This window comes from Phocoena sinus, chromosome 2, assembly GCF_008692025.1.
Source record: "Phocoena sinus isolate mPhoSin1 chromosome 2, mPhoSin1.pri, whole genome shotgun sequence".
NCBI lineage: Eukaryota > Metazoa > Chordata > Mammalia > Artiodactyla > Phocoenidae > Phocoena > Phocoena sinus.
The window spans coordinates 123121017-123409374 of NC_045764.1; the positions used below are offsets into that span (position 1 = coordinate 123121017).

The 288358-nt window shown below is 36.7% G+C and overlaps 4 protein-coding genes and 1 non-coding gene across 17 annotated transcripts; 3 read left to right on the forward strand and 2 right to left on the reverse strand.

Moving 5' to 3' along the window:
* Positions 1-6838: 6838 nt before the first annotated feature.
* On the forward strand, positions 6839-44129 carry PRPF39 (pre-mRNA processing factor 39). 5 transcript variants are annotated; one of them, XM_032621617.1, is made up of 16 exons: positions 6852-6989; positions 22763-23109; positions 24023-24148; positions 24331-24399; positions 24503-24665; positions 24794-24912; positions 29707-29874; positions 35505-35670; positions 36124-36231; positions 37619-37783; positions 38098-38224; positions 38592-38860; positions 39723-39907; positions 42687-42761; positions 43000-43120; positions 43389-44129. In XM_032621617.1, exons 5-16 carry the CDS (start codon positions 24579-24581, stop codon positions 43443-43445), a joined length of 1647 nt encoding a protein of 548 aa, XP_032477508.1. In that variant the 5' UTR covers positions 6852-6989; positions 22763-23109; positions 24023-24148; positions 24331-24399; positions 24503-24578; the 3' UTR covers positions 43446-44129. The 5 variants fall into 5 exon arrangements, with proteins under 5 accessions (XP_032477505.1, XP_032477504.1, XP_032477508.1 ...); XM_032621615.1 differs by having other exon boundaries at positions 24331-24665; positions 43389-44126; XM_032621614.1 differs by having other exon boundaries at positions 6839-6989; positions 24023-24665; positions 43389-44126.
* Positions 38928-39013, forward strand: LOC116750276. Its single transcript, XR_004348972.1, has one exon. It is a non-coding gene; the product is annotated as a small nucleolar RNA SNORD127 (small nucleolar RNA).
* A 311-nt stretch (positions 44130-44440) lies between the features above and the next one.
* On the reverse strand, positions 44441-59176 carry FKBP3 (FKBP prolyl isomerase 3). 2 transcript variants are annotated; one of them, XR_004348305.1, is made up of 7 exons: positions 57393-58027; positions 56218-56319; positions 55541-55648; positions 48562-48697; positions 48003-48070; positions 45482-46437; positions 44441-44781 (listed from the first exon to the last, which is right to left on the reverse strand). XR_004348305.1 is itself a non-coding variant. In XM_032621619.1 (7 exons), exons 1-7 carry the CDS (start codon positions 59119-59121, stop codon positions 44727-44729), a joined length of 675 nt encoding a protein of 224 aa, XP_032477510.1. In that variant the 5' UTR covers positions 59122-59176; the 3' UTR covers positions 44441-44726. The 2 variants fall into 2 exon arrangements, 1 of the variants encoding a protein (XP_032477510.1); XM_032621619.1 differs by lacking the exon at positions 57393-58027 and adding an exon at positions 59014-59176 and having other exon boundaries at positions 46340-46437.
* Positions 59177-60679: 1503 nt separating this feature from the next.
* Positions 60680-119696, forward strand: FANCM (FA complementation group M). Of its 6 annotated transcripts, none has more exons than XM_032621776.1 (23): positions 60680-61379; positions 61948-62120; positions 65415-65492; positions 68837-68995; positions 71861-71992; positions 73898-74030; positions 74667-74792; positions 75304-75390; positions 81104-81288; positions 87511-87717; positions 89466-89679; positions 93252-93409; positions 94522-94677; positions 96412-98320; positions 102939-103036; positions 103272-103340; positions 104974-105093; positions 105824-105980; positions 108624-108730; positions 110672-111235; positions 114569-114944; positions 116546-116837; positions 117879-119696. In XM_032621776.1, exons 1-23 carry the CDS (start codon positions 60845-60847, stop codon positions 118015-118017), a joined length of 6174 nt encoding a protein of 2057 aa, XP_032477667.1. In that variant the 5' UTR covers positions 60680-60844; the 3' UTR covers positions 118018-119696. The 6 variants fall into 6 exon arrangements, with proteins under 6 accessions (XP_032477667.1, XP_032477668.1, XP_032477672.1 ...); XM_032621777.1 differs by having other exon boundaries at positions 102945-103036; XM_032621781.1 differs by lacking the exon at positions 104974-105093.
* A 534-nt stretch (positions 119697-120230) lies between these two features.
* Positions 120231-188572, reverse strand: MIS18BP1 (MIS18 binding protein 1). 3 transcript variants are annotated; one of them, XM_032621784.1, is made up of 15 exons: positions 188483-188572; positions 182792-183423; positions 178526-178636; positions 177425-177900; positions 171123-171196; positions 169311-169441; positions 163949-164036; positions 161769-161926; positions 157413-158277; positions 147460-147623; positions 141405-141565; positions 139239-139387; positions 126636-126723; positions 121651-121705; positions 120231-121466 (listed from the first exon to the last, which is right to left on the reverse strand). In XM_032621784.1, the coding sequence occupies exons 2-15, from the start codon at positions 183330-183332 to the stop codon at positions 121363-121365; spliced, it is 3165 nt and encodes a 1054-aa protein (XP_032477675.1). In that variant the 5' UTR covers positions 183333-183423; positions 188483-188572; the 3' UTR covers positions 120231-121362. The 3 variants fall into 3 exon arrangements, with proteins under 3 accessions (XP_032477675.1, XP_032477674.1, XP_032477676.1); XM_032621783.1 differs by lacking the exon at positions 188483-188572 and adding an exon at positions 188119-188385; XM_032621785.1 differs by lacking the exons at positions 178526-178636; positions 188483-188572 and adding an exon at positions 188119-188385.
* Positions 188573-288358: the final 99786 nt, after the last annotated feature.

The following is a 288358-nucleotide window of genomic DNA, read 5'->3' on the forward strand; positions in this document are numbered from 1 at the left end:
TCCTATAATTTAGGTCCAAAATTGGCAAACATTTTCTGTAAAGGACCAGGAAATAAATATTTTTGGCTTTGTAAGCCACAGATTCTGACATAGTCGTTTTTGTTTTTGTTTTTTTACAGCCCTTTAAAAATGTAAATAAATTCTTGGCTCAGGCCTCTGGCATAGTTTGCCAACACCTGGCTTAGATTCTTTTGACTTCAGTTTTAACTCTGAAATCATTATTAAATTTTGCTTCAACCTTTGTGATATTCATTATTGAAACAATAGTTACAGATTCTAAATTTTATTAATTTTTACCACTGCCGTTGTTGCATTGCAAATGTGCCTACTAAATTTGCATTGATTGATTGTTGGATATATTGAAATATATAAATTTCAAAGGCCAAAGAAGAGCACTACGTTATTTAAAGCTTAATCATTCCTTATTTTCAGTATATATAGTTTGAATTTTGCATTGAAAAAAGTACAGTAAATATATCGCTACTAATAATGTAGGAACTTTACTTCACACAATCTGTGTGTTTTTATTATAAAGAAAATAGCCATAATGTAACAGAGTCCCACACCTAAAAGTTTTTTCTCTATATTAGTAACTTCTTGATATTGAGCACTCAGAAGTCTAGGATTCTGTTGCCAAGAACTGTTACCAACCCAGAAATCAAAAAGAATTGGAGACTGATCACTGATGGAAAGAACTTAAGAAAAGCTGAAGGCTTGAATAAATTGAAATAAAGGAATTTGTTTTTTTTTTTACAAGCAGTGATAGTGATAAAAGTCTAACCCCACCAGCACTGCAACTAAAAAATAAACAACAAAAAATTTAAATGGCATATTCACCCAATGGAATTGATAGCACATATTTACTAAAAATGTTAATCATTTTAATCACAGGGCCATGTGCACAATGTGTTAAAGGGAAAAAGCCTGACTACAAAATACAGTGTCTCTGTTTGTTAAATATATACACACAGAGAAAACAGAACTGGAATTATATACACCGACATGTTAATGGTGGTAATCTGTGGGTAAAGAAGTTTAATATTTTCAGCACACTATTCTGCAATTTCTATTTTCTCAGAAATGAGCAACATGTATTGCCTGTGTAATAAAGTTTAAATGACAATATGGTAATCTGAGGAGAATCTGAAAATAAGGGTAATGTGAAGAGAAGAAAACATGGCAAAAAAGAAACAGTAGTGAATATCAAAGTGCTAAGGGAGGTAGACAGTGATACGACTAGAAGAGAGATGAGAAGAAAGGGAAGCAAGAAATTGTGAAGGTAAAGAGCATAAGACTTTGATTCAGAAAGCATGGATTTGGAAACCAGGTTTACTATTACTTGTTAAACCTTACATATATCCTGCAGTTGGTGTGAGGTACAAAATTAACATGGGATTATGTGTAAGAAAGCATTTGTAAACCTCAAATTCTGTACAAAGGTAACTTATTCCCAGCAGCAAATGAAGTTGAGGAGAGATGGGCAGAAACACTACAGAGATCTTTAGAGCCAAGATAAGCTAACCCTACTTATTTCATTGCTGATTATGAGGTTAAATACATCAAACGAAGGCAAAATCATTTAAGTACTATATCAACATGAATGAATTCAAGTCTCATAATGTGTTCTGTAAAAGAATACCTAAATTCATACTTAAACTCTTCTCTGGGCAACAATGGGATAAACAGATTTCAAAGTGAATTGTAGGTTTAGCAAATAGTCTTTTTTTTTTTCTTATTAAATATGGAATGTGTGAGACAATGTTATGTAAGATGAAGACAATGGTGTGGTATGACCAGTCTTGAATGAGTTGTTCACCTCTATGCATTTACTGGGTGCCTTGGCCTATACTGGGTGCTGAATAAATAGTACTTGAGTAAAATGTTACATACGTTTGAAATTTATTCTGGAGCAATGTTTTCAAGGGTGGGGGTGGTGTATTTTAAAAGTTAACTAGCAGAAGAGGGATAGTTGGATGGAAACACCGATCCAAAGGCCTCCTGTGGCAAATGGATTTCATAGGATGTCCCAGCCTAATGGATAGATAAGGTCTGCCTGTTCAATGTGTTGAAAAAGATTGTGAGGTTCTAGCAAGTTTCAATAGGAAAGAGTATAGTGATCTACTTACTATCCAGGGCTCAGAGCCAGATTCTAGATAGTAAAGGTCTAAAGAATAGTATAACAGGAGTGAGAATTGAAAGAATAGATCTGAAAGGTATTCTGATGGCAGGACTGACTAAATTGATGACATACGTAGATTTGGAACATAAAGGAGTCAAAGTTAAAGAAGTTTCTCACACTAGAGACTGGTGAATGCTGATGCCATTAACTGAAATGGAGAACACTGGAGGAGAAGCAGGTGGTGGAAAAAAGAGGAATGTAATGCTTTCAGACCCCTGTGAGAGAACTGACTCTGAAGGCAGTTCTGAATTGATTGATTGATTGATTGATGGCCGCGCCGCCAGGCCTGTGGGATCTTACTTCCTCGACTAGGGATCGAACTGGGCCATCGGCAGTGAAAGCACAAGAGTCCTAACCACTGGACCGCCAGGGGATTCCGGCAGAGTTCTGAATTTAAATTACAGCTTTACATTTATTAAATCTATGGCCAAGAGGATAAAAAGAAAGGAAGGAGGAAGGAGGGAAGGGAAGAGAAGAAAGAGAAAAGGAAAGAAAAAACCCAACTGGCATGAGCAAAAAGGAAAATTATTTTTATTGATGCTTATAACAGAAGTCAAAGTCTCTGGCTTCAAAGCTGGCTTGATTCAGGGCTCAAATAATGTCTAGAACTAGTTTCTCTCTCCTTCACCCATAGAAACAGCCAATTTCTCTTTATGTCTCGTTGACCAGAATTGGGTCACCCCTTCTATCCCTCAATCAGTCATTGGCAAATAGGAATGGGATTACCACAGTTGGTTTGTATTGACTATGATTCAGCTCCTGGAGTTGGGCACATTATTACCTGATACCTGAAGAAAAAAAAAAAACTTTAAAAAGCAAAATATATACCTAACACAGCAATATGAATATACTTAAAAGAGTAGTATGGGGCTTCCCTGGTGGTTAAGAATCCACCAGCCAATGCAGGGGACAGGGGTTCGAGCCCTGGCCCGGGAAGATCCCACATGCCGCGGAGCAACTAAGCCCATGCGCCACAACTACTGAGCCTGTGCTCTAGAGCCCGTGAGCCACAACTGCTGAGACCGCGTGCCACAACTACTGAAGCCCGTGCGCCTAGAGCCTGTGCTCTGCAACAAGAGAAGCCACTGCAATGAGAAGCCCATTCACCACAACGAAGAGTAGCCCCTGCTTGCTGCAACTAGAGAGAGCCCGCGTGCAGCAACGAAGATCCAACACAGCCAAAAATAAAGAAAAAAAAGAGTATATGTATGAATATACATGGAATACATAAACAGTAGCTAAACAGCAATACACATACACATACACACACAATATATATTTGCAAATATCAGCAATCTCTTTCACAAGCCGTTCCTGGTACCCCAGTTGATTTAGCTATTAAAGCCTGAAAACTCAATCACCCTGAAAGAATAACCCCTATCCTCTTCTTGCATTCACATTATTCTCTTTTTGCAGCATTATTTGTGAAGAATGTAGAAATTTCCTAGTCCCTAACTTATAACAACATACAGCCTTACTTCAATCTTGCAACATACTATATCCAACACTCCATGTCTAGTAAAGATAAAATCCATAATGAAAATGTAGGTATCATGATTTTTAATGGGCAAAATAACAGTATCATAACCCAGGCTTGTGGGATCAGAGAAGATATCTTCAAGGAAGCAACATTTCAAATAAGTTCTGAAGATTGAGTTATTCGACAATGAGAAAAGAAGGGAAAAGCACATTCTAAGTACCTGCAAAGATCAGAAACTAAGAAGATGAAAGAAGTCAATCTTCCATGTGTCACAGTGAGCAGGACGGAGAGGTTCCAGATAAAAGTAGAGGTAAGAACAAGAACAAAATGGTAAACGCAAGGATTTGGATTTTTATCCCCTAGGACCTGCTATAGGAAGTCATGACCAATTACAGATACAGTTTCATAGCCCTGTGACAAGAGAACAAAAAGGCTTGGAATAGGGAAATTGGGGCAGGGGTGGGGGAAATTAAAATGCAAATCTCCCTCTTTCTTTCATTTTGACATTTCTACAGCTGGGAACACATTACACAGATTAACAATTTAACAAATTATTCAGGGGACTTCCCTGGTGGTCCAGTGGGTAAGACTATGGGCTCCCAATGCAGGGGGCCCAGGTTCAATCCTTGGTCAGGGAACTAGATCCCACATGCATGCTGCAACTAAGAAGCCCGCATACCGCAACTAAACGATCCCGCATGGTGCAACGAAGACCCGGCGCAGCCAAAATAAGTAATAAAATAAAAAATAAATTATTCAAATTGGAGCATTGTAGGATCCAAATAACTCTCAGGAAGACTGAACTGAGGCGATACCATTTGAACTAAATCTCACAGATCATATAATAGTAGAGAGGGACAATATCCATATTGTGTTTGGATTTAAATCTCCTAGAGCCACAATTTTATTTGCTTTAACCAGTAAGAAAGAACACTAAATACAGGAGTCTAAATGTTTTGAACTAATACAAGAGCCACCACTATTCAATGATGGATTTATTTATGATGTAAATGAACAAATAGCATTCCCTAGAGAAAATATGTTCTGTAATAAATGAGCCATGTGGTGTTTTATGCGCTTTTTCATTGCATGTTACATTTTGAACAGAATAAACAGGAATCTTTACTGAATAGTCCAGAAAGAAGCTGCGACTAACACTGGGTATAAGAAGTTTTTTGCTCTTTTATCAGTCACAATCCCAGAAGGAAATACATGGCTTATCAACATCAGGGTAATTTGAGAAGTGGTTAATAAGGGACTATTTACAATGGTTTAGGGAAACCTGGAATCTGGAAGAAGAAAGTGATACGGAGACCACATGGAAGGAGCTAGGGGAATAAATACTCTGACCTCACTCCTCCCTTCTGTTCTTCCAGGACCGTGTTGGCCAGACCCAACCAGGAACCAGCGAGCAAAGGTCAAGATAGAGAAAGGTGGACAGTTGATTTGGAGAGGTAAATGGAAGAAATCCATTACATTAATAAACAACACCTTTTCCCATCTGTCCCAACTTTTTGTTCTGTTTCTGAATCACCTGACTTTAAATACTGTATTTTAGAACTTGCCACCCTGTAAACTGCACTATTTGGTATAATATCTTTTTTTTCTTCCCAAAGCTTATAATTGTGACATACAATTTCTTTTAAAGTCAACTAAAGCTACATCAAGTAAAAAAAAAAAAAAATTAAGTTTTCACCTGTGAGGAGAGCAAGCACTGTAGACAGAGGAAAACACACTGAAAGGTTGAGACACATAAAAGGGACATAGACACTTAAAAGGGAACAGTGGGTTTTGTAAATTTATGGGAAGGCAGAAACCAGTAAGAGGGCTGGTGTTATTACGAAGGAGTATATTTTCAATGCTAAAATGTTTAGGTTTTTCTTAAAAGCATTGGGGGAAACCAGTGAAGGTTTTTAAGCAGGACCGTGAAAGCAATAGTACTGGCTTGAAAGGTTAAGATGTAGAAAAGCAGATAAAGGGAAACAATGAATCTACAGTGAATAAAACTGAAGAAGCAGGTAGAGTTTTAGAAAATGGCTCTTAGAGGAGATGAGAATCTCAAAGATAATCTTATTTACTGATGAAGAATTTGAGATTACTTTAGGAAAGTTTGAAAAGAACCAGGAGAGGAGTGAAAGCTGTGGCACTCAGAGCCACTGAATGACTGTTTGTGGCCAAGTCTGCATGCCTTCCCAATATATCAGAGACACTTAACTGCTCCTTCCCATAGTGAACATAAACGTCACTGGGTACACCAGTAAAAAGCATGGCTGCACTGTCAGAGAATTCAGAAAAGTTAGCTTGAAGAGTAGAAGAGGCAATGCAAAGGGAAAGCTGCAACTAGATGCAGTTTGATGTAAGTGAAAGATAAGACTGGTTTTGATATTTGGAAGCAAAGGAGCTGTTGAGGGGATTTATGATTAACAGGTTAATAGACAGAAAACATCATCTTGCAGAGAAATATTTCTGGAAGCAGACAGATTCCAGAGGAGGAAATTGCAGCCCAGTTATGATACTATTGAATCTTGAACAAGCGATTGCCTGGTAAATTGTTGGTGAATTCAGGAACCTCGAAATATAAACAGGAGAGAGGCCAGATTTGAAAAAAAAAAAAATTTTTTTTTTTAAACTGAGGATGGGAGTATAGCTGAAGAGTACTGCTAAGATTATCAAAATGATGCAGCCTTCATTTGTCCAGGGAATAATTTTACATATCCCTTTAATAATCAGTTCCTCAAGCCCCTAACTCCACTATTGTTTCACCTTCAGGAAACCTGGGTGGACCCAGAGTCCAAACTATCGTGAGATTTAGGAGTTTAAGGCTGAATTTCTGACCACTTTTAAGTAGAGGCGTGGAGCCTAGGCAGTTGTTTGCCCAAAAATAGTAACAGTATTTTTCTTTGACTGGGCGGGGCGCTGTCTGTGTTTAAAATCAGGGGTGTGGAAGGCCCTGAACACTCTCCCTCGGCTCTGCAAGTTCCCGTAAAGGAGGAAAAACTGAATTGGAGCAGCGGCCCCGCCCTCCGTGGCGGCAGGGCGGGGACGGGGCTGGGCTGGGCTGGGCTGGGAGGAGCGGGGCTGGGCGAGGCGTGGCCGGGCAGGACCGACCCCCGCCGGATCCCGCGGAGGGCGAGGCCTGCGCGCTGCTCAACCACGTGACTTCCTCGCCTCCGGGGACACCGACGCATGCGCGCCGCACTCTCGACGAGGCGGCCGTGGCGCTGGTGGCGTCAGCTCCGGTGTTTGTGGGGACAGAGACGGTGGAAGTGCCCTCTTCGGCTCGGTTGGCCCACACTGCGGCTCATGGCATTGAGTGGCATCCATCGTCAGGTCTGCTGGGGCGGGCGCCTTGGAATTGGCCGGTGTGGGTGGTACGCGGGGCAGCAAGGCGCCTGCCTTGTTTCAGGCCGCGCTAGGGCTGCGGCCTCCCACTCCCGCCCTGTTTGAGGCCTGCGTTGGCCTCGCGGCCCAGCTGTCCATCCTTCCTCCTTCCCACCTGTTGGGTGGAGCGGTGCGAGGTTTCTTTTCTTAGACCCCACGTTTGTCTGCCGGTGCTTCAGGACGGTAGGGGAAATGTGGGCCGCCACCTTGATTTAGGAAGAGATTTGGGGGTAAGTCTAAAGCTTTCCCGAGAGTTCGGAATCACTGTGGCTGGGACGGCTGGAAGTGGAAGGGCCCCAGAGGATTGGGAGAATATAATACAAATTGTGTTAAACTTTGAGGCGCCTTGTAGGGCGCGTTTCGCGTTCTGACCAGAGCCACACTCTGGGACCCTGAGTCACAGCACCCCAAAGATCAGCTAAAGCTTTTGGCAGGATAGGGTAGAAGCAGAAAAACCAAACATTAAAGAATAATGTTTACCTTTTGTAGCCGGAGACCAACACTGATGTTTTTCTCGTTCCAAAAATCACATCTTTAAGTTAATTAGTAGTACTGCTCTTAATGTGTTATTAAGTACCATATTATGTACTATATTTATGCCGACTAAAATTTTAGTTTAATATTCATGTTGCCTTTTCTTTGAGGACGTCATGTTATTTGGCAACTGATCCTTGTTCAGAAATACATAACACTTTTCTTTTTACAGTTGTAAAGGTTGAAACCTAAGAAAGCAGGTTTCATACAGGGAAATATGAAACTCATGTTGGAACTTAAGTGTTTTTGGCTTAGATAGCTTAAGTGGATTGAAAAAAAACAAGCAACTACTGTCAGGTGTCCCTTCCCACCCCCCCTTTATAACCTCATTCTAAAATTGCAAAAGTTGGAATTTTCCACTCTTCAGCCTCTGGTAGGGATAAAGTGAATGAAAGGAGTTGTACTAAAGAAGACAAGTTTTTAAGATTGTGAACTCTGGAATAATTAGGGGTTACCAAAGATGGCTAATTAGTAGGTGGTGAGAGATATTTGAAGTGAGAATTGAAAAGCAGAATTTTTTTAGTGTCAGAATATTTGGTAGTCTTTTTACTTGCTTACTTGTAGTTGAATATGGGAAAGATAAAAAGTGTGTGTGGCTTTTTTTCAAGAGAAAGATTAGCAGATACAAATTACTATGTATAAAATAGATAAACAAGGTCCTACTGTATAGCACAGGGAACTGCATTCAGTATTTTGTAATAACCTAAAAAAAAGAAGAGAGAGAAAGAACAGGACCTTCTATGGTATGCTAACAAATAATTCTGCATAAAACATAGGATTTTAATTTTTTTTGAAAAGTAGCCAAAGGGGGAAGAAAGTAGTTCCAGCCAAATGGTGTTTTTTTTTTTTTTCAAAGACCAAAGATGATAGAAACATTTATGTAAATAAATAAAGCCCAATTTCTGGAACATAGTAAGTGCTTAATACGTGGAAACTTTAAAAAGGTCAATGTGTGAACATTCTGCTCAGCCTCTGAAAACAGTTTCCAAAACTAGTGGTTATGATAGCCTCTTTTCTTCTAAACACTTTGAGTTTTCAAATTGGCTTATGTGTGGATGAGGCACAGAGTGACTTCTGGATTGCAAAGCTAGTTGATTGCAGTACTCAAATTCCTGACTTTCATTCCTTAGTGATGACTTAAGATTTTTATGTGTTGCCCTCTTTATGAAAAGAATAATCAGTGGTATGATTTTGAGTACCTCTGTCAGCATAAATGCCTATAGAGAGAGAAAAAAGAAGGTAATAGATCAGACTTTTCATTTTTAATTGAGTATGGGTTTTTTAAGTCATCCTCCAAAAGAGCTTTTAAATTTTAAGATGGCATGCTGAATTGTTAGTCAGATGTATGTCATAACTGAACTAAAACTTGAACTGTATGAACTTGATGTAGAACTGTATTTTTTCATGTACTGCATATTCACTTTTAATATATCATGTTTTCTTTTATACTTGTGGACTTTATGCCTCTCATATGGTTTTATATAAGAAAGTACAGAGTAGTAAAAGGGCATTGAGTAGCTTAGTGAGTTGAGAAAAGGAGGAAACTTGTTACTCTGAGAGAATAGCATGAGCCCAGGCTCAGGCATGAGAACGTGTTGTCCTCTGTAAATGACAGGATTAATGTAGAATTAATATGTTTGAAAAGTTAAATTGGGACCAGATATATCATTCAAGTCTTTCAACAAATATTTATGTGCTGTTTTATACTAGACAGTTTTAGGTTCTAGGGACATAGTAGTGAACAAAACCAAGGGCCCTTATCTCACTGAATTTAATATTCTAATAATATTAATTTATCTGTAGCAATAGTGTAGCAATGTTTTTCAAATTTTTTGACTGCAACCCATAATAGGATGTACGTGTAACATTTCAATCCAATAATCCAATAGTTGAATTCTGTGTGTATTTCAACAGTATGCCCTTAACGTGTACATTGCACTCTGATGTATTTTTTCTACTCTGTATTTTTCCTTTTAAAAAAAATAAGCTGGTTTGAAGCATTCTGAATAATGTTTGAAAAACATTATTCAAGAGGGGAGAGAATAATTATTTATATGGTAACAGTAGCAGTATAAAAGAAGAGGATAGTTAATCTTTATAGCAAGGTATGTGTGATTATTTGTGGATGAGGTTTAGAGAGGTTAAGTAACTAGCTCAAAGTTCCCTAATGAGAAACTGGGCCAGATCTTTAATTCAGTTCTATCAGGCTCTAAAGCCCAAGCACTTTATTATACAACTTTCCAATTGATTATGAAAGTAATAAACTAGGTTTAGGACTCTGGGTGGAGGGTAAGGCCTGTGATGCTTTTTGTTTATCATACAATGAATTAAGTGTGTACTAGGCCTGCGTGTGTACTGTATCTCTACGTATTTGTAGACCTGGTTCTTATTCTCAGGGAATTTGAGACAAAGGAAGATAGACATTGAATGAGTATCACAAATGTGATGTGTGCTATGGGGAAAAAGGATGCTATGGAAGCATCATTGGGGGAACCTAACTAATTTGGAGGGTATGGGAATACTTTTCTGGAAGGGACGTTTAAATGTGCCCAGATTAATGAGTGGGCTTCAGTTAGGTTGAAGGCTCTGAGTGGGAGTGTGGGGGTGAGGTACAGGGGTGGGAGAGCATTCCAGGTAGAAGAAACTGCATACACTAAGGCCTTGAAGCTGAAATGAGCTGAACTGGAAAACACAACAAAACTAGGTGACTGTGATATGTCAGTAAAGGGCAAGAAGAGAGAGCCTTTCAGGGAGGAAGTCATCATTACTGTTGGATGCTATGATGAGCAGATCAGAAAGATGAATCAGAACATGTCCAGTTGGATTTATAAACAAGGAGATTGTGATCTTGGGGGAATTTCAGAATCGTGATAAAGAAGAATTCAAATTTACGAGTAAATGGAGGGTGTAGAAGTAGACAACTTCATTGTCTTCCCGTTGTATTTGGAACAAAATCCAAATCCTTAACATAGCTTATGATTGTCCTTTGGTTGTTTTTAAACTAAATTATAGTATGTATATTATAAATTATTAGATAAAAGATGAGAGATATTTTTACATGTTTGAAGGCTAATGGAAGTAATCTAATATACTGAGAGAAACTGATAAGGAGAGAGTGAAGATAATTTAAGAAGCAACATTCTTGAGAAGATGGGTGGGAGAAGTGATCCAAGTCATGAATTCAGGGTTTGACCTTTTGTAGCAGCAGAGATACTTCATCCATTGTGACCAAGGTAAGGAGGAGGACAAATAATATAGCTCTTATAAGAGTGCTATAATAGAGGTGCAGAACAAATACTTAGAGAGCAAAAGACAAAAAATGGTTATGTATTTCAGCTTTTATAGGAGTGCTATAATAGGGGTACAGAACAAATACTTTGAGAGCAAAAGGGAGGGAAGATTATACAAGAGGTGAGGGAAAACTCTTAGAGGAAAACATAGGCAGAACAGCACTTTTCAGGATGAATTGCAGCAATATCTTTTTGGATCCACCTCCTAAAATAAGGAAAATAAAAACAAAAATAAACAATTGGGACCTAATTAAACTTAAAAGCTTTTGTACAGCAAAGGAAACTGTAAATAAAACACAAAGACAGCCCACAGAATGGGAGAAAATATTTGCAAACAATGTGGCCAACAAGGTATTAATCTCCAAAATATACAAACAGCTCATGCAGCTCAATATTAGAAAAACAAACAACCCAGTCAAAAAAAATGGGCAGATCTTTTCTCCAAAGAAGACATACAGGTGGCCAAAAAGCACGTGAAAAGATGCTCAGCATTGCTAATTATTAGAGAAATGCAAATCAAAACTACAGTGAGGTATCACCTCAGCACTGGTCAGAATGGCCATCATCAAAAAGTCTACAGAAAATAAATGCTGGAGAGGGTGTGGAGAAAAGGGAACTGTCCGACACTGTTGGTGGGAATGTAAATTGGCACAGCCACTATGGAGAGCAGTATGGAGGTGCCTTAAAAAACTATAAATAGAGCTGCCATATGATCCAGCAAAAGCACTCCTGGGCATGTATCTGGAGAAAACCATAATTTGAAAAGATACATGCATCCCAGTGTTCATTGCAGCACTGTTTACAATAGCCAACACATGGAAGTAACCTAAATGTCCATGGACAGACGGATGGTTAAAGAAGATGTTGTACATATCAGTGGAATATTACTCAGCCATAAAAAAGAATGAAGTAATGCCATTTGCAGCAACATGCCTAGACCTAGAGATTATCATACTAAGTGAAGTCAGTCAGACAGAGAAAGACAAATATATGATATGTCTTATATATGGAATCTAAAAAATGATACAAATGAACTTATTTACAAAGCAGAAATAGACTCACAGACATAGAAAACAAACTTGGTTACCAAAGAGGAAAGGTGGGGGGGAAGGGGTAAATTAGAAGGTTGGGGTTAACATATACACACTACATATGTAAAATAGATAATCAACAGCACCTACTGTACAGCACAGGGAAACTACTCAATACTTTGTGATAACCTATATGGGAAAAGAATCTGAAAAAGAATAGATATATGTATATATAGCTAAATCACTTTGCTGTACATCTGAAACTAACATACACGTTGTAAATCAACTATACTCCAATATAAAATAGAAATTTAAAAAAATAATAAAGAATAGAAGAGGTGAGGGGATTGGGAGAATGGTAACATAATAGATTTACTTCTTGGAGGTATAAAGAATTTTAAGAAGGAAATAGGGCATTAATGGAGATCTAGGAGGATAAAGCCTGACCCACCGTTGGTTGTGGCAGCTAGGTCAATATGAGAAATTAGTATTTTCATTGGAGTGATATGGGCTGGACTACATAGTGTACCAACAAATGGTTATTTTCTTAGGAAAAATACTGCAGTAGAACATGGTTGTTCATGATTAATTCTTTCATATGGCCTTTAAAAATTATTTCTAATGATAGAAATGTTACTTATTCTTACATATTTCTCTTTTAGCCAATAACTTTGTAAGTCTAATACTTCTAATAATTTGCCTGTAGATTCATCATTATTTCTTAAGGAGAAATTCTAGAATATTTTCTTTTAAACATAGGTCAAAGCTGTGCTTAACTTTATGGTTTATGCTACATACTGAATTTTGAGAATATAACTCAAAGGAAATTGCTTTTTACAAATAGGCATTTACATGAGGGAGTTTACTGTGATATACTTAGTAAAGCCAAATCTTAGAAAGAACTCAAGTCAAATTGAGGAATATTTAAGCAAATCCAGCCATACTGCCCTTCTTGCTGATCTGTTTTTCTGTGAACATGCCAGGCAAGGCACTTACTTATCTCAGAACTTGCTCTTTCTGCTGCCTGTCATTTTCTTCCTCCAGACAGCTGCATGACTGGCTTTCTTACTACCTCATCCTCTCTTTTATTTTGTTCTTAGCACTTGGTACCACATACATATTAGAAATATAGTTAGATTAAAAAAAGTCTCTATCTCCCCACTGGAACGTCAGCTCCTTGAGAGCAGGGACTTTGTTTCGTTCACAGCTAAATTTCCAGTGCTTAGAATAGTAGTGTCTGACACACAGAATTAGCTCATTAAATAGCTGTTGAATTAATATTATTACACTAGGAAATGATATTGGTTAGAGATTTTTAAAAATACTAAATAAAAGGGGTTCAGCATAGAGTAATTTGTATACCTAAATTCAGTAAAATAAATGAAAAATATAAATCAGATAAAGTAAAAAATAAATAAAATAGTATAAACCCAAAAGGACAAAGAACAGAAGAGGAGGTATCAACAGATGAGAATTCAACGTTTTGGAAGAAAGCAGATGGACCAGTTTTAACTGATTAACTTAGGTTTTCACTTTTTTGCGTTCAGCTCTGTGTCTGCAGAGAGGGAAGTTAATAAGAAACAAGATGGATATTCCCACGAAATCCCAGAAAGGCTCAGGAATTTCAGGTTCCAAGGGCCTCTGAAGATAGGAGTGCTGAATGCAACTAAAAATTGTAAGATTTGTTAAAAGTCTAGAGTAGCCTAGACCCTAGATTTTCCTTCTCCATCTAGTATAGCCAGCAAAAAACTGGATGTTCGTTATTTGAAGAGGGCAAAAGCAGAGAAGTTAACACAGCTGTTGGGAGGTGGGGCAGGGGTGAAGGGTCTTAGCGAAAATGGGAAGTTGAAGGAAAGTTTATATATTGAATGGTGAAATCACCAGCCCTGTTTGTCTTCTTTGCTCCCAGAATGCTTGTTGCCTTACTTAAGTTGAAACATTCTTCTTTGGGAAAACTTAACCCAAGGGACATAATGTAGAGCACTGACATTTAGTGGGTTCCCCCGTCAAAGAATGCCATCATTGGGCATTCCCAGTCGTTAGGACTCTGCACTTTCACTGCTAAGGTCATGGGTTTCATTCCTGGTCTGGGAGCTAAGATCCTGCAAGCTGCATGATGTGGCCAAAAAAAAAAGAATGCCATCCTGCACTGAGGCCCACCAGTTGCCAAGCTTTATCCAGCCTCTAATTTGTTTTGTAACACCTCACACTTATTCTTGAACAGAAGTTTGAAGATCACTGTACTTGAGAGACCAAAATAAGTAGTCAAAAGACACTCAGAAGAGACAGGTAGTGCTGAGAACAGAAGAAAATTTAAAGTAAATTATAGAGAGATAGCAGGAGATACGGCAGTGAAAAAGGAATATTGATTACTCAGAGAATAAAAAATGGAAGTTAAAAATTTGACTCACAGGGCTTCCCCTGGTGACACAGTGGTTGAGAGTCCGCCTGCCGATGCAGGGGACATGGGTTTGTGCCCCACTCCGGGAAGATCCCACATGCCGTGGAGTGGCTGGGCCCATGAGCCATGGCCGCTGAGCCTGTGCGTCCGGAGCCTGTGCTCCGCAAGGGGAGAGGCCGCAACAGTGAGAGGCCTGCATACCGCAAAAAAAAAAAAAAAAAAAATTTGACTCACATTAAAAATCCAGTAAAAGAGTTATGGCAGAGTAGAATGAATCAGAGGGTTAGAAGAAAAATGTGGGGAAAGCTAAGAAAAGTAGAGGATCAATCCGGGAGGTCCAACACCTGAGCAGTGTGAATTCAACAAAGAGAAAATCAGTAGGAGGAAATTATCAAATAAATAATAGATACAGAACATAAGAACTGAATGATGTAAATAGATTAAAATAGGCCTTCCAAATGAATGCCTTGCAGAATGAATGGAAAAGACTCACCTTAGGGCACATATTATTATGCAATTTCAGAACACCTGGGATAAACAGAAACTAAAAGCTTCTGTGGAGGAAAAAAGGTTACATGTCGAGGATAAGAAGTAAAAAGACATCAGATGTTCTCAACAGCAATGTCAGATGCTAGGAAACAATAAATTCCTTGAAAACTTTTAAGAAAAAATTATTTTCATTCTAGAATTTTAAACTCACAATCTGTCATTCAGTTATGAGGATTTTAGAATTGGAAAGTCTTTTTTTCACCCTACATACCCTTTTTCAGAGTTACAGAAATGATTCTCTACAAAACGGAGTAAATCAACAAAGAAAAAGATTTTATTATAAATGAGATTCAACCAAGGGGACAAGTGAAAGGAATTCCTTGGATCAAAATGAAGAGACAAACCTAGACAGGACAAGCCAGTCTAAACTGTTGCAGAAGGTTAGATGGTTTCAGAAAGGATGGCTCTGGAAGGGAAAATAGAATTGATAAGTATGAGTGACAGTTGCTTTTGAAGGACCTTTATAAGACCTCAAGGATGTGGGGTCATTTTTCAAAGGCAACGAAACATATGAAAATGAAATATTTAAAGAAAGAGAAGCAAGGAAATGTAATTATAGTTTACAAGATAGCTTGAAAAAAATGTTTACATGGTCATAATAATGTAAACTTGAATATTGATTCAAGCCCAACCTGATAGAACTGTATTGGGAGCACATGAGAGGAAAGCTGTGCATGTATGTTTGGTATAATAACCCATATCTTCTCTAATAGCAAAAAAGATCTAAAATGGAAAAGTCAAGAAATAAAATAATGCCCTCAGATAGGTAATTGATTACCAGTTTTTTGAAGTTAATGTCAACAGATTTTTTTCTTCCTCCTCTTAAAACCTCTGCAAAACAAATTCTAAATGCATTGTAAAGTTTACTTTTATTTTCGTTATTAATTTTAAAGTATAACACCTTAAGTTTGAATAACAATTTCCAGGGAATTAATTGTTTGCAGTGGTATCTTCATTTATGTGAATTTATAGTTTTTAAGACTTTCACATGCTTTTATCTCATCCGAAGTTTTCAACAGCCTTGTGAAGCAGATAATACAAGTATTACTAGTCTTATTTGGAAGTGAGAAAAGTAAGACTGACCTAGAATCTCATGCTATTAAGGGAGAGAAGTAGGACTCACCCTCCTCTACCCCTTTGTTCTTTCTAATATTTACCACACTATACTTTGTCTTCTTATGGTGAAAGAAAGATCTGGAAATTCTAATTCCTAGTCTCTTGCCTTTTCTAATTTAGTTATAGCTTAGCTGTCTTCTTCCTTTAAAAAAAAAAGCTTTATTGTGGTAAAAACACATAAAATTTACCTTAATCTTTTTATTTTTTGCCATGCTGCGCAGCATGTAGGATTTTAGTCCCCCCGCCCCCCCCCCAGGGATCAAACCTGTGCCCCCTCCAGTGGAAGTGCAGCATCTTAACCACTGGACCGCCAGGGGAGTCCCTTCTTAACCATTTTTAAGTGTACATTTCAGTAGTGTTGCATATATTAACGTGGTTTAACAGATTTCCAGAACTTTTTCATCTTACAAATCTGAAACTATGCCCATTAAAACAACTCCTTTTTTCCCCCTCTCTCTACTCCCTCATACCCTCATAACCGCCATTTAGCTTTCTCTTTCTATGAATTGGACGACTCTAGATAGAATCATGTAGTACTTGTCTTTTTTGCGACTGGTTTATTTCACTTAGCGTAATGTCCTCAAGGTTCATCCATGTAGTGTATGACAAGATTTCCTTCATTTTAAAGACTGATGATATTCCATTGTATGTATATATCACATTTTATTTACTTCTTCATCTGTTGGTGGACATTTGGGTTGCTCCTTTGGTGGTTGTGGATAGTGCGGCTATGAACATGGGTATACAGATAACTCTTTGAAACCTGGCTTTCAGTTAGTTTGGATATATACTCAAGTGGGGTTTTTGTTTTTGTTTTTAATATTTATTTATTTTGGCTGTGCTGGGTTTTAGTTGCAGCACGTGGGATCTTCATGGCTGTGTGTGGGATCTTCATTGAGGCTTGCGGGATCTTTTAGTTGTGACATGCAGGATGTAGTTCCCTGACCAGGGATTGAACCTGGGCCCCCTGCATTGGGAGCGCGGAGTCTTAACCACTGGACGGACCACCAGGGAAGTCCCTGGGATTTTTGGGTTATATGGTAGCTCTATTTTTAATATTTTGAGGATACTCCATTTGGTTTTCTGTGCCATTTTACAATCCCACAGTTAGTGTACAAAGGTTCCAATTTCACCTCATCCTTGACAAAACTTGTTATTTTCTGGGGTTTTTTGATAGTAGCCATCCTAATCGGTGTTGATGTGATATCTCATTGTGAATTTGATTTGTATTTCTGTGATAATTAGTGATGTTGAGCATCTTTTCATGTGCTTGTTGGCCATTTGTTTATCATTGGAGGAATGTCTAAGTCGTTTTTTTATTTTTTAATTGAGTGTTGTTCAGTTATGGGAGTTCTTTATGTATTCTATATATTAACTACTAATCAGACATAAGATTTGCAAATACTTCCTCCTCTTCTGCTATTTGCCTTTTAACTGTGTTGATTGTGTCCTTTGATGCATGAAAGTTTTAGTTTGATGTAGCCCCATTTGTCTATTTTTGCTTTTTTTGCAAAGAATAGAAGAAATCATTGCCAAGTCCAATATCATGCCAAGAAATCATTGCCAAGTCCAATATCATGAAGCTTTTCCCGTATGTTTTCTTCTAGGAGTTTTATAGTTTTAGGTTTCACGTTTAGGTTTTTAATCCATTTTGGGTTAACTTTTGTGTATGCTGTAAGATAAGGATTCAGCTTCATTCTTTTGCATGTGAATATCTAGTTTTCCTAGCACCATTTGTTAAAGACGGTCCTTTCTCCATTGAGTGATTTTTGGACCCTTGTCCAACATTTATTTCTGGGCTTTCTGTTCTATTCTATTGGTCTGTTTGTCTTTATGCCAATACCACACTGTTGTCTTCTTCCTTTTGATAGTTGTTTTTTTACTCCTTTGCCATTTTATATTGCTAGTTGGAAGTTATTGGTTGTTGTTAAGAATAAACTGGTACTAGTAATTGCCACATTATGAAGTATATGTTAGAATAACTTATTAAAAATAACTTTAGTGTATTTTTTTTTTTTTTTTTTTTTGCGGTACGTGGGCCTTTCACTGTTGTGGCCTCTCCCGTTGTGGAGCACAGGCTCCGGATGCGCAATTTCAGCGGCCGTGGCTCACAGGCCCAGCCACTCCGCGGCATGTGGGATCTTCCCGGACCGGGGCACGAACCCGTGTCCCCTGCATCGGCAGGCAGACTCTCAACCACTGTGCCACCGGGGAAGTCCCTTAACTCTTTTTATAACACTGTAATTGCAGGGTGTGGAGTAATTGATCATTTCTGAAGATGCAGGGGTGTGGTAAATTTGCTGATTCCAGAAGAAACCCTTATGTCCCACTTAAGTATGCAGTTAGAATAGAACAGGTAGTAAATGAATCAATGTAACAACTTTCCGTTTGTTTTTTTGACAGCATGCTTTGAAATAAAAAGATACAAAATAATGACTAATTTGTATCTGGAAGATTAGTCGTCAGATGTGTCTTTTCTTTAAAGGAGGGGGCAAAAGAGACCAAAATAAGTTGAAAGCTTCTGCGCCTTTTCCTAGGGTCTCAACTGGTAAACCCGGAAAAGTTTATGACAATAATCAGTCATTCAGGTAGAAGGGAACTATTTTTTCTGGTAGTCTAATATTGATACTTTGGGATTGTCCTTTATCGTGTACCAACTAGATTTGGTTGTATTATTTCTTCTCAGATTCCTCTTGCTCTCCATGCTGCTTACTTTCATTTCACTTCCCCAATGCAGACCCTCTTCATTCTGGTCAGTCTTATTTCCTTCTTGTCTTGGAACCAGTCCTAATTTCCATCTTCTTGTCTGCTGTTAATAAGAAGGGTTGTTCTGTCAAGTCAAGTGGGCTATTCGCTATTTTGGAATAATTTATCATTATTTCTCTATTGTTCCAAAATCTGTAGTTTTTCAAAGTGAAGACCAAATTCTATATTTCATGAAGGTTTGCTAGATGCCTATAATGTTCAATTGAGTTTTCTAAACTTTGACTTTGTTTCATTTGAAATTTTGTCTCTCTAATTGTTTTGCATGTTTTTTTAATCGCTCTCCAGCTACTAATAGTTAATAAGCCTTAGAGTGAGGACCTTACCTTATACCTATGTATTCTCTATAAGGAATGTAGTATAGTGCTGGATATGCATCAAGTATTGAAAACTTTTTTTGTTCCCACCTGACCTTCCCCCACTTTCCTTCTTCTCCTTTCCCTCTTCTTCTCCTTTTTAAAAAATATTCCTAAAAAAAAAAAAAAAAAAAAAATATATTCCTTAGATTTTTACCTGGTTATAACTAATTCTTCCAGTGGCATTCAGCCTCAAAGTTCACTTGATTTAACATTTTAAATTTATCCTTTCTTGGGAAAAAATTTGCTTCATACTGCATTTTGAAATAGTGGACATATTTTAAAATCTGGATATCAAATCTACATGACAATTTAAAAGATGCCTTCCATACACACAGAAAAAACCTAAAACTAGTAAGAAGACTAACTCAAAAATGTTTTACAGTGTGTGTCATTTTCTAGTTTACAGAGAGCTTTTGCAAACCATTCATAAAAAATGCAGTAGAAAATATAGACAGGGCTTCCCTGGTGGCACAGTGGTTAAGAATTGCCTGCCAAGGCAGGGGACACGGGTTCAAGCCCACGTCCAGGAAGCTCCCACATGCCACGGAGCAACTAAGCCCATGTGCCACAACTACTGAGCCTGCACGCCTAGAGCCCGTGATCCGCCACAAGAGAAGCCCGCGCACCACAACGAAGAGTAGCCCCCACTCGCCGCAACTAGAGAAAGCCCACGTGCAGCAACAAAGACCCAACTCATCCAAAAATAGATAAATAAATAAACAAGTAAATAAATTAAAAAAAAGAAAATATAGACAAAGGATGTGAAATAGTATTTAAGGGGAAAAAGGAAATAGAAATTCAACATCCTTGTAGTTAAAGAAATGCAAATCAAAATGAGGTACTACTCTCTTTTTTCCTTTTTTTAATCAGATGAGCAAAAATTGTTTCATGATACCTAGTGCTGACAAGAGGAGATGGAAAAATGGACATTCTCATGTCCATGTCTCATTAGTGGGTTAGTTAGGAATGCATTTTTCTGCAAGTAATAGAAAAACTCATCTATTGATACTAGTTTAAGCAAATAGGGACTTATTTTCTTACACAGCTGGCATTGTGTTATTAGCAGCTTGATGTCAGGGCTGGCATTTCTTAATTTTCTTGGCCAGTTCTTTTGACTGCTTTGTGAATACAAGTTGTTTCAGATATGTTCACATTCAAAGTAAGAAGAAAGTGGTAGAGCCTACACTATTTGTTGACTGTCCCTTTTATCAGAAAAGCAAAATTGTTCCCAGAGCTCTGCAGCAGATGTGCTTTTCAGACTCATAATCCTTACATGGGGTTAGGTATATTGCTGCTCTGAACCAAAACAATGTTTTATTAGGAAGATGGTGAGAGGGAATGTTGGATAGTCAGCTAAAATTGTCTTGTCACACAGCTGGTACAACTTTTTTAAAGATAAGTTGTCAGCGTATTCCCAAATTTAATATACACAGATCTTTGATGCAACAGTTCCATTGTTCAGAGTTTACCCATGAATAAGTTTCTGTTCCTCTGAATCATTCAGAGAACATGGTAGAAGTACAACTTTCTGGGCCTGAGCCTAGAACTCAGAATCATTGGCGTTGGCGCCAATGAATATGTATTTTAAAAAAATAGCTTACTTGGTGACTATTATGTGGAGCTAGGTTGTGTAGACTATAGAGAAACCCAGATTTTTAAAGTAGGCATAAAATTGCAAAAAAAAAAAAATTTGTAACCAGCCAACCACTGGCATGTCATATCTGGAGCTCGTTTTTCTTAAAAACAAAACAAATGAAACAAAATACCTCTTTTTTTTTTTTTTTAACTTCAGTTAAATAATTGCAGATAAGCCAAAAGAAGAAAACGTCAGCCCAGTTATATGGGGAGAACAGCCATTAACACCAACTAATATTGTTAGTGTATTTTATTTGATATAAATCCTTACAGATCTGTGTGTAGCATGCATATAATATATATGTAGTGGTTATCTTTCTATATCAAGACAGGTGCACATATTTCCTTTTAAATTATTATTCCATTGTACAAATATGCCACCTACTAAAGCAGTGTTCTTAATACTACCCTCTTTTTTCGCTATAATAGTGTTCTAGTGAATGCTTTTAAACTAATAAATGTTTTTTATCTGATTATTTACATAACATAAAATATGCACAATTGCCATTTGGTATATTTTGTGTGACTGTCCTCTAGAAATATCTTTTTACTTGTTGCCAATTTGATAATCTCATTGTTTTAATTTACATCTTTATTAATAAAGATTCAGTCCTTTCATATGTTTATTGGCCACTTGCACTTCTTTCTTTGAATTCCTTTAGTCTTAATCCTTTTTTACATTATATTATGCAATATTAACTAATTATGTATTCTGAGTATATTTTAGGAGTAAATCAGTTTTATGGTCTGTTTAGTTTTGAGAATAATCCCTAATTTAAAAAGAAGACATGCTCTATAATTTAATGATTCAGTTTCCATTTAAACTGTTAGTGGAAGAGATGAAGTGAATTGTGAAAATATATTGTAGTATTACCTTACAGGATAAAAGAATAATTCCTTATTATTTTATGGCCTTAACCATAAGATGACTTAATTTAAAAGATTTTATGAAGTAACTATCCAGATGGTAAAACTTTCATAAATATTCTTTTTATGATTTTTAAAAAATATTTATTTATTTTTGGCTGTGTTGGGTCTTCTTTTCTGTACGTGGGCTTTCTCTAGTTGCGGTGAGCGGGGGCCACTCTTCATTGCGGTGCGCGGGCCTCTCACTGTCGCGGCCTCTCTTGTTGCGGAGCACAAGCTCCAGATGCGCAGGCTCAGTAGTTGTGGCACACAGGCCTAGTTGCTCCGTGGCATGTGGGATCTTCCCAGACCAGGGCTCGAACCCGTGTCCCCTGCATTGGCAGGCAGATTCTCAACCACTGCGCCACCAGGGAAGCCCTACGATTTTTAATTTTTTGGCTGCGTGGCTTGTGGGACCTAAGTTCTCTGACCAGGGATCGAACCCGGGACCCCAGCAATGAGAGCACAGAGTCCTAATCACTGGACTGCCAGGGAATTCCCTTATAACTATGTTTTTATTTTTTTATTATTTCTTTTATAACTATGTTTTTAATAACACTTACTTTAAAAATCACTCTTTAATTTTAAAACCTTAATGTGTATCTTCTATAATAAAATCAAACCTAGCTGCTAGGATTTAAATTTTATAGATATATTTCAACAGTATAACCTTCTTAAAAATCTATCCTGAGCTAAGTTATGAATTTCCCTCTGAAACATTTATATCCATGGCCAGAATTTGTTTTGTTAGCTAAAGCCTCCAGAACAGATATTAAAGATATTGCTGTTTTTCAGGATTGGTAGCAAGATAGCATTCAGATATTAAAATTTAGATTCTTAGCTAAGGAGCACTGAATTCTAGATATGATTGCTTCTTTAGGGAGGAGGCTCAATACTCACTGTTTTATAGATGAAGGAGCTAGTTTTTACTCAGTCAACAATAAACTGGCAGAAGTTTGGAAAATTTGTTATAGAATTTAATTTGTAATATAAAAACTAATAAACCTGATTATGACTTACAGGAGAGCTCAAGAATCAAATTAATATATTCCTTTAATAGCTAACTTGGGCTTTTAAAAGGTGGTTTTGATGATGCCAAATAAACATTTGGAAGATGTTTCTCTTTATGTTTCCACAGATCATTAACTGAAGAAAAAATAAACAGCCATGCAGAATTCTCACATGGATGAGTACAGAAATTCCAATAATGGCAGCACAGGCAACAGTTCAGAGGTAGTGGTAGATCAGCCTACTGATTTCAGTACTGAGATTATGAATGTTACAGAAATGGAACAGTCACCTGATGGATCTCCTAATGTGAACACAACTACGGAAGAAAATGAAATAGCAAATACTGTGGACCTTCCAGTGACAGAAACAGAAGCAAATTTCCCTCCAGAATATGAAAAGTTTTGGAAAACTGTAGAAAGTAATCCTCAGGATTTTACAGGCTGGGTATATTTGCTTCAGTATGTAGAACAGGAGGTTAGTAACTATTTAAATGGGATTAGAGGGGACAGAAAAATCAAGTAATATCAGACTAGGCCTTATTGTTTTGTAATTAAAGTTGCCTCTTTTATAATTTTCAGATTAAGTTGAAGAACATTTTAGATAATATTTTTTTAGCTTCAAAAATAACTTTCATAGCATTTGTACATTATGGAAAGTATTAGAATCAAAGTCTAATATTTGTAATAATTGGTGTGTGTATGTATGTGTGTATAAAATTGCTGAAATAAAAAAATTACTTTGCTGTTTGACAGAATTAGTTCCTTCTGTTTCAAAGGATAAGATTGCATTGTAGGAAAAAGGGCTGCTGTGTGTGTGGTTTTTAAGCCTGTCGTTTATTTTGAGATAATAACAGGCATACCTCGTCTTATTGCGCTTCACTTTATTGAGCTGCACAGATACTGCGTTTTTTACAAATTGAAGGTTTGTGGCAATCCTGCGTCGAGCAAGTCTGTTGATGCCATTTTTCCAACAATATTTGCTCATTTCCTGTCTCTGTCACATTTTTGGTATTTCTTGCAGTATTTCAAACTTTTTCATTATTATGTTATGGTCATCTGTGATCAGTGGTATTTGATGTTACTATTGTAATTATTTTGGCATTTTTTAGCAATAAAGTATTTTTAAATTAAGGTATGTACATTGTTCTTTTAGACATAATGCTATTGCACACTTAATAGACTACAGTATAGTGTAAACAGAATTTTTGTGTGCACTTGGAAACCAGAAAATTTGTGTGACCTGCTTTATTGCGATAATACGCTTTATTACAGTGGTCTGGAACTTAACCCGCAATATCTCTGAGGTATGCCTGTACATTTGAAAGGAATAATAGTTTTTGTGACAAAAATTTCCAAGATGTTTAAACACCTTGTTTTATTTTCATCAGAATCACTTGATGGCTGCCAGGAAAGCGTTTGACAAATTTTTCATACACTATCCGTATTGCTATGGTTATTGGAAAAAGTATGCAGACCTCGAAAAGCGGCATGACAACATTAAACAATCAGATGAGGTGCGTACATTACTGAATAAAGTTATCTCCATTAGGTACTGTAAGCCAAATAATAACAAAACAGAGACTTTTTTTGGCTGGCAGTACCTACGATTTATGGTCAAACAATTTTATAGGGTATTTTATTTGCATTTGTCACTCTTGTGGCATTTGTAGCTAATATTTTCTCTCTTTGTTGGCAGGTGCGTTAAACCTCTACAGTTTGTCAAGCTTTGCAGTGCAAGCCTCTGTATTACACTGCAGCTTAACAAGTAGGGCAGGGCTTTTCTCTCACTTACATTTATTTCTCATTTTCCAAACAATATAGTTGGTTTGCTAGTCACATTTGCTACGTCTTATTGCATTTTTGGTCAGACGCTGTCATTGATGCTCTAATGGGTCTGTGCCCTATGGTCTGTAACCCAAAGCCTGCCCACACAACCCGGTCAGAATGCAGGGACTGCTGCGCTTTGAAGATCAAGACTCTGCACGTGGGGATCAGAACATTGCCATGTTCTATCCAACCTCCACCCAAATGGTAATGGTAGATTATTTAAACAAAATTCCAGTAATTAGTATTTCTAAGGTTCACCGGATAACACAGTGTTGCCTCTCTGTTAAGAAATAATTAAATATTTGAAGTACAGTTTGTTGTTTTCTTCTTAGGTGTATCGCCGGGGGCTTCAGGCAATACCTCTTAGTGTTGACCTTTGGATACATTATATAAACTTCTTAAAAGAAACATTGGACCCTGGTGATCCTGAGACAAACAGTACAATAAGAGGGTATGTGAAACACTGATACTTAAATGTATTTAAAGATATAAATAAGTCAAGTATTCTGATATTGATAATAGAACTACTCAAGAATGCTGAACTAAAAGTTTAACTTTCTTTTTCACTATTAAAAAAAATGATATACATAGTAAACTTATGCATGATTATTAAAAAATGTACATAATAAAGTCCTCCACCATTCCACACCCCCTTTTCTTATGTCCCCAATCCCTCTCCTCTTACGGTTAATTACTTGGGGTGTGTTCTTTTAGATACACATAGATGTACATATATGTGTGTATACGTATTGCACATATTTTTGTTTGATTTCTTAAAAAAATTAACAGAATGTTTTAGAAATTCTCCCTACCATTTTTTTAACCATTGCAAGAGTGTTTTATAGTATCAAGGTAGTATATTTTATTTGACCAAATTCTTATTTATAGGAAATCATTAGTGCTTCAGTGAACATCTGTTTACAAGTCAATGTTTATGTAGAACACTCTAGAAATGTAACTTCTGTCAAAGGGAATTGCAGCTGTGTTTTGTCATATGTTCTTTTAAAAGTGGTAGCAATTTTAAACTCCCACAGTGTATGAGGGTAGTCATTTTCCCATAGTCATGCCATGTTTTTTTCTTTAACCTCCAGTAGTATTTCATTATCTTAGTTCACATATCTGTAGGTTGGTCATCCTGGTTTACCATCTTTTCAAATGCTGTCTATATAAGGCATTTTTACATTGCTTGTTCATGACATTTGCTCATTTTACTTTGGATAGTCTTTGTTACTGATTATAGGAATTTAAAATGTGTTTTTGGTTTTTATTTTCATCAATTTATTGATATGTACATGTAATTTAAAAAGTTAATGTTAAACTGCTTGTAACAAAAAGTGATTCCCTCCACCTCTCTTTAAATATTTTAGCCGTTTCTTCTGATATTTTCAACATGTTTAAAACAGTAGCACTCTACTGCTTTCTGCTTCTCTCTCACTACCTATAGACATTATCATTCTGTTATGGTAGATGAGAATTTTTAGTTCACTTATACCCTGTCTTCCCATTCCTCATCTTTCCAGTATGGATAGGTTTCATAGCTTTTTGTTTTTCCTGTAATTACCCCTTTCCTTCCCTCCCCCCTTTTTCCCATTTGCCTGGCTTTCTTTAAACATTTAAAATTTTCTACCCCCTCCAACAGCTACTTTCAGTAGTCAGTACTAATACTGACTTTCCACAATGTACAAATGCTATATGTTATTTTTTGAAACTAAAAAATATATGTATCTAGTGTTATTCTACTTAATCTGAAGATTACAAAAAAAGAATTATGTTCTGAGAAATGTAAATTCCATTTTTTTCCCCTCTTCTTGGAGATAGCTCTCCTGGAACCTCCTCTTCTGTAATCTGGACTGGTTGCTGTATTCTGATCCTGTTGTACAGCGGTTTTTGGATTTCCTCATTATCATGGTTCTAGGAGATGTCTTTACCTTTTTCCTGGGTATCAAGCTCTATTTATTAGAGCTTGTTAGATCCTACTCTTTCTTGGTTCATGCCTGCCTTTTAGAGGAGTACATCCCATAACTTCCTGTTAAAGGATGCTTGGAATAAAAAAATTTTTTTTGAATCTTTATGTCTGAAACAATTGATGGTCCAGTGGCGTGTAGAATTTTGAGGTGAAAGTAATTTTTCCTTAGGGCTTTGAAGGCATTTCTCCATCTCTCTTCCGGTGTTGCTTTTGAGAAGTATTAATACCATTCTTTTGAATTCTCTTTATGTGACTTGTTTTTCTTCATGGAAGCTTTTAAAATGTTCTCTTTATCTTTGTTGTAACTGCAGTTGTAATGCTTTGGTGTGGACTTTCTTTTTCTAGTTAATTGTGCTTAGTGGGCCTTTTCAATCTGGGAGGCTTTAAAGCACATCTTTCTAGTCTTAGAAATGTTATTATTGTGTACATTCTTATTTCGATAATTTCTTTCTCTTGGTTTTCTCTGTTGTTTTCAATAGTTGGATATTGGACCTTCTGTTTTAATCATTTAATTTTCTTACCTTTTTCCTTTTTCTCAATCTCCTAGGATTTGTTTGACTTTTTGAGGTATTTCCTTGAACCTTGTATTGGATTTTTAATAGCTGCCATAAGATTTTTAGTATTTAAGAATCTTTCCTCTTCTTTGAATGTTCCTTTCCTTATAGCCTCCTATTCTTGTTATATGGCTGCATATCTTTCTATTTTAATATCCAAATTTTTTACTTTTAAAAATATTTATTATTATTTTAAATAATTATTTTATTTTGGTTGTGTCAGGTCTTAGTTGTGGCATGCGAACTCTTAGCTGTGGCATGCGTGTGGGATCTAGTTCCTGGACCAGGGATCGAGCCCGGGCCCCTTGTGTGGGAGCGTGGAGTCTTAACCACTGCACCACCAAGGAAGTCCTATTTATTTATTTATTTATTTATTTAATTTTATTTATGGCTGTGTCTGGTCTTAGTTCTGGCACGCGGGGTCTTCATTGAGGCTTGTGGAATCTTCTGTTGCGGCACGCGGGCTCTTTGTTGTGGTGCACAGCCTTCTCTCTAGTTGTGGAGCTCAGGCTCCAGGGCGCATGAGCTCTGTAGTTGTGGCACGTGGGCTCCAGAGTGCATGGGCTCTGTAGTTTGAGGCACATGGACTCTCTTGTTGAGGTGCTGGCTTAGTATCCCCGAGGCATGTGGGATCTTAGTTCCCTGACCTGGGATTGAACCCGCGTCCCCTGCTTTGGAAGGTGGATTCTTTACCACTGGACCACCAGAGAAGTCCCTGGCTGCATATCTTTTTAACATTTCTTTGAGGGTATTAAGGATAGTTGAAATTTTTCTCTGCCCTCAGCGCTGTTTTCTCTTTTTTGTTTGTTTGCTTGTTTTCATTTCTGATATGTTTGATCTCTGGATTTCTGCTCATGTTAAAGATTCAATACTAATAAACCGAATGGAAGTTCTGTACTACATTGTTAGCTGGAATAAAGGGCTTCACAGTGCATGATCAGGTGGCTACTCAAGTTTTTGTTGGGGGACTCCCAGTGTTGGAATCTTTATATCTTATTCCTATACCAAGCAGTTTCTTCGTTGAAGGATCATCTGATCTGCCTGGGGAGCATATACCTAGCTTCTGAAATCCCATAGCTGAGCAGGAAAGTGGGTTCAAGGCCTCTTACCATTCATTAAGCAAACCTTCGTCTAAACATTTTGTTCATTACCTGTCATCCTTCCTCTTCCAGCTACTTCCAGTTTTCTTAGTGTCTGATGCGTTGATTTCCTGAATCACTTTGGGATTCTGCAGAGGAATAACATGTATTTTAACTCTCTTGAAAATCTCAAACAAACATACACGTGTGTGCACGTACCACACACGCGCACGCGCGCGCATGTTCTCTCAATCCCTTATGTGTATTAAACATATTTCCCCCGGTTTTGGCACATCTTCGTTTAGGGTATCTTTATCATATAGAGGTTTTTGTTTTTGTTTTTTTCTTACTGTGGTTCAATTTGTAATCTTTTATTGGTTTCTGAGTTTTGTGCCTATCTTGCCAAGAATACATAAATCTTGAATTTTTTTCTCATTCTTTTTATAGGCTTTTTCTTATAGTTCACTTATCTGACATTTAGCTTGTGTCTTTTGTGAAACAGATTAACCTTATTTGCGTCTTTTGCAAGTCAGAGATTAACCTTTTATTTTTTCCATTTGGAATAGTCCATCTTTTCTGCAATGATTTATTTTTTATTTTTTAAATTAAAAAAAATTTTGTGTGCATTGATTTAAAATACTTTGTCATATACTAAATTTTCACATATATATAGATCTATTTTGTTTTCTTGGGAACTGTTAATCCATTTTTCCGATACCAGGCCAGTGCCATACTTTTAATTTTTGTAGCTTTCTAGTTTCTTTTGATACCTTTCAGGAAAATGCCTGCTGCTTTATACTTTTACAAAAATGTTTTGCATCTTTGTATGCTAGATGAATGTTAGAATTTTTTTCCTCTTCCATCCAAAATTTCTTAGAGCTTTGATTGGCATTCAGTTAAAGTTGTAGATTAATTTAGGTAGTGTAGTTTATACTGTTAAAAATCCCTCTTGATTCTAATATTTATTTTGAAAACGTACCTAAAATTTTATCCCATTTGGGATATCAAATCCAGTGATTAAAATTGCTTACAGAAATCTCTTCAAATGAGCTAAGTATTTTAAAATAAATGATTTTGTAGTAAAGTGTAACTGTGGAATTTTAGAATTAGGAGAGAATTTTGAGAGTTTTAGAATATATGTATATTTCTCATTACCTGACAAGGCAGCTGGACCCCTTGTTGGAGAGTTGTTTTGCCAGAAAATTACTTCTTAAAGGGAGATAAATTTTGTCTGTCTTTTGTCCTAAAGGAATCTATTCAACAGACATTTCAAGTTTAACGAATATTTTAGTGTCTACTGTGTTACTCTTATATGTTTGCTGTGTAATTTGCATTGCAAATTTATATCATATAAAACAATATACAGTTACATAAAATTACATTTACCTATTCCCTTTACGTTTTCCCTTTTTTTTAAGCAACTGTCATACACTTTTCTACTATTCCTTCTTCCTTTTAATCTCTACTTGTATAAAGTTGAATATAATTTTGAATTTAGCATTATCTTCTAAAATTTAGAAATATTTTATTAGTTTCAGGAGTATGACAATGATTTGATATTTGTATGTATTGCAAAGTGTAGAAATAATATTTTTAAAGTGATTTTATCTTGGAAAGATAACTTAAGAGGTAATTTAATTTTTCAGAACTTTTGAGCATGCTGTTCTAGCTGCAGGAACAGATTTCCGATCTGACAGACTCTGGGAAATGTATATAAACTGGGAAAATGAACAGGGAAACCTGAGAGAAGTTACAGCTATATACGATCGTATTCTTGGTATTCCAACACAGCTGTACAGTCATCATTTTCAGAGGTGAGTGGAAAAATCAGGTTGTTAACATTTTTGTGTGATTACTCAGGTAATTAATTTCCAATAATGAGGATACTTATTCTCTTGAAATGTAAGATTCTGTTAGACGCAAACAGGAATAAATTTTATTGCTCGATAATCGCAAGTTATATACAGTTTTAGATTTTGACATTTTCAGTATAGCTTATAAAATGTTTAGGAACTTTACTGGTTTTAGACAGAAGGTTCTTTTTATCTGTTTTATAGGTGAGGAAACGATAGGAATCCTGTCTTTTGTCTAAGATATTTCAGAGTAGTGAAGGAATGAGAGAAAAGAATCTAAGTTTAATTATTCTTCATGGTTAACACAGTACATGGCACATAATAGATGCTTATTTAAAACATAATGATTTACTAAAGGTCCATTCTTGTGATTCACGTAACATCTTATATCCAAAAGAGCAAAGAATGTATTTTATGTAGTAAGTCCTGTTTATATTCAAACAATCAAAAATAATTTCAGTTTAATTTTCTACTATGATAATCTGTTATGACTGGTATCATTTCATTTTAATGAGTGCTGTTAAAACAACTAGTTCTGTGTACTGTGATTTCCATGTTTCTGATGTATTCAAAGTATCCCATTAATAAGGCTCCCACTAATACGGACTTAGTCTTTCTGAACAAGAAAGTTATGAGGACTGTGTTGATAAATGTTTGCTATAACTGCCATATTTCTGTCATAATTTTTATAACTAGTATTGTGGTAGAGCCTGTAAACTTTAGGTAGTTATTAAGTAAGTGATTTTCTAAATTTTTCTTTACTAACAAATTAGAAAACTTTATGAAACGTTTGTACAGAACTGTGGATCAATTTGCTAAGCTATGTAGACCCAGGTTAGAAACAGAAAGCATGTGGACCTGAATATACCATCTCTGTTTTTCATGAGATAGAGGAGGTGGGCAGGTTTCTAGGGTATAATGACCTAGGGAGACACTTGCTGAAAGAGATTATTAACACAAGGGTTGGCATGTGGAGACACTTGGTGAATATTTGTTGACTGAATTTAAAAAGTTAAAATATTTTTAATGTTTTTTTAAAAGCCTTTAAAAAAGATTTAAAAAGTTTTCTGGGACAAAGCGGGTTCCTTTCATAAACCAGTTCTTCTGGGGTCTAAAGTATAGGTAAAATATATGATTATAATAATTTTATTGTTGGTAAGAAAAAATATGACTAGGAAACAGTTATACAGACAGTATTCTGAGTGCCTTATAACTCATTTAATCGTCACAATTAACCAGGTATAGGTATAGGTACTATTATTTATCTATATTTTATGGAAGTAGAGGCAAAGAAAGATTAAAGTATTTGCAAAAGGTCACAGAATTAGTAAGTGGTTGGAAGCTGATTGGAACCTAGACAGTGTGGCCCCAAAGTTCTTGGTGTAGTTTTTTTTTTTTTTTAATATTTCACTGGGCTTTGAAAAATGCATGTATGAGTATAATAGAGATTAGTGGATTGCATTACACATACTGCTTTTTCTTTTCTTTTTTTTTTTTTTTTTTTTTTTTTTTTGCGGTACGCGGGCCTCTCACTGCTGTGGCCTCTCCCGTTGCGGAGCACAGGCTCTGGACGCGCAGTCTCAGCGGCCAAGGCTCACTGGCCCAGCCGCTCCGCGGCATGTGGGATCTTCCCGGACCGGGGCACGAACCTGCGTCCCCTGCATTGGCAGGTGGACTCTCAACCACTGCGCCACCAGGGAAGCCTCATGCATACTGCTTTTTAATCTACTCTTTTTCACTTAATGTAATGAGACACACTTTACTTATGAGTATAGCAAACTCAGAAGTAGTGTTGGTATAAGTAAATCTTATAGTTTATATAAGTAAACTAATTCACATGACTAATTGCTTTGAGAACTGCTGAAATGTTTTCTTTTGCCAAATATACTTCTCCTATTTAAAGTCAGTTATTTAGTGCTTGCCATGTACCAGATGATATGCATTTAAGTTGTAGGAATAAAGGCCCAAAGAAGATATGTATGCATTGACTTGGCCCTCAAGTTGCTCAAAAGTGTAGAAGAGGAAGCATGTGCTAAAGGAGCTAAGTGCTGTATTAGAAATATTTCTGTTGTGTAGGCTTGTATATTGGATATACACTGAACATTATCTCTAAGAATATATCTAATTTAAAATCCTCCTTAGCATGAGTACTTTTGTGATATGATCTAATTCCTCAGGCCCAGTCCCTGGTAGTTCTTAAACTCTAGACGTAACCTGAGTACTGATAATTTCCCAAAGGGCAGTGATGTTTTATGCTTTTTATGACTGTAATACCTTTTCCACTTTCCATTTGTCTGGTGAACTCATATTCCTTAAGACCCATACAGCTTAATGTTTTCTCCGTGACACTTTTTCCAGTTCACCTAAATGGAAGTGTCTGTTCTGTCTTTTGTGCCAGCACTCTACCTACATTTATTTCATTTATCTTAGCACTGATAACACTGTTTTGAATTTATGTCTCTTGTATCCTCACATGTCTGTCATTTTCTGAGGATTTTTAATTCTTTTTGGCCTTAATACCTAGGAACAGGTATTTTCCTTTATGGAAAACACCTAACGAACTTTTTGGCCAACCCAGTATTGGGCACTCAGCCATTCTATATTGAAAATATTAGCTTTATAGTAGAAAAAGCTAATGGAATATTACTGTTTAGTATTATGCATATTTTATCACCATATGAAAGAAGTTTATATATATAATGTGGCGATTATTTTATTTATTTTTATTGTATTTTATGGCTGTGTTGGGTCTTTGTTGCTGCGCACGGACTTTCTCTAGTTGTGGCAAGCAGGGGCTACTCTTTTTTGTGGTGCGCGGGCTTCTCACTGCGGTGGCTTCTCTTGTTGCGGAGCATGGGCTCTAGGCACCCAGGCTCAGTACTTGTGGCACAGGGGCTTAGTTGCTCTGCGGCATGTGGGATCTTCCCGGACCAGGGCTCGAACCTGTGTCCCCTGCATTGGCAGGAGGATTCTTAACCACTGCGCCACCAGGGAAGTCCAGTTATTTTAAATATATGTTCTATAAGTAGTTATTTTTCAGTTTTACCTTATTTCAAGTTTCTTATTTATGTCTTGACAATTTTTAATTTTAATATTTATTTGAGTATTAAATCTATTCATTTTCATACTACACATGTGAGTTACTTCCTCATTTAAAGTTTTTTTAAATAAGGCAATCTGTATTTTTGTCCTCCTGGTGATAAAATAGGTGAAGTTAAGCCTCTGTATTCACTGATTTTGCAAAATTTAAAATTAGTTTCCAATGTTATTTACATATGTTTGTGAAAGTCTTTTATTTTTTTTTGGCCATGCCATGCGGCATGCAGGATCTTAGTTCCCCTACCAGGGATTGAACCTGTGCCCTCTGCATTGGGAGCACAGAGTCTTAACCCTTGGACCGCCAGGGAAGTCCCTGTGAAAGTCTTAAAATCCATAAAAATCCAGGTGTCAGTAACCTAAATCAATTTTAAGAAACTTGGGGAAAAAGTCCATACGGTTGGAGCATATGGTACATGTACAACCATGTCTGATAATTAGGTTGAAGAGGTAGGTCTGGGTCAGAGGCTAGGTCAGAATATGAAAGACTTCAAGGAGACTGGATTTTAACCTGAATGCAGGATAAACACTGAAGTGATTTTTGGCATGAGGGTGGGATATGATCCTGTTTACTATTTTATTTTTCATGTTTACTTCTTAATAACTTTTTTGGCTGTGTTGGGTCTTCGTTTCTGTGTGAGCGCTTTCTCTAGTTGTGGCAAGCGGGGGCCACTCTTCATCACGGTGCGCGGGCCTCTCGCTGTTGCAGCCTCTCTCGTTGTTGCGGCCTCTCTCGTTGTGGAGCACAGGCTCCAGAAGCGCAGGCTCAGTAGTTGTGGCTCACGGGCCTAGTTGCTCCGCGTCATGTGGGATCTTCCCAGACCAGGGCTCAAACCCGTGTCCCCTGCATTAGCAGGCAGATTCTTAACCACTGCGCCACCAGGGAAGCCCTTAATAACATTTTTGATAGTAATATTGAGGTGGGGTTAGAAGCTGTGGGACCAGAGGCTGGAAGACTGGTTTATGTTTATCTAGCTGAGTAGTGGGGAGGGCATGAAGTCATATTTAGAAGGTAGACTAAATTGGACCTAATATCCAGTGGAATGTAAGAGATAAGGTAGGTGGAAGAGATTCGGCAACTTAGTGGTTGACAATATCAAGATTCAAGATTAGAAATGTTGGGACTTCCCTGGTGGTCCAGCGGGTAAGACTCCACGCTCCTGATGCAGGGGGCCTGGGTTCGATCCGTGGTCTGGGAACTAGATCACACATGTGTGCCGCAACTAAGAGTTCACATGCTGCAACTAAGTGTCCGTATGCCACAACTAAGAAGTCTGCATGCTGCAACTATGAAGCCCACATGCTGCAACTAAAGATCCCACACGCTGCAACTAAGAAGTTGACATGCCGCGACTGAAGTCCCACACGCCGCAACAAAGATCCCGTGTGCTGCAACTAAGACCCTGTGCAGCCTAAATAAATAAATAGTAATTTTTAAAAAAGATTAGAAATGCTGAGGGTGTTGATTTGTGGATGAAAGTGACACACTTATAGACACGTTGTATATAAGGTTCCAAATTGAGATGGTGTAGATACTTTAGCTCTTCAACTTGGTGTTTTTGATTAAAATTTGTATATATATATATATAAACTAGTGTGTGTAGATAAATGACATGTTTTTCAAAACACTCTTTGCTTAAAATCTATATTTCTTTATGCAGAGCGTTGGCAGTTGTATATACTAATCTGAAATTTAGGGAAAAGTTTTGGGCTTAAGTTAGAGTTTTAAAGTCATAGTATGCTTATTATTTCAAGCTGTATTAATAAGATTGGACAGAAAGTATATAAAAATAGATGAGAACAAAATGCAGAGTGGAATCATTGGGCATACTAGCATTTGGGGGCAGGCTGGAATCAAGGAGCAGTCAGAGACTTGGAGGAAAACCAAGAAAGTGGTAACTCAGAGCCCAGGGTGAAGAAGATTCTAAAAGGAGGGCTAGTTAACAGCCTTAAGTACTGAGGACATTATTAGGATAGATGCTGTACTATAAAACAAGTATCCATTTAATTTTGCGTGTAAGAGGTACTTGGTGACTTTAATTAGGGCAATTTCATTGGAGTGTTTGGCACAGACATGTGAATTCAGGAGTAATTGGGAGGTGAGGAAGGAACTGCAAAATTTGTTGATCATTTATAATTTAAACATGGATTGCTGTATTTAATTTTACAGTCACTTGACAGATGAGAAAACCAAGATTTAGAGAAGGGAAAAACTTCCTATAAGTCAAATAATTAGTTATGGACAGAAGTAGGATTTCAGTGTATGACTTGTCCACGCCTTCTTCATTCCATTGCAAAGGCAGGAAGGAAATGAAGATGTCTGTAGACTGTTTCATCAAGTGGTAGGTTGTTACTGTAGAACAGGAGAAAAGGTGTGGTGTTTTTGCTTCTTTAAATCAGAGTTCTTTGAAAGAGTAATGTGTAGTAGAAATGTAATGTGGGATCTAAAATTATACTTCATATATAGAGCTTGTATTTTTATTGTTTTCCTTTAGATTTAAAGAACATATACAGAATAACTTACCTAGAGATCTTCTAACTGGTGAACAGTTTATTCAGCTGCGAAGGGAATTAGCTTCTGTAAATGGGCATAGTGGTGATGATGGTCCTCCTGGTGATGATCTACCATCAGGAATTGAAGACATAACTGATCCAGCAAAGGTAACCAGACTTATTAAAAAAAATCTTTCAGTGCATGAGAAACTAAACTTTATGTCCCTTGACTGCATGTGTGGTATGACTTGTAGCTCATATAAAATCAATTTCTGATTAAGGCAGGTGGGAATTCTTTAGCTTGTTTGATTTAGAGTAGATAATGTGTTTTACTATGAGACACCTGAAAAACTACGTTAGCTTAGAAGGATTATTTGGCCTATGTTGTGATGTACTAGCCCTGTTTTTTGTTTTTAAAAAGGCATATGAGAAAGTAGTTTATTAGGAAATACTTTTACAGATTTCAGTATTGTTAATTGTACTTTGCACATAATTGATAACGGTTAAAAACCCGTCACTATTCTAAGACTATAGTATGGGTGGATAATATTTAAATGTAAGCAGTGATATTTAAAATTTTTGTATATAACTTGTGTGATTAAAATTTTTTTTCTTCCCTAGCTAATTACTGAAATAGAAAACATGAGACATAGAATCATTGAAATTCATCAAGAAATGTTTAATTATAATGAGCATGAAGTTAGTAAAAGATGGACATTTGAAGAAGGTGTAAGTGCTTGCTTTTTTGTTATTGTCATTATATGCTTCAAAATACAGATAGGAGTAATGTATTTTTCTTTTAGTTTTGAATGATGTCTCTGCCTTTTATTTTTGCTTATTAAGTAATGAGGTATTTGTCCTACTTATGGCTTCCATTATCAATTTTCTATTATTTTATCATTTTCCATTATCAATTTTAGAAACATTGAATTCAGACTTACATGAATTGCAAATTATCTTTAATCTGAACCATTTTATTACAGTTCAATTTTTAAAATCAATTTCATTGAGTTTTATGTACAACAAAATGTACCTATTTTAGGTACAGTAAAATGAGGTGTTTTTATTTTTTCAGAATTCTAATTCTTTGTTTTTTTTAAACATCTTTATTGAGATGTAATTCGCATGCCATATATAGTTCACCCATTTAAAGTGTACAGTTCAGTAGTTCTTAGTATATTCACAGATAAGTACATACAGTTAATTTTAGAACATTTAATTAATGTTAATTTTAGGACCTTTTCATCATCCCAAAAAGAAATCCCTTACTCATTAGCTTTCACCCCTCTACTCCCTCATCTGCTTACTGCCCCCAACTCCCAGCCCTAAGGTACCGCTAATCTACTTTCTGTTCCTATAGGTTTCCCTCTTCTGGCTTTTCACATGAATGGAATCATGTAGTATGTGGTTTTTTGTGACTGGCTCGTAAAATGAGTTTTGACAAATGTATATGCATTGTGATCACCACAACAATCAGGATATAGAACTACTCTGTCACCTCAGAACCCCTTTTCAGTCAATAACCTACACTGCACTCCTACCCCGGGCAACCACTGATCTACTTTCCTTTTTTTTGTTGTTACATTCACTAGTTTATTTTTTAGATTCCACATATAAGTGATACCAAATGGTATTTGTCTTTCTCCTTCTTACCAACTTCACGTAGTATGATAATCTCTAGTTGCATCTATGTTGCTGCAAATTGCATTATTTCGTTGTTTTTTATGGCTGAGTAATATTCCATTGGTGTATATATACCACATCATCTTTATCCATTCATCTTTGGATGGACACTGATCTGCTTTCTGTTACTGTGGTATAATTGTTCAATTCTAAAATAGTCAGCAAAGAATACAGTTTTCTGAACATAAAATTGTGTAGTTCTATTAAAATGACAGGGTAAGTGGAAAATACATTCTGTTTCTTCAATTTATAAAGCCTAAGTAATTAAAGGGATTTTAATTTTAGAAGTTTTTTTACTCATGTGATATGGTGATTAAAATTTTTTGGTTCATTATTATATTTTATAATTTAAAATATTTGTATTACTGTAGTCATACATATTTTGGTGTTGGTACTGGTTTACTTTCATTGTCATGTCATGCTTTTATTACAGATTAAAAGACCTTATTTTCATGTGAAACCATTGGAAAAGGCACAACTGAAAAACTGGAAAGAATACTTAGAATTTGAAATTGAAAATGGGACTCATGAACGAGTTGTGGTTCTCTTTGAAAGATGTGTCATATCATGTGCCCTCTATGAGGAGTTTTGGATTAAGGTAAGAAAATTATATGCTCTGAAACTTGAATATATTATAAACATTGATCTAGTGACTAACCTTTTTTGTACTTCTGTTGAATGTTGTTCATATAACTATATCTGTTGCATTAGGAGATGGTCTGCTTGCAACCAGATTTGACTGCTGCATATGCCAACCTCGTTGCCTCTCTTCGTCCTTCCTTACAGAAACTAGTCTAGTGGTTCAATAAAGGTGCTGAATGGGTTTAAAAATAGAATTTTATCGTTCTGTCACATATTTAATGGCTTGTTCAACTGTAAATTATTCAGTATTTCCTCTGTTTCTGTATGTAGTATGCCAAGTATATGGAAAATCATAGCATTGAAGGAGTGAGGCATGTCTTCAGCAGAGCTTGCACAATTCATCTCCCAAAGAAACCCATGGTGCATATGCTTTGGGCAGCTTTTGAGGAACAGCAGGGTAAGAATGAGGACATTCAGTTGATATTTTGGGATTTCAGTTACTTTAGGATAAAGTTATAGGAATTGAGTCTTGAGAGATGGTGTAAAGCAGAGGTCAGGTAAACTTTTTCTATAAAGGGCCAGATAGTAAATGTTTTAGGCTTTGCAGGCCATATGGTCTCTTTCCTAACAACTCTGCCATTGTAGCTCCAAAATAGCCATAGACAATAACATAAAAAAATGAACATGGCTGTTTTCCATTTCAAAAAAAAAAAAAATAGCCAGAGGGCTGGATTTAGCCTGTGGGCTGTTATTTGCCAATACCTGGCATAAAGGATATTTCATAAGTTTAAACGAAAGCATAAACATTTAATTACTATTTCTAGGTAATATTAATGAAGCCAGGAATATCTTGAGAACATTTGAAGAATGTGTTCTAGGATTGGCAATGGTTCGTTTGAGAAGAGTAAGTTTAGAACGACGGCTTGGAAATATGGAAGAAGCTGAACGTTTGCTTCAGGAAGCTATTAAAAATGCCAAATCAAATAATGAATCATCATTTTATGCTATCAAACTAGCCCGACATCTTTTCAAAATACAAAAAAACCTTCCAAAATCAAGAAAGGTGCTTTTGGAAGCTATTGAAAGAGACAAAGTATGTATTTGTGTTTTTTAGAATATCTTCCATAAAAAATAGTCTTTTTTGTTGTTGTTTTTCATTTTGGCAACTATGATGAAAGGTTTGGTCTGTATGTAATATATTTCATTACTAAATGAAGACAACAGTCCCTCTAAACTGATGTTGCCATTCTTTTAAAAAATTTTCAAATTATCATTAAAAGGTTGAGAAAATTAACATTATTGGATTTTCTATTTTCTCCACATTTAGAAATTTTACGGCAAGTTTATTGATTATTAAGTAGAGGGCCTGAGAATACTTTATTAACATAAGTATGGCAGTTGCCTACATTGTAACAAATGTAGCAGTGAGATTATTCTCCTTTTCTAAAGTATTTCCTTTTATATATCAACTGATGTCAAAAGATAGTGTCTAGGAAATTTCTCATTTTTTAGATTTTCGGGTAATGACAGGTCTGTTTTAAGACACAGGTTTATAAGAGGTTTGCTTCCAGCTGCAGTGAGGAAGATTATCTATGGTTGTGAAGATTTAGATTACTGGGAAGTAGAGATCATTTTTTTATGTTTTACTTCATATTTGTTATGGTAGGTCAAGCTACATTAAACCCAAGATAGGATATAGGGTTTTAGTTTATTGGCATTTAACAACTTGCATAGTTTAGGAGATGCTAGGATGATGTCTCTACCTACCAATGTGCTTATTAGTTTTTTACCTGTTTATTAGATGTATGCTGAAAAAATTTAACATGAATTACATTTTAATACAATTTTCAATATTGAATTTTTCAAGTTGAGACAAAAATTAAGGCATTTAAAATATCTGTGGTCTAATCAAAATATCTTAGAAATATGATTAATTGGTACTGCTTTTTACACAGGAGAACACAAAGTTATACCTCAATTTACTTGAAATGGAATATAGTGGTGACCTCAAACAAAATGAAGAAAATATCCTAAATTGTTTTGACAAAGCTATACATGGTTCATTACCTATGAAAATGAGAATTACGTTTTCTCAGAGAAAAGTGGAATTTCTTGAAGATTTTGGTTCAGATGTTAATAAGTAAGATCTTAATTATATATTATTATCTATCTGAATAGTAATAGAGCACTGATAATTTTGGATGGGAATTTGATAATGAGTACAAAATAATATATTGTTAAATTTTAAATGTTTCCTAGGTTTATTTTTCCTTGGGTATATGTGGGGGTAAATTCAGTTTTGCAGATGTCTATGTGCTTAATGAGAGGACATATGGTTTGTCTTTCCTTCAAAATTATTTTCAGAATTTTAGCGTGGTGATTTAAACAATGAGTAGATGAGAGAAAGCAGGAGGCAGGAATTCTGTGAAAAAGGAAATGGGCGAAGGATTGAACCCTGAAACACAGAAACATTTAATATATAGACCACCAAAGGTAGATGGGGTTTTCTGGAATAGGAATGCCATCTCAGATTAGAGAAGAGGATGGGTGTGGTTTTACAGATCATGCCTTAATGACCTCATCTTCATGCATTATAAAAGGCTAAAAGATGAGGGTGAGGAAAAGGACAAGTTTAAAATTTAAATCTGCAAAATAGAAGAGTAGAAATATTGATTAGAGCATTGCTGCCATTCCTTTCTTACCTGGTTCTAGTAAGGAAATACCCCAATTCCTGTTAGGCAAGTGTGTGTGTACATTTTTGATGGCTGAGTAAGATTTTAATTAAACTGAAAAACGTTTAATATGAGTTACATTTTAATACAACTGTATATATGTGCTTGGCACATTAAAAGTTTTATAATTACCTAATGTAAAGTACATTAACAGTCTAACAGGGGAGGAGGTACTGGTCTTTTAATAGACAAAGAGAGGCTTAAAGAGAGATTAGGCAGTTTTTCCAAGGTCACTTAGCTATTACATTGTGCAGCTGGAATTAGAACCTACTTCGGAGCCTGTGTTCTTAACCACCTCATGTGCTGTATGTGTCTTCCTTTTGTTTTGTACTGAAGAAAGTATACAAAAGAAATGGCATATGTAATTCTAGCTTTTAGTCTAGTTGGATGGTATGGTGACTAGAGAGGCTGTACATATGTGAGGTAGCATATAATTGTTAAGAAGGCTTTGATCTCTCTGGAACAGAATGTATTTGGCATCTTTCATAGAGGAGGTGGGGCTTCATTTAGTTATTACTGGATTCTGATAAGCTAAGGAGAGGATAAAATGGTGGAAGCAAATTAGTTCATGTAAAGAGAATATCTGCTTGATTGGAGGGTTTTATGAAGCGGTAAAAACTTGATGCTAAATGTGCTGTGTCTTAAAAGCTAGACTGAGTTCTGAGCACATGTACACGGTTGACAGTAGGAAACTATTAGAGTTTTGAATTAGACTAAATGACATATTTAAATTTGGCAGTAATATACAGACAAATCTGAGGTCCGACACAAGGATGCCAGTTAGGCCCTTGTAAATATAGTTATGGAGGGTCTGAGTATCAGGTCTAAGATTGTTGTATTTGAAATTTAAAAAGGGAGTGATATGGAAAATCAATGAGTTGCTTAGAAATTTAGGTAGCAGTGTAATGAATTGGTAAGGATTAATGTTCAATCAGACAAATATAGGATTAAATCCTAGCTCTCACTTAGTATTTTGTATTCCTCAGTTTTCAGATTTTCTCATATGAATATTGAGTCTCTTGTTGCCAACCCATGAGTTGTTAAAGGTCTTAAGGAAATTAGTCCATTTTAAAGTCCTTTATGTTGAGTAAACACTGAACCAGAGATTATTGACAGTTTTTGCCCCTGGAATATTTTGGGACCAGTGTTACTGTTAATTGTTATTAAATGTGTACATATGCAGGCTGTCCAGGGAAGTTGAACATGCATGTAAACATCAAGGTCATTTCCACAGAAATGTTAATTATCTGTGTTCAGGTTTCTGATTCCTTAAAAAATAAGGCCATCTTTGTCTTTCTAAAAAATATTTAAGAAAGTGGTAAAAGGAGGGCATTTCCTGGTTGTCCAGTGGTTAGGATTCCATGCTCAAAAAGAAAAAGAAAATGGTAAAAGGAAAACAAAATCATTATGATTTTAAAGTCAGTTTGGCTTCAAGTGACATTGTTTTTGAAGTTCTAAGTTCCAGGTGAGACCTATAATACATATCACATTTTTTTATTAAAAATTATCTTTTTTATCAATGATTAATTATACTGTAGTTTTATTTTAGTTCTAATTCAATTTATCACATGGCCAAAGTTTACACTTTATCCTAACTGGTGGCAGGTGTCTTTAAGAAGCATTGTTAAGTTAGATCTCAAAAGTATACAAATTATGTAACTGTCAGGACTCGTTGCATTGGACGAAAACATATTGTCAAGGTCACTGTCTTTGTTGTGTGATAGCTCCTTAGTCGGGCTCTCCCCATGTGTTACAAATAATAACAGGTAGCTCTTGGCCAGTATCCCATCAGCTTTAGCCCACTGTAGTACAGAGAACAGGCACTTTTTCAGTAGCTCAGTCAAAAATCCTGGGACTTATTGACATCCTGGTTTGAGTCACATGATCACCTCTAAATCAGTCATTGGTCAGAGATACGTAATAAGGTAATTGGCTAGGCCTGTATCTCTGAAGCCTCATTTGAACCACGTGGACTGAGAAGGAAAGTGCAAGGCAGTGGTTTGCCAAAGCAGATAACGTAGAAAAGGTAGCTGGGGGTAGTTTTGCCTGCTGGATCATTTTTTTTTTTCCAAAAGGATGTTCATTGCAACATGCTTTTGTTTCCCTAAGTGGAAATAACTTAAACACTTTAAAAATTTAAGTTTGGCTTTTGTCTATTCCAAAGGATTGTTTTTCCTTCCCTCTCAGGCTTCTGAATGCTTACGATGAACATCAAACACTCCTAAAAGAACAGGATTCTTTAAAAAGGAAAGCAGAAAACGGGTATGTAACTTCCTGCTGAATCAGAAAGGGATGCTTAAAAGAAGACATTTCATTGTGGAAATCCCTTTAAAGATAATTATCACCTTTATGTTGTGGTAATTTATTTTCATGATTTGAAATCATATAAAACAGAGTGGTCAAGAACTTCAGATGAACGTACACAGGTGACACTTATCCATTTGTTAAAAGTACTTATCTGTGGGAATTCTGAAAGTTTCCATTTTGACCTTTGATTTAGATCAGAAGAACCAGAGGAAAAGAAAGCACACACAGAAGATACAACTTCATCATCTACGCAGATGATTGATGGTGATTTACAGGCAAATCAAGCTGCATATAATTATAGTGCCTGGTATCAAGTGAGTTTGCATAATTATAATTGAATTTTTTGTTAATAGATGTTATTAGAAATGCATAAATGAGGATAGTCTTTTTTTTTTCCTTTAGAAAAAACAACTCTTTGCTTCGGTTGCAGATTGTATAATACATTGTCTTCTGGTTAAGACTTGGAAATTTCAGCAGTGAACACATGCTTGTTTTCTTAAATATACCTGCTTTAATTACATTTTTATATATAGAACTCAGCCATAGTTCTTGTATGCTAACATGTTTGCTTTTTCCTTTCAGTACAATTATCAGAATCCTTGGAATTATGGACAGTATTATCCTCCCCCTCCAACCTGATGGGAAAATTAAATATCAGATGGAGTGTGTGAAAAGTTTGAAATTATTTTTTTTTAATGAGGGATGTAAACATAGCATAAGCTTGTTGTATTTGATAACTTGTCTTCCCTGTTTCTGTGTAACATGATTTGTTCAGTAATAGGGGAAAATGTCACTTAGTAGCTTACCACAGATACTATTTCCTACCATTTATAAAATTTACTTTTTATTGGAGAACTATTTTTTTGATTTTTGCATTAAGTGGTCTAGAATTCTTTTGCAATGCATTTGCAATAGAGTTTTGTAGCCTTAAGGGTAGGGAAAAAAAACTGACTGCAAATCATGTCAGTGTAGTACAAGGTTCTGAAAATACATAAGGGCTGGTTATTAAGGATTTACTTCCTCCTTAAAAAAAAAAATGGCTTTTTAACCTTTGCTGACAAGATATTGTCTGTGTGGTTCCATTATCATTGTGAATTTGGATCAAACAGCAGAAGATACTTATTAAAATATTGTCTTGGAATAGAGATTATAAATGAGGAAATGGAATGTTTGCATCCCTTTAAAAAAATGAAAATCATATCAAAACTTGTTTCAGGAGACTTTGTATTTGGAATATTCACGTTAAAACTTGTGAGCAAGCTTTCATTTTGATCAAACTGATCATCTTTGTTTTTGTAATAAAACTGAAGACTCATCCAATAATTGTTACGAATTTATTGAGGGGGGGAAATCACCTAATAATAATTTTATATTCACCAGTATTAGTGGTTTATTGGTTTTGAAGTATACTTTTCTTGAATTCATCTATTGTTGACAATTTATTAGACCTTTTAGCCTTTTGCTTCCTCTCGATCTCTATGCTTTTGCCTTCCTTATACACAAATATTTAAAGATTTTTAAGATGATTGTCTCTGGCAAAGCTGTCCAGACAATTTTACTGTTACTGCCAGGTTTGACGAAGTCTTAGTACTGGTTAACCTAATCAGAACATGAATATATTTACACAACACAAATCAAGACGTAGGATAAATTTTTATTGAGCCTTTTAGTTTACAACATGAGGTAAAAGGCAAGTCAGTTCTCTTTAAGTGATATTCTACACAGCTGTAGTAAAATATTTTAAACTTCAAGGATTTATAATGGATTACATTTCTTAGAAGTTGGGGATCAAGTAAACAAGTTCTAACTTAACTTCTTGAATTTTCCAGTTGACTCTTCCCTTAAAATAGTAACCAGTTCTAATGAGACACCTAAGTTTCTTCAAGGCTGTATTTTATTGTTGCTGATGCCTTTACTATTTCAGTCAATATCCACTAATTCCACTTCAAAAATAAGTTTTGCATTTGGTGGAATTCTGTTGAAGAAGTCAAGGTAAATTTGATAAAACTTGCCTCTTCCCTTATTCCCCTTACTGTAAATTAGAATTATGGGACTTCTCTGGTGGCACAGTGCTTAAGAATCTGCCTGCCAATGCAGGGGACACGGGTTGGAGCCCTGGTCTGGGAAGATCCCACATGCTGCGGAGCAGCTATGCCTGTGCACCACAACTACTGAGCCTGTGCTCTAGAGCCTATGAGCCACAACTGCTGAGCCCATGCACCACAACTACTGAAGCCCACGCGTCTAGAGCTCATGACCTAGAGCCCCCACCACAACGAACAGCAGCCCCTGCTTGTGGCAACTTGAGAAACCCCACGCACAGCAACGAAGACCCAACGCAGCCAAAAATAAATAAAATTAGAATTATGTATATTGGATACTGGTAATTAACTCCAAAGGGAGGGCTTTATAGTTGACTCAGGGGCTAGTACATAGGAACCTAGAGGTTCCTGAAAGTATTTTTGTGAATGGAGGTCATAACCTGTCAATAAAGGCTGACTAGATAAATTCAGCTTGAACTAGGATCTTCCTTACCTGGATGCCTCTCTAGTACTGCCAAGTTAGCCACTACTTGATGAAGACTGCTACTTAGTATGCCCCACCCATGCCCCAAGTGATTTCAATCTAGCTGATTGTATATGTTACATTAAATCAAAGTTCATATGAGGTACTACCTGATATTTGCTGTGAATTTTCAGATGTTGAATTCAGATAACTGATTTTTATCTGACTGGTCTTGAGATACTTCACGAGAGGGAGCTGCAGTTGGTCACGGGATTTTGATAGGCTGAGAAGAAGAAGGCTATTATATTCCCAAGTAACTGTAATTGATAAGACTAGAAAGGACTTCCAATTTTTTTATCCCCAAACTTACTCTACCTGGTCCAACTAGTTCTCTGGGAATGGAACCAACAACTAAACTACCTTCCTACTTAGCTATTGGATTGTTCTGGTCGTAATAGACTGGAGTCATGGCTCTTCTTTTTTTTTTAATGTTCACAAATTGGGCCTATCAGAAAAGTACTGTCACTAGTTGTAATCACAAATGCGTACACTATGATGTTGGACCTGTGGTCTCCTTCATTTCACAACTGGTGATCCCCAACGTGTTCCATTTCTAAGCTTTGAGTACCCAGTTAATTGCCTGAAATCATATGGAAGCATAAAATTACCATGAGCCATATCTGAATCCTACAGTTTGCTACAGTTGTTTGTATTGAGCATCTTAACTCCTTTAAATAAACCCTTCAAACATTAATAGTAGCTTTTCAAAGATGGAAACTTAAACCTCAGTTTAGGTCCTGAAAATTAAGAGCTTATAGGAAGAAAAATGACTCCAGCTCAAGTTAGAATACTTGTAACAGTAGAAAATATTGTGTATATTGGAGGTGTTGACACAAAAGCATCTAAATATCAGGAAGACTGGTCTGGACGGGATCTCTGACCTAGAGGTTAACCTAGACAGCATTTACATACCTTCAAGTGATCTTTCTTAATGATTTTTCTTTTAATTACAGAGGAAAAAAGGATACTTAGCATCAGGCTGTCCTTTCTTTCCATAAGCCCATTCTGGTTCAATCTCCAGTCGAGCCTTTTCTCCTTTACTCATAGTCAAGAGTGCTTCATCCCACTAAAGGCAAGAACATAAAATCAAAACTAATGATACTTTACAAAAGCATGCAAAGCCAGAAGAAAGGCAAGATTACATACAAAGCATTCTGTTACAGGATTTCATGTCCTAAGGTAATGTCCTTGGGTGAGAGTCTCTAAATCTGTCCTTTATTTCCTCAATGAAAAAAGTTAAGGACACATTAAACAATTTCCTAGTGTAAATACTTGAACTTTTCAAAATGATACAATGTCATTTTGTACAAATTTGGATCTTAAAGCCAAATTACCAAAAACAATATGATGCAAGGATACAGAATATATTACTAATATCATATACTCTGTTGAAATGTAACAAATTACATAAAGCTAAAATGATAGAGATCTGTCACATACTGGAAATTAAGAGTATGGTTGACTAGAACAAATTTACCAGTAAACATTTTAGTTATAGAAACAAAAATAGCTCAACCTGATGTATCAACTTGGTATAATCAGATAGTAGTTAAAAGTGATTTTCAACTAAACCTTTAGTTTCAAGATGTTTTATATTCTATTTTGGGCTCTGGATATGATTGAACAATATTTTAGGTCTTACCACAGTACAAAGAATAACACATTTAGGGTCCTCATAACTGCATTTAAATAGGCATTTTGGTTATTAATATTTGGCATCCTACTGTTTCATCTCCTTTTGTACTGTACAGTGCAATGGTCAGTACAGCTTAAGCCTAACTTCCCCTTTTTTCAGAGTTTCCTTCTGTTATCTCTCACATGTAAGGGTGGGTAAAGGCATACTTAACATTTGAAAGATATTTTTGGTGTTTGAGCCTAAATTGTGAGAGGTGAGAGGGCCACAGGAAAGACTCCTAGAAGTTTCTATCAGTACTTCTAGTGGAACAGATATTTTACCTTTCTGAATCATGTATAAGTGGTACAACAGCTATTTAACATTTTATAAGAATCAAATTTAGAAAGCCAAACATTCTGGCAATTACTTTACAAAGAAAAAAATAATAAAAGGGGCAGGCATGGAAGGAAATAATATGAGTCTATTATGTGCTTTAAGTTATACCTATTTAATCTTTCTTTTAAAAAAATTTATTTATTTTTGGTTGCATTGGGTCTTTGTTGCTGTGCGTGGGCTTTCTAGTTGCGGTGAGCAGGGGCTACTCTTTGTTGCGGTGCGGGGGCTTCTCGTGCCGCACGGGCTCTAGGCACGCGGCCTTCAGTAGTTGTGGCACACGGGCTTAGTAGTTGTGGCACATGGGCTTAGTTGCTCCACAGCACGTGGGATCTTCCCGGACCAGGGCTCGAACCCTTGTCCCCTGCCTTGGCAGGTGGGTTCTTAACCATTGTGCCACCAGGGAAGTCCCCCACTTAATCTTTTAGCAGCCTTGAGGTAGGCTGTACTGTCTGAGATCCAGAGAATGTAATTTGTGCCAGATCAGTTAGCAATGATAACACTTGATTTGTGAGACTCGAAAGATTATTTTCATCCTATTCTCAAACCTAATTCTTTATGTTACCATACCACAAGTAGCGTGTGCCAGAATATCTACTGGTTCATGGCCAGTTTTTACTTACTCCTCTGATAACTTTGCCTATCCCAACCTTAAAACTTAAAGGCTTGGCATTTTTCTTCTTCTTCGAACCTGTAAAACAGATTTTCTTTATAATTAATAATGAAGTTAAGTTCCAATTGAAAAACACAGTGATTTAAGTCTTTAAATTGATTTCAGAACTTACCATGCTATGCATCTGAAAAGAAATAAAAATTCAGAAAGCCAAGTAATTCAACAAGAAAATTCTGGATGTAAAAATAATTATGGTCTAAAGGAGGGAGACGGAAAGGACCTATATTTACACCATTAAAATAACACTATTCTGCCTTTTATATTAAAATACAAAAGCCAGAATTTGGGGCATTAACAAAGTTTAGACTAAGCTTCCTTATTTTTTGCTTTTCAATGACCAAAAGGTCTTCATTTACACCCAGCCAAGTAGTGAACTGAAAACCTTTTACAAGTAAATAACAGGTGTAAAAGACTTCCGGAAAAAAAATGACAGCCAAGAAAAAGGTACTGCCAACACAAATATTTGGCATGCCCTAAAGCCAAAGAGATAAGGTTACATTTAGACTTACTCGTTTGAATATTAGTATCAAAAACAGTCCCATCCTGTAGTGTTCCTGTATACCAGCAGTGAACAATATCTCCCTTTTTGGGAAAGTTGGTTTTATCTCCTTTTTTAAGAACAGATTTTGTATATTTTGGTGGACCCTAGAAACAGAAACAACACACACACAGAGTTGTTAATTCATGTCCTTTTTTTAGAAGGATGACAGAATACTTATACAGCCAACTGTGACCTAAGTCCAGTCACAAGAATTTCACAGATTTGGTAACAAACTATTTTGCCTCTGGTTCACCACTGAGTTAAAAAACTCACTATCTCATTTCAAGTCTGTGATGAGAATATTAGTAACTAGCACACCTATAATTGCAAATAACTTCCAGCTTCTTTGGAAACCAGTGTTCTTTTGACAAGAGTAATTATTCATCAAACCATAAAATGAATCCAGTTATTTTCCAAGGTTAGAAATATCATTACATTTTAATTCCTATAAAATTATAAGGCATTAAATCATTGTGACATCTTTTCAAAGATTTGAGTTGTGTTAGCACCAATAATTGGCATTACTAAATATTTAAATTATATCCAATTAGAATAAATACAAGTAATATTGCATCTGTTCCTGGACTTGAATTGAAAATAAGTTCACACAATGAATGGAATTATCTATAGAAATTACCATAAGAGGCATATTTCCTAGAACAAAGCAGGATTATCAGGGTCTTTGTTTTTTTTTTTTTTGAAAGCTAAGGGTTAATCTAATCATTAGTGAGGAATCTATGAGAATCAAAAGAATCAATTTCTTAGGTAAACTTAAGAATATATAGAATTTTATACTACAGAACATTCCAAATGTTTTACAGAAACTAACTCTCCCTTATGAGGTAGGTACTATTATTATCCCTGTTTTACAGATAAGGAAACAAAAGGATAGAGTGGATAAGTAACTTGCTTAAGGTCCTAGAGCTCCAAAGTGGCTGTGTAGGATTGGAAACCAGGCAGCCTGGTTATAAAGCCCAAGCCTTAACCACTTTACTACCTCTCAAGCACATATGGAATGTCAGGTATTAATACTAGTCATTTTGTTATGTCCATTCATTTAACCATACAGCAACCTGGCAGTTCTTTCCCCATCTTTTATAGAGAAAGTAGTGAGGCCTGGATAGGGTATAAAGCCCTATGCAATTCAGTCTTAAGGATTAGAACTTTCAGCTAAAGCTAGGCTGCCTCCCTAAGTCAGAAGAAAGTCACATCTATAGCTTGAATACAAAGTGTATTACAAAAGTAAGCATTAACTTTCTTCCTGACCCATTCCAAGCTTGTTTTAGTGAGACGTTACTTTAGAAGTCTACTGCTAGTAGTGTAAACTGGTGCCATCTCTTTGGAATGCAATTTTAAAATGTTAAAAGTATGATAATTCTCTTTATACAGATACATACTCAAGAAGTAATTTGAAACTTAGGAAAAAATCTTTATGCAATTATTCCATACACTATTATACATAATGGCAAAATAAAACCACATATTTATGGTAATATAATAGTTTTTAGTAATGTGGAAAAATTCTTATAAGATTACAAGGCAAATAGTAGAAAGTTCTACAGTAAAATCTCAACTTTTCAATAAAAATACACAGAGAAAATATTCAAAAATATTCTGAAATGTTAAACATTCATTTCTACGTGTTGGAATTATGTTTTCTCTATCCTTTTCTATCAGAAAAATAAATGATTTTTAAGGAATATAGTTGACTAGACAAAAACTGTTAACATATATCCCAAATTTGAAAATAATTTTAACTTAAAACATTTAAAAGCCACAAAATGAGGATGACAATATACGTATATTATGTGAGAATATCAGAATATCAAGACTTTATTAAAGAAATTACAGATAACTATTGAGTGGATAAGGTACGATTAGCAAATAATAGCCACATTTTAAAACTTAATGTCGGGCTTCCCTGGTGGTGCAGTGGTTGAGAATCTGCCTGCCAATGCAGGGGACATGGGTTCGAGCCCTGGTCTGGGAAGGTCCCACATGCCGCGGAGCAACTAAGCCTGTGCGCCACAGCTACTGAGCCTGCGTGTCTGGAGCCTGTGCTCCGCAACAAGAGAAGGCTGCGACAGTGAGAGGCCCACGCACCGCGATGAAGAGTGGCCCCTGCTCTCCGCAACTAGAGAAAGCCCTCGCACAGAAACGAAGACCCAACACAACCAAAAATAAATAAATAATTAAAAAAAAAAAAAAAAAAACACCAATGTCATTCCATTATTTTCCCCTTTGTTGTACCACATTGCTTGGGCACGTTGTGTTACCTACATTAGAGGTCTTAGTATAATGCAAACACAATAAATTGGTGGCTATATCTCAGTCTTAACAGTGAAGGCACAATCTGCCTACTTGGGGCCTCAATTTCAGTGTTTCACAAAGTGTCTTTTATGGATCACCCATTCCTTGGCATTGTTGGAAGAAAAGGGCCTAATATAATTAAGTTTGGGAAATACTGCATTCAAGTTAAATATGCCTCTTTTGCATAACTTCTCAGAGCTAATTATGCATTAGCTAATATACACTGAATCTTCAAGTAGGAGACACAAGGTACAGCTTTTGATGACACATGAAAAACAACATGGAACTTCTGGGACCTATAAAACACACTTTGTAAAATGGTGGATCTCATTTTGGGTTTCATTGCAAGAACCTGATTGCTTCATGGTGGGAGGTCAGATCAGTCCCAAGCTATCCTGGAGTTAATGTGCTTGAACGGACCTGGCTTTTAGGTAATTTCCTGGCTTTGCAGCAATTTCTTAGTCCAGAGTGAGGAAAAGAACTACATTCCTGAGATTGGGTCTGACCTAGAAACTTCTAGACACAGATAAAGGAACTTTTGAGAGTGATCATCATAGCTGCAATTAACTAGATCACGGCATAGCCTCTAAAAATGAGAGTAGAGTTGACCCTTGAACACTTTGGGTGTTAGGGGTGCCAACCCTTCCTGCAGTCCAAAATTCATGTATAACTTATAGTTGGCCCTCCCTTTACATGATTCCTCCGTACCCATGGTTCTGCGTCCACAGATTCAACCAACTAAGGATTGAGGGTCATGGAGTACTGCAGTATTTACTGCTGGAAAATATCTGCATATTATAAAGGACCCATGCAAACCCATGTTGTTCAACGGTCAACGGTATATTACATAATTATTCTCAATTCAAGAAATATTTGAGCATGTTCTATATGTCAGGAACTAGAGATACACAGCTGAGTTGGCAGACGTGGTTCTGGCCCTCCCTCTAACAGAGAATATAGGTGTGTGTTAGGAGACCTAAAGAGGAAGCACAGGGTGCCAACATGAGAAGGACACAGTGACGTACTCCAGTATAGGCTATAGGCTGGGAGAGGGTTCTCTGAAGTAATGTTTACACTGTATCTTGAAGGACAAAAGAAGGTCCCTCAGTAGGGGAAGGTTTACAACAGAGAATAGCATTTTCATAGCAGGGAAGAGCATGAAAATAGTCTGCAAGGTAAGAAAGAAAAGAATGGTATGAGATGAGGCTGGAAAGACATAACACATGTTAAGAATCTGGGTTTTTATCTTTAGGTCACTGAGCAGCCAATTACCAGTTTTTTTTTTTTTTTTTTTTTTTTTTTATGGGTTACGCGGGCCTCTCACTGCTGTGGCCCCTCCCGTTGCGGAGGACAGGCTCCGGACGCGCAGGCCCAGCGGCCATGGCTCACGGGCCCAGCCGCTCCGCGGCATGTGGGATTCTCCCAGACCGGGGCACGAACCCGTGTCCCCTGCATCGGCAGGCAGACTCTCAACCACTGCGCCACCAGGGAAGCCCCCAATTACCAGTTTTAAACGAAGTTACAAAATCAGATTTGTGTTCTAAACAGATCAGTTTGACCTAGTTGAGGAATGGATAGGGAATCAAAAGTGGAAGTGGGGAGACTTGATAGGAAGAGGTTAGTATAGTAGTCTAGGTCTATGCTGGGGTGCCAACATTGAGGATGACAGAAGATGAGCAGTTTTGTGATATATATATGCAGAATCAACAGACTTTGGTGATGATTATATGTAAAGAAGTTATGAAGGATGAATCTCAAGTTTTTGGCTTGAGTACTTTTACAGTCACTTCTGACGTCTGAGTGTGAGTTCCTGACCTAACTTATACTTTCTCTCCTGTCCAATATTCATTCATACTTGAAAACTTTCCTCAACACTATTTAATACATAATAGGTAATAAATATATTGACTATGACTGATTTATTTAAAGTCTAGTAACAGCTATTAGACAAGGTTCTCTGTATTAAGATGAATAAGGTAGAGGTAAATAATATAGATAACCACGTGCTACAGAAATTTTTGGCAGTTATGTAAAGTCTGGGATGGTAAAAGTTTCAAAGGAAGCGATGAGCCGATGACCTGGGTCTTGAAGGGGACAGAGAACTGACAAATAGGGAAGCTGAGAGGAGAGACACACTAAGCAAGAAATAAAAGTATGGACAGTTTAGTAGACAATGGGCAGACATCTGTGACCGAAGAAGAATATTTCTATAGAAGTAGTAAATATGGAGCTGGGCAGGGGCCAGATATTGGAAGGTTTTGAATGCCAAAAATGCAATCCAATAGAAAAACAATGAGTCACAAATGTAATTTTAACTGGTCTAGTTGCTGCATTAATATCATTTCAACATGTAATCAATATAAAAATGTTGAGATATTTTACATTTAAAAAAAATCATTAAAACTTTGAAACTGCATATTTTATACTTAAGGCACATTTTAATTCGGAGTGGCCACAAAGTGCTCAGCAGCCACGTATGGCTAGTGACTACTGTATTGGACAGTGCAGCTCTAGACAGTATAGAGTTACTGAAGATTTTTGAGTAAGGTGCAGTTTGCAAAATATTTTAGAAAACTTACTAGAACAGCCATTTTGGGGCTGAATGATGATGAAAGAGAATGAAGGCAGATTAGTGACTTTTCCCACACTCCAGGTCTGAGGCCTTGGAATGCTTGAGAATCAAAAAGGAATGGATGAAGATGTGAAAAAGAAGATATTTGAGAGCCTTAGATCTGAGGGAGACATGAAAAGGAAAAAGAAAACCAAAGATCAGAGAACTTTTAAACTGGGAAGAAGAGAATGGTTACAACTATGTATGTTAATATTTTGGTAAAATAGAACACAAGAGTATATAATGAGAAAGGAATAAGAGAAGGTTGAGAACTTCTGGAAAAATGTCAAGTAGTTTATGTGGATGGGGAATTGAGCGAGGGATAGTTATGAAAGCTGCTGAGTAGCAGTGAAACTAGAAACCATGCTTGTCTGATATTAAGCTTTAATTTATACAAAGCCCAGTAAAAATTCTGATGATTATTTTTCTTCACAGTACTTGCTCTGCAGTCCTGAAGCATGAACAGAGAAAGCAGACAGCCGGGACCAGCAAAGTACTGGTCAAGAAGTTACAGAATCTAGGCAGGAAGACAATGAGTACATAAAAAAGAGGGCTCACACTGACCAGTTAAATGAAATGAAAAGACGTCTTAAAGAAAACGATATAGTTTAGGACTCTCACGAAATCTCTCTAAACTGCCTCCAGCCCTTACAGCTTTTACTTTTATTTGAATGCTCTTTTTCTTAATCTCTTGATATATTATCTGCTACCTCATACGTCCCTTATTCTAGTTTTCTGGAATACTCTTTCTGGAAGATGAACTATGTTGCCAACTGCTTTTGTAACCCTTCTAATAATTATACCTCTATTTACCTTAGTAGCTGCTCAATATTTGCCCACTATATAAAACATTTATCAAATTATTATTATTATTGTCACTAACACTGCTAGGAATGAGTGAGCTTAGTTGTTAGCAAGATATTATCAAAAGTGGCAAGATAATAATCAATTTAGCTCTACTGAGGCTTTTCAAAGAGCTGTCCTTAGCTCTACTAAGGCTGTCCATTTACAGAAATAGTTTTGTTTTGTTTTTTTAATGGAGACACTGGTGGAAAAATGTTTTATTTTTTTGAATTTTATTTCATTTGTTTTTTTATACAGCAGGTTCTTATTAGTTATCCATTTTATACATATTAGTGTATGTATGTCAATCCCAATCTCCCAATTTCAGAAATAGTTTTATCTAGCTCTTCAAACCTTGGTACAAAACCTGGGCTGGGAAAGATGAGACAGATGAACCCACACCCTGCAGCCAGGCCCAAATTAACTATTTATATTGCCTAGGACACCATGTACATCAGAAAAAGCTAAAAATAATCAAAAGGAAGTTTCTTTCACTCAGTCCAACTTGGCTATAGAATAGGCCCTTAAAATAGCTTTGAAAGCTCAGAAGTTCTGGCCAGACATAGAGGCAATATAAAATACAAAGCGAGGGCTTCTCTGGTGGCACAGTGGTTAAGAATCCGCCTGCCAAGGCAGGGGACATGGGATCGAGCCCTGGTCTGGGAAGATCCCGCATCCCGTGGAGCAACGAAGCCTGTACACCACAACTACTGAGCCTGCGCTCTAGAGCCCACGAGCCACACCTACTGAGCCCATGTGCCTAGAGCCCGTGCTCCGCGACAAGAGAAGCCACCGCAATGAGAAGCCCGCGCGCCGCAAGGCAGAGTAGCCCCCCACTCACGGCAACTAGAGAAAGCCCACGCGCAGCAACGAAGACCCAATGCAGCCATTAATAAATAAATAAATTAAAACAAACAAAAAAACAATGTACTGATTTGGCCCTATGAGTGAGAACATGTTTTTAAAAAAAAAAAAAACTACAGGTATTTCACAGGAAAGGCTTACTAACTGTAAAGCACTAGTTCTTTTTTACTTATTGAGTACACCCAAGGGAGAAAACCCACTCCATATTAGTGTTTGGCTCACTGAAAATGGCCACCCCTTATAGAAGTCAGTGCTGTAAAGCAAATACTTTTTCTCAAATTCACATGCGAAATCAAGTAAGAATACATTCTATACATACCTCATCCAGAGTCTCTTCAGACTTGGTTTCTTTGGGTTTATCTTCATTAAGCTTCACATTTTTCACCTGCTCAGACACTTTGCTTATACTTTCAGTACCCTTGAAACGCTGTAAGGAAAATGGTCTGTTTATCATATTCATGTCTGGCTAAGAACAAAGGAAGAATCTTATATTAAGCATTTTAATCAACAAATTATGAATCTCAAACTATCTCACAAAATAAATTCTGTAATGAGACCCGTAACCTTTAGAAAGACCAATTCAGACTCAGAGATATGAATAGTATTCAATCAATTCCTTAATAAAGATTCTCTTTTTTTTTGTGGAAGGTGGTCATTTCATAGTTAACATATATTGGAGAATTTCTTAAAATTTGCTTTTCTAAAGGCTCAGCCTAGGTCTAACCAAGAGTTTAAATACATTAATGAAATGCAACTTACTTTAGATTTGTAACTTTTCAGTGTCCTTAAAAATCTGTTCCCTTTCAAAATATCAAAACATCCTGCCATATTACAGATTAGCCATGCTAAATTTGACAGTCCATTTATGATTATAGTTAAGAAAAAGTACAGGTGGAAAAATGTCAACATATTCTGCAAATAAATGCATTTAAAGCTTCTTTTTGGGAATAAAATATCTAAAATGATATTCTGGTAATAAAATGTAACAATACTCACCTTACTTTCAAAAAGATGGTTATAGGCTGTAACCAAATGGTCCTTGTTAGCTGTCTTGGCCACATTTTTAATGTTTCCTAATAACTTATGTTCTGCAAGAAACTATAAAGAAAAAAGCTGGTTAGTCAAAATAATTTCCCTCATGTAAGAAAGGGTCTAAAATTAGAAAATGAACTTTTGAGTTAGAAATTATGTTTTCAATCATACTATTTTTTTTTTTTTTTTATATTGACCTCCCTCAGGGTACTGAGTGGCCATCTTTTTTTTTTTTTTTTTTTTTTTGGTACGCGGGCCTCTCCCTGTTGTGGCCTTTCCCGTTGCGGAACACAGGCTCCGGACGCGCAGGCTCAGCGGCCATGGCTCACGGGCCCAGCCGCTCCGCGGCATGTGGGATCTTCCCGGACCGGGGCGCGAACCCGTGTCCGCTGCATCGGCAGGCAGACTCTCAACCACTGCGCCACCAGGGAAGCCCTCAATCATACTATTGATAAAAGAAATGAAACATTACATTTTATACTCTACTTCATAACAAAAATAAGATTGAAGGAATATTAAAAAAACCATATTGGGTAATTATAAGAAATACTTAAAAGATTAGAACTGTAATATTGCATAGTGGTTACACTGGTGTGTACTAACCCTTTTCCCATCATGGAGCTCACGGAAGAGCACACTTACACAAGCAAGCACATTTTGGTAACTGGGCAAAGCTGCTCCTGGCAGGATGTTACTTGGCCCGTGCGCTGGGAGCCTCTAGCCATGTTGGGTATTTCTATCTTGACATATCTGTAACCCATTCTTGGCACACCCAGAAACACTGTTATACAATGCTGGATATATAGTGTTCAAATGTATAGACTGTGGTGTCAGACCAACTGGGTTAAAATCCTAGCTGTCTGATTTTAGACAAGGGACTAAGCTTTCCTAAAGACTCAGTTTCTGCATCACAGTGAAAGATTAATAACAGCATCTTATGTCAGAGGCTTCTTATAAGGGTAAATGTAATAAACCATTTCCAGTCACACAGTAAGAACTCAATACATATTACCTATTTGATTAATAATGTATTTAATAACTCTAACAGTAGAATTCCATTTCTCTCAGATATAAGACTAAACTGTCAGATGAATACTGAAATACTACTACTGAAATATCAAATCATCAAAATCATGTACCTTCATCTCAGAATCATGTACATGTTTTCCTTACTTTATTCTTCCTTTTCTACCTTGTGGTCCTTGCTTGATTCCTCATTTTGTTACCTTCCCAAAGTTGTCCTCTGGCATCTTTTAATCTTTCTAACCTTCTAACCTTACAATAAAGCAGTTTTTCTGAAACTATCACTATTGCATTTTTCTCTCTGACGCTTAGAGAGAAATGTTCTAAATGATAAAGGCTCATGGGAAAGGCTATTTTGATTAAATAGAAGCAGTTACTTTAGCACTGTTGTGATTTCTTTAGCAAGTTTTCAGAAAGATATCCAAAATATAAATATCTCCATGATATCTTATGATCAATAAAATAGTGACTGTCAAATATAGGTTTACATATGTGAATGAACACTGGAAAATATGCATGTAAAAGATTAGTATATTAGTATTAGTATCTTAGTATTTTGACAAGCCAAGTCTCTTGAAATTGTCCAACGTGGGCCAGTTTTATATTAGATTCCACCTTGGGATGATTTGTTTTATAAGAATTTGATGACTATAGTACAGTTTTGAGGCATTACACGTTAATAAATGATATATCTACTCTATTGTTTCAGTGAAATGTGGATTGGCTTAAGAGAAAATAATTCCACTAAAATAGTAAAATGGTATAAAATGGTGTCTCTGAGGCATGGTCTTTCATTTTCACACTTGTGTCCCCAAACACTGAGTACGGTTCTTGCTGTAGATATTGTATAAGTATTTGCTGATGTCAGAATTATTATTCAGGAGGGAGATTATTGGAAATTAAGTTAAAAATCGGAGATAAACCACATTTAGACCACTGCTATTTCTGATATGTGGGAGATGCTGCGGGCACACAAACTGTACAGTCGTTCTGCAATTTAAGGAGATATGAATTATATTAATTTCCAAAGGAAAAGAAGCCGTCTGACAAAAATAACTTGTGACTACGGAGAGTGGTTAAGATGGAGACTGTGCTGAAAAATGCAGGGCGTAAAAGTAGGAAGAATGCCAAATAGATTTCTTGGTTTGTTTATAACAATGGGAGACCACTGTACCCGAAATACTCATGTAACTCCCCTAGATATACAGGTGAAAAGGTCATTTAAAGGATCGATATTTTAAAAGTTAAACAGCGAGACTGTTAAAAAAATCACAATTATTAGTGTTCAGTGCTTGGTAATTGATGAGAAAAGCAAATCGCACCATCGTTCCCACCGAAATCTTCACATCCCTTCTCATTTCCCTAACAGCCCACACTACCCGCCAGGGATCTATCTCACGCAAGCCTCCAGTCCTCGGGCCCCCGTCTCAACCCCCAAAATCTACTGGGTTCCTTTTTTTCACAGCCTCCACCTCACTCAAGCATCTCAATGAGGTTCTAAATCTGCTACTGCTGCGTGCCGCAAGAGGTAAAGTTGCTCCACCTGCCCAAATAGGGCCGGCCCGAGGGGCGGGAGCGTGGCTCGGGAGCGCACGCGGGACCTCTCCGGCCTTCCAGGCCACCGGCCGCTGGAGAGCGAGGGCGGGGGCACCGAGGAATACGGAATGTATGGGCATCTACGGGGGGGTGAAGTGTCCCTCAGCCGCACCAGCCCGGCCGCCCCGCCGCCTCCAGTACCGAATCTGAACCGTGATCCTGCAGAAACTTGATAATGTCCTTCTTAGGGAGCTGCTCGCTGCGCAGCTGCTCCACGGTCCAGGCCCGCTGCGGAACGGCCGCCGCCATCTTCCCCCGCTGCCTCCGCTTTACTGAGCCAGCCCGCCTGGGTTCGGCATCGCCCCGCCCCAGAGGCGTGGCGCGGACCCTGCTCGGAGCTCAAGCGGGCGGGGTCACGGCGCTACCCAGCAGGATTGGGGCCAGTGTTTGAGTGACGTCAAGGCTGTGCTCCGCGGGCCTCTTTGTTGAGTCCCGGGTAAAACCGGCCGATGTGGCCCCGGCAGCAGACTACGCAGAAAGCCGCAAGCTGTCAGCTTCTCTTAATTGGAACCCTTGTGAGGCGACCACCTCCGATAGTAGTGATTGTTTACCAGCCATTACCCACACTTGTTTATTACCGACAAGCTGCTATGCATTTAAAGTCTTTAATCTGTTTAAAGGAAACAAAAGCATTCAGACATCTAATCTCATTTTATCTAGTTCTAGCCTAAAGATTCACATCTGACTTGGCTCAGTCCTTGTCCATCAGAGCAACCTATATTCCACCACTTTTAAAACTCAAATTAAACTAAAATACAACCGGTTCCCTTCCCCCTCCCAAATATAAACATATGATAAACAGCATGTCTAAAAGCAAGTCCAGACACTTGACCATATAAAACAATGTAAAGTGGCTACACACAGGATGGCTCTTGCTGATGGTGGCGATGAGGGGGTGACATTATTAGTGGTCCAAACAACCTCGTGATATGTGTGTACTTTTCCTCAATACACGAAGAAACAAATCTACAGAGGTTACTCGAGGTCGCCACTTTTAGAGGGGAGAAGCCGGGAATTGTATCCAAGTCTGAGGTAGAATGCTATCGCTAGAGAAGAATATCACCCCGATGCTTACTGCTCTATATCATTTATGAAGATGTAATGGTGGAGCATCAGGACGCCTTGCTTTTTTTTCCTTAGGATTTTCCAACGAATATCAGAACCAAACCATTCATTTCCCTTTTAACAATACAAAATATTAAGATAATGGGGCTTCCCTGGTGGCGCAGTGGTTGAGAGTCCGCTGCCGAGGCAGGGGACACGGGTTCGTGCCCCGGTCCGGGAAGATCCCACATGCCGCGGAGCGGCTGGGCCCGTGAGCCATGGCCGCTGAGCCTGCGCGTCCGGAGCCTGTGCTCCGCAACGGGAGAGGCCCGCGTACCGCAACAAAATAAGATAATGGGTTGCCACTCCTGAAAAAGAGACCTGGCGTTTTGTTTTCTCAGCCTGGATAGAGAAATAAGACACGTTATTTAATTTTATCTAAACATGTTTGTTTTTCACCTCATCTTCCGATTTAAAAACATGGCCAACCACAAGGAATAAGGCAAATTAGACTCTCAATAACGTTAAGTTAAAAAAAAATGGGTATCCATTGTTTCTGGACCTCAAGTTTATTTATTGTATCATTTTAAGAGGCATCAATTTCGCAATGATGCCCGGACACCTCGTCATTAGAAACGGAACCCAACTTTAGAGTCGATAAGAAATTGACAAGGGGACCAAATTTGCGGTGGCTCCATAACAACGCGCATGCGTCTCCTAGAGGGCCACGGGGTTTCCGGGAAGCCAGCCAATCATTTTCCCCACGCAAACTCAGTGGCAGCACTTTCAACTGGATTAACAGGCCTCAACCCCGCCTTCTAGTTCTAGTGTTTTTTATGCGAAGATAACCGATGGGGTTTGGAACGGAGGCTGTTGAGCTGCAACAGCTGCTGGCGTCTGAGAGAAGCCTTCGGTGGTCTTCGGCCTAATGAGCGGGCGGCAAAGAACGCTTTTTCAGACGTGGGGCTCAAGAGTCTCCCGATCCACTGGGGCTCCGAGTTGCAGCTCTGGACCTGAGCGGCCTCAGAGCCCTGGCATCTCCGGGGCGAGTTTTCCTGCAGCGGCACAGGCAGCAGAGGCGGCGGAGGCGACAGAGGCGCAGCCCGAGTCGGACGATGATGTGTTGCTGGTCGCGGTGTACGAAGCAGAGCGGCAGCTGAGTCTAGAGAATGGCGGGTTCTGCACCTCAGCGGGCGCCCTGTGGATTTACCCTACTAATTGCCCGGTGCGGGACTACCAGCTGCACATCGCCAGGACCGCTCTGTTCTGCAACACGCTGGTGTGTCTGCCTACCGGCTTGGGAAAGACCTTTATTGCCGCCGTAGTCATGTACAATTTCTACCGCTGGTTCCCCTCCGGCAAGGTTGTCTTCATGGCCCCCACGAAACCTTTGGTGACACAGCAGATCGAGGCTTGCTACCGGGTGATGGGTATCCCGCAGTCCCACATGGCCGAAATGACAGGTATCTTAGAAACAGTGGGCTAATTTGAAATTAAGAGCTGGGACCCAGGGAAAAGTATGCGTTCTGGGAAATAGCGTTAAAGGAATTCCTGACCCGTGTGGAATAGTCCCCAGATCACAATATGCTTATTTTACGTCTTCTCCTTTGAAACATCATCTGCTTGTAGCAAGTCCAGCTCTAATGAATAGGGTTGCTTTATTCAATCTTCAGAGAATTCCTGTATCTTGTCAAAGAATTTTGAAGTGATTATGTGTGTATACCCCATCGGTAAGTGAACATGAGTTTCTTCCGCAGAAGGATTTCCCAGTTGAAGAACTTTGTTCTCTTCAAATATTATGTCATTTTGTAGGAATTCTTTAATGGCAGTCTAGTCGTGGTTTTCGGTAAAAGCCAGCATTGACATTTGGACCACAACAAATCTTTAAAATGCATTCCCATGATTTGTCCAATTATCATCTTGAAAGCACATTACCAAAACAGGAATGCATTCTGAAAATAGGCCAGGTTATTTATATTTTACAGATAACAGTCGGGAGTTTAGAATGTACAATGTCACTTTTATTTACAGGATCTACTCAAGCTTTCACCAGGAAGGAAATATGGGGCAGTAAAAGAGTCCATTTTCTTACACCTCAAGTCATGGTAAATGATCTTTCTAGAGGAGCTTGCCCTGCTGCTGAAATAAAGTGTCTAGTTATTGATGAAGCTCATAAAGCTCTTGGAAATTATGCTTATTGCCAGGTAATTTTGTTAAAAAGTATTTTATAGTGTAAATATATTGATGAAGAGCATTTTGGGGAATAATTATTAATGATGGAAGTTACTGATGGTATTATTATGAAAAGCCTTATATCTATTATCTCAACAGATGGTGATAGGAAATACTTTCCTTCATCCATTCAAATCAGTCTCTGCTGTTGTTTGTTTTTAAATTTAAACAAGACTATTAGTGTCAGATGTAGATGATGAGAGTCTCGTTGAGGCAGTGATCCACTACCATATAGTGGTAGGTAGTTAAAACAATAATAGGTGGTGATAATAGGGAGAGGGTATAGAGTAAGAGTAGAGGGAAAGTTTATTTCATTTAGTGCAAAGAGATGAATTTCACTGCCAGTTTGTGATTTTATTAAGCAGTTTCCTTGGGGACTTTTAAGTATTATTATATCTCTGTATTATCTTCTTGAGAATTGTTATCTAGAGTTGATCTCAGTCAGGAAATGGATATATTTTTCCAAGTTAAATTAATACCCAGTGTGTTAAAGTTTCTGCTTGAAAGGATCATTTTAAAAATTTTATTCTAACTGTGGAATTCATTTTGTACATTTAGCTTATATTTAGCAACTTTTTTTTTTTTTTTTCTTTTGGCTGTGCTGCACGCCTTGCAGGATCTCAGTTCCCCGACCAGGGATTGAAGCCAGGCCATGACAGTGAAAGCCCAGAATTCTAACCACTAGGCACCAGAGAACTCCCCTTAGCAACTTTATTTTCAAAAAATTTCTACACATTAGGTGATTTTTTTTTAAACTACAAGGCTATGCTTTCACTGAGTACAATGAGACATGACTGACTTCTTTAATATATAAATAGCACTAAGAATTTATACTACGCTGAATATTCCAGATACAGTTTCCAACAGGCACACAGCTTGTTGAAGAATGTAGCTTCCTGGGTTACAAACACAACACCACTTCTATAAAATGCTTGAGAATCCCTCCTGGAAAAAAAGTAATGTATCAGGGACATTTTGTCTTATATCAGTTTTTAATTAGGACAATTGTTCTTAAGTCTCCATTAAGTATAATGTTCTGGGGTTTTTTTGGCGGTGCCTCATGGCTTGTGGCTTGTGGGATCTTAGTGCCCTGACCAGGGATTAAACCTGGGCCCTTGGCAGTGAAAGCGCAGAGTCCTAACCACTGGACTGTCAGGGAATTCCCTATAATGTTCTATCTTTAAATGTATTCTGTATCATGTTTTAAAAAACTCCATAAATAATATTTTTTGAGTATTGATCAATATTCAGTTTGAGTCTCATTGAATTCATCTTTGACATGGGTTGAAATCAGAGCAGTTTTAAGATAATCTAGTTTTAGTACCATTTGCAATAGCAAGACATGGAAGCAACCCAAATGTGCATCAACAGATGGTTGGATTAAAAAAATGTGGCATATATATATATATATATATATATGACACACACACACACACACACACACACACACAGGAATATTAGCCATAAAAAAGAGTGAAATATTGTCATTTGCCACTCAGTGAAATAAATCAAACAGAGAAGTACAAATACTATATGATTATCACTTATATGTGGAATCTAAAAAGATAATACAAATGAATGTATATACAAAACAGAAACAGACTCATAGACATAGAGCACAAACTTGTAGTTACCAAAGGGAAGAGGAAAGTGTGGAGGGACAAATTAGGGTATGGGATTAACAGATACAAACAACTATTTGTAAAATAGATAAGCAAGAGCGATTTACTGTAGAGCACTGGGAATTATGCCCATTATCTTGTAATAATCTGTAATATATAATATGCGAAAATACTGAATCACTATGCTGTACACCTGAAACTAAGACAGTATTGTAAATCAACTATACTTCAATTTAAAAAAAATAATCTGCTTTTAGTGTCCTACCTCTAATGTGGAACTATGGGATACTAAGAGCTGTTCCTGTGACTCAGTTTACTTAGGGGTCCTTTTTCCTTGTATTGGGGCATATGGGAATCTGGCAAATTATCCAGTATTGATTATGCCAGAAGTGGGTGTTGAATTCAAACTGTAAAGCCTAGAGAGATGCTTTGGTGCCCCTTGGAAAATGTTTTAGGATTTAAAACGGAATTTAGATTTTAAAAATTACCCCAAATTAGCCTTATTTTTTTATGAATAAACTTAATTTTAAAATTGTGAGCCTTGCACATGAAATCTAACTTCTTTAAAATCTTTCCTAAAACAAACTTTTTTCATTTCAAATCTAATTTCACATTTGTATTTCATTTTTTTAAATTAATTAATTATTTTTGGCTGTGTTGGGTCTTCATTGCTGCATGTGGGCTTTCTCTAGTTGCGGCGAGCAGGGGCTACTCTTCATTGTGGTGTGAGGGCTTCTCATTGCAGTGGCTTCTCTTGTTGCGGAGCACAGGGTGTGTGGGCTCTAGGTGTTGCGGGCTCCAGGTGTGCAGGCTTCAGTAATTGTGGCACGTGAGCTCAGTAGTTGTGGCTCGCAGGCTCTAGAGCACAGGCTCAGTAGCTGTGGCTCATGGGCTTAGTTGCTCCGCGGCATGAGGGATCTTCCCGGACCAGGGGTCGAACCCGTGTTCCCTGCGTTGGCAGGCTGATTCTTAACCGCTGCGCCACCAGGAAAGTCCCTGTATTTAATTTTTTTTCTATTTTTCTGTTACGATTTATCTTAATCTGGCAAGTATGCATATGGATATAGCTGTAAGCCTAGACTGTGGCCCAAGCAATGGAGAATAAACTTGATCTTTTTCTACCATTTGCTCTTGAATTAGCCCTTTGAATATTTTGATTTGCCTCAGTATAGGCCTTGATGTTGTAGCTTTATGTATAGAAGAAACCCTAAAGTGTTATTTTATTTTATTATTATTATTTATTTTGCGGTACGCGGGCCTCTCACTGTTGTGGCCTCTCCCGTTGCAGAGCACAGGCTCCGGACGCGCAGGCTCAGCGGCCATGGCTCATTGGCCCAGCCGCTCCGCGGCATGTGGGATCCTCCCGGACCGGGACACGAGCCCGTGTCCCTTGCATCGGCAGGCGGACTCTCAACCACTGTGCCACCAGGGAAGCCCCCTAAAGTATTTTTGATTGGGATAGAGTGTAAACCTAAATCATTTGCTCTTCAGATAACATAACTAAAGATAGTTCCATCTGCTAGCCCATCAGTACTCTAAATAAGGAATGATGATAGTGGATCAGATATACTAGCTTGTTTAACAGAATCATTTTTATTTTTGTATTGGGCAGATGAAATTAAAGAATTGTTTTTTTTTTTTAAGGTTGTAAGAGAACTAGTCAAATATACAAATCACTTTAGAATCTTGGCTCTTAGTGCCACACCAGGTAGTGATATAAAGGTAAGTAAAATTTATTAATGTTTAAGAAAATAAGAACTTTTGTATGTGACCAGATCAGTTTTCCATTCTAGTATTTAGTTTAACATCAGGAGTACAGCATTTCATATAAGATGCCTACCTTTTCTTCTGTGGTTGTAGGAGATTATCTACATTAGAGTCTTCAGACTTCAGTGTGCCAAAGAATCACCTAAAGCTGTTTTTTAAATTTTTACTGTTTTATTTTGAAATGACTTTAGACTTCCAGAAAATTTGCAAAAATTAAAGTCTGTATATCCTTCACTCAGCTTCCCCTGTTAACATATTACATAACCATAGTAAAATTATCAAAACCAGGAAATTAACATTGGTACAATACTAGTAACTGATCTGCAAATCTTATTTGACTATTGCCAGTTTTCCCACCGGGGTCCTTTTCTGCTCTGGGGTCCATTCTATGATCCCACATTGCATTTAGTTGTCACGTCTCCTCAGTACCTTCCAGTCTGTGACAGTCCTCATTCTTTTCTTGTCTTCCATGACCTTGATGCTTTTGAAGAGTAGGTGCCAGTTATTTTGTAGAATATCCCTCAATTTGGGATTGTCTGATGTTTTCTTATGATTGGAGTGAGGTTCTGTATGCATTTTGGGCAAGAATACCCCAGAAGTGATGTTGTACCTTTCTTAGTGCATTGTATCCGAGAATACATGATGATTTGTCTTATTACTGGTGCTGTTAATTTTGACTTGGTTCAGATGATAACTTTCTGGTTTCTCTATTGTAAAACTACTGTTTTTCCCTTTTTAATTAAGTCTGTTGTGGGGGAGATACTGTGAGACTATGTAAATATTCTGTTTTAGCATCCAATGATGGTTCTTGCTTGCAACAATTATTTCTGTGCTGTTTGCCGAATCATTATTTCCTCTTTCCCTCATTTCTTTTACATTTCAAAATTTGAATTCTTCTGTTGTGAAAAGCTGTCTTCTCTCCTCATTTATTTTATTTATTTATTTTTGCTGTACGCGGGCCTCTCACTGTTGTGGCCTCTCCTGCTGCGGAGCACAGGCTCTGGACACGCAGGCTCAGCGGCCATGGCTCACGGGCCCAGCTGCTCCGCGGCATGTGGGATCTTCCCGGACTGGGGCACGAACCCGTGTCCCCTGCATCAGCAGGTGGACTCTCAACCACTGCGCCACCAGGGAAGCCCCTCCTCATTTATTTTTAATTCAGGTCTTTACATCAATATGGACTAATGGATATATATATATATATATATATATATATATATCTCCATATATATGGATATATATGGATATATATATGGATATATATATTTTTTATTGGCTACTATCATTAATAATTTTGATTGTTCTAGATTGGGCCATTGAGAGTGCCTTGAAGATGGCTCCTGTGTCCTTTAGAATGCACTTTTTTTTGTTCGTGTGTTTGTTTTGAACACTTCCTAACTTACTGGTATCACAAGATATTTTATGATCATTTAGTGTTTTTCCAGTCCCCGCTGTGGAATCCACCATTTCTCTAGGGAGCTCAGAGGATGGTAAAAAGTTTTGAGCCCTATCCCATGCAGATTTTGAGCCTTATCCCATGACATTCTGATTTAGTAGCTCTGAATGGTCTTCTGTGTTAGGTTCTGGATAATTTCAAAGGTAGCTTTCAATTCTGCCAAGCCATAGACTTTTTTCCTTCTGTCCATAGCCTCGATTAGTTTTAGAAATTTCTATCCTATCATTTCTGCCCAACCTTTTTTAAACATGCTTGATTGTTTTTAGTCATCAAGTCTCTGCTTAAATATCACCTCTTCAGAAAAATTCACTCTTAAGCTATGAAAAGTCAACTCTTCCTATCTTGTTATTTTCTTCTTAATATCTATCACAATCTGTCATTCTTTTGCTTATTCATTTATTTGTTGTATTTTTGCTCCACTAAAATAGTACTGACATGAATGTAGGGATTATGTCTATCTTGGTTATGCCTCTATCACCAATTCAATACCTGGCATGTGGGAGTTACTCAAATATTTCTTGAATGAATGAATGATTAAAAATACTAAAGTCTGGGACTTCCCTGGCGGTCCAGTGGTTAAGACTCTGTGCTACCAACGCAGGGGGCACGGGTTCAATCCCTGGTCGGCGAACTAAGATCCCACATGCTGTGCGGCCAAAGGAAAAAAAAATACTGAAGTCTCAGTCAATTTTATAAAATGGTCATATATTTACTCTAGAGTTTGAATGTATGTGGACATTCAGTAACTATAGTGTACTACTGTATTAGGCATTATACTTAGTGTTGGGAATACAAAAGTGACTAAGATGTGATTCTTGCCCTAGAGTATTTTTTGTCTGAAACTAAGCCCATGAGGCTTTACTAGTTTAAAAAAAAAGAGTTCTTAATTTCTGGATACTTTCAGGATTCTGTCTTCATCCTTCCCTCCATCCATCCATCCATCCATCTCTCCCTTCCTTTCTTTTTTTTCATCACACCCAGTAGTACTGTGGTCTAATGGTACAGCAGTTGTTTATACCAACAGGTTTTTTGTTTTTTCTTAAATTCCCTATTTTTACAATTAAGTTCCTTTATAAGCTTTTGGTGAATGAAATTTAGCTCCAGAAATATATTCACAGCATATATATTGATTTAAATGGAAAATATTCCACTCATTTATTTATTTATTTTTATTTTTGGCCACACCCGCAGCTTGTGGTGTCTTAGCTCCCGGCCAGGGATCAAACCTGCACCCTTGGCAATGAAAGTGTGGAGTCTTAACCACTGGACTGCCAGGGAATTCCCTCCATTCATTTATTAATAATAGATTTAGTGTAGGACCTATGCCCTCAGTTTCTTAACAAGTCAGTTTGTAAAGTATTTCCAAGGTACATTTGTATCCTTTAGTAGTAACAGGACTTCTCTGTTTTCCCCATTAAAAATCAGTGGAAAAAAGTATTTGCCAGGGAATCAGGAAATCTGGGTTTTAGTTCTGGCTCTAAAATTGACTGTTATATAATGTTTTGGGGATTTGGTTTGCTAATTTGAAACTTCTATTTTGTCTGAGTCTTTATAAATATTGACAAGATGTAACACTACCATTGGAAAGCACAAAATACATTTGAGGAACTTGTTGGACATTTTATCTCTTGGATGCTTGGCATGCAAGAAAGATGTTTCAAAAGCATTTTCCCCTATTGTGCCACTCCTGATGTGCTATAATTTGTAGTTTTAAAAAATATTTAATGATATAAATTTCTAATATTTTTTCAAAAACTTATTGCTATTTTATTTTTGTTAGTGGCAAACTAAAAAATTTAGTAAGTAATATAATATATAATCATACTTAATTGATTTTCTGTAGGCTGTGCAACAGGTTATTACTAATCTACTAATTGGGCAGATAGAGATTCGTTCTGAAGATTCTCCAGATATTTTGCCATACTCTCATGAAAGACGAGTTGAAAAGCTTGTTGTTCCTCTTGGTGAAGAACTTGGAGCTATCCAAAAGGCATATATACAGGTAAGCCATTTTTATCATAATTCAGTGTTTTAATAAGTGAACTGATAATGTAATTATTTTACTTAACAGAATCGGACTGTGAGAATGTATAGTTATAATCATTTATATAATTAATATGGTAAAAAATTCTTTGAAATGACAATTTTCAGTATGAGCACCATGTTTTATATGTACTGGCAAACTATTAGTTAAAGAGGAAATACAAAATGATGGACCGTTTCTAAAGCCAATTTAGTTTTGTATTTTCTTAAGTAAACCTTTTAATTGCAGTATAACCAGCCCCCCCAAACATATGAACAGCATAGTACATTAAATGTAAGTGTGCAGCACAGTGAATTTTCACATAGTGAACACACCCAAAACATGTATCCAGATTCAACCAGAACTTTCTTTGTAAGGAAATATATTTTCAATATATTCCTCCCTGATCCCTTGTACAGCAGTGTTTCTCAACTGGGGACTATCTTGCCCACTTGGTGGCATTTGGCAATGTCTTGACACATTATTGATTGATTGGTTGTGTTGGGTCTTCGTTGCTGCACGCGGGCTTTCTCTAGTTGCAGCGAGCGGGGGCCACTCTCCGTTGCGGTGCGCGGGCTTCTCATTGCAGTGGCTTCTCTTGTTGTGGAGCACGGGCTCTAGGCGTGCGGGCTTCAGCAGCTGTGGCTCGCGGGCTCTAGAGCGCAGGCTCAGTAGTTGTGGCACATGGGCTTAGTTGCTCCGTGGCATGTGGGATCTTCCCGGACCAGGGCACGAACCCATGTCCCCTGCATCGGCAGGCGGACTCTCAACCACTGCGCCACCAGGGAAGCCCTAACTTTATTGATTTCTTTTAGAGTGCTTCTTTAGGCACATGTGGTCAGCAAAGCTGATCAGCAAAGCTAGAAGAGAGGAAAGATTGAAATGTACTAAAATAGATATATTTTAGGAAATAAGACTTAGGCAAATTACATATTGCTGTAGTAGTCTTCATCTGGAGGTCGCCTTTTACCTTCACTGTGGCATCAAGCTCAGGACCTTTTGTCTGCTGTTTCCTCTGCCTGGAATGCTCTGTCTTCAGAACTTCTCGGGCTAGGCATACTTTATCATTCAGATGTCAAGTATTACCTCTTAAAAGAAACCATCTTTGGTGGCATGAACACGTGGAGAACTGTGGCAGCCTGCATGCCCAGTTCTCCCCTGAGAGCGCCCTGCTGTCACCCATGCAGCAATAGGTTCCATTGCTTGCCCAACCCGGGCCACCGTCTCTCCTGCTGCTTGGTACCAGAGGCAGCCCTGGCCCAGAGCGGTCCATCCCCAGCCAGGAACCTTAGTGTGGGAAACCGGCTGCTTGGAGGTGGAAGGGCGCTGGCAAGGTCACAATCCAAGGGCCCGCTCCTCTGCATCCTGGGGCTGGATGACAGATGAGGCAGGGGGTGCCCGGGCAGAGCACAATTGCTGCTCCTCTCCCCACCCCCCCAAAAAAAAGAAAGAAAGGAAGAAAGAGAGGAAGGGAGGAAGGGAGGAAGGAAAGAAAGAAAGAAACCCTCTTTGTCCACTTATATGATAGTGACCCCCTTCCTATCAAAGACTCTACAAAGCATTACTGTGTTGTAGGTTCTTAAATGCATTATCATAATCAAAATTCTCTATTTTCTTTGTTCACTTCTTTACTCCTTTCTTCCGTCTATTGAATGTAAACTTTAGGAAAATAGAAACTTCATTTGTCTCAGCCACAATATCCCCAGCATCAGGAACGATGCTTGATATGTAGTATATACTCAATGAATATATTTTAAAAAATATCTATTTATTTATTTGGCTATGTCAAGTCTTAGTTGTGGCACGCGGGATCTTTGTTGCGGCATGCAAGATCTTTCATTATGGCACGTGGGTTTCTCTAGTTGCAGCGCGGGCTGTCTCGTTGTGGCACGCAGGCTCCAGAGCATGTGGGCTCAGTAGTTGCGGCATGCAGACTTAGTTGCCCTGTGGCATGTGGGATCCTAGTTCCCCAACCGGGGATCGAACCCACGTCCCCTGCATTGGAAGGCAGATTCTTAATCACTGGACCACCAGGGAAGTCGCTTAATGAATATTTTTGAGAGAATGAATCAGTGAATGAAATTAAATGTACTCAAGGAATTTTGATTTAGTCATCACTCTACAAATATTTACCTATGTGCTAGACTTGTTCTAGGCATTGAAGATGCAACAGAGCAAATCAAGGCCCTCCTTTCATTGTGCTTAGTTTGGAGGGAGAGGAGGAGAGTTAAGAAATAAACAGATAAACACATATGTTCGTTTTTTGTTTTTTTTAAAAAATAAATTTATTTATTTTATTTTTGGCTGCATTGGGTCTTCATTGCCATGCATGGGCTTTTTCTCTGGTTGTGGTGAGCAAGGGCTACTCTTCGTTGCAGTGCACCGGCTTCTCATTGTGGTGGCTTCTCTTGTTGCAGATCACAGGCCCTAGGCCCACGGGCTCAGTAGTTGTTGCTCGCGGCTCTAGAGCGCAGGCTCAGTAGTTGTGGCGCATGGGCTTAGTTGTTCCGTGGCATGTGGGATCTTCCCAGACCAGGGCTTGAACCCATGTCCCCTGCATTGGCAGGCGGATTCTTAACTGTTGCGCCACCAGGAAAGCCCAACACATATGTTCTTGAATTATCGCTGAATCTAATAATTGCTTGTGCTGACTCTCACATGGATTATCTGAGGATAATTGTCAAGTACTTTAAAACTTTATCATCTCTTCTGTGTTTACTTAAAAATTCATTTTAAGACAAACTTTATTTAACATATAATTAATATATAAAACTATTTTAGTATGTGAGGAAATGTATTTGTAAAAGGATTTTAAAATAAACTAAATTTCTTTGAAATTTGCAGATTTTGGAAGCACTTGCAAGTTCTTTGATTCGGAGGAATGTTTTGATGAGAAGAGATATTCCCAATCTAACAAAATACCAGATAATTCTGGCAAGAGATCAATTTAGGAAAAACCCATCTCCAAATATTGTGGTAGGTATTTTAAAATAAATTTTGCTGATAGACTACATTTTTACTTAGAACCAGGATGAAATGTAAATAATGATTATTTTTTGGTATATATTAGCTCATCAAGAATTCAGAGGTGGTTTATATAGTTTATAAAAATATGAAAAAGATCTAGCAGGAATACAGTTTAATGATGTGAATTAAGATAAATTTATCTTATAACTTTTAATTAAAAATTGGTCTTTTAGTTCACTTCTGTTTTGCAAAGTAAAAGGGTCATAAGAGGGTAGATTTTAACTAACTTTTAGACCCATAGCATTTAGTCTTAAATCTCCATACCGAAGTTGGATTAAGCATCACAGTAAGCTTTGTATTTTTAATCTTTATAGGAAAAAAATAGGTGGATAGGAACATATCCATCAAGTTAGGTCCAGAGTCAAAAGAGATGCTCACAAGCATGAAAAGGCACTGAGTCATTCTTGGAACTGAGAGGGAATGCATGTGCAAAAGGACAGAGGCAATTGAATGAAGGTATAAAGGAGACAGTGAGAAAACCAATTTGCCTGAGGTAAAGGATTGAGGGAGTCAGATATGATCTAGGTTGTGACCACCTGGGAGTGCTTTAAATGTTATGCTAGAAATATGGACTTTGTGGGAAACCACAAAGGGAATTTTCTGTGAAATTGCAGTGTATTATACTAGACTTTAATAAAATGTTTAAAGTTTCTGCTAGGAGTTAAAGGTTCATTAAAATTTTAAATCATAAATCTAAACCTGTTGAATTTGGTCTCACTGATGAGAGTTTATGTTTTACAGAGACGTTGTTTTACCCTTTTAGGTAATTAGCGTGACATTTTTTTTTTTTTTTTTTTTTTTTTGCGGTATACGGGCCTCTCACCGCTGTGGCCTCTCCCGTTGCGGAGCACAGGCTCCGGACGCGCAGGCTCAGCGACCATGGCTCACGGGCCTAGCTGCTCTGCGGCATGTGGGATCCTCCCGGACCGGGGCACGAACCCGCGTTCCCAGCATCGGTAGGCAGACTGTCAACCAGTGTGCCACCAGGGAAGCCCTAGCGTGCCATTTTAAGGCATTTATCACTATCCTGGAAACATTTAAAATGAGTGTAACTGATATTAATGCTACTAAAAATGTAAGGTATTAAATAATAGTCTGCATCTCTAATAAAGGAAAATAATTAAAATATATTCTCAATGGTCTTTTAAAGGTATTTTATTGTATAGATATACTGACTGTATGCTCCTACAAAAGGAATATATGCTTTACTTTTCCTTGAGAGTAGTGGTTAAAAGCACAAGCACACTGGCCCAAATTTCCTAGGTTCAAATACTGGCTCTGCTACTTATCACCTACATGAGCTTCCACATGTGTAAAATGGGCATAACAATAGTACCTACCTCCTAGGTGTTAAGATTAAATAAGTTTGTATAAGTAGTGTGCTTATAACGGTGTCTGGTGCTCCCTGTCAGATGTTACTGTGGCATGTATACCTGGTGTTAAATGTTAGTGTTAAACAGTTTGATTAAATATTTGTCCTGATGTCAGAAACATTTGTGAGGATAGGCCTGTATCTGTTTTATTTTCCCTTGTATCCCAAATGTCTAGCTCAGTGCTCGGCAAATAGTAGGTGCTTATTAAATTGTTTTGAAAGACCAAATAAATCTATATACTGCTAATAATTTACCTGCAAAGAAAAACAGCATATGATAAATATCCCCCCGTTCATTTATTCTCTTTAAAATGTAAGTTTCATGTTGAATTAAATAAAGGGGCAGATTGTATATGAAAAGTACATTGACACCTTTCCATAGCAACATCTTAGGGCATTCAGTAGAACCAGTAAGTTCTGCATGGAACATGTATCTTCATTTCTTCCTCTGGGTAAATTTGATATATGCTTGTTTTTTCTAGGGACTGCAACAAGGCATAATCGAGGGAGAATTTGCTATTTGTATTAGTTTATATCATGGTTATGAATTATTGCAGCAAATGGGAATGAGATCATTATATTTCTTCCTTTGTGGAATTATGGATGGAACTAAAGGTAAATTATATGAAATTATTTTTAAAAGTGCTGACGTGTATTATTTTGGTTAACGATATGTATTGAGCCGTTTGGATTACTTAAGGTGCTTTATTTTAAAAAGCAGTGAAGGGGACTTCCTTGTGTGTCCAGTGGATTTCCTTGGTGGTCCTCCCCAATGCAGGGGGCCCGGGTTTGATCCCTGGTCAGGGAACTAGATCCCACATGCTACAACTAAGATCCAGCACAGCTTAATAAATAAATAAATAAAATAAAAAGCAGTGAAATAGTTATGTAACAAATTCTTTCTTTCTTTCTTTTTTCTTCCTTCCTTCCTTCACTCCTTCCTTCCTTTCTTTTTCTTCTTCTTCTTTTTTTTCTTAAACTATGGACATGTATTTCTCACAGTTCTGGAGGCTGGGAAGTCCAAGATCAAGGTGCCAGCCCATGTTTCTTTGCTTTTGATAAATTGCTGGAAGAAAAGAAGCCATTCATTAATACATATGTGAATGTGAAACTGGAAAAAGTTGCTGGTTTTTATTTTTAAATTTGAAAAACTTGCATTCATTGCTATAGTTTAATTTCTTTTAAATAAATGATACATTTGATTAGTTTTGCTATTAAATTTATTGAAAAATATTTTCTTAATTTCTGAAGGAATGACTCGGGCAAAAAAAGAACTTAGCCAAAATGAGGACTTCATGAAACTCTATAATCATCTAGAGTGCATGTTTGCACATACACGTAGTACTTCAGCAAGTGGCATTTCTGCTATCAAAAAAGGTCTGGTTTTTCTTTTAAATTTTTGTATTGTTTCCTCTTTATCAAGGTTAATTTTAAAATTATGCTCCATTGATCCACATGTCTATTTATATCTACTTATATTTCTGTAGCAATAGACCTGTTAAATGCTAAAAGATCTTATTCTTCAACTTAGGATAAATGTATATTCAAGCAGTTCATAAACTTTAAATATATAATAGAAGTTAGTAGTAGTTGTTACTGGTAGTGAAAATTCTCAGAACTACCAAAAACTAATTTATAGCTTAACTAAATGTGAATTTTTCCCTTCTCTTTGCTGCTGATTCTCATTTGGAGTCTTTCTCAGAATGAAATTTTCATAAAAATTCAGTTTATTTTACAGTAAGGTTTGTGTGCTACCCAGATGCTACTTACTGTTTAAATAAAAAGAAATAAGTTTTAACGAATCCATTTGAAAGGGTAATTAAAATACATTAATGTAATCAAATATGGAAAAATACAGAAACATTTTTTGTGTTTTGTTTTTTTACAGGAGATGAAGATAAAAAGTTCTGCTATAGTCATCCAAAATTAAAGAAATTAGAAGAAATTGTAGTTGAACACTTCAAGTCATGGAATGGTAGGTCGTATTTAATAGACTCAAGGCAAGGCAAAGTTATTGAGAAAGCTAAAACTCTGATTCATTAGTTTGTGCTAACATTTCTTATGGAGAAGATGAGCTTTTAATTATTCTGGATAATGAATATAAAAAAGCTCTGAGAAATTTTGGGAGCGTAGGCACCAGGGGAATGGTGGAAATGTTAAGAATAGGGTATTATGTGAAAAAGAAAAGTCAACCTGGGGCAGTATAAGGGAAGCAGATAATAAAACAATGTATAATATAATGATAGGGAAAAGTAAGCTAGGTGAGAAAATAGAGAGTCATGAAGGAGGCTATTTTATATATGGTTTTAGAGCAGACCTCTTTGTAGGGTGATGTTTGAGCTGTTACCTGATGGAAGTAAGGGAGCAAGCCTTGTGGATTTCTGTAGGAGGATCATTCCTGGCAGAGAGAATAGCAGATTCAAAGGCCCTGAAGCAGTAGGGTGCTTGGTAAGATTAAGGATCAGTAAACAAACCAATGTGGCTGGAGAAGTGTAATGAGGATGAGTGGTGTAGGCAGAGGTTGGAGAGACAGCCAGGGGCCAGGTCATGTAGGGTTTGTAGGCCATGTCAGGACTTTGGATTTTATTCTGTGCATGCTTGTGATTTGTGAAACTATTACAGAGGCATTCGGAGCAGCAGAGTGACGTGATCTGACTTATATTTTTAAAAGATCACTCTCATAGATGTTGGCCAATTAGGAGGCTATTGTAATAGTCTAAGATGATAACAGATGATGATAGTTTATACCAAGATAGTAGTACCAAGCAGCAAGATGGTTCTGAGAAGTGGTTATAGATTCTAGATATATTTTGAAGTTGGAGCCAACAGTGTTTATTGATGGATTGGACATAGAGTATGAGAAAAAAAATCATTAGGAGTGTGTGTGTGTGTGTGTGTGTGTGTGTGTTTGCAGATGACTGTATGAGCAAAGAGAAAACTAACAACATGGAGAAGAAAGAGCAAATGTTTTTTGAGATGGATGGATGGATGCTTTTGAGACATCTAAGTTGAGACATCTAAGTTGAGATGTATAGGCATTGGATAAGTGAATCTGGGTCTCAGAAGAATGGTCTGGGATATTTTTATCTATTTACAAATATATAAATAAATTTTAGAGTTATCAGCATAAAGGCAATATTAAAAGTTTCAAGAATGGATGTGATCATATCACCAGGAATACAGTTTAGGGACAGAGGGCCGGGAATTAGTCCTGCAGGATACCAACATTTAGAGTTCAGAGGGGAAAATGCCACAAAGAAGATTGAGAAAGAAACCAGGCAAGTGAATTATCAGAGATGCTGAGGGAAGAGACTATTTCAATAGGAAGGAGTGGATTGTGTTAAATACTACTGAGAGGTGTGGTCAGATGAACTAAAAAGCATCCACTGAGTTTGGTAATATAGAGTTATTAATGACTTTGGTAGAGCAGCTTTAATGGAATGAAGATAGAAAGGCAGGCTGTGGCCTGTTGAAGGAGATAGGCTTTGCACTGAAAGTAGCTATTGATCTGCAGTTGGTCAGATGTAGAGTCTTGATGCTATGCTGATTCAAAGGAGGTTTATCTGGAATAATTTTCCTTGCAACAGCAGCTGCTTCTTTTTCCTTATGTATTATACATTAACTTTATTAAGTCATTTAATTCATAAGGTTGTTATGAAGACTAAATGAGTTCATAATATAAAATGCTTACTGTAGTCTCTGGCACACACATGATGATTAACATAATATAAATCATGTTTAAGAAAGAAGGATTATCAGAAATAAATGAAAAAGAAATGAAGGAAACAATAGCAAAGATCAATAAAACTATAAGCTGATTCTTTGAGAAGATAAACAAAATAGATAAACCACTAGCCAGACTCATCAAGAGAAAAAGGGAGAAGACTCAAATCAATAGAATTAGAAATGAAAAAGGAGAAGTAACAACTGACACTGCAGAAATACAAAAGATCATGAGAGATTACTACAAGCAACTCTATGCCAATAAAATGGACAATCTGGAAGAAATGGACAAATTCTTAGAAATGCACAACCTGCCAAGACTGAATCAGGAAGAAATAGAAAATATGAACAGACCAATCACAAGCACTGAAGTTGAAACTGTGGTTAAAAATCTTCCAACAAACAAAAGCCCAGTACCAGATGGCTTCACAGGCGAATTCTATCAAACATTTAGAGAAGAGCTAACACCTATCCTTCTCAAACTCTTCCAAAATATAGCAGAGGGTGGAACACTCCTAAATTCCTTCTACGAGGCCACCATCACCTTGATACCAAAACCAGACAAGGATGTCACAAAGAAAGAAAACTACAGGCCAATATCACTGATGAACATAGATGCAAAAATCCTCAACAAAATACTAGCAAACAGAATCCAACAGCACATTAAAAGGATCATACACCATGATCAAGTTGGGTTTATTCCAGGAACGCAAGGATTCTTCAATATACGCAAATCTGTCAGTGTGATAAACCATATTAACAAATTGAAGGAGAAAAACCATATGATCATCTCAATAGATGCAGAGAAAGCTTTCGACAAAATTCAACACCCATTTATGATAAAAACCCTCCAGAAAGTAGGCATAGAGGGAACTTTCCTCAACATAATAAAGGCCATATATGACAAGCCCACAGCAAACATCATCCTCAATGGTGAAAAACTGAAAGCATTTCCACTAAGATCAGGAGCAAGACAAGTTTGCCCACTCTCACCACTCTTATTCAACATAGTTTTGGAAGTTTTAGCCACAGCAATCAGAGAAGAAAAGGAAATAAAAGGAATCCACATTGGAAAAGAAGAAGTAAAGCTGTCACTGTTTGCAGATGACATGATACTATACATAGAGAATCCTAAAGATGCTACCAGAAAACTACTAGAGCTAATCAATGAATTTGGTAAAGTAGCAGGATACAAAATTAATGCACAGAAATCTCTGGCATTCCTATATACTAATGATGAAAAATCTGAAAGTGAAATCAAGAAAACACTCCCATTTACCATTGCAACAAAAAGAATAAAATATCTAGGAATAAACCTACCTAAGGAGACGAAAGACCTGTATGCAGAAAATTATAAGACACTGATGAAAGAAATTAAAGATGATACAAATAGATGGAGAGATATACCATGTTCTTGGATGGGAAGAATCAACATTGTGAAAATGACTCTACTACCCAAAGCAATCTACAGATTCAATGCAATCCCTATCAAATTACCACTGGCATTTTTCACAGAACCAGAACAAAAAATTTCACAATTTGTATGGAAACACAAAAGACCCCAAATAGCCAAAGCAATCTTGAGAACGAAAAAAGGAGCTGGAGGAATCAGGCTCCCTGACTTCAGACTATACTACAAAGCTACAGTAATCAAGACAGTATGGTACTGGCACAAAAACAGAAAGATAGATCAATGGAACAGGATAGAAAGCCCAGAGATAAACCCACGCACATATGGACACCTTATCTTTGATAAAGGTGGCAGGAATGCACAGTGGAGAAAGGACAGCCTCTTCAATAAGTGGTGCTGGGAAAACTGGACAGGTACATATAAAAGTATGAGATTAGATCACTCCCTAACACCATACACAAAAATAAGCTCAAAATGGATTAAAGACCTTAATGTAAGGCCAGAAACTATCAAACTCTTAGAGGAAAACATAGGCAGAACACTCTATGACATAAATCACAGCAAGATCCTTTCTGACCCACCTCCTAGAGTAATAGAAATAAAAACAAAAATAAACAAATGGGACCTAATGAAACTTCAAAGCTTTTGCACAGCAAAGGAAACCATAAACAAGACCAAAAGACAACCCTCAGAATGGGAGAAAATATTTGCAAATGAAGCAACTGACAAAGGATTAATCTCCAAAATTTACAAGCAGCTCATACAGCTCAATAACAAAAAAACAAACAACCCAATCCAAAAATGGACAGAAGACCTAAATAGACATTTCTCCAAAGAAGATATACAGAATGCCAACAAACACATGAAAGAATGCTCAACATCATTAATCATTAGAGAAATGCAAATGAAAACTACAATGAGATATCATCTCACACCAGTCAGAATGGCCATCATCAAAAAATTTAGAAACAATAAATGCTGGAGAGGGTGTGGAGAAAAGGGAACACTCTTGCACTGCTGGTGGGAATGTGAATTGGTTCAGCCACTATGGAGAACAGTATGGAGGTTCCTTAGAAAACTACAAATAGAACTACCATATGACCCAGCAATCCCACTACTGGGCATATACCCTGAAAAAACCAAAATTCAAAAAGAGTCATGTACCAAAATGTTCATTGCAGCTCTATTTACAATAGCCCAGAGATGGAAACAACCTAAGTGCCCATCATCTGATGAATGAATAAAGGAGATGTGGCACATATACACAATGGAATATTACTCAGCCTTAAAAAGAAATGAAATTGAGCTATTTGTAATGAGATATATAGACCTAGAGTCTGTCATACAGAGTGAAGTAAGTCAGAGAGAAAAAGACAAATACCGTATGCTAACACATATATATGGAATTTAAGAAAAAAAATATGTCATGAAGAACCTAGGGGTAAGACAGGAATAAAGACGCAGACCTACTGGAGAACGGACTTGAGGATATGGGGAGGGGGAAGGGTCAGCTGTGACAGGGTGAGAGAGAGTCATGGACATATACACACTAACAAACGTAGTAAGGTAGATAGCTAGTGGGAAGCAGCCGCATAGCACAGGGAGATCAGCTCGGTGCTTTGTGACCACCTGGAGGGGTGGGATAGGGAGGGTGGGAGGGAGGGAGACGCAAGAGGGAAGAGTTGTGAACATATGTATATGTATAACTGATTCACTTTGTTATAAAGCAGAAACTAACACACCGTTGTAAAGCAATTATACCCCAATAAAGATGTTAAAAAAAAAAAGAAAAAGAAGGATTGTCAAAGACCCATGCAAGGTTAAAAAACAAAAGAAAGCAAACAACAAAAAACTCCATACAACTTTCAATTATTAACCAATTGCTATATGCAAGTCTACATACTTTATATTTACTGTTTCATTTAATCATCACCTCAATCCATTTTAGATATTAAGAAACTAAAGTTTAAAGAGATTAAATGACTACCATGGTCACACATCACCCAGAGACTAAGTGGTCCAGCCTCAAAATCATGTTTTTATTTATGCATTCTACTCCTCCCAAGCACAGAGACACTGGGAGCAGCTGTGTGATTGACTGTTGGGTATATTCTGCAGTTTCCTTGGAGAATTTGAACACATCAATAATTTGGAGACAGAATACTACCATGGCCTGGATTAAGACAGTGCCTTTAGTGAGCAGAAAGGAAAGGGAAGATATACAAAATCAGTGAGAGCTCTGCAGTCCTGTGCTTCTGACTTAGAAGGTAAAGGGGAATAACACGTGTCATGCATGAATTGAAGGACTGGTCAAAAGGTAATTTTTATTTGGTTTAGGTTTTTATTTTATGATAGCCAATGAGAGATAAGGAGCCAGGTTTATTAAGATTACTAGAAAAGGTAGGAGGAAAACCAGCCAAGATTTAAGATGCCTTAAATTATTTTTTTGAAAGAATTGTCACTCACTAGTATATAGTTTCAGGTTTGTCTTTTAAATTAGTTCTCATCTAAATGCTTTTATAAAAGTTGTAATTAAAGTATTTTTGTTGTATAGCTCAAAAGACATCTGACAAGAAATGTGACGAGACCAGAGTTATGATCTTCTCTTCATTTCGAGATAGTGTTCAAGAAATTGCAGAAATGCTTTTACAGCATCAGCCAATTATTAGAGTAATGACTTTTGTTGGCCATGCCTCAGGGAAAAGCATGAAGGGTTTTACCCAGAAGGAGCAACTGGAGGTAATTATTTTTGGAAATGATGAATATAAAATTGATTAGCTTTGCACTTACGCCTTTTTTTTGTTTAACTCACTGGTCAGTTGGCTACATCTTAAAGATAATTTTGTAGTAAATGTATAAATAAAACTAGGCATATTTTGAAAGACCAAAAAAAGTGGGTTTTTTTGGATTTTGAAATTTTTTAAAAAGTATAATGGTTAAACAGAAAGGCTCTGGATTCATATTATGTAGGTTGGAATCCTGGTTCTTCCACTTATAAGTTTCTTTACTTTCCTGTGCCTCAGTTTTCCTTATCTGTAAACATACCTTGTAGAGCTATTGTAAGCATTAAGTGAAATCGTACTGTAGAGCCTTCAAGAAGTGTTTACTATTTATTTATCTTAAGTCACTTTAGTTGTTTATTCCAAACAAATAATAAGCTTACACTTTCTTCTGTTATCTAAAAATCTTAACTTAAAAATATGGTCAGCGGAAACCATGGTGGCATTTAAGGTGGCTGTATGCTCTGAATATTCTTCATAAATTTTTGAGTGCTATGATGTTTTGGGGGATATTTTAGACTATAGTTTTTTTTTTTTTTTTTTTTTTTTTTTTGCGGTACGTGGGCCTCTCACTGTTGTGGCCTCTCCCGTTGCGGAGCACAGGCTCCGGACGCGCAGGCGCATCGGCCATGGCTCACGGACCTAGCCTCTCCGCGGCATGTGGGATCTTCCTGGACCGGGGCACGAACCCGTGTCCCCTGCATTGGCAGGCCGACTCTCAACCACTGCGCCACCAGGGAAGCCCTAGACTATATATAGATTTTTATAAACTGTATACAGGTTTTTTCAGGTTAGCTATAGGTCTACACTTGAGTAGGTATGTCTTTAATGTCTAATTCATTTTGAAAGATCCTTTCTTGATTCTGTCAACATTAATAGATGAGGACTCCTATTATTAAATACTTCTTATACCAGTCCCCACTGTACTCAAAAGAGTCTGTTTAAGCAAACTGGATCTGGTGGAGAGAGTCTAGGAGGTTTTCCTGAGTCTGAATGTAACACTTTTCCCTATCTCGAGTCTAATAAGTACTCTAAAGGGTTCAGGCATCTAGTGGATGATTATTACTAACGTTAATAATCACGTTAGTGATTAGTAATATCTGTGTGAAAAATGAAGTGAATTTCTACCTAGGAGGTCAAGCATTTTGAAATACCCATAGTCCCCAACCTGGTCTCTGGCCAACTTCATTATTACCCAGAGTCATAGTTCCTGGGTTTGTCAGGTACCATAAGAAACCTTATAGATTTTATTCACTTTGTCTTTTATTCACTTTTATCAATAATATTTTTATGTAGGCCAGGGTAACAATCCTTTTTATTACTCCTATACATAATTGCTTTCATAACAGCAGTTTTATTCTGAAATAATCTTTCAAGCAGATAGTTGTAATTGAATTATTCATTTATCTAGAAACAAGTGATGAAGTCACAGAGGAAGTTGGGGGCCAGATTCTTTAGGACCTTACATTTCCATTTTAATGACTTTGGCTTTTACTCTGAATAAAGTGAGAAGAAGACCTTGGAGAATTTGGAGCAGAGGAGGGTCATGTCCTGATTGATATTTTAAAAGAATCACACTGGCTGCTGTCTTAAGAATAAACTATAGGGGCTAAGGGTGGAAATAGGAAGACCAACTGGAAGACTTACTAGAATAATTCAAGCTGAAGATGATGGTGGCCTGGACTAGGTTGGTAGCAGGTTGTGAGAAATGATTGGATTCTGGATATATTTTGAAGGTCAAGCTGACAGGACTTATTGACAAATTAGAGTGGGATATGAGATAAAGGAGTGTGAAGGCTGACTCCAAGGTTTTTGGCCTGAGCAACTGAAAAGAGTGGCTATTAACTAAGCTGGATAAGACTGCAGGAAAGGCAGGTTTTGTAGAGAATATTAGCTTGGTTTTGGACAAATTAACTTTGGCATGCCTATGAAATTAGTGGTTTTCAAACTGTCAGAACTGATGGAGGACCAGTTTATTTCCATTCAATACATCACAGACAGATACCTTTGAACATTACAACAAAAATGAATTACTAGAAAAATAAGCTTAATGAAAAACAAAGTTCACGTCTAAATTTTTTTTTAGAGTCAACAGATGGGGAATACTCTGTCAAGTTTCTAAACTCTTACTCTTAGTTTTTGTAGTCTTGTCAGCTGGTAGTAAACAGTTTGTGAATCAATACCAGCACCAGTAATAAATACTTCATGGATTGTACTTTGAGTTACACTGTTTTAAACATCAAGTAGCGATGTTAAGTAAACAATTGAATATATGTCTTGACTTCATGGGTTCATGGAAATATATATTTGGGAATCACCATCATGTAGATGAGACTGGATTGAATGAAGACATAGAAGATGTCCAAAGACTGAGTCCTGGGGAATCAGAAAAAGTGGCTAGTGAAATGGGAGAAAGACCAGGAGAGTGTGGTATCTCCTGGAGGAGGAAGTGATTAAATGTATAAATGCTGCTGGTGGGTCATATAAGATGATAACTGGGAATTGACTATTGGAATAAGAGAGGAGAAGGCAAATGACCTTGAAAAGAACATTTTCAGTGGAATGGTGGGACAAGCCACCACTGAGAAGAGCTGGAGACAGCAAGTATACAAGTCTTTCAAGGATTATTACTAAAAGGAGCACAGAGATGGAAGTAGTTTTTTGTTTGTTTGTTTTATGTTGAGATACATAATAGTATGCTTATATGCTGATAGGAATGACCAGTTGAGAAAGAAAAATTGATGACAGAGCAGAAAGAAGAGTATTGCTGGAATGATCTTTAAGTAGTTAAGGGAAAAGGATGCGGTCTAGTATAAAACTATAGGGGGTGACCTCAGTTAAGAACATGGATAGTTTGTCCAAAACAATAGGAGGGGAAGGTAAACTATGCAGGCACAGGTAGAGGTGGGTATGTAGATGTGGCAGTGATACCTTGCGGAAAGTCTTTTTTTTTTTGCAGTATGCGGGCCTCTCACCGCTGTGGCCTCTCCTGTTGCGGAGCACAGGCTCCGGACGCGCAGGCTCAGCGGCCATGGCTCACGGGCCCAGCCGCTCCGCGACATGTGGGATCTTCCCAGACCGGGGCACGAACCTGTGTCCCCTGCATCGGCAGGTGGACTCTCAACCACTGCGCCACCAGGGAAGCCCGGAAAGTCTTTTTTGATAGCTCAATTTTTGTCATGTGACCAACTGAGAGTGAGGATGGGGAGGAAATGTTGGAAGTTTGATGAGAGAGGAGTGAGGAGGAGAATGGGGAGAGTGAATGGATTAGGGAAATATAAAATTATTTTCAGATAGCACTAAGGGCTCACTCAAGGTGAGATATTATGAGTTTAAAGTGTAACCAGTCAGTATGGTTGGTGTTTTCCTTCAGCCACATTCAACTGTGTAAATACAGACCCAGTGGAAAGTGGGATATAATCAGTGTTGCAGTTTAGTTAGGAATATTGGAGGAGAGAGAAGCAAGGGAGTGGGTTGTAAGCTAGAGTGTAGTGTAAACAGCAAAAAAATGGTAGGATCAGTAGATTATAAGAAGTCCTGGTGGAAATTACTTAATCACTTATTCCTTTCTTTGATTAAACAACTTCTGGTTCATATTTATTTTTCAAACTCTAGGGAAATTAATATCAATCCTAGGCAAATAAATAACAATTTAGCTTGTACCTGCTACTAAAAAGAAAGTTCTTTGAAATCCTTTATTAATCTATTAATTATTTATATTAAAGAATAATTTTTTTTACAACTCTAGCTCTGGGCTTTTTTTTGATCAGGACAAAAAGGACATCTGTTTTAAGTTACATACAGGTAATGTTAGGTCAGTCTTTCCTTGGCTTAATGTCATTACAGATTACAAAGGGAAATGAATTATTCTTAACTTTTAATTATGATCACTGGTTCTCTCTGTATTCTGTTTTTCCATATTGAAGGAAAACTCTTTGACTAGTGTTACTGGAAAGATTTCTAAGAGGATTTAACATGATAAATTTATATTTATTATCCTACTTTTAAAGTGGTTGTTTTAAACAAAAGAACTAGCTTAAGGATTAAGATAATAGCTTTTTAGAGTCAGAGAGACCTAGGTTTAAATGCTGATGATTATTATTACTTATAGAATAGTAGAATGTTTGAGCTTGAAACGACTTTATGGTCTTTTGTCATGGGTCCATAGCTATTTCTATACTTTTTTTTTTTTTTCTTTGTGGTACGCGGGCCTCTCACTGTTGTGGCCTCTCCCGTTGCGGAGCACAGCCTCCGGAAGCGCAGGCTCAGCGGCCATGGCTCATCGGCCCAGCCGCTCCGCGGCATGTGGGATCTTCCCGGACCAGGGCACGAAGTCCTATTTCTATATTTTGATAGAGTTCATATTTCCTTTTTGTGTATACTCCCCTAATATTTTCTCCTGAAATTTACTTTTTAGATATGAGGTCTGATAACTGTCCTTCATACTAGTCATTTTGTTCAGGCATTCTTACATTTTAATAGGCATTTATAAAGGTATTAGTCAAAAGTATGACTGATTCCTCTGGAATACCATCATTTAATTTTTGTTTCTATTCTCTATCTATCTATTGACCATGATCTTATTTAATTACCACCACTACTACTATTCCACCATCCATAAACCTGCAACATTTATGTGTGTGTATATATGTGTGTGTGTGTGTGTATGTAAATGAGGAAACTGAGGCTCAGAGCAGTTGAGAACTAAGTTTATAAGGCTTAAGGAAACTTCAAAATATTTGTTGACTTTTTCATTAACTCATTGTCATGCTAATGTAGTTTCATTAACTTGATCAGAGAGAAATCCTGGTGAAGGGGAGAAAAAAAATTTTTCCTCTACCCTTACGAGTTCTTAGCTGAGACTTCTGTAATAAAAGATTAACAAGAGAAAAACAAACAGAAGCTTATTAACATGTATACCTCATGTATGCATAGGAGATACTGAGGGAAAAATGAGTAACTCCCTGAAGTGGCTTAGAATACAGATTTAAATATCATCTTATGGGGAAAGAGAAGGGGGGTGCACAGGGGAGAGTAAATGATTTTTAGGGAAGATGAATGGAGCCCTAAAAGAAAAGATGGGAGGTATGATAGTTTGTGATAAAGTTTGTCTGGATGTAGTGTGGACTTTCAGTGTCTTGTTGAGTCAATTTTCCCTGGTTGATGAAGCTCCTGGGGAGGGGATTTATGACAATTGAGTTCCTTCTGGAGGATCTGCTTTTAGACAGATAAGGGGAGTTCAGAGAAAGCCTCTCCCCGCATTTGCTGTTTTTCGAGTGCCTATAGCTCAAAATAATCAATATACTAAAGCAGCATAGGTTGGGGCAGCATGTTCTAAACTCCTACAGTCATATTTTGGGGTGGCATATTCTGCTACCCTTCACTGGAATGACAGTATAAAAGGTAAAACATGAATTCTATTTTTTTAATTAAAATTTTTTTTATTGAAGTATAGTTGATTTACAATGTTGTGTTAATTGCTGTACAGCAAGGTGATTCAGTTATATATATATATATATATATGCATTCCTTTTTTATATATTCTTTTCCATTATGATTTATCCTAGGATACTGAATATAGTTCTCTGTGCTGTACAGTAGGACCTTGTTGTTGATCCATTCTACATATAAAAGCTTATATCTGCTAACCCCAAGCTCCCACTCCATCCCTTCCCCAGCCCCCTCCCCCTTGGCAACCACCAGTCTGTTCTCTATGTCCATGATTCTGTTTCTATTTAAAATGTGAATTCTAGAAGTAATAAAACAATCTTACTTTAACAATAGTTTAATTATTAAACGTACTATTATTGTTAAATTTACTAACAATAAATTTAGGTCTAGGACATGATAAATAACAGTAATTGCTCTGGGCCACTTATCTGCTTTACACCCCTTTTAGTGATGCTAAAAATAGTATCTGTGGTTTCTCATTCATGTGTAAATTGTTAGCAAAACCTTTTGGAATCATAACCGTTATTAAAGCAAAGAAATTGGGACTGCCCTTTGCATTTTACCACAATGTCTTTTGGCTTATATTGCCATTTGCCGCTTCTTTTCCTATTTGATAGTACTTTGGATGCTGATTTTGAATCTGATTTCAGGGACAAATGGAAAAAGTATGTTTTGATCTACAACTCTCTTATACTTGCATCTAGTTATTTTTAAATCATTTTAATTTTAGGTAGTGAAGCAATTTCGTAGTGGTGGTTACAATACATTGGTTTCTACTTGTGTTGGTGAAGAAGGTTTGGATATAGGAGAAGTTGATCTTATAATATGTTTTGATGCCCAGAAGAGCCCAATTCGTCTTGTGCAACGAATGGGTAGAACTGGCCGCAAACGTCAAGGCAGGATTGTTGTTATCCTTGCTGAAGGACGAGAAGAACGGGTAAGTAGACATGTGGAAACGTAATTTGACAATCGAAATTTGAGAAACAGAGCCTAAAGACAAGTATCAATCTGTTAACAAAGTCCAAACAATCTGTAGGTAATTGTGATTGATTTCTGTTTTCCTTTGTATTAGATTCTGCCTGTTCTTTTCTTGTAATTAGGAGAATTTTTGACTGGATTCAGTCTTAATATTTTTATCCATATAAAGAAACACATTTTTGTACTTCAGTATTAATTTAGAGACACATAGATACAAAAATCAATATGTATTACTTTGTGTTACTATTTCCCTGTGCTTCTAAGGCCTGCTTTTCGTGTTTAGTTGTTTTTTGTTTTTAACTACAGTGAACTGAGAATGGTTTTATTTATATTTTAAAGAATTGCCTAAATCAATCAACCAACCAACCAACCGACAAGAATATGCACCAGGAATAATGGGTAGCCTGCAAAGCCTAAAATATTTACTTTCTGGCCCTTTATGGAAAAGTTTGCTGATGCCTACTCTAAGTGATAAGGGACTTGAATGATATTCATACTTTGTTGTAATCTTGGGTAACAGGTCTTCCTAAATACGATGTTGTATCAATACATAATATTATTTTGTGTATGTACACTAAAGTATTAACTAACTTTTGTAACTGAGTGGGACTATTTCTGTGTCTAAGTAAATAGTTTTACATTAAAGATTTTTTCATTAATTGTGATAGTTTTAAAAAATTGATTTAAAATGTTTTATAAACCCTTTAAAAATCATCCTGAAAAATGAATTTTTCCCCCCAATACTTTTCATGTGATTATAGCATATTCTTATGTAACATCCAGTTTATCTATAAAATGATTCCAATAAATGAAATGTCTGGCAGCTTTTAAAAGTCTATGTATTATCACTGAGTGGAATTGGATTCTAACTAATTGTATACCTTGGCAACTCACTTGCCTTAAGTGAGTTGTTAGTTGTTAGTTTAGATATCAGGTGTTAGTTTTCTTATCTGTTAAGTAGTCATAATGGCCCACATTTGGTGAGTACCTACTCTGTGCTGGACAGTGTTGCAAATGTTTCAAATGCATTATTTTGTTTAAATCCTGTCAACAACCCTGTAAGGGCAGTACTAGTGCTTTTCTTGTTGTATACAGTAAAGAAAATTGACACATAGAGAGATGAAGTAAAAGCTGAAATAAGAGAATAGTAGGGCTTCCCTGGTGGCGCAGTGGTTGAGAGTCCGCCTGCCGATGCAGGGGACACAGGTTCGTGCCCCGGTCCGGGAAGATCCCGCATGCCGCAGAGCGGCTGAGCCCGTGAGCCATGGCCGCTGAGCCTGCGTGTCCGGAGCCTGTGCTCCGCAACGGGAGAGGCCACAGCAGTGAGAGGCCCGCATACCGCAAAAAAAAAAAAAAAAAAAAAAAAAAAAAAAAAAAAAAAGAGAATAGTATTTTTTTAAAAAGCAATTTACACTTATATATAAACATCAGCCTTAATCAAAAATAGCAAGATACTAAATAAAAGACAGATTTCCTTTGTACAATATAGTTACTAAGTTAAGCTTTTATAATAATTTTGAAATGATTTTCATCAAGAGTTAATTAAATAGGCTTCAAATTTAAGACAACAGATATTCCATTCTTCAAGTATTTAAGTGGATCAGAGTCTACTGTTTAGAATAAACTCAGACTAATATAATAACTGCTTGTCATGGCTTGGTGATTATTATAGAAATAATGTGATTTGATGTTTGTTTGTTTTTGCAGACTTATAATCAAAGTCAGTGTAACAAAAGAAGTATTTATAAAGCTATTTCAGGTAATAGGCAGGTCCTTCATTTTTACCAAGGAAGTCCACGAATGGTTCCTGATGGAATCAATCCACACTTACATAAGATGTTCATCACGCACGGTGTCTATGAACCAGACAAGCCTTCTCGGAACTTGCAGCGAAAGTCATCTATCTTTTCCTCTAGGAAGGGTAAATAAAATTTTTCACATTTGAGACATGCATTTGTCTTCCTGTTGTTCATTAGCAGGTCATATATTGATATTTTTCTTCTATGAGAAACTCAGCATACATTCTAGGCTGTTATAGATGTTCACTTTGAGAAGGATAAGAGATGATTAATGTGGCAAAGGGAAGGAGACACTGGCAGTACAGAATGAAAGAAACTCAGTGTTGGGAAAATTAAAAATATCTTACCAGCCCAGAGAATCCTCTTTACAAATTGTGGAAAAGAAAGAAAATAGTTTTATTATTGAATAAGCATTAAGCCAATTACAGTGCGCATTTTAAGGAATCCACTGAGATAATACAAAGACAGAATGAAATTCTACCCTATTCATCCAAGCAGTCACAGTCCTTTACATAATTTTCTTAAGATTAACAGTAACTTGTCCTCATATAAGAGGACAGCACCATTTGCTATATGTTCTTTCATAATTCATTCCAAATTCACCTGGTAATTGAGGTAGCCATTTGTGTTAGCTAGTTGCCTTTATCCAAAGAAATAATAAAACTTCTCTGTCTCTATGACAAGTAGATAAGGACAACTCAGAGAAAGGTGCCAAGGCTAAACTCTGCAGGTGTATGGGAGATAGGGACACTATCTTCCTTGATGTTTACATTTCAAAGAGATGGCTCCTAGGTCCTTAAGAAAATCATTTCTGGTTGGAAAGCTGGCTAGAGGCTTGCTTTGCCTTTACAACAATTTGCATAAATATCAAAGGGTTAAATAAAGGATTTAGGAACATTAGGTATCTCTGGAATTGCTCCCAGAAAAAGGGAGGGGGAATTGTTTATTTCCATCTCTACAAAGGAAAAAATATTCTTTCTTTTTTTAAAAAAAAATTATTTATTTATTTATTGGGTTGCACAGGGTCTTAGTTGTGGCATGTGGGATCTTTCGTTGCAGCGTGAAGGCTTCTCTCTAGTTGTGGCATGCGGGCTCTAGAGCACACGGGCTCAGGAGTTGCGGTGTGCAGGCTTAGTTGCCCTGCGGCATGTGGGATCTTAGTTCCCCAACCAGGGATTGAACCCGCATCCCCTGCATTGGAAGGCGGATTCTTAACCACTGGACCGTCAGGGAACTTCCCCCCCCCCCCCCCGCTTTTTTTTTCAATTTATTGTTACACCACATAGTGGTGAAATTAGACTAAGTTGTTGGTGATATTGAATCAGTAAGAAAATAATACTTTGGTGCCAGGAAGCATAGTAATGAGAGTGCTAGCTCTCAGATTTTGGTGATATCAAGAAAATATCTGGAACTGTTAGCACTATAAAAATGAGAAACAAAAACTTTTAAAAAAATTTTATTTAATCTTTAAGGTAAGCTTTTAAAGAATCATAAAATCATGTAATTATATTCTAAGATTTGGAAGAAATCTTGGGGGTCATCTGGTCCAATTACTTAACCAAGGTAGGGATGTTTTCTGTAGCATTCTTGTTAAATGTATATCCAGCCTCAACTTGAACATCTTTGTTAATGGAAATCGTATTCTTTTATGAGGGTTCATTCCATTGTTGAATAGTCCATATAGAAGAAGTCCCTCTGTTGAAAAAAAAAATCTGGCTTTGTACCTTTTGCTCATTGATTCAGTTTTGGCTTTGCCAACTGAAAAAGAATGCACAATGTAAAAGTTGAGAATTATGTTTTATTTGGGGTATTACTGAGGACTGTAACCCAGGAAGGCAGCCTCTCAGACAGCTCTGAGGGACTGGTCCAAAGAGGTATAGGAGGAGCCAGGATATATAGGAGTTTTTGCTGAAAAAGAACCCTAGTAGTTGAGCATCAAAAGATTACTGCTAATCACAAAAAACAAACGTCTCAAGTTAATGATTTTAGTGCTTTTTTATGTATGGGAAGATGCAAGAGTTTGGGCTCATTAAAATTATACCTTTGATATACATCTTAACTATCTGGGGCCAGTATCCTGTTTTTCTCCATGTTGAAACCCCCTTGGGGTTTCAGTGGCTGATGGCTTGATGGCCCCATCATCCTTTGTTTACTGAAATGGCAGGCGACTTTCTTTGCCAACAGCTTCTAGACACAAAGAGTGGATTTGATCTTTGGTTTACGTAGGTGGCAGTTCTTTATGTATTTGAAGACAGTACCTCTCAGGTTTGTTCAACTGATTGTTCTACTGGTTTTCATTACCGTGAAGTTTCAAAGTTCTTTCCCTCCTAGGCACCTGCTTTGGACTTACTCACTTAAATTTGTTAATGTTCTTTCCCTTAACTCAGAGCCATTAATCAGTGCTTTTTGGATATGCCTATTAAACCTAATGCAGATCCACTTAATAGGAATATACCTGTCATTTTACAAGACTTTGCTAAATTTTGGGTTAAAATGAAAAGATAGTATGTATTTTGAATTCTCTTGAATTTATTAAAAAACTTGATTAGGTTGGCATACATTTTTCTTAGTGATCATTTTATTTTTATAAATGTTAACCATATGTTTAATGATTGTTTATAAAATGTTACTAGGGATGGATGGTAAAAGTCTAGAACCTGTCCTTTTTTAAAAATTGAGATAATGTTAGCACATGTTCATTTTTCTGTGCTTTTTTTCTTCCGTTTTCTCTGATTTTTCAAGTGTCAGTGATTCATCTTGCCAAGATAGTGTGTATGAATGTCATCTTCTATGTATTAGTATATAATTCATTTGGGCTTAGAGGTCTGAGTTTATTTAAAGTGAGTAGGAGAATGGAATACCTTTCTACTTCAAAAGCCTTAGTGCCTCAGATTGCTAATCTGAAAGGGACCTGAGAGATCACCTAGTTCAAACCCCTTATTTTATAAAAGCTTTCTATATAATATTTGGGACTAGCTAAGACAGAAGCTTCCTGATTCCTAATTCAGTAGTCTTTCTGATTTTTTTTTTTCTGCCCTCATCTGTATTGGGACCAGAGTTATAAGTTTGTATTTTTTATCCTTTCCATGTTGGTGATTGTTTTTCTTCATAAAAATTATGGAAATTAAAAAAGGGTTAATTTACGATTCATTTTTTAAAAAGTATATTATTATGTCATTTTTTAAAGCAGTAGGTCTTTCCTATCCCCTTTCAACCCCCCCCCGCCCCATTTAAGACTTTAGTCTTGGCATCTCCCCCACCCCCACACCAGTTTCAGATAACTTTTCCGATAATGTTATGCTAGAATCATGATACTAGTTTTCATCTGTGAGTTATCTGTTTCCTGCCAGGTCTTAGACAACAAAATGGAGAGAGAGAGTCCAAAGGAAACCAGGACTGAGAGCCTAGCTGCCTGGTGATGTTTTGCTAATAAAGTCATTACCAAAGGTTAGCTCTAGATGGAAGGGTGCACTAGTACTTTCAAAGAGGTGAGAGAAGTTTAGGAGATATGTAGAAGCAGGAAGTGATAACGAGAGTGTTTATATGAAGAACACTAATTTTAAGGTATAGAATCAGTGGTTTAGCAGAGATGAGTAGACATAAACAGGTAGAGCATTTGAGTTGATGTCATATATTTTGTGTTTGCCTGGCAGATTTTTTTAAACCTCTTTTCAATTATTTTTTAAACTTATAGGAATGAGGCAGAGTAATTCAAAGAATGATTGGTTCTTATCAGAAGAAGAATTTAAATTATGGAACAGACGATATAGATTAAGAGACACTGATGAAATTAAGGAAATAACATTGCCTCAAATTCAGTTTCTATCTTTACAGAATGAAGAGAACAGACCAGTAAGTTGAACATGTTTTCAGATGCTTTTTATAGCGACTGTGCAATAGCTTTGGAAGTAAAGAGAATGAATGTTCATGATCAGAATGTCAACTTATGTAAAAATTAAGAATGTAAGCAGTATAAAAAAGAATATTAAAGTCTAATTTGGTAAAACTACTAATTTGCTTGTATTCCTTATTGTATATATATTTTTACATGACTAATATATTTACATAAGTTCTGACTTTTCTTATTACTTTCTGCATATGAAAATGTCTGTGTAGGTGTAATTTATATGATTGTTATGTTGCTCTGCAATATACCATAATTTGGCTCTTTCCCTGTCATGTTTTAGAATTATTTTCAGTATATTACTAATATAAAATTAGGCTGTCACGAGCATCTTTGTACAAACTTGTTTTCAATTTTTGTTTTGAAATTACAGTAAAACTTTAAATTGGATCTTAGACTTGTTTATTTTGTTTACTATAAACAAATTATTGATGAACTTAATGAAAGTCAAGAGAATTGAGCAAAGGTTACATATGAACCTAGAGAACTAGAAAAACAACCTCAAGGAAGATTCCTTTGGGAAGATTTATAGGGCTAGAAATATATGGCTCTTGAGAATTTGTATTTTATTCACTAACAGGGAAAGTGAGAAATGGCAGTAGGCATGAAGAATTGGGATCAGTATCACTGAGAGATTATGACTGCCTCTTTATTAGATTATAGAATATAAATCTAGCATAATAGTAATTTTGAAGCCACACATTTTCTTAAATATTTGCTCTTAACATGGGACTATATAAACAGGAATATGGCGAACTAGTAACTCATATAACATTTATTTATTTGTGTATTTCATTTTTAATGACATTTATTGTTTTCTTTCTAATTTTAAAAGCAATACATGTAACAGTTATTTTAAAAATGTGTTTAAAAGGACATCTTTGTACTTTATAAAATTATTTTCTTTTTTCTCCTGAGATTTTAGTTGAAAATACCTAAATTTAGTATAAAATACCTAAAATTATTTATGGTAGGCTATCTGTATATTAAGTATTTTTTTAATCAGTGTGTGAAATCTGAGTATGTGTGTTTTTATTATGTTAAATTATCATTAATCAAGACTCAAGAACCAACCACTGGAATTCATCAACTCTCTCTCTCTGAATGGAGACTGTGGCAGGATCATCCTTTACCTACATATCAAGTCGACCATTCAGATCGATGTCACCATTTCGTAAACATTATGCAAATGATAGAAGGAATGAGACATGAAGAGGTAGGGTTCTACTGTAACTTTCTCTTGCTTGTATGCCAGTGAAACTGGAATACTTAATCTTTATTCTTCTCAATTTGAAGTCTTTATTATAAGAAACAAGTATTTATTATAAATAATCATAGCTAGACTATTTTTGTTTTTCTATATAGCTTCTTGTGATCTCAGTGAGGAACTAGTTTTCTGTTTTAGGAGAAGTAGACCTAGTTAGAAGAATGTCATCTGTGAATATTGATACACCAGAGTAAAATTTTAATATATTTAATGATTTAAAAATTTTTTCTTTTATTTAAAAATTTTTTTTGGCCATGCTGCATGGCTTGCAGGATCTTAATTCCCTGACCAGGGATTGAACCTGGGCCCCAGCAGTGAAAGCATTGAGTCCTAACCAATAGACCTCCAGGGAATTCCCATTTAATGATTTATATAAACTGTTTGTAAAGCTAATTTAGGATTATTGTTAGATTGGGATCTGCATAAATGTTCTCTATCATATAGGTTATTTGGTATGTCTCTTTTATCCTGGTGGTAGTTTAGCGATTTAGTGATTTCTTGAGCAGTTTCCTGATTGTTCTTCCTTGAGAGAGTCAGAATGATGAATGTATTATGAGTGTGAAATCCAAAATGCCTGGGTTAGAAGCCCAACTTTACCTCTTACTAATTGTGCATCTGTAAGTTACTTAACCTCTTTGTGCCTCAGTTTTATCTGTAAAATGGGGATAATGATAATACTTTCTTCATAAGATTGTTGTGAGGATTAAGTGGCTTAATACACATAAAGCAATTAGAATAGAAACTGGCACATAGTAATTACTCAGTAGATTGTAGCTGCTATTTTTATTAGCTGTTGTTCATGAATACATGTAAATAAAGTAATTATTTTTGGATCCCAGCAAAGCCTGTGCATCAAAGTAACACATTTATTTAGTGCCTTCTACATGGCATGGTTTGTTCTAGGCCCTGTGGCTACATTGGTGAAGAAGTCAGATAAAATATTCTATAGGGAGCATATATCCTAGCAGGGAGACAGACATTTTCACATTAATATTTACTGTATTTATGATTCAAAAAGTGGAGAATTAATTGCTTAAGTCCCTGAAGAGTAGAAGAATCCTGACTAAAGTGGCATTCATGGGCAAGAGGGAAGGATGAGTCAGGGATGGTGGGGACTGTAGTTTTAGATTTAGAGATAAGTAAGACTTGGAAATTCACTAGAAGTGTTCTTGGGAAATTTGTTAAAAACAGTATATTTTAGCTTACAGCCTAGAAGACATACAGGTACCATTATTTCAGATGTTTCAAAAGCTGTTCTTAGTTTACCTTCATCAAGAGAGTAAATTTAACATACATATGTGTGTTTTTCATTTATATATATTAATTTCTTAAATATCTACTTTTAGAAAATTAGAATAATTGTTCAATTAAATGTCAGAAGTGAAAAAAGTGTTTATAATCATATTCTATGTATTAATTTGTACTTTCTCCAAATAGTTATCATGGGTCTCTCATGTACTGGGTACTGGGAATACAAAAATATTAACTGATAAAAGATAATTTATGATAATTTCGCAGTAGTGTCATTTCTATTTTGTTTGACTTGGAATAAGTTTTTAAGGTATAAAAAATCATTTGAATAATGTAATATTGTTTAGAAAATATTTTAGCAGAGTAAAATTTATCTTTAGAATTTTTTTTTTGTTTGTTTTCCTGTGACTTTTTCATTTTCCTTCTTTATAGGGAGAATGCAGCTATGAATTGGAAATTAAATCTTATTTACAAATGGAAGATGTTAGCTCAACATCTAGTGCTCCCAGGAATGAATATAATCCTTTTGCCAATGGTATCTTTACTAGTAACAAGAAATCTTCATTTACAAAGAATATAAATCAAGGCAAATCACTCTCAATGAAGGAATCTGATGAAGAATGTGCTGAAATTTTTAAACAAATTCGTATCAAACCAACTGAAATTGCTTCTCTAAAAAAAAAAGCTTCCAAAGAACTGAAAAAAGATCAACCTAAAAAAGAACATAAGGAGGTTGTTATGGGGCCTTTAGATACTGATGGCAGTTCTACTGCTAAAAATATTTTTCAGGTAGACCTACTAAATGATCAAAGAGTATCAGATACAGATGAAGTTGCTGCCACATGTGCTGTCAGTGAAAATGTAGGTAATCGGTCATGTGTATTATTAGCAGATTGTCAGTTTACAAATAAATCTACTAGTTCATTTACTGGAAATTTTTTAGATTCTGGTTATAACAGTTTCAGTGATGAGAAGTCTCTTTCATCTAGCTTATTTTTTCCATTTGAGGATGAGCTTTATATAGCTAGAACAGATGACAAATTTTATAATTGTCATTCATTAACAAAAGAGGTGCTAGCTAATGTAGAGAGATTTTTATCTCATTCTCCTCCGCCTCTTAGTGCACTCTCAAATTTGGAATATGAAATTTCTAAGGGTTCTGCACTTGAGAACTTGCTTTTTGTACCCTACACAGAGTGTTTACAAAATGATAAATCCACCTGTTTGATGTCACATTCAACTATAAATTCTCAACAGAATTTAGAATTGAGTTCACTTAAATTTATTACTCATCCTTCTGAAAAAAGTTGCCTTTATGGTACAATTAATGATAAGATTTCTGCTGAACCAAGCTTCTGTTACTATAATAAAGATATTAAAAATGAACATTTAGTATCCAACCATCATATTCAAATAAACACTGGCCCTCCAAAGTATTTTGTTGAAGAAAAGAATCATGATGTTGATAACAGTGGCCTCCCAATATTGCATACTGATCAGGATGAGAGTTTGCTATTATTTGAGGATGTTAATACAGAGTGTAATGATGTGAACCTTCCTCCCTTGAACAGTAAATGCAAATCTTTATGTGTGTCAGACAAAACTTCTCTAAGTGAAATGGCACTGGGCTCTCAGTTCTTAATTTCGGATGAACTTTTGATAGGCAATAATTCTGAACCCCAAGATCAAATTATCGGTGATACGAATAGTTGGAAATCTCATGAAGATTTGAGAGGTGTACATGAGGAAAAACTGAAGAATGATGAATATGGTTTTGACTGCTCTAAGGATTTATTTTCTGTTACCTTTGATTTAGGATATTGTAGTCCAGATACTGATGATGAAATACTAGAACATGCATCAGATACAAATAAGAATAAAATTTTAGATGATCTATCTGGAGGGTGTTTAGACATTAAGGAGATAAATGATGTGAATTATGTTTCAAATCAAGCAGTAATATCAAGAGACCATGTTGATAGTTCTACGAGTGTAACCATTACTAACCCATCAAGTGAAGATAAGCGGAGTCCAACTTTTGCATGTTTTCCAATGAATGCAACAAAAAATAAAGAATTTATGTCTCCTGGTTATTCTCAATTTTCATTGCCAGTAAGAGAGAAAGTTATGAGTACACCACTTTCTCAATCAAACTCGCCAAACTCATTTTCTAAGAAGAGAATAGAAATGGCTAGGAAGTCAGATTCCAATAAGGGAAAAATAAATCTACAAAGTTTCAAAGAAACATTGAATTCAACTTTTGATGATTTGGGACTTTCTATAGAAAAGGCTAACAGCAGGGAGCAAATCAATCTGCATCAATCCGTCCGTTCTGCTAAAGGTAAGATTCCATCTTTATAAAATAAAATCTTTCTAGAATGATTACTTTGGATCATATTCTATAATTTTTCAAATGTAGTTTCTCAGTATATGGTGTATTGAATTAGGTAATCGATGTACTATATATTTCTTAAGTTGATGCTTACTGATCCAGTATTTATTTTATCTGCATATACTTATGGCATGTATGCCATAGGAAAGGTATTTTGCTAGGCACTGTGAAATGTAGAAGTGTAAGATTTGGCTCTAGCCCTTTATTGTAAAACACAAACAAATGTGTGACATATACATTTGAAAAGATACCAGTAAAACATGGAAATAAACTACCAAGTGAATAATAAGATGGCATACATCTAGGAGGTTCAGAAGATGAAAACATTTTGAACTGGATTAGATTGGAAATGTTGACTTCAAAGGAAGGTTTCCATTTTGGCTCCTCAGGAATATTCATGATTTGGATATGCTGAAAATAATCAGGAGGGAATTTGGATGTTATAAAATGGTGAAAACAAAGGGAAAGCAGGAAAGTGTAAGATTTTGGTGGGATAGTATAAAGTCGAGGATTTATATAGCAAAATTTAGAAAAAAGACTGTATTTGGAAAATTGAGATGAGACCATAGCAGATCTATAGGAATCTTTGGTTTTCTGTGATCTAATTCTACAGAAAACCCAGAAAATAGATATTTAGTATTAAAATGATTTAAGTATCCTTTAGATCCTGTTATAGAACCCAACTCTAGTTTGTGTGTAGATTATTATAGCAGGCCATTTATGAATTTTATTCTTTATGGCTGAGGAAAAAGAATAGTTGTAGGGTAAAATGAGAATTTCCTTTGTAAATCTTTTTCTTATCTGTTCTCATTAGCATCAAGGGCATGATTAATGAATGTTTTATTTAAGATAAAAACTTATTTAAAATAAGTTCTGGAAATACAGTTGATGTTTAAAAACTGACTATTCTGCATAGTTCTGGAGGTACTCTGACATGTGTATTTTTACTAAGTATGTTGCCTGTGATCCTTTAATATTTGCTTTAACACCTTTATATTAAGTCTGTGTTAATGGGTGAGATAATTTATCTTTGTGTCATATTTGCATTAAAACTTTTTCTAGCATTGTACTTAACTACTAACCATGGGCAATATAATTCTGAATACATATACATTAAGGAACAATTTATTAGGGAATATTTACTTAGTATTTATTATTCTACTTAACTGAAATAGAAGACTTAGGATAATTTGCCATGTTATATATGTATACAATAATTGTTGATTAAAACACCACTAAAGGGCTTCCCTGGTGGCGCAGTGGTTGAGAGTCCGCCTGCTGATGCAGGGGACGCGGGTTCGTGCCCCGGTCTGGGAAGATCCCACATGCCTCGGAGCGGCTGGGCCCGTGAGCCATGGCCGCTGAGCCTGCGCGTCTGGAGCCTGTGCTCCGCAACGGGAGAGGCCACAACAGTGAGAGGCCCGCGTACAGCAAAAAAAAAAAAAAAAAAAACACCACTAAAGCAGTTAAAAGGAAAGCCTCCTGGAATGATTTGCTTATTGTAGCTGAGCCCTGCATTTAACTGTGGCTTCCATAGAAGATAATGAAAAAAGGAAAATGAGTTGAATTATATAGTGATCATCTACAAAAAGGATTTATTCAAGTTTATCTGTCTGGGTAGATGTTTTATTAGTATAGAGTGTGAGGAGAAATTTACTCTGTGAGTTTGTATTAGTTTTTTATTGCTGTGTAAAAAATTACTCCCCTTAAATTAGTGGCTTAAAATAACATCTCACAGTTTCTGTAGTTTAGGAATTTGAGAGTTGCTTAACTGGGTGGTTTCGGCTTTCTCTTAGGGTTATAGTCAAGATTTCACTTGGGGTTGCACTCATCTGAAGACTTGACTGGGCATGTAGAATCTGCTTCCAAGATGGCTTATTTGAAAGTGGGGGAGGGTGATGGGAGGCACACAGGAATCTCTGGTCCATAGCAATTCTAAAATCTAGCAGAGCTGAGATTGGAAGTTTCTTGATTAGTACTCAAAGACTGCTAATAATTCTCCGTGGTTCTTGGCTTTGTACTCTGGATGCTCGGTTCAATTTTGTAACAGGTAGCACCTGTGGAGTTTTCTCAGCCTGCTTCCTTTTAGTGAAAATTTGGGGATCCAAAGGCCTCTTTTCATTCTGTACTGTCTCTGCCCCTTTTAGTTGTAGCTGGCTGTGTTTCTTCGCTTATAATTCTCATAAATCTTTGTGGATCTCTTGTGAATCTTATTTGAGGTTCATTTCATTAGACACTAGCTGTGCCCACAAATCTTTTGGAGGTAAGTCCTTCTCTACCTTTGGCTTCTCCAAAGCCAAAGATGTCTAGAGATAGTTCCTTAATCTTCTTAGAAGGCCTGTTGTTTGAGAGGAAAAGTAAGAGACATCTTTAAAATGTTTGGAGGGCGTTTTATCTGACTGAATGGTACTCTAAGGTACCACCTTTGATCTTTCTGAGATCTTAAAGCATTTACAGTTACACCTTCAGCACCATTTGCACAATAGCTTCTTCTTTTTTTTTTTTTGCGGTATGCGGGCCTCTCGCTGTTGTGGCCTCTCCCGTTGCAGAGCACAGGCTCCGGACGCGCAGGCTCAGCGGCCATGGTTCACGGGCCCAGCCGCTCTGCGGCATGTGGGATCTCCCCGGACCGGGGCACGAACCCACGTCCCCTGCATCGGCAGGCGGACTCTCAACCACTGCGCCACCAGGGAAGCCCTGCACAATAGCTTCTTAGCAGTCTTCTAGATTAGATCTTTGCCTGGAACATTTCTTAATTTAATATTGTTTGCCAGCTGGAGAAGCTGTTAATCTTCAAAACCAGCAAGTCTCAACTGTTTCCTGTTTAACAGTACTTTCTTTAGTTCCTCTCTCTCCTTTCACATTTTACTTAAACAGGAAGAAGCATAGGTAATACCTTAAACATTTTGTCTGGAAATCTCCTTACTTAGATCACCTCATTCATTAGGTATATTTTCATTTTGGGGTTTTTTTTTTTTTGGCCACGAGGCATGTGGGATCTTAGCTCCCAGACCAGGGATCGAACCCGAACCCCCTGCATTGGAAGGCAAAGTCTTAACCATTGGACTGCCAGGGAAGTCCCATTAGGTACATTTTCTACTTTCTGTGTTACCACAATGTTGCTAAACTTTCTGGCACTACATTAAGGATCCTCTTTCCTATAATTTCTAATAAGGTTTTTCTTACTTCTTTCTAAGCCCTCACCCATGGCCTCCTAAATGGCCATTAATCTTCCTACAAACAATTCCTTTGAGGCTCTTCAAGCTTTCACTAAAACTTTCCTCAAAAATCCTTTCAGCTTCTGCCCACTCTCTAGTTCTAAATTTATGTCCACAGTTTTGGGTTTTGGTATGGTAATTCCCTATTTCCAGGTACCAAAATCTGTGTCATTTATCTCTTGCTGCATAACAGATTTCCTCCACAACTTAATGACTTAAAACAACATATACTATTTCACTGTTCCTCTGGACAGCATATATTATTTCACCGTTTCTTTGGACTCTTTAGCTCAGAGTTCTGACTACGGATATTTTATGAGGTTGCAGTCAAGACGTTGGCCAGGGCTACAGTTATCTGAAGGCTTGAATAAGCTTGGAGGATTACATTGCCATTGGTTAAGAGGCCTCAGTTTCTTGCCATGTTTGCCTTTCCATTGGGTTAGTTCCTCTATTCTTATTATATAGCATTTGGCTTCCTCCAGAGTGAATGAGTCCAGAAAGAGAGCAAGGATGAGACCTCTTATGACCTAGACTCTGAAGTAACACACCTTCACTTCCATTATATTCTTCTGTTAGAAGCAAGTGACCAAGTGTGGCCCACCCTCAAGGGTAGAAGAATTATGATCCAACTCTTGAAAAGCAGGCATATCAGAGGATTTATGAACATATCTTAAAACAACCACAGGGCTTTTATAGAAGGTTTCATAAAAACACATAAAAGGTGTCTTCTGTCAAAATTTTATGCAAGTACAGAAATAGAACTTTAAGTATCTGAAAACTTGAAGGATTTGATTTCACATGAGTTTTTTGTTTTTTAACATTCTTTCTACCCACGAATGTCTTGTTCCAATTACAACATTTGGGTGACTACCAATTTTTATTTTACACTTACTCACAAATATGTATATGTACACATATGTACATACATACATTAAAAAAAATCTTTTAATATATTGTTTTATAGCCTTCAACTAGAAAGAGAATAAGACACAAAGGGCAGAAAGACTATAGTAGATTTTAGAGATGAATTCTAGAACGAATAAGACTAATAAAATTGTATTTTGCACTCTTCTGGACTTTTTTCAGTTAATTTGTAAAACTGAACCTGAGTTAAATATATGTTTATTACCAGGAGTTATCATGTCTTAATTTCTTCACTGGCATTGTTTTTATTTTTCTGTTTTTTCCCATGCTGATTTTTGGGTCAGATTTCTAAAAAACTATCTTGTTTGAGAGTGAATAAATGTTGAGGTTGCCAGAAACAATTCTTATTGGACCCATAAATAAAATAGATAGTTGTGGTTGGATAAACTTAAATTTGTTGACCAGATTCATTATTTTTTAATAAGTTATAGATGAACAGTTAACAAGCAGTGAAAGTGAAGATGATGAGATTTTCCGAAGAAAAAGTAAAAAGACAAAAGGAAATGTTTTGGAGTCCCCTGAGGTGAGTCATTCAATAATCACAATAACATGATCACATAAAATTTTTTGTTCCTCTTATTTTTTTTTTGGCCATGCCGCATGGCATGTGGGATCTTAGTTCCCAAACCAGGTATGGAACCCACACCCCCGGCCTTGGAAGCATGGAGTCTTAACCACGGGACTGCCAGGGAAGTCCTTTTGTTCCCCTTAAAACTATTTTTTTTTAACTTTTTACTTTATTTATCTACTTTATCTAGAATCAGAAAAATAGCGAAGTTGATTCTCCACTTCATGCTGTCAAAAAGCGCAGGGTTCCTCCAAACAGAGTAAGTAAATAACAAATAATGTATAGTAATTCCTTTTGAAATAAATATTACAAGAGAAATATCTGTATAGATGACCATAGGTATGTTTGATCTTATGGGTATATGTTTAACAGAAAAATAGATAGTAAATCCTATGTGACTGGAATTTCTATTTTAAACTCCTTCAAAAAACTATTCCTATTTTTGTCAGTACACTCCAGCAATTCAGATTAAATACCTACTTTATATCTACTGTGTAAGATGTTTGGTATACTGTAAAGATTATTTCCTCGTATTGTTAAGTCTGCAATCTAATAGGAAGGATAGATAGTAAGTGGATAATTTCCATATAATTTTTTAAGTTAAGTGATAAGAAAAGATAAACCCTTAACCTAGACCTTGGGAGTTCTGGCAAGCTTCTTGAAGATAACACCTTACTTAAATCTTAAAGCATCTGTGGCAGTTAGGGAAGAGAAGGGAGAAAGGAAGGCATTCCCCAACAGCTTAAAGAAGGACACAAAGTGGGGAAACAGCATCTCTTGTGGTTTGATTGTAAAGACAAAAAGTACCAGGAAGTAAAATTGGAGAAAAATCTGGGTGAGTTTTTGGAAGGCCTTATTCTTTCATTTGCTTACTGAATGGGCTTGAAAGAAGGAAAAGGAGTCCACGATGACTCTCTGGTTTTGGCTTGGGCTAGTTGGCAGATGTGTCACATCTTTAGAGAAAACAAGAAAGAGTGGTAAGTTCAGTGTTGAACATGTTTGAAGTTCATGTGGGATAGTAAAGTGACAGTGTCTGGCAGGCATTGACAAGGCATTGACAACTATGAGAATGTGAAATCTGGGTTGGGGGGCAGGTCTTAAGGCTAATAGTATTCATTTGTCATCAGTTTGTAGCTGATAGCTAAATTTTGAGATTAGGAAATCTTGTGTGTTTTAATTCTCTAATACAAACTAGTATAATTTGTGCAAAATTAATTGAAAATGCATGTATACTCATATAAAACTTCATTAGAAAAATTGCTTTAACTTGCTACTTGAACTAGAATGTCTGATTGACTTACTAGAAGTGAATTAAAATATTGATAATGCTGATGCTCAATCTACTTTAACCTAAAATTATTCCTGTTAATTGAAATTATTTTGATAAATTTCTTTTGATTCTTTTGATTGGTTTTATATTATTCTGTAAGAGATATTATAGTAGGTTTCATAGTCAAAATTTGTTGTTATATTGGTTTCTTAGTTTGAAAGGACTCATGTATGTTTGGACTAATTTTGATAGCTGTATTTACAGACTTAATTTTTTTTGTGTGAAGCCCTTCAGGGTCTTCTAAAGGAAAGAGTTAAACTAAAAACACAAGTTTTCATCAGATACATTCAATTTCATACAAAATTAAATGAATACTAGTATTATTTATATTACCTAATTTATTATTTTAGTACTTAGAATTACCTAACTTTTAAATTCATAAGTATTGTGTATTTATAACATGGCTCTGAGTTGTAAGAGCATTTTATTTTTCTAACAAGAAAATGTTAGGTCAACTATTTAAAAAGGAAAAATGAAAACAGAAGCAATAATCCTTGAGAAACACATTAAGATACAACACTCCAATTATATTTTCTCATGTAAGAATTTTATTGAATTTTAGTTAGATTTATCATCTAGCGATGAGAGTGAGAATTTTAGCAAACGAGATCCACAATCAGCAGACTTCAAGGATCATAATAAAAGAGGCATCAAAGTCCAAAAGAGACTGAGTCACCTAAAGGTAAACTTTTTTCCGTTTCTTATTTTTATATAAATATACTATATATTTTTTAATTAGTAAAGAACAGTAGATGTTACACAGAAGTAGATTTTTCTCTATAATTTCTTATAGGAAAAAATCCCAAAATTAAAAAATATTTTGACACAAATTTTACTTTTTGTATTGGAATTAAAATCTTAAGGTGTGGTATTTTAGTTTCTCTTTGTGTTTTGAAACTATCTTGCAGTGTTGTGTTATTTTGAATGACTAAATGAAGAAACTTTAGTGTATTGAGGATTTAATATTCAAATTGAAGAAAATATAGAGACAAATCTGAGTTTTAGAATATTTGCTTTTGTAATAATTATATTGTTTTTCTTATCTCTATCCAATATTCACATTCTTGGAAAAGAATTCTCAGCACCTTTTTGTCTGATCAGTCTTTCTGTGGTACTGTATTTTTCCTGGAAAAAATTAATTAGCTGAAAGACTCAGGAGACTTTGTGCTTATTAAGAAACATTCAGCAAGCTGATATGCTGACTTGTACTTTATTTTATTCATAACAGAATTAAAAGAAGAAATTTTAAATAGGTATACTACTTTATTATTTCTTCTTGCAGTTTTCTGTTTTTATTATTTTTGATCTTAAAAGCACTGGCAAGAAATCCACTTTCCAGAACTGTTTCCAATTATTTGAAGAAATAAAATGATTTTCTTAAAGGCATCTTCCTTTTTTCTCATTTATCTTAGCTTGTAGCTAGGAAGTTTTTAGATGATGAAGCAGAACTTTCCCAAGAAGATGCAGAATGTGTTTCATCAGATGAAAATGATGAGTCAGAAAATGAACAGGATTCCTCATTACTTGACTTTTTAAATGATGAGACTCAACTGTCACAGGCTATAAATGGTAAGTGATATAATGATGCTTCTTTTTCTTTTGATTTTCAGTGCCTTTAATGTGGTTATACTTAAATATTCTAGTCAGTTTCCAAAGAACTTTGACTTTAAAGGGAATTAAATTTGTCATGTGTAAAATACTTGGTCATTTTCATTCAAATTCTGTTAATATTTGCTTTATGTGAGAGTTGATTGTTTATAGGCTTCTGCTAATTTGATTATGTCTCTCCAGAATGACCTAGTTGGCTCAATGTCAGATGTTCATTTAAACAAGTATTTAGTGCCTACTATGTGCCCAGTACTATGTAAGGTTCTTGAGAAAGCTGCATCTGTGAGCGAAATGGACAAAACCCCCTTCCCTTATGAAGCTTACATTTGAATGGAAGAAGACAAGCAATATACATAATAACTAAATTATTTAGTGTAAGATGAAAACTTTACAGAAAAACAAAAAGAGTTGTGTAAGATGAAGATTTGGAGTGGCAGCAGTTAGGGGTATTAACAGATAAGCTGCAAATTTAAGTAAGGTAATTAGGGGTAGCCCACATTGAGAAGGTGACATTTAATCAAAGACTAGAAGGAGATGAGGAATCCAGCAGTGTGACACAAAGCTAAATTTAAAACCAGCTGAGACACAAAGCTAAATTTATTAAATTTGCTAAGGTAAGGGAGATCTACTTTTAGAAAACAGTCTCCCCAAACAATGCTTGAGCAGGTCTTCTATACAATATATTAAGAGCAGATGATTCAGATTGGCTTTAATAGAAATGGGAAAGATTGTGGTGGGCTCTTCTGTATTCTTATCCTTCACAAATCTTGCCATTATTCTGCTCCTGCAGTGCCTGATATGATTTGAAACAGCAAAGTTTCCCAAGGTCCGTGACTTTAAAGAAAAAAGGCTTTAAATACAAAATTATCGGTACCACGTTGCCGATACTGATATGATTTGCAGAATAAGGTTTCTTTTGCAGGTCTATAGTATTGTATAATCTGGTGGGAGAATGTTGATGCAAAGATGACAACCAATGTGAAGGCCCTGAAGCAGGAGTGTGCCTGGCTTGTTCAAGGGAACAGCATTGTGACTGGAATTGAATGAGTGAGAAGGGGAGTAGTTGGAAGTGAGATCAGAGAGTAATAAATGAGCAGCCAGCTCATATTAAGTAGTATAGCTCTAGCTTCTGTGTTGAGAACAGCCTATTTGGGAGCAAAGGTGGAAAAAGAGACCATTTAGGAGGCCATCGCAGTAATCTAATCAAGGAATGTTAGTGGCTTCTACCAAGGTGGGGGCAGTGAGAGGGTGAGAAAGATTGGATTCTGGCTATGTACAGCTGATGGGATTTTCTGATGGATTAGAGAGAAAAAGAGGGAGTCAGTGGGCTTGAGCAGCAGGAAGGACTTTAGTTGCTGCAATTGGGAAGGTTGAAGGTGGAGCAGTTGGGATGGAGAGTAGGGAGATCTGAAACTCCATTTAGAAACAGTATGTTTGAAATGTAGGATTTCAAAGTTTTTTTTTTTTAAGAAAATCTCAAAATCCACATTACCTTTTTTTTTTTAAGCCTCATTTCTTAGGTACTCTTTGCTATATAACTTTAAAAAATGATAGGCCTATGAATCTCACATGAATTATGCTTTGTGGAAAAAGCCAGATTCAAAAGGTTACATACTATATACTTTGATTTATATGACATTCTGGAAAAGGTAAAACTATAGCAACAGCAAATAGAATAGTGGTTGCCATAACTATGCATTTGTCAAGACTCAGAACTGTACCCTAAAGAGGATGAATTTTATTGTATATGCATTATACCAAAAAAAAATCTATAAAACAAATGAAAAAATATCTCTGAAAGCTCCTTGATTGAGTCCTTTTAAACAGTAAACTGGAAATAAAGATCTCACTAAATTTTGTAGGGATTTATCATGAGTAAGAAGTGGGTAGTTAAGTCAGGAGAATATCTAATAGTTGAAGCTAGCTATGGAATGGAGATAAGGGAAATATTATTCAAAGAAAAGCTTATACATCTTGTCCCAAGCATGATAGTCATTAAATTAGCAATGTTATCCCTCAAAATAACCTGTTAATTAATTTAATCACTCCAAAAATATGTAAGGGGAAATGAGAGACAAAAATTAAAGTTGATTTCTGATTACAACCTTAAAAAAAAAAGGCATAAATAAAAACCTGTGTTTCCTAGTTTTTGCTTGACTGAAAATTATGAAACATACTTACTATTGGTTGTAGCTTTTGATGTTTTTAAGTATAGGGTTTTTTTGCCTGGAGTTTTTATGTTTTAGTTTTATAGAATGCTTTCTATAAATCAGATACAGTTCTAAGGTCTTTGTGTACATTTATTTCTCATGAAAAGGCACTCTCCTAATCTTCGTTATCAGAGAAGAGAGATAGCTAAGGCAGAGAGCTTAAATAAGTTGTCCATGATCACCCAACTAGATCATCTGTCAAAGGCAAAACTCCTAACTTTGCATTTTTGAATAATTATTTTTAGACATGTTTCAATATATATTAAATATCTTTTGTGTAAAATAGTTCCACAAGTTTTGAATCATGTGAATTTGGGATAGGTCAAAGTTAAATACTTTGTTAGTTTTCATTTAAATAATTTTGCTGTTTGAAATTTTTTTTATCTCTACACAGATTCTGAAATGAGAGCTATTTACATGAAATCTGTGCGAAGTCCACTGATGAACAATCGGTACAAAATGGTCCATAAGAAACATAACAACATAAACATTTTCTCACAGGTATGAACTATAGAAATATAGTGGAGAATTTCCTGGTGGTGGTGTTGAAATATATCCCCATTAATGAAGCTTTCATTTTGTTTCTAAAATTGGACCATCAGAACTATTTGCAATAATTTCTACCCTGAGTAAGGAAGGTGGGCTAAATGAACTCTCAAAATCCCTTTTAGTACTAATTTGATCAAATTATCCTTTTGTTAACTTGAACTAATTAGAATATACTTTTTTTTTTTTTTTTTAATTTTTTGGCTGCATTGGGTCTTCATTGCTGCATGTGGGCTTTCTCTAGTTGCGGCGAGCGGGAGCTACTCTTTGTTGCGGTGCGCTGGCTTCTCGTGGTGGCTTCTCTTGTGGAGCACGGGCTCTAGGCACATGGGCTTCAGGAATTGTGGCTCGTGGGCTCAGTAGTTGTGGCACACGGGCTTAGTTGCTCCGCGGCATGTGGGATCTTCCTGGACCAGGGCTCGAACCCATGTCCCCTGCATTGGCAGGCAGATTCTCAACCACCGCGCCACCAGGGAAGCCCTAGAATATACTCTTAAATTGTTTTCCAATTAGGAGAATACTTAAAGGAAGTGAATAGAACTTTATCATCTATTAGTTAAAATTTTAATTCTTCTATGTTGTCATATTTCTCTTGAAAATTAAGTTTTTCATAAAAATGGTATATCCTAAAAACCATAGATTATTTTTCATTTATGGATAACAATTTCATATTAGCCTTATTTGTTTATAAATTGCCATATTCACCTTGGAAATATGGTCATTCTTATCTCTGTACTTTCATTGTGTTTATTATATAGCATTTATCACATTGTTTATAAATTACTGTTTATTTTTCTGGCTACTTGCACTAGACTGTAAATTTCTAGAGGGTAAATCATTCTTTTTTTATTCCCAAACTCCTCATTTTCTTCCATAAAGAATAATCAGAAAGAAGATGTGGTATATATATAAAATGGAATATTACTCAGCTATAGAAAAGAATGAAATTTTGCCATTTGTGACAACATGGATGGACCTAGAGGGCATTACACTAAGTGAAAGAAGTCAGACAGAGAAAGACAAATACTGTATGATTTCACTTATATGTGGAATCTGAAAAACAAATGAACCAACATAAAAAAGAAACAATCATAGACACAGAGAACAAACGGGTGGTTGCCAGTGGGGAGTTGGGGGAGGAGAGAAATAGGTGAGGGAGATTAAGAGGTACAAATTTCCAGTTGCAAAATAAATGTCATAGGTATAAAATGTACAGTGTGGGGAATATAGTCAATAATTATGTAATATCTTTGTACACATTGTAACTAGACTTATCCTGGTGATCATTTTGAAATGTATGTTATGTAACAGGAACTAACATTGTATTGTAGGTTAATTATACTTCAAAAACAAACAAACTAACTCATACAAAAAGAGACCAAATTTATGGTTACCAGAGGCAGGGGAGTGGTGTAGGGGGAAGGAGAATTGGATGATGGTAGTCAAAATGTACAAACTTCCAGTTATAAGATAAATAAGTACTTGGGATGTAATGTACAACATGATAAACATAATTAACACTGCTGTAGGTTAAATATGAAAATTGTCAAGAGAGTAAATCCTAAGAGCTCTCACCACAAGGAAAAATTTTTTTTCTATTTCTTTAATTTTGTATCTGTGTGAGATGATGGATGTTCACTAAAGTTATTTCATGATGTAATAAGTCAAATCATTATGCTGTACACCTTAGACTTATACAGTGTTGTATGTCAATTATATCTCAATAAAACTGGAAGAAAAAAAGAATATGCTCGATATATGTTAGTGAGCAAGTGACTGACTTAATAAAGTAAGTGAAATAAATATTCAGAAAGATACCATGAACTTAAAAGAATATGTTAGAACATGCTGATTTTATGAAATTTATAATATTCTTATTTTGTATTTGTATTGTAGATTCCTGAGCAAGATGAAACCTATTTAGAAGACAGTTTTTGTGTTGATGAAGAGGAGTCTTGCAAAAGCCAATCAAGTGAAGAAGTCTGTGTTGATTTTAACCTAATAACTGAAGATTGCTTTGCAAGTAGGAGTAAAAAATATAAAACCCGACGTGCAGTAAAGCTAAAACAAATGAAGATGAGACAAAACTGTGCATCTTCAAAAAAAAAATTATTCAGAATTATTTTACCAGATGATTCAAGTGAGGAGGAAAACAATGTAAATGATAAACAGGAATCCAGCACTGTGATTAATCCAAGTGCAGTTACCAAGAGTGAACAACAAAACCACTGTTTGAATTTAGTGCCTTCTGGGTCTTCATTGCAGTCCAGGGACCACTCTAATCCAGTTGTTAATCAGTCGCCAAACCGGAGACAACAGACACCGCTTAATTTAAAGGTTACAGTTTCCGATGTCTCAGACTTCAAACCTCAGAGCCGTACTAAAATTGAACCTACCTCATCATCATTCACTACTGTTGATTCACAGAAAGACTGTAGAAAATTTCCAATTCAGTTGAAGGTATGAATCAGATTAGAGAGAAAAAGCCTTTGTATGTTTACCAAAACGTTTTCTTTGGTTTGTTTTTCTTTCTTTTGTGTTAAATAACTAGGTCAAAGAAAAATTAGCAAGTGATAAAATTCTTCAGACAAGAAACCAGCACACTAAATTTTATAGCTGATTTGTAGGATGCTTATTTTTAAAATGTGTTAATAGTTTTCTGTAAGGAAACCTGCTAATTTTATAAAAAGGATATAGGAAATGGGCTTCCTACAAGGTAAAATTAACAGAAATTAAAGCTCAGAACTAGTTTCTCCAGATTTTTTCTTTCCCCCTCTGAAGGCTTCTGGTATGTAACTCTCATCTACTTATTGGGGTGAGGAGTTTAGGGGTACCAGCTGATTTCCTTCCTTTGAATTTCTTTCCTTCCAGAATGGTTACTATTGATAAAGTAATTCCTAAAATCATTTTCAGTTTTTAAGAGTTCATAGTTGCAGTAGTTTTGCTAAAATAGGGATTAAAGTCATAGTAATAGGAATCCCTAGACCTAGACTTAGATTTCTCTTTTATTCCAGGTGTTTCAGCCCATTCCACCTTAGCAACATGCTCCAGTGTCCGCACAATGGCCCTCAAATTGGCATTTCTAGTTGTAAATTATCTCCAGGCCTTTTTTGCACAAAGTTATTTCTGGAAGGCATAATTAGATAAAATTGACTAGATTAAGTCTTATAAATAGATTGGAGAAGAGCAAAGTACTTAATTTCCCTGAGCCTCGGTATTCTCAGCTGTATTAGAAAGATAGTAATCCCAAGGGTCAGGGTAGGTAATACTTGCACATTACTTTCAAAACCAGTAAGCACTCTCTACATTTCTATTTTGCCATGCTGTAACTAAAAAAAATAGATATAGGCTAGTAATATTTTGAGGACTGTGAAAAAGGATAGAGTTTTAACAGAAATGTGTTTTAACTTTTCCTCTACTATCTAATACTATACATATAGTATGATTCTTCTTCAGATTAGGAGGGGAAGGAATTTGAGATCAATTTGAGAAGACAGAAAATAGACTAAATATCCTGTCAAAAACTGTTAGATACTAAAAATGTTAATACTTATTTTGTCGTGTGTTGCAGACAGTATTCCTTGTTTGTCATTTGCCTTTGTTTTGTTTAATAGTGGGTTTTGCCACAGGAAAATTTAACTTTTTTATACAGTTCCAATTTTTTTCTTTATAGTTTCTGACATCAGTGTCATGTTTAAAAAGCCATTTTGTACTCCAAGATAACGAAATATTTCCAATATTTTCTTTTGGTTCTTTAGTGTTCATTTCTTCCTTCATGACATTTATTCCTTTTCTTAAAAGATTGAATATTAAGTATATTTTAAAGATTATTCTGAGTGATTAGGACTTCCTCTTTAGCTTAGAATACAGAAAGCTGGAAAGAGCATTGCTCCCATCCTTGTAACAACAGCCAAAAAACCAGATAATCTACAAAATCATAAGTTTATTTGGATCTGAGGTTGCAGGACAGCCAATTAGCCTGATATCTAAGGAGACAAGTGCCAAGGAGAGACTTGCTGATTTGGGACAGTCACTGGGCACTGTATAATCTGGCAAGAAGAATTCAGCTAAAACATTAATGAATTGCAAAAGGCAACGGGATAGCATGAGCGTTTAGAACCCCTGGGAGTTGCAGAGAGAAGGATAATTCATAACCACTCGTGGGCTCTTTTCCACAGAGTCATCAGATGGTCACAAGAAAGACTGAGAATCAGAGAAAACCTCCTTCCCAGTGCAGGCCTTGGGGAAGTGACCAGAAGCTACTGTGGAAAAGGCACCAAACCCCATCTAGTTCCTTCTGTGGAAAAGGCACCACTAGTTCCTTCTCCCCTATTTCCCCTATGGAACAAAAAGCATTAAACTACTGGGGGAAGAACAGCAAACCCTACAGCTCCAGGGCTTAGGTGAAGACCCTTTGCAGATGGAGGAAAGGAATAAGAGAGAAATGCTCTACATCTGAGAAAGGGGCAGGAAAACATCTTGGGCCCAGAGCATTAGAGATCTCTAACCACTGGGGGCAGGGAGAGGGGGAGGATCATTGAGAAGTTCCCATCTCTGAGATCCAGGGACACAATTCCTGCCCAAGACAGGCTGAACCAGGACAATAGAAACCCCCCTCCCCCCGCCTGTCCGCACACTCCTAGCACTCCCTCCAACCAGGCTAGCAAGCAGTAAGTGAGAAATAAAAGCAATCTACTGCTGAGAGAGAGACAAGAGTATGGGGAGAAAAACTCTCTGAGGCACAGGTTTACAAAGAAAAGTTAGAATATTTAGAAAAATCACCTGGCACACGAGCCCAGACCTCAGCTCAGTTTGAAAGGACTTTGTGATGTTTTGTCATGGGTCCAAAGCTATTTCTGTACTTTGGTAGGGCTCATATTTACCTCAATCACTACTCTCCTACACAAGATGTTTGGCTTTCAACCAAAAGTTACAAGATACATAGAAGGAAGAAAAAAACACATTCTCAAGAACCAGACTCAGATATGACCCAGACATTGGAACTATCAGACAGGGAATTTAGAATAACCATGATTAACATGTTAAAGGCTCTAGTGGAAAAGTCAAACAAACATGCATGAACAGAAAGGGAATATCATCCAAGAAATGGGATATATAAAGAACAATAAAGTGGAAATGCTAGAAATGGAAAACATGGTAAAAGAGATGAAGAATGTCTGCAATAGGCCCATCAGTAGACTCAATGCAGCCATGGAAAGAACCAACAAACTTAAAGCTAGGTCAATAAAATTACCCAATCAGAAATATAAAGAAAGAGTGAAAAAACAGAATGGAGCATCCAGGAGCTGTGGGACTGTAAGCAGTAGCCTAAGATACATGTAATTGGAATTAAGGAGAAAAGAGAGCAAGTAGAAGATATAGTTGAACAAGCATGGCTGAGGATTTTCCAAGATTAATCAACACTGGCATACAAGTATCTGAGTCTCTGGTTTCAATTATTATGGGTATGTTACCTAGGAGTGGAATTCCTGGGCCATATGGTAATTCTTTAATTTTGAGAACTCTCCCCACAGTGGCCTCACCATTTTTCATTCCCACCAGCAATGTACATTCCAGTTTTTTCACATTCTCATCAACACATTTTCCTTTTTTAAAAATTCTAGCCATCCTACAAGGTGTTAAGTGGTAGCTTGGTCCTTCATCTACATAGTCACTTTGCTGATGTTGAAGGAATAAAAAAAAGTATCAATAAGAAAAATCAGCCTAGGAGTTAGAAGTTTATGGCGCTAACATACATATAACTGATCGTGATTGATGTTTTCTGCTTTTCAGGATACTAGTGCTCTGGAGGATTCTGGCACTTCAGTGGCATACTGTTCCAACTCACGACCACGCTTGGCTGGCACACATGCTTCTCTTAGACTTCCACAGGAAGGCCAAAGAACTTGTATTCTTGTAGACAGTCGTGAAATCACTTCTGGTTCAGAAGTAATTTCTTCCCTAAGAGCAGTTCATGGCTTACAGGTAGAGGTTTGTCCTCTTAATGGTTGTGATTATATTGTGAGTAACCGCATGGTGGTGGAAAGGAGGTCTCAATCTGAGATGTTAAATAGTACCAATAAGAACAAGCTCATTGACCAGATCCAGTACCTACAGAGCATGTTTGAAAGAATATGTGTGATTGTGGAAAAGGACAGAGAAAAAACAGGTTTGTATTTTTAAATGGTTTTGTTTATAAGGCTGTAAAGGAACCTATTATTTGGTTCATTATCCTACTGTCAGGATGTGGGAAGCTCTTAAAATTTAAATACCTGACTCATGAATGTCATCTCATATTTACATAGTGCCATAATGTTTTTCATTAGTCATTGTGTTTAAATGCAGCTTGTGAGAATCGAAGGGTGAGAAATTGAAGGCAAGTGAACCAATCATAAGTCTTTTTCTGGGAGCCCCAGAAAGGGTGAGGGGCCCTAAATAAGGCAGCAGTGGGGGAAAGGAGGAATCAGGAGGGAAGTGAAATCAGGAGGTAGCAGGAGTAAGTGGGAGCAATCAAGACTTACTATTGAGCTGAACAATCTCTTGATTACTGGGCAGTTAGGTAGTGGTGCTGTTCATTGAAATTATGAATATCAGAGAAACAGCAGATTTGAGGGACAAAGAGAGGTTTAACTTTGAATATGTTGAGTTCTCAATGGGTCACTAAAATGGATGCTTAGGATATACTAAAAAATGCAGGCTTGGAGCTTCAGTTAGGGCATTTTTATGGGTAATGTTTAATTGTAATGGGGAGCCCCTGAGAATAGTGAAAAGATCATAGGATATGGGATCAGAAGATGCACTGAGTTCTGGTGTCTCTATAGCTATGTGATACTGCATTGACAAATCACCCCCTCTGAGGAGTTAATAATATACTTTTCCTACTCATCCCGGGGTGTTATGAGGATTAAGTGAAATCATGCAGCTGAAAGCCGCTATGGAAGAATTCAAGGATTATACAATCATTATGTAAAAGAAAATAATGTAGTTTACATAAAACACTGGTTCAATTTGAGCAACGTACTTTTCATCGCCACTGTCACTACTGAACCATGTGACCTTGGATAAGTCATTCTGTCTTTCAGTAACCCAAATTTTTTTTTCTTTTTTAATTTGACAAGTGAGGGCTTTAGATTAAGTGATCTTTTGGGTCTTTCTAGCGTTAAAATTCTATGTTACTCTTTACTAACATATCCTTTATAAAGGAAATAGATTTGGAATAAAAAGGAAAGTAATATGGCAAAAGTTATGGAAAAACATCTTTTTTTTGGCTTAAGGAAGAATGCCAAAAAAAGGATGTAGGTGGAACATGGAAAGAAAATGAATGGGAAAAGTAGGAAAGTAAATTAATAGGCAGGAGTTAAAGTTATAATGGGTATGCAGGGTATTGAGGTACTCTTGGAATAAATACATAATTTTATATCAGTTAGAAGTAATACTTAATGAACCCTTTGGCAATGCTACCGTTATGAATTTTAGAGATAAGTAATATGGTCTTGGCCTTTAGGAATAAATTATCTAGGAATATAAACTCTCCCCTGCCTACTCACCTTCTTCTGTAGATTCCAATTTAAGACACTCATAAAGACCGTTCTCCTTATTTTCTATTTGAGGATCACTTGAAATTTTCAGCGGTAGGGTTTCTCATTAGCATAATGTGGCACTAGTTTGCTTAATGATGTAGATCTTGGGATTTTAATAATATATAGTATTAATGGTCCTACTTAATGTAACTTACTAAGGTTTGCATTTTCCTAAATGTAAAATATTTAGGAGACACATCCAGGATGTTTAGGAGAACAAAGAGCTATGACAGCCTGCTGACTACCTTAACTGGTGCTGGAATCCGAATTCTTTTCAGTTCCTGCCAAGAAGAAACTGCAGATTTGCTAAAGGAATTGTCTTTAGTGGAACAAAGAAAGAATGTTGGTATTCATGTTTCAACAGTGGTGAACAGTAATAAATGTGAGGCACTTCAATTTTATCTCAGTATTCCCAATATAACTTATATAGCTGCACTGAATATGTGTCACCAGTTTTCATCTGTGAAAAAGATGACAAATAGGTATGTGTTTTAATATTTATTTATTTGGTTGCGCAGGGTCTTAGTTATGGTAGCTGGGCTCCTTAGTTGCAGCACACGGGCTCCTTAGTTGCAGCATGTGGGCTCCTTAGTTGTGGCATGTGAATTCTTAGTTGTGGCATGCATGTGGGATCTAGTTCCCTGACCAGGGATCGAACCCGGGTCCCCTGCATTGGGAGCAGAGTCCTATTCACTGCACCACCAGGGAAGTCCCTGATTTAATATTTTTAAATGGTTACTTTAAAATCATCCTTGAAGGCATTTCATAGGAATTTTTTTTTTTCTTTTTTTGCGGTACGCGGGCCTCTCACTGGTGTGGCCTCTCCCGTTGCGGAGCAGGACGCGCAGGCTCAGTAGTCGTGGCACACGGGCTTAGTTGCTCCGCGGCATGTGGGATCTTCTCGGACTGGGGCACGAACCCGTGTCCCCTGCATCGGCAGGTGGACTCTCAACCACTGCACCACCAGGGAAGCCCCCATAGGAATTTTAATATTTTTAAAAATAAAGAGGTATAGTGCCTGTTAGATTCTTTCAGTAAAGACTTTGCTTGTCAACATGTATCAGTCACTGCATTAAGCTGAGGACATTAATGGAAGGAAAAAAAAAAAACATAGGCATTGTCTTTGAGTAGCTTAGAGCCCTGTGGGGAGACAGACAGCACTTAATTTGATCTTGCAGTCTCACATTTCTGGGCTGGTTAGTTCTGTAACTAGAAAAATGTTCAAGTTGAAAATTTTAGTAGGCTCTAATGATTTTATTGCTTGAAAATCAAACGAAGGCTTTAGAAAATAGGTTAAACTAAAGGCTCAAATAAGATGTTGAAATTATTATTATAAATGATTTTAAATATAGGGAATAGGCTTTTGTTTTATTTAAACTAATGCTAAGACATAATCAACTGAATGTAGAAAACTTGGGAAAAAATGATTTTCTTAAAGGATTTTATGTTTGGTATTCTTTAAGCAAGAATATTGAATTTTATAAGTCAGAAGTTTTAGTATAATGTTTTTGTTTATTTTTCAGCTCACCTCAGGAAATCTCCATGTATGCACAAGTAACTCATCAAAAAGCTGAGGAGATCTATAGATATATTCACTACATGTTTGACATGCAAATGTTGCCAAATGATCTTAACAAAGGTAGTTTTAAATCTGATGCATGATCAGACTGCTCAGGGTGGGTTATCAAAGAACCCTCACAATACTAAATGCACTTCAATAATCATTGCTGTGGTTTGTGATTATCAGTTTAAAATATATTAATATGTCCATATCTGTTATTTTACACTGTGTACATTTTTATTTATATAGAAGATATAAATGATTTAAAAAAATCTCATGTTTAATAATCATTTTGTTTAGATAATAAAACTTTATTGAACGAAAAGCTTATTGAAGGTACTATTAAGTAAAAGCTAGAGTGAAAGATATATTTTAGAATTTTCTCAAAGATTATAGTGCTATCATTGTCATTTGTTAGCATTATAGGTTGATGTGTCTGCTGCCAGCTTAATGGTCATAAACAATTTTTCTCATATATCAACTATATTGAATAGATGTGGGTGGTAGGTGTATTGTGAGATAATGCCCCAGTAACTAGGAAAGTAGAAAATTTAACTGAATCCTAGTTAACAGTCTAATCCTAGTAGTATGAACTCTGATCTATACTACTTTTTTTGGTTGAAGTACCATATTCAAAGAAGTGATATCTTGGAGTTGGAAAATTTCAGTGTAGATGAGCTATGGAATGTGGACTTTCATCGTGACCCATAACACTGTGTCTGTTATGCTACTAATTGTTGGGTAGTTGAACCAACCTCACAGCAGAGGGTTTCACTTAGACTTGGCATGGACTTCAAAGCTGATCTAATTCAAATTGCTTTTCTTGTTCCTTTCTTATCAGATGATAAACGTGAGGCCCAGAAACAAGTGACTTACTCAAGTTTAGACTGGGAAATCTAGAACAAGAACCCAGGAACTAGATAGTTTTTTCACTAAAAAAGTTGCTCTGATCGTGAACTTAGCTCCTTTGGGATAGTATAAATTCTGAATTCTACTAAAGCAGTTAACCTCTTATTTCTGCTGTTTAATAATTCTGTCAAAGCCAGAAAGAAAAGAAGTTCTATAAATTATTGGCTCACGTGCAGTTCTCAATTTGTTCTCTCTCAGGTTCAAATTCATCCTTCAGTATCTCACTCCATTATAATGGACTGGACTTTTTGAGCATTTCTCCCTAGTGAGCATGATTTAAGCTTTGTCAAGTAGAAGGAGGAAAGGGACTTCTTTTTCTGGTTCCAGTGTGTTTTTTTTGCTGCTACTCACTCCTGTTACATGGTATCAGTGGTGCATTGGGTAGGGACATCTGGTGCTCTGTGCCCTGGCTGCACACCAGAAGCATGCAGTCCCTCAACAACCTCACATTGCCCTGGACTGATGACCTCCTTGCAGCACATCTCATGCAGACACCAATGTCTTCAGATTCTGTGTGTTCACCCAACAGACAAAATATTTCATAAATTGATATGGTTTGAGGGACATAACCTAGAGGATTTCATTTATTTATGCTTGCTGTATAGAGACCTCTATCCATATTTAAGCTGCAACGGCCTCTTTCTATACTCTTCACAGGTTGCACTTAACTATGAACCCTATAGTTTATTGATCCGTCTTACTGTCTTTGAGCCCTTCAAGTCTTTCTTTTCCACTTTTAAGTCTCCTTTGGAGGTTACCTTAAACCTTACTAGTTTATCTAATGACCGAATGGAAAGAAACGGGAATAACCAGGTACCTGGAAGGTGGGATACAATAGTTTTGATAGGACATATGGAATATGGGGAGTGGGGGTACGTTGTGGTTTGTGTCAAGTATATGCTATTTCAAAAATTATCTTTGTTTCGTATTACAGAATTTAACTACCTTCTAATTTTAAAAAAAAATTTTATTGGAGTATAGTTGATTTACAATGTTGTGAATACCTTCTAATTCTTAAAACACTATCCACTAACATCAAGCAGCATGGTATTACACCAAATATTGGCAACTTAAGAGTTCTACAACAGAATTTTTTAGAGCTACTCTAAAATAACCCTTTCATTTGTTTCATCCTTCATCTATCAAAAATCTCTGTGGCAGAAACTGTCATGGTAGTTTAAAGGAGAGTGATCTGTTTGCTTGCACTATTCTTCTTAAATCTTGTGTTTCTACAAATCCTGTAGTTCTTTAGCTGCTGATTATTACTGACTAAATTCTTAAGAAACAAGAAAGTATACTTTTTCTAACAGTTCTGGTATTTTTCAAGGAAATGAACTGAACCATTAACAAACAAAATGCATTTTTTCTATGAGCCAGTAATTGGAAAAACCAACCAAAACATGAATATTATAAAAGCAAATTTACTTTATTTGAACAACCTACCTGGAGAGAAAGAGTGGGTAAATGCGTACTATAACCAGAGGGAAAAAAATTCTGTCAAATTTTTTTTTAAAAGAAGATGTTGGGAGTACGAGTTTATTAATTAATTAATTTATTTTTGCTGTGTTGGGTCTTCGTTTCTGTGCGAGGGCTTTCTCTAGTTTGTGGCAAGTGGGGGCCACTCTTTATCACAGTGCGCGGGCCTCTCACTATCGCGGCATCCCCTGCTGCGGAGCACAGGCTCCAGACACGCAGGCTCAGTGCCTGTGGCTCATGCGCCCAGTCGTTCCGCGGCATGTGGGATCCTCCCAGACCAAGGCTCGAACCCGTGTCCCCTGCATTAGCAGGCAGATTCTCAACCACCGCGCCACCAGGGAAGCCCTATGTCAAATTTTAAAGCATAATGGCATAATATGCTAAAAGAAGTTTATTTCTAAAGAAGCTGTCTGAAAGGAAAACAGTGTTTACTATGACATGACATAGTAACTTGACTCCTTACAGTAAAAGAGCTATAACCTGAATGTTTGTCTAATCCAGTCTTTTAAATATTGAGACCAAATTTACACCATGTCTGCTTAAGAATACAACAAAATCTGTTCTCTTATTCTACCTAATAAAAATACTGAAAAAGCAATAAATTAAATTTACATAGGTTTCATGAATGTGCCAATCACAAGTTTTAAGAAAAACCATCAGGAGAAAGCTTGTCAAATGGTTTAAACAACATGTACTGATAACTGAAACATTAGATCAACTCTGGCTTTTATACCAAGTGGTGACAACTGGTAACCTAAAGTTTTCATGAACTCAGTAGCTACCAATACAATCTATTTTTTAATTCTCCCCCACCTCTCCCCTTAAGGATAGCAACATTTTCTTGAATGCTTCTAAAAAAATCTGTATGGAACATGATTTTCTTAAAGTAAACAGACTAAGATGCTTATGAGAGACATCTATATATAACACATGAAACCTATGAAAAAGAGTCTGCAATTTCATATGAAGCTACATTATAAAAAAAAAAAACATCCTTCAAATGAAGATACAGATACACTATCTGCTTCTTGATAAACATCCTGGAAGTATTCTCATTTTTACTATGCAGAATCAGAGTTCGAAAAATAAGAATCTTTCTCTTCTTCCTCTAAAGACTCCATAGCATTAGTGAAAAGTTTTCCAATACCAGAGTTTTCTGCTAATTCTGTAAAGAGAAGTTTAATAAAAAGATTAATATATTTCTAAAAACAATTTCAATGAAATTGAAAATAACAGGAAACCAACTGGTAGATCTGCCCACTTGTGAGCAATTAATTTTAATACTATGTTAATAAAGAGACTACCCTATAATAGGACAGAGCTACAAAAGAAAGATGTAAGTATATTACCTTTTTTAAATGGGGTTTTTCTTCTTGATGGTGGAGTTGAAAAATCACTTTCAATCTACAAGAGAGTTCGTATTAGCTAAGTGATGCCTCCTCTGAAGCCTGCTTCACATGTAGACAAAATTCAGCATGATTTATCCCAATAAAACATTACAAACTAATGCTACAGTGATTAAAGGATAGCCTCTGAAAGTTGCCAAAATCTACTGAGTACTTATTCCATTACACTAGCAAAATTTGAATTCTCTGTACTTTAAATTCTTGGCTAAAATAATAATTTATATGGCAAGTTTTAAGTATATAATGCATGTTTATATATACATCAGTGCTTTTTAAACTACTGGCCATGGCTATCTTTAAAAAATGAAAATGAATAGACCAGAAAAGAAAATATGACAGAGTATACCCACTGTACTAAGGATAAGTATTATTGAAAGAAACTTTAGATATACAAACTCGTGTTCATAGATTGCCATGGAAATGTATTTTTTCCTGTGAAATGAGTCAAAACACTATTACAACATTTAGCCCTCAAAAATCATTCAATGAGATAAACCAGTATCATCATGATCAAAAGGAGGAACCAAGATGGGAGAATGGAAGGACATGAAACTCACCTCTTCCCACAAATATATCAAAAATACATCTACATGGGGAACATTTTCTCAGGATAGCTTACTGAACACTGACAAAAGATATCAGACACCCAGAAGTGCAAGAAATATCTCCATATAACCCAGTAGGATGAAAGAAAAAATAAAGGAATTGGGATGAGACCTGTGGCACTGGGAGGGAGCTGGAAAAGGGGAAACGTTCCCGCACCCTGGGGAACCTCTTAACTGGTGGGAAGATCAGCTGGGACAGAAAGGGAGAGCACAGAAGCCAGCTGGTGGCAGGCAGAACAGACAGAGACTAGCACAGAGGATCTGTGCTACCTCACTGCAATCCCCAGCCTGAGATGGTCGCACGCGTGTGTGTGTGCGTGTGTGCGTGTGTGCGTGTGTGTGTGTGTGTGTGTGGTGGGGGGAGGGAACAATGGGATGACTGGGTGCTGAAACTTGGGCTTCAGAGGACACGGGGAGAGTACTGGGGTTGGCTAAACGGAGACAGCCTGAAGGGGCTGGAGAGTAGTTATAGGGCCTCAACCGAGGGTGTATGTGGAAGAAGCCCAGGCCGCCACAGAAGCCAATCACTGTTGCTAAGGGGTGGGGTGCATGAAGGAAGAGAGGGGCGGGGCCTGCCATAGCATCCTCTTTCTTGGGCTCTGGGAGCAGGACAATGGGTGCTCCTGTGGCTGGGATGGGACTAGCCTCGCAGCTGTAGGCTTTGTGTGTGACTGCACGCAGAGGCAGGGCTGGGGTCTGGGCTGCTTCCATAGCTCCCATGGTGGGTCCAGGTATGTGACTGTTGTGGTCCTGGTACCTAACTTTAGTGGATCTGCGCTGGCAGCTTTGTGAACACAGTGTCTGAGGGACACCACAGCCGACTACCTGCATTCCCACGGTGGAGGCGGGGCCAAGGGCAGTGCCAGTGACAGTGTACTTTGTGGGCTTGCACAGGTGACACACAGAGCGTACCCCCCAGTGGACAGCTCGAGCAATGGAATATTCAGTGGCTCTTCTCTCAGTGGGAGAGCTCCAGTTTCACCTACCTCACACTGCAGCTCAGAAACGGATCTAGGGGCTTCTATTCCAACAACTGGGGAGCAGATGCTGCCCCCAACAGGGCTGTGACAACCAGAGAGCAAAGAAGAGACCCTGCTCAATATCCAGTGCAGGCTCTAGTCACCACACGAGTCATACCCCCTATGAAAGGGACCCCGGCCAGCACACACTGAAGGAAAATGCAGCAGGCATCCCTACTAGAAACAGCCCATGCACCAAAAATATTAGACTTATGCAGGCTACAAAGGGATGCTCCCACATAAAAACAGCCCTTCAAGGCCACAGTAAATAATTATTTCTCCTAAGCTCACAGAGTCAGAGAAATAAAAGTAAAATGAAGAAGTAGTGGAACCACTCCCAATTAAAAGATCAAGAGAATTCTCCTGAAAGAACAAAACAGACCTCTTCAGTCTAATAGACACTGAGTTCAGAAAGGAAATAATGAAAATACTGAAGGAATTAAGGGCTATTGATAGAAATGAAGATTACTGTAAAAAGAAACTAGAAACTATAAAGAGGAACTAAGAATTGCAAAACTTATTTGCCGAGATGAAAGCTGAGCTAAAGGCAATGAATAACAGAATGAATAATACAGAGGAACAAAGAAGTGATCTGAAAGAATAAGAGAAATCACCCAATTAGAACAGCAGAGAGCCAAATGAAAAGAAAAATGAAACCAACAGAAGAGACCTATGGGATAATATAAAGCATGCCAATCTACACATAATAGGGATCCCAGAAGGAGAAGAAAGAAAAAAGGGGATTGAAATGTATCTGAAGAAATTATGGTGGAAAACTTCCCAAACTTAAAGAAGGAAACAGATATCCAGGTACAGGAAGCACAGAGGGTCCCAAACAAGATGAACCCAAACAGACCTACACCAAGACAATTAAAATGGCAAAAGTTAGAGGATTCTAAAGGCAGCAAGAGAAAAACAAGGATTTAATTATAAGGAAACCCTCATAAGGCAATCAGCTGATTTCTCTACATAAACACTGCAGGCCAGAAGGGAATGGTAGGATATAAAGTCTGAAAGGGAAACTCCTGCAACCAAGGATACTCTACCCAGCAAGATTATCATTTAGAATAGAAGGAGAGATAAAGAATTGCTCAGACAAGCAAAAACTAAGAGTACACCTATCCTAAAGGAAGACCTATCCTAAAAGGTCTTCTCTAAATAGAAAAGAAGCAAGAATCTATAGGAAAGAGAAAATCACAATTGGAAAGTAAATCAATTAAATAAGCCAGGACACACAGACTGAAAAAAAAAAAAAATCAAAAAATTTCTGTGAAAGTGATGATAACCACAATGAACAGCAAAAGGATTAACATGAAGATGTAAAAGAAGACATCAAAATAATAAAAATGTTGGGGAGGAGAGTAAGAAAATGTACATTTTTTTTTTCTAGAATGTGTTTGAGCCTATATGACTACCAGTCTAAAGCAAGTAGATATAGGAAGGGGTTAACATACTTGAAAAACAGAGTAACCACAAATCAAAAACATACAATAGATGCACAAAAACCAAAAAGAACACAAGGATAAAGAAAACCATCAAACTGCAAAAAGAAAAAGAAAAAGGGACAAAGAAGAAATATAAAATCAATGGAAAAACAAGGTTTAAACAGCAATAAATTCATATCTATCAATAATTACCTTAAATGTCAATGCACTAAATGTTCCAATAAAAAGACACAGAGTGGCAGATCGGATAAAAAACCAAGAACTTACAATATGCTGCCTACAAAGAGACCCACTTTAGGGCAAAGAACACACATAGATTGAAAGTGAGGGGATGGAAAAAGATATTTCATGGAAACGGGAATGAGAAGAAAGCAGAGGCCGCAATACTCATTATCAGACAAAACAGACTTTAAAACAAAGAAAGATAAAGAAGGACACTATAAAATGATAAATACAAGAAGAGGATATTACACTTGTCAATATATATGCACCCAATATAGAAGCACCCAGAGACATAAAACAAATACTAACAGATATAAAGAAACTGATGGGAATACAATAGTAAGAGACTTTAACACCTCACTCACATCAATGGACATATCTTCGAGACAGAAAATCAATAAGGCAACAGAGATCCTAAATGATACAATATCATCATGATCCCCACTTCATACCACATATGAATAAAATGAGATTAGAAAGCTCAAGTAGCTTGCCTTGTCATAAAGCTGGTATGGAGTCAGACCTTGAAATCAGAAGTTTTAATACTAAATCCTTTGTTCTTTCTATCCTCACATACTCACTGGCTACAAATGAAACCAAAATTTCTTTCTTGTAAGGAGTGGACTGGAAAAAGAAAATCTGAGAAACACTGAGAGGGCGTCTGCCCACACCTTCAATTATGGAGTAGAGGTTTCTTTTGAAGAATTTAGTCTCCAGACTGATTTTAAACCAAGGTTCCCAGAGGTATCTACCATTTCCTGTGGACAAATAAAGCCTACAAAGATTAGGTCTGATTAGGTAATCCTAATGTTAAGTTTAGAGACTCTCTGAGAGGAACTATAGCAGGTGTGCAATATAAATATTTCAGTGTGGGTGAGGGAGAAAGATGGCCATAACCTGGTCAGAAGGAATATACCCTCAGGGAATAAGGTAGTCTCCCATTTTACCTCCATCCAGAAATTATCATTCTCTAAGAATGGCTATTTACTTTGAGGAAATTTGAGGTGAATTAGCTTTTCCAGAATACTTATAGTTTTATCTGGATATAAATTATTCAGATTAAAATCAGAAATTAAAAATTTAAAAATAATTCAAGAGGATTCTCCTAATCTTTTCTCAAAGGGATACAGATCACTGTAAGGCAATTTTGAGTTAAAATTTTTTCTGTAATTAGATTTTGAGTTAAACTTTTTTCTGTTATTGACATACACACACACATAAAATCAAGTAGCTGAATCTGAAAAAATTTGAAACCATTTTGAACCTGCAGAGGATTTAATGAAATTTCTTATTCTATGACAATCACAACTCAATTAGTATGGATTATTCCCCAATCATTGAATAGATATGCTTTTGTTTTGTGTGAAATGTCTCTAACCTATATGTGTTCTTTCAACCCTGCCAGACTCCTCAAATGAAAATTCTCACCTTGCTCAAATGCTTCAGTCTATGAGCTGCCATCCATAATCCTACAGCACTTAGGTACTTACCTCACTCATAGCCTCATAATTTACTTGTATTATTAGGCTGTAAGCAACTTGAAGGCAGGGACTGTTATAACTACAACAATTTGCCATATATTATAGTTGTTCAATAGGTATGTGTTGAATAAATGAATGGTGAATAAAAATACTTACTGTTTTTTTCTTGATATTGCCCCAGACAGTGCCACCTTTACTTTTATGGGTTTTTTGCATACGAAAAACATATTTATCACAGTCAGCCCTGTTTAAATATAAAATAACAGGTCAACATTAACTACCATACTTTTATCCACAGGTTGAACAGCAACTGACAAAATGAATTTAAAATGTTTCAATATTTTAAAAGTACATTTTCTTTTCCATTTTTAAAAAGGCAATCATGTACCAATGGAAATAGACAAAATGCTTCAATCTAAGACTGTTTTGGGAAATGATGGTTTACCCATTGTCTTTTGTCCCATTTGTGCTCTTTCCAATCTCTATCTTGCTGCCTGTCTTTTCTAAAACTCACAGAGACTTCTTGTCCCTTGATTCGCTTTTGTTATACCTTTCACTCCTTTCTCTTATTCATGTCTTCCTTCCCTCTCCAGATTGAATCTTAAAAGTTGATCATTTTAAGGATAAGTCTGGTGACGAAAGCCCTCAATTAATTTATGGCTTCCAACTGTGTTTAGTCTTCAGTTCAGCTCGTAAGCCTTTTATTTCTACATAGTTACATCTTTCTTATATCCCCCACACCAACTAAGACTTTTTTTTCATTTTTTACCTTACCTCTCTCCCTTCTCATTCTTTGCAAATAAGCTTGATTCATAATTTACAGATGAAAACTGAAGCCACATGTAATGTCGTTCTCAATTTCCCCAACAATTACTTATGACAGTAAATCCAGCTGAACACCAATTCTAATTCTCTCTTTTGGCTTCAAGATCCTATATGATTGACTATCCTTTCCTTTATGACTATTTGGGAGCAACCTTAAAGGTATGACGTGTAGAAATGTGTAAATGTGTGACATATTAAGATATTAATGTGAACCACAAACTCTCCTGCATAGCAGGTGAATAAGCCTAGCCAATGGTTCAGGATCAGCATCTCATGGGTCTGTTGTCCTGAACAAACCAGAGACTTGGGGATTAATAAAAAAAACTGTTTTGTTACTTAATATTGTTATGAGAAGGAAACTAACTGCTAGAGTTGGTGAAGTCAAGAGATTGAAGAGGTCTAGGAAACTCATATTTTAAAAATAAAGAAGTTTTAGGAAATATATTCTTGGTATAAATGAGCTCACCATATGCTCTGTAAGAAAAAAAAGCCATTTTCCTTAATTGTAAAAGTGATACATATAAAAAAATAACGTGATAACCTGTATCAGTGTAATTCTACAATATAGAGATAATGGCTGGTGATATTTTTGGTCAAGAAATTTCCTTTCTCTTATGAATACATGTTATGTAAACTGGGATCATACTGTATGTAGTTTTATTTCTTAGCTTTTAAAAATTGTCCACTGAACATTATGTCATTAAAAATTCCTGAAGGCATCATTTTAAATTGTTATATATTATTCTATTATATGGACAAATCCTAATTTCTTTGTTTTTAAAATTTATTTTTTTATTTTTGGCTGCGTTGGGTCTTCGTTGCTGCATGCCGGCTTTCTCTAGTTGTGGTGAGCGGGGTACTTTTTGTTGGGGTGCACGGGCTTCTCATTGCGGTGGCTTCTCCTGTTGCGGAGCAGGGGCTGTAGGCGCGCAGGCTTCAGTAGTTGCGGCTCGCGGGCTCTAGAGCATGGGCTCAGTAGTTGTGGCACACAGGCTTAGCTGCTCCACGGCATGTGGGATCTTCCCGGGTCAGGGCTCGAACCCGTGTCCCCTGCATTGGCAGGCAGATTCTTAACCACTGCGCCACCAGGGAAGTCCAACAAATCCTCATTTCTTGACTTTCCTTACTGTTGGACATTTAGGTCATTTCCAAATTTTCAGTATTGTTTTGTGGTGAACATCTCTGTTCATACAAATGTGCATACATACTTGCCCAAACCTCATATTTCCTCAGAAATAAAATTCAAGGGTCAAAGGCATGACTATTTTAAAGCTAATGATTTGGCCAAAGTGCTTACCAAAAACTGTGTCCAAAATTTTATGCTTCCCAGAAATAAACCCACACACCTCTGGTCAATTAATCTTCAACAAAGGAGGCAAGAATATACAATGGAAAAAAGTCTCTTCAGCAAGTGGTGTTGAGAAAGTTGGACAGCTACATGTAAATCAATGAAGTTAGAACACACCCTCACACCATACACAAAAGTAAACTCGATATGGCTTAAACTCTTAAATATAAGACATAACACCATAAAACTAGAAGAGAACATAGGCAAAAACATTGACATAAATGATACCAATGTTTTCTTAGATCAGTCTCCCAAAACAATAGAAATAAAAGCCAAAAATAAATAAATGGGACTTAATCAAACTTACAAGCTTTTGTAGAGCAAAGGGAACCATAAACAAAACGAAAAGACAGCCTACAGACTGGGAGAAAATATTTGCAAATGATGTGACCAACAAGGGCTTAATTTCCAAAATATACAAACAGCTCATACAACTCAACCACACAAAAACAAACAACCCAATCGAAAAATGGGCAGAAGACCTAAATAGACATTTCTCCAAGGAAGACATATAGATGGCCAACAAACACATGAAAAGATGCTCAACATCACTAATTATTAGAGAAATGCAAATCAAAACTACAGTGAGGTATCACCTCACACCAGTCAGAATGGCCATCATCAAAAAATCTACGAACAATAAACGCTGAAGAGGGTTTGGAGAAAAGGGAACCCTCTTGCACTGTTGGTGGGAATGTAAACTGGTGCAGCCACTATGGAGAACAGTATGGAGGTTCCTCAAGAAACTAAAAATAGAGTTGCCATATGATCCAGCAATCCTACTCCTGGGCATATATCCAGACAAAACTATAATTCAAAAAGATAACATGCACCCCTGTGTTCATTGCAGTATTATTCACAATAGCCAAGACATGGAAGTAACCTAAATGTCCATCAACAGATGAATGATGAAGATATGGTACATATACACAATGGAACACTACTCAGCCATGAAAAAGAATGAAATAATGCCATCTGCAGAAATATGGATGTACCTAGAGACTGTCATACAGAGTGGAGTTAAGTCAGAAAGAGAAAGACAAATACCATATGATATCACTTATATGTGGAAACTAAAATATGACACAAATGAACCTATCTACCAAACAGAAACAGACTCACAGACATAGAAAACAGACTTGTGGTTGCCAAAGGGGAGAGGGGGTGCAGGAGAGATGGATTGGGAGTTTGGGATTAGCAGATGCAAACTATTATATATAGAATGGATAAACAACAAAGTCCTACTGTATAGCACCGGGAACTATATTCAATATCCTGTGATAAACCATAATGGAAAAGAATGTGAAAAAGAATATATATATGTATAACTGAATCACTTTGCTGTACAGTAGAAATTAACATTGTAAATCAACTATACTTTAATAAAATAAATTTTAAAAAATTAAAAAAATTATATGATCAATATACTTTCACCTGCACTAAATACTAAATTAAAAATAATTTGTGAAAAAAAAAAAATTTGTGGATTGCTAGGGAAAAATTATGTTTTTGCTGAATAAATGCAAATTAAAATTTCACTAAGCTTCATGAGAGTACTAAGTGCTTTTTTATTTTTTTCAGTCATGATCATCTGGCTTCTATCTCTCACACCCCATGGAAATTGCTCTTAAGATCAGCACTGGCCTGCTTAATTGCCAAATGAATAGCCTATTTTCAGGCCTCATTTTTACCATTTTCCATTTTTTTCTCTGTGTTATATGACTGTTGGCCACCCATATGTTTTCTTAATTTTATTTATTTATATTAAAAAATAATGCTTATATTCAAATCGTGTGAAATTCAAAAAAGTATTCCTCTTATTTGTCCCAAGCTATCTTAGTTCTTCTCCCTAAGGATCACCAATGTTTTCAGTTGCTTATGTATCCCTTCAGAGATATTTAATCACATAAAAGTAATTATGTGATTTTAATCACATAAAAGCAATATATTTAAATCACATAAAAGCAATTGTTTTATATTTAATCACATAAAAGCAATCACAAGTATATACACAGTCCCGATTTACACAAATTGTAACACATAGGCAGTGGTGGGGGACCTTGAAGATGGCGGAAGAGTAAGACGCGGAGATCGCCTTCCTCCCCACGGATACACCAGAAATACATCCACACGTGGAACAACTCCTACAGAACTCCTACTGAAGGCTGGCAGAAGACCTCAGACCTCCCAAAAGGCAAGAAACTCCCCACGTAACTGGGTAGGGCAAAAGAAAAAACAGAGACAAAAGAATAAGGACGGCACCTGCACCAGTGGGAGGGAGCTGTGAAGGAGGAAAAGTTTCCACACACTAGGAAGCCCCTCCGCGGGCGGAGACTGCGGGAGGCAGAGGGGGGAGTTTCGGGACCGCGGAGTAGTGCACAGCGACGGGTGCGGAGGGCAAAGCGGGGAGATTCCTGCACAGACGATCGATCGGTGCTGACCGGCACTCACCAGCCCGAGTGGCTTGTCTGCTCAGCCGCCGGGGCGGGCGGGGCTGCGAGCTGAGGCTCGGGTTTTGGTTTTGGACGGAGCTCAGGGAGAGGACTGGGGTTGGCGGCTTGAACATAGCCTGAAGGGGTTAGTGCACCACGACTAGCCGGGAGGGAGTTCGGGGAAAAGCCTGCACCTGCCGAAGAGGCAAGAGACTTTTTCTTCCCTCTTTGTTTCCTGGTGCGCGAGGAGAGGGGTTTAAGAGCGCTGCTTAAAGGAACTCCAGAGAAGGGCGCGAGCCGCGGCTAAAAGCGCGAACCCCAGAGACGGGCGCGAGCCGCGGCTGAGGGCGCGAGCCCCCGAGACGGGCGCGAGCCGCGGCTGAAAGCGCAAACCCCAGAGACGGGCGCGAGCCGCGGCTAAAACCGCGGACCCCAGAGACGGGCGGGAGACGCTAAGGCTGCTGCTGCCGCCACCAAGGGGCCTGTGTGCGAGCACAGATCACTCTCCACACCCCTCTTCCGCGGAGCCTGTGCAGCCCGCCACTGCCAGGTTCCCGGGATCCAGGGACAACTTCCCCGGGAGTACGCACGGCGGGTCTCAGGCTGGTGCAACATCACGCCGGCCTCTGCCGCAACGTCACGCTGCCTCTGCAGCTGCAGGCCCGCCCCGCACGTAGTGCCCCTCCTACCCCCATCCCCCAACCCCCGGCCTGAGCGAGCCGGAGGCCCCGAATCAGCGGCTCCTTTAACCCCGTCCTGTCTGAGCGAAAAAACAGACGCCCTCCAGCGACCTACACGCAGAGGCAGGGCCAAATCCAAAGCTGAGCTCCTGTGAGCTGTGAGAACAAAGAAGAGAAAGGGAAATCTCTCCCAGCAGCCACAGAAGCAGCGGATTAAAGCTCCACAATCAACTTGATATACCCTGCATCTGTGGAATACCTGAATAGACAAGGAATGATCCCAAATTGAAGAGGTGGAATTTAGGAGCGAGATCTATGATTTTTTCCCTTTTCCTCTTTTTGTGAATGTGTACGTGTATGCTTCTGTGTGAGATCCTGTCTGTATACTCTTGCTTCCACCATTTGTCCTAGGGCTCTATCCGTCCATGACTTTTTTTTAAAAATTCTTTTTCTTAATAATTAAGTTTAATTGTAATAACTTTATTATACTTTACCTTCGTTCTTTCTTTCTTTCCTTCCTTCCTTCCCTCCTTTAGACAACGAATCACCCCAAATTGAGGAGGTGGTCTCAGGGAGCAGGATTTATGATTTTTCCCCCTTTACCTCTTTTTGTGAAGGTGTATGTGTATGCTTCTGTGTAAGATTTTCTCTGTATAGCTTTGCTTCCAACATTTGTCCTAAGGTTCTATCCGTCCCTTTTTTTTTTTTCTAAATATTTTTAATTCAATAACTATATTATACTTTATTTTATTTTTATTGTATCATCTTTCTTTCTGTCTTTTTTCCTTCTTTCCCTCCTTCCTTCCTTCCTCCCTCCCTCCCTCCCTCCCTCCTTTCTTTCCTTCTTTGCTTCTTTCTTCCTTCCTTCCTTTCCTCCTTTCCTTCTTTCTTTACTCATACTTCTACTAATTCTCCCTACTTTTTCTCCCTTTTATTCTGAGCTGTGTGGGTGAAAGGCTCTTGGTGCTCCAGCCAGGAGTCAGGGCTCTGCCTCTGAGGTAGGAGAGCCAACTTCAGGACACTGGTCAACAAGAGACCTCCCAGCTCCACATAATATTAAACGGTGGAAATATCCCAGAGACCTCCATCTTAACACCAGCACCCAGCTTCACTCAACGACCAGCAAGCCACAGTGCTGGACAACCTATGCCAAACAACTAGCAAAACAGGAACACAACCCCACCCATTAGCAGAGAGGCTGCCTAAAATCATAATAAGGCCACAGACACCCCAAAACACACCACCAGACGTGAACCTGCCCACTAGAGAGACAAGATCCAGCCTCATCCAGCACAACACAGGCACTAGTCCCCTCCACCAGGAAGCCTACACAACCCACTGAAACAACCTTAGCCACTGGAGACAGACATCAAAAACAACGGGAACTACGAAAGTGCAGCCTGCAAAAAGGAGACCCCAAACACAGTAAGATAAGCAAAATGAGAAGACAGAAAAACACACAGCAGATGAAGGAGCAAGATAAAAACCCACCAGACCTAACAAATGAAGAGGAAATAGGCAATCTACCTGAAAAAGAATTCAGAATAATGATAGTAAGGATGATCCGAAATCTTGGAAGTAGAATGGACAAAATGCAAGAAACAGTTAACAAGGACCTACAAGAACTAAAGATGAAACAAGCAACGATGAACAATGCAATAAATGAAATTAAAATCACTCTAGATAGGATCAATAGCAGAATAACTGAGGCAGAAGAACGGATAAGTGACCTGGAAGATAAAGTAGTGGAAATAACTACTGCAGAGCAGAATAAAGAAAAAAGAATGAAAAGAACTGAGGACAGTCTCAGAGACCTCTGGGACAACATGAAACGCACCAACATTCGAATTATAGGGGTTCCAGAAGAAGAAGAAAGAAAGAAAGGGACTGAGAAAATATTTGAAGAGATTATAGTTGAAAACTTCCCTAATATGGGAAAGGAAATAGTTAATCAAGTCCAGGAAGCACAGAGGGTCCCATACAGGATAAATACAAGGAGAAACACGCCAAGACACATATTAATCAAACTGTCAAAAATTAAATACAAAGAAAGCATATTAAAAGCAGCAAGGGAAAAACAACAAATAACACACAAGGGAATCCCCATAAGGTTAACAGCTGATCTCTCAGCAGAAACCCTACAAGCCAGAAGGGAGTGGCAGGACATACTGAAAGTGATGAAGGAGAATAGCCTGCAACCAAGACTACTCTACCCAGCAAGGATCTCATTCACATTTGATGGAGAAATTAAAACCTTTACAGACAAGCAAAAGCTGAGAGAGTTCAGCACCACCAAACCAGCTTTACAACAAATGCTAAAGGAACTTCTCTAGACACGAAACACAAGAGAAGGAAATGACCTATAGTAGCGAACCCAAAACAATATATAAAATGGAAATAGGAACATACATATCGATAATTACCTTAAATGTAAATGGACTAAATGCTCCCACCAAAAGACACAGATTGGCTGAATGGATACAAAAACAAGACCCTTATATATGCTGTCTACAAGAGACCCACTTCAGAACTAGAGACACATACAGACTGAAAGTAAGGGGATGGAAAAAGATATTCCATGCAAATGGAAACCAAAAGAAAGCTGGAGTAGCAATTCTCATATCAGACAAAATAGACTTTAAAATAAGGACTATTAAAAGGGACAAAGAAGGACACTACATAATGATCAAGGGATCGATCCAAGAAGAAGATATAACAATTGTAAATATTTATGCACCCAACATAGGAGCACCTCAATACATAAGGCAAATACTAACAACCATAAAAGGGGAGATCAACAGTAACACATTCATAGTAGGGGACTTTAACACCCCACTTTCACCCATGGACAGACCATCCAAAATGAAAATAAATAAGGAAACACAAGCTTTAAATGATACATTAAACAAGATGGACTTAATTGATATTTATAGGACACTCCATCCAAAAACAACAGAATACACATTTTTCTCAAGTGCTCATGGAACATTCTCCAGGATAGATCATATCTTGGGTCACAAATCAAGCCTTGGTAAATTTAAGAAAACTGAAATTGTATCAAGTATCTTTTCCGACCACAACGCCATGAGACTAGATATCAATTACAGGAAAAGATCTTTAAAAAATACAAACACATGGAGGCTAAACAATACACTACTTAATAATGAAGTGATCACTGAAGAAATCAAAAGGGAAATCAAAAAATACCTAGAAACAAATGACAATGGAGACACAACGACCCAAAACCTATGGGATGCAGCAAAAGCAGTTCTAAGGGGGAAGTTTATAGCAATACAAGCCCACCTTAAGAAGCAGGAAACATCTCGAATAAACAACCTAACCTTGCACCTCAAGCAATTAGAGAAAGAAGAACAAAAAAACCCCAAAGCTAGCAGAAGGAAAGAAATCATAAAAATCAGATCAGAAATAAATGAAAAAGAAATGAAGGAAACAATAGCAAAGATCAATAAAACTAAAAGCTGGTTCTTTGAGAAGATAAACAAAATAGATAAACCACTAGCCAGACTCATCAAGAAAAAAAGGGAGAAGACTCAAATCAATAGAATTAGAAATGAAAAAGGAGAAGTAACAACTGACACTGCAGAAATAAAAAAAATCATGAGAGATTACTACAAGCAACTCTATGCCAATAAAATGGACAATCTGGAAGAAATGGACAAATTCTTAGAAATGCACAACCTGCCAAGACTGAATCAGGAAGAAATAGAAAATATGAACAGACCAATCACAAGCACTGAAATTGAAACTGTGATTAAAAACCTTCCAACAAACAAAAGCCCAGGACCAGATGGCTTCACAGGTGAATTCTATCAAACGTTTAGAGAAGAGCTAACACCTATCCTTCTCAAACTCTTCCAAAATATAGCAGAGGGAGGAACACTCCCAAATTCCTTCTACGAAGCCACCATCACCTTGATACCAAAACCAGACAAGGATGTCACAAAGAAAGAAAACTACAGGCCAATATCACTGATGAACATAGATGCAAAAATCCTCAACAAAATACTAGCAAACAGAATCCAACAGCACATTAAAAGGATCATACACCATGATCAAGTGGGGTTTATTCCAGGAATGCAAGGATTCTTCAATATACGCAAATCTATCAATGTGATAAACCATATTAACAAATTGAAGGAGAAAAACCATATGATCATCTCAATAGATGCAGAGAAAGCTTTCGACAAAATTCAACACCCATTTATGATAAAAACCCTCCAGAAAGTAGGCATAGAGGGAACTTTCCTAAACATAATAAAAGCCATATATGACAAGCCCACAGCAAACATCATCCTCAATGGTGAAAAACTGAAAGCATTTCCACTAAGATCAGGAACAAGACAAGGTTGCCCACTCTCACCACTCTTATTCAACATAGTTTTGGAAGTTTTAGCCACAGCAATCAGAGAAGAAAAGGAAATAAAAGGAATCCAAATCGGAAAAGAAGAAGTAAAGCTGTCACTGTTTGCAGATGACATGATACTATACATAGAGAATCCTAAAGATGCTACCAGAAAACTACTAGAGCTAATCAATGAATTTGGTAAAGTAGCAGGATACAAAATTAATGCACAGAAATCTCTGGCATTCCTATATACTAATGATGAAAAATCTGAAAGTGAAATCAAGAAAACACTCCCATTTACCATTGCAACAAAAAGAATAAAATATCTAGGAATAAACCTACCTAAGGATACGAAAGACCTGTATGCAGAAAATTATAAGACACTGATGAAAGAAATTAAAGATGATACAAATAGATGGAGAGATATACCATGTTCTTGGATGGGAAGAATCAACATTGTGAAAATGACTCTACTACCCAAAGCAATCTACAGATTCAATGCAATCCCTATCAAACTACCACTGGCATTTTTCACAGAAGTAGAACAAAAAATTTCGCAATTTGTATGGAAACACAAAAGACCCCGAATAGCCAAAGCAATCTTGAGAACGAAAAAAGGAGCTGGAGGAATAAGGCTCCCTGACTTCAGACTATATTACAAAGCAACAGTAATCAAGACAGTATGGTACTGGCACAAAAACAGAAAGATAGATCAGTGGAACAGGATAGAAAGCCCAGAGATAAACCCACGCACATATGGACACCTTATCTTTGATAAAGGAGGCAGGAATGTACAGTGGAGAAAGGACAGCCTCTTCAATAAATGGTGCTGGGAAAACTGGACAGGTACATGTAAAAGTATGAGATTAGATCACTCCCTAACACCATACACAAAAATAAGCTCAAAATGGATTAAAGACCTAAATGTAAGGCCAGAAACTATCAAACTCTTAGAAGAAAACATAGGAAGAACACTCTATGACATAAATCACAGCAAGATCCTTTCTGACCCACCTCCTAGAGTAATGGAAATAAAAACAAAAATAAACAAATGGGACCTAATGAAACTTCAAAGCTTTTGCACAGCAAAGGAAACCATAACCAAGACCAAAAGACAACCCTCAGAATGGGAGAAAACATTTGCAAATGAAGCAACTGACAAAGGATTAATCTCCAAAATTTACAAGCAGCTCATGCAGCTCAATAACAAAAAAACAAACAACCCCATCCAAAAATGGGCAGAAGACCTAAATAGACATTTCTCCAAAGAAGATATACAGAATGCCAACAAACACATGAAAGAATGCTCAACATCATTAATCATTAGAGAAATGCAAATCAAAACTACAATGAGGTATCATCTCACACCAGTCAGAATGGCCATCATCAAAAAATCTAGAAACAATAAATGCTGGAGAGGGTGTGGAGAAAAGGGGACACTCTTGCACTGCTGGTGGGAATGTGAATTGGTTCAGCCACTATGGAGAACAGTATGGAGGTTCCTTAAAAAACTACAAATAGAATTACCATATGACCCAGCAATCCCACTACTTGGCATATACCCTGAGAAAACCAAAATTCAAAAAGAGTCATGTACCAAAATGTTCATTGCAGCTCTATTTACAATAGCCAGGACATGGAAACAACCTAAGCGCCCATCATCAGACGAATGGATAAAGAAGATGTGGCACATATACACAATGGAATATTACTCAGCCTTAAAGCGAAATGAAATTGAGATATTTGTAATGAGATGGATAGACCTAGAGTCTGTCATACAGAGTGAAGTAAGTCAGAAAGACAAAGACAAATACCGTATGCTAACACATATATATGGAATTTAAGGGGAAAAAATGTCATGAAGAACCTAGGGATAAGACAGGAATAGAGGCGCAGACCTACTGGAGAACGGACTTGAGGATATGGGGAGGGGGAAGGGTGAGTTTTGACAGGGCGAGAGAGAGTCATGGACATATACACACTAACAAACGTAGTAAGGTAGATAGCTGGGGGGAAGCAGCCGCAAGGCACAGGGATATTAGCTCGGTGCTTTGTGACAGCCTGGAAGGGTGGGATGGGGAGAGTGGGAGGGAGGGAGACGCAAGAGGGAAGACATATGGGAACATATGTATATGTATAGCTGATTCACTTTGTTATAAAGCAGAAACTAACACACCATTGTAAAGCAATTATACCCCAATAAAGATGTTTATAAAAAAAAAAAAAAAAAAATTACTAAAAAATAAAAAAATAAAAAAAAAAAATAAAATGAAAAAAAAAAAAAAAAATTGTAACACATAATTAACCACATCTAACTTTTTGCATTTAATATATCTTGGACATTTTACCATAAGTACATAAAGAATTTCTTCATTAATGTCTATGGCTACATAATATATCAGAATTTATTTGATTAGTCCCTAATTGATAGACATTTGTTTCCAGTCTTTTGTCATTATAAACAATACTGCAATGAATTAGTTGTACATTCACAATTCTTGAAGTGGGACTGCTAAGTCAAAGAGCATATGCATTTATAATTTCGATAGATATCAACAAATTACTGCCTGCAGAGACTGAACTAATTTACCTTCTCACTAGTAATGCATGAGAATGGCTTTCCTTTTCTTGTTTATTTGTAGGAGTGTTATAACAGAGAAATTAGCCTTTTTCTTGTGATGAGTTCCACAGATTCTTTTCTCAGACTGTCATTTGTCTTTTGATTGTTTATGGTGGTTGGTACCAGGTAAAATGTTTTATTTTCTGTATCGTTGACTTTATCATACTTTTTGTTAGTGGCTTCTGGTTCTTCTGAGGTTATAAAATAATTCTCTAAGGTGTTTTTAAGGTATATTTTATAGTTTAATTCTTTACAGGCAAAACTTTGACCCATTTGGAATCTAATGTAAAGTGTCACTTGTGTACTGACACTATTGAATAACATCCCTCCTTGTGGAAACTGTCCATCCTTGACTTCTAGGAACTATTCTTTCATGAGTTTTTAAAAATAATGATGACTCCTTTCATTACTGACATCTACTCTCTTCAACTCATGGAATATTAAAAGTTGATGCAGAGAATTACAGTATCATATGCACAAATACTTACCTATTTATAGAGGCTAGCATGCCAGGACTGACATGCTGACACTGAGGAGTTTTTGCCAGTGGAAAGATAACCGATGATGGAGTTGTTGGATTTCTGTCCATATTTGGCAGAATATCATCCTCTTCTTGACTGTCCCGGAAACTTGGTAACTAGAAAGCAAATATATATTACTGACAGCCACTCCTAAAAACGGAATTCCTCATTATCACAAATTGTTTTTTTGGGGGGATGATAAGTTGTTTTCTGTCTTATAATTTCACAACTGAGTAACTAAAAATATTAGTAGGTAGAGAACAGAGGCTTGGCCTCTAAAAAACTTAGTTTCTGTTGTGTAAAACAGAGGTAATGGACACACATTTCTAGCACTGTGTAGACCAGGGTCAGCAAATGTTTTCTGTAAAGAGTTAGACAGAAAATATTTTAGGGTTTTGTGGTCCATACAGTCTCTATTCCAACTACTCAGCTCTGCTGTTGAAGCAGGAAAGCAGCCATAGCTAACATGTCTGTGTTACAATAAAATATTGTTTACAAAAAAAGGTGATATGCCAGATTTGGCCTATGCACCAAGTATGCTGACCTCTGTGTAGACAGAACAAAACAAAACTGTAACTGATTTACTATTATGCTTGGTACTAAATAGACAGTCAAGCAGTATTAAACTTTTTGTGTGCATATATTTCCAATAAACAGCAATTCAATCCTTAATTAAGATTTTACTTACCTTTATATTAAAACCTTAGAAACAGTGGACTTCTGCCACAGAAAATGAACTAATTCACTGCTTTCTATTTCTATTGCTTTCAAAATGTTGCTACTGTTGCATTTAGGCCAAAACAAATATAGAACCTGAAATGATGGGGGAATAATATAAAGGGTACAATGCCTAAGGGATCATGGTTTTTGTGCAAAGAACACAGTATGATTCTCAGATGGCTCCCTTAAAATACCTTCCTTCATAACCTGTGTAGGCAAAAAGAGAGCCCAGATAATGATGTTATTACTAAATTCTTAAAGCACTGTGTAGCCTTTTAAAATTGGAGATGATTTAACCACATTGTGAAATGGGTAGATGAAAAAATTACCCTTAAGTGTAGCTCACTAAAACAAATCTCAGTTTTTATGCTTAATAGTCCAGTTGTCTATATACATCCATTTTTGCATTACTTTAATCTTAATATTCTTAACATTTTATATTTAGAGTCTACAAAGTCTCAGATTTGCACTTAATATTTGCACTGTATTTAACTGTGTTTATGAAGTACATCCTTACTGGATATACAGATTGTTTTCAGCTTTTTGCTGTGAAGATAAATGTACAAGGAGTATCTCTGTGAAGGTTTTTGCCTTCTTTTGAATTTCTTAGGATAAACTCCCATGAATAGATATAATCTTTATGGCTCTCATATGCTTTCCAAAAGATAAGATTCAATTATGTATACACTGACATATGACTATATCAACATGCCTACTGCTTTTTGTTAGTGAATATTTTAACTTATTTTTTTAAAAGATTCTGTAATTTAGAAGGTATATAATTTACTTTGTTTTCCTTTGATAGCTAGTTAAAATGCCCCTAAGTGTTCATTCAGCCTTTTAAATTTTTCTTGCCTACTTTTTTCCTGTGAGCTTGATACTTTTTATTATTCCAGTAACATCTGAATGAGTTCTTCATATTATACATATTATTGTCTTTATCTGTTGCAAATATTTTATCCCAGTCACTGAAGTTTTTAGTTTTGTGATTTTTCATACTACAAAAATTCTTGTATACATTCAAATCTGTCAATCTTATGCTGTCACTTAATCCCTCCTCCCAATTTACTATGCAGTAGGTAATAATCTTTTCTTATCACCCCCCCTTTTTAAGTTTGCCTCACTGCATATGAATTTTAAATATATATGTTTGGTCTATCTCTGGATTTTCTATTTGGTTCTACAACCATTACTTCTGAACCCCACTGAAGGGGAGACTCTGGCCACTGATGAGAATGGCATCAGAATGCTTCTTATACTATACTATACTTTACTATACTATACTTTGGCATATCAGTGAGGGCTATCAATCCTTGGCCTAAATATTAGGGATGAACACTAACCATACATAAAATGAAAGATATAAAAGTCAGTATAAAGAAAACAATGATTTCATACATTTAAGATGCTTACCAGTACTCTTTGATGCTGCAAAGGTGTTGTACTGAAAAAATCATCATGGTCATCTTTTGGCAACTGTTCCAGAAAATCCCTCATCTGCTGCTTCCTTTTAAGAGTTCCCACTTTGGCAGTTATCTTAATAGTTTGCTTCTTATCAGAATCACTGATCTTGCCTTAAGAGTCAGCAAAACATTTTGATAAGGATTTAGTCATTTATACTAACTGCTCTATAAAGTGAACAACCTTTGCAAATTCTGAATTGTGTATTTACATTAAATAAACTCAGTCTCTGTTGTTGATATTTCCAAGCCTCTAATATAACAAATGATTCTTTCTACACTGGGATCTGTGCAATGTGATTAGATTACAAGACTACTCGGGAAGAAATTATATTAGGATTAGGTAGCGTGAGGTTGAAAAGGTTCTTTACCTGTGAGAAAGGTTACCTCTCACACTTCTCTCGCTGACTACCTAACTTATTGATTTTGCTAAAATATAAACCTTATTGAATTAGGACAGGGATACTGAATATTCCCTAAAGCCTGGTATAGGACTTCTCTGGCAGAAACCCTGGCCAGGAGTGTGTACAACTAGGGACTATAAAAACTAAATTTATTCTGAGTTTTCTTATGAATTACTAGGGGGCCCTACCCAAGTGGCCTCAAATTAACTTAGACCCTTAGAACAATAATCCAGTTATTGAAATCTCTGGATCCAACTGCAGATTTCCTAGAACAAACTCAAAGCACAAGGCTGCTAAGGCTACTATTGATGTAAGTAAGTAGCTAGGTCAGACTTAAAAATTAAACAGATGATCCTTGGAGTTCTTCCTAGCTTTAAAATTTTAAAAACAACAAAAAATACCTATAATAAAACACATGGATAAATAGAAAATACATCTAATGAGTGATCAGAAATTGATACTGATCAGGAAACTTGCATAAGCCTTTTAGATAGCCTCATCCACCAGAGGGCAGACAGGAGAAGCAAGAACTACAATCCTGCAGCCTGTGGAACAAAAACCACATTCACAGATAGACAAGATGAAAAGGCAGAGGGCTATGTACCAGATGAAGGAACAAGATAAAACCTTAGAAAAACAACTAAATGAAGTGGAGATAGGCAACCTTCCAGAAAAAGAATTCAGAAAAATGATATTGAAGATGATCCAGTACCTTGGAAAAAGAATGGAGGCAAAGATGTAGAAGACGCAAGAAATGTTTAACAAAGATCTAGAAGAATTAAAGAACAAACAAACAGAGATGAACAACACAATAACTGAAATGAAAAATACACTAAAAGGAATCAATAGCAGAATAACTCTGAGGCAGAAGAACGGATAAGTGACCTGGCAGACAGAATGGTGGAATTCACTGTCATGGAACAGAATAAAGAAAAAAGCATGAGGAAAAATGAAGACAGCCTAAGAGACCTGTGGGACAACATTAAACGCCAACAACATTGGAAATTATAGGGATCCCAGAAGGAGAGAGAAAGAGAGGACCCAAGAAAATATTTGAAGAGATTACAGTCGAAAACTTCCCTAACATGGGAAAGGAAATAGCCACCCAAGTCCAGGAAGTGGAGAGAGTCCCATACAGGATAAACCCAAGGAGAAACACGCCGAGACACAAAGTAATCAAATTGGCAAAAATTAAAGACAAAGAAGAATTGAATACAGCAAGGGAAAAACTACAAATAACATAAAAGGGAACACCCATAAGGTTAACAGCTGATTTCTCAGCAGAAACTCTACAAGCCAGAAGGGAATGGCATGATATACTTAAAGTGATGAAAGGGAAGAACCTACAACCAAGATTACTCTACCGGGCAAGGATCTCATTCAGATTTGATGGAGAAATCAAAAGCTTTACAGACAAGCCAAAGCTAAGAGAATTCAACACCACCAAACCAGCTCTACAACAAATGCTAAAGGAACTTCTCTAGGCAGGAAACACAAGAGAAGAAAAGGACCTACAAAAACAAACCCAAAACAATTAAGAAAATGGTCATAGGAACATACATATCAATAATTACCTTAAACATGAATGCATTAAATGCTCCAACCAAAAGACACAGGCTTGCTGAATGGATACAAAAACAAGACCCATATATATGCTGTCTACAAGAGACCCACTTCAGACCAAGGGACACATTCAGACTGAAAGTGAGGGGATAGAAAAAGATATTCCATGCAAATGGATATCAAAAGAAAGCTGAAGTAGCAATACTCATATCAGATAAAACAGACTTTAAAATAAAGAATGTTACAAGAGACAAGGAAGTACACTACATAATGATCAAGGAATCAATCCAAGAAGAAGATATAACAATTATAAATATATATGCACCCAACATAGGAGCACCTCAATACATAAGGCAACTGCTAACAGCTTTCAAAGAGGAAATCGACAGTGACACAATAATAGTGGGGGATGTTAACACCTCACTTACACCAATGGACAGATCATCCAAACAGAAAATTAATAAGGAAATACAAACTTTAAAACACAATAGACCAGACAGATTTAATTGACATTTATAGGACATTCCATCCAAAAGCAGGTTACACTTTCTTCTCAAGTGTGCACGGAACATTCTCCAGGATAGATCACATTTTGGGTCACAAATCAAGCCTCAGTAAATTTAAGAAAATTGAACTCATATCAAGCATCTTTTCTAACCACAATGCTATGAGATTAGAAATCAATTACAGGGAAAAAAATGTAAAAAACACAAACACATGATGAGACTAAACAATACGTTACTAAATAACCAAGAGATCACTGAAGAAATCAAAGAGGAAATCAAAAAATACCTAGAGACTAATGATAATGAAAACACGATGATCCAAAACCTATGGGATGCAGCAAAAGCAGTTCTAAGAGGGAAGTTTATAGCTATACAAGCCTACATGAAGAAACAAGAAAAATCTCAAACAATCTAACCTTATACCTAAAGGAACTAGAGAAAGAAGAACAAACAAAACCCAAAGTTAGCAGAAGGAAAGAAATCATAAAGATCAGAGCAGAAATAAATGAAATAGAAACAAAGAAAACAACAAAGATCAATAAAACTAAAAGCTGGTTCTTTGAGAAGATAAACAAAATTGATAAACCATTAGCCGGGCTCATCAAGAAAAAGGAGAGGACTCAAATCAATAAAACTAGAAATGAAAAAGGAGAAGTTACAACAGACACTGCAGAAATATAAAGCATCCTAAGAGACTACTACAAGCAACTCTATGTCAATAAAATGGACCACCTGGAAGAAACGGACAAATTCTTAGAAAGGTATAACCTTCTAAGACTAAACCAGGAAGAAACAGAAAATATGAACAGACCAATCACAAGTAATGAAATTGAAACTGTGATTAAAAATCTTCCAACAAACAAAAGTCCAGGACCAGATGGCTTCACAGGTGAATTCTATCAAACATTTAGAGAAGAGCTAACACCCATCCTTCTCAGACTCTTCCAAAAAATTGCAGAGGGAGGAACACTCCCAAACTCATTCTATGAGGCCACCATCACCCTGATACCAAAACCAGACAAAGATACTACAAAATAAGAAAATTACAGACCAATATCACTGATGAATATAAATGCAAAAGTCCTCAACAAAATACTAGCAAACAGGATCCAACAACACATTAAAAGGATCATACACCATGATCAAGTGGGATTTATCCCAGGGATGCAAGGATTCTTCAATATACGCAAATCAATGTGATACACCATATTAACAAACTGAAGAATAAAAACCATATGATCATCTCAATAGATGCAGAAAAAAAGCTTTTGACAAAATTCAACACCAATTTATGATAAAAACTCTCCAGAAAGTGGGCATAGAGGGAACCTACCTCAACATAATAAAGGCTATATGACAAACCCACAGCAAACATCATTCTCAATGGTGAAAAACTGAAAGCATTTCCTCTAAGATCAGGAACAAGACAAGGATGTCCACTCTCGCCACTATTATTCAACATAGTTTTGGAAGTCCTAGCCACGGCCATCAGAGAAGAAAAAGAAATAAAAGGAATACAGATTGGAAAAGAAGAAGTAAAACTGTCACTGTTTGCAGATGACATGATCCTATACATAGAGAATCCTAAAGATGCCACCAGAAAACTACTAGAGGTAATCAATGAATTTGGTAAAGTTGCAGGATACAAAATTAATACACAGAAATCTCTTGCATTCCCGTACACTAATGATGAAAAATCTGAAAGAGAAATTAAGGAAACACTCCCATTTACCACTGCAACAAAAAGAATAAAATACCGAGGAATAAACCTAGTTAGGGAGACAAAAGACCTGTATGCAGAAAAGTATAAGACAATGATGAAATAAATTAAAGATGATACAAACAGATGGAGAGATATAGCATGTTCTTGGATTGGAAGAATCAATATTGTGAAAATGACTTAACTACCCAAAGCAATCTACAGATTCAATGCAATGCCTATCAGATTACCAATGGCATTTTTCACAGAACTACAACAAAAAAATCTTAAAATTTGTATGGAGGCACAAGACCCCCAATAGCCAAAGCAGTCTTGAGGGGAACAAACGGAGCTGGAGGAATCAGACTCCCTGACTTCAGACTATACTACAAAGCTACAGTAATCAAGACAATATGGTAGGGGCACAAAAACAGAAATGTAAATCAATGGAACAGGACAGAAAGCACAGAGATAAACCCACGCACCTATGGTCAATGAATCTATGACAAAGGAGGTAAAGGATATACAATGGAGAAAAGACAGCCTCTTCAACAAGTGGTGCTGGGAAAACTGGCCAGCTACATGTAAAAGAATGAAATTAGAACACTACCTAACACCATACATAAAAATAAACTCAAAATAGATTAGAGAAGTAAATATAAGACTAGACACTATAAAACTCTTAGAGGAAAACATAGGAAGAACACTCTCTGACATAAATCACAGCAAGATGTTTTTGATCCACCTCTTAGAGTAATGGAAATAAAAACAAAAATAAACAAATGGGACCTAATAAAACTTAAAAGCTTTTGCAAAGTAAAGGAAACTACAAACAAGACGAAAAGAGAACCCTCAGAATGGGAAATATATTTGCAAATGAATCAACGGACAAAGGATTAATCCCCAAAATATATAAACAGCTCATGCAGCTCAATATTAAAGAAACAAACAACCCAATCCAAAAATGGGCAGAAGACCTAAATAGACATTTCTCCAAAGAAGACATACAGATGGCCAAGAAGCACATGAAAAGCTCCTCAACATCACTAATTATTAGAGAAATGCAAATCAAAACTACAATGAGTTATTACCTCACACCAGTTAGAATGGTCATCATCAGAAAATCTACAAACAAATGCTGGAGAGGGTGTGGAGAAAAGGGAACCCTCTTGCACTGTTGGTGGGAATGTAAATTGACACAGCCACTATGGAGAACAGTATGGAGGTTCCTTAAAAAATTTTAAAAAACGAAAAATAGAATTACCACATGACCCAGCAATCCCACTACTGGGTTACCCAGAGGAAACCATAATTCAAAAAGACGCATGCATCCCAATGTTCACTGCAGCACTATTTACAATAGCCAGGTCATGGAAGCAACCTAAATGCCCCTCGACAGACAAATGATTAATGAAGATGTGGTACATATATACAATGGAATATTACTCAGCCATAAAAAGGAATGAAATTGGGTCATTTGTAGAGATGTGGATGAATCTGCAGACTGTCACACAGAGTGAAGTAAGTCAGAAAGAGAAAAACAAATATCGCATATTAACACACGTATGTGTAACCTAGAAAAATGGTACAGATGAACCGGTTTGCAGGGCAGAAATTGAGACACAGATGTAGAGAACAAACGTTGGACACCAAGGGGGGAAAGCAGTGTCAGGGGGGTGGTGGTGTGATGAATTGGGAGATTGGGATTGACATGTATACACTGATGTGTATAAAATGGATGACTAATAAGAACCTGCGGTATAAAAAAATAAATAAAATTCAAAAAAAGAAATCGATACTGAGAACTAGGAAAAAACTATTTCCTACAAAGGTTACCTTTGGGGTTGACTGGCTTTTTCTTGGTGACATGTTTCTGAGATCTTTTTCCTCGGGGATCTTCCATGTATTTCCTCTGGCATTCATGAGCAGATCGAGAACCTACAGCCATAGCCACCTCTGACCAGAAACCAGGCTTGTGCTTTGGAAGAGATGCAAAAGCACTATCGAAGACCAAAAACAGTTAAAGAACAAGCAATTCAACTCAATAAAAAAATAACCTTCTGAAGGCATACTACTAAATCAAGGAGAATTACTGAGCTGAAGGAATTTTATCAAAATCATTCTAGATAACTATTTAGGAAGAAGATAGTATTCTCTCCACTTAATAACCTACTCTAATGCTTAAAATACAAAGATGTAAGTGTACATATCTAGTAGATGCCTTCTATTTTGTTGTAGTCTATTAAACCTGAAAAACCATGCCCAATCTTTCAACATTTTTTTCCTAAGTCCAACTAATCAGTGATTAGATCTTTGGGGGGACTCTAGCATGACTAACTTTTGTACACTGCTGCACAAATCTTACTGGTGCTAACTATATTGGAAGACAAGCTCCTAGTTTCTATATATTCCATGTTACAAACTCTTATTAAAAAGTGTTATGCTTGCTTTCATTCTATTATAATTTATAGAACACAATATTTTAGATATAATACTTAACTGAGGGAAATGAAAATTGAAATAGAAAAAAACTAAGTCAATATAAGGTAGTTCCCCAATTTAACAAACGAGTTTCATTCTAAAATCTCATTGCAAATGATTACAGTAAGTCCCCTACATATGAATGAATTTCGTTCTGAGACTGCATTTTTAAGTCCAATTTGTTGGTAAGTCCAACAAAGTTAGCCTAGGTATCCAACTAACACAATTGGCTATATAGTGCTATACTGTAATACGCTTATATTACTTTTCACACAAATAATACATTAAAAACAAACACAAAAATAAAAACATTTTTACTCTTACACTAAAGAACCTTGAAAAGTACAGTAGTACCAGCTACATCACCACTGCTTTTATGCTTGCATCCGGACATCCTGGGCTTGAAATAAAGATACTGTACTACTGTACTCGATACAATACTGTACAGTAAAGCACACAAAAGCAAAACTACCTGTAAAGGATGCACACACATGACAGTATACACTAGACATGTGAACTAACTTATGTGACTGGACATGTGAACACATGTTCGCATCTTCGGAAGTTCACAACTTGAAGGTTCAGATGTAGGGACTTACTGTATTTAGAACCTGGTATACATATTACTGCCCTCCCCCTCCAAGAGATATTATATATTGTGGTTAGGCTGATAGTTCTGCCAGAAAAGATCTATTTAACTCACCAGTTAACCTATGCAGTGTTATGCTGGTAAATTTTTTACAACTAGTTTTCTGGGGTTAAAAAGCCCCAATTTGTAGTGTTTGTCAATTTCGATGTTGTAAATACTCCTGTCGTGGATGATTTCAAGTTACCAACATGGAGTAAGAAATGTGCAACAGCACACAATTATAAAGAATTTCCAGTACACAGATATGACAGATGTAAAGAACCTCAAGGGCACAGATAATAAAATATAGTAAAATAATTAGGAAGTGATGAGTTTAGAGTTTTAGTTTGTTTCTAATTTATTTAACCTTTAGTTTATATAATTTAATTTTTAATAATGATCATGAAACATTTAATTTGTAAAATTCATGAAAATTTAAGAAGCAACTTTTGTGAATAGATATGATCTAACTACAGAATACCACTCACTCGATGCATAAAAGGAGAACAAATACTTATGGGCACTGAACACTTAACAAATGTTCTACTCTTGCATAACTAATCATTCCACATGTGTTCTAAAGCAGAGAACTATAGGGAGGGGGCTCAAGCTTCCCTATCTGTGTACATAGCTAACATTCAAGTCTAGGATTGCCTAAAAGGACTATTTTGTCATAATAAAAATACTTAATGCACTTAGTAAGAAATTAGTCTGTAATGAACACATCTTCTCTAGTTAATCCCAGATAATTTAAAAAGGCAAATGTAATCATATCACTCCAGTCCTACTTAAAAATCACTTCATCATTTTTAAGCATAAAAACCTAAATATGATCTATGTTCTTCCTTGCCTGTCTATTCTCATCCTCTACAGCTCTTCCCTCACTTTCTGTATGCCAGTCATTTTGGCCTTTAGTATTTTTAAATATGCTCTCTTACTTTCTACTTTTACATACACTGTTTTACTTTAAAACGTACTTATCATGAATCTTTGGCCTAAATACTTATTTAACCTTCAAATCTTAGTTCTAGTATCTGCCTAAACTAAGTCAGATTTCCCTGATAAATACTGTCATAAACTTCTTACAGGGATTATTTGCTAAGTATCTGTCTACCCTACTAGGTTATAAGCATGATGGGGGGGTACAAAACAGTGGGCTGCAACCAAGAATCACTTAAGGAGCTTATAGCAAAATGCAAGCAAGCAAGTAAAATAAGCGAACAGATTCATAGACTCCATCCCTGAAGATTTCAATACAGTAGGTCTGGGGCAGCAATCCTTTGCATTTTCCAAAAGCTCCTCATGTGATTATTTTGCTTTGAAATCAGCATTAGAATTGCTTTACGTTGTTTGTAAGAAAGAGGCATTACATCTGAGTGGAAAGTAGGAATAGGTGATAACAAGGAAATGTTACAGGGAGGAGGTGACATGTGAGATAAAATCTGAAGGATGGATAAAAATATAACAGGTGAAAATAAGGCCATAATATTGGCAAAGAAATGAAGACAAGGAAGAACTACATATGGTTAGGGAATGATATATAGTTCATATTTATAGAACAGGAAATTTCAAAGAAATAGCTGCAGGTCAAAGCTGTAAAAAACTAGAGAAGCATAAAACCCAAACCCAAACCTGCCATTTCTGAATATTTTAATAGAATGCAGTCTAGGCACTTTTTAAACAGTTTAAGTAAAATTGTCTTTTTGGGTATGGTTCTATGAATCTTAACAGATATATAACACAACAGATGGAACAGTTCCATCAGACTGAAAAAAACTCCCAGTGCTACCCCTCTGTGGTCCACCACTATAACCACTGGAAATCCCTGATCCATTTTCTTTCTTTTTAGTTCTGTCTTCTCCAGAACATAACATAAATGGAATCATATAGTATGTAACCTTTTGGGCTGGCATTTTTCACTCAGCATAATACCTCTGAAATTCATTCAAGTGGTTACAAGTATCAATAGTTCTTCCTTTTTATTACTCAGTAGTCCAATCACTATAAGATCATACCACAATTTCATTTATGAAGAAAGTATCATGAAAATCAGGCAGAGAAATGAGCTACGTAAAACCAAACTGTAACATTGTTTATGAACTTCTGGGCTCACACTGCAAATTTTGATATATTTTCTTTGTTGTTCAGTTCAGAATATCTTCCCTTGAGACTTCCTCTTTGACCCATAGATTATTTATAGGTGTGTTATTTATTTTTCAACCACTTGGAATTTTTTGTTTTCTTTTACGGACTTGTAGTTTAATTCAATTATGGCCAGAGAACACCCTTTATATAACTTCAGTTATACTCAATTCGTTAAGATTTGTTTTATGACCTAGTAAATGTTCTTTCTTAGTGAATAATCCACCTATCCTTAGAAATAATGTGTTTTTTCCCTGTTGGGTACACTATTCCAAAATGTCAGCTAGCACAGTTGGCTGATGGTGTTGTTCATTCAGTTCTTGTATACCCTTACTAATTATCTACTACTGCCATCAATTACCAAGAGAAGAATACTGAAGTCTCCAACTATAATTGTGGATTTGACTCTTTTCAGTTCAGTACTTTCCTTTTAGTTTTGTCAGATTTTGATTCATGTATTTTGAGGTTTTGTTCTCAGGTGCATACACATTTAGGATTGTTAAGTCTTCCTGGTGAAATAGCACTTCTATCATTTTGTAATGTCCGTCTTTATTCTCGATATTTTCTTCATACTGAAATCTTTGATTAGTATTAGTATAGCCACTCCAGCTATCTATTGAATTTGCATGGCATGTATCTATCCTTTCACTTTTAACTTACCTCTGTCCTATTTGAAGTGAGTTTCCTTTATACAACACAGTGGGATCATGTTTTTAAATTCATTCTAACAATCTTTTAAATGGTATTTATATTATTAACATAATTAATGTAATTTATATTATTAACATAATTAATGTAATTGTTTTTCTTTGTTCCTCCTGTTTTCTATTTCCTTTTTCTGCCTTTTTTTTTTAGTATTTTAATTTATCTATTATATGTTTGAAGATATGTGTAGTTTTTTAGTGGCTGCTCTGGGGTTTACTATATACATACTGAACAGTCAACTTAGAATCAGTATCTTACTGCTTCAAGTAAAATCTTACCATCATATAAGCCTCTTCCTCACTTGTCTTCTGTATCACATTTATAAACACTGAAGAACTCCATCATGCAATGCAATATTTGCCTTAAACCGCTAAACATTTACAAGAACTCAAGAGAAGTCTACTGTATTTACCCAGAGTTGCCATCTGTCTTCCTATTCCTCCATTCCTGATACTGACTGCCTCTTTGCTCTCTCATCTCATTCTGCTATTGAGCCTATCCAGTGAGTTTTTATCTTATTTTTCAGTTCTAAAATTTCCATTTGATCCTTATTTACATTTTCTATTTCTTGCTGAGACATTATAAATTTCTGTTCAAGAATGTTTGCTTTTAGTTCCTGAAGCATTTTTATATACCTGCTTCAGAATCTTGTCAGATAATTCCAACATCTGTGTCAATCCCAGCATTCGCATCTGTTTATTATTTTTTCCATAAGAGTTGAAATTTTCCTGGTTCTTTGTATGCTAAGTAATTTTGGATTATTTCCTAGACATTTTGAATGACAAAACTCTGGGTCTTATATATATTTTATAGAGAATATTAATATTTTTGTTTTAGCAGGCAACCAACCTGGCTGTAACCTGAGCTATAAATTCCAGTCAGTCTTCTGCGGTTGCAGTTTCAGTGTCAGTTCCATTTTTAAAGCTTTGCAGTGTTATTAGGATATACTGCATGTTGGACACTGGGTGGCTGGCCTGGAAACTGCATGGTGGTCTACCATTTAGTTCAGTTCTCAAAGTCTTGGGTATGCTGTTTAGGATCAGATCCACAAATGGGCAACTCAAGGGTGAGCCTAAAAGTTCATAAACAACTTTATAGGGTTGCTTTCCCTAGGTCCTCCCTCTCTGCAGTCTGGTTCCCTAGGGTTCCCATTTTTGATTCTCTGGCAGAAACCTGGGGTTTTAGTTACCCAGCTCTGCTGCACACTTTATAAAATTGTGTCTTTCTCAGGGCCAAGCACAGGACAGAAAGAGAAAATTGCAAAATGGTTTGCCCCACCCTTTTGAGACCTCTACCCGAACTGGAGAGGAAGGTTCCGCACTTTCAGAGTTTTAGGTACGTGTGGGCCCCAACTGATGCTGTGATGCTTGCTCCTGCTGGATTGTATGGGTACTGGGTTGTAAGAGAAAGGAGAAAAGAAAAAGAAACAACTGAGAGATTTCCTCTACTGTTTCTGAGTGTTAGTAATCCCCCTTCCTGTTCAAGCCATAACTGAAGGGCTTCTCTTTGAACTCTCTTTGTCTTGCCTCAATGCCCCCTTCCTGGTTTTAGGTGGCCTTGAGTTTAGCTTGGGGGAATATCTAGAGGAAAAACTGGAAATTCACTTCCAGTTTGGTGGTTCTTAAAATTCTAGTCTCCCTCAATCAACCTGTTATTATTTATCTTCCTGAGTCAACAAAAAGCTGTTCCAAGAATTCTGTCCAGGTGTTACAGCTGCATAGAAGAAACAGAGCGGAGTATGCTTACTCATCTTACTGGGAACTGGCATTTCTGTAGTCCAGGCACTTAAAAATCTCCTTGCATGATCTGAACATACAGCAAAGGTTGACAACTTTTATTAAAGGAAATAATGGGGGATACAGCTGGAAGGGATAACTGAGGTCAACTATTACTCTCAATGCAAGGCAGAAGAAATCTTTATATAATTTGAATTTGAGCAAGAATGCAAGTGAAGGTTTTTGATGTGTCAGAACCACAACTATACATTAAGACTAATCTGGAGTTGTATAAAACAGATTACTCAGATGAACAGAATAAAGTAAAAACACAAGGCTACTTACACAGTTCAGGCAAAAGGCATTAAAGGTGTGAAAAAAAGAGTAGTGTTAAGAAAAAGGCTGTACAGGCATATCTTGTTTTATTGCCTTTTGCTTTACTGTGTTTTTTACAAACTGAAGGTTTGTGGCAACCCTGTGTCAAGCAAGACTATTGGTGCCATATTTCCAACAGCATTTGCTCACTTCATGACTCTGTCACATTTGGTAATTCTCACAATATTTCACACTTTTTCATCATTATTATATTTGTTATGTGATCTGTGATACTACTCTTGTATTGTTTGGGGTGCCATGAACTGTGCAAATATAAGACAGTGAATTTAACTGATAAATGTTGTGTGTTCTGACTGCTCCACTGACCAGCCATTCCCATCTCTCTCTCTCTCTCTCCTTGAGCCTCCTTATTCTCCGAGGACGCAAGAGTATTGAAATTAGGCCAATTAATAAGTCTACAATGGCCTCTAAATGTTCAAGTGAAAGGAAGAGTTGCAAGTCTCTCACTTTAAATCAAAAGCTAGAAATGATTAAGCTTAGTGAGGAAGGCATGTCAAGAGCTGACACAGGCTGAAAGCTAGGCCTCTTGTGCCAAACAGTAAAGTTGTGAATCCAAAGGAAAAAGTACTTTAAGGAAATTAAAAGTGCTACTCTAGTGAACACACAAATGATAACAAATAGCCTTATTGCTGATATGGAGAAAGTTTAGCGATCTGGAGAGATCAAACCAGTCACAAGATTCTTTTAAGCCAAAGTCTAATCTAGAGCAAGGTCCTAACTTTCTTTAATTCTACGAAGGGTGAGAGAGGTGAGGAAGCTTCAGATGAAAAGTCTGAAGCTAGCAGAGGTTGGCTCATGAGGTTTAATGAAAGAAGTGTCTCCATAAAAGTACAAAGTGAAGCAGCAAGTTATCCAGAAGCTCTAGCTAAGATCATCAATGAAGGTGGCTACACTACACAACAGATTTTCAATGCAGACAAAACAGTCTTCTATTGGAAAAAGATGCCATCTATGACTTTTCTGGCTAAGGAGGAAAAGTCAATGGCTGGCTTCAAATGACAGGCTGACTCTCTTGATACAGGCTCATGTAGCAGGGGACTTGACGTTGAAGCCAATGCTTATTTACCATTCTGAAAATTCTAGGGTCCTTAGGTAGATTATGCTAAATCTCCTCTACCTGTGCTCTATAAATGGAACAAAGTCTGGAGGTCAGCACATCTACTTACAACAAGGTTTACTGAATCATTTTAAGACCACTGTGTAGAGCTACTGTTCAGAAAGAAAGATTCTTTTCAAAATATTACTGCTCATTTACAGTGTACCTGGTCACCCAAAAGCTCTAATGGAGATGTACAAGATTTATGTTGTTTTCAGCCTGCTAACATAACATCCATTCTGCAGCTTATGAATCAAGGAGTAATTCTGATTTTCAAGTCTTATTATTTAAGAAATATATTTCCTAAGGCTAGAGCTGCCACAGATAGTGATTCCTCTGATGGATCAAAGTAAATTGAAAACCTTCTGGAAAGGATTCACCATTAAAATGCCATTAAGAATATTTGTGATTCATGGGAAGAGGTCTATTAAAATATCAACATTCACAGGAGTTTGGAAGAAGTTGATTCCAACCCTCATGAATGACTTGGAGGAGTTAAAGACTTCAGTGGAAGAAGTCTCTGCAGATGTAGTGGAAATAGTGAGAACTAGAATTAGAAGTGGAGCCTAAAGATGTGGCTGAATTGCTACAATCTCATGATAAAAGTTGAACTTATGAGGAACTGCTTCTTATGGATGAGCAAAGAAAGTGATTTTATGAGATGAAATCTACTCCTGGTGAAGATGCTGTGAAGACTGTTGAAATGACAACAAAGGATTTAGAATATTACATAAACTTAGCTGATAAAGCAGCAGCAGGGTTTGAGAGGACTGACTCCAATTTTGAAAGAAGTTCTACTGTGGGCAAAATGCTATCAATATCAAGGCAAGACCCTCCAACAGCAAAAGGATTACAACTTGCTGAGGACTCAAATGATTAGCATTTTTAAGCAATAAATTATTTTTTTTAACTAAGGTATATACACTGGTGTTTTTGACATAATGCTATTGCACACTTAAGAGACTACAGTAGAGTGTAAACATAATTTTCATATGCACCAGGAAACCAAAAAATTAATGTGACTTTCTTTGTTGAGATATTCACCTTCTTCCAGTAGTCCAGAATTGAACCCACAATATTGCCTAAGTATAGCTGGTAGCTTCTTAAATTTAAAAAAAATTAGATTTAAAAAATTAGATTAAAAATCAATCAATAATAAAGAGTTTAAACCTAGTTGACTAGAAAAATTACATATTCAGAAACAGGAATGTCAGGCAAAATGGACAGGCAGGGGAAAATAAGTTTGGTTTTTGACATATTAAGTTAGCTGTAGGTGAGATTTATGTAGAGATTTCCAGCAGGCAAAGGGAAATACAAACCTAAGTACAAGAATTCAAGACCAGAGGCACAGATTTGGAAGTCCCTTTGCAAAAAGGAAAAACAGAACTTTGGAATGAAAAGATCACTGAGGAATACACTACTGCTAGAAAGCAAGCAGCCAAAACCAAGAAGTCTGAAGAGTAAGAAAACCTTCTCTGCCTGAAAATAAGATAGAGAAGGAAAATTTAGGAAATCGAGAAAGGAAGAGTACAGTGGCACAAAGATGCCTTAGGAAGAGAAGGTAGATTTGAAAATGAATTCCAAATGTTATAAAGTTGGGGGTACACAAGAGAATGGAACACTGAACGTGGCGTGTTTCTATGTTATCCTTCCCTCTTTTATCAATCATATCTTCCTTTCTTTCTACTAGATCATTTCCAAGAACATACCATTATACCCTGGCATGAGTCACCTTACAAACAAGCAAGCAAGCAACTAAACATACATGTTCCCTTATCTTCCCTTGTCTTCTATGACTATGCATTCTTCTGTTCCCTATCATTGCCAAATTTCTTGTGTCATCCATCTAGGTTGTCTTTACTGTCTCATTCACTCTTCATCTCTCAACTATGATCTGGCTTCCAATACTAACTACCACACTACTGAAACTGCTTTTCAAGTCTATGTAGCTAAATCCAATTCTCATCATACCTGATTTATCAAGCAGCACTAATTAAGAAACCTTGGACAAATCACTGAATTTTTGAGACTAATTTCTCTTCTATAAATGAGGGGGAAAAGACTGTACTAAATAATCTACAAACTTGGATTCAAATTTAAGGTTTTATAATAGTAAATTTACTTATAAAATATTCCTTAAAATGTGAAGCTAAGTGAGAGAGATGCATTTGTCTGTGTTGAAATGGTTTACCCCTGCTTTACTGAGGTATAATTGACAAAAAAACCTGTATATATTTAAAGTGTACATGTGATCATTTGACATACATATACATTGTGAAATGATTACCACAATCAAATTAATGAACACATCTGTCCCCTCACATAGTTACCCTTTTTTAGGGGGGAGGGGGAGGGGACTCTCTTGAAATATTAAATGGGAATGAAAAGAGGGTCACTCACTTTCCTCACATGCAGGCTATAGATGGCCACAAAGAACCTAGTTAGAAGTTATCTGTACTCTCCCTCTACTCCCTATATAAATTTTAATTTCTCTCCATGTGTTTTTGGATGACATCTTCCATATTAACAAATAGAAGTCATTAAATCAGCCCGTTATTAGAGTTTTTATGTTGTAAACTGTTTTGTGGCCCCTCTAGATATTTCAGAGTCAAATCTGACTACTTACCAATGAAGTTTCTGTAATTCTTTCTTATTCCATTCCTCATCCTGAATTAAACCAGGTAAACATGCTAAGGAATACCTGTTTGTCTTGCCAGATCCCATTGTCTCAATAGCTGGAAGCTCATTGCTAATATCAGATTTCTGAAGATTTTCTTTAGCAGAACATCTAGCTTTCTTTTGTTTCATATGAAGTTCATTTTCACTCTCTTCAGTTTCAGATTCAGATATCACTGGGATTGTCCTTGTTTTTCTTGTGCTTTTTCTCAAGTGAACCACTATTTCTTTGGTATTTCTTGCTCTGGTTTTCTTAACAACCCCAGCTTTCCTTCTAAATTCCTTTCCTTTTTCACTCTCTTCATTAGACAAATCTGATGAGGACTGATGCTTGTAAAATGACACAGTTACTTGATTTTCAGTTTTCTTCAATTTTGATAACCTTGTATTTTTCTTAAAGTCAGAGGTGACTGTTTGTTCCTTTTTAGGACTAGGTATTTTTATTTTCTGGTTGACAGTGAGTAAATCACATTCACTACAATCTTCCTCGCTTTTACTTTTATGACCCACACTATACTCAAATGTACTTTCTAAAGTCTTTGTGGGTTTGCTGATTGGACTTGTAGGTTCATTTAAGTTTGATTTACTTTCTTTTTGATGCTTTCGCGCTGCAAAATCTGTTACTGCTTTAATGGTGCCAAAGGACAGATTATAATTCATGCATTTTTGCTCTATAATTTTTTTAGATTTGAGTGGTGTTACTAAAATATAAGGTTTCTTCTGATTAACAGCCACATATTTTCTTTCTTCGTCTGAGAAAAACTGTTCCCTTGATGTTAGAATATCAATGGATACTTTGGATTCTTCAGTTCTCTCTTTAATTTCATAAGACAAAACCAAAGATCAAAATTTCAAATTAGCTACAAACAAAATATAGAAAAAATATTTCCCAAATAAAATATACTGTTTCTTTCCCCACAAACTCCATTTTAAACACTATCGCCAAATTAATCTTCCTGAAGCACTGGTCTGTTCAGATCACTGCCCCTTCAATTGTAAACATATACTAATTTTTATACCAATCTGTCCATGACGTCTCACAGTCTACTTAGTGTACACAGTTCCTCTGCCTGGTCTTAAATATAGCTCTATCACTCACTGTACCCAAATCTGAATGATATTCTATGTCTGTTAATCCACTGCTTCTCAACTTTCATTAATGTCATTCACTCTACTTGGAAAGTTTCCTTCACTTACCACCTGCTTCAATTCTGTTCTATAACCTTCTTTATTTCTGTTTTCTAACCCACCTATCCACAAACTTTGTCTTGATTCCCTCAACTGAATGAAAACTCTCCTTCAAATTTCCAGAATACTTTCAAATAATACCATGTTTGACAATGTGCCCTGCATTATAATTAACATACTTCTCTTATCTTTCAACTGAAAAAAATTCTTAATGGTAAGAATTTCGTCTTCATTTTTGATTTTTTTTTGCTGGAGTTAGTACAGTCTTTCACATACATAGGAGATGCTAAATATTTGTTAAATTTGGAAGTAAAATATTAAGAAGACATAAGGAAAACCACTAGGGTTGCTAAAACCTTACTAGGTATGTAATATATGGAACAGAAGCTATCCTAGTTTAGGAGAGTTAGGAAAACATGGAACTCCATCTGCATGGCCCCATATGCATCCCCAGCGGTGGTCACAGAGATACATTTTTGCTGAATCCCCCAAAACTCCATGAAGCATCATGGGCTAACAACCAAAGCAGAACTTGGGAATCTTTATTATACTGTGTCACTGGTTAAAGAAAGCAAATTAAAATGAGAGAAACTCTCCAATTTGAAACTTAGGAAACCAGAAGCCAAACTAATTTTAACTTTAAATTATACAATTATAAATATATACAAATTGTAAATCATCACACCAATCATCGTAGTGAAGTACTCCAACAACCTACACATATTATGTGCCATTTTACAAGATGAATGACAAAATGAAAGACTGATGGGTAATACTGAATGCTGGGGAAAAAAGAAGCCTCTAAATTATAGTTCATGGAGAAGTGGCACTAGACAAAAGTAATCAGGAAAGTTTCTACATGATTTCTCAATGGAATCATGTATCTTCATATTATGAAGGAAAAGTTTTCTTCTAATTCCTCATATAAACATGATTCAAATGTTCAATTGGAAATGTGAAAATTTTGAACTTTCTAATTTTGAACAAAACCTTTTTATTCTGAATATTTTTATTCATTTTATTAAATAATTTGAATAAAGATTCAGACCATTCTGGATACTTCAACCTAAGCTGTATGAAGTTAGTAGTGTTAGTATTGTTTCCTCTCTACTTCTTTAAACACTTATAAATGTTCCTCACTTTCATTTCTTTTCAACTAGAAGAAATAAGATAGGAAAAAGTGCTATTAAGCTGATGGATTTAACTCAATATGAAATTTTAAACTTGCTAATGTGTAGAGAAAAGGTTCTTTAAATTCTGGTAGGCAGGATTTCAATGAAATTACTCTGAAAATCCACACTTACACAAAACTAAATTATGGTATTAAGTTCATAGAAGTCTGTACTTGAAGATGCACAATGGATGGTACTCCTTGCTCTTGAGATTATTACAGTATGGTGAGGAAGGCTGATATTATAATCATTTACAATATACTGTTAAGTATAATAACAGAGATATATAAAGTACTTTAAGAACAATACTATAATATACAGATTACAGAACTAAATATACAAAACATTAGGTATATCATTAAAATACACACACACAATTATATCATCTTAAATTATCATTGGTTGGCACCTTTGCATAACCTCAGTTGTTTAATGTTAGATGTGGTTTTTTTTTTATATTTCAGTGGTTTTTCTCATGGAAAGTGTAATGATAATGATAATACAAACAATAACAGCATCAAATACCACCACTCAAAATAATGTATGTGACAAGAAGACACTCACTGTCTTAATAGTTTCACAAAACAATAATCTAATGAATCACACTGGAAAAATGATACATCCAAAACAGAATACAGTAATATCTTCCCCTAAACTGAGCTTCTCAAGGAAAAGCATCTCATTTTATTCATCTCTAAGTTCCTAACAGCTAACATAGATCAAAGTTCATGGAAGATGCTTTAAAAATGTTTGTTGAATGATTTTCCTTTGGACACAGCTGGCATGTAAATTATCAAACTTTAGTCCTTTACATTTGTATTCTCAAATACTTTACCAATAATACTCACAATTTGACTCAAATTCCTGAAAAACAGTACTATAAGTGAAAGGAAGGAGTGGGGGTAGAGAGATGATAAGACCTAAGACTAAAGACGACTAATAAATAATTCAAAGTTAGATATACTTTTAGGGATCTTTCAAATTTCAGAGTAAAAAAGTATATAGCAGGTGCTGTAGCCCCAGGACTTCAGAATACTGAAGAGGTCTAGCAAAGACAACAAGCAGTATGCCTAATTTGCGAGAAATAGGATGACTTTTGATAAAATGAAGGATTGAGAAGGAACTGGATCAACAGTTAAGGAGTGAATTTTTGCTAGCTGTATGAAGCAGTCATCCACATATTTATTCCTTTCTCTGTACTACAAAGGATTAGCATAGTTTCAATGGGGGTGGGGGACAGGAAATAGGGTATGGTGGGGTGGGGAGCGACATACAGGTACATTTATATCCAGTATGGTGCTATGTTTCTGGCAGAAGCAGTCCTGAACGCTTGAAGTTCTGTAAAACTCTTCATTGTAAGATCAAGGTAGAATTGGCATAAATTTATACAACAGAGTCTAGGAATTTTACTCATTATATTATCTAGAAAGGACTATAAATACTTTTTTTCAGCTTGGGGTTGGGTGGATGTGAGGCAGATTATAGTTTTGGTAGAGTTGACACAGAACAGTTCTGCCAGCTACCTTCATAGCAACGGTCATTCAAAAAGGCATGCCATTACCTCCATGAAAGCAAACTGGTTTTGTCTATTAACAGGAATAATAGTTAGTACAAAAATATAGGTATCTGTAATATAGGTCTGAGGTAAGCTGGCAGCCTAAATACCTTGCGTCTAGAAAACTGAAAGAACAATCATTTTTCATTGTTATGTTGATCAGTGTTCTTGGTATTCTAATTAAAAGGTATAATTTAATGAAGTAAGCTGAATGCTGACTACAGGCAGTCTACATTGCAGTTTCTCCTCTTAAGCAGTGAAAAAAACCCAGGAATTTTAGGGCAGTATAAATCAAGAACTCAATACTAAATTCACTGTAAACAATTAAACAGTGTGGAGCTCAGGTAAAAATTTACCACTATACCAACAGAGAAGAAAAGAGCAAACATACCCAAATGATCACAATCAAGGTCATAAGTGGCAGTGGCTCTTTGGAGGACTTCTGGTTTTTTTTCCCCTGCATCATTTTTCATTGATTTTCGAATGTCAGGAACAACTCTTTCAGTTTTCTGTTTTTGTCTGGCCTTTCCTCCTTTCTTTTCACAAGACCTAAAAACAAGTATAGTATTTTTCCTCTAATATTGGTTCTCAAAAAACAAAAACAAAAAACAAAACCCATAAATAATAAATGAAACTCCCTCAGATAAAGCTTTTTTCCCCAGCATATTACCTTTAATCTTACATTATTTAAGCTTTCATGGCTTCTACCCTTTTCCTCCCACAAACAACTTAAGTATAACATCTTAATGACCTCTTAAGTTCTTCTTATCTATGCTCTTGTATTTCCCACTTAAGCTGATATTATAAGAAAATTACAGGACAAATTCTGCCAGTTGTCTGTTCTTGTAAAGTTTATTGAAACACAGCCACATTCATTCTTTTTTTTTTTTACATCTTTATTGGAGTATAATTGCTTTACAATGGTGTGTTAGTTTCTGCTTTATAACAAAGTGAATCAGTTATACATATACATATGTTCCCATATCTCTTCCCCCTTGCGTCTCCCTCCCTCCCACCCTCCCTATCCCACCCCTCTAGGTGGTCACAAAGCACCGAGCTGATCTCCCTGTGCTATGCGGCTGCTTTCCACTAGCTATCTATTTTACGTTTGGTAGTGTATATATGTCCATGCCTCTCTCTCGCTTTTCAGTACTATCTATGTTGCTTTTCCACTACAAAGGCAGAGTCGAGTAGCTGTGATAGAGGCAACATACCCATGAAAATACTATCTGCCCCTTTACAGAAAAAAACTGCCAGCCCCAGTTATACCTTATTACATTGTGACATTATTAGTCAACTTACACAACCTATCCCCTATGAATTTTTAAGGGCAAGAATTAATCAAATTCAGACTTCCCTCATGGTTCAATGGTTAAGAATCCACCTGCCAAGGCAAGGGACACAGGTTCGATCCCTGGTCTGGGAAGCTCCCACATGCCGCACAGCAACTAAGTCCGTGAACCACAACTACTGAGCCCACAAGCTGCAACTACTGAGCCTGCGGGCCACAACTACTGAAGCCCATGCACTCTACGGCCCGCATGCCGCAACTACTGAGGCTGCATGCTGCAACTACTGAAGCCCATGTGCCTAGAGCCCATGCGCCGCAACTAGAGAAGCCACCACAATGAGAAACCCACGCACCTTAACGAAGAGTAACCCCTGCTCCCTGCAACTAGAGAAAGCCCACGCACAGCGACGAAAACCCAGCGCAGCCAAAAATTAAAAAAAAAAAGAGTACAAAGAAAACAAACAAACAAACCAAGATTTAAAAAAAAAAAGTAATCAAATTCTTCTTTGTTTTCCCAAGGCTGATACAGTGTCTGCTAAGCAAATGACACTTAGTAACTACTGAGGGAATGAATGAATTAAAAAAGGACCAGGGCTTCCCTGGTGGCACAGTGGTTGACAGTCTGCCTGCCGATGCAGAGGACACGGGTTCGTGCCCCGGTCCGGGAAGATCCCACATGCCGTGGAGCGGCTGGGTCCGTGAGCCATGGCCGCTGAGCCTGCGCATCCGGTGCCTGGAGCCTGTGCTCCGCAATGGGAGAGGCCACAACAGTGAGAGGCCCGCGTACTGCAAAAAAAGACCAGACTTCCCTGGAGGTCCAGTGGTTATGACTCCATGCTCCAATGCAGGGTACATGGGTATGACCCCTGGTCAGGGAACTAAGATCCCACACGCCATGTGGCGTGGCCAAATAAAATAAAATTATTAAAAAAAAAAAAGATCAAGAACTTCGGACTCATGTTTAACAGCTAAATGCCTCTTAAAGGGTAAGTGATTGTGGATGACTCCTTGAAATACATCAAAGGTTTTATTTTCCTTTTAGATTTATTCCATATTACAGAAGTTCTAGTAAAGTGTTACTGCCTTCTCAAAGTCTATGATCAAAGACAGCTTCAAAACTGGCATTTCCAAAAATACAAATTAAAACCACTTTACATTGGTTACATGAATATATACATCTGTAAACAGCTCATCAAATTTTATTCCTAAAAGATACAGTTTATCAAATGTAAAGTATACGTTAATAAAGTTGTTTTTTAAAAAGTTAGAAGGTACTTTACCTTAACTGTTCTAAAAAATTATCAATGTACTCTTTCCATTTTTCTGGAAATCCAAACATAAATTTCCTTATGAGATAATTTGGGTAACCTATTTAATGATAAACAAACAAAAATTACTAGATTTTAAAGTGATGTCATTAATTCATTAAATAATTTAAAAATATATACTTATTGCTTACTATGTGCCAGGCACTGCCATAGATACTGAGGATTCAGCAGTTAACAAAACAAACAAAAATCCCTGCCTTCATGAAAACTGGCTTCTAAACAGAAAGCAAACCAATAAGTAAAACACCTCGTTTGTTAGATGGTCATCGATGCTGTGGAGAAAATTATGCAGTTAAGGGGAATAGGGATACCAGTGTGTTCATTCTAAAGGAGGAGAAAGGGGGCAGGCAGCTTTTCAAAAAAGGACAGAGACATTCACACAGAAATAGCATCATTTGAGTAAAGGCCTAGGACATGAAGGAGTGAGCAATGTGGCAATATAGGGTTAAAGCAGTGGAAGCAGAGGGAACAAAGTGAAAGGGTATGAAGCAAGAGTGTGCCCGGCCTGTTTGTAGAATGACAAAGAAATCAGTGTAGTTGAAGTGGAGTGAGGAGAGGCTACTCAGATAGGTAACAGAGGTAGTTGGGGGAGATTATAAAGCCTTGGGGTCATTTTATAAACCGAGTGTTTTACTTTGGGTGAGATGGGAAGCTATAGAAAAATTCTGAGTGGAAGAGTCACAGAATTTGACTTACTTTAACAGGACTGAATTAGCTGCTATTTTGAGAACAATCTGTGGAAGTACATAGGGAGAAACAATGACACCAGTTAGGAGGTTACAGCAATGATTCAGACAAAAGATGAGGAAAGTCCAGACCACAGCGGTGCAGCAGAGGCCTGGGTTCTGGATATATCATGGAGATAATGCCAGTAGGATGTACTGACGTACTAGATGTGAGTGTGAGAGAAACTGAGGAAACTGGCTAGCCACTGGAACCATGGAAAGAGAGGAAGACTGTAGGCTATATAGATTTAAGGAAGAAGACCAGGTTTTAGACATATTAACTCTGAGACATCTGTAGACATCCTAATGGAGATGTCAAATAAGCAGACAGAAAATGAGTTGAGTGGCTCAGGGACTATTCTTCGTTACAGATAAAATTTGGCATTTGTCAAAATATGAATGAGATTTAAGCCTAAAAGAAATCAGCACAGCACTGAGTATAGAAAGAGCCGTAGTCTATCCCATCATTCAGAGGCAAAGAAGAAAGAAAAATAAGAAACTAAGATGAAACAGGGAATGAGGCAGTATGAAAATATGGTATTCCAGAAGCCAAGTAAAGAAAGTGTTTCAAGAAGGTAGGTGTGATTAACTGTGTCAAGTGTACACTGGATTTAGCAATGTGGGGGCCACCAGTGACTTTGATAAGGGCTGTTTTGGTGAAGAATTGAGGATTAATGCGTGATTAAAGAGAATTCAAGAAAAAATGAGAAAGAATTCAAGAGGAATTCGATCTAAGTATAACAAATCGTCTGAGCTGTTTTGCTGTAAATGAGAGCAACAGTGGCTGAAAGAAGTGTGGTTAAAAGAGGGCCCCCCCTCCCAGTTTTATTGAGAAATAATTAACATACATTACTATAAACTTAAGGTGTACAGTATGACGGTTTGATTTACACATATTGTCAAATGATTACCACAATATGTTTAGTTAACATCTAGCAGCTCATACAGATACAATAAAAAGAAAAAAGCAATTTTAAAATTTATAAATGTTATGAGATGAAGATTTAGCATCTGCACCTCTCCTTCCTCACCCTCTCCCCACATTTTTACAATAATTTTAATTATATCAAAGATTGTTTGCATCATTATAACAATGTGAATATTGTTCACTGCAGAACCTATTAGAATACTGTGATTATACGTCCTTTCCCCATGCTGTACATGTCATCACTGTGACTCATTTTGTAACTGGAAGTTTGTATCTTTTAACCTCCCTTACCTATTTCACTCATTCCCTGACCTCCCTCCCTTCTGGCAAGCATCTGTTCTCTTTATGAGTCTGTTTCTGTTTGTTCATTTGTTTTATTTTTTAGATTACACATACAAGTGAAATCATATGTTATTTGTTTTTCTCTGATTTATTTCACTTAAAATTTATTACCTTCTAGGTCCAGCTATGTTGTCACAATAGCAAGATTTCATTCTTTTTTATGGCTGAACAATATTCTTTTGTGTGTGTATATATATGTACATATATATATATGTACATATATATATATATATATATATATACACACCCATCTTTTTTTATTTTTGGCTACGTTGGGTCTTCATTGCCGCACACGGGTTTTCTCTAGTTGCAGCGAGCAGGGGCTACTCTTTGTTGTGGCAGGTGGGCTTTTCATTGCAGTGGCTTCTCTTGTTGCAGAGCACGGGCTCTAGGCACGTGGGCTTCAGTAGTTGTGGCATGTGGGCTCAGTAGTTGTGGCTCACAGGCTCTAGAGCGTAGGTTCAGTAGTTGTGGTGCACGGGCTTAGTTGCTCTGCAGCACGTGGGATCTTCCCGGACCGGGGCTCGAACCTGTGTCCCCTGCACTGGCAGGCAGATTCTTTGCCACTGCGCCACCAGGGAAGTCCCACCACATCTTCTTTATCCACTCATCCATCTATGGACACTTAAGCTGTTTCTGTATCTTGGCTATCGTAAATAATGCTGCAATGAACATAGGGGTGCATTTGTCTTTTCAACTAGTGCTTTTGTTTTCTTTGGAAAAATACCCAGAACTGGATTGCTGGATCATATGGTAGTTATACTTTTAATTTTTTGAGGAACTCCCATACTGTTTTTCCTAGTGGCTGTAAGGAATTTACTTTCCCACCAACACTGCATAAGGGTTCCCTTTTCTCCACATCCTCACCAACGCATGTTATTTCTTGTCTTTTGGATAATAGCCATTCTCACAGGCATGAGGTGATATCGCATTATGGTTTTGATTAGCGTTTCCCTGATGATTAGTGATGTTAAGCATCTTTTCGTATCTGTTGGCCGTCTGTATGTCTTTTTTGGGAAAAGGGTTGTTTCTTCTTGTGATATTGAGCTGTATGAGTTCTTTGTATATTTTGGGTGTTAATCCCTTATCAGTAATATAGTTCGCAAATATCTCCTCCTATTCAGTAGGTTGCCTTATTTTGTTGACAGTTTCTTTTGCTGTACAGAAATTTTTTAGTTTGAGGTAGTCCCATCTGTTTATTTTTTGCTTTTGTTGCCCTTGCCTGAGGAGACAGATCCAGAAAAATACTAAGGCATATGTCAACGAGTTTACTGCCTGTGTTTTCTTCTAGGAGTTTTATGGTTTCAGGCCTTACATTTAAGTCTTTAATCCATTTTGGGTTTATTTTTGTACATGGTATGAGAAAGTAGTCTAGTTTGATTCATTTGCATGTAGATAACCAGTTTTCCCAGCATCATTTATTGAAGAGGCTGTCATTTCTCCATTATATTCTTACCTCCTTTGTCATAAATTAATTGACCAAATAAGCATGGGTTCATTTCTGGGGCCTCTAATCTGTTTAGTTGATCTATGTGGCTGTTTTGGTGCCAGTATCATACTGTCTTGATTTCTGTAGCTTAGCAGTATAGTTTGAAGTCAGGGAGTGTGGTGCCTCTAGCTTTGTTCTTCATGTATTTAGGTGTTCCTATGTTGGGTGCATATATATTTACAATTGTTATATGTTTTTTTTGGATTGCGCCCTTTACCATTATGTAATGTCCTTTTTTGTGTTGTTACAAACTTTGTTTTGAATTGTTTTGTCTGATATAAGTATCACTAACTTGGCTTTCTTTTCATTTCCATTTGCATGGAATACCTTTTTCCATCCCCTTACTTTCTATCTGCATGTGTCTTTGGATCTGAAGTGAGTCTCTTGTAGGCAGCATATATATGGGCCTTGTGTTTCTATCCATTCAGCCACTCTATGTCTTTTGATTGGGACCATTTAGTCCATTTGCACTTAAAGTGACATTTAAAGTAGTTACTGCCATTTTGTTAATTGTTTTCTGGTTGCGTTAGCAGTTTTTCTGGTTGTGTTTATAGTTTTTGGTTCCTTTCTTCTTATTTTTTTTTTTTTTTGCGGTACACGGGCCTCTCACTGTTGTGGCCTCTCCCGTTGCGGAGCACAGGCTCCGGACATGCAGGTTCAGTGGCCATGGCTCACGGGCCCAGGCGCTCCGCGGCATGTGGGATCTTCCCAGACCAGGGCATGAACCCACGTCCCCTGCATCGGCAGGCGGACTCTTAACCACTGTGCCACCAGGGAAGCCCTCCTTTCTTCTTTTGATGGCTATCTTTAGTGTTATATTTGGATTCCTTTCTCTTTTTTTGTGTATCTATTACAGACTTTTGGTTTGTGGTTACCATGAGGTTTATATATAGCGTGTGTGTATATGTATATATATTACATAGTATATATATATATATATATATATATAGTATATATATAGAATTATTTTAAGTTGATGATCTCTTAAATACAAATGCATTCTAACAACCCTGATTTCTTACTCAAAAGAGGGCTTTTTGTTTTTCTTTTTTTTTTTGATAGGAGAAAGGAGAATTACTGGAGTAATATCCTTGAGTAAAAGAGGATAGGAGCTGAAGCATAAATAGGTGGACACAGACAGGAACATGGAAAGTTTGTCCACAATAAAAGCAGGTACAGATACAAGCAGGTGAGCAAATGTGACAGAGAGGTTTTCTTTTGATTGTTCCTATTGCTCAAGTCCTCTTCTTGCTCCCCTACCCACCCAGATGAGAGAGGGAGGTAGGAGATGTGTAAAAATATGAAACAGTTATCAAGGATGATGGGAGAGTGAACGGATTAGGGAGCTGTGGTAGGATACCAAGGGGCACTAAGTGACCACAACTTGTTGCTGGTAATCATAAATTTAAGGTGGACTACTCAGATGTGTTTTTCTTTAGTCACTTTAGCTGTGTACAAGGCATAGGCAGAAAATTAGACTGTATCAGGACTGGGGTTGTACTGGGCAGGTTCAACAAAGAGAGGAATTGGGGAGCTAAATTATATTCTTATAATTTATTCTTACAATTTCTCACAAACAAGGAACATTTGACTTGAATGTTTTTTAAATTACTGGACTTAAACTGTCAATAAGAGTGATTAAACCAGAGGAAAGGATCAACATACAGAACAGTTTTACATAATGTTGGCAATTTTATTTTTAATTTTTAGTTTTGATATATAATTTAAAAACACCTAGTAAAAAGCAAAAAAATGTATATCACTGTTAGATATATGGTTAATTGTTTCACTTAGTAAACTAATTCATCAATTAGTAATGACAGTTTTTACCTGCTTCTTTCATGGAAATCCGGTCTATCATTCCTTTTAATATATACATGTTGCCTGATAAAGTCCTAAGTTTGTTGTGCTTAATCCGTTCTATAATTGCATTACTGTGCCAATATATGTTAGTGATGTCTCTAGGAGAAAAAATAGCTTAGTTAAAACCAAAACATTCACATTTTACCAAGAGTCACAATGTACATATATAAGTATGTAAATTTATAACAGAAAGTAATAAATTTGCCCTCCAGCTACAATACTATTAATCTAGTTACAAAACATTTGAGGGCCAAACATTGCAACACAACTCAACCTCTTGGCTAATGTGATCCTCAGAGTACCAAGAAACTGTATTGTGGCCAAACTATACCCCTAGTATAAAATATATCATTAGCAAGAAAGCAGAGCCTTCTTCATCTGGTGCTAACAACTGATGCTCAGCTTCCAAAGGATGATTTCCCTGTCCCTCTCCTCAGGGGCTATACTGTGTTAGCTTTCACGCAGTTATATGGTTTGGATTATTCTAATCTTGTGTTTTTTCCCCTCACTACAAAGCCAAATGTCTTTACCTTCCTCTTTGGAAAGTACCAAAAAGAGGTTCAAATTGGGAAAAAACAAACTGCAGTATCAAATCACTGACCCACAAATCTACTCTTCATAATTCCTTACGTGAAACTAAGAATAAATATAAAATAGAAAAAAACAAAGTATGAAGATGTATTAGATAAATGTTGAACATTCTTTGATTCATTAGATAACTAATAAGAAACATTCTAAATATAAATGTAATAAATAAGAAAGTTAAGTTCTTTAGTTTGGTCAAATGGAATTAAATTCATACATTATACTTTAACAATATTCTCGTCTTCTGTTCTATCTTTATTTATTTTATTTAACAAATATTTAAATAGTACTCTAAAAGTACTGTTCTCAAAGTCTTATAAATATTAACTCATTTAATCCTCAAAATAACCCAAAAGGTAGGTCATACTATTATTGTCATCATGCAAATGAAGAAAATGAGACTGAAAGAGGATAAGTAATTTGCCCAACTTATACAGCCAGTAAAGAGCAGTAATGGGATTCCAACAAGGGCAATCAATGCTGCCTCTGGATATTAAGGAAACAGGTGCAAGGCAGGCAGAAATAAAGTGAGCAAGACAGATTTTATACACTTAACTTATAAACCTGCAGGTAAGTATCTTGAACAGTGATACACTGTATTGTTTTATTACAACCTTTTATTACAATTTTTTTTAACTACTAAGAAAATTGGTTTTGAAGAATAGGAAATTGTGCTAATAGAGTAGCAGAACTAGGCAAAGCCCACTTACCAGATGATGCTTTCGCTTTAGGGAGAACCAGAAAGTGCCAATGATTACTTAATATGTAGCTGTATGGCAAAGTGTTATATATTTTGATTTCTTTTCTGGATCAGTAATTTATATCTGGTTGTCCCAATTTAGATGTGAGTATCTGGACTGAAATGCATGTAGTAATATTAACTAATCATATATAATTAAGCAGATAATACCAGTTCACTTATTAGAACCTCTGAAAAAAATAAAGCACTGTGTATACAAATTGGAGCTGTCACTATTTTAAAAATAATTTGAGTTAACAGACAAAAGCAAGAAAGCTGGTTACAATCACAATGGTCATACTCATTTTACTTTACTGCCATCAGTTTGTAACCTCATTAGAAAGTCTTTGTTTTGTACCAAGATGCAATTTGTCACGCATCTCCTTTTAAGCTCTTACACACAAGTATATCTTATCACAAATTTTATTAAAAGAATACCGAAAAGTTACACTTACGTCAATTTTCCTTCTACACATATAGCAGTGTTATCATTGATGACTTTAATCATCCATTCCTGTAGCTGGACTACCTAATTAAGCAGAAAATGAAGTTATGTTATTTTTTGTATTACTTGTAGCATATGCATTACAAAATCAATTTACATTAAATTAAAAGAAAAAACGTAGACGAGTAATCCAAATGAGTCCTTAGTGTTCATCTACGTAAGAATCACATTCTATTTTAAATAGCAATAAGGTAAAAACTCCTATACATAATTGAACAAAAGATGAATGGAGGACTTCCCTGGTGGCACAGTGGTTAAGAATCTGCCTGTCAGTGTGGGGACATGGGTTCAAGCCCTGGTCCGGGAAAATCCCACATACCACGGAGCAACTAAGACACAACTACTGAGCCTGTGCTCTAGAGCCCGGGAGCCACAACTACTGAGCCTGCGTGCCACAACTACTGAAGGCCGCACACCTAGAGCCTGTGCTCCGCAACAAGAAGCCAGCCACCGCAATGAGAAGCCTGCGCACTGCAGCAAAGAGTAGCCCCTGCTCTCCACAAGTAGAGAAAGCCTGTGCACAGCAACAAAGACACAATGCAGCCAAAACCAAAATATAAATAAATAAATTAAAAAAAAAAAGATGAATGGAGAGAGACTGAACTGAGGTTGTACTGCAAAGTTTGCTCTACAATCCAGAATCAATTATACTTTAAATATTCTTATGTCAAATACTCTTAACCACTAGGGGGAAAAAAACACCTAAAATCCTAAGGTATCCATTAAAATACCCAAACTCACAAAAGACCCAATAACTTGGAGAAAAAAACAGTTGTGTAATATACATTTCACCATCACTCTTACCCTTATATAATTAGAGCTTTTTTGTTTTTTTACAAAGTTGATTTGGAGTTGCATTCAATTTCCTATAAAGGTGACTGCTAGTAATCTATATTTAGTATTCTATTCCAAAGCAAACAACTGAACAGCTCAGAGAATTCTTTATTTTAGGACAAGTAAAATCCTACATTACTATAAAGGAAGATTTCTGTGAACAACTGTGTTATGAAATTATTGCTTTTATTGTGTAACAATCTAATAATGAACTATTTCTGATGACAAATACATCCATAAAAGTCATACTTTGAGTCACCATTTATTTTATATATAAAATTATAAACTTACATATAAAGACAAACTATTCTGTGGTAGTTTTATGCTGAGTCAGGAAACTAAAATAGAAGGGTATTCATTTAAAAAATTACAGGTAAGACTTGGGAAAGAGGCAATAAAATTTTTTTTCCTACTTCTGCATTTGGAACTATAAGATATATCAAAGAATCTATCAGATGGAGATGGTATTAACAATAAAAGCTAACAGTAGGCAGTGTTCCAAGCATCTAAGATACACTGACTCATGTTATTCTCATAACACTAGGAGGCAGGTGCAATTATCTTCATTTCATAGATAAAGAAACTCTGTAAAGTCTAGTTCAATAACTTGCCCGTATCACACAGAGCTAGTTAGTAGCACAGATGGGTTACAAATCTAGGAACTCTGGCTCCATGATCCTGTATCATACTGCTTACATAAAATACCAAGGGACTTCCCTGGTGGTCCAGTAAGACTCTGTGCTCCCAATGCAGGGGGCGCCGGGTTCTATCCCTGGTTGGGGAACTAGATCCCGCATGCATGCTGCAACTAAGAGTCCATATGCCGCAACTAAGAAGTCCTCACGCAGCAACTAAAGATCCCACATGCTGCAACTAAGACCCTGCACAGCCAAAATAAAACAAAAAACAAAACAAACTATGTTGTTAAAAAAAGAAAGAAAAAATCGGAACTTCCCTGGTGTCGCAGTGGTTAAGAATCTGCCTGCCAATGCAGGGGACATGGGTTTGATCCCTTCTCCAGGAAGATCCCACATGCCGTGGAGCAACTAAGCCAGGGCACCACGACTACTGAGCCTGTGCTCTAGAGTCCGGGAGCCACAACTACTGCAGCCCGCATGCCTAGAGCCTGTGCTCCGCAATAAGAGAAGCCACTGCAATGAGAAGCCTGTGCACTGCAATGAAGAATAACCCCCGCTCGCTGCAACTAGAGAACTCCCGCGCACAGCAATGAAGATGCAATGCAGCCAAAAATAAATTATTTAAGAAAAAAAATCAAATATTCATTCATCAAACATTTGTTGAGCTCTACTATGCTCCAGGCACTGGTTTAGGCATGGGATTCATCCAGAAACAGAATAAAAAGGCCACCCTCTTTAGAGCCAACATTTGTGTTGTATGTGTGGTGGTGGTGAGGGTTGGTGAGGGGGCTGGAAACAAGCAGAGTGGTGGTGGTGATATTCAAATAAATGGACAAATAAATAATAAAATGTCAGGCAGTGATAATATTAAAAATAAGTATAAATGGAGGATTTTTTTTTTTTAGACAGGATAGTCAGGGAAGGTCTTGGAACAAAGAACTGAATGAAGTAAGGAATAAGCCATATGGATATCTGGGAGTAATTCTTCCAGGTAGAGGGAACAAGTACAAAGGCCCTAAGTAGGTAGCAAGGAGGGCACAGTAGCTTGAAAAGAGTAAGCAAGAGAGATGAGATGAGGCTGGATATCTCCAGGATTGAATTATGTAGAGTCCTACAAGCTATGGTAAAGGTTTAGTGTTTTCTCTCTCTTTTTTTGGCCGCCACGCGGCATGCGGTATCTTAGTTCCCCAACCAGGGATCGAACCCATGCGCCCCCCATCCCCCACTCACAGCCAATGAACGTGCTGTGGAGTCTTAATCACTGGACCACCAGGGAAGTCCCAGTGATTTCTCTTGAGGTGAGAAGTTACTAGAGGATTTTGAGCAGAGGAGTGACATGATTTAATATTCTATTAAGGGGCTGCTGGGTAGAAATTGGCCTATATATAAAGATTCTGGCCTCTATTTAGAAAACAGACTGAAGGGGAGAGAGGCAATAGTGGAAACAGGGAGACTATAAGGCTACTGTAGTAATCCAAGAGATTACTGTGCCTTGGACTAGGAGGCAGTGGTTGAGCAATAAGGAGTCAGATTCAGGACAGCAGAGACAACAGGATTTCTTCACAGTTTAGATGTGCAGTATGAGAGAGAGAGACAGAGACAGAGAGACAGAGAAAGAGAGAGATAGAAAAAAAAGCCCAAAATGAACCTAAAATTTTTACCTAAGTATTTGGTGAAATGGTATTACTATTTACCAATATGGGACACAATGTTAAATTTGAGATGCCTATTAGGTATCAATAGAGAAGCTGTACAGATAATTGCATATGTGAGTAGGGTTTACAAGAATGTTCTGGGCTGGAGATATATATTTGGCAGCTATCAGCAGAGAAATGGAATTTAAAGCTATGGCACTGGATAATAATAGTCTAGAGAGAATCAGTTTCTAGGATTCTAGGGAATCCAACATTTACAGGTTGTTACAGGAGAAAGTAGCAAAGGGGAGTGAGAATGCCCAGTGAGATAGCAGAAAATTAGGAGAGAGTTCCTAGAACCTAAGCAAAAAAGCAATACAAAATTTTGAGAAGGATGTTCTGATTCACTGTGTTAACCTCCCCCATGAGTGACAGAATAAGGAATAAGAATAATCATTGGATTTAATGATATGGAAATCATTGGTGAACCTGAAAAAAGCAATTTTCATGGCGTAGTGAATATGAATGTCCAAAGTGGAACTTGTTCAATAGGGAATGAGATAAGAAGAAATGATCACTGTGAATACATATACCTCGTTCAAGGTGTTTTGCTGTAACAAGCAAACAAAAAAAGGGGTGGTAGCTGGAGTGATATGGAGTAAAAGGAAGGTAGACTTTTTCTTCATATTTTTAAAAAAACGCAGGTCATGTTTCAGCATGTTTATATACTAATGGGAATGATGCAGAAGAGAGGAAAAATTTGAGGGAAGAAGGACAAAATCCTTTAGGTGGTAGGAGGAAATGAACTGGCCTTGAAAAGGAACACAAACTGTTCATCCATTTTAATAGAAGGAAACACAGAATATGTGGATATAGCAGCAAACAGACTGATAGATTTGGTGATGGGAATATGAGGTTCTCAATGAACTAAGAATGAGGAGGAAAGAAAAGGTTTGGAGGTTTTAAGAGAGAATAAGAGTGGCATACTCCTCTAGGAAAGTCAGAGCGTGGGGTGGATTGACAAGTGAAATCTAGCAGGACTGATGGGCAATACTGAGAGCCCATTTAAGGTTTGTTGTCAATTTTAAAATGAGACTAGTCAACATCGTTGTACATTTTGTTCCAGTCATCTTCTACTTCTCAGGTACAGATGTGTAGCAAAAAAAAAAAGAGTAAAATTTAACCAGGGTTACAATTTTGCCAGAGGAAGACAGAAGGAAAAGCAATAAACAGAACTGAGTTTAGTCAAGGGGATGATTTTAATGATGGACCATGGACTCTATGTAACGTAAGAGAAATGAGGACAGAAAAGATTTGATGAACTGAAGGTTGTCTTAGTGGGGTGGAGTATTGATGGTGGGGATGGGGGAAAAGTACTAGAGGTAGAATGATCTGAGCACACAGGATTTAATAGTGAGAGTGGGATGCTTGAAAGTGAGGAGCTGGTGCATGGACTGGCAAAGACAAGGGATGGGTATGACTAGAGTTGAGGGTATTGGTAGGGAGAATGTCTCTGAAAATCAAGAATTCAAGGAGGCTGGATAGATTATCTACATGGATATTGATGTCACAAGAGTTGACGACAGAAGGAGTAGCAGAGGAAAGAGTAACAGGTGTCAAAACCCTTCAACAGGATGCAAGCTCATGACTAGGAGGTTGCACTATAGATGACTACAGAAGGACAGAGGGAGTGGTAAAGCCTTATGACACATGCTTCAAAAGTTAGGGAGGGGGAAGGAGTGGTTTTAGAGAGAAGGAAAAATGACCTGCAACAAGGATGAGGAACAAGAGGAACGCACATTATATCATCTCTAGGTCCAACAGAATATGGGATATGGGAGAAAAAAGAGCCACCATTTAAGAGAAACAGCCATAATTTTAGTTAGAGCAAAGTTAAGAAATGTTCATAGAAGATTGAGAATATAACATTTTGCTAATGCTGTAACTCGAGTTCAAGAGAGCAATGTAATGTTGGGAGAGTTAAAGATGAGTGAGAGACTGGGTCAGACTAAGGCATGTACAGAACTGTGTAGAGACCTGGGAGGCTTGGACTTTGTGTAGTAGCTGAGGTAAACAGTACTATAGAGATGATGGAATTAGTACTGTAGGGTCTCTTAGAACAGATGTCTTTAAATCTTTTACTTAATCCACCTCATATTTTTAAGACAACATCTAAAACTTTTCCTCGTAAGTCTAAACATTTGCAAATAATGCAATTTCCAATAAATACACTGAGATACGAAACTGTAACTGTTATATCGCTCTTAGAAATGTAGACAGGGACTTCCCTGGTGGCACAGTGGTTAAGAATCTGCCTGCCAATGCAGGGGACACAGGTTAGAGCCCTGGTCTGGGAAGATCCCACATGCCGCAAAGCAACTAAGTCCATGCGCCACAACTACTGAGCCTGTGCTCTAGAGCCCGCAAGCCACAACTACTGAGCCTGTGTGCCACAACTACTGAAGCCTGCGCGCCTAGAGCCCGTGCTCTGCAACAAGAGAAGCCACCACAAAGAGTAGTTCCCTCTCACCTCAACAAGAGAAAGCCCTCGCACAGCAATGAAGACTCAACGTAGCCGAAAATAAATAAATAAAATAAATTAAAAAAAAAATTTAGACAGAATTCAAATATCATCTCAGTCTGATACCTACAAATCATCCTTTTAAAAATAAAGGCTCAAACCTTTACCAATTGGAAAGGTTACATTGTATCTTCCTCCTTGAACTTGAATTTCTATTATACTTCCTTCAGAGAACTTATCCTAATATAACATAGTTTGATGGTCTAAAGTCTTTCATTGATCCCTCTGTATTACAACAGAAAAACTTCTCAAATCTTCAGATGCTGTAACTCTTCTTTTAATTGCTCTGTTAATAGAAGCCCAAGAATCAGGAAAAATAAAATTTAAGAATACCTCACTGTTCATCCCCAAAGGGAGTTGAAGACTGTACTAGTAATAGAGCAAAGTAAGAGTTAATGCCTAGGTCTTACTTTTAATCCACTGTTCTTTTCACTAGGCCACACTGCCTATACACTAATATCAAAACTCCAAAATGAAGATACTGTTAATGAGAAAGCAAAAGAGCTCATGCTCTTGAAGAATGGGGGTAAAAACAAATATACATCTGCCTTAAAAGTTTTCCTACCTTATTTTTTTTAACTCCATTAGTAATAGCTTGGCATGTACTTGGAGAAAGTTTCCAGGCATTGCTTTTGGATCTCTGAGGTATTCCTATATGAAATCTTGGAGTTGCAAGCACAATTTTACATGTATCATTCATGGAACCTGGAAGATCAGTCTCCCTGGGCATTGTTTTCTCATTTCCTTCCTTAATTTCCTGTTTTGAAGTGCCTTCTGTTGTAATCTTACTATCATCAGAAACCATTAATTGACTGCTGTTTTTAAAAGGAACACAGAGAGTCTCAATGGTGGTATTTTGGGATTTTTCACAGGTAGAATCAGTGCCTTCTAAAACAAATGTGTCCTTTTTGGACTTAGTGGTTGCAACTGTATTCTCCTTAGAGTGAAGAACTTGTCTAGCCAACTGAGCTCTAGTTAATGCCTTGTTTGAGACTCCTGCAGCTGAATCATTTTCATGTTCTTGGTTCAGAATTGGAAGCTCTGCAAAAAACACAAAACCAAACAAAATTTATAGAAGGATAATATGAAATTAAAAGAGAGCAACAGAACAACTGAAAACTTCTAATATTTTTTTCCTTTTTAAAACTGAAGTATAATTGACTTAAATATTAGTTTCAGGGTATATACATAAGGATTCAGTATTTTTACACATTACAAATAACACATAACATAGGATCACCAAAATAACTTGTTACCATCTGTCACCATGCAAAGTTATTACAATATGATTGGCCACATTCCCTATGCCGTATATGAAATCCCCGTGACTTATTTATTGTATAACTGGGAGTCTGTATTACTGATCTCCCTCATCTATTTCACTCATTTCCCCCGCCCCAGGCAACTACCAGTTTGTTCTGTATATCTATAGGTCTGTTTCTGTTTTGTTATGTTTGTTCATTTGTTTTGTAAAACTGTTTATATTAAAGTCTTCAGGTTAGAAATGTTCCACCCTCAAGCCTAGTCTTTCTCTGAGTGCAGCTGGCTTTTACAACTCAATCTTTTATCCAGTCAATGCTTGTTTCCTACACAGGGGAAATAATTTTATCTAGCACATTTAGCTATACATTGAAATAACAAACAAACAAAACAAAAAGCACTTTACCATAAGTTAAATTGCACAGAGGTGCCTTCTTTTCCTGCTGATATTGAATCTTTTGCTTGACTGACAGGAAAATATTATTTGATGATTCTGAAGGAACTTCTTGGACTGAGGCTACGTTTTTTGTTGTTTTTTTTTAAAAGAAAGAAGTTGAGTTGTATTAGTCACTGAGAAGAAAAAACTGCCTTAAAAAAAATCTTGGAATAGACTTAGGTTCAGTAATGATCCAACCAATAGTGTATACTTACGGAATATATGACAGTTACATTAAGTTTTTTCCCTTTATTATTGTCTCATGCCTTCAACAGATTATCTATACCTACATTATGCTGAGAAAAAATTTTTTTAAAACTTCTCCACATTACTTGCCAACTCTAGACAAAAGTATACTACTGAACTTAGAAGCCTAGACATCTGGAATAACATTCTGTTTCTGCTACAAATCAGTGTTAAGGTTATATATGAAGTGCCATCCAGCCTTGAAAATTCTGATTTTGCTTCTGGTTGCTGGAAATTTCTAAAATGTGGAAGAACAGTTGAAAAGTTGTAACTTATACTTTAAAAATCAAAATGTTGAGATTCAGTAGCAGACTAAACCATAATTTATACTTCTTTGACATCTCTTTAGCAGGTCTTCAAAGGCACAAATCTGGTAGGCTTATCAACTAGAAAAATAGGAACTAATAGTATTATTTACATTTTATTCTGCTTTACATCCTAGATGGTTAGTTTTGTTTCTTGAATACAGAAATGAATTTCTTTCACACAAAAAGGGGAAGGTAATCAACTTAATTTGTACCAGAGAAGGAAAAACTGAATTATTTTATATGTTTAATTTTTTTTTTTTTTTTTTGGCGGTACGCGGGTCTCTCACTGCTGTGGCCTCTCCCATTGCGGAGCACAGGCTCCGGACAGGCAGGCTCAGCGGCCATGGCTCACGGGCCCAGCCGCTCCGCGGCATGTGGCATCTTCCTGGACCGGGGCACGAACCCGTGTCCCCTGCTTCGGCAGGCAGACTCTCAACCACTGCACCACCAGGGAAGCCCTATATGTTTAATTTTAAATATTACACTTGAAAAAATTAGTAGTGATTATACTTTAATAAGTATGCTGCTTTGGCCTTAGAAACCTTAATATAAAGATTTTATTATAATGATGTGTCATAAAAGAAGGATAAGTTTCTGTTTCTTTAATTCATTCTACTAGAAATGAAAAAGCAATGTAGTAAAGATGAGTAGGTAACTCAATCAAATATAAATAACATGCTATATAGAACTTGGTCTGTTTATTTGAGAGTCCAAGGATCCATGCAGAGACTCTCCAAAAGATCTCTGAAAATATATACAAAATCTGTGTTTGTATATATGTGCATTTTCTGGGGAAAGATTCATCAGATTCTCAAAGTAGTCAGTTACTTCTCTCTAATTCCACTTTACATATAAAATATGCTTTAATATACATTATTTCATTTGCTTCTCCCTTTTTTCCTAGACTGTATGAGATTATTTTGTATACTCCCCCACCTCTATCCTAAACTCCCTTAGAAAACTCTGCTTTTTGTGTCAAAATATATCACTGTCTTTGCAATGCAACAATATACCCACAATCTATCATACAGTAGTTAAGAGCGTGGGCTTTCTAATAGATACCTGTATTTAATTCTCAGCCCAGCACTTATTACCTGTGAGACACAGAGCAGAAGTGACATATTTAAAAGCTCCAACTCCGAGACTATTAAATAAGCATGTAACCATAGTGTTTGCTCAAAGAATCAAAAGAAATAATGCATGTAAAGTATCTTTATCAATTATTGCAACTCATTAAAATCTCAATTTCAAGTGTCCCAATTTCTGATCACCTTATATCTTTCCAGATCATTCTCTCAAATTCACTGACTATCCCAACAAGACCTACACTTCTTCACACTTCTTCACCTCCTTCAGGTCTTCTTTTCTCTGTCTAACCAACTTAAATTTCATGGCCAATTGTGAACACCCCCTTGCACACACACCCCAACTCCTTTGTCCTTTTTTCACATCATCCTACAGGCATACCTCGGAAATATTGTGGGTTGAGTTCCAGACCACTGCAATAAAGTGAGTATCACAATAAAGTGAGTCATGTGAATTTTATTTCCCAATGCATATGAAAGTTGTATTTATATTATATTGTAGTCTATTAAGAGTGCAACAGTCTTATGTCTAAGAAAAAAATGTACATACCTTTATTTAAAAAATTATTGCTAAAAACACAATTTTTTTATAGCAACTTTACTGTTTAAAAATGGTAACAATTATCTGACAACACAGGATTGCCACAAACCTTCAATTTATAAAGACCGCAATATCTGTGAAGAGCAATAAAGTGAACTGCAATAAAACAAGGATGCCTGTATTTGGCAAAATTACAGTCCTGATAAAATCCAACCCCCTTCCTATTCCCCACCAGCACCTATGCAGCTAGAGGAAAACTCACAACCATACTGATTGGTCTTATCTAAATTCATGCCCACAAATCTCAAGTAAGTCCTTAACATTGCCCAGGAAATAAGGCCTAGGCCATTTACTCTTTCGTTCTCCGACACTATTCAAACCTCCTCAAACTTCAATACCTGCTTCCCATTCTCACTCTCAACTGATGACTTGACTTCGTATTTCAGATTATTTCTGAAGTCACATAACACTGCCTACCTTCTTGTTTGATGTTCTGTTTATGTTCCTAGCAAAGGCCAAACATCCACTTTTAGATTCTATTCCCTCTCAACTACTCAAGAATATCATACTACAAATCTCAGTTTTTCCTTCCCTAGTGGATCATTCCCAAAAGCACACCAAGATGATGTTATTTCACCAATCATTAAAAACAACAAGATCTTCTTAAACCATACTTCCCATATTCCTCTGCTTCCCTCAAAAAGAACTATGTTCACCATCATCAATTTCTCTCCTCACACTCTCTCTTGAACCCTCCTGAATCACGTTTTTGCTCCTATCACTCCACCAAAACTGCCCACATCAGTCATCAATGATTTCCACGTTGCTAAATCCAATAGTCAAATCTCAGCCTTCATCTTTCTTGACTGATTAGCAGCATTAGACACAGCCAATGACAACTTCCTCAAAAGCATTTTGTTTTCTTGGGTTTTTCTTCTTCCTCATCTTCTCAGTGGCCTTCAGTACTTCCTACTCTTTCTTCTAACTTCTAAATTTCAGGGTGCCCCAGGACTCATCCTTGAATGTTTTTTCTGTGTACACTTACTCCCTGATGATCCCATCTAATCTCATAGCTTTAAATACCATTTAGGTGCTAATGACTCTCAAATGTATTTTTCACACCTGGACCACTTCCCTAAATTCCAACTACTTTTTTTCAAAAGCCTAATTCACAACTACACTTCAATTTTTAACAGACATATCAAAATTGACATGACAAAAAACATAATTGCTGAGCCCCCAACCCCACTCCACCTCTGTCTGCCTCACCTCAGTTAAATCGTTCCAGTTGCTCGAGCAAAAAAAAAACAAAACCAAACAAACAAATCACCCTTTATACCTCTTATATTCCACATCCAATCTCTAAGCTAATGCTATTGGCTCTTCCTTCAAAATATATCTGGAATTCGGCCACTCCTTATTATCTTCACTGCTACCACCTGACCAAGCCAACACCCTCTCTCAACTGAATTACTTCATTAACTATTTCAAATTTAAAAATATAAGTCAGATCGTGTCATTCCTCTGCTCAAAACTCTCCAGTGGCTCCTTAATTTGTTCACAATAAAAGCCCAAACTCTAACATTCACCTATAAGGCCCTGCATTATCTGACCCTCTATTTATCTACTCCTTCCCAGCTCTGTCCACTCACCCATGATAATCTCACAGCTAGTCCACATGCTTCTATTTCAGGGCATTTGTACCAGCCGAAGGATCATCCTTCCCCATTCAGTCCCCAAGATATCTGTATCTAGTGCCTCCTTCAATTTTTGGCTCAAATGCCACCTTATTGAAACATTGACCACCCCATTGAAAATTACAACCTCCTCCAACTCTCCCCATCAAGGTTACTCTTTTTCTTTCCAGAGCATTTTTCTTCTATTATACCCTAAAAAATACTTATTTGGTGATCTGTCTCCCAGCAACTGAATGTAAGCTAGCTTCATGAGGGCAGAGATTTTTGTTCATTTTGTTCACTGCTCTATCCCACCCGAGTGCCTAAAACAGTATCAGACACAATAAACACTTTTTAAACCAACACGTAATAAAACTAACCTCTTAGTGAACTGTCTTCTGGCTGGAACGATTTGTTGTTTTCCTTTCCTTCACAGAGGTAGGTATGCTGTAATACTCCTTCCTCAGCTCCGTTAGGAGTGAAAATTTTATTACTTTCATTTTTTGGTGGTTCCAACAAACTGTTTCTTGATGCTTGTTCTTGCTTGTTATGTAGTACTTTTTCTTTCATTCTTTGAAATATTTTTCCTGGTGATTCATAGCTTGCTTTATTTTTTAATCCATCTTTGTTGGGTTTTATAGCACTGATATCAAGAGAACTGTTAGAGGTGGTGGCCTCTGCTAGCATGGTAGATTGAAATATATTTTTATTATTAAAAACTGTTATTCCTAGGAACTGACTCTTTTTATGGTCATTCCATTTTAAAGAGGACTTCTGATATTTCGCCAAATCTTTTACAGGAGTAAGTGTGCCTGAAGGAATGCTGTCAAAAAAGACTGCATGCATGGGCATATTTCTCCTCTGAGAAGATGTCTCTGAAGACAAGTGAATTCCTGGATGTTTCAAAGGTGTTGCAATCATCTTGATAAACAGTAGCAACAAATTTCCTCTAACAGAATATTCACTTAAACACAATTTTCAGGATAGACCTTCAGCATGGGGCCAGAAGAACCTGTAGTTCAATGTGAAATCAACCTTTACCATGCTTTGGTACAGAAAAAGTTAAGTTTATTTGCTTTCCATAACAACATTATACTAATTAAAAGGTTTAATCGGTTCATAACAACACTGGATAATCTATAGCTCACAAATCAGACGAAGATTTTATATTTTTGTTAAAGCCTCATTTTACTATTTTTCAATGATAAACAGTTTGGCTTTTAAATTTACTTCTCTACGAAAAAGCAGCTTTCACCAAGTCTTCTACTTAATCGCTCTAGGGGCTGAATTTTGAATATCTGTTTTGGAAATTTATTTGAACCTCAAGTCCTGGAAGTTCCAATCTAATATTTGCATCAAAACTATTAACTGACATTTGCATATGGCACTACATTAAGTTATAAAAGATCAAATTTCACCAATATGGTTTTTCCTTTTAGGCACTTAAATTTTAAGGCAGCAGCTACAATGATATATCCTAATGAAGGCTAAAAATCCATTCAATTTTTAAGTTAAATAATCTCCAATCCTGATTTTGTTATGCTGCAGAACATTTTAATTGTGAGGTTTTTGTTTTAAAAAAACCTCAAATCAAAAGTAAATTATATACATTCCAATTTTCTAAACACTTACCGCTACTTAGAATTTTTAGAGGAAATCACGCACTTGGGCATACATGGTCTTAGACTTGTTTTAGCTTGCTTCTTACATATAAACTTTATTTCCCACACCTAGAAATTAAGATTCTAGGTGATGAACCATACAGTTACATTCTGTAACAGCTGGTAAATTAACAAAATATTTCAACCTGAGGAGCTCAGAACTTGAAAATCTAGATTTATAGCATCTCTGATCACTGAATTTATAACTATTCCAACCAGTCTTTGACATCATATAAACATAAAAAGCCTATTTCAGAAAATACAAATGCAATCAGACCCAAGACATCAAGTATCTTTATCTACAGTAACTTCTGTAAGAAACAAATATGCAAGTTAAAAATTCATATACGAATTACCATTTTATCCAACAGTTTATAAGAGAAAAAAAGAAGGAAATATTCCTCAATAACAAGAGCTGACAAAAAAGGGTTATCCTGGGAATGACACAAAAACCACTGAATTCAGCAAAATGTATTAATGTATATATTTATGCATTTGGCAATGTGGTAGTGACAGGAACGCTGTGCTGAGAGTTGTAATACTCACTAGCCATTCTCTCTAAGCTCTCAAAACAAAAATGAATAAACTGGGACAATTGCATGGAAAGAAGGCAAAGTATGTGCAGGTTTACACAATCTCAATTCCTTAGAACCTAATGAAATGCTCAGCAGGAAGTGTAAACTTCAAATAAACTAGCAGAACTAAGAACAGGTCCAATCTGTAGCACAACAGTCCTCCCCCCCCACCCCACTTCTCCCAGGGGTGGATATATTATAAGACCCCCAGTGGATGCCTGAACCTGTGGATAGTGCCAAACCCTATATATACACACTATGTTTTTTCCTTTACGTACATACGAATGATAAAGTTTAATTTGTAAATTAGGCACAGTAAAGAATAAAATAAAACAATTATAACAATATACTGTAATAGGGACTTCCCTGGCGGTCCAGTGGTTAAGACTCCGCACTTCCAATGCCGCAGGGCATGGGGTCGATCTTGGTTGGGGAGCTAGGATCCCACAGGCCACACGGCACAGCAAAAATAAATAAAAAATAATAAGTAATAAAAGTTATGTGAATGTCATCTCTCTCACTCAAAATATCTTATTGCACAAATTTAATGCCTTTCCAACTTAACTAAGCATTTATCATGCACTGTGGCTGTAAACTTTTGCAGTTTGGGGTGCAATAGCAAAACCTGCATGCATTTCTTTTTCCTTCTTCACAATTTTACAAATAGAAGATTCGGTTTTCACCCAGACCTTAACAACCTCAGCATACAATTTTTTTTTCCTCATTAAGTCAGGAGCTTTCAACTTTTCACTTAAAGGAACCAATTTACAGCTTCTCTTTGGCATATCCAAATTGCCAGCACCACTACTCTTGTGTTTTGGGGCAATTATTAAGTAAAATTAGGGTTACTTGAACACAAGCACTATGATACCTCGACGACAGTCCATCTGATAACCGAGAGGGCTGCTAAGTGACTAATGGGTAGGATATGCTGGACAAAGGGATGATAAACATCCCTAGCGGGACAGTGTGAGATTTCATCATGCTACTAAGAAAAGCATGCAATTTAAAACTTATGAATTGTTTATTTTTGGAATTTTTCATTTAATATATTCAGACTGCAATTGACTGAAGGTAACTGAAACTGTGGGCCGAGGAAAGTGAAATGCAGGTAATGGGGGGGGGCGGTGGGGACTACTGTACACATGCAGAACTGTTTTCATCTAAAGGCAGATAATTACAGTCACAGTGAAAGTCTCCAAGAACCAGCACACAACTCTTCTCTTTCATGTTGCCCAACTTCTTCCTTCTCAATTCAAACATGTAGTAGGATTGAGAGGTGTGTAGTCAAGATTCTGAAAATCCTCAAATTCCACTCACCCTCCCCAAAAGATGCAGAAAGTTCCTCTTTAAATAAGAAAGAGAAGCACCTCTTTCTTATTTATGTGATAAAGAGCAACTCAATAGAAGCGAAAAGAGTTGCCAATAGTTGCCAGGTTTCAGTGCGGTTGGTGGAAAAGAGAAAGATATATATAAAAAAAAAAATCACCCAGGATTTTCTCTGACCATAGAGGCTTTGCATAATAGATAAAGAAGAAAAACAAAAAGCCACTGGGTAGAGGCCACTCAATAAACACCTGAAGCCCCATTCTCTTCCTAGTTAACAGAAAAGCAAAACAAAGAAAATAAATCATGATGCTCAGATTCTAGGACTGAAGAAGAGGTGAATTCTAAAATGGTATGCTTGTGCCTTCATTAACTGCTTAAAACTATTGGAAAATCTAATACTTATAATTTATTCTGAAAACTGACAAATTCTGATGTACTAGGAAAAAATGGCTATTTATTCAAAATAAATAGACGTGGGAAAACCATTATATAAAAAAAGCTAGCTATGAGCATTTATAGTATGTAAAAGGCAGGCTAAACAACTGTTATCATGGATATGATACTGAAAGTAATTTTTACTCTTCTTCCTAAGAAGACATGAAAAGTTCTAGGAATTTACTGTTGTGGTAATATTAATAATAATTATAATGGAATGGATCAAAGGCACACTAACCAAAACTGGGAGACAAGAGTTGGGAAAAAATGAGAGGAACACTAAGTTAACTGGCAAATGATACATTTGGGGGGAAAAATGCAGCACATGACACACTGAGGGCCAATATAGATAACATTCAAAGAAACCAAATGAATCAATTTAAAGAAATGATCAACACAAAAAATGGCCAAAGGACATTTATGGCAATTAATGGAATACAAAAGGCCAATAAATGAGTCAAAATGACACTCCATTTTACTAATAAATGAAGAGCTGCAAATTAAAACAGTGAGACTTCTTATGATTATCAGATTGGTAAAGATTAATTTCAAAATATAGGTTTGCATGCCAATGGGCAAGAAATTCTACTTAAAATTATTTTTCTTATAGAAACATCTACATAAGAATGCAAATATATGTGGTAATAATAGTCAACATCTACTGCATATACATCAGATACTACTTAACCTTACAGCAATTCTTAAGAGTTAAATACTGTCATTATTCCCATTTTGAAGATGATGAACCTAAGGCATTGAGTGGTTAAATAACCAGTCCAAGGTCCCATTTACAATGGTTAAGAGCAGGACCTCAGTCTATCTGATTTCAAAGCCCAAGTTCTTAAACAGGCCCTATACAAGGATGTTCACTTAAGTACTGAGCTAATTAGAAAGAATCTAGATGTCTACCAAGATGGGACAAAATTCTACTGCTCACTGAAGTACCAGGCTAACTAGAAACAATCTAGATGTCTATAAATATGGGACAAAATTCTGCTACATCCATACAACTGAATTCTATGTATTCAATAAAAGGATATACACACACACGCATATACTGACATAGAAAGTAACTAGACTAAATTAAAAAAGCAACAAAACAGGACGTACAATTGAATTTCTGTAAAAAAAAAAAAAAGTCAAAAATAAACAAACACATCCAGGAGCATAAAGCATAGGGCAAAAAATCTGTAAGTGAGTATACCAAATAGTAAACAGCGTTTACCTTTGAAGTGCAGCGTTTATCTTTGATGAAGGGGCCTCCCACTACCTAAATAATTTTACTTACATCTGAAAATATTTGCAACTAATATGTAATTTAATCAGAAGAAAACAGAAGCTGGATGGATCAATTGTTTCTTTAGCTCTGTGGATGCTGGGTTCCAAGGTGAAGAATCGGGCAGTGACGCACACAATTCTCCTACCTGGTAATCTTAAAAAAAAATTTTTTTTCTAGAAGTGATTTTAGAAGAAAAGCCTGGAGCGCTCACCATCGAAACGAATCTGAAGGAAAGTAGTCTACTCTCTTGATAACTACAGTAGACACGCAACAAATACACCCCGAATGAATGAGTAGTTGTGATACTACAGCCAAAGCCAGAAATGTACAGAAGTCTGAGAGAGCCCAGAATGCTGAAGCGCTGAGACTCGCGGCGCCAGAAAGGACCGGAGGCAGGAGGCGAGGGAAGAGGGGCGGGGTGGCCGTACCTTGGGCGAAGGGCCTATAATGGCAAGACGGCTGCAGTCTGGGCTCGGCTTCGTGCTGGGGAGAGGGGGACCTGGGCGCCCCAAGACTCTCGCCTCTGGCCCAAGTCGGCCCCAGCTCGCAGCGGCCTAGCCCCAGGTGACGCTCACTTCCTCGGTGAGGTTCCCTAACCCCTAAACTGCTTGGGAATTCAAATCTGAAGAGCCCGCCCTCCCAGCCAGCCCGGGATTGGCGCGCCCAGGAACTGCGTCACCGTGCGTCTCACTGGGACTCAGAAAAACTGCGGGTGGTCCCCGCTCCGGGTGAGCAATGCTGTTTCCATAAAAACTGGGCAACCCCAAGCTGCAGCGGGTACTGAGCACGCACCTATAGTCGTTCTCGGACTCGTTTTTTCTTCAGAGGGGCGCCAGCCCCACGTTCCGCCGCTCCTCCCGAAATGCTCTGCGGCAGGAAGGCGTACGTCAGACGTCGACTGCGCGCTCCCGCACTACCGCAGTTTAAGAAGCTTGGCCCTTCCCGGCTACCCTCCCGCTGTATGTGTGAAAGCTAACAGGTTTTGGTTAGGGCTACCTTCCTAGTGTGAGGAAACGGCTTGCTGAATACGTTTGAGAGAGCTTTTAGTTTCCTCAGACCGTCAGATATTTGAGGCCGAGAAGGAACGTTTTGTTCTTAGGGGATAATGGACTGAATTCAAAGTTATACTTGCAATGGAATGTTTAGTTTGAGCTATTCCCCCAGGAAGTGTGATTTTTTTTTTTTAAACCTGATTGTCTCGAATACTACTCTGGGTTGCGATGCAGTTCGTGACAGTCGCGTTTAGATTTATCCCTGCCTTAGGCTACTCCCAGTGATGCTCTGCTCTGACTAACCACCGCGGAGTACTGTGTATCCTTCGCCTCAGCGCCCCGACACGACGCGGTTGTTGGCTGGAAGCATTGTGTAGGGTACCTTGTTTCAGTCTTGGCGGAGGAGGAGCCAGAGGAGTACCTAGTGTTTTCAGCCTTAAATCCCTTCCAGCTCCAATCCTGCATCTTCTGTTCATGGACTCCGCCCCCCTCCCCCACCAAGTCAGCATTTAGGACAGGAGAGTTTATTTTCTGCCTCATCCAAGAAAATTCTCAACATCCTAGAGTCATGTATCGCATTTGTCCGTTAAGACTGGACTGAAATGGTTGTAATGGATTAATTTTTTAAAAGTGACTTTTGCGATTCCCTCTTCTAAATCTTGTATCCACTAAGTCTTGCGCTCACCGAATATTCAGAATCTAAAATATAAGTTTAAAACGTCAAATGAATGCAAGTAAGGAAAATAAACCAGTTGGGGGTGGGAGGTGGGAAGCAAATCATAGATCAAATGAAGTTTCTGTCTGTGCAGCATAATGAGAAAATGGCCGGACATGGATTTGCACCAAATTTATGGGAAAAACCGGACTTAAAATATATGTTTAGTGTCGTCTATAAAATGCATTTTGTGGGATAGAGAGACTTTGAAAAGACAGGCATTCATACTTCAAAGTATCTGAAATAGAGGTATGAAAGATTTCTGTTCCTGATGATGGAGATAGCCATGGCTCACACATTCAGCCAAAACAGGAACCTTGAAATATTAACGGCAGACCCTCAGAATTACAGACTTTAATTTTTTAATTAGCCACTTCTCATGTGAGAAATAACTAGGATCTAGCATGCTCCAGGGTGAACAGCAACAGGAATTTACATAAAGGTGACTAATAATTTTCCAAGGAAAACTGGATAACAGTTTGTGGATAAAAAGTGCAATGAGAAGGCATACAGGCCAAGGGACAATGTTCATCTGTCCAATGGACATCAACATGCTGCCCTGGATGGACCCTCTAAGTTTGTGTCTGCCAGGTGACGAGCAGACGAGCTTCTTATCGTCACAGCCAGGCACCTGGGATAACCTGCCCTAAATCTGTAACTCCTGGGAACACATACAGGCTTACTTAGGGTCCAGAAGACAACATAGGAGGAGAAGACTGGAATCCTCATGTTGTGTGGGAGTTGCTGCCAAGAGATCTGGTTCTGCTTAGCCTGGAAGAATATTCCTAGGACAATGGTAAGTTCCATACTAATTGACCATATAGCATTTTGAGGAGAATTATAAAAAAGATGCTCTTTCCTCAAGGTCAGTGGTTCTCAACCAGGGATGATTTTGCACCCCAGGGGACATTTGGCAATGTCTGGATATATAAATGTCACAACTAAGAAGGGTGCCACTGCCAGCTGGTGAGTAGAGGACAGGAATGCTACGAAACATCCTATAATGCACAGGACAGCTCTTCCACTACAAAGAATTATCAAATCTAAAATGTCAGTAATGCCAAGGATGAGAAATCCTACGTTGGGAAAATGTAGCCCTGAATTAGGATTTTAGTCGCCTCTCACTCTCTCAGCTGTGTTGCCAATGTAAGGCACAACTGTGCAACCACTACGCCCTTTCTGGACTTAGAGGAGGGATGAGGATGGAGTCAACAGTGAGGTTATCGAGGCTTTTTAGAGGATGACCCTTCAGTAGAAAAGCCTGCCAAGGAGATTATTTTGTGATAGAGACAGTATACAAACACACAAACATATATAAACATACCATTACAAATTATAATAAGTGCTATGAAGATGTATCAGTTTGGGTCCTGCAGGAAGCTGATGGTGAGATGCAGTTAGGAGTATAAGAGATTTATTGGGAGATAAGGCCTGTGAAAGTTTTAAGGGGTGGAGAAAGAATTGGGCCTGGTAAATCTTCAGGCTTTGATGCAAATCAGACATTTGTGAAAGAAAAAGGGAGAAGGAAGCAGAATTGGTCAGAGGGAGCCAAAGATTGCAATACAAATTGACAGAGTGTTGGCTAATGAAGTAGGGAGTTTGGGGGTAGCCCATCAGAGGACTCCCGCAGTGGGCAGAAGTAGGCAGGACCTGAAATCCATCATGCTGGAGATGGGAAGAACATGCCTTGGCTTAAAGGCTTAAAATGTTTTTTTAGCTGAGATATAATTGACATATAACATTATATTAGTTTCAAGTATACAACAAAATGATTTGAATATATATGTATTGTGAAATGATCACCACACTATGTCTAGTTAACAACAATTCTTACACATAGATACAATTTTGTTTTTCTTGTGATGATAACTTATAAGATCGACCCTTTTAGCAACCTTTTTTTAGTTAATTTTTTTCTACGATCTACCCTTTTAGCAACTTTCAAATATACAGTTCAGTATTTTTAACTGTAGTCATAATGTTGTAAATTATACCCACAAGACTTCTTTATTTTATAACAGAAAGTTTATACGTTTTGACCACCTTCTTCCACCTGTCCAACCCCAACCCACACCTCTGGCAATCACCAATCTATTCTTTGTATCTATGAGTTTAGTTGTTGTTGTTTAATTTCACTATTAATTGTGAGATCATACAGTATTTTTCTTTCTCTGTCTGACCTATTTCACTTAGCATAATGCTCTCCAGCTCCATGCATGTTGTTGCAAAGGCAAGATTTCCTTCTCTTTTACAGCTGAATAATATTCCATTATATATATATATATATATATATATATATATATATATACACACCACATTTTCTTTATCCATTCATCCATCAGTGGACACTTAGGTTCTTTCCATGTCATGCGTTTTGTAAATAATGCTGCAGTGAACATGGGGGTACAAATATCTTAGTCTTTTTTTATTTGGTTAAATACCCAACAGTGGAATTGCTTGATTATATAGTAGTTCTATTTTTAATTTTTTGAGGAATCTCCATACTGTTTTCTATAGTTGCTGCACCAATTTACATTCCCTCCAGGTGCGCACAAGAGTTGTCCTTTCTCCATATCCTTCTCAACACTTACCTCTGGTGTGCCGCTTGTGGAATCTTAATTCCCTGACCAGGGACCAAACCCGAGCCCCCAGCAATGGAAGCTCAGAGTCTTAACCATTGGACCGCCAGGGAAGTCCCATGACAACATTTCTAACAGGTGTGAGGTGGTAGCTCACTGTGGTTTTTTTTTTTTTTTTTTTTTTTTTTTTGCGGTAGGCGGGCCTCTCACTGTTGTGGCCTCTCCCGTTGAGGAGCACAGGCTCCGGACGCGCAGGCCCAGCAGCCATGGCTCACGGGCCCAGCCGCTCTGCGGCATGTGGGATCTTCCCGGACTGGGGCACGAACTCGTGTCCACTGCATCGGCAGGCGGACTCTCAACCACTGCGCCACCAGGGAAGCCCCTCACTGTGGTTTTGATTTGCATTTCCCTAAGGATTAGTGATGTTGGGCACCTTTTCCTATACCTATCGGCAATTTGTATGTCTTCTTTAGAAAAATGACTATTCAGTTTCCCTGCCGATTTTAAAATCATATTTGTTTTGCTATTGAGCTATAAGTTCTTCATATATTTTGGATGTTAACCCCTTATCAGGTTTATGATTTACAAGTATTTTCTCCCATTCTGTAGGTTGCTTTTTCATTTTGTTTATTGTTTCCTTTGCTGTGCAAAAGCATTTTAGTTTTAGTTTGATCTAGTCCCACTCATTTATTTTTCCTTTTGTTGCCTTTGCTTTTGGTGTCAAATCCAAAAAATCATTGTCAAGAACGATGTCAAGGAGCTTACTGCCTATGTTTTCTTTTAGAAGTTTTATGGTTTCAGGTTTTATGTTCTTTTTTTTTTTTTTTTTTTTTGCGATTCGCGGGCCTCTCACTGTTGTAGCCTCTCCCGTTGCACGCAGGCTCAGTAGCCATGGCCCACGGGCTCAGCCGCTCCGCGGCATGTGGGATCTTCCCGGACTAGGGCACGAACCCGTGTCCCCTGCATCGGCAGGCGGACTCTCAACCAGTGCACCACCAGGGAAGCCCAGGTTTTATGTTCTTTAACCATTCTTTTCAGGTCTTTCACCATTTTGAGTTAATTGTTGTATATGGTGTAAGATAGTGGTCCGATTTCATGTGTGTGTGAGTGTGTGTGTGTTAGTTTTAGGTGTATAGCAAAGTGATTCAGACATATATATATATATATATATATTCTTATATATTATATAAGATTATTCAGATTCTTTGCCCTTATTGGTTTTTACAAAATATTCAGTATAGTTCCCTGTGGTATACAGTAGGTCCTTGTTAGTTATCTACTTTATATATAGTCGTATGTATATGTTAATTCCAAACTCCTAATTTAGCCCTCCCCCCTTCCCCTTTGGTAACCATAACTTTGTTTTCTATGTCTGTGGGTCTATTTCTGTTTCATATATAAGTTCATTTATATCTTTTTTAAAATTCCACATATAAGCAATATCATATGATATATGTCTTTCACTGTCTGGCTTACTTCACTTAGTGTGATAATCTCTAGATCCATCCATGTTTCTGAAAGTGGCATTATTTCATTCTTTTTTATGGCTGAGCAATATTTCATCGTATATACATATGCCACATCTTCTTCATCCATTCATCTGTGAATGGACATTTTTGTTGCTTCCATGTCTTGGCTATTGTAAATAGTGCTGCAATGAACATTGAGGTGCATGTACCTTTTCAGATTATGGTTTTCTTTGGATATATGCCCAGCAGTGGGATTGCAGGACCATATGCTAACTCTATTTTTAGTTTTTTAAGGAACCCCCGTACTGTTCTCTATATTGGCTGTACCAATTTACATTTCCTCCAACAATGTAGGAGAGTTCCTCTTTCTCCACACCCTCTCCAGCATTTATTGTTTGTAGACTTTTTGATGATGGCCATTCTAACTGGTGTGAGGTGATACCTCATTGTAGTTTTGATTTGCATTTCTCTAATAATTAGTGATGTTGAGCATCTTCTCATGTGTTTGTTGGCCACCCATATGTCTTCTTTGGAGTAGTGTCTATTTAGGTAAGTTGCTTCATTGGCAAATATTTTCTTCTGTTCTGAAGGTTGTCTTTTTGTCTCATTTATGGTCTCCTTTGCTGTGCAAAAGCTTTTAAGTTTCATTAGGTCCCATTTGTTTATTTTTGTTTTTATTCTTATTACTCTAGGAGGTGGGTCGAAAAAGATCCTGCTGTGATTTATGTCACAGAGTGTTCTGCCTATATTTTCCTCTAAGAGTTTTATAGTATCCAGCTTGCATTTAGGTCTTTAATCCATTTTGAGTTTATTTTTGTGTATGGTGTTAGGGAGTGTTCTAATTTCATTCTTTTACATGTAGCTGTCCAGTTTCACCAGCATGACTTATTGAAGAGGCTGTCTTTTCTCCATTGTATATTTTTGCCTCCTTTGTCATAGATTAGTTGACCATAGGTGCGTGGGTTTATCTCTGGGCTTTCTAGCCTGTTCCATTGATCTATATTTCTGTTTTGTGTGCCAGTACCATACTGTCTTGATTACTGTAGCTTTGTAGTATAGTCTGAAGTCAGGAGCCTGATTCCTCCATCTCTGTTTTTCTTTCTCAAGATTACTTTGACTATTCGGGGTCTTTTGTGTTTCCATACAAATTGTAAAATTTTTTGTTTTAGTTCTGTGAAAAATGCCATTGGTAATTTGATAGGGATTGCACTGAATCTGTAGATTGCTTTGGTTAATAGAGTCATTTTCACAATATTGATTCTTGCAATCCAAGAACATGGTATATCCTCCAGCTGTTTGTGTCATCTTTGATTTCTTTCATCAGTATCTTATAGTTTTCTGCATACAGGTCTTTTGCCTCCTTAGGTAGGTTTATTCCTAGGTATTTTATTCTTTTTGTTGTGATGGTGGATGAGATTGTTTTCTTAATTTCTCTTTCTGATACTTTGTTGTCAGTGTATAGACATGCAACAGACTTCTGTGTATTAATTTTGTATTCTGCAACTTTACTGAATTCATCGATGAGCTCTAGTATTTTCCTGGTATCCTCTTTAGGAGTTCTGTGTGTAGTATCATGTTTCTGCAAACAGTGACAGTTTTACGTCTTTTCCAATTTGGATTCCTTTTATTTCTTTTTCTTTTCTATTGCTGTGGCTAGGACTCCCAATTTCACTCTTTCGTATGTGGCTGTCCAGTTTTCTCAGCACCATTTATTGAAGTCAAAGGCTTTATTAGATCCTGAAGTCCATGCAGTTAAAGTCTGTCAGATAGCTGTACGCATCCTATAGCAATGACACTCTTTCATAAAAGGAGATTAGAATTGCACACTTCCATGCCTATCATAGGAGGATAATTAAAAGGTCATAACAGAAGTTTCTTTTCTTTTTTAAAAAAACATATTTATTTATTTGGCTGTGCCAGGTCTTAGTTGTAGCATGTGAGATCTTTTTTTTTTTGTTTTTTTTTTCTGTTTTTTTTTTCTTTAACATCTTTATTGGACTGTAACTGCTTTACAATGGTGTGTTGGTTTCCGCTTTATAACAATCAGCTATACATATACATATATCCCCATATTTCCTCCCTCTTGCATCTCCCTCCCACCCTCCCTATCCCACCCCTCTAGGTGGTCACAAAGCACTGAGCTGATCTCCCTGTGCTATGTGGCTACTTCCTACTAGCTATCTATTTTACATTTTGTGGTATTTATAAGTCCAGGCCACTCTCTCACTATGTCCCAACTTACCCTTCCCCCTCCCCATGTCCTCAAGTCCATTCTCTATGTCTGCATCTTTATTCTTGTCCTGCCCCTAGGTTCTTCAGAACCCTTTTTTTTTTTTTTAGATTCCGTATATATGTGCTAGCATATGGTATTTGTTTTTCTCTTTCTGACTTACTTCACTCTGTATGACAGACTCTAGGTCTATCCACCTCACTACAAATAACTCAGTTTTGTTTCTTTTTATGGCTGAGTAATATTCCATTGTATATATGTGCCATATCTTCTTTATCCATTCATCTGTTGATGGACACTTAGGTTGCTTCCATGTCCTGGCTACTGTAAATAGAGCTGCAATGAACATTGTGGTACATGACTCTTTTTGAATAATGGTTTTCTCAAGGTATATGCCCAGTAGTGGGATTCCTGTTGTATGGTAGTTTTATTTTTAGTTTTTTAAGGAACCTCCATACTGTTCTCCATAGTGGCTGTATCAATTTACATTCCCACCAACATGGCAAGAAGGTTCCCTTTTCTCCAAACCCTCTCCAGCATTTATTGTTTGTACATTTTTTGATGATGCCCATTCTAACGGGCATGAGGTGATACCTTATTGTAGTTTTGCTTTGCATTTCTCTAATGATTAGTGATGTTGAGCATTCTTTCATGTTTTTGTTGGCAATCTGTATATCTTCTTTGGAGAAATGTCTATTTAGGTCTTCTTGCCATTTTTGGATTGGGTTGTTTGTTTTCTGATATTGAGTTGCATGAGCTGCTTGTAAATTTTGGAGATTAAACCTTTGTCAGTTGCTTCATTTGCAAATATTTTCTCCCATTCTGAGGGTTGTCTTTTGGTCTTGTTTATGGTTTCCTTTGCTGTGCAAAAGCTTTGAAGTTTCATTAGGTCCCATTTGTTTATTTTTATTTCCATTTCTCTAGGAGGTGGGTCACAAAGGATCTTGCTGTGATTTATGTCATAGAGTGTTCTGCCTGTGTTTTCCTCTAAGAGTTTGATAGTGTCTGGCCTTACATTTAGGTCTTTAATCCATTTTGAGTTTATTTTTGTGTGTGGTGTTAGGGAGTGTTCTAATTTCATTCTTTTACATGTAGCTGTCCTGTTTTCCCAGCACCACTTATTGAAGTGACTGTCTTTTCCTCATTGTATATCCTTGCCTCCTTTGTCATAGATTAGTTGACCATAGGTGCGTGGGTTTATCTCTGGGCTTTCTATCTTGTTCGATTCAGTTATGTTTCTGTTTTTTGCCAGTACCATATTGTTTTGATTACTGTAGCTTTGTAGTATAGTCTGAAGTCAGGGAGTCTGATTCCTCCAACTCCGTTTTTCTTTCTCAAGTTTGCTTTGGCTATTCGGGGTGTTTTGTGTTTCCATAAAAATTGTTTGTTCTAGTTCTGTGAAAAATGCCAGTGGTAGTTTGATAGGGATTGCATTGAATCTGTAGATTGCTTTGGGTGGTATAGTCATTTTCACAATATTGATTCTTCCAATCCAAGAACATGGTATATTTCTCCATCTGTTTGTATCATCTTTAATTTCTTTCTTCAGTTTCTTTTAGTTTTCTGTATACAGTTCTTTTGTCTCCTTAGGTAGGTTTATTCCTAGATATTTTATTCTTTTTGTTGCAATGGTAAATGGGAGTGTTTCCTTAATTTCTCTTTCAGATTTTTCATCATTTGTATATAGGAATGCAACAGATTTCTGTGCATTAATTTTGTGTCCTGGTACTTTACCCAATTCCATGATTAGCTCTAGTAGTTTTCTGGTAGCATCTTTAGGATTCTCTGTGTATAATGTCATGTCATCTGCACACAGTGACAGCTTTACTTCTTTTTTTCCAATTTGAATACCTTTTATTTCTGGTTCTTCTCTGATTGCTGTGGCTAAAACTTCCAAAACTATGTGGAATAATAGTGGTGAGAGTGGGCAACCTTGTCTTGTTCCTGATCTTAGTGGGAGTGGTTTCAGTTTTTCACCATTGAGAATGATGCTGGCTGTGGGTTTGTCATATATGGCTTTTATTATGTTGAGGAAAGTTCCCTCTATACCTGTTTTCTGGAGTTTTTTTAAATCATAAATTGGTGTTGAATTTTGTCAAAATCTTTTTCTGCATCTATTGAGGTGATCATATAGTTTTTCTCCTTCAAGTTGTTAATATGGTGTATCACATTGATTGATTTGCATATATTGAAGAATCCTTGCATTCCTGGGATAAACCCCACTTGATGATGGTGTATGATCTTTTTAATGTGCTGTTTGATTCTGCATGGTAGTATTTTGTTGAGGATTTTTGCATCAACGTTCATTAGTGATATTGGCCTGTAGTTTTCTTTCTTTGTGACATCTTTGTCTGATTTTGGTATCAGGGTGATGGTGACCTTGTAAATGAGTTTGGGAGTGTTCCTGCCTGTGCTGTATTTTGGAAGATTTTCAGCAGGATAGGTGTTAGCTCTTCTCTAAATGTTTGATAGAATTAGCCTGTGAAGCCATCTGGTCCTGGGCTTTTGTTTGTTGGAAGATTTTTAATAACAGTCTCAATTTCAGTGCTTGTGATTGCTCTGTTTATATATTCTATTTCTTCCTGGCTCATTCTCAGAAGGTTGTGCTTTTCTAAGAATTTGTCCATTTCTTCCAGGTTGTCCATTTTATTGGCATAGAGTTGCTTATAGTAATCTCTCATGATCCTTTGTATTTCTGCACTGTCAGTTGTTACTTCTCCTTTTTCATTTCTAATTCTATTGATTTGAGTCTTCTCCCTTTTTCTCTTGATGAGTCTGGCTAATGGTTTATCAATTTTGTTTATCTTCTCAAAGAACCAGCTTTTAGTTTTATTGAGCTTTGCTCTTGTTTCCTTCATTTCTTTTTCATTTATTTCTGCTCGGATCTTTATGATTTCTTTCCTCCTGCTAACTTGGGTGTTTTATTGTTCTTCTCTCTCTACTTGCTTTAGGTGTAAGTTTTGGTTGTTTATTTGAGATGTTTCTTGTTTCTTGAGGTAAGTTTGTATTGCTCTAAACTTCCTTCTTAGAACTGCTTTTGCTGCATCCCATAGGTTTTGGGTCATCGTGTTTTCATTGTCATTTGTTTCTATGTATTTTTTGACTTCCTCTTTGATTTCTTCAGTGATCTCTTGGTTATCAAATAGTATATTGTTTAGGCTCCATGTGTTTGTATTTTTTACTGATTTTTTCCCTGTAATTGATATCTAGTCTCATAGCGTTGTGGTCAGAAAAGATACCTGATACTATTTCAATTTTCTTAAATTTACCAAGGCTTGGTTTGTAACCCAAGATACAATGTATCCTGGAGAATGTTCCATAAGCACTTGAGAAGAAAGTGTATTCTGTTGTTTTTGGATGGAATGTCCTATAAATATCAATTAAGTCCATCTTGTTTAATGTATCATTTAAAGCTTGTGTTTCCTTATTTCTTTTTGTTTTGGATGATCTGTCCATTCATGAAAGTGGGGTGTTAAAATCCCCTACTATGATTGTGTTACTGTCGATTTCTCCTTTTATGACTGCTAACATTTGCCTTATGTTCTGAGGTGCTACTATGTTGGGTGCATAAATATTTACAATTGTTGTATCTTCTTCTTGGATTGATCCCTTGATCACTATGTATTGTCCTTCTTTGTCTCTTGTAATAGCCTTTATTTTAATGTCTATTTTGTCTGTTATGAGAATTGCTACTCCAGCTTTCTTTTGATTTCCATTTGCATTGAATATCTTTTTCCATCCCCTCACTTTCAGTCTGTATGTTTCCCTAGGTCTGAAGTGGGTCTCTTGTAGACAGCATATATATGGGTCTTGTTTTTGTATCAATTCAGCCAGTCTGTGTCTTTTGGTGGGAACATTTAATCCATTTACATTTAAGGTAATTATCAATATGTATGTTCCTATTACCATTTTGTTAATTATTTCGGTTTGTTATTCTAGGTCTTTTCCTTCTCTTGTATTTCCTGCCCAGAGAAGTTCCTTTAGCATTTTTTGTAAAGCTGGTTTGGTGGTGCTGAATTCTCTTAGCTTTTGCTTGTCTGTAAAGGTTTTAATTTCTCTGTCGAATCTGATTGAGATCCTTGCTGGGTAGAGTAATCTTGGGACTCAGGATCACGGGACCCTGGCAGTGGTGGGCTGAACAGGCTCCTGGGAGGGGAGGTGGGGATAGTGACCTATGCTCGCACACAGGCTTCTTGGTGGTTGCAGGAGCAGCCTTAGCATCTCATGCTGTTCTCTGATGTCAGCGCTGATAGCTGCGGCTTGCGCCAGTCTCTGGAGGTCGTTTAGGAAGTGCTCTGAAGCTCCTCTCCTAATGCACCCGAAACAATGGTCTCTTGCCTCTTAGGCAGGTCCAGACATTTTCCCGGATTCCCTCCCGGCTAGCTGTGGGGCACTAGTCCCCTTCAGGCTGTGTTCATGCAGCCAACCCATCTCTCCCTGGAATCTGACCCCTCAGCTCCCAGCCCCCACCTGCCCTGGTGGGTGAGCAGACAAGCCTGTCTGGCTGGTGAGTGCCTGCCTGCACGGATCCTCTGTGCGGGAATCTCTCCACTTTGCCCTTTGCACCCCTGTTGCTGCGCTCTCCTCCGTGGCTCCGAAGCTTCCCCCCACCACCTCCTGTCTCAGCCAGTGAAGGGGCTTCCTAGTGTGTGGAAACTTTTCCTCCCTCACAGCTCCATCCCAGAGGTGGAGGTCCCGTCCCTATTATTTTGTCTCTTTTTTTTTTTATTGTGCCCTACCCAGGTATGTGGGGAGTTTCTTGCCTTTTGGGAAGTCTGAGGTCTTCTGCCAGCGTTCAGTAGGTGTTCTGTAGGAGTTGTTCCTCATGTAGATGTATTTCTGATGTATTTGTGGGGAGGAAGTTGATCTCCACGTGTTACTCCTCCACCATCTTGAAGGTGTCCTCAGCATGCGGGATCATTAGTTGCACCATGCAAACTCTTAGTTGTGGCACGTGGGATCTAGTTCCTTGACTAGGGATTGAACCTGGGCCCCCTGCATTGGGAGCATGGAGTCTTAGCCACTGGACCACTAGGGAAGTCCCAGAATTTATTTTCAATGGCTTTCAATTTTTTTTGCTGCAACCCACAGTAAGAAATATGTTTTACATTGTAACCTAATAAATATAAAAATACATATAACTAAAAAAAGTTTTTGGAACATTACTTACCCTTACTGTGTGCAATGCATGCTGATATTGTCCTTTTATATATCCTGTGTTTTAGTGTTGGTGTATAATTATAGGACAATGTGAATATTTTCATGTTTCTGTATGATTAGAGATTGTTTTTTCTTTTTAAAAAATTAAGACAAAATTCACATAACTTAGAATTAACCATTAAAAAAACTAACCATTTTAAATTATACAATCTAATGGCATTTAGTACATTCAGAATGTGTACAACTACCACCTACAAAAAATTTGTATTACCCCCCAAAGGGAATCCCATACCAATGTCATTCCCTATTCTCCCCACCCCTTCTGTCTCTATAAATGTACCTATTCTGGATATTTCATATAAATGGAATCATACAATATGTGACCACTTGTGTCTGATTTCCTTCGCTCAGCATAATTTTTTTGAGGTTCATACACATTGTATCATGTTGCAGTATTTCATTCCTTTTTATGGCTGAGTAATATTCCATTGTATATGTTCAATATATATCACATTCTGTTTATCCATTTCTCCATTGACGTTTAGGTTGTTTCCACCTAAATATATAACAATCTAATTTGAATTGTTAATGAATTAGCTTCAGTAGCATACACAATTCTGCTTCTATAAAGCTCTGTCCCCTCTTTTATGTTGTTATTGTCACAAATTATATCATTTAACACCATATGCCCATTATCATAGATATATAATTATTGTTTTATGCATTTGTCTTTTAAATCATATAGGGAAAACAGACCTAAAAACCAAAAATACAATAATACTGGCTTTTATATTCACCTTTGTTGTTACATTTGTCTGAGTTCTTGATTTCTTCTTGCTTCAAGTTGCTATCTAGTGTCCCTTCATTTCAGCCTGAAGGACTCCCTTTAGCATTCCTTATAGAGCAGATCTGCTAGTGACAAACTCCCTCAGCTTTTGTTTACCTGGGAATGTCTAACTTTCCCCTTCATTTTTGAAAGATAGTTTTACCAGATATAGAATTCTTAAACAGTCTTTTTCCTCTCTTTCTGGTCTCCATAGTTTCTCATGAGAAATCAGATGTTAATATTATTGAGGATCTCTTGTATGTGACAAATCTCTCATTTCACAGCTTTCAAGATTCTGTTTTTGTCTTTGTCTTTTGATATCAAGTCCCCGTTCTTTCTCTAACTCTCTGTATCTGTTGGCAAGTGACTTTATCTCCATTTCCTCATTTATGAAATATAATAATTGTGAGGATTAAATAAAATGATATATGTAAAACACTTAGCACAGAGTCTGGCATATATTAAGTACTCAGTAAATGAAGTTTTTATTATTATAGATTTGTGATTTTGAACCATTTTCTCTAATGTCAAATGCTGCCCAAAAGACAAATGTGGTAAGGATTAAAATGCACTCTTTAGATTTAACAATGAGGCCTTAGGACAAAAGATTTAGTAGGGCAGAAGCTCAGTTATAGTAGGTTAGGGAATGATTGGGAAGAGAGTGCCTGAAAATAGCCACAGAGACATTTCTCCCCTCCCCTCCTTGCTGAGAAATGTGTAAAGGGGAGGAGAGAGAACCCTAAGTGGAACATTTGGGGTTCAGGAAAATCCACAGCGCCCCCAGGGTTGGAGAGACTTGACTCTGACTTAGGTGGGATTATTATTATTACTATTATTATTATTTTCTTGGATCAAAGGTTGGTGAATTATTAGCCATGTACAAGTGGAGGGATATTATTTTTAGAATAACTAGCTGGAAGGAAGGAAAGAACAGTTGGTAGAGGTGTGAGGGAATTTTTAGGTAGGGAATAGTCTTAAAGTTAAAACCTTCTCATGGCCTATATTTTTGTCTTTGTTGTAGGAAAAGAGATCATTGGCTAAAAGAGCTAGGAGGTATAGAAGTGTTTAATCTTCAATATAATTCCTCTGTGAGAAGAGTGGTTAAATTTTGGAACAGATGTTAATGGAAAATATGAGAGAACTGACTTGAGAGAACAGAGAGATTGCTGGAATGTATTGAGAATCAAGCTAAAGTTGGAGTCAAGATTTAAGTAACACCAGTTTGCAGGATTGGCAATTTCTGTTTCTATAACACATTTTGTAAGAGAAAATATTAATCCAGGGCTGGGATTATTTTGGAGTGGGTATATAGCAGAATGATAATAACACAAAGGAGTTATGTTTTTTGATAGGAGAGTTGTTGAAATGATAGACTATGTTTTTTGTTTTAGTTGGATGGGATTAAAAATAAAGGTAAGAGGGCTATTGGGAGAGTTAGAGAGGTCCACAGACAATAGGAGCTTGAAGACAATAGGAGTTAAGCAAATAAGAGAACTGGAAGGCTGGGTGGTAAGCATGTGAGATATTAGAGTATCAGAGATGGGGGCATTCCTAGGTGACTCCGAAGTTTAGGAAATAGTTATTCATATGGATAGTCTAGCTGGTTGTAGGCTGAGGTTGGGGTAACATGAGAGGCCTGACGGTATTAACAGTTAGTAACTATGTCTATAATACCTGTTATAACTAGTATTAATATTTTAGTATAGCTAAAAGTGAAATGATGTGTCTATGATTTAACATGATGTGACTTGATAAGCTGTATTGTGTTCCTCTTTGTCAGTTCATACTAATAGGTACAGAAACTAAACTGAAGCCTGCTTGAAGTCAAAGACAGAAATGGAGCCAGTTTATTAAAGAGTCTCAAATTATTATGAAGTAAATAGAGGATGGTTTGATTTCCCCAATCCTTGCTTCCAACTGTAGTCTGTCAAATATCTCATTCTCTAAATAGTGGGTGTCTTGAAAACATCTTGGCCTCATTCTGTCACCTGAAGATCCCTGCCACTCAAAGGAAACCACAATATCCCAGCCCCTTCCCGGTCTTTGGGGAAATGCTCCAAATCTGTCTAACTCTAGTCCTGCTCCTTCCATCTCCTCCCCATGCTGATATTATTCCTAGGAAATATATTAGGGATGACGGAATTTCATCTGTTCCTTGCTAACAGAAACAAACAAAATGTACCACACCATTAGTGACAGCTTTGCCCATTGAAGGAAGGTCTGACTAGGGCTCTGCTTAGCTTATCTCTCATGCCATCTTGTGGTTAAATAGGTGGCTGGACTGGGAGCCTTTTATTCTGGTCATGCCTGCTGCTTTAAGGTTAAGGGCAATTTTATCTGCCTTTTTTTCTGTGGTTTTGGATCTGGATTCCAGGGTTAAGGAGAGAGGCAAACTGAGTCTAGTGTCCTCCACACTGACCAGGTTCAATGGGTTGAAGGGAGGCTTTTTCCCTGTGACTAGATTTCACTTAGATTTCCCACAGGTATTTTAAATTCAACGTATTCATAATAGAACTACATCAGTCTGCTTCACCTCACCCTTCTGTATCCCCCTCCTTACCTTCACCCCAGGCTTCCCCTCAGTAACTCTCAATCTTAAACTCTCTTCTCCTCTGCTCTTCATCACATTGAAAGACTGTTTATCCACTGCTAAATCAGAGCCTAAAGCCATTCTAGATTCCCCCCTCCCCTTCATTTTATTTTTCTGGCTCCCAGTTCCAAATGGCCACTAATCTGTCCATTTCCTACATTCTTCTGCCACTGTTTTGAGTTATAGCCTTCAATATTTTTCACTGAAACTATTGCAGTTATTTGTCTCTATCATGTTTCCCATTTTACAGCCTTGCCCATCTCAGAATTTTCCTTCCTATTGCCTGCAGCTTGATTGATCTGAAACTCAAATTTGAAATCCTTTAATATCGCCGAAGAGCCTACAGGGTAAAGTCCAAGATCCTTGATGTGTCTTAAAAGGTACCCTGTGAGATGGCATTTGTATGCTTTTAAGCCTCCTCTCTAATCACTCCTCATTTCACACATAACAACTAGTAACACTTATACCTTCTGGAACACGCTGAGTTTTGTCAGGCTCTGGGCATTAGTTCATATTGTTTCCTTTTGTGTACGAACAAACATCTGTAGGTCTTATCTTGGGGTAGTTCAGGTCCAGTAGAGGCAAAATTTCTGTGGGGTATGTATCTGTTTGGGCCTGTAAGAAGCAGATGCATCACTCAATGGGGTAATGGAAGAGAATAATAGAAGGGTCCCTTGAAGAGAATTTAATAAGGGAAATATTTATCAACATAACCATCAAGGGATGGTGAAAAACCCAAGGACTAAAAAACAGGTAGAAGCGTTTATCCCCCCTAGACCTAAAGGGGCAAGGGGAAGGAACAGCATTTTGGAGCTGGGAGAGATCTGTAACTCTGTGTGAGAGTGCACCCAACAGTTACAGTGTCTGAAAGCAGCAGAATGTGGCCACTGCCAAAAAAGCGTGGGGGTGGGGGATGTAGAATAAATAGCCCAACTCCTCTCTCCTTCCACCTTTTTTTCTTCTGCTGGTTCTTCTCATTGGCTGATTCCAAATGAAAGCCGAAGTCTAAGGAAGCCAAGGTGAAGCAGTCCATAGAGGTTATCCTCCCAGGGTAGGGCAGAGAATGGTAAAGGATCAGGAGAACATAACAGAGAACAATCAGCGCAGAGGGGAAACCTGTCTGCTAGTGTTCTGTGAGAGGAACGGGGCAAGAGGGCTAGGGATGTCACCTTTCATTTTGAAAATGTTCAATTAATCTCCTGTTTTCAGATGGTAGCTAATCTCTTAGCTTTGATAGGTATTCCCAAGTCTTAGGCTGGGGAGGAGGTCTAGGAAACTATTTTGTTAAAATATAGACTTTCAACCATTTCTCCTGTTTTCAGCTCAACTCCACACTTTGCCTTCAAATGTACCTGCAGCCTCTAATTTCTGAAACCTTCTGGGATTTGCAATTCAAATCAGCTTCCTTCTCATTAGCTTCCTTCTCATTAGCTTCCTTCCCCCTGCAGGTTCGGTGTCTGACATCCCCTGTCCACTAGGTCAGTTTTCACTAAAACATTTCACTAAAAACATTATTTTTACTATCCTGGTCAGGAAACAAATCTGCCTTCTGCTTTAGAGGGAGACATCATTTCTGTCTTTCTAAACTGTTTTCCATACAAATATCTTTGAAAAGATAGTCTGGAGCAAAAGCTGTCAATGCTTCTTTACAACACATGCAGAAATAAAGGAGACCACTGAAAATTGCCTCCCAACAGTAAGGAAGAGAGAGTCAATTCATGGATTGGCCCTTTTAAAAAAAGGAATGAATTTCTAAATTTCTGGTTGGTGGAGACCCTGTATCCCTGACTTCAGAAACAGACAGTGGTAAAGTATGCATTATATTCTAACTCCTTTTCAGGCAGTCTGTTTCATGAAGCAGAATTTAAGTGCTTTTTTCCATCAAAGTTCTATCTCTCTCATAGTTAGTACGATGTCTCTCAGACTCCAGCATTGAAATACCTATCAGTCTTCGTTTTTGGTATTGATGAGTTTTGGTCTTTTTTTGGTCATTTCATAGGTATTTATTTATTTATTTGTTTAGGCTGTGCTGTGCAGCTTGCAGGATCCTATTTCCCCGACCAGGGATTGAACCAAGGGCCCTGGCAGTGAGAGCGCTGAGCCTTAGCCACTGGATTGCCAGGGAATTCTCCCATAGGTATTTTAAATAGGAAGTTGGGAAAGGCTTTGTAGAAAGAATGTGTAAAGGTTAGCAAAACCTTTTCTCTTTCTTTGTGGGCAAATATGACCTTGGGTTAACTTTCTAATTATGTTTCTCTGGAATCCTGATAAAGTAGAATGTCAACTGTCTAATTAGCAATATTGTTTATGGCAAAAATGACCCTGATTGGGGTAATTTTGCTAGGCAAGGAAGGTTCCTGGTGTGAAGCCAAAACTTTGGGCTTTCCTAAATAACTCAGTATATCTTTTGGGGGCGGGGATCTGGAAGCTATGCTCATGAATGTTAGTTCCTATCTGGGACATGGGCCTTCTAATCCAGGATGACTATTGCACATGTCCATGTGGGTCTCATTCTCTTCCACTTGAGCTGTTATTTGGGGGAAGATAAGCACCTGGGCTGGTGGATTGCTTTGAGTACTCCTACATAAGGAGAATGCCTGATACTGCCCTGCTCGCTTGCTGTCCTTGCATACTTTTGGCTCCAAGTATGACCTGTTCTGGTCTTGTGAGACTAAATATCTAGATGAACTTAGAGATAAGCAAGAGGAAGCATTGCTGAGCATTTTTAAGAAGATATAATTTCTCTGTGTGTTTTTTGTTTTTAATATATTTACTTAATGGTAAGTTTATAAATAAATTTATTTTATTGAGGTATAATTGACATACAATATTATATTAGTTTCAGGTGTACAACATAATGATTCGACATTTGTATATATTACAAAATGATCACGACAATAGGTCTAGGTTAAATCTGTCACCATACGTAGCTACTGATTTTTTTTCTTGTGATAAGATCTTTTAAGGTTTACTCTCAGCAACTTTCAAATACACACTACAGTATTGTTATGTATAGTTGCCATGCTGTACTTTACATACCCATGAATTATTTACTTTATAACCAGAAGTTTGTACCTTGTGACTCCCTTTGCCCATCTGCCCATCCCCAAAGCCTTGCCTCTGGCAACCGCCAATCTGTCCTCTATCTGTGAGCTTTTTTTTTCTTTTATTCTTTTGTTTTTTTCTTTTAGATTCCATATACAAGTGAGATCATAACGTATGTGTGTCTCTCTCTGACTTACTTCACTTAGCATAATGCCCTTCAGCTCCATCCATGTTGTCACAAATGGCAAAATTTCATTCTTTTTAAGCCTGAATAATATTCTATTGTGTATATATATATATATATATATATATATATATATATATACCACAATTTCTTTACCCATTCATCCATCAATGGACACTTAGGTTGTTTCCATGTCTTGGCTATTGTAAATAACACTGCAGTGAACAATGGGGGTACAAATATCTTTTCGAGTTAGTCTAGTTTTCTTTGGTTAAATACCCAGCCGTGGAATTGCTGGATCAGATGGTAGTTCTATTTTTAATTTTTTGAGGTATCTCTATACTGCTTTCTATAGTGGTTGCACCAATTCACATTTCTATCAACAGTGCACAGTGTTCCCTTTCTCCACATCTTTACCAACACTTGTTATTTTTTGTCTTTTTGATAAGTGTCATTCATTCTAACAGGTGTAAGGTGATATCTCATTGTGGTTTTGATTTGCATTTCCCTGATTATTAGGCATATTGAGCATCTTGTTGCCTGTTGGCCAGTTGTATGTCTTCTTTGAAAAAATGCCTGTTAAGATCCTCTGACCATTTTTGGATTGGTTGCTTTTTTACTGTAGGTTACCTTTTTATTTTGTTGATGGTTTCCTTTGCTGTGCAGAAGCTTTTTAGTTTGATGTAATCCTACTTGTTTACTTTTGCTTTTGTTGCCTTTGCTTTTGGTGTCAAATTAAAAAAATCATCATCAAGACTGATGTCAAGGAGCTACTGCCTTTGTTTTCTTCTAGGAGTTTTATGGTTTCACGTCTTTAATCCACTTGAGTTAATTGTTGTGTATGGTGTAAGACAGTGGTCCAGTTTCATTCTTTTGTATGTGGCTGTCCAGTTTTCCCAATACCATTTATTGAAGAGACTGTCTGTAAATTAATTTACTGTATGTATGTAGGTTTATTTCTGGGTTCTGTCTTCTGTTCCATTGATCTATGTGCCTTTTTTTATGCCAATACCTACTGTTTTGATTACTATAACTATGTAATATAGTTTGAAGTCAGGGAGTGTGATGCCTCCAGCTGTGTTCTTCTTTTCAAGATTGCTTTAGCTATTTGGGATCAAGAAGATATCATTTTAAATGATATCTTAGTCTGTAAAGTGGTTTAGAACCATCATGCTGACAGGGAAAATAATCCTGGCTCAGGATTCCTTTCTGTTAGTCATTATCTGCAGAGAAAATTCTCAGACAAATTTCAAACATCTTTAAATTGATGGGGTGACTCATCAGGAAGATCAAGAAAATGCTAGAGCAGTATTAATGGGCATTTGACAAGAACTTCTTAAATTTAAAAACATGGGGTGATATGTGTATAATTTCTAAAATAACAACTGTCTGAATGATACCCACTAGTGGTTATTTTGACAGCTCTTTCTTCCACAACCTTGTGAGACTTAACAACATTTTTATTAAAGATTTTGATGAGAATGATAAAGAAAGGCTAATCAAATGTGCCATCACTATGACTCTAGGGTACAGAGTACATTATATGATAAAATTAGGATCCAAAATATCTTCTAAAAGCTTGAATAATGAGCTAAATAAACCAAATAGAATTTAACTGGGATAGTTATGGGTCTTACTGGCGTAGAAATAAGGTTTTATATTTGAGTTCCTCAAAACAATAACCAACTGCAGAACTATAAGATAGAAAAGTGGCATAAAGGTAACGTGTATCATGAATATTCTCAAATATTATCACCAGCCTTCTGGGGTTACCCTTTTGTTTAACAGTCAAATAAATTTAGTCTATACTCTATTGTCTAACTTCAGGAAATCCAAGGATTTTGGCATGGGGAGGGTGGTGGGGGTTGGCGAGCTTACATTCTCCTTATTATCTTCAATAAAATCGTGCTCTGAACTTCTGCTTTTTGCTTAGTTTTTCTAGTGAATTCTCTGTTTTCCCTATTTCTTTTTCTTTCTTTCCATTTTCAAGAGAAGGAGGGGATACAAGTCCTGACTGAGATGCCAAGTTCTCTGGATTCCTTCTGGTCCCTGATGTGGAACATCCGGTTGATTTTGCTCTTTGGACTGGAAACTGTTGAGGTATGTGTCTGTTTTTGTGCCAGCACCATACAGTTTTGAATGCTGTAGATTTGTAGTATAGTTTAAAGTCAGGGTGTATGATACCTCCAGCTTATACTTCTTTCTTAAGATTGTTTTGGCTATTCGGGGTTGTGTTTCTGTACAAATTTTAAGATTATTTGTTCTAATACCATGAAAAATGTCACTGGTATTTTGATAGGGATTGCATTGAATCTGTAGATTACTTTGGGGATTATGGCCATTTTACTAATATTAATTCTTCCAATCCATGAACACGATATATCTTTAAATTTGTCTGTGTCATCTTCAGTTTCTTGCCATTTGTGACAACATGGGTAGACCTAGAGGGTATTATGTGATAAGTGAATTAAGTCAGATAGAGAAAGACAAATACTGTATGATTTCACTTATTTGTGGAATCTAGAAAACAAGATAAATGAACAGACATAACAAGACAGAAACAGAGTCACAGATACAGAGAACAAACAGGTGGTTGCCAGAGGGGAGGGGGATAGGAGAAGATGAGTGAAATAGGTGAGGGAGATTAAGAGGTACAAATTTACAGTTACAATATAAATAAGCCACAGGAATGTAATGTACAGCATGGAAAATATAGTCAATAATAATGTAATATCTTCATATGTTGACAGATGGTAACTAGACTTATCATGGTGATCATTTTGTAATGTATAGGAATATCTAATCACTATGTTGTGCACCAGGAACTAACATAGTATTGTAGGTAGGTCATTTATACTTCAAAATACAAACAAACTTATAGAAGAAGAAATCAAATTGTGGTTACTGTAGATGAGGTAGGAGGAGAGGGAACTGGGTGAAGGTGGTCAAAAGGTACAAACTTCCAGTTATGAGATAAATAAGTACTAGGAATATAATGTACAACATGATTAATATAATAAAAATTGCTGTATGTTATACATGAAAGTTGTTAAGAGAGTAAATCCTGAGTTCTCATCATAAAATATTTTTTTCTTTTCTTTTGTATCTATATGAGATGGATGTTCACTAAACTTATGTCATGATATACGTCAAATCATTGTTCTGTACACCTTAAACTTATATAGTACTGTATGTCAAATAAAAATCTCAATAAAACTGGAGGAAAAAACCCCACATATAATATTTGGCAGCATTATTCTAAATTTCAGGAGTATTTAGAATAAATGCAGTGATTGATATCCCTGCCCTGATCTGGGCCTCATCTTTCCTCAAAGAAAGAGGTGGAGGAAGAGGAAGAGTAGGAAGAAAAAAAAGCAAAGAGAAAGAAGTATAAATATAAATGGTCAAAGTGAAAAAGTGCTCAATTTTCCTAACAATTAAATAAGTGAAAATAAAAACAGCAATGAGACAGCACATTTGACTATCATATAGATAAAGATTAAATTGTGATTATGTCCAGTGCTGGTGAGGGTGTATAGTGGTAGACCCTTGACTACATAGTTGCTAGAAATAGAAATGTTTATAACTTTTCTAGAGGGAAATTTGATAGCTATTAAAGTTTTAAATGTACATATATTTTGAACCAACAATCCAACTTTTAGTAATTTATTCTAAATAAATAATCATGCAAGTATGAAATAAAATATATATATAAGGATAAGCACAGTATTATTTGTACTAATGAAATGAAAAATTATCTAAATTGTTTTCAATGTGATTGATTAAATAAAAAATGGTACCTTATGCAAATGAATGCTTATACAGTCATTAAAACTGCTAAGACAGGTAGAGGTTTTGCCATAGAAGGAAGACCATGACTATTTAATTTTTAATTTTTTTTTTAGCTGCACCATGTGACATGTGGGATCTTAGTACCCCAGCCAGGGATTGAACCTGTGCCCACTGCATTGGAAGCATGGAGTCTTAACCACTGGACCTCCAGGAAAGTCCTAGTCCATGACTATTTTAAAGTTAAGAAGCAAAACAAGGTAAAGGACAGTAATTATACTATAGCCCCACTTATTTGACTATATTTTTGATGCCTGAAAGGATATTCTTTGAATTAGCCAAGAACTCCTTTGGTGCCAAATCTAGTCAAATTAGTTTAGGTAGAAAAGGAGATTTGTTGAAATGACTGAGGTAGCTCACACTAAAAAAAATGCTTCCAGAACCAAAGAAATTTTAGGGAATTCAGAGACTAGAGTGTGGAGCCTGAACACTGCCAGCCTTTTTTTTTTACTTTTTCATCTCTTTCTCTCTCTGTCTTGTTTTGGCTTCATTCTGTCTTACTGCAGACAGGATTCCTCCATGTTGTGAGAAACATGGCTGCCAGCTACTTCTACAGATACAAATGGTACAACTCTAAAACCAGTGTGGCAAAAGAGATTCCTCTTTCTCAGCTTCCCATTGTGAAAATCTCAGGGCAAGATTCTGATTAGTCTTGTGTCATACGCTCACATTTTTTGACCAAGTAGTGTTAATATGAGGGTGATATTCTATAATTGGCCAGCCTGTTGTCAGGGGAGTGGACTGCTTCTGTAAGAAACAGTAATATGGACATGGCCACTGAGGTAATAGTTATGAACTGCACAGCTAAGCCAGTTGTGTCTGTTGTATACATTAAAATGTTAATTATGGTTATTTCAAGGAGGTGGGATTAGGAAGGAGACTTTTGCTTTATATAATCTATATTAAAAATTTTTTTTTACAGTGAGAATATATTTTATACTGAGCAAAACAAAGTTATTCCAATTTTGAAACAAAAAGATAAGGAATAAGAACTTATTATCAAAGTCTACTGAAAAAGAGATTCAGGGGCACATGGTACATTGTAGAAAAGTATTTGTATAGCCCCAAGGCTATGCATGGCCCCTAGGGCTGGAATTAAAACTAGTGAATGGAAGCTATAGAGAGATATTGGCTAAACATAAGAAAAAATGTTCAAAGTCAGAATTTTCTAAGAATGGAGTGCATTGCCTCAAGAAACATTAAGTTCTCACATAAGTTCAAATATAGGCCAGGTCACTTGGAGAAGGTGATATCATGAGGATAAAATACCAGAATGGTATGTGTACCGGGTAACCTTAAGTTCCTTTTCAACTATAATTCTATGATTTTCTAAAGGGTAGATCTTGTTTCTTAGGTTCCTTTTGTTCATGCACTATAAAAAAGAAAATTTTGACTTTTTTAGGTCATAAAACCTCCTTCACCTAACATGTACATGAAATTAAAAGAAAGATGTTCTTGTTTTAAACTTTGTAGTTTACTCTCCCTTTTCATCTTTGTTACATGTCTAACAACCAAATAAGCAAATTGAGTATTATGTAGCATTACTATCATCAACTCTTTATCTATAGAGTCATCACCGATATATTTTTGAGAGCTATTTCTTTCTGTCTGCCTGTCTTTCTAATAAGAGAAACTGGATCTCACAGTCTGAATCCTTGAAGCAAGGAAATAGAATCCCAATTTTTTTCAGAGCAGCAATACACCCAGCTAAAATATTATATTTCCAGATTTATTTGCAGCTAGATGTGACCAACTGACTAAGTTCAATTGAAGTGATGTGTGGGACCTCTGGGAAGTTTCTCAGTGGGAACTGGTTTGGTTGGGAGAGGACTCATTTGCCTTTTCTGCTGTTTGGAATGTGAATGTGATAGCTAGAGCTCAGCAGTCATCCTGGTTCATGAGGTGACTTTGAGGGTGAAAGCCTTTCACTGAGGATGGTTGAGATGATAGAATTGAGCAGGATGCCTGATGCTTTTTGTGGAGTCACCATAACAGCTCTGTATCCTTACAGGAAAGAACAAGTCCTTGTATGCTTAAACTTTTTTATGTCTACTTATTGTAGCCCAACTGCAGTTCCTGATAGAATCAATGTTTCTGTTCAGTAATATTTGTGCTCTCCTTTGAAATCGATGCTTGTATTGAGAGTAGGGTTAATTTGTAGGATAAAGAAATAAGAATATGGCAAAAAGAGATCCTGTTCCCTGATAATCACTTAGCTCTTCCAAGGAGTAGTCTTAAACATGAGGGAGAGGGTAACTATGATAACAATAGCTAATATGTGTTGTGTATTTATTCACAGCACTGCTGAAAGCACTTTACATGAATTAACTCATTTAGTCTTCACAACCTCCCATGAGGCAGTTATTTACCCATTTTATAGATGGGGAAATTGAGGTACAGAGAAGTTAAGTATCCTTGCCTAAGGACACACAACTGGCAGAGCTGGGCATCTATTTCCAGAGTTCATGCTCTTAACCATGATGTGGCACTTTCTGCAAACAGGGCTCTCACAGGGAGCCTTCTGAAAGCAAATAGTAGTATAATGTGCTTGTCCTAGGACCCAAGTCCATCAGGTACTTCATACTTGCAAAATTAATGATAATTTCAGTTGTTAATTTGTCAACAGAAGTGTCCTACAGAATGTACTATTTCAGTGATTATTATGTGAAGAGTAAAATAATTCAAACGGGTAATGTAGCTTAAATGGCAATAACTTTACATTTTTGTGCCATTTTTTGAATATGGAAAGAAAACTCCCATTATTTTATATAATGTATATGCCTTTTTAAAATTGACATATAGTTGATTTACAGTGTTGTGTTAGTTTCTGCTGTACAAAAAAGTAATTCAGTTATACATATATATATATTCTTTTTCATATTCTTTTCCATATAATGTATATGTCTTAAAGTATGTTTATTTGAGTCATTTCCCTATCAAATAGCTCTTTTGATTTTCCTTTGCTCTTTTGTTTCAAATGACGTGAATGTTTATTTTTGGTAAAAGTGGTTTTTAAGAACTGATGCTTTTAATTCATGCTATATTTTTGTGGCATCCATACACATTTATCTCTGGTTAATGTTTTCACATGTGAGTTGGATTTAGTTCTCACCCTAAAATATTTAGTTTCTCCAAACTGATATAACTGCTTTGTCATAAAATATTATAGCTTACAATAGAGTATCTAGTTAAAACCTAATGTTCAAAGCAATGGAGAGATTCAGAAAAAAGTTGGTTGTGACTTGTCTCTTTGAAGCAGAGTAGATGTGGCAAGTAGGTAGTTGAGTAATGTAATCAAAGGATGTCAGAATGCTGTTAGAGACTTAGTTTGTTTCTGCTCTGGTGAGAGATGGCAACTCAATATTGGGACATGTGCATCATTGAACCTTGGAAATGATACTCCTCAGGGACACCTTTTAAGAAGAACAGGACATGGGTCATTTAATACTTGCTACAATTAGCCATTACTAGGTAAGGTATTTGAGTGCTGGGTTGGTTATTTTCTGTTTTCCCTGCTCCCCTTTCCCAGGTTTATTTTCCACACTTCTCCACCCTAGTCTTTGTCCCTGGGGATGGATCCAGATAAACTGCATTTCCTAGACTTTCTTGTCCTCTTGCTTCCAGTTGGTTTGGGCAATGGGAAGCACCAGCAAGGGGTTGAAGGGTAAGAGGAGGGAGAGAGGAGAGATCAGGGTATCCCTTCCTTCTCTCCATCGCTGCCTTGGAGCTGTGTTCTGGCTGTGGCTGCAGTTCTACAAGTACAGGTTTCCATTTCCTCAATTCCTCCATCATTCCAGCTCCAGCCTGTCCCTTCAGGCCTAGAAGTGGTAACAGTCCCAGAGTACTCAACATGCCTATTGAATTGCTTAACTCTTTTCACACATGTGTAGATAGTTTCTTTATTAAAATATCTTCAAACCTCAGCTGAGTGCCCCTTCTGTTTCCTGCTAAGGCTTATACTCTGGGAATGGACTCAGACAGATCAGTATACACTTTCCTAGTGACAGAAGGAGTGGACACCCTTATTAAAAAAAGAAGCTTCCTGACAGATGACATGAAACTTACAGGTATTTTCTTTTGGAAGGCTTTAAAAAGTCAGAGAATTCTTTTCTTTGAAATGGTTTATGTCTGTCCAATAGTTTAGATTAGAATATCAATGACTGTCATATCTATGCATGCCCAAATTGTTCAACACAGTCCCACTCAGCCATTTCAGTGCCCTTGTGCAGTTTAAAAGAATGTTTAAATACATCTTATCTTTTGCTGTTTTACTTTTTAAAGCCTCTCCCCACTTTTCACCTACTGCATGTTTTTTAACCTGAGTCATCTTAAAAAGAGTATTTGTAGAAGGTATTTCCTTAGGTTTTGTTTATGATTATCTAACCTTGGGAGTTGAGAAAAGAACAAAAGTAAAATTTATTTCAGCTGAGTTCTGGGGATTTTCTTCTGCAGATGTTTTTCTTCCCTTGCAAAATAAAAGCCAGAGACAACTATTGTCCAAAGTTGAAATAGTGAGTATGTTTTGGTTCAAAGTGTACTATAAGTATAAAGATAATTTCATGTGCTTGATGAAGAACCTTTGCTAGAATAGATTAGTTTGGCCTCAGGTATGGGGTGAGTGGCCATTGAGTTGGAAAATGCATTCTTTTCTATTCCAATTAGGAAAGAGAATAATAAACAGTTCTTATAATGTTTGCTAATATATAAAGCCAATATTAACAGACCTGAAGCGATAAATAGATAGCAATACAATAATAGTAGGTGATTTTAATATCCCACTTACTTCAATGGATAGATCAATGCGATCCCTATCAAATTACCAATGGCATTTTTTTACAGAACTAGAACAAAAAAATCTTAAAATTTGCATGGAGACACAAAAGACCCTGAATAGCCAAAGCAATCTTGAGGGGAAAAAATGGAGCTGAAGAAATCAGACTCCCTGACTTCAGACTATACTCCAAAGCTACAGTAATCAAGACAATATGGTAAAGGCACAAAAACAGAAATATAGGTCAATGGAACAGGATAGAAAGCCCAGAGAAACCCACGCACCTATGGTCAACTAATCTATGACAAAGGAAGCAAGGATATACAATGGAGAAAAGACAGTCTCTTCAATAGTGGTGCTGGGAAAACTGGACAGCCATATGTAAAAGAATGAAATTAAAACACTGCCTAACACCATACACAAAATAAACTCAAAATGGATTAAAGACCTAAATATAAGATCGGACACTATAAAACTCTTAGAGGAAAACATAGGAAGAACACTCTTTGACATAATCACAGCAAGATCTTTTTGAGCCACCTCCTAGAGTAATGGAAATAAAAACAAAAATAAACAAATGGGACCTAATGAAACTTACAAGCTTTTGCAAAGCAAAGGAAACTATAAACAAGACACAAAGACAACCCTCAGAATGGGAGAAAACATTTGCAAATGAAGCAGCTTACAAAAGATTAATCTCCAAAATGTATAAAGAGCTCATGCAGCTCAATATTAAAAAAGCAAACAACGCAATCCAAAAATGTCAAGAAGACCTTAATAGACATTTCTCCAAAGAAGACATACAGATGGCCAAGAGGCACATGAAAAACTGCTCAACATCACTAATTACTAGAGAAATGTGAATCAAAACTACAATGAGGTTTCACCTCCCACCAGTTAGAATGGGCATCATCAGAAAATCTAGTAACAACAAATGCTGGAGAGGGTGTGGAGAAAAGGGGACCCTCTTGCACTGTTGGTGGGAATGTAAATTGATACAGCCACTATGGAGAACAGTATGGAGGGTCCTTAAAAATCTAAAAATAGAATTACCATATGACCCAGCAATCCCACTAGTGGGCAAATACCCAGAGAAAACCATAATTCAAAAATACACATGCACCCCAATGTTCATTGCAGCACTGTTTACAGTAGCCAGGACATGGAAGCAACCCAAATGCCCATCGACAGATGAATGGATAAAGAAGTTGTGGTACATATATACGATGGAATATTACTCAGCCATAAAATGGAACGAAATTGGGTCATTTGCAGAGACGTGGATGGACCTAGAGAATGTCATACAGAGTGAAGTAAGTCAGAAGGAGAAAAACAAATATCGTGTATTAACGCATATGTGTGGAATCTAGAAAAATGGTACAGATGAACCAGTTTGCAAGGCAGAAATAGAGACCAGATGTAGAGAACAAATATGTGGATACTGAGGGGGGAAAGCAGTGGGGGGGTGGTGGTGGTGGGATGAATTGAGAGTTTGGGAATACCTTAATATGTATAAAATCGATAATTAATAAGAACCTGCTGTATAAAAAAATAAAATAAAATTCCGATGAAAGAAAGAGAAATTAAGAAAACAATCCCATTTATAATTGCATCAAAAAGAATGAAATATCTAGGAATAAATTTAACCAAGGAGGTGAAAGACCTGAATACTGAAAAGTATAAGACATTAATGTAAGAAATTGAAGAAGACACAAATAAACGGAAAAATATTTTCTGTTCATGGATTGGAAGAATTACTATTGTTAAAAGATGCACACTACCCAAAACAGCCTACAGATTCATTGCAGGTCCTATCAAAATTCTGATGGCACTCTTCACAGAAACAAAACAGATGATCCTAAAATTTGTATGGAACCACCAAAGATCCAGAATAGCCAAAACAACCTTGAGAAAGCAGAACAAAGCTGGAGAAATCATGCTCTCTGATTTCAACCTATATTACAAGGCTATAGTAATTAAAACAGTGTGGTATTGCCATAGAAACCACAAACATAGATTAATGGAACAGAATAGAGACCCCAGAAATAAACCCATGCATATATGTTTAATTAATTTATGACAAAGGAGCCAAGAATATCCAATGGGGAAAGGACAGTCTGTTTAATAAATGGAGTTGTGAAAACTGGACAGACACATGCAAAAGAATCAATCTGGACCACTATCTTACACGATATACAAAAATAAACTCAAGTTGAATTAAAGACTTAAACCTAAGACCTGAAACCATAAAAATTCTGGAAGTAAACATAGGCTGTAAGCTCCCTGACATAGGTCATGGTGATGATTTTCTGAATCTGACAACAAAAGTGAAGACAACTAAAGCAAAAATAAACAAGTGGAAATACATCAAACTAAAAAGCTTCTGCATATCAAAGGAAACCATCATCAGAATGAAAAAGCAACCTACTGAATGGGAGAAAATATTTGCAAGTTACTTATCTGATAAGTGGTTAATAGTAAAAATATACAAAGAACTCATACAACTTACTAGTAAAAAAAAGAACCTGTCAAAAAAATGGGCAAGCTATCTGAAGCAGACGTTTTTCCAATGATGACATACAAATGGCTAGCAGGTACGTGAAAAGATGTTCAACATTACTAATTATCTGGGAAATGCAAATCAAAACCACAATGAGTTATCACCTCATACCTATTAGAATGGCTATTATCAAAAGACAAGAAATAACAAGTGTTTGAAAGGATGTAGAGAAAAGGGAACCTTATGCACTGTTAGTGGGAAATTGGAGTAACCACTATGGAAAACAGTATGGAGGGTCCTCAAAAAATTTTAAAAAAGTAAATAGGACCATCATATGATCTGACTATTCCACTGCTGGATATTTATCCAAAGAAAATGAAAACAATAACTCAAAAACATATATACAACTCGATGTTCATTGCAGTGTTATTTATAATAGCCAAGACATGGAAATGAGTTGTGTCCACTGATGGATAGATGGATAAAGAAACTGTGATTATGCACATGCGCGCGCACACACACACACACACACACACACACTCACAAATATATATGATGGAATATTATTCAGCCATAGATAGAATGAAATCTTGCCATTTGGGGCATCATGGATAAAGCTTGAGGGTATTATGCTGAGTGAAATAAGTCAGAGAAAGGCAAATACCATGTGATCTCTCTTATACATGAAATCTAAACTCCCTCCTCACCCTCCTGCTCCCCTCAAAAACCCAAGCTCATAGATACGGAGAACAGATTGCTGGTTGCCAGAGGTAGGGGATGAAGAGGTGGGACAAATGGGTGAAGGGGTATTAAAAAATAAAACAAAACCACTTCAAGGAAAAAATTAATTTGGAGACCCACAATTATGATTAGTGTTAGATTATGCTATGTTAGAGGGAACCATGTAAGGAGTAAATTTCCCTGGGAAATTAGAGAACAACCATGCACTAATATCTAGGCTCTGACTGTGAAATCTATGTGTGAAAAAATTTTTTTAAAAAGAAAAACATAAAAGAATCAAGACACACATAGACATCCTTTACATTTTTACAACATTGATATTGTACAATTTCTCTGTAATTCTAATGTCAAATGTATACTGAACACTTAAGATATTTGTTAATGTTTCCAGAAATGTTGTCATGTTTTCTTTGCATTCCCTGGACTGTTCTGTGTTTTTAATTTATGTTCGACAGCAAGAAGAAGTATTCTGTCTTCTTAAAGTAATTCAGTAACTATATAAATTAATGGGTTTATTTGAGAATTTAAAGCACTAAAATATGAGGAAATTTCCAAAGCAAAGAATAAAACAATAGCATATTGCCAAAAAGAAAAATTGTTGGGAGTTCCCTGGTGGTCTAGTGGTTAGAGTTCCAGGCGTTCACTGCCATGGCCCAGGTTCAATCCCTGGTCGGGGATTTGAGATCGCTCAAGCTGTGCGGCATGGCAAAATAGAAAAATTGTTTCCTCATTTATAAATTAGGGATGTTAATACCTACTTGGTAGAGTTGTTGTGATAATTAAATAAGATACTTTTTATAAAAGTCAACGTCATGTTTGGACTTGAAACATTTCTTTGCTAGTTTCAAGATCTTGAGGTATCTCATAGTAATAATAATTTTAGTAGAGGAAATATTTTTGAGTTTTCTTTTCTTCTGGTAGTTATACACTTGACCTATTTTATTCCTAATCTCAGATGGTCCCTCTTGTGATTAACTGACATATTTTGAATGAAAATTGGGTCTGAGTAGTATTAGCAAGTGTGATACACACATAGGGGGACTTACATAACACAGAATTAATGACACTTTGACCAGGCATAATGAGGAACAGAACTAAGAAGCATCCATTCAGCCAAAGGAGAAAGGTGAGGCAAAATATTTCCTTTTACCCAGAAAAAAAACCAGAAAAAAATTAAACTGTTTATATTCATATGGAATGGATAATAATATCCATTTATAGGTTTGTCCAGGGCAGTTTTTTTAAAAAATAAATTTATTTAGTTATTTATTTTTTGCTGCATTGGGTCTTTGTTGCTGCGCACAGCTTTCTCTGGTTGCGGCAAGTGGGGGCTACTCTTCCTTGTGGTGCGTAGGCTTCTCATTGCTGTGGCTTCTCTTGTTGCGGAGCGTGGGCTCTAGGCATGCAGGCTTCAGTAGTTGTGGCACGCAGGCTCACTAGTTGTGGTGTACGGGCTTAGTTGCTCTGCAGCATGTGGGATGTTCCCAGACTAGGGCTCAAACCCATGTCCCCTGCATTGGCAGGCAGATTCTTAACCACTGAGGCACCAGGGAAGTCCCTATCCAGGGCCATTTTAAGTCTCTTGCCTTCTGTCATAGTATAGTCTGAGAAGATATGGACCATTCTGACATTCTGAACTATACAACTTTAATTAATTACTTTGATGACATGATGTTGATTGGATTGGATTTGCAAGAAATAGCACAGTGGGGGCATTGATAAGACATGGTGTGGGAATGTGGGAGACAAATTCTATGAAGATTCAAATGCCTGCCACATCTGTAAATATTTTAGAGATCCTTGATCAGTGGTATGCCTGGATATCTCTTCCAAAGTAAAAGACAAATTATTGCATCTTTATATTACGAAGAAAGCACAGTACCTGGTGGGCTCTTGAGTTCTGGAGGCAGCATAATTCTATACCTAGGAATACTTCTCTGGCCCATATACATAAAAGGCTAACAACTTTAATTGGGATCTAGAGTAGGAAAGAGTTCAGCAACAGGTCCAGGCTGTGGTGCAAGCAGCCCTGCCACTTGGGTCATACAATTGGGCAGACTGTATGATGTTAAAGGTGTTGGTGAGAAAAGATGCTGCATGGAGTTTGTGACAGACCCCAGTGGGAAAATCATAATGTAAGCCCTTTGAGTTCTGAAGCAAAGCCATGCCATTTTCAGTGGAGAATTATGTGCCTTTTGATATGCCCAGGTCCCTGGTGGAGGCAGGATGCCTGGCCATGGAGCATCAAGTGACTTTCTGTCTAGAACTGAGTCCTGTCAGACTCCCCAAATAAGGTCAGACAGGCCCAGCAACAGTACATTGCAAGATGGAAGTGGTACATTTGGGAGTAAGTATAAGCATGACCAGATGGCATAAACATGCTTCATGAGTAGGTATCATAGACCCCCCATGGCGTAGTGATATCAGTGCCCTTCCCTTATCTCATGCCTATGATTCTTTGTGGGATTCTCTATGACTACCTGAAGGGTAACTAAAAAGCTCAAGCTTGGTTTATGGATAAGTCAGTTCAGTATGTAGATGAAAGTAAAAAATAGCCTCACTTGAAGGTCATGCTGAAAGATACATGGTCCTGGGAACCATTGTCTACTCTATGCTTTGCACAAATACATTTCTACCTGTCTCACTGGCACTTTTTTTTTTCCCTCCTAACCATAGCTCCTGCCTCATTATATTTTAAAACTATTAACCTTTCAAATAGTTTTATGGAATCCACTTACTTGCCTCTTTTAAGAATTATCACCCATAACTTTGTCAAGTTTTTTCATTTTTAGAGAGAAGGAACCTTATTCAACATGTAGATTAGTTACACTTTTGACCCAAGAACTGTACATCATTGCCACAGCTCATGATCCTATGAGTGTAATTTGTTTCTTGAGATGTGAGTTAGTTTCATAAGACTTGGCTACTTCAGGGTTTTATCTCTATGGTGATTAAAGGAGTAATATTAAACTCAAACCAAGAAATATTAAACATGATATCTGTTAAGAAAAAAGAATTATTTAGGGTATGTTTTGATGGTAAAAGGAAGTGATTTCTCAAAAGACAAAATCAGTTGGCACTTTATGTTCAGACTTTCATTCACAAAAAGATAAGTGCAGAAAGAAAAAAATGGAGACTACTTACAGAAAAACTGGGCCTTAAAACCAGATAGAAACCTGGGAGCATAAATCTATTTATATTCTTGGCTCTTCTGCATGAGGACTGTGGAAGAAATGCTGGTAACTGCTTAAACAAGTATGAGTCTTTTCTATTGTTGATTATTTCCTGGAATTTTCTTTCAAGCCTGACTTAAAAATACTGTAATATACATAATGTTATCTTATAAAGCAGATCCTGTTTGATCAAAGGATAGTTTGAGACTTATGTTGCTGCTGCTGATGCTCATCATCATTATTTTGCTCTACCATAGAGCATTTTCCCCCTATAAATCTATGCAAACAAATATATGAAGGAAGTTTCTCACAAAAGATGTAAAATGAACAATTCACCTGAAACCAAGAGTTTACCAGAACTCAGAAGCAACACTAGAATTTAACAGGTTTCCACTAGATGGCAAGCATTCTCTTTCAATTTCTCAGTTTCATCAAGCTAAAAAATTGCTGCTATTTCAAATCTAGTCTTTGCACAAGACAGAGGCACTTGTATCAAAAAATGACAAAGACCCTGATTCACGAATTTAGTCAAATGTAGAATCAACTTATTCAAACTGAAATGGAAAATATGTTGTGATGTTTAAATGTTTTGTTTGGAGAATATATATTCATTCATTCATTTGACAAACATTAAATGCCTCATATGTATCTTTCATACTTTGTTTCATTTACTTCCCCCTACCCCAGCAATGAGATTAGGTGTTTTTATTAGTCTCATTTTAGAGACTAGGAAACTGAGGCTTAGAGAGATTAAGCAATTATTAGCCCAAGATAAATTGTCTAGGATTAAGCCTAGACAGTTTGATCCAGAGCCTATTCTCCTAACCAATACATCTTTTTGTTTTTGTTTGAAGTATAGTTGATTTACAGTGTTTCAGGTGTGCAGCAAAGTGAATCACTTATATATATACATGTCCATATATATGTATATATATAGACTATATATATATATTCTTTTTCAGATTCTTTTCTATTATAGTTCCCTGTGCTATACAGTAGGTCCTTATTTATCTATTTTATATATAGTAGCATGTATCTGTTAATCCCAAAGTCCTAATTTTTCCCTCTCTCACCCTCCCCCTTTCCCCTTTGGTAACCATTAGTTTGTTTTCTATGTCTGTGAGTCCATTTCTGTTTTGTAAATAAGTTCATTTCTATCATTTTTTTAGATTCCACATATAAGTGATATCATATATTTGTATGACTTCACTTAGTATGATAATCTCTAGGACCATCCATGTTCCTGCAAATGACATTATTTTGTTATTTTTTATGGCTGAATAATATTCCATTTGTGTGTGTGAGTGTGTGTGTGTGTGTGTGTATATACCACATTTTCTTTATCCATTCATCTGTCAATGGACATTTAGGTTGTTTCTGAAAAAAAAAAAAAAAAAGCTCCACCAAGGTCTCATCAAAATAGAGGACCCAGGAATGGAGACACACACCTAGTGCCTGGCAGTGTACTAGGTACTGGGGTTACAAAGATGAGTAAAGCATTTCTGTGCTCAAGGAACTTATTAGCCTAGTGGAAGAAAAGAAGATGTCAATAAATTCAAGTACAACATATTAAGTGCTGCTACACTGGTAGAACAGAGGAAAGAGTTATCCACTGAAATCTGAGACGTGGAGGATGAGCATCCAGAAGATTAGAGGAAAGCAAGAGCAATGACTTTTTGAGGAAGGGGGAACAGTATAAAGGCTCAGTGATTTGAGTTGGCAGTGTGGAATGGCTGTGTGGTCGGGCATGTGGAAGTGGCAGGATATGGGCCTGGAAAGTCATGAGCCTCTCATGAAGGGATCTGTGTAATTGCTAAGTGGTTTGGACCACTGAAGAGTTTAATCTGGGAAATAATTTTTTTTGCACTAAAAAAATCACTCTGGCAATAGTATAGAGAAGAATTAAAGACGTTTGTACAAAATCCTGAAGTGGTCAATTATTTGAGGTTGTTTAGGAGCAGTTTTTCCCAGAGACTGGGACACAGGGTTCTCCCTACAACATACAGGCAGGGTGAGGCAGAACACACAAGGGAGGGATGTTAGTAAGACCTACCTCATAATTTTCTATCCCACCATAATTTCCACAAAAATCTGCATAAAAATTCTGCTTCCTATTTCAAATGAAACTTTGCATTTGACAGTATGATTTTCTTCTTGCCTTTGTCTTTGATGTGATTCTTTGATTTCAGTATAGCTGCTTCATTTGATCTTATTTAGTAGCATCCTTTGCGACTTACAAGTACGAAGCACACTGAATGTTACATCCATCAGATTTGTTTTCCCTGGTCAACTACAATTTTCATGTAACCCTCATTCTTGTCACTACAATCAGTTATTCATTATTTGACAACTTCCTAAACATTTTTATTCCAGTTAATTTAAAAAGAATGCAGGACTCAACAACACATTTATTATTAATGTGTTCCACTTATAATATTTAAATGGGAGTATCGGGTTCTGGTTGTGGGAGATCAGAGCTAGAAGAGACTTTTAAAGTCTACTGTGACAGTGTTTCTGAAACTTTAATGTGCATGGTAATCACCTGGGCATCTGTTTAAGATGCAGATTCTGATTCAGGAGGTAGGGGTGGGGTCCAAGATTCTGCATTTTTAACAAGCTTCTAGCTGAAGCCACTGGCTGAAGCCATTTGCTACTGGTCTACAAATCACACTTTGAGTAGTAAGGCGCTATGATACAGGTAAAAATACCCAAATATCTTATTCCTGTAATTGTATAATGAAGATTTACAATTAAAAACTTTTCTATTTGATCATATCTTGCAGATGAGCCATGAATCCAACAGGTAGCTCCGGAAATGTTACTGATATAGTATGCCATTTAAATTAAAAATGAACCATTTTCTTCTGAGTATTGTGTTTGCTTTATAAGTTACACTAAAGTTAATTTTACTGAGTGATTTCTTTTTTTCCTCCCACAATGTCTTGAGATGATGTCACTCTCTGGCAGCTGAGGCTGTCTTTTTTGGGGGTCAGTCCCCATCACTTATTAGGCCCATGTAGTTACATACTTTCCCAAGGTAAAGAAAAACCTTTTACTGAGCTATAGTTGTCTCAGGGTACCTACAAATAAACATTCATTGTGATGTAAAAATAAAGCCTGATATTATGTGATTTCATCCATATGAAATTCGTTTGAAGGGAAGAAAACCACTTGAACTGTACAGTAATGTTTTAAGTTCAGGTTTCATTTATATTCAGTTCTTACCACAGTCTGGCAAATAGAAGATAGCTAAAGTAGAAATAATTATTGGCAAACATTTTGTTACCCAAGTAGGTAGCTTGCACTTTAAAAATAGCTTTAGAGTCTTTTTTGGAATGCATTTTTTGACATGCTTTAATTTAGTATAATTTTAGCACATTTTTGTCATCTCTGATAAGAGGGTTTGTTTTGTCTGGAAAAGAGACACTCTGGTTTTCTTTTCCCCCATGCATCTCACAGACAGCCTATGAGTAATGGAAATGAAATTGTGTGGTAGACTCCTCACCTGGCTCATGAATGTGGTGTTCTTCGTTTGCCATTTGTGCCTTTTGTCACACTGAAAAAGGCATTAGAAAAGTGCAGAGTACAGAGTCTCTCCTGAAAGTGTCATGCTGCCCCCTCTCTGTTGACATGTATTAAAATTCAGGCAATGGGAGACACTCTATGATGTAAAGGAGTGTTATTTTGGCCTTACAAGGTTTTATTTTGTTTCTGAACATCTGCAACTCCCTCAAGATTATGCTTCGCACTAAAAATAAAACAAGTATAGCTTGTGATTCACCTCGTTTTCACTGAGTCAGGGTTGTAGATTGTAGGGAAGATTCAGTGACTAAGAGAGTTGTAAAAATGGAAATAAAATTGCTGAATCCAAAATGAATTTAGACGATGATCATAGCAACCTGTGTATGCCACGAACCAAGCCTAGTATCTGGAAGCTCTTCTTCCAGATTTTACACGAGGAAATCATTTTAATGTTGTATTGTTATAGCCGGCATGATTACCTGGAACCCTTAGGGATTTTTTGTGTGGAACTGCTCACCACAGATGTTAGCATGAGAAATAACATGCACTAGAGTTTATGTTTAAAAAAAATCATTAGATGATATCTCCCCCAAATCAGTTTCATTCATGGCAATACTTTTAATAAATCTTCACGATTCAACTACCATTGTGAAAAGAAGGATCAACAACCTTGGCAAGGATGATATTAGCTAGTATAGGCTTATGAATAGACAGACAACTAAAATAGAACTCTCCCAGTAGAAAACTTTCTCCTCCAACTCTAAAATTTCATCATTAATAATTAATTTCTATTGGCCTTGTAGGCTTTTGGTTTTTTAAAGGTTTTATACTAAAATACAAACATGCTTCAAGGCATGGTACATTAAAAACACAGAGATTGGATTTGTAACTGGCTTGAAGGCTGTGCTCAAATAGTGCCTAAGGTATATCTCTGGTAATGTGCCTTTTAAAATGTTAGATTCAATATTTTAGAATTATTTTATTAAAATGACATACTCATTAAACTGGCAAATGATGAAGCTGGGAGACAGCTAATATGTCAAAAGATAGAATTAAAATCTAAATGATCCTGACTAGTTGGAATGGGAGATGGAAGGTTAAGTCTAAGAAAATGAAATTTCCTAACATTCAATGTAAAGTGCTGCACTTAAGCAAAAAAAAGGACAACAAAAAACCCTGTGCATAATATAATACGTTAGGGGTGTTGTTGACAGTAAGCTTAAAATAAGTTGACAGTGTAATGTAGTTGCAGAAAAACAAAACAAAACAAACTAGTAATCATTGGTCCTATCACAAGGAAATAATACCCTCCCTACCTTGTAAATTGCTCACATCTGGTGGATTGTATTTAGTTCTGGGTGTCATATTTTGAAAATGACTTTGACAAACAGGAGTATATTGAGAGGAGTGTGAGCTAAAACTACATCATACAAGGTATAGTTGAGGGAATGAAAAATGTACATAACGCAGGAGAAGAACTTAGATGGACTTGATTCTACCTTTACGTAGCTGAAAGACTGTCATGTAGAAGAATTAAATTTATTTTGGGAAGCCTCAGAGGCAGACCTAGAAGTACAAGAGAGTGTTGGAGAGAGAGGGATACTTTGGTTAAAGAATTATCTGAAAATGGAGGTGTTGCTTTAGGAGAAAGTCTGCCATCACTAAAAATTCAAGTGTTTACACAGAGACTTGTCAACTACTTGTCAGGGATCTTGTGGAAGATATTCTATGTTTAATGCTTTGTACTGTTGTGAATACACATCTTAAAGGAGATTGAGGTGCCAGTCAATAGTGGGACACAAAATAGGGGCTTGGAGTTAGGGAGAAATAGTGCCAGGAAGAGAAAGCACTAAGAGACTGCACCAAGTCCAACTCTCGCCTATGCGATTGTTGCCAAGAGTCAGCTTATGTGGCAGGCTGGGGTTGAGGTGAAGAGGAGGGTGATGATGCAGGGTGGTGTAGAATGTCTTCCATTCATTCACTCATTCAACAAAATGCCATGTATGAGATCTTAGACTAGGTACTGGCGATGGAGATGAATAAGCTCCTATTGGAGCTTATATTCTTATGGGAACAGAAATATAGAAAAATAATTCACAGCACAACATGGTAAGTGCTTTGGCAGTAGATGGTAGGCAGTTGACTAGGGGTCAGCATTTGGGATAGACTGATAAGTGAGTTTATAAACATGCAACAATTCAAACAATTCAAATTGGCAACAAGAAAATCATGATGATGCTGTACTGATTTTTTTTGCCAACTAACGCATATGCTCAAGAAGGTGTTTTAAAGTCAGTCTGTGGAAAATTTGTAGTAAGAGGATCTTCCCTTAACAACATTTCATGCAAAACACCAGGGGATTTTATTTGCCTGCAAGCTTAGTGTGAGTTTACAGTGTGATATGGCAGCCAAAAAACCCTATGCTTTTAAAAATGAAACAATAGATGCATTTAAAATAAGAATGATGAGAATAATGGAAGTAACATAAGACCATATCTGACACCTAGAAAGTACTATGATTTAAAGGGGAATATTGATGGTATAAGCAATATCATTTTTCAAATGATATGAAATACAATAGAAGGAACTGAATGGTAGGGTTTTTTTAGCCTGCAAAAGATGATTTATGAGGAACCTAATCTAATATTTTAATGGTACTTAATGTCATGTGGAAGAATGATTAGACTTACATAGTTGTAGCTCTGGAGAATTAACTAGAACAAATAAGAGAAGTTAAAGAGAGGGAAGTTTTGGCTCAGCCCCAAGTATAACTGTCTGATAAATTGCAAAGGACTGACTTTTGACCTAGTTAACTCCCTGTGTATGATAGCAGTGATGACGTAACTTTTCACTACTCCCTGTATCCACATCCTTTGCCATGTAACTTAGCAGTTCCTCCCACTGTGGGAAGGTTAATCTTCCCTGCCCCCTAACTCTGGGCTGAACCACGTGACTTGCTTGGCCAATGGGATGTTAGCAGACATTACACAGCAGAAGATTGAAATAGGCTTGCACACTGGGTTTGTTTTCTCCTGCATCTTTGCCAGCACCATGAGCACATGCTTGGGCTCGACTGTTGGAGAATGAGATACACATAGGCAGAGTGAGTCATCCTAGTCATCCAGTTGAGGCTTCCTAAATTAGCTGAGGGCCAGCTGACAACCAGACATCTGAGTTGAATACAACTAAGTCCAAGACTGCTCAGACAAGCCCAGACTAAATTGCTGTCCCGGTTGTTTACTGTGAGCTAAATAAATTCTTATAGTTTTAAGTCACTATTTTTAGGTGGTTTGTTATGCACTATTATTGTTGTAATAGATAGCTGGCACATTCTCTGTTGGTAGGTCTTGTTCAAGAAGGGGATGGCTGGTTGTCTGTCAAGATTACTATAGAAAAGGATACTTGGATTGATTTTAGACTAATAAATTCCAAAGATAGTTCCCTTGTCAGGGGATTACAGTGGTAATATCAACATAACAATGAATGAGCAGTTACTACCTGCCAGGCATTGTTTTAAGGGCTTTACATGTGTTAGTGTTTACTCCTATGACATAGTTACTCTTATTATTTCCATTATACTATTAAGGAAACAGCACAGATAACAACTAGTAAGCAGTGGACCTAGGATTGAACCTAGGCATCTGGTTCCAGAAATCACACCCTTTATCAGCATGTCGTGCTCACACTGGCCCATGAGCTATGTTCAGTTTTCCTAAAGCCCACTGGAAAGTGGGGGTTTATAGCTCCATATATTTACTAAGAGTGGGAAAATTAATCACTTCTCTAAATGCATTTTTTTGGATATAGGAAAACTTTCAAACATGAGATATATTAGCTAAAATTAAAAAGGGGTCCTTAGTGGCAAAAACGTTGACAACCACTGCTCTAAGCAGCCTTCCAACCTTAAGATTCTATGATTCTTAGATAATATCTATTCTAATGCTAATATACAAGAATTTTCTTCTCTTCAAAATAATAATTTAGTGAAAAGCATTGCATAAAAATTTCCTTAGACCACTTTCTTTATAATAAATACTTCATAGGGCCATTCATAAAGAAAATATAGATTTGTAGGTGATAGTAGAAATGTTCTGCTCATATACCAAAAAAAGATGTTACAACATAAGAAAAGTTGAAAAGAAAATGCATATTAGCCAAACTGGGGGTGGTAGCATTGTATTGTAATAAAACCCCTGTATTATACTGGATGTGGCCTCAGAATTAGCAATAACTTTCAGTTGATAAGTTAAACATGGTATGTGAGTTTTTGTTTATGTAGATTTTTGTGGGAACATAGCTTAATCTTTCATGTCTTACTGGATGCTGTAATTAAGTGTGCTACTTTAATGGAAACAAAATGCATATTTTGATACATTCTCTGTAGCTGAAGATAAATATTGAACACGGTTCAATTTGAACTGTTGGAAAACATCTTTTTTCTAAATCTAATGAACTTAATATGAGTTTAGCAGATGAGCTCTGTTTTTAAAGTTGTTTTAAAAATTATGTTCTCTTCTGCATTGCTTGCTTTTCTAAAATCATACCTATTTTTAAACTAAAGAAGTTGGCAGTAGGGTGGTAGAATGTGGAGCTTATGGCTGATCTCTTTTGAATGTTTATTTCATTTCTTGAAAAATCACCACTGTTCAAAAACTACCTTAATGCAAGTGATCTCCAGCTTCCCTCACACATTTCAGAAAGGAACACACACATTATTTTTCAATATGTACAACATTTTGACCTAATGTTTATACATATGTATTTATTTTAAAATATAATCGTATATTGTGATGATTTGTCAGTCAGCTGAACCTTCTTGGCAGGTTTTATTGGCAGGTTGAATTGGAATATCCTGGACCAAAGCTGATTTAGTAATTTTCTGCAGATTTGCTCACAGTTGTTTGTTTACATTTGTGGATAGATTTTCCTATTCACACGAAGGTAAACTAAGTGAAGCAAAAATGTTCATCAACAGGAAATATTACCTATATAACAGCACATACTTAGCTATACTGCGAATGGAAACATGGCTATTACCCCATTCTGGGCCATTAAGTAGAGAGTATTAATTGATAACTCTTTTTCCCTGAGTCCAGACTTGGATTTGGAGAATCGTATTGATTTTGAAATTATGTAATTAGTTGTTATAATATATTAAAAATACTCTGCTCTTTTATTAAGCAAATATAACCTTTCCTTGGTGTGAAATTATCTTTTATTGGTAATTCTTAATACAATGCTCCAAGCAGATGCTGCCAATTGATGGCAGCTATATATAAGTTCAAACCTATTATATTTATTATCTTGGAGTTACACTGAATTTATGTTGATTACACTTTTATGAAGAACTGGCTTGTCCTCTGGAAGTCGGGTAGAGGACCTGTTGTTTTTGTTGTGAAGGAAACAAATGAGCCAGGAAGCACATTATGGTAATAGTTTTTTATAGCACAGCATTGGGAATTTGGAATATCTTAATGATTTTTAAGTTTTGTAAGAAGTTGTCCTAATATATTAAAAAATACTCCCCCTTTAAAATTAAGCATATGTAATGTTTTCTTGGTTTGAAACAATGCTTCATTGGTTATGAAAGATAGCTTAGTAAGAATTAAATACTAGCCTTCCACATGGATTGAGAAATGTAACCAAAACCTTAAATAGCGCCCTAATGTGTTTTGTAAACCAACGTTGTGTGTAGTCCTGGAAAATACAAATTCATAAAGAATAATAGATGTTAATGCTCTGCTTAGAATTTCAATGTCACAATTAAAAATTCTACAGGATAGTTAATTGAATATTTTATGCTTCTAGAAAGGGCCTTGATCCTCAGAATTGCATACTAATCCTCAAATTCCTTTTATATAACTCAGAATCCCTTTAAGGAATTAAACATTCATTTATATTTCAGATGAGGGCATTATATATTTTTCCCAACTCTTTTAGAAAAGATGTCTAGTGTTAATATGTTAACTTCAGATTCTGTGGTTAAGTCAGACTTTTGAAGCTTAATATATCCATGCAAATTATCGTAATTCTCCCATGTAAAAGGGTCCCCTTTATATGAGAAATTATTATTATTTTATTTTTCTAACTATAATATTACCGAGTTGCCAGATGAGGATGCAAAATATTACATGCCCCAATTTTCACTTATTAATAATCTTATATGGTCCTTTCCCTTTTCCATTTTGTAAGTTTTGAGCTTCTCACCCTAGTCTTTATTTTTCTCTTGATGCTAATTAATGAAATTCTGGTATACTAGCAATAAAACTGTAGGGACTTCTAACAGCTGATGAAAATCTCAGCAAGATAAGAAGGATAAAATATTCCCTCTTCCTCTATATCTGCAGAAACATACACAGAATTTTGTTTTTGCCATAAAACTATCCTTGCAAATTTTATTTCTAACAAAGGAGTCTTGTAAAATGTCTGAATTTCATGCATTGTTGCTCTGTTCTGGAAAGTAAACCTCTAAAAAGTCTGTAATTATGTTGTTAATCTTACATAAGAATTTGTTGTTCTGAAGATAATATTTAAACCAACATTTCTGTTTTCTGAAAGGTAAAAATACTTGAAAATTGAAAAGCTTGAAAATGACGTCAGAAAGAATTATTGTTACTTCCTTCACCTCTCATACGCTGAGAGAGAAAACATAAAACCTACTGGATTCCTTATTTGAACAAAAAGTTTGAGAGTCTGATTTATTTGATTATAATTGTTTGTTAAATTTATAATTATGTCTTACTGAAAGAGAGAGATTGAAAAGCTCTTATGGAATTATTGCAGTGTATGCAACGCCTGCAGAGCAGAGGGAAGATGTTTGTCATTAATCTGGTGTCTGTGATTTAGGCACCAAATGCCAGATTTTTCTCATTTGAAGAAGTGGGACTGCTACTTAGTAAAACATATCAGCCCAGCTCACTTCAGACTGGGAGACAAACAGTTGCAGCACTGAGGCAAGGTCAGGCACAAGTCAGGGCCTGAGCTCCCCTTGCAGATGCGACTCTGGGATGTTGCTTCATTGCTGGCCCAGCGGGCTTTGCATGTGCCATGGCCTTAAGAGGAGCTGAATGATGGAGGAGTATTCTCTTTTGGTGTTAGGGTCTCTCTTTCTGTCTTTTCTCCAACACTAGATTTCTTCCCTTTCTAATTTAAGATCACTTTGTATTAATCTGTACTTGACCTAGAGAAGTAGGAAAGCTTCTGAGGAATTCTGAATTTTCCCATCTTCTCATGAAATGCTTTCTCTCATTCTCTTTGCTTTCCCTTCAGCCCCGGGAAAGCAGAATTTAAGGCATAAAAATCAGCCTCTCTCTAGACCACTGAGGAACATCGTCAAGGGAGAGATTAATAGCCCATTCCCTTTTCCTTTTATTATCTCTCATTCCCTCTCTGGAAAGAATCAAGAAAGAAAACAAGTGGCTGGTTTTTTTTTGAGACTTTCAGTTAATAAGGTGTGGATGGGTTGGAATCTAACTTTACCTAAGCCTGATGAGAGTTACTCTCTAAGTTGAACCTTTTAAATCAGAGAAGTTTGCATGCACATCATTATGGCATGTGCTGTTCCAGAAATGAGAAGCAATTTTCAATATGCATAAATCTCAGTCTTGGTTCACTTATGGTAACATAATGTTTTTGGATGATAGATTGAGGTCAGAAAGAAAGAGCAGTATTTCTGCTCTTTCATTAGGTTGTGCCTTTTCACACCAACTTAAGTTGTCAGTTTTTATTTTCTTGTGAGGAATACTATCTGTAAGAAGCAGATACTGAGTTGTTGAAGTCCTTGTTGCATCTGTAACACATTACTGGGCCACTTGGAATGAGCAATAATGAGATGGATCAAGACAGTTATGCGGTGTTTTCAGTCAATTTAATATGAAATGTTTATGGACACACAGTCCACCCTATTTGTAGTGTAGCAACTGGTTGTGAATATGGAGCTTCAAAATGACCTGTCAGTTATGAACACAGTCAACATGAAATCCAATATATGAAATTTCAACTCCATACCTTGCTAAATATTCACTTTGAAAAAATATTTACCACAGGATAACTTTAAGTATTGTGTTATGAATTCATTTAAAATGATTAGAATAGAAAATTTGTTTGGAATGCACAAAGAAACTGCTTTCAAACAATAGTATTTCTGTTTGTTAAAGACTAAATAGTATCACAGGATGAATAATCACTAATATGACAGAAAATATCAATATGGTAAGAAAGAAAAAATAAAGACTTTATTAATTATAATAAGTATATTTTACTCTCTGATGTCTCTTTTATGTTTTTCCTTTTAGATCTTGATTAATTTGAATTTGTAATATTTTGTGTGTATGTAATCATATGTCATTCTTGGGAATTTGTTTCTATTACTAAACTCTATTGTATAGCGTTCCATTTGTAAATAAAAAAAAAACTAAACAATAACAAAACCAACCAAATAAACAAAAATCAAAGCAAACAACAACAACAAAGACACAAACAAACCTCCCATGCCCCCCAAATGGGATAACTGAACATAATTAAAAAACCCTTTGGAGATGTTACCTGTTAAATCAGGGCAAGGGAGTGATTTGGAGTTGTTCTTTTTGTGACACTGTGCATATGAGTGGTCCCAAATAGGAACTTTTATTCTTGAGTCAGATTTATAGCCTGTTATTATGGGTAAGAAAGCAAGAGAGTGAGAAAAAAAGGGAGCATCAGGACAAGATATCAAAGAACATTTATTGTCCATTTGCCAGGAGCTTGGACCACAGAATCTCTGAAGCTCTACCACTATCACTATTTTTGTGGTGGTGTGACAGGCACAGCCTTGCATACACATTAGAGATGTTCAATAATTTTTTAAGTAAAATGCCATATTCATCAAAGTGATCTTCTTTCAATAGCTTAACATTTTTCCTTCACATTCTTGGACATAGGAGATCGGGAAAGATTGAGTTGCTGGGGAAGCTGTTTCTTTTCACATCTACACCGATTTTCCTAGTAAATAAACTCATGAAAGTAGGAGGATTGTCTTAGGGCAACCCTAACTTGGGTTCTTTGGTTACCCTGTATTTATATTTATAGATAGAATAAACATGAAAAATTTTCCTGATTTTGACCCTGAATTTTTTTTAAGTTTCCTTTTTTTTTTGATGTGGACCATTTTTAAAGTCTTAATTGAATTTGTTACAATATTGCTTCTGATTTATGTTTTGGTTTTTTGGCTGTGAGGCGTGTGTGATCTTAGCTCCCTGACCAGGGATCTAACCTGCAGCTCCTGCACTGGAAGGCGAAGTCTTAATCACTGGACTGCCAGGAAAGTCCCTTGACCCTGAATTTTGAATATTATATCTAGTTAATTGTTAGGTTCATATATAGAAATTAGGTTTGCTGCTGAGAACAGGGGAAAGTAGAGTATTGGCCCTGTTCTAGACAGTTATTACTACTGCTTTGGATGGCTATGGAAGATGATAATTAGTAGTTAGCAGAGACCTGTGGCCAGAGCAGATATTAATGAGGCCTTTGTAACATTATGTAGAATTATAGGTAAAGTCAAATGGGGGATTGAAAGGATATATAGCCTATACATTTTTTAAATTTTTATTTTTTAAGGATTTCAATTCATCCATTTTGAACAAGCTCCAAACGTCTTGAGGCAGTAGAGAAGCAGTATGTAAATGGAAGGATCTGATGGACCGTGTTTGAATCTTGGCTTTGTTTTTACATTTCTGAGCCTCCATTCCTTATTTGAAAAATGAAGACAAATAATATTGTCTACAGAGCCAAAATATAGTCTGAATTAAATGTTATGATGTATATGTAAGTGCTTTTGTAAAATTGCTAAGAGCTATGAAAATTGCATTTAATAGTATTTCCACCCAGCCTCTCCTCCCTTATGCATTTCTTTCTCCTATTTATATCAGTTCCAGGTAGTGTAATGACCATATTTGGGGATAAAAAGGTGAGACTAAAGTGAAATCGATTTATTCTGTTCTGTGGGAAGTTCTGTATGCTTCCCTTAGCATTTCCATTTCCTTTAGATTTAGAGTTTGTGTGGATGAAAAATGTGTGGATGAGAAAATGATTTTTTTATGAAGATGCTATTTGAATAACTTTATATATACAGACTGAAAATGTAGCAATTTTATGAATTTGTCATTTTAGCATATATGTATATGACATATAATACACATCATCTAAAAGAAGGGAGAAAGACAAAAGGTAAGATAATGAGCAGAAGTGGCAGTGAAGGCAACTGCTCCACCTGTTCCTGGATTAATATTCAGGGCAGTTTGAGCACCAGTGGGGTTGACCTTTCTAGGGTGTGTAAGCAAGAAACAGCAGAATAGGAATGAACGAGGAAGCCATTTCACACATACATTGGTCAGTATTCCTTGTCAGCTATCCTATTGGGCACCTGGCTGCCGGCCTTTTATCCAGTGCTTACAGACTGCTCATCATAACTTGTAGCTTGTTTCTTTAGGGCATCCTCCCCCACATGCCTATGCTGCATGTGTTCCACCAGATAAAGTCTCCTTAACAAACTTCATTATGGACAGATCCAGTATTGCCCATATTAACAAGAAATACCATTTTACACTTACACATTCTGTACATAGATACATAACTTCTACACCTACATATTTTGTACATAGACACACATAAACTCATCAGCACCCATAGACATATACCTTTATTTACAGATCTGGGAAAATGACAACCATTACATTAGTAAATGGTGTGGGAGAGTGAACCCAACATATAAGTCTGGAGTTTTCTCCAGCTCCTTCTATGAGACAAGGCAAGTTGAACTATCATATTAATAATTGACAATGTTCTGATATTATAAAGAGGCCTGGAAGATCAGATGATCTCCTCTGCTTGTTTCCTGAAAATTTTGTGACTATGGTTAGGTGTCAATATGGTGGATTTTCTTTGTTCATCACTTTCCCTGTTATAGATTAGACCAGTGTTTTTCAAATATTTTGACTTGTGATTCATATAATTGTATATCATGACCCAATACATGTAAGCCTAAATACAAATATATCATATAATTTAACAAACAACTTTCATGATCCACTAAATAGTTGCAAAGCAGTTTGAAAAATACTTTACTAATTTAAAACCAGTTAGCTGAGATCTTGAGGCTCATTTTCCTATGATCAGTTATGGTTTCCTCTGAAAACAAGGCTAACTAAGGTGGGAATGGTGAAGACTGATTTCCTTCACTATCTATACATTTAAGATTTGTGAGGCTTGTCTTGTGAGATCAAGGAGTCTCATCATGGCCTGTTTGAAAGATCAAAGAATAAGATACAGCCATTGAGCCAGATAGGTTTAGAAACCTCTTGGAGAAAAGACAGTAAGTTTTCTTTCCTGACAAAACTCCCTCTTCTCCTCCTTCTCCTCCCCTCTCCATGTTACATGGATGTTGGTGTTATAGTGAAAGGAGGGGGCATTGGGAAAACTTATAAAGTTATCGTAATGTGGGGAGTTAGAAGATCTTCATGAAAGTTTCTCTCTGTGTCTGTGTCAGGCTATATCTTTGATCTCCATGGTATGAAGTATGCTATGTTGCCAATAAAATCTCAGATTTTGGCAAATTACCTCTGACTTAATCTATGTTGCCCCATGACCTTTGGAGCCATTGCTACAGGGGAGTGTTATATGGGGCAGGAGAGATGGGTCCTTGTAGCCTCAGTAAGGTAGATGATTTGTTTCTTCTACCTCTAAACTTCTATGGCATTTACTCTTTATTTAAGACATTTTAGTTCTTTGCTATATGCTCTCTGATGATAACCTCTAATTCATGATTATGAATTGTGTCTCCTACAGTGAATTTCCTGAGAGCACCTTTTATTTATTTTTTATTCTTTGCATAGCTCTAGGTAACTATTAGATTTCCTCTAAATACCTACTATTTGATTTAGTGGAAGGGAGAGAAGGAATATTAGGTCCTTATATTCCACATTTAAACCAGTCAACCTACAATGATATATAGTAGCTATTAGGGACTCACCTCAAGCATTGAACAACTTCCTTCTAGATTAAACTGAAGCAGAAATGTCAATTACATTGTTTACTTTTAATTTTCCTTAATAATTAAATTCATTCAAGTAATTTATTCTGCAAATGATTAGCAAGATTTGTTGTATGTCAGACATTATGTGAGGGTAAAACCAAGCACAAAATATCGTGGACTTTACCATGTATTCTTTCTACCATTTATTTTTTACAAACCTAGTACTCTCACGTTTTCCTAAATTTCCACTCCTGATTACTCATGTTTTCTTCCAAATCTGCCCTCAGATCTTTTATTTACACTTTAATATAAATAACTAATCATAGATTACAGTGTTATCCCCAGAGGCATTTATGCTTTTTTAAACTAAAGAAAGAATTTTGATCATTAACTACCAATAGTGGCCAAGATTAATTAAACATTTACTATGTTCCATGCACTGCTCTAATCACTGTATGTAGATTAAATCATTTAATTTTCACAGTAGCACTATCAGGTAAGTGCTATTATTATATTTGTCTTATTGTTGAGAAAACTAAAGCGTGAAGAAATTATGTAATTTGCCTTAAGTCACTAGGCCCGTAAATGGTGGAGCTGGGAGTTGAAACTTGGAGATCTGGCTTTAGTACTCATGCTATCAACCACAATATTATGCTAACTGTATTGTCATTGAGTTATTTCTTTGGAAAATTGATCATTCTAGGTCCATGAAATCATATATTGACTAGAAAAATTCTAGGCAGGCTCTGCTTCTAGCTCAAGGCAAGCCCTCTGACTGCCTTAAAATCCATTAGAGGCCCCTGTCTTTGCTCTGTGCTCTCTTCTAGCTGGGAGTTAGGACTTTGCCCTTTGTCAGAATTTATCATTAGAAACTATTTGATTATAAGAAAGCAATTAAGACATAGCCTTCCTATTGGAAGTTTCAGTTAATTGGTGTGCCAATTATTTAGCCATTGTTTTTCAGCCCCAAATTGATCCTCTATGATTGGTAATGCTGGGACTGGGACTGCCTAACCACCCTCAGTTGTTAGGATCTGCTGGAGGATGCAGAAGTGCTAGAGGGAGATTGGAAGGCAGGAGGTGGGGAGAAGTGTTTGCTCTTTCCTATTTGCTGTTGCCCCATCAGTGTTGCCCCAGCATTGCAACTTTATCTGGGTATCCAGAGTATTATCTTGGGCACAAAATGTAAGGAGGCTGACATTTCACTTACAGGAGGTAAGGGAGTGCCTCCTTACATTTTGTGCCCTAGGCACCTCACTTGCTTCACCCTAGTCCCTGCCCTGAAAACTTTTAATGATTTGGTATGTTTCCTTAGAATCTTTTTAAAAATACACTTTAATGTAGTTTTTAATCATATCGTTGAACAATTGTGTCTTTTTTTCTGTCCATTTGATATTACAACATAAGCATTCCCCATTATTAATAATCTTTTAATGAATATATTTAATAGCTCTCTTAGACTCTATCATGTAGATATTTGTATAATTGTTACAAGAACTATCACACACATGATCTCATTTCAATTCTCACAATTTTATGAGGTTAGTGGGGCAGATGTTATTCATTTTACAGACAGGGAAACTGTGGTTCTAATAAGTTAAATGTCTTGCTCAGATCATAAAATTACTAAATAGCAGAATCAAGTTTTAATATTTGTTCATTGTTATTGTTATTAATAATAATAATCAGTACTATTTTATTGAGGGTCTGCTACTGAGTGTCAAAGTTGAGCTTTGAATTCTGTTTTTTCTTGAAGACTATGCTCTTCATTATAGTATTTTCCTCATTAAATCAGGACATGTTAGAATCCTATGCAGCAGACTTTCCTTCATAGGAATTCAGAGGTGAGAAATGCTCAGGGAGGGCTTCCTGCAGAAGGTCAGACTTGAATTAGACCTGAAATGATGCATGGGAATTTGGAGGGAAAGAGAAATGGAGAATTAGGGAAGAGGTGAGAGAAGAACAGAGGAGAGGAAAGAGAGGAGAAAAAGGTGGAAGAGATGGGGGGAGAGGGAGTTCATCCCAAACAAAGGAGATTTCACAAACAGAAACATGGAAGAATAAATATATTGTAAGCAACTGTGATGCTTGACTACTGCTGTGTGATTGATATGTGTTAGGGAAGTGAGGGCAAGTTAGATTATTGAGGTTGTTTTTATGGACCTTATAATTGGAATGATCTTTTAGAAAGTCTGCTTCCACACAGAATCTATATCAGTCCATGGCTGTGGCGGGAAGCTGAGAGCATTAAGCTACTCTTTCTGTTGAACTTAATTTCTCTTTTGAGTTTCCAGTTTACTCTTAAATATACACAACATTAAATTATCACCCTGGAACAGACTAGGAGTCTTATAGAGGAGGTTGAAATCCCTCAGTAATTCACTTGATCACATTTGTAGCACTATTCCTCAGGGGGAAAAAAAAATCTCATTTCAATCCCAGTTAGAAGTCAGCTTATTCACTAAAACCTCAGGATTGAGACCCTTTGTATAATTTTAATGAGAAAATATATTGTAAGAAACTCATGCCTTGGCAAAGGGACAAATCAGAAAGGCCTTTTCTATCTGTTACTTCCATAAAGTTCTTTCCACAGTGACAGACTAACATAAAGTTTTATTCCTAGGATGCCTTTAATTCTTAACTTTTCTAAAAAAGTGCCTTGTGAACAATCAAATAAAAAACTTGATAAATCAAATAGGAAATATTTGCTCAGTATACTATGTTCTTAGAGTGGGCTATTGTGTATAATTATTTTTCAATTGATATAAATTGGTGTATAACATTTTATAAGTTTCAGGTGTACAACATTGCCATACAATTGACCCCCTTTACTTACTTGCCCATTCCCACCCCCTTCCCCTCTGGCAATCACCAATTTGTTCTCTATATCTATGAGTTTGTTTGTTTTTTAAATTTCACATATGAGTGAAATCACATGGTATTTGTCTTTCTCTGTCTGACTTATTTCACTTAACATAGTACCCTCAAGGTTTATCCATGTTGTTGCAAATAGTAAGATTTCATGTGACACAGAGACATGAAGGGAGCAAATACTGTTGGAAAAATGTCACTGATAGACTTGCTCGATGCACAGTTGCCACAAGCCTTCAATTTATAAAAAGCGCAATATATGTGAGGGACAATAAAGTGAAGTGCAATAAAATGAGGTATGCCTGTGTATATATACCACATCTTCTTTGTGCATTTATCCATCAGTGAACACTTGTGTTGTTTCCATATCCTTACTATTGTAAGTAATGCTGCAATGAACACAGGAGTACATATATCTTTTTGAATTAGTGTTTTTGTATTCTTTGGATATATACCCAGAAATGCAATAGCTGGATCATATGGTAGTTCTATTCTTAATTTTTTGAGGAATCTCCATACTATTTTCCATAGTGGCTGCACCAATTTACATTCCCATCAACAGTGCCCGAGGGTTCCCTTTTCTCCACATCCTTGCCAACACTTATTTCTTGTCTTTTTTGATAATAGTCATTCTAATAGGTGTGAGGTGATATCTCATTGCAATTTTATTTATTTATTTATTTGGTTGCACTGGGTCTTAGTTGCAGCAGGCAAGCTCCTTAGTTGCTGTTTGCGGGCTCCTTAGTTGCGGCTTGCCTGCTCCTTAGTTGTGACACGTGTGCTCCTTAGTTGCAGCCAGTGGTCTCCTTAGTTGTGGCTCACAGTTTCCTTAGTTGTGACTCACTGGCTCCTTAGTTGTGGCATGTGAACTCTTGGTTGCAGCATGCATGTGGGATCTAGTTCCCTGACCAGGGATCAAACCCAGGCCCCCTGCATTGGGAGCGTGGAGTCTTAACCACTGTGCCACCAGGGAAGTCCCTCTCATTGCAATTTTGATTTGAATTTCCCTAGTAATTAGTGATGCTGAACAACTTTTCGTGTTTTCTTGGAAAAATGACTATTCAAATCCTCTGTCCATTTTTTAATTGATTTTTTTTGTTGAATTGTGTGAATTCTTTATATATTTGGGATATTAATGGCTTATTGGATATATCATTTGCAAATATCTTCTCCCATTCAGTAGGTTGTCTTTTTGTTTCATTGATGATGGTTTCCTTTGCTGTGCAGAAGCTTTTTAGTTTGATGTACTTCCACTTGTTTATTTTTTATTTTGTTTCCCTTGCCTTTGGAGTCAAAGCCACAAAACATCACTAAGACTGATGTCAAGGAGACCATGTTTTCTTCTAGGAATTTTATGGTTTCAGGTTTTACATTCAAGTGTTTAAGCCATTTCGAGTTAGTTTTTGTGAATGGTGTACAACAGTGATCCAGTTTCATTCTTTTGCATATGGCAACCCAGTTTTCACAGTGCCATTTATTGAAGAGACTGTCCTTTCTCTACTGAATGTTCTTGGCTCTTTTGTTGTAAATTGTTCATAAATGTGTGCTTTTAGTTCTGGGCTCTCTATTCTCTATACCATTGATCTATGTATCTGTTTTTATGCTAACACCATGCTGTTTTGGTCATTATAGCTTTGTAGTAAAGTTTGTAAACAGAGAATGTGATGCCTCTAGCTTTGTTCTTCTTTTCCTAGATTGATTTGGCTATCTGGGATCTTTTGTGGTTTTACACACATTTTAGAATTATTTGTTCTAGTTCTGTGAAAAATGCCATTGGAATTTTGGTTGGGAGTGCATTGAATTTGTCGTTTGCTTTAGATAGTATGAACATTTTAACAATATTAATTTTTCCAATTCATTAGAATGGAAGGTCTTTTATTTATGTCTTCTTCAATTTCTTTCTTCAGGGTCTTATAGTTTTTAGTGTACAGATCTTTCACTTCATTGGTTAAACTTATTTCTAAGTATTTTATTCTTTTTGGTGCAACTGTAAAGGGATTGTTTTATTATTTTCTCTTACTTATATTTCATTATTAGTGTATAGAAATGCCACAGATTTCTGTAGATTGATTTTGTATTCTGCAAATTTACTGAATTTGTTTCTTAGTTCTAAAAGGTTTTTGGTGGAGTCTTTAGGGTTTTCTATATATAGTATCATGTCATCTGCAAATAGTGACAGTTTTACTTCTTCCGTTCCAATTTGAATGTCTTTTATTTCTTTTTCTTGCCTACTTGCTCTGGCTAGGACTACCAATACTGTGTGGACTTCCAATACTAGGACTTCAAAGTCTGTTTGTTTTTTTAAAATAGTCTTAAATCACCTTAATTAGGTTTGACATAAATACACTACCATGTGTAAAATAGATAGCTAGTGAGGACCTGCTGTATAGCACAGGGAGCTCAACTCGGTGTTCTGTGATGACATAAATGGGGGGCGGGGGAGTTGGGGAGGAAGGTCCAAGAGGGAGGGGATATAGGTATAGGAATAGGTATAGGTATAGGTATAGGAATCATATAGCTGATTCACTTCATTGTACAGCAGAAACTAACACAACATTGTAAAGCAATTTTACTCCAATAAAAAAAAAATTACATAGTAGATGGTCTCCACAAATAGATAACTAAGTGTATCAGACAGGATTCTTTGGGCTGCAATTAACAGAAGCCCTAACTTAACTAATGTAAACAATAAGAACATTTATTATCTCAAATAAAAGAAAATCCAGAAGTAGAGTAGGCTATAGATTTAACTGCTTTAGTGCTCATTAATGTCATCATGGACCTAGGCTCTTTCTGTTTTTCCATTATGCTACCAGTATTGTTGGACTTCAAACTAAGGCTGGTTCCGTTTGTGATTTTAACTGACTGAAATCTGGGCTACATGTTTTCTTATTCATGTCCAGCTATAGAGAGATACCAGTTTCTTGCCACTGCCTTGGAAAGAAAGAATAATATTTCTAGAAATTTCTAGCATTTCTCTTCTTGTGTCTAACTGATAATAATTATACTACATACTCATTCTTGAACCAACCATTGGCAAATCCGAGCTTAAATTTCTGAAACCACATTTCTATTACTAAATGAGAGAATGGGAGAATAAATATTGAGTATCTAAATATTATAAGGGTCACTAAAATTACTTTATTAAATTGTTCTGGGGTTATCTGCTGTACTTTATGGCTTACAGTATAGTTTTTCATACTGTATCATTATTGTACAAAGCACAATATAGTACAAAGCATCTGTTACAGAGGCTTATTAGATATAAAATGTCTTTCATATTTTGAATGGTTACAATAATATGCTTGAATAAATTTCAGATATATTGGAATCCAAAACTTAAAATGCTTCTTTCCTCTACTCTGTCCTAAGTCAGGAAGGAATCCTCAGGGAGGGAACAGAGTGCTAGTCCTCAACTGTTGATGCAATGCCCAAATTCCATAAGACAGAGATTGAATCAAACAATGGGTATAAAACACAAGATAGACTGTGGAAAGCAAGAAGTTGGTAGAAGCTACAGAATATTCCCTCCTAGAATCTTCCATGGTATCTACTTTAAATCTCTCCTTAGTGTGTATAGTCTTTGAGTCTGTGTTTTGAGGAGAGATATAGGCTTAAATGTGCATATGTGTTTATATGTGTGTATTGGGGGAGGGAGAGGTTTTTTTCCTTTACAATAGGATTACTATAGAAAATGAGAGCCCATTGATTAATCAGAATGCTAGTCCTAAACCTAGCTACACTGAGTAATAGAAAAACATATTCCAATCATTACTCCATAATAGACTTTGGAAAATATGTTGCTCCGGTAGTTTGGTGAGAAAACCAAATGCTGTGTTTGCTGCTGAATGTAATAATTCTCTTATCTTTAGCTGCTATCAATAATTTGGGGATTTGGCTATCCCAAACTTTTGCTGTATCAAATATTGGGTGAAGGAGGAAACAAACTTATGATTAATACTGTGTTTCTCAATTGGAATAGGCCCATTTGTTTATTTAATAAGTATTTATTGAAATACTCCGATGGATCAGGCACTTTCCAAGTGCTGAGGATACACCGGTGAACAAAGCAGACCTAGTTCTGCCTTCGTGATTCTTATAATCTAGTAGAATATGGTTGGAAGCTGGTATATCAGTTTGTTGGTGATGTAGATTGCTGAATATGAAGAATGGAAGGAACCTCACAGTTATTCCAGTCCATACTCTTAATGTGATAAAGTAAGGGAAGAGAGTCTAGACGTCTGAAGTTTTTTTACATGACTGAGGTCAAATCAAGCCATGGCAGATCCAGAAATAGAACCAGTGTTTCAGCTTACTTAGCTCCAGGATCCTTTTGATGATATTCTAGTCCTTCATGTTAGTAAAGTGCTGGACCAGGAATGCAATACAGTGCCTCGGAGAGTCACAGCCTGTGCCATTTTACTCTTGAAGCTCCACTTCACCCGTAAATCAGGTCTCAAGTGTGAAGCAGACATCCTCTGGACATTATCTCATTTTTAAACTCCAGAAAGGCACATTTGCATCACGTTATCCTACAAAAGCAAACATTTAGAATGCAAAGTAGCCATGAGATGGTGATGATTTTTTAAATAAATGAGCTAGCTTAATAGATAAGGCGTATGCCCTAGCAGTACAGATGATACATCTTTGTAATCATTCTGCATTGTTTCAGCTGGCTGTGAGAGAAGTGCCAAATAAACTGGAAGAATTAGGTTTTATGAATCATTCATTAGGTTCAGTTTAACACTCGTTATTTACAGTGCTTCAGGTTTGTCTGTGGTGCTGCCTATTTGCCTTAATAAGTATGAGAATAATGACTTGGCAGTGTATCTGTTTGCATTAGTGTGTGTTATTGTTTACTGAAATGAAGCCCAAGGTATTTTCAGAAATATGCCTCTTTAAAAATAGTCATGGCTGGAAAATATTGCATTTTATACCTTGCGGCCTAAAAACTTTTATTTGTATGAAATATTTTATCCTTTAATGAATATGATTAATACACGGGAGCTGCATTCATATTTAGGGTATCATGGCTTATTGGTCGCCTAATACATGGTGGGATTGTATAAATGTTTCTAAGTCTGGTTTATCTTGGAATTTAAAAAAAGTATCTAAAGAGGCAAACTAGAACTAGTTAGAATGAAGTTGGTTTGTATACTATGACTCTGCTATTTGAATTCCAATGAGGTATTTTTTTTAGGGAGAAAAGTTTACTTTGTAGGTTAAATCATAGCAATTATTTCTCAAATTGTTTGTTAGATTAAGTTTATGTATATGTTTTGTTCAATGGGTAAAACATATCTGATGGGCCAATTCTGAAGAATGCAGTTTATCACATGTAAGCATGAAGGGAGGTAATTTTGGCTTATATTTTAGAGAGTTCCTTTAGACTCTATTAATAATTGCATATTAAAGGAATAGAAAAGGCTAGAAGAGAAGGGAAAGGTATTTATATGGAAAAGTGAGAAATAATAAATCATTAACAATACCCAGAAAATATTTCTAATAATTTCCTATACTATAAGATTGGTGGACCTTTTAAAAAAGCTATTTAAATAGCCATAGGTCTGTACAACAGTGGTTGGGGGGTTTGATTAATTTCCTTAGCCACGCAGTTTTCCCATCTCTTTCAAATGTAAAGCACTGGACTTCTCTTCAATCACACCTGCCATTTTTAAACATCAAGCTGTGATTAGACCATAGAACAGGCAACTTTATCTCAATTTGAACTGTGATCCAAAGCTGCCCTGTGAGACTTTGCCAAAAGGCACTCCTGTAGCTCACCTCTATTTTGGAGAAAATTCACAGATTGGTTACATAAAAAATTCATGATCTCTGACAGCGGCTGGGCTCTCAATGCTTTTGAGAAATCCTTCTATATTTCCTTAGTCACCTCTTTTCAATTCTCCACAGCAGCTACATAAAATTTCCTATCCTCTTCAAACTTTAAACTTCCCTACCTGTTCATCACTCTTAACAGATAACCCCATTTTCTTCTTATCAGAGAAAACTGAGAACATCAGATGCGTGCTTCCTCATTCCCTGCCACTGACCAACAGCTTGAGTTCATATAGCCGTCCTTTTATTTCCTTCCTGTGAAGTGAAAGAGGCATCATTTCTCCTATGTGAAGCTGGTCTTTTCACGTAGGAAACACTGTCTTCTACCTCTATATCTTGCATGTCAATGATCTCTTCCTTCTTTTATATTTTTAAACCTCTCCTGTTTAATACTATAACCTTCTGTATTAGTTCTGTATTAGTTATCTGTTGTCACTTAACAGTTTGCCAGCTTAAAACAACATACATTTATTATCACACAGTTATTGTCGGTCAGGAATCTGGGAGTGGCTAAATGCAATGATTTTGGCTCAGAATTTCTCATGAGGTTGCAGTCAAGATGTCAGCCTCAGTTGACAGTCATCTGAAAGCTTGATTGGGGCTGGAAAAATCTATTCTAAGATGGCTCACTTACATGGCTATTGGCAGGAGGCCTCAGTTCCTTGCCAGCTATAAGAAGGATGAGTGTTCCTTGCCACATGGACCTCTCCATAGGGCTGCTTGAGCGTCCTCAAAACATGACATCTGGATTCTTCCAGAGCTAGTGATTCAAGAGAGCAAGGCAAAGTCACAGTGTCTTTTATCATTTAGTTTTAGGAGTCACACACCAGTATTTCCATACTCTCCTATTACTTACACAGATCTGTACTATTCAATGTGTATGTAGAAGACCCTATATGAATATCAGGATGCAGGAATTATTTGGATCATCTTGGTGGCTGGCTACCATACCTTTCCATAAGCATTTAAACATATTCAATTTTCTCCCATTTAAAACAAACGAAACCACCACCAATAAAAAACTAACCAAACAACTAAACAATCATATCCAATAAAACCTCCCTGTAATGTGCAACTTCTTCTAATCTTGCCTTTTTTTCTTCCTTTTTCTCCTCTTTATATCTGAAACTCTTGAAAAACTATTGTCTACATTTCCTGCTACTGTTCCCTCACTTGCATTCACTTCTCCATCTCTTGCCAGATAGCATCCTTTCATTTCATTAAACTACTCTTGTCAAGGTCCTGACTTCCTTGTTGCTGAATCCAATGGACATTTTTCAGTTCTTTTTATTTTTACTTGACCTATCAGTAACATTTGACACTGTTGACCCATTGTCCCACTCACTCCTTTCTGAAAAATCTCTCTTCCCCTAGTTGCTCTGAAACATCACTCTTCCATTTTTTATCCAGTTTCTCTGTCTTGCTCCTTCTCAGTCTCCTTTGACCAATCTTTATCATTCTTTAGGTAATCCTCAAAGCTTTGTCATCCATCTTTTCTCATTCTACACATTCTTTTGGGTGCTCTTCAGCATTATCATGGCTTTAAGAATTACCTGTATGTTGCTGACCCTCAAATCTATATTCCCAGGCTACAAGTCTCTCTTAACTCAAACCCAACAACCACATTATCTCTATTTGTTTCTTATACAGTTATCTTACATTAAAATATCTCAAAACCCTATTCAAGATCTTCCTTCCAAACTTTCTACCCCTATTATGTTTCTAATCTCTGTGCATGGCTCCATTATCCACCAGGTGGTGAATTTAGGAAGGTCCCCACCGTTATCACCTCTTTCCTGTCTCTTACCTCCATCATCTCATCAACTAGCAAATTATGATGATTCTATTTTTTTTTTTTTTTTTTTTTTTGCCGAACTGCATGGCTTGCAGGATCTTAGTTCCCTGAACCTGGGCCCTGTCCGTGAAAGCTCCGAGCTCTGAGTCCTAACCACTGGAACACCAGGGAATACCTGATGATTCTAATTTTTAAACTATCTCTTGGATATGTACATTTATCTCCATTCCCTCTGCCATTTCCATTGCTCAAGCCCTTATTACTTCCTCCTTGGATTACTACAAAAGCTTAAAAAGTGTTACCCCAGTGTCCACTCATGCCCTTTTCTAATCTGTTCTCCACATTCTCTTTAAAAATGCAAATCTATTATGTCACTCCCCTGCTTAAAACTATTCTGTTCAATTTATCTGTTTGGAAATCCCACACTTTAACAATTATAGCTTTATGTTTTAATATTTAAAACCTCATTAATTTTCTCTTTTGAAAAATTTTAGCTATCCCTAAATCTGTCAAAATGGATACTTCTGTGGAAATAAAACAGTGTACTAAATATTCAACCCATCCTTCCATTGACACCCTCAGGGGAAATACATCCATAACGGACACTACCAGGAAAAAAGAATATAATTTTTTCTAACCTGAGAGTTGACTCAGAACCTAATGGTGTCCTGAGTGCTGATGAGTTAGGTTAGTTCTAGAGGACTTCTTTTTCCTAGAATAGGCAGATCAAAGTACACTCCTTCACTCTCAGGTTTACTGTGGTTCCAACTTGGCTTTCTAAGTGGGAAGAAGGCAATGAGGTATAGGTGGGGAGAGTACTTCTTCCCAAGCAAGTGAAATATTTGGGCTCGATTTCATGACTCCGTCTCCAGCATCATGAAAGTTAGACACTCCCCAAAGATACCTAGTACTTAACTGTAACCCAAAGATTACTTTGGAATTTGATCCAAATCCAATCCAGAGCAAGATTCTTCCTCCTTAAGGACATAGTGAGTGGGCCCTCACTTATACTTTAGAATCTACAGTTTTCTGTTTATTTTACTACTTTTCTTTGAAGAAACTAGCTTTGGATTTGTGCATACAGTGAATTAAACACGTTTCTTTGTGGAACTTCATGTAGAGAATACTGGTTATTGAAGAGCACAATATCCTTGACAATATATTTACTGAAAATGCAGGAGTGAATTTCTTGTGTCTGTTTCCACCTTTTTAAAAAAGCCAGAGGGTTAGCACAAAGAGTAACTCAATAGAGGTGATTCTAGGACATTGCTTTATATAACTCTACAGGTTCAAATAAACTATTCAAATAAACTATAAAGTGTGTGTGAGGCGAGTGCAGGGAGGGAGTGTGCCTTTCACACAGAATTCTAGGTGCATAGTGCCCCTGGAGTTTTCATATGCAGTGGTCTCAGGTGAATCTTTGAAGGACCAAAGCAGTATGGTCCAAATATGTAGACTTTTGGTGGTTCAACTTGATTCCTCTTTTATTTTTATAGTAATGTGAAACTGTTTTCCTCAATTAGATTTTATAGTTTAGAGCTTGTAAAGGAAGAGGGAGATTGCTTGCTCCTCGGGCTATTTTTCTTAAATTCTCTTGGCTAAGTTTCTAAAGAAAGGGGACAACAGACAATCTGAGGTTGTATTTTTAATTAATTAATTAATTTTTGGCTGCATTGGGTCTTCGTTGCTGTGCGTGGGCTTTTTTTTTTACATCTTTATTGGAGTATAATTGCTTTACAATGGTGTGTTAGTTTCTACTTTATAACAAAGTGAATCAGTTATACATATACATATGTTCCCATGTCTCTTCCCTCTTGCGTCTCCCTCCCTCCCACCCTCCCTATCCCACCCCTCTAGGTGGTCACAAAGCACTGAGCTGATCTCCCTGTGCTATGCAGCTGCTTCCCACTAGCTATCTATTTTACATTTGTATTTTTTGACAAGGGCATAGAGTGCTGGTGCTTTCTATTAAATATTGAAGGCAAGACCACATAGCATGAAAACAGACAAGAAGGTGACATAATTAACATTATATTTTGAAAGTTCAGGAGCCTAATCAGTGTCCTGGCTTGAATGGAAGGTTGGACTATTTTCATAATCATTCATTACTTCATTCAACAGATATTTATTCATTAACGTTGTATAAAGAACATAACAAATATGCTCCTTATCCTCATGGAGTTGCTAATTTTGTAGGGGCTAGAGGCAAGTAAATGGGCGATTAATGAAGTGTGACAGATGCAGTTCTGGTGAGGGTTCTCTTCCAGGATGCTGACTTCTCATTGTATCTTCATGCGGCAGAGAGCAGAGAGGGGGAACCAGCTCTCTCATAACTCTTTTAAGAGCATTAATCCCTTTCAGAAGCCTCCACTTTTATGACCTCACCTAATTCTAATTACCTTGCAAATGTCCCTAGCTCCTAATATCATTATATTGGGGAGTATGAATTTTGGGAGGACACAAGTGTTCAGCTCATAACAAATACTCTAGATATAAGATAAAATGGAGGAATGTACTGGACCTGGACTTGGAGGGCTGGTAGCATCGAAGACTTCCTAGAGGATGTGGCATTCAAGCTCAGATGTGAAGGATGATTAGGAATTAGTAAAACAAAGAAGATATGGAGAATGTTCTTGGCAGAGCAATAGGGGAGAGATATTGAGTCAATTCCACTGGAACAAAAAACAGGAGAGTTTTTTAAGCATTGAGGGTGAGCTAGTGGAAAAGTCCTGGGGACATTTGAGTAGAAGTTGGTCACTATGATTAGGCCATTTTTGTCTGTTAATTGGTACTTTTCGAAGTTAGGCTACCCTCCCTTAGAGTCTAGGAGATAGGCATACTATCTTTCTCGATGATTACTTTTCAAAGGGTGGCTCTCAGATCCTTCAGAAAGACGTTCCTGGGTTATAAAACTGGCAAGAGGCTGGGAGAAGATAGCTCAAAGGGGCAGAGAAAAAAATTTAAATTTCAAGTATCCTAAAGTAAATACTCTTAAGAAAAAGAGAGGTCAGGGGCCTAAGTTCAGGAAGAAACCTACTAAAGGGAATGTTAAGGCAGTCTTGTTCACACAAAAATAAAGTTAGATTTTAACTGTTGATAATTTTCAGATTAAGTTTTCAATCTTTAAAGAGCTTGGGTTATTAAGTTTCTATAGCAAATTATTTGTATAGCAAGGAAGAGCATTTCAAACATCTAGATAGTGAGCTTAAGTGGAATATTACCCTTTTTATTTTAATGGTAATATGAAACTGTCTTCTATTTTAGGAGCCACTGTTTTAAGACTGCATGGAAAGTTTTTCTCCCTTCAAGTTCATCTTCCATATAGCTGCAAAGATAATTTTTCTAAATGAGAAATTTGATGTCACAGGTTTTCTTATGATCCTTTCTCTTCAATTTCAGGATAAAATCCAAACTCCAGCATGATATACAATTTTTTTTTTACATAAATCCTACTTAGTTTTTCAGCCTTTACTTTCATCTTTTACAGTTTCTATAGCTCTTTAGTTTTCAAAGATTCATGCAGTTTCCTCAGCCTAAATTGCCCTTATCTCCTCCTTTGTTAAGACAACTCTTTTCTTTCGTCTGGCATGACTGAAATCTGCCCTGGCACCTGTCAATCTGTATTAATTTTCTTTCTCCTTGACTAGGCTCTGAGTTCCTTGAAGGCAGGGAAGTTATGTCATCTTTTTCCCCTAGTTAAGTAGAGTGGCTGACATTAATATAAACCTTTTTTGTACAAATGGATGAGTGAAGGTGGGCAATTAATTCCTTTATGAACATGACAGCTGTTACATGACTTATTGTTAATAGAATAAAGGAATTTTCCTGCTATTTACTGATAACTTTGTAACTTTGTTCTTGCTACTCAGCTAAAAATGGAAGACATAATACCCATAGTTAGTTAAATTAAAACATTATTCATTGTTTTTCTGGAGATAGCATCTGGTTGAAAATGGGTTAAGGAAATAAATATATTGGCAAATCATTGTGTCTAATTTTGGTAAAAGAGTGAAAAAGGAGGTATCATTCATGGATTTCTTTTAATAGATAAGCTGTTCTGTGGATAGGAAAACTTTAGAAAGATTGGAGAGTGTCCAATTCAAATGAAGCAATGTTCAGTCTGTTTAATTAAAAAAACAGATGGATTATCTGGCCTGCTGACTGATGGCTAGAAGCTTTGTGAGAATGACACTTCTTTTTACTCAGAAGAAAATGGAAGAGGAGACTACTTATTGAATAAGTTTTGTATTTTAATCAACCTCCTCAGAGTCTGTTCTCAGCATGGGGCTGATATTTAAAAAATAAAAATCAGAGAGTATTAATGGTAGGTCACCTATAGTATGGTAAAAATCTGCTGCATTTCTTAGATGACATAAAATCTTAAGTGTTCCATTTCAGAGCTCACTTCCAATTATATCGTATGTTTATTTGTGTATTTTCTTGTGTTTCTTATATTGACATTATTTCAGAACAGTTTGTCCCTTTAGTTTGCATTCATGGCATTGGAGAGCCATTTTTGTTTTCCCTGAAATTGTTGCTGTGTAAGAAAAATTTATCTATTGTTCTCTAAAGCCTTCACAAAATTCTTTTAGATTTCAGTAAGCATGCTATTTATTAATTTATGAATTAAACAAATATGTATTAATTTATGAATTAAACAAATACATATCTTGTTCACTTTAAACTTATAGTCAAGAAGAGAAATAGACTTTAGTCAAATAATCTTATAAGTGAATTTAAAATTACAGTCATAATCAGTGCCACAAATATGTACATGGTGCCTGAGGGCACACATCTGAAGAATGAGTAGAAATTAATTAGGCAGATGTGAAAATGGTGATGGGAATGGTGGGAAGTACTGAAAGAGAGTGTTCAAGGATGAGGGAGCTTTACATGCAAAGGACCAATGGTTGAGGACATATGTAAGATTAAAATTACTGGAAGAAGGCCATTGTGGATGGAGGACAGAGATCCATATCATGAGGGGACATGGTAGAGATCATGCTCAGACCTGACCCTGCAGAACTTTGAAGATCATATTAAGGATATTGGTCTTTATCTTAAGAGAAATGAAAAGTCACAATAGTATTTTAAGTAGGAAGGTTGACATGGTAAGATTTGCATTTTGATGAGATCACTCTGTGTGGCAGTGGAGAATGAAAGAGAAGGAGTCATCCTTCAAAGCTTGTGAGTGTTTAGGTAGGAGAGGGTTTGCGTTTGGACTAAGGTGGACAAGGCTGCCCCCTACAGTTGTGTAGATAATGCACTGCACATCAGCTCCCATCTCCACTTGCCCACAAAGCTTTACCCACTCAGAGGGAGTGCCAGTTGGCAATAGATGAGAAATGTGGATTGAGAGACAGGGAAATGTCAAGGATGACTCCTGAGTTATAGACTAAGCCACTAGATAGATGGCGATGTCATTCACCATACATACTTGGATTTGTGACTTTAATAATATTTTTCTATAAATTGATATATAAGGCTTTTTGCAATCTACACTCAAATAAACTCTCTAACCCCATCACCTGCCATTTATTTGGATTACATAGCAGCCCCAGCTATAGTAATGACACAGAGTTCCTGAGAATTGAAAATACTTTCATTTTTCAATGCCTTTGCTAATGCTGTTCTTCCCTGGCTAGTTTAGAATATCTTTTCCCTCTTATTCTGACTGGAAAATCACTAATAAAAAATTATAAGGTTCTAACCAAAGAAGACCTCATATACGTGCCGCCTCTCACCATGTGTTTCTGCCCAAAGAAGAAGAATGATCGAATCTTCTTATGTTCTCCCCAAACATCTTGTACATGCCTCTAATACTACTAAACCAATTACCATTTGATGTCTTCCATTAAATCATGGATACCTTGAGAGCAAGAGCAACTACTTCTTTCTTTCTCCCTTTCCTTCTGCCTTCCTTCCTTCTCTCCTCCCTTCCTTCCTCCCTCCCTTCCTTCCTTCCTTCCTATTAGTTTCAGTTTTGTTTTTAATCACACAGTTTAAAAAGTCAAACAGTAAACCAAGGCTTGCATCAAAAAAGAGCACACTCCCCTATCTTCTTGCTTCTCAACCACTTTCATAGGCAACCATTTTCAACAATTTAACCATTTTATTTCTATCATTTTTCTCCAAATAAGCTTATTTTGTTACTTGTCAATTTTTCAGTTTTAGGCATTATCTATTGATGCCCTCCTATGAAAGATGATAGCTATTTAAATGAAGGATTTTGTTTTTTAAAAAATACCCAATTCTCTGGTGGTCCAGTTGTTAGGACTCCATGCTTTCACTGCAGAGGGCTCAGGTCGATCCCTGGTCAGGGAACTAAGATCCCACAAGCTGCGTGGTGTGGCCAAAAAACCCCACAAAACCCAAAAAACCCTACCCCCAACACACATTAACTAGTGTGTACATATACTCTCATACACTTCTTTTCCCTCATCCTCTCCATAGAGCTATATTGTAATTTTGGCTAGTTCAAAATTTGGTATTTACATTGCTGTGACCTTGTGTATGCTATTGAAAGATAAACCATGCAGTAAACATGAATACACAACTTTTTGTTTTCCTTGAGGTTAATAATTGTCTTTTTGGGTTTTGTTTTGTTTTCTTTGTACTTATAACTTTATCTCCTCTAAACATGTTCAAACATATCGAGTATTCCATCTATATCATCTTCTTAAGAAGATGCACACAAAGGGTTAAAAATATGCTCTATCTTCACATCTAACTGAAAGTTTGGCTGCTGTAGAATTCTAGCAAATAATTTTAGGAAGTAATAAATCATTGGAAATAATTTTTGGCATTGTGCCACTGACCTTTAGCTTCTAGTATGGCACTTGAGAAGCTTGTCTATTCTGATTCTTGATATTTTTTATATGAAACTTCTTGGTAGCTTCATAAAAGATGGGTCTGTAGTAGTCAGAGAAGATCTTATATTACATTTCAATACACAGATAGGCATGGTGACATTCTGGAGAGAGTATAAGTTAGACAAACCTGGTTCAAATCTTGGCTCTGTGTATAACTGGTTGAGCAACAACTGGTAAGTCCCTTTATGTCCCTGAGTCTCAGTTTCCTCAGCTGAAAATGAGGGGAATGATATCCACCATTTGGGGTTGAGTGAGGATTGGAGATAATGAGACCTATACAGTAGGTATATTACCAATTATCATTCTTATTATTCTTTGTATATTAACATAAAATGATAATCAGCAACTGTTCCTGCAGGTATTGATATTTTGCTGATTTATGAGTAGCTGTACAAAGATAAATCATGAACTTTCAACTGGACAGGATTTTGTTTTTGCTTTCTAGCAAAGCTTTTTTGCTTTTCTAAGGGGATTACTTCTCTAAAGTCCTTAGAGTTAAAATGTAAATACAATTTGTACATTTTCCTGATTATAAAAGTAAAATTTCCCCTTTGTATAATATCTAACCATATAGAAGCAGAAGGAATTAGCAGCTCGGTTGTTAATTTATAGACTTATTCCTACTTAATATTGATACATAGGAAGAGAGATGAATGGGGAGGTAAATAGCTGCATATGCATATCATGAATAGGAGTTGTATATATGTCCTATGGATTAAAATACAGTTGACTCTTGAAAAACATGGGTTTGAACTGCGTGGGTCCATTTACGTGCTGATTTTTTTCCTATTTTTTCTTTTTTTGGCTGCGTTGGGTCTTAGTTGCGGCATGGGGGATCTTTTCGTTGTGGTGCATGGGCTTCTCTCTAGTTGTGGTGTGTGGGTTTTTTCTCTCTCTCTAGTTGTGGCACATGGGCTCCAGGGCGAGTGGGCTCTGTAGTTTGTGGTACATGGACTCTCTAGTTGAAGCACGCGAGCTCAGTAGTTGTGGCATGTGGGGTCTTAGTTCCCCGACCAGGGATCGAACCCGTGTCCCCTGTATTGGAAGGTGGATTCTTTACAACTGGACCACCAGGGAAACCTCTGATTTTTTTCAATAGTAAATACTACAGTACTACACAATCTGTGGTTGGTTGGATCCGCAGAGAGCTGGGGATACAGAAAAACTGTGTATTTGGAGGGCCTGCTATAAATTATAAGCATTGGTGATTTGAAACTCAGGACTTAAATATAGTCAGGTAACAGAATATGTAATTAAAATAATAGACTATTAGGAAGAGGAGGAAAAATATTCTGCAAGCAATTACAAATATACCCATGACAAGATCTATGAAAAAAAGAAGAGAAATAATATTATAGTAAAATTTTACTATCGATCTATCACAATGCCAAATGGATGGTGTGTATGATCAGATCACAGAAACCATCCATAAAGGCAACCTTGTGGTAGTGATGGGCACCTTCAGCTATTAAAAATATTCTAAACCTCTAAACTAAGGGCATTTGATATGTTTCAACATTTGACATGTTCTTGACTGGCTTTACTGATAACTTTAACTAATTAAGAGATCTGCTAGTGGGAACTTAATTCTGATCAACAAGAGAAAATTTCTGGTGATGAGTAAGGGAGGATATTTAACAAGCAACATTGTAGTCACTTCATATACACTATATATTTTTTGCTAATTCTCCCAGTAATTTTATGAGGTAGGTATTAGAATATTAGCTTTACTTTTCAAATGACAAAATTGTGGCTCAGAGAAGTTATAGAACTGGTCTCCATGGTCAAATTATGATATGAATAAACCATGAGATTACAATCCAGATTTTTCTCTCGCTAAGCCAATTGTCTGTGACTACAGTGACTGAAAAGTTAATGATAACCAGTAAGAGGAAGACTGGGCATGAAAACAGCCTAGATTTTAGGAGGCAAGACTTTACAAAGTTGAGAGGAAAAAAATAGGCATAATTACATGGCATGAGTCCCTGAAAGAGAAATGAGCTAAAGGTTTAGAATATTATCAAGGAGGCAATTCTTTCCACATGATAACAAATGAGGAAGAAGAGGAAGAAGGACCCAAAGAAATCAGCACTGATACAGAGGATTCTCTAATGAGCTCAGATTTGAAAAGCCATGAACAAAAGAGAAAGAAGAGCACATGACTGAGGATGAATGTGAGACTGTTTCGGACATTTAAGAATAGAATTGGAAGGACCGTATCTTCAAATAAGTTGAGTCTTATAAAAAAAATGTATGATGAAGCTAAAAAAGCTTTTTAGAAACATAAGGTGTAAGAAAGTCAAAGAAGTGACATGTCTTTCCCAAGGACTGATGGGAAAGCTGATGGATGAAAAAGAAAAAGAACTCACAAATCCAATTTTGCTTCTATCTTCTCTGTGAGGAAAATGATGTTGTAACTGGTAAGGATAGAACAAATATTTGAAGGAGGAATCTAAAGGCCTAAGAAAGTGAAGAGATTGTAAGAGGATGCCTACTTGTCTTCAAGTGAATTCAGTTTCCAAAATAACCTTGAGAGGACAAAGAACTAAACTGCTGTTGGTGTCCTGATATCTTTTTGTAAAAAAAGTTTTAGTGGAGTATAGTTGATTTACAATGTTGTGTTAGTTTCAGGTGTATGGCAAAGTGAATCAGTTATACATATATATATATCCACTCTTTTTTAAGATTATTTTCCCATATAGGCTGTTATGGAGTATTGAATAGAGTTCCCTGTGCTATACAGTATGTTCCTATTGTTACCTATTTTATATATAGTAGTGTGTATATGTCAATCCCAATCTCCCAATTTATCCCTCCGCCTCTTATCCCCTGGTACCCATAAGTTTGTTTTCTACACTGTGACTCTACTTCTGTTTTGTAAATAAGTTCATTTGCACCCTTTTTTGAGATTCCACATATAAGCAATATCATATGATACTTGTCTTTCTGTGTCTGACTTACTTTACTCAGTATGACAATCTCTAGGTATATCCATGTTGCTGAAAATGGCATTATTTTGTTCTTTTTTATGGCTGAGTAATATTCCATTGCATATATGTACCACATCTTTATCCATTCCTCTGTTGATGGACATTTAAGTTGCTTCCATGTCCTGGCTATTATAAATAGTGCTGCAATGAACATTGGGGGGCATCTTAATTCACTAGTGATAGCTGCTCTTAAGGCAGGAGGCATTGAGTAAGTTAAAGTGGAGGTATTACTGCAGAATAAACAATCGAATAGGTTGGATTTTGAGCTAAGGTTGGATAGTTGGTAGATTTAGTCAGAAGCATCCAACAAAAGACATTGACAGAAAAAGAATAGAAAGAAGAGAAGCTAGGAAAGGCGTTTGACCTGGCTTTGTTAACAGTCATTGGTGCAAAGTATCAGCCCTGCAAATTACTGCATGAGCGATAGTTTTATTTTGTGATCTTGGAGGTAAGATGGTGAATGGGAAAATAAAGTGACCTTGAAGAGCATAAGTAGATGCTGTGATGTACTGAAAACTGTAGACCAGAAGAGAATCAGAAAACACCTAAAGTTCTCAAGGTTCAGGGAGATTGGGATGTGAGAGCAATCATGGGGCTGATTCAAACAATAACCTGGCATTGTTTTAAAGGACTGATCCTTCTTGACCCAATGGCAACCTTTAAAATTTTCTTACAATTTTTAGCACAGTTTAAGAACTATTTGAAAGTTACCATTTTACAATGTTCATTATTAGAATAAATAATTCCATAAACAAAAACTCTTTCAAAAACATTTCAAATCTCAAAGATCTTAAACAGCATTTCTGTAGCTGAAATGTAAGCAACTTCACTCTGAAGACAATATTAGAAAAAAGAAATATTTGCAAAAATAATTCAGTGATACTGTTAAATAAAGACATTGGAAGTGATATCTTGCTTTCCCCTGTTTCAGAGAGCTCTACGATATGGATTCTTGGATTGTCATTATGAGTTTCAAATAACAGCAATATCAACTTGAATAATATACTTTAATTTCTCTAGATCTTACTTCCCTTATCTTTATAATGAGAGGTGTAGACTTGATGAATCTGTCTCTTTCTCTGTCTCTCACTCTCTGTGTCTCTGTTTTTAACCATCACATTCTATAGTTTTCTTTGATAGCTCAGAAATCAAGGTCATATCAAAACAAATGAAATACACATTAACCAAACAGGCAAAGAAAGTCTACTGACCTTGTGACATCTTAAGAGCTCTTGCTGGCAGTTCAAGTCCCTAGGTAAGGTTGTGAGCCTAGAAGGAATGTTAGATCACAAAGAGAGAAACCAGTGCCCAATGAGACAAAGAGTGAGGTTCAAAGAAAAGAGATCACATATGTGACTGGAGATAAATGGGTCCAATTTATCTCAGCTCTTACTAAATTTAAGAGCTTATTATTTATTTCTTTCCTTTTATGAACTACTGCTTTTTCCCTTGTCAGCTAATTTAAATATATAGTATATTACTTCTTGGCCCTTCAACTCATAAGTTTAAATTACTGTATTGCTCTTTAAGCTTTGAAGTCTCCATTTTCTTTTCTTTCTTCACTTTTGAGTCTTGGCTCCAGCATCCTGGAAGTGGTTCCAAGGACATTTTGTCAGCATCATTCAAGTCTAAGCTTTCTGAAATAACGATAAAAATAAAAAAATTCCAACTTCTCTCCAGGTGAGTACAAGAGAATCCCCAAAGTATAGTGTGTCCAGTATCAAGAACTGTGCAGGCTTTAAGGGTTTTACCTTGTTTGCAAGCTCACAGGTTAGCCTGCACAGTTTTAGCAATGCTGGCAGAAGGCACAGGTTTCCTGAGTCAGATACAAAGGACATTGTTACTTATAGCACAGCTGTCAGCATGAGCTTCATGTTCCCCTCAGTTCCCCTTACCCCCCAAATCCCACAGGGGTTACATGGAGATGGGCCTACATGGATGCTACATAGACAGTGGTTTGTATCAGGGCTGAGGAATGTGAGTTTAGAAACCTGAATCTTTTGTAAAGAACTATAAGCAAACCTGCCCAAACTTTGCCCTAGAAGGAGATCTCTTTATTTTACTGGACAGCATGTTTCTTATACAAGCATCCTTGGAAAGGTAGTCCATAGCAAAAGCTGTCAGCGCCCTTGCTTACAAGAAACACAGGAGACTGTGTAGAATGGTCTTTCACCACCCAGTTTCACAGAGCCCCTGCACACTGAATAAAAGATAATAATGAGAGGTAAAATAAGACAAACACTGGCTTTCAAGTTTTACTTAATATCTTTTCCCAGTTTTTTTCTGTTTGTACTCTATTATTCGAATTTATTTTCTTTATAAAACATATTATATATAATATAAAATATACATATATGCATATAATTTTAACTAAAAATGTCATATCCTCAATGTTGTATTCTGTGGTAATTGCATAGTCACTCAGTAAAAAAAAGAAAATAATATTTAAAGGATGAAAGAGTCAAATATAACAATGTTTTTATTCCATTTTAAGTTTGAAGGACAGGATAAAAAAAATCTCAGCAGTAAAAAGTTTTGCCTTTTCACTTTTATTACATCTTTTATCCTTAATTTATATTAAAAAATTTTCATACTAAAGAGTTCCAAGTAGAAAACGTTTCCGATGTGTTAACTGTACTGTTGGTCCTACATATCCCTGGGTTCCGCCAACCTGGTTGACCCTTCGGATTCAACCAACCACGGATCAAAAACATTCAAGAAAGAAAAAGAATTTCAGAAAGTTTCAAAAAGCCAAACCTGAATTTAGTCCCTGTGCAGGCAACTATTTACATAGCATTTACATTATATTTACAACTATTTACATAGTATTTACATTGTGTTAGGTATTTCAAGTAATCTAGAGATGATTTAAAGTATACAGGAGGTTGTAGGTAGGTTATATGCAAGTACTACATCATTTTATATGAGAGACTTGAGCATCCACAGATTTTGGTGTCCACAAGGAGTCCAGAAACCAATCCCCCACTGATACTGAGGGACAACTGTAATCCTTTTTAACAAATCACTCTTTGTTAAAGAAGGGCTGTGGAGGTAGTGTCTTAGCTTCTGGAAGAACATTTTGCAAATCCTGGTTCTGGGCATATTACTGTCAAATTATATCCTTCTTATCTCTTTCTGTTGTGTGTAATTCAGGTCTAGGTCAAAACACTTTATCCCTGAAAGAGAAATGTTAGTAATTTAAATCAATCATATTTTTACCAACAATTTAATTTGCTCAAGCCCATTGCAATTCAGTATACATGGGAAAGTGAACCATCCTGGAAATAATTAAATGTAGAGATCTTCACTGTTCCGTAAACCTTGACCAAATATCTAAACAGTCTATTTGGTCAGGCCCCATATATACCACATATCTCTATTCTAAGGAGAAATTTCAAAAAGCTTGTATCTGATTTCATCAAAGGAAAGATATATTCCCAGTGAAGCAGATATTGGAATCTCTGGACACATATAAACCAGTTGGTTTTCAGTGCAATCTCAGAGACTAAGGGAGAAAGATTTGGTGCCTGCATTATTTTTGGAAATTTATTTAATTTATTTTTTTGTACAGCAGGCTCTTATTAATATATACATGTCAATCCCAATCTCCCAATTCATCACACCACCACCCCCCGCCCCACGCCACTTTCCCCCATTGAGGTCCATACGTTTGTTCTCTACATCCGTGTCTCAATTTCGGCCCTGCAAACTGGTTCAACTGTACCATTTTTCTAGGTTCCACATATATGCGTTAATATACGATATTTGTTTTTCTCGTTCTGACTTACTTCACTCTGTGTGACAGTGTCTAGATCCATCCATGTCTCTACAAATGACCCAATTTCGTTCCGTTTCATGGCTGAGTAATATTCCATTGTATATATGTACCACAACTTCTTTATCCATTCATCTGTCGATGGGCATTTAGGTTGGTTCCATGTCTTGGCTATTGTAAATGGTGCTGAATGAACATTGGGGTGCGTGTGTATTTTTGAATTATGGTTTTCTCTGGATATATGCCCGGTAGTGGGATTGCTAGGACATATGGTAATTCTACTTTTATTTTTTTAAAGAACCTCCATACTGTTCTCCATAGTGGCTGTGTCAATTTACATTCCCACCAACAGTGCAAGAGGGTTCCCTTTTCTCCACACCCTCTCCAGCATTTGTTGTTTGTAGATTTTCTGATGATGCCCATTCTAACTGGTGTGAGGTGATACCTCATTGTAGTTTTGATTTGCATTTCTCTAATAATTAGTGATGTTGAGGAGTTTTTCATGTGCTTCTTGGCCATCTGTATGTCTTCTTTGGAGAGATGTCTATTTAGGTCTTCTGCCCATTTTTGGATTAGGTTGTATGTTTTTTAATATTGAGCTGCATGAGCTGTTTATATATTTTGGAGATTAATCCATTGTCCATTGATTCATTTGCAAATATTTTCTCCGATTCTGAGGGTTGTCTTTTCATCTTGTTTGTAGTTTCCTTTGCTTTGCAAAAGCTTTTAAGTTTCATTAGGTCCCATTTGTTTATTTTTGTTTTTATTTCCATTACTCTAGGAGGTGGCTCAAAAAAGATTTTGCTGTGATTTATGTCAAAGAGTGTTCTTCCTATGTTTTCCTCTAAGAGTTTTATAGTGTCCAGTCTTACATTTAGGTCCCTAATCCATTTTGAGTTTATTTTGTGTATGGTGTTAGGGAGTGTTCTAATTTCATTCTTTTACATGTAGCTGTCCAGTTTTCCCAGCAACACTTATTGAAGAGACTGTCTTTTCTCCATTGTATATCTTTGCCTCCTTTGTCATAGATTAGTTGACCGTAGGTGCATGGGTTTATCTCTGGACTTTCTATCCTGTTCCATTCATCTATATTTCTGTTTTTGTGCTAGTACCATATTGTCTTGATTACTGAAGCTTTGTAGTATAGTCTACAAGTCAGGGAGTCTGATTCCTCCAGCTCCGTTTTTTTCTCTCAAGACTGCTTTGGCTATTGGGGGTGTTTTGTGCCTCCATACAAATTTTAAGATTTTTTGTTCTTGTTCTGTAAAAACTGCTGTTGGTAATTTTATAGGGATTGCATTGAATCTGTAGATTGCTTTGGGTAGTAGAGTCATTTTCACAATATTGATTCTTCCAATCCAAGAACATGGTATATCTCTCCATTTGTTGGTATCATCTTTAATTTCTTCCATCAGTGTCTTATAGTTTTCTGCATACAGGTCTTTTGTCTCCCTAGGTAGGTTTATTCCTAGGTATTTTATTCTTTTTGTTGCAGTGGTAAATGGGAGTGTTTCCTTAATTTCTCTTTCAGATTTTTCATCATTAGTGTAAAGGAATGCAAGAGATTTCAGGGCATTAGTTTTGTATCCTGCAACTTTACCAAATTCATTGATTAGCTCTAGTAGTTTTCTGGTGGCATCTTTAGGATTATCTATGTATGGTATCATGTCATCTGCAAACAGTGACAGTTTTACTTATTTCCCAATTTGTATTCCTTTTATTTCTTTTTCTTCTCTGATTGCTGTGCCTAGGACTTCCAAAACTATGTTGAATAATAGTGGCGAGAGTGGACATCCTTGTCTTGTTCCTGATCTTAGAGGAAATGCTTTGGGTTTTTCACCATTGAGAATGATGTTTGCTGTGGGTTTGTCATATATGGCCTTTATTATGTTGAGGTAGGTTCCTCTATGCCCACTTTCTGGAGAGTTTTTATCATAAATGAGTGTTGAATATTGTCAAAAGCTTTTTCTGCATCTATTGAGATGATCATATTGTTCTTATTCTTCAATTTGTTAATATGGTGTATCACATTGATTGATTTGCGTATATTGAAGAATCCTTGCATCCCTGGGATAAATCCCACTTGGTTATGGTGTATGATCCTTTTAATGTGTTGTTGGATTCTGTTTGCTAGTATTTTGTTGAGGATTTTTGCTTCTATATTCATCAGTGATTTTGGTCTGTAATTTTCTTTTTTTTCTAGTATCTTTGTCTGGTTTTGGTATCAGTGTGATGGTGGCCTCATAGAATGAGTTTGGGAGTGTTCCTTCCTCTGCAATTTTTTGGAAAAGTTTGAGAAGGGTGGGTGTTAGCTCTTTTCTAAATGTTTGATAGAATTCACCTGTGAAGCCATCTGGTCCTGGACTTTTGTTTGTTGGAAGATTTTTAATCACAGTTTCAATTTCATTACTTGTGATTGGTCTGTTCCTATTTTCTATTTCTTCCTGATTCAGTCTTGGCAGGTTGTGCATTTCTAAGAATTTGTCCATTTCTTCCAGGTTGTCCATTTTATTGGCATAGAGTCGCTTTTAGTAATCTCTCATGATCTTTTGTATTTCTGCAGTGTCAGTTGTTACTTCTCCTGTCTCATTTCTAATTCTATTGATTTGAGTCTTCTCCCTTTTTTTCTTAATGAATCTGGCTAATGGTTTATCAATTTTGTTTATCTTCTCAAAGAACCAGCTTTTAGTTTTATTGATCTTTGCTATTGTTTTCTTTGTTTCTATTTCATTTATTTCTGTTCTGATCTTTATGATTTCTTTCCTTCTACTAATTTTGGGTTTTGTTTGTTCTTCTTTCTCTAGTTCCTTTAGGTGTAAGGTTAGATTGTTTATTTCAGTCGTTTGTCATTTATTGAGGTAGGATTTTATTGCTATAAACTTCCCTCTAGACGTGCTTTTGCTGCATCCCATAGGCTTTGGATCATCGTGTTTTCACTGTCATTTGTCTCTAGGTATTTTTTGATTTCCTCTTTGATTTCTTCAGCGATCTCTTGGTTATTTAGTAACGTATTGTTTAGCTTCCATGTGTTTGTGTTTTTACGTTTTTTCCCCTCTGATTGATTTCTAATCTCATAGCATTGTCTTCTAATCTCATAGCATTGTTTGTGTTTTATGGTTTTTTCCCCTGTAATTGATTTCTAATCTCATAGCATTGTGGTCTAAAAAGGTGCTTGATATGATTTCAGTTTTCTTAAATTTACTGAGGCTTGATTTGTGACCCAGGATGTGATCTCTCCTGGAGAATGTTCCGTGCGCACTTGAGAAGAAGGTGTAATCTACTGTTTTTGTATGGAATGTCCTATAAATATCAATTAAATCTATCTGGTCTATTATGTTATTTAAAGCTTCTGTTTCCTTATTAATTTTCTGTTTGGATATCTGTCCATTGGTGTAAGTGAGGTGTTAAAGTCCCACACTATTATTGTGTTACTGTCGATTTCCTCTTTTATAGCTCTTAGCAGTTGCCTTATGTGTTGACATGCTCCTATGTTGGGCGCATATATATTTATAATTGTTATATCTTCTTCTTGGATTGATCCCTTGATCATTTTGTAGTGTCCTTCCTTGTCTCTTGTAACATTCTTTATTTTAAAGTCTATTTTATCTGATGTGGGTATTGCTACTTCAGCTTTCTTTTGATTTCCGTTTGCATGGAATATCTTTTTCCATCCCCTCACTTTCAGTCTTTATGTGTCCCTATGTCTGAAGTGTGTCTTTTGTAGACAGCATATATATGGATCTTGTTTCTGTATCCATTCAGCGAGCCTGTGTCTTTTGGTTGGAGCATTTAATCCATTCATGTTTAAGGTAATTATCAATATGTATGTTCCTATGACCATTTTCTTAATTGTTTTGGGGTTTTTTTTGTAGGTCTTTTCTTCTCTTGTGTTTCACACTTAGAGAAGTTCCTTTGGCGTTTGTTGTAAAGCTGGTTTGGTGGTGCTGAATTCTCTTAGCTTTTGCTTCTGTGTAAAGCTTTTGATTTCTCCATCGAATCTGAATGAGATCTTTGCCGGGTAGAGTGATCTTAGTTGTAGGTTCTTCCCTTTCATCACTTTAAATATGTCATGCCACTCTCTTCTGGCTTGTAGAGTTTCTGCTGAGAATCAAGCATTAACCTTATGGGAGTTCCCTTGTATGTTATTTGTCATTTTTCCCTTGCTGCTTTCAAGAATTTTTCTTTGTCTTTAATTTTTGTCAATTTGATTATTATGTGTCTCAGCGTGTTTCTCCTTTGGTTTATCCTATATGGGACTCTTTGTGCTTCCTGGACTTGGGGGCTATTTCCTTTCCCATGTTAGGGAAGTTTTCGACTATAATCTCTTCAAATATTTTCTCAGGTCCTTTCTCTCTCTCTTCTCCTTCTGGGACCCCTATAATATGAATGTTGCTGTGTTTAATGTTGTCCCAGAGGTCTCTTAGGCTGTCTTCATTTCTTTTCATTCTTTTTTCTTTATTCTGTTCTGCAGCAGTGAATTCCACCATTCTGTCTTCCATGTCACTTATCCGTTCTTCTGCCTCAGTTATTCTGCTATTGATTCCTTCTAGTGTAGTTTTAATTTCATTTATTGTATTGTTCATCTCTTTTTGTTTGTTCTTTAATTCTTCTAGGTCTTTGTTAAACATTTCTTGCATCTTCTACATCTTTGCCTCCATTCTTTTTCCGAGGTCCTGGATCATCTTCACTCTCATTATTCTGAATTCTTTTTTGGAAGGTTGCCTATCTCTACTTCATTTAGTTATTTTTCTGGGTTTTTATCTTGTTCCTTCATCTGGTACATAGCCTTCTGCCTTCTCATCTTGTCTATCTTTCTTAAATATCAGTGCCTGCATTTTTAATACAGAGTTGCCCTAGATAAAAACCTTTACCTGGAAACTTCATTTATGCTTAGAAAACATCAGTAAAATAGTTACCTTTTGTTTAAAACTTTAATTATACTTCCTCCATTTGAAACATTTGACATTTATTCAGTGCTTCTTTGGGCCTCTGTATCTCTGACAATTTACGTAGATTTCTCCCATTTGTCTCTGAGGGCAGAGTTACCTGAAAAAAATCCGAAAATTTTGCTTGCCTCCTTAGCCTCTCTCTTCTCCCATTCCTCCTTCATCAAGGACTGAATGCAGAACCTGGGGATCACTCCTCAAGTAATCTGCCTCAAGTTTCTGTCTAGGCTTCTAATATTTGTGACATCATTTTCCCTGGAATAATGATTTATCAACCTTGGACTGGTGGCCAGGGGTACTTGGAAACCCCTGGGTACCTTACCTGGAGATCTGCCCCATCATCCCAGTACCCAAAGTGATAACAGTCACCCTCTCCTCTGAGCAGAAAGAGCTCAGAAAAGCTCTCCTAAGCGTCCCCTGAAGCTCCTTCTCATTTTGTCCTCCCTGATCTCCTTGAGGTTTGGCACAGTTCCCGCTTCAGCAGGGTTAGCTGTTGCTTTTTCATTACTGCTGTCAAAATTGTTTGGGCCAAGAGTGCATAGGGATTATATGTCCCAGCCTCATTACATTTCAGATTTTCTACACTTGTTCTAATTCTCTAGCTATCCTGGCTATTACCATGGCCAAAACTTGCAAAAAGACTCCTGGTTCTCTGCCTTCCAATCCTTTATGTTTTTGGCCAGTACCATGGGCAAAGCTTACAGAAGAACCTTTGTGCTTTGGGCACCTGGATGCTGAGCCTTTCTTCTTTTCCTGCCCTGGGGAAAACTCATTTAGTTTCATTGTTTGAATATCTCCCCCAAAGTTCTCTTGGGGACCTGCAAAGACTCTCTCCCCTGATCTCCTCACTGCTTCACCCCTGGTGATTTCTCAAATAGATCAAATATAAAATGGCCAATAGTTAGCATTATCTTTTTGGGAAACTCCATCCCAGAGAATATACCAGCACTGTTCTAGTTCTGCCATCCTCTTCAGTGCAGGTCAGTGAGCTGTGTTACCTGGTACTATATAGAGTGACTCACCCATCCTTCCTTGGGGCATGGAGGATGAACAATCCATGCTCTGTCTGTCTAGGTTGTTCTGAATCCTTGTACAGGAGTAAGCCAGACAACAGTCATCTTCCCTCAGGCCAGGATTCCAGGTACTTGGTGTTTCCTTGTAAGCAATAATGCTAACAGACAGACTAAGAAAGATAATCTAGGCTCTAACTATGTGATTTATTACTGAACTTTGGCTTGTCCAGTGTTAGTAGGAGAAGAAGGATCAACAGTAGAATTTATAGAGCCTTTGTGAAAATTAGAAAAAATATCCTTTTCCACTAAGGTGATGCTGGCCTGATGCAGCTCTATGTCTAATACTCAGCCTGGCAAGTGGATTTCATCTCCCACACAAGCACTTGGCTATGCATGCCTGGGCAAGGCCCAATTTAAGCTATAAGAATGTAGAGACTCAGTTAATTTTGTGTCACATTATTATAGTAATTACATGACGTAATGTAGTACTGAGTTTATTTTAGAGGCAGAATTCATTTTAATAGTTTTACAAATGACTCCAGTCTTATATTTATGGAATCATTAAGAGTCTAAAGTAATCACCTAAAATCTTCAGTTGTACTTCATTGAATTTTATGAAGGAAATGATATGCTTTAGTATATTCACAAATTTGGGATTCATGAAGGTCTTAGGACATATCCTTGTGTGAAAAAGGCCTATAGTATTTTCAAAGCATTTGAATGACTCTGTATTCTTTTTATCTTATTGTAAGGCTACTTTACATAATAACATAGTTTGGGTCTATTTTAAAATTGTTTACATGAAACATTGCATATCTTCTTTTTCTATATCAAAAACAGTTAGAGAGACCTAATTTGTATGTATATGAGGTTAAACCAATAAGGGTAGCAAAATCATGAAAAATTAAGAATTCAGTTAAAAACCGAAGTCATTAATATAGAGGACACTTTTATGATAAATGATGTTATGATTTATTTTATACAAATATGAAAACGAACAGGCTATTCCTTACATCAGATAATTGTGCAACAAGGATAATAAATCAATGGGTATTAAGGTACATGACTTCTGAATATTCTTGGAAAATTTTACAAAATATGTTGGCTCTCTATCATAAAACCAAGCTCTTTACTGGAGAAATCTGTTGATATACTTGATCAGCAGTTTCAAGGAATTAAGTGTATATTAAAAACAAAAAGAAAGCAATTATCCTGAAAGCGATTTGACCTCTTTAAACAGTATATATGGTAATAATTGAATATTTAGCGATTTTAATGCAGGTGAGTTGTAAACTAATTTTGCTATGAGCATCAACATCTTGAACCACTGCTATGGGAAATGCTTTTTAAATTAAGCACTTTTTGATAGTTTCAACTGCCTTTTGTAATTCATTATTCTTCACTCTTCATTTTTTTTTAATCTTTAAAAGCAGACTGCATGTTGGGATGCCATAAAATTTCACTTTTAGTCAGTCTGTAATGATAAGGGTCACATTTCAATACCTGCAATATAAAAGCGGTGTACCTCGGGAGCTTGGATTTAATGTTTTACCAGCATAGCATGGGGTAACAGTTAATGCTTTTATTTTAAATAAAGGGTTGGAATTAACTTTTTTAAAAAAGTGCTAGACTCCTGGCTATGAATATATACTAAATGATTAGGTGAGAAAGGATGTTTTATTGTGATTAAGAGCTAGAGATGAAGCCAGCCTAAATTACTTTTTAGAGCAGTTCAGGTATAGGAATAGCAGTGATCAATAATGAACAATGGCTTGTCCTCACGGTGAGGCACAGCCACCCCTGCCTCTGCAGGAGGCCCTCCCACACTAGCCGAAATACTGCATAGGAAGAGAGGGGGAAGATGGCGGAAGAGTAAGACGCAGAGATCACTTCCTCCCCACAGATACATCAGAAATACATCTACACGTGTAACAACTCCTACAGACACCTAGTGAACGCTGGCAGAAGACCTCAGACCTCGCCAAAAGGCAAGAAACTCCCCACGTACCTGGCTGTGTGGATGAAAGGCTCTTGGTGCTCCAGCCAGGACTCAGTGCTGTGCCTCTGAGGTGGGAGAGCCAACTTCAGGACACTGGTCCACAAGAGACCTCCCGGCTCCATGTAATATCAAACGGCAAAAATCTCCCAGAGATCTCCATCTCAACACCAACACCCAGCTTCACCCAACGACAAGCAAGCTACACAGCTGGACACCCTATGCCAAACAACTAGCAAGACAGGAACACAACCCCACCCATTAGCAGAGAGGTTGCCTAAAATCATAATAAGTCCACAGACACCCCAAAACATACCACCAGACGTGGACCTGCCCACCAGAGAGACAAGATCCACCCTCATCCACAAGAACACAGGCACTAGTCCCCTCTACCAGGAAGCCTACACAATGCACTGAACCAACTTTAGCCACTGGGGACAGACACCAAAAACAACGGGAACTACGAACCTGCAGCTTGCAAAAAGGAGACCCCAAACACAGTAAGATAAGCTAAATGAGAAGACAGAAAAACACACAGCAGATGAAAGAGCAAGATAAATACCCACCAGACCTAACAAATGAAGAGGAAATAGGCAGTGTACCTGAAAAAAATTCAGAATAATGATAGTAAAGATGATCCAAATTCTTGGAAATAGAATAGAGAAAATGCAAGAGGCATTTAACAGGGACCTAGAAGAACTAAAGATGAAACAAGCAACGATGAACAACACACTAAATGAAATTAAAAATACTCTAGAAGGGATCAATAGCAGAATAACGGAGGCAGAAGAATGGATAAGTGACTTGGAAGATAAAATAGTGGAAATAACTACTGCAGAGCAGAATAAAGAAAAAACAATGAAAAGAACTGAGGACAGTCTCAGAGACCTCTGGGACAACAATAAACACACCAACATTCAAATTATAGGGGTCCCAGAAGAAGAAGAGAAAAAGAAAGGGACTGAGAAAATATTTGAAGAGATTATAGTTGAAAACTTCCCTAATATGGGAAAGGAAATAGTTAGTCAAGTCCAGGAGGCACAGAGAGTCCCATACAGGATAATCCAAGGAGAAACACACCAAGACACATATTAATCAAGCTGTCAAAAATTAAATACGAAGAAAATATATTAAAAGCAGCAAGAGAAATACAACAAATAACACACAAGGGAATCCCCAAAAGGTTAACAGCTGATCTTTCAGCAGAAACTGCAAGACAGAAGGGAGTGGCAGGACATATTTAAAGTGATGAAGGAGAAAAAGCTACAACCAACATTACTCTACCCAGCAAGGATCTCATTCAGATTTGATGCAGAAATTAAAACCATTACAGACAAGCAAAAGCTGAGATAGTTCAGCAACACCAAACCAGCTTTACAACAAATGCTAAAGGATCTTCTTTAGGCAAGAAACACAAGAGAAGTAAAAGACCTACAATAACAAACCCAAAACAATTAAGAAAATGGGAATAGGAACATACATATTGATAATTACCTTAAATGTAAATGGATTAAATTCTCCCACCAAAAGACACAGACTGGCTGAATGGATACAAAAACAAGACCCATATATGTGCTGTCTATAAGAGACCCACTTCAGACCTACAGACACATACAGACAGAAAGTGAGGGTATGGAAAAAGACATACCATGCAAATGGAAACCAAAAGAAAGCTAGAGTAGCAATTCTCATATCAGACAAAATAGACTTTAAAATAAACACTCTTACAAAAAAATAAAGACTCTTACAAGAGACAAAGAAGGACATTACATAATGATCAAGGGATCCATCCAAGAAGAAGATACAACAATTGTAAATATTTATGCACCCAACAGAGGAGCACCTGAATACATAAGGCAAATACTAACAGCCATAAAAGGGGAAATCGACATTCATAGTAGGGGACTTTAACACCCCACTTTCACCAATGGACATATCATCCAAAATGAAAATAAATAAGGAAACACAAGCTTTAAATGATACATTAAACAAGATGGACTTTATTGATATTTATAGGACATTCCATCCCAAAACAACAGAATGCACATTTTTCTCAAGTGCTCATGGAACATTCTCCAGGATAGATCATGGGTCACAAATCAAGCCTTGGTAAATTTAAGAAATCTGAAATTGTGTCAAGTATCTTTTCCGACCACAACGCTATGAGACTCGATATCAATTACAGGAAAAGATCTGTAAAAAACACAAACACATGGAGGCTAAACAATACACTACTTAATAATGAACTGATCACTGAAGAAATCAAAGAGGAAATAAAAAAATACCTAGACACAAATGACAATGGAGGCACGACGACCCAAAACCTATGGGATGCAACAAAAGCAGTTCTAAGAGGGAAGTTTATAGCAATACAATCCTACCTTAAGAAACAGGAAACATCTCAAATAAACAACCTAACCTTGCACCTAAAGCAATTAGAGAAAGAACAAAAAAACCCCAAAGTTAGCAGAAGGAAAGAAATCATAAAGATCAGATCAGAAATAAAAGAAAAAGATATTAAGGAAATGTTAGCAAAGATCAATAAAACTAAAAACTGGTTCTTTGAGAAGACAAATGAAATTGATAAACCATTAGCCAGACTCATCAAGAAAAAAGGAAGACTCAAATCAATAGAATTAGAAATGAAAAAGGAGAAGTAACAACTGACACTGCAGAAATACAAAAGATCATGAGAGATTACTACAAGCACCTCTATGCCAATAAAATGGACAACCTGGAAGAAATGGACAAATTCTTAGAAATGCACAACCTGCCAAGACTGAATCAGGAAGAAATAGAAAATATGAACAGACCAATCACAAGCACTGAAATTGAAACTGTGATTAAAAACCTTCCAACAAACAAAAGCCCAGGACCAGATGGCTTCACAGGTGAATTCTATCAAACATTTAGAGAAGAGCTAACACCTATCCTTCTCAAACTCTTCCAAAATATAGCAGAGGTAGGAACACTCCCAAAACTCATTCTACGAGGCCACCATCACCCTGATACCAAAACCAGACAAGGTTGTCACAAAGAAAGAAAACTACAGGCCAATATCACTGATGAACATAGATGCAAAAATTCTCAACAAAATACTAGCAAACAGAATCCAACAGCACATTAAGAGGATCATACACCATGATCAAGTGGGGTTTATTCCAGGAATGTAAGGATTCTTCAATATACACATATCAATCAATGTGATACATTATATTAACAAATTGAAGGAGAAAAATCATATGGTCATCTCAATAGATGCAGAGAAAGCTTTCGACAAAATTCAATACCCATTTATGATAAAAAACCTCCAGAAAGTAGGCATAGAGGGAATGTTCCTCAACATAATAAAGGCCATATATGACAAACCCACAGCCAGTATCGTCCTCAATGGTGAAAAACTGAAAGCATTTCCTCTAAGATCAGGAACAAGAGAAGGTTGCCCACTCTCACCACTCTTTTTTTTTTTTTTTTCTTAAACATAATTCCTCCATCATTTTGTTTATTTATTTATTTTTGGCTGTGTTGGGTATTCGTTTCTGTGCCAGGGCTTTGTCTAGTTGCAGCATGTGGGGGCCACTCTTCATCGTGGTGCGTGGGCCTCTCACTATCGCAGCCTCTCGTGTTGCGGAGCACAGGCTCCAGACGTGTAGGCTCAGTAATTGTGGCTGACGGGCCCAGTTGCCCCGTGGCATGTGGGATCCTCCCAGACCAGGGCTCGAACCCGTGTCCCCTGCATTGGCAGGCAGATTCTCAACAACTGCACCACTAGTGAAGCCATCACCACTCTTATTCAACATTGTTTTGGAAGTCTTAGCCACAGCAATCAGAGAAGAAAAGGAAATAAAAGGAATCCAAATTGGAAAAGAAGAAGTAAAGGTGTCACTGTTTGCAGGTGACATGATACTATACATAGAGAATCCTAAAGATGCTACCAGAAAACTACTAGAGCTAATCAATGAATTTGGTAAAGTAGTAGGATACAAAATTAATGCACAGAAATCTCTGGCATTCCTATACACTAATGATGAAAAATCTGAAAGTGAAATCAAGAAAACGCTCCCATTTACCATTGCAGCAAAAAGAATAAAATATCTAGGAATAAACCTACCTAAGGAGACAAAAGACCTGTATGAAGAAAATTATAAGACACTGATGAAAGAAATTAAAGATGATACAAATAGATGGAGAGATATACCATGTTCTTGGATGGGAAGAATCAACATTGTGAAAATCACTCTACTACCCAAAGCAATCTACAGATTCAGTGCAATCCCTATCAAACTACCACTGGCATTTTTCACAGAACTAGAACAAAAAATTTCGCAATTTGTATGGAAACACAAAAGACCCCGAATAGCCAAAGCAATCTTGAGAACAAAAAGTGGAGCTGGAGGAATCAGGCTCCCTGACTTCAGACTATACTACAAAGCTACAGTAATCAAGACAGTATGGTACTGGCACAAAAACAGAAAGATAGATCAATGGAACAGGATAGAAAGCCCAGAGACAAACCCACACACATATGGTCACCTTATCTTTGATAAAGGAGGCAGGAATGTACAGTGGAGAAAGGACAGCCTCTTCAATAAGTGGTGCTGGGAAAACTGGACAGGTACACGTAAGAGTATGAGATTAGAACACTCCCTAACACCACACACAAAAATAAGCTCAAAATGGATTAAAGACCTAAATGTAAGGCCAGAAACTATCAAACTCTTAGAGGAAAACATAGGCAGAACACTCTATGACATAAATCACAGCAAGATCCTTTTTGACCCACCTCCTAGAGAAATGGAAATAAAAACAAAAATAAACAAATGGGACCTAATGAAACTTCAAAGCTTTTGCACAGCAAAGGAAACCATAAAGAAGACATAAAGACAACCCTCAGAATGGGAGAAAATATTTGCAAATGAAGCAACTGACAAAGGATTAATCTCCAAAATTTACAAGCAGCTCATGCAGCTCAATGACAAAAAAACAAACAACCCAATCCAAAAATGGGCAGAAGACCTAAATAGACATTTCTGCAAAGAAGATATACAGAGTGCCAACAAACACATGAAAGAATGCTCAACATCATTAATCATTAGAGGAATACAAATCAAAACTACAATGAGATATCATCTCACACCAGTCAGAATGGCCATCATCAAAAAATCTACAAACAATAAATGCTGGAGAGGGTGTGGAGAAAAGGGAACACTCTTGCACTGCTGGTGGGAATGTGAATTGGTTCAGCCACTATGGAGAACAGTATGGAGGTTCCTTAAAAAACTACAAAGAGAACTACCATATGACCCAGCAATTCCACTACTGGGCATATACCCTGAGAAAACCATAATTCAAAAAGAGTCATGTACCAAAATGTTCATTGCAGCTCTATTTACAATAGCCCGGAGATGGAAACAACCTAAGTGTCCATCATCGGATGAATGGATAAAGAAGATGTGGCACATATATACAATGGAATATTACTCAGCCATAAAAAGAAACGAAATTGAGTTATTTGTAGTGAGGTAGATGGACCTAGAGTCTGTCATACAGAGTGAAGTAAGTCAGAAGGAGAGAGACAAATACCGTATGCTAACACATATATATGGAATCTAAGAAAAAAAAATGTCATGAAGAACCTAGTGGTAAGGCAGGAATAAAGATGCAGACCTACTAGAGAATGGACTTGAGGATATGGGGAGGGGGAAGGGTAAGCTGTGACAAAGTGAGAGAGTGGCATGGACATATATACACTACCAAACGTAAAATAGATAGCTAGTGGGAAGCAGCCGCATAGCTCAGGGAGATCAACTCGGTGCTTTGTGACCACCTAGAGACGTGGGATAGGGAAGGTGGGAGGGAGGGAGACTCAAGAGGGAAGAGATATGGGAACATATGTATATGTATAACTCATTCGCTTTGTTATAAAACAGAAACTAACACACCATTGTAAAGCAATTATACTCCAATAAAGATGTAAAAAAGAAAAAAAAAAGAAATACTGCATAATCATCCAGTATGAGAAATGATAAAATAGAGTTCAATCTAATTATTTTAATTACAGCATACTTCATTTATCCCATGGAACATGTTGAATTGTTATATTAATTTTAAGTACAATGATAGGAAGTTTGACAGCAGATAAAAATACTCAGGATAAAATATTTTAAATATTACAATAATAAAATGACAAATTCTTACTGTAAAAAAAAAATAATGAACAATGTTTTAATGGGAGGCACTTTTCCTGTTCTGACCACTGTGCTGTAGCTGCCACTGTATTCTTAACAATGGGAATGCATTATTAGCAGTGGGGTACATGACATGGGCAAGTGGGGGCAAATGTTGTGACATCATAACTTCACTCTAAGTATTGAAAGAGCATGTGAGGAAGCATCTAGAGGCAATGATACAAAGGGTAAAGCAACAGAAGAAGAGAAATAGGCTGGGATGGCTAGCAGCCTTGAGCATGCAACAGTGTTTACCTTTACATTTTTTATTTTCCTGGAGGTATGTAGGATTGCTATTTGCTAGGAGAGGCATTAGTAATAGGAATATCTTCCAGTGATTCGAAGGTGAATAAATCTTTTCTTTCCTCTGAGCTATAGTGGTTAGTGCTCTGACTTGTGAGGGGCTGGTGAACTACCTTCTTCTCATCCATCTGCTTTATGGGAGAGAAGACTTTTAAAAATCAATTTTTAAGGTCTAACATCAGAGATGAGCAATTCTGGAGGCTTTTTCTTTTTTGCTTCTAGGATGTAATCAAATCTGTCTTAAGAATTCAGCAAGCGTTAGAAGAAATATTTCTGACAAAGTATCTACATTACTTAAAGCAAGAAGTGGTTATGGCTCCCTCGAAAGAACCTGGAACCTGCATATCAGGAGACACGGATAGTTTGGGGTATGCCTCTGGCTGGCTGATGACTTTGGGCAACTCATACAGTGCCTCTAAGTCACGTCTTATAACCTGAAAAATAAGTGAATTGGCTATGTCCCTGGATTTAAAGGTGCTCTACGAGACTGCAGGATTCTCAGAGGTGCTTCATTGTCTTCTTTGAAGGCTGAGTGTCAGGGCTCCAGATGGCTGCTCTCCACTGAGCCTGCTGCTAACCCAGCTTTTCAGTTTATATCTGTTGTATATATTAAGTAATATTAGATTTTTAAAAATGGCAATCCAGCTAAAATAGTTTGAAAACCACTGGGTTAAGCTTGAAAAGAAAATAAACTGAAAATTCCCAAAATTTTATTTGCCTGGTGAGAAAGGACATTGTCTCTTTGTCTTTTTACTGTGTGACATATATCAGGTACTCCATACATATTTGTTATATGAATCGAATAGTTGTAATGTGCATGTGGGAAGGAAATGCAAAAGTACAAGGCACCCTCTCTATGTTGATATGCCCAGGTTTCAATTCTATATAGCTGGTGATAGCCAGGAGTGAGGAACAAAGTGGACTATGTTTGATGGGCAGCAGCTAATTTTATTGGACTTGTGCCCATAATCAGAAATTCAGTCTAGGAACAAGCTATATTATTATAAAGTCCAGGAAATCTAGACAGAAAAACTGAGCAATTAAGAACAGACTAGAAAAGTAACTTTCAGTTTGATTAGAAAACACAATCTAAGGAATAATGTTAGTTGCAGTTTCTTTCAAATAGGATTGAATACTCTTTTATGCAGTTTATAAAGAAACAAAACATTTTCTTGGCATGGAAATATCTAATCTATATACTTTTCTAGACAAAGAGAAGGTTTATAATTTACTTCTCCATTAAATAATATGTTTGTGTGTGAGTGTGTGTGTGTGTGTGTGTGTGTGTGTGTTGCAAACAAGAGAGAAGCAGAAGTAACTCTAGCAGATGCTTAAAGGTTTAAGATTAAAGACACATGTAAATGTGATTCATGGCAGGTGTTCTGTGCAACTGAATGAATATTCCCAAATCACAGCTAGAAAAATTTCAGAGTAAATTGACTTAACTTATTGTAAGCTGACAGTGGTCCCTGAACTGGAGGGGAATAGATGAGCAAGAAAAAAATTTAGCTGACAGGACTCCACTAAGGAAAACAACATTCAGGTAACTAGTGAGATATTCTATTGCCTAGAGGAATTACCCAGCCTTTAGCAAGGCTTCAACTGGCAGGAGGTTTGTTTTAAAACTGAAATGAGGAAAAGGACCTGGGCTTACAAATTATGGGAGCATATATTATCAACAGGGGAAAAAAATCAGAAAATTGCAACCAACTTGTTTCTCCAACACAGCTGAAAGGAGGCAGGAGAGTGATTTAATGTACCCTGGTCAAAGAGTTACTTTCCTTTATCCTTACTAACAGGGCTTGTCAAGATGGTCTAGAAATTGGATAAATGTAAGTAATGAATCATGATAGACATGAAATGCTTTATTTCCATTTCTCCTGGCTCATTGTTATTTGCTTGACTTTCATGGGAAGTTTACAGTCATTTTCATTCTTCGCATAGTCAGTTCCTGACTTTCCTGGTCAGGAGGGCGAAAAAAACAATTAGGAGGAAGGAGATATAGTCTCTGCTTGTTTTCTCTCTCTCTCTCTCTCAATCATTCTATCTTTTCAGCTTATCAACATATCAATGACACTGAATTATGAATGGAATCTCTGGTTTTAAGCTGGACTCCCAAATTATGACTCTGACTTTGATATGATGATATTTATTGCTATATTTCAGACAGCCACCACATTCTCCAGCTTTAATGGGCTCACTTCTGAATAAATAGTCTTATGTAATATGCACAGGGTGGAAAAGAATAGTTTGAGTTCCTCCCAAATAATTCTAATGTGCACAATTTTAAATTTTTGTTGCCTTTATTCTAATGGTTATTGGAAGGAAAAAATTGTTTTCTGACCTGATTGGTTTATTTAACTTAGTTCTAATGAATAATAATACAGTGCCACTCACTATTATTTTTATGTTCCCTTTGCTTTAGTTCTTGTTTTTAAAGATTCAGAAGGTGAGTTAGAGTTGACTTTAGCTCCAGGGCCAAGTTCACTGAAAGTTATTAAGATAGCACAATGGCCGAGTTAACTGTTGAAGGAAAATGCTCAGGGTAGGCAGTACCAATAATTATTAGCAAATTCTGTTGTGATTTCAGTGCTTTCCTCTCCCAGTAGATTGATCTGTTATAGAAAATATCATGGTTATAATTTCAGAATTAGTCTTATCAAGACCTATTTAAATTATAAAGTACTTTATTTTCAATATTATTAATGTTGTGCAGGGTCCCTGAAGCTCTTATTATTTATGAATCAACCAGATTGTTGAAGAAACATATGTGGATGTTTGGGGGCCTGGGTGACATTGTGAGGGACTGAGAGGAGCAACAATCCAGTATTTCAGTAGAAAAGAGAGCTGGTTGAGAAGCTATTGACTACTGGTGGCTTCCACAGCAATGTCATGAGAGGGATTTGGTGGGAGTGAGAACAGGGTTGTGGCAGTTATTGATATTATGGGGTTTCAGGGGCTTAATAATAGAACTAAATAATTTTATAGATAGAAAATTGCTTCCTGATGTAATTAATGTAAATCAAGAAAGAATAAAGTTAGGGTGACCATAAACCTTGATTTGTCAAGGGCCATCCTCATTTATGTCTCTTGGCCTGGCTTAATTATTAGTAACACCTGTGGTTGCCCTCCTCTAAGATGGTACCAAATGATCCCTGCCTCCAAGTATTCACACTCTTGTGTAATCCCCTACCACATTGCACCAAAGTTGGTCTGTCTAACCAGTAGAATTGAGGCAGAAGTGATTGTATGTCACTTCTGAGGTTAGATTCTCTCTCTCTCTCTTTCTCTCTTTCCTTCTCTGTCTGTCTGATCATTCACCCTTAGGGAAGCCTGATGCCTTCTCAGGAGCAGCCTTAATGGAAAGGGTCATGTGGGGAACTGAAACTTCCTGCCAACAGCCATTTGGAGTTTTGGAAGCCTATCCTCCTGCCCAGACAACCCTTTAGATGACTACAGTCTGGGCCTATATCTTGACTGCAACTTCATGAGAGATCCTGAGACAGAAACACCTAGTGAAGCCTCTCTTGGATTTATGACTGTGGGAAAGTGTGTGATAACAAGTATTTGTTGTTTTAAGCTGCTAACTTTTGGGATAATTTGTTAGGTAGCAATATATAATAAATACAGCACCCCTCTACTCCCAAAAGTGTCTTGATTTAGATGAAAAATTGTAGTCACCTTATGTAAATCTGTTATATTAACAGAAGTGTAGTTCATGAGCTTATTAGGGATTTTTCTCTTCTATTGACAGTTGGAGCTTTCACTCTGACATTAATATGCAGACACTTATGAAGGTTATCAGGACAGAAGCATTTGATAATGCCAAAAATCTAAATCTGTAGATTCAGAATCATGAAAGACAGTATAACAGTGTAGATGAAAGTACTGAATTTGGAATCAAATTTGCTTGGATTTGAATTCTGACCCCACCATTTACTGGCCTTGAAGAGTTGTTTGACTTTTCTCTGCCTCAGTTTTATCATATTAAGCATGGGGGTAATAATAGTACCTCTCTCATAGGATTTTTTTCCTTGAGGATTAACCGTGTGTAAAGCTCTTACAGTGGTGTTTGGCACAAATAAGCATTCAATAAGAGTTACCTATTATTATTATTATAGAGAATTAAGTTGATGTTTTTCCTTCCTTCCATTTATGAACAAATGGATATTCTCTTTCTTATAGTATTCTCAATGATTCATTCCTTAAATATTTTAATGTTCTTATTGCATGCTAGGAACATTAGCTGGAAATATGTCACCCATTAAGAAACTTACAAAATAGTTGAGAAATTTTCCATATTCCTTTATACATATTATGTTATATAATGTATATATTAAATATGTATACATATATACAAATAGACTATATATGTGTGCATCAGCTATAAAAGTCATGCAACTCAAGGACTAGATGATAGGTACAGATTGTATACAGGAAAAATGGGAATGAGTTTAAAAACCACTGGGGTGTGGAATTTGAATAGGATAGCTTTCTGGACATGAGAAGGCACTTTGAAAGAAATGTAGGAACTGGAAAATCTCAGTGAAGGAGGGAATTCAAACTTGAGAAGTTGTCTATCTTATTGATCTTATTAATTGTGATTGCTGTATCTCTAGCCTCTTGAGCAGTACTTGACATGTAGTGAGTATTCAGCAAATACTTGTCAAATGATTGTGTTGACAGAGAAAGAGAAAAACTATTAAAACAGTAAAGAGCAATGAGAATTGGCACAGTTGGAAAGGACAGCAAAGGACTTGATGGTAGCTAATTTGGTGGGAAGGATTCAAGAGAAAAGAAGATGTTTTGAAGACATGGGGTTGAAGTTTAATTGCAGTCAGTGTGGGAGAGACAAAGTTAGTGGTCTTCAACATTGTGGTGATAATTGAAGCTTTGAGGAGACAGATGAACTCTCCATGAAAGTGAATTTGGAGAAAAATTCTCCAAATTTGCACCAAAGGTGCAAATGTGCTGAGGTCTGCATGGGTATACAGGCATTCAGATGAAGGAAGGTAAAGATAGAGGAGCTAGTTTAAGAACCATTAGAGAAGGTTAGAAGTCTGTAGGAGATAGTGTTGAAAAAGAGATGGTGATCAACAATATCAAATGCTGCAGAGAGATTTCTGTTTGAGAATTAAGAATGTATCTTATGGGACTTCCTCGGTGGTCCAGTGGTAAAGAATCCACCTTACAATGCAGGGAATGCGGGTTTGATCCCTGCTCAGGGAACTAAGATCCCTCATGCTGCAGGGCAGCTAAGCCCACATGCCACAACTACTGAGCTCACGTGCCTCAACTAGAGAGCCCATGTGCCCTGCAGCCTGTGTGCCACAACTAGAGAAGAGAAAAAACCCACACGCTACAACTAGAGAGAAGCCTGCCCACTGCAACAAAAGATCCTGAATGCCTCAATGAAGATCCGGCATGCCGCAACTAAGACCTGACGCAGCCAAAAAAAAAAAAAAAAAAATGGATCTTAGATATCAGTTTCAGACTGTAGAAGCAAGATTTTAAGGAACTGAGGGACACTGAAGAAATGAAGATGGCACTTATCAGTAGTTTGAAGAGTTTGTGAAATGAACAAAATAGGATCATAGAGCATAAGAGCCAGTCTTAAAAATTGAGACTCTGAGCATTGAAAGATGAAGAAGAGCAGTATTAGGAGGGATTTATTGAATGTTATACAATTATTCTGCCAGACTTTATTTTGAAGATTGTTCCTTATATCTTGTATTGTCTGTAATTTACTTTAAAATATTTCTGTACAAACTGTGAGGTACATGTTGTAAGTTAATTTTGTTTTATAGCTAAGGGGCTGTTAGTTAACATCAGAGGTGCCCTAATCAGAATTTACATTCCAGGGGTTGTTGGTTACTCTCTGAAGTAGCGTAATGAGGGATATATACTTCAGAGGTTATAAGGCGTGGTGTAGCTCTTATGATCAGGCAAAAAAGAAATTTGCCTAATTTTCAGTATTTTCTAAATGTTTGCTAGTTTGCTTTGTAGATTTCATATTAATCCCATTTATTGTCCATGGCTCTTATCAGTTGTGTGGTAGATTGCTTTAATGGCCCCCATTCCTCATCTTTCCTTGTTAGCCACGCTCTTTGCCACTTGAGTTTATCACTCCTTCCATCAAGCGACAGAATATATTTCCCTTTCCATTGAATCTGTGTTTGGTTATATCACTTGCTTTGGTTAATGGGACTCTAGAAATCATGATATAAACAAGGGATTGGAAAAGTGCTTGTGTGTTTCAGTCATTCTCTAGTAATTTTGCCACCACCATGAGAAGAACATGCCCAGCCTCACCTGCTGGTCCTTGGAGGAGGATCAGAGACAATTGGAGCAGAGTTGCACTAGTTAAATTGCCTCAGACAAGGCCGACCTAGAGCAGAGGCCATAGACAACCTCTAGTTGCATGAATCATGCACAGCAGATGCATAGATGAGCCCAGCTGAGTTGAGCTAACTTCTAGGAAACTCACAGACATGTGAACTATAATAATACATGATTGTTGTTATAAGCCACTGAGTTTTGTTGTATTTTTTTAACCTAGCAATAGCTAACAAATTCAAGAATGATAATCTCCATTTGTATCTTTTACCAGCTAATAAAATACATAAAGTAACTGTCCCTTACATCTTGTATTGTATGGGGATTATATTATTTTATTAACATAAGCGTTTTTGCCATATAGGTTTTTACACAAAGGGAGAGACATTTATTTAACATGGACCTTTAACTTTCTTCAAAATGATACTCTTAAAGAGTGAGATAATCCAATGAATAAACTCCTCAAGGTCATCTACTCTCAAGGCTCCACTTCTGTACATTTTCTCTTTATGTACAGTACAGAAAATCAGTCACTAAAGATTTAACTATAAAGATTTCAGAAGTATAATTCATGCATTTTATTAAAAAGGACAGAAATTGAATGGATTTTTCATCTGTCACAGACCTTATGCTAAAGAAAATGTTGCAGATTTTTACTGGGAGCCGTACTGTTTTAATCTTCCTAGAATGATTAATGACCACCTATCAACACCCTAAAGATCATGTGTATATGTATTCATTTCTTTCCCCAGTGAATTCATTTGTGTCTTTTTTAATTGACATCAAAGAAATTTTGCATTACTAAGAGCTGAGCTACATTATCAAGTAAGCTTAACATGGAAAAGAAATGTAGGGAAAAAACTAATGACCATCCAATGTATTCTGTGAAACAATTTCATTTTCTATGAATAAAGGCCTCTTGTGATATTTTTAAGCTATCTTAAACATGTAAAATTAAATTTGTTATTTCACTCTGGAAGAAGAAAAATAATTCAAATGATGAATTCTGTATCCAGAATGAAATGCACAAACTTCAGAGAGGAGGTAATTTCTATTTAAATTACTTGGCTCATCAAAATTGTGTTATAATTTATAATTATTTCACTAGCTAGAGTTATTTAAGTTTGTTAAGGGAAGGAGGTTGGTGGAATTAGGGTTTTATTTCCTTTAAAATATTCCCCTGTCTTTGTTTTTCAATCTTAGTAACTTCTGAAGGCTTCTTATGATCATCTGATATACACATCATACCAGTTGTGACCTAAGTGGGACACAACACTTTCTCTCTAAAGTTAGTGTATGCTTTTGGAACAAATCCTTTAAGGCAGTAGTATCAGAGGGGTAATGCTTTGGTGCCTGACTAATTTTGGTTGCTTGTCATGATATGACTTTATCTTAAAGCATGAGAGGATAAGTAAGTCCTGGAGTTTGAGTCGTGTAATACTGACATACATACTCCAGGAGAACCTGGAAGCATGAGGCATGTTTGCTTTTCCCCAGTGCTTGTGGACCTAAAAAATTACTCTTTGAGAGTAAGTTAGACTAAAGTGGCAGACCAAGTGGTTCACCACAGTGTGGTCACTGTTGGCATCTCTTTGAAGACTCTACTGAAGTCTGAAGAAAGTTTTAGGTTCTCATTCTCTCCATCCCATAGAGAAAGACTATGACATTTTAATACAATTTTTCTACCAGTTTCACAGGTTTTGTGGCAAAATCTTGTGATTGATCCTACTTTCGATTAAAGACAGAAGACTTTGTCCTATCCACTTTAGATAATAGCAGTCCACCAAATTTTATGTAATTTGCATTGTATGTTGGAACTTAAACTTTATTATCTTTAAGAATATGCAGAGGGCTTCCCTGGTGGCGCAGTGGTTGAGAGTCTGCCTGCCGATGCAGGGGATATGGGTTCGTGCCCCGGTCTGGGAAGATCCCACATGCCGTGGAGCGGCTGGGCCCGTGAGCCATGGCCGCTGAGCCTGCACGTCCAGAGCCTGTGCTCTGCAACAGGAGAGGCCACAACAGTGAGAGGCCTGCATACAGCAAAAAAAAAAAAAAAAAAGAATATGTAGAGATTTGACATTCCATATGCATTCATATTCATTTCTTCAACTTCATATTTTCTAGTCACTAGCAGTTAAGAAATAAAGAGGTTTTTAAATAATATGACTTGAATCTGAGTTTGACAAAAATGAATCATTAGTAGGCTTTCCAAGTGACGTAGTTACTTCACTTGTGGAAACAGGAAGAATGGAGAGTCATTTATTGATAAAGGAAAATTATCTGTGTGATGAGATATGTATTTTGGGTGAGAAATTGACATCTCTATTTAAATGAATGAGGGCCCTCACCTGGAAGTGTCTTTCATAACAGAGTGACATAATGCATAATTATCTGTTGCAGTTTCTGATGTGGTTTGTGTGTAGGTTATGATGTTCATTTGAAGGACATCCCACTTAAAGGTTTATATAATACAATATACAAGAAACTTGGTGCCCCAGAGTTTTAAAAATCATTAATCATAGTGAACTAAGACAGATAATTAAGCCTTAGACACTGACGAAGATTGTCCCTGCGGATTTCTACCTTGAAAACCTTTAGAAAATGATGGTTTTTTGCTTTCCACTTGACTGCCTCAGTAAGCCAATTCATTTTCTTTAGGAGCAACTCAAGGTCAATGATATGACTATGTCAACTTTAAGCTATGTTCTTCCTCACACATGTAAGCTAGACTTCGTTGTTATAACTGATGCCTCTGAGAGTGTTACTGTTAAGAAGAAGCCATGAGATTGTCTAGGAGGAGATTAAGTAAAAGATCAATAACAATACAGATTTCAATTTGTCTTCAAATGAAAATATTTAATTGATATTTGTACCTCAAGATGAAATTACATTTTTTTTTTTTACAATAAATGGTGGGTATTACTCTATCATGAGAATATTCAGAAGAGTTAGCCTAGGTCATGGCATATTACTCTAGGAAAAAAATCAAAGAAACTATCTAATTAGGTTAATATCTGTCAATTTTATAATTTCTGTAATTAATCTCAAATGGAATTTCTTAATCAGTTTTCCTCCTTTGATTCTCCAGGTATCTCCATGGTAGCAAATTATTTCAGCACTGAGTCATGGAGACTGGATTCTTGAATTCCTGGCAGAGGCAAATGTCTCATTAATGCTGATCTGAGAGACATCTGTGATGAGCCTGTATATCAGGTTTATCTGCAGAGCTGATCTGAAACTGATGAGCAGTTCTGAAGTGAGGCAGACTGGCAATGAACACTCCACCAGAATGAGGGGATCACACTTCTGTTTTCAGAAAATGACCTCAGGACCCCAGACTTACATGCTTAATTTCTCAAGGTTTAAATATATAAACTCTTCCATTATATATTGGCCCCTACAATTTGAAAGTGAGTTGGAAAGATTGAGTAAACTTTCAGGCAAATTCAAACTCCTTAAACCCACTTTGCTTGGCTATACTGGAATATAGATAATCCTGAAATTTGTTTTAACCCTTTATTTAGTTTTGTAAAGACTTTCTGGTCTCTGATCAACATTGGCAAATTCTTCTTCCCCGAGCTCTGTCTTTTTAAAAGGAAAAAATAATGCCTAGAATTTGTGGAAAAAAATCATATTGAAAAAGGAACTTAAAATAGCCGTCTTTCTCCAACTATGTATGTCAGGCCTAGAGTTTATTACTGGAATATAATCTATAGTGAATGGCAAAGTAATGAAGGGAAAAAAGCTATTGGAAGTAAATGACATTAAAAATAGTGATATTTTGCTTTCATGGTCTCTTTTCTAAAGCATGATGGCTAAAAGAAAATTATGCTACTTTAAAAATAAATTTTAAATGTTAAGCCTAATAATAAAAGCAAGGCATTGTTATAGTAATGCCAAATGATACTTTCTTCTGAAGAATTTGAATTAACTCTGAAGTACCTTTTTAGTCATTAACTTGTATAATCTTCAAGGCATTTCTCCTCTCCTCTCACTACACCTCACCTTAGCTTAGGCATAAATCCATAATGCTGATTTCTGCTCATATATAAATGACAAGGATAACAAGTATTGATAACTATTTGAAACAAATTTAAAAATTGGTGAATAAATAGATAATGAAAGTTGATGCCAAATGAATAATGCAAATTAAAATGACTAATAGGTTGGTATTCTTGGCTTTTCTACTCTCAACTTTGAGATATTAACTTAATGTATAGAAAAGAAATAAAATTTTTAATATTTAGTGGACAAGATACAGAAGAAAAATAATTTAAACCAAGTATTCATATGATAATATGTAGAACTCTTTCTATTATGAAAACCTGAGAAAGATCATTCATCTTATAAATTAGTAATATATTACAACAGTGCTAATTATGCTTATGCTGCTATAATTAAGCCATGCCATGATTAAGAGTCTGTCTGCCTTCCCAAATATAAATAAATATTTTAAGCCATTATCTTAGGATTCCATGCTGTTTTCAAGGAAGAATTATTTTTCATCAAATAGAAATCAAACCTTAAATTACATTAACTAAAATTTGCTGTTTTCTGCAAGTTTCCTTGTAGTCACAGTCTTAATTCACTTGTTTTAAGAAGACTAGAAAATAAAGCAATAAACATTAAAAAATTTTAAAAAGCCTAGAAAGCTAGGTACTCTTTCAGTACCTAGCCTTAGGTACTGAAAGAGTTTACTATTAAGCTTTATTCTAATAAAGCTTATGTTGAGTTAGGCTCCTCTGGTTACTTTTAGAACTTAGCTGTAAGGTAGAGCTGCAAATATATCCAAACGAGAGCTTGTTCATAAGGGGTCTTGATACCATGTGCTACACACAATATCCCCATATAGACTGAAATGAAATATCATAGCTGACCATCCAATTTCTTTCTGTAATAGGTGGCATCATTTAAATTAATCTGGAATTGATTTAATCTATTCCAAGTAACATTATATTGCACATTTGACCCCATCAAGTCATCAAGAAATATTTGCGTGGCCACTGTGTTCATGGTATTTTAATAGGAATCATTTCTTCTTTCGGTGATCATTTATTGAGTACAAAGTATCTGTATGTACACTGCTAGGTTCTGGGGGTAAAATGCACAGTTCCTGTTCTTATCAATCTCATGGTCTAATGCAAGAGTTGGGCAAGCAAACAGACACTTGCTGTGTATGATGTGTATTGTGGGAGAGATAGTATAAGGTGCTTTGAGAAAGATGAAAAAGAAGAATACCACCTAAATCACATGGAGTGGGGGCATTCTGGGAAGACTTCTAGAGGAGACAATAGCCTACTTGACTTTTACAACAAGAGAAGATGCTAGCTAGGTTAAAAAATAAAGGAAGGGG

Bases quoted from the DNA above. Each gene is read 5' to 3' on its own strand.
- PRPF39 (XM_032621613.1), top strand. From the start codon at position 22,792: ATGCAGAATTCTCACATGGATGAGTACAGAAATTCCAATAATGGCAGC. The intron at 23,110-24,022 runs GTTAGTAACTAT...TATTTTCATCAG, and splicing joins TTCAGTATGTAGAACAGGAG to AATCACTTGATGGCTGCCAG. The intron at 39,908-42,686 runs GTAAGATCTTAA...CTTCCCTCTCAG, and splicing joins TTTGGTTCAGATGTTAATAA to GCTTCTGAATGCTTACGATG.
- FKBP3 (XM_032621619.1), bottom strand. From the start codon at position 59,121: ATGGCGGCGGCCGTTCCGCAGCGGGCCTGGACCGTGGAGCAGCTGCGC. The intron at 48,698-55,540 runs GTATGTATAGAA...TTCTGTTTCTAG, and splicing joins CTGAAGAGACTCTGGATGAG to GGTCCACCAAAATATACAAA. The intron at 46,438-48,002 runs GTAAGTAAAAAC...TCTTGCCTTTAG, and splicing joins TAGGCAAAGTTATCAGAGGA to TGGGATGAAGCACTCTTGAC.
- FANCM (XM_032621776.1), top strand. From the start codon at position 60,845: ATGAGCGGGCGGCAAAGAACGCTTTTTCAGACGTGGGGCTCAAGAGTC. The intron at 108,731-110,671 runs GTATGAACTATA...TTTGTATTGTAG, and splicing joins ACATAAACATTTTCTCACAG to ATTCCTGAGCAAGATGAAAC. The intron at 114,945-116,545 runs GTTTGTATTTTT...TAAAATATTTAG, and splicing joins AAAGGACAGAGAAAAAACAG to GAGACACATCCAGGATGTTT.
- MIS18BP1 (XM_032621784.1), bottom strand. From the start codon at position 183,332: ATGATTGCAACACCTTTGAAACATCCAGGAATTCACTTGTCTTCAGAG. The intron at 178,637-182,791 runs GTTAGTTTTATT...CAAAAAACGTAG, and splicing joins AGAAGACAGTTCACTAAGAG to CCTCAGTCCAAGAAGTTCCT. The intron at 164,037-169,310 runs GTAAAAACTGTC...ATCATTAAATAG, and splicing joins GATTTCCATGAAAGAAGCAG to GTTACCCAAATTATCTCATA.